Source organism: Sander lucioperca, chromosome 13 (genome assembly GCF_008315115.2).
Source record: "Sander lucioperca isolate FBNREF2018 chromosome 13, SLUC_FBN_1.2, whole genome shotgun sequence".
Taxonomy (NCBI): Eukaryota; Metazoa; Chordata; class Actinopteri; order Perciformes; family Percidae; genus Sander; species Sander lucioperca.
This window is the reverse complement of record NC_050185.1, coordinates 30,262,962-30,550,289: the sequence shown is the minus strand read 5'-3', so window position 1 is coordinate 30,550,289 and position 287,328 is coordinate 30,262,962. Positions and strand designations below refer to the sequence as shown.

At 40.4% G+C, this 287,328-nt stretch overlaps 16 protein-coding genes, 1 long non-coding RNA gene, 3 other non-coding genes and 1 pseudogene across 38 annotated transcripts in view; 11 read left to right on the top strand and 10 right to left on the bottom strand.

The window, feature by feature from the left end:
- mcama (melanoma cell adhesion molecule a) overlaps nt 1-25,201 on the bottom strand; it is a 51,592-nt gene extending 26,391 nt beyond the window's left edge. The window contains exon 1 of one of the 2 annotated variants that reach the window (XM_031308224.2): nt 24,976-25,201. In XM_031308224.2, coding sequence (XP_031164084.2) covers nt 24,976-25,039 — 64 coding nt within the window. In that variant the 5' untranslated portion in view covers nt 25,040-25,201. The remainder of the gene's footprint in view (nt 1-24,975) is intronic. The other variant, XM_031308225.2, reaches the window with a different exon arrangement.
- A 29,194-nt stretch (nt 25,202-54,395) lies between these two features.
- tmem120a (transmembrane protein 120A) lies at nt 54,396-64,957 on the bottom strand. Of its 2 annotated transcripts, none has more exons than XM_031308211.2 (12): nt 64,754-64,957; nt 63,848-63,966; nt 62,795-62,926; nt 62,125-62,184; nt 61,925-62,020; nt 60,321-60,410; nt 58,908-58,973; nt 58,660-58,721; nt 58,214-58,309; nt 57,897-57,961; nt 56,082-56,150; nt 54,396-54,930 (listed from the first exon to the last, which is right to left on the bottom strand). In XM_031308211.2, the coding sequence occupies exons 1-12, from the start codon at nt 64,829-64,831 to the stop codon at nt 54,811-54,813; spliced, it is 1,053 nt and encodes a 350-aa protein (XP_031164071.1). In that variant the 5' UTR covers nt 64,832-64,957; the 3' UTR covers nt 54,396-54,810. The 2 variants fall into 2 exon arrangements, with proteins under 2 accessions (XP_031164071.1, XP_031164072.1); XM_031308212.2 differs by having other exon boundaries at nt 58,214-58,306.
- Nucleotides 64,958-67,167: 2,210 nt separating this feature from the next.
- styxl1 (serine/threonine/tyrosine interacting-like 1) lies at nt 67,168-75,099 on the bottom strand. The gene is made up of 8 exons (XM_031308193.2): nt 74,785-75,099; nt 74,578-74,639; nt 73,448-73,547; nt 72,565-72,698; nt 71,022-71,167; nt 70,833-70,930; nt 69,678-69,790; nt 67,168-67,348 (listed from the first exon to the last, which is right to left on the bottom strand). The coding sequence occupies exons 1-8, from the start codon at nt 74,885-74,887 to the stop codon at nt 67,217-67,219; spliced, it is 888 nt and encodes a 295-aa protein (XP_031164053.1). The 5' UTR covers nt 74,888-75,099; the 3' UTR covers nt 67,168-67,216.
- Nucleotides 75,100-77,314: 2,215 nt separating this feature from the next.
- On the bottom strand, nt 77,315-79,116 carry LOC116056057 (annotated as a pseudogene).
- A 9,095-nt stretch (nt 79,117-88,211) lies between these two features.
- On the bottom strand, nt 88,212-92,301 carry LOC116056054 (serine/threonine-protein kinase pim-1-like). Of its 2 annotated transcripts, XM_031308188.2 has the most exons (10): nt 92,166-92,301; nt 91,733-91,933; nt 91,103-91,252; nt 90,249-90,398; nt 89,870-89,964; nt 89,742-89,789; nt 89,379-89,597; nt 88,741-88,921; nt 88,448-88,618; nt 88,212-88,344 (listed from the first exon to the last, which is right to left on the bottom strand). In XM_031308188.2, the coding sequence occupies exons 1-10, from the start codon at nt 92,218-92,220 to the stop codon at nt 88,232-88,234; spliced, it is 1,383 nt and encodes a 460-aa protein (XP_031164048.1). In that variant the 5' UTR covers nt 92,221-92,301; the 3' UTR covers nt 88,212-88,231. The 2 variants fall into 2 exon arrangements, with proteins under 2 accessions (XP_031164048.1, XP_031164050.1); XM_031308190.2 differs by lacking the exon at nt 90,249-90,398 and having other exon boundaries at nt 92,166-92,300.
- A 2,003-nt stretch (nt 92,302-94,304) lies between these two features.
- On the top strand, nt 94,305-101,763 carry LOC116056055 (hepatocyte cell adhesion molecule-like). 2 transcript variants are annotated; one of them, XM_031308191.2, is made up of 7 exons: nt 94,305-94,520; nt 97,379-97,720; nt 98,468-98,749; nt 99,580-99,673; nt 99,789-99,862; nt 99,975-100,048; nt 101,130-101,763. In XM_031308191.2, the coding sequence occupies exons 1-7, from the start codon at nt 94,436-94,438 to the stop codon at nt 101,280-101,282; spliced, it is 1,104 nt and encodes a 367-aa protein (XP_031164051.1). In that variant the 5' UTR covers nt 94,305-94,435; the 3' UTR covers nt 101,283-101,763. The 2 variants fall into 2 exon arrangements, with proteins under 2 accessions (XP_031164051.1, XP_031164052.1); XM_031308192.2 differs by lacking the exon at nt 101,130-101,763 and adding an exon at nt 100,606-101,117.
- A 2,090-nt stretch (nt 101,764-103,853) lies between these two features.
- On the bottom strand, nt 103,854-103,942 carry trnay-gua. Its single transcript is given in 2 exon segments — nt 103,854-103,889; nt 103,906-103,942. It is a non-coding gene; the product is annotated as a tRNA-Tyr (tRNA).
- Nucleotides 103,943-104,319: 377 nt separating this feature from the next.
- On the bottom strand, nt 104,320-104,405 carry trnay-gua. The gene is given in 2 exon segments: nt 104,320-104,355; nt 104,369-104,405. It is a non-coding gene; the product is annotated as a tRNA-Tyr (tRNA).
- Nucleotides 104,406-106,036: 1,631 nt separating this feature from the next.
- Nucleotides 106,037-106,125, top strand: trnay-gua. Its single transcript is given in 2 exon segments — nt 106,037-106,073; nt 106,090-106,125. It is a non-coding gene; the product is annotated as a tRNA-Tyr (tRNA).
- Nucleotides 106,126-108,045: 1,920 nt separating this feature from the next.
- ap2b1 (adaptor related protein complex 2 subunit beta 1) lies at nt 108,046-134,240 on the bottom strand. Of its 5 annotated transcripts, none has more exons than XR_004899222.1 (22): nt 134,099-134,240; nt 131,817-131,871; nt 131,622-131,727; nt 130,533-130,668; nt 129,393-129,638; nt 127,562-127,752; nt 126,083-126,304; nt 125,316-125,436; nt 124,382-124,477; nt 123,318-123,433; nt 122,685-122,850; nt 122,419-122,517; nt 121,135-121,394; nt 120,091-120,283; nt 119,310-119,351; nt 117,432-117,584; nt 116,697-116,842; nt 115,210-115,339; nt 114,715-114,799; nt 113,287-113,373; nt 111,722-112,271; nt 108,046-110,610 (listed from the first exon to the last, which is right to left on the bottom strand). XR_004899222.1 is itself a non-coding variant. In XM_031307996.2 (22 exons), exons 2-22 carry the CDS (start codon nt 131,851-131,853, stop codon nt 110,536-110,538), a joined length of 2,862 nt encoding a protein of 953 aa, XP_031163856.1. In that variant the 5' UTR covers nt 131,854-131,871; nt 134,099-134,240; the 3' UTR covers nt 108,046-110,535. The 5 variants fall into 5 exon arrangements, 4 of the variants coding, with proteins under 4 accessions (XP_031163856.1, XP_031163857.1, XP_031163858.1 ...); XM_031307996.2 differs by having other exon boundaries at nt 111,722-111,876; XM_031307997.2 differs by having other exon boundaries at nt 111,722-111,876; nt 131,817-131,889; nt 134,099-134,221.
- Nucleotides 134,241-136,318: 2,078 nt separating this feature from the next.
- On the bottom strand, nt 136,319-144,090 carry mks1 (MKS transition zone complex subunit 1). 4 transcript variants are annotated; one of them, XM_036009044.1, is made up of 19 exons: nt 143,677-144,088; nt 143,447-143,568; nt 142,656-142,708; nt 142,333-142,500; nt 141,872-141,972; nt 141,446-141,574; nt 141,070-141,174; nt 140,669-140,777; nt 140,164-140,220; nt 139,359-139,401; nt 139,207-139,269; nt 139,038-139,108; nt 138,875-138,944; nt 138,672-138,779; nt 138,122-138,255; nt 137,455-137,537; nt 137,187-137,284; nt 136,914-137,029; nt 136,319-136,760 (listed from the first exon to the last, which is right to left on the bottom strand). In XM_036009044.1, the coding sequence occupies exons 1-18, from the start codon at nt 143,751-143,753 to the stop codon at nt 136,926-136,928; spliced, it is 1,695 nt and encodes a 564-aa protein (XP_035864937.1). In that variant the 5' UTR covers nt 143,754-144,088; the 3' UTR covers nt 136,319-136,760; nt 136,914-136,925. The 4 variants fall into 4 exon arrangements, with proteins under 4 accessions (XP_035864937.1, XP_031163862.1, XP_035864935.1 ...); XM_031308002.2 differs by having other exon boundaries at nt 136,319-137,029; nt 141,872-141,969; nt 143,677-144,090; XM_036009042.1 differs by having other exon boundaries at nt 136,319-137,029; nt 138,122-138,262; nt 138,679-138,779; nt 143,677-144,089.
- Nucleotides 144,091-145,317: 1,227 nt separating this feature from the next.
- Nucleotides 145,318-157,873, top strand: zw10 (zw10 kinetochore protein). Of its 2 annotated transcripts, none has more exons than XM_031307920.2 (16): nt 145,318-145,542; nt 147,897-148,031; nt 148,451-148,552; nt 149,901-149,978; nt 150,826-150,985; nt 151,995-152,147; nt 152,942-153,139; nt 153,228-153,364; nt 153,469-153,651; nt 153,974-154,197; nt 154,529-154,600; nt 154,701-154,870; nt 155,085-155,215; nt 155,375-155,506; nt 155,852-156,054; nt 157,176-157,873. In XM_031307920.2, exons 1-16 carry the CDS (start codon nt 145,438-145,440, stop codon nt 157,294-157,296), a joined length of 2,304 nt encoding a protein of 767 aa, XP_031163780.1. In that variant the 5' UTR covers nt 145,318-145,437; the 3' UTR covers nt 157,297-157,873. The 2 variants fall into 2 exon arrangements, with proteins under 2 accessions (XP_031163780.1, XP_031163779.1); XM_031307919.2 differs by having other exon boundaries at nt 151,947-152,147.
- Nucleotides 157,874-159,106: 1,233 nt separating this feature from the next.
- LOC116055874 (G protein-activated inward rectifier potassium channel 3-like) lies at nt 159,107-166,887 on the top strand. Its single transcript, XM_031307922.2, has 4 exons — nt 159,107-159,249; nt 161,532-161,769; nt 162,644-163,838; nt 166,575-166,887. Exons 2-4 carry the CDS (start codon nt 161,575-161,577, stop codon nt 166,766-166,768), a joined length of 1,584 nt encoding a protein of 527 aa, XP_031163782.1. The 5' UTR covers nt 159,107-159,249; nt 161,532-161,574; the 3' UTR covers nt 166,769-166,887.
- Nucleotides 166,888-167,533: 646 nt separating this feature from the next.
- pom121 (POM121 transmembrane nucleoporin) lies at nt 167,534-181,678 on the top strand. Of its 3 annotated transcripts, XM_031307918.2 has the most exons (14): nt 167,534-168,139; nt 168,884-169,093; nt 169,476-169,625; nt 172,233-172,313; nt 172,451-172,622; nt 172,710-172,798; nt 172,880-172,959; nt 173,904-174,034; nt 174,124-174,223; nt 174,483-174,755; nt 175,240-176,260; nt 176,429-176,934; nt 178,221-178,322; nt 181,262-181,678. In XM_031307918.2, exons 1-14 carry the CDS (start codon nt 167,568-167,570, stop codon nt 181,360-181,362), a joined length of 3,588 nt encoding a protein of 1,195 aa, XP_031163778.1. In that variant the 5' UTR covers nt 167,534-167,567; the 3' UTR covers nt 181,363-181,678. The 3 variants fall into 3 exon arrangements, with proteins under 3 accessions (XP_031163778.1, XP_031163777.1, XP_031163776.1); XM_031307917.2 differs by having other exon boundaries at nt 173,913-174,034; nt 175,240-176,934; XM_031307916.2 differs by having other exon boundaries at nt 175,240-176,934.
- A 1,482-nt stretch (nt 181,679-183,160) lies between these two features.
- On the top strand, nt 183,161-191,422 carry tbl2 (transducin beta like 2). 2 transcript variants are annotated; one of them, XM_031307923.2, is made up of 7 exons: nt 183,161-183,423; nt 184,224-184,345; nt 184,496-184,680; nt 185,123-185,274; nt 187,263-187,389; nt 189,903-190,055; nt 190,789-191,422. In XM_031307923.2, exons 1-7 carry the CDS (start codon nt 183,297-183,299, stop codon nt 191,246-191,248), a joined length of 1,326 nt encoding a protein of 441 aa, XP_031163783.1. In that variant the 5' UTR covers nt 183,161-183,296; the 3' UTR covers nt 191,249-191,422. The 2 variants fall into 2 exon arrangements, with proteins under 2 accessions (XP_031163783.1, XP_035864938.1); XM_036009045.1 differs by lacking the exon at nt 183,161-183,423 and adding an exon at nt 183,462-183,481.
- An 11,737-nt stretch (nt 191,423-203,159) lies between these two features.
- LOC116056119 lies at nt 203,160-203,900 on the top strand. The gene is made up of 3 exons (XR_004106493.1): nt 203,160-203,270; nt 203,433-203,512; nt 203,850-203,900. It is a non-coding gene; the product is annotated as an uncharacterized LOC116056119 (long non-coding RNA).
- Nucleotides 203,901-206,981: 3,081 nt separating this feature from the next.
- LOC116055928 (cell wall protein RBR3-like) lies at nt 206,982-212,633 on the top strand. Its single transcript, XM_031307992.2, has 3 exons — nt 206,982-207,034; nt 210,489-211,936; nt 212,226-212,633. Exons 2-3 carry the CDS (start codon nt 210,529-210,531, stop codon nt 212,372-212,374), a joined length of 1,557 nt encoding a protein of 518 aa, XP_031163852.1. The 5' UTR covers nt 206,982-207,034; nt 210,489-210,528; the 3' UTR covers nt 212,375-212,633.
- Nucleotides 212,634-218,326: 5,693 nt separating this feature from the next.
- On the top strand, nt 218,327-246,075 carry mybbp1a (MYB binding protein (P160) 1a). Of its 2 annotated transcripts, none has more exons than XM_031308051.2 (27): nt 218,327-218,587; nt 219,755-219,850; nt 221,898-221,981; nt 222,110-222,184; nt 222,723-222,830; nt 224,080-224,270; nt 224,971-225,138; nt 227,382-227,499; nt 228,640-228,929; nt 229,022-229,132; nt 229,224-229,349; nt 230,480-230,683; nt 231,722-231,833; nt 233,253-233,343; nt 234,506-234,666; nt 235,218-235,325; nt 236,296-236,481; nt 237,501-237,674; nt 238,258-238,415; nt 239,137-239,271; nt 239,971-240,061; nt 241,410-241,541; nt 241,621-241,689; nt 241,814-241,927; nt 244,060-244,161; nt 244,252-244,376; nt 245,083-246,075. In XM_031308051.2, exons 1-27 carry the CDS (start codon nt 218,411-218,413, stop codon nt 245,438-245,440), a joined length of 3,864 nt encoding a protein of 1,287 aa, XP_031163911.2. In that variant the 5' UTR covers nt 218,327-218,410; the 3' UTR covers nt 245,441-246,075. The 2 variants fall into 2 exon arrangements, with proteins under 2 accessions (XP_031163911.2, XP_031163910.2); XM_031308050.2 differs by having other exon boundaries at nt 230,480-230,686; nt 231,725-231,833.
- A 9,210-nt stretch (nt 246,076-255,285) lies between these two features.
- On the bottom strand, nt 255,286-257,612 carry LOC116055994 (uncharacterized protein C11orf87 homolog). Its single transcript, XM_031308093.2, has 2 exons — nt 257,258-257,612; nt 255,286-256,807 (listed from the first exon to the last, which is right to left on the bottom strand). The coding sequence occupies exon 2, from the start codon at nt 256,707-256,709 to the stop codon at nt 256,275-256,277; it is 435 nt and encodes a 144-aa protein (XP_031163953.2). The 5' UTR covers nt 256,710-256,807; nt 257,258-257,612; the 3' UTR covers nt 255,286-256,274.
- A 14,774-nt stretch (nt 257,613-272,386) lies between these two features.
- psmg1 (proteasome (prosome, macropain) assembly chaperone 1) lies at nt 272,387-282,398 on the top strand. The gene is made up of 7 exons (XM_031308087.2): nt 272,387-272,620; nt 275,286-275,389; nt 276,269-276,417; nt 278,665-278,727; nt 280,287-280,485; nt 281,978-282,108; nt 282,234-282,398. Exons 1-7 carry the CDS (start codon nt 272,502-272,504, stop codon nt 282,309-282,311), a joined length of 843 nt encoding a protein of 280 aa, XP_031163947.1. The 5' UTR covers nt 272,387-272,501; the 3' UTR covers nt 282,312-282,398.
- A 972-nt stretch (nt 282,399-283,370) lies between these two features.
- The window catches only part of ccdc15 (coiled-coil domain containing 15), a 9,275-nt gene continuing 5,317 nt past the window's right edge, over nt 283,371-287,328 (top strand). The window contains exons 1-6 of one of the 3 annotated variants that reach the window (XM_036008624.1): nt 283,376-283,815; nt 284,515-284,664; nt 285,069-285,197; nt 286,725-286,841; nt 286,979-287,014; nt 287,060-287,140. In XM_036008624.1, the coding sequence (XP_035864517.1) occupies nt 283,639-283,815; nt 284,515-284,664; nt 285,069-285,197; nt 286,725-286,841; nt 286,979-287,014; nt 287,060-287,140 (690 nt within the window). In that variant the 5' untranslated portion in view covers nt 283,376-283,638. Of the gene's footprint in view, nt 283,816-284,514; nt 284,665-285,068; nt 285,198-286,724; nt 286,842-286,978; nt 287,141-287,328 lie in introns of all 3 variants that reach the window. The other 2 variants (XM_036008625.1, XM_031308073.2) reach the window with 2 other exon arrangements.

Below are 287,328 nucleotides of genomic sequence, written 5' to 3'. Positions count from 1 at the left end.
CAAGGAGCCACCACACACTGACACTGCAGCAGAAAGCAAGCAAATAAGTAGGACAATGATTCATTCCTCTGGTCTTCCAACTACTGTACCTAATCATTTATGCAAACAGGCTGAATCCATTTAGTGAAAATGTTCTGATAGAGCCTCACATTGTGCTTGATGAGGCGGCTGGGTTTTTACATAAAAATCCACACTCCACTTGAATGATGATAGATGATTGTGAGCTACGCCTCTATCTCTCACACTCACACACACTCACACACACACACACACACACACACACACACACGATTGTTTGAACTCTTACTTTGTTTTTTGGGTCCGTGTCCGTTTGTTTTTGACTATTAGCATACAAGCTGAGCCCGTCCTACAACAAAGGCCCATTTGTGCACTCCCTCTCCTTTCATCCCATCTATCAGACATGAGGCAAGCTGTCGGGCGAGCATGCCACACCTAATTCACCGGGATCAAAATGGCGAACCCCAGCCCCCCCTAAACCCCCCCGCTGAGAACCTTAATGCTCTCAAAGAGAATATCAGAGTGATCACAGGTGCACTGCTGTGTTAATGAGGAGGAGAGGCTACTGCCTGTGCCCTGGCCAGTCCTACTAACCCCCCCCGCCGATCAAACACACACACATGATTCAAAAGCACTGTTGTTTATTATTATTAAATAATAATTTCAATTCCAATGGCAGACTCCCCAAGTCCCCCCCCGCCCCGAAAAACCCACAGTTCAATAACCACGCCTGCTTTCCACGGCGACTGTCCGGGTGTGAAAATGGGCACAGCTCCAATCATATCACAAACTGCTGTCTACACATTCCTGTTTCTACAACTGACCATATGATCCCCACTGTGTTGGCAGTGATGAGAGACGGTGTGACAGAAACCTGGATCAGATCCAGCTGGACGTAACAAATATTCAGGTAGAAGAATCCTCCCTCCAGTCGAGCTCATAGACTTAGAGAATCCATGTCAAAGAGCACTGAAGCTGTTGCTGCTGCGTGTGGTGGAACACCTTACTAAAATATTTTAAGTTTTTTTTTCTTTAAGATCAGACTGTGATGCTAAACTAAAGGGAACACTGTGTGCATTATGAATTTTAATATGAGCCTTTTCTTTTATAAAGCTTTCAGTAAATGTTTCACACGTGGTCATCTACTGTCCAGGGATGGCCAAGAAATAGTCATATACGCTGAAACCATGTATGGTTAACCCTTTACCACCCAACGTCCTTTTGTGGATGTCCATTTAACAAATAGTCAAACCCTAGTACAGCTGCAACTAACCGTTATTTTAATTGTCAATTAACTTGGCAATCATTTTCTCGATCGAAATACATATTGGAAACCCAAGGTGGCCTCTTTAGATTGCTTGTGTTGTCTAACAAACAGGTCAAAACCCAAAGATATTAAATGTGGTATTACATAAGACAGAAAAAGGCCACGCATCGACAGATTTAAAAAGCTAAAAACAAATTCATTTCTGGGCAGTTTTGCTTGAAAAATTACTTAAATGATTAATCGTCAATTATCAGACTTAAATTTCAGTTGATTGACTGACTAATTGTTTCAGCTCTAGACCCTTCACCCGATGAATTTGGACATTACTTTTTCTGAATTTATTATATTGAGTGGTAAAATATTCTACTAGGTTTCTCTTCCTAATTAAATTGCTTTAAAATACTTTCACGTCAGTTTTATAGAACAATGGTATTGCTTTTAACAGGTGCCGTTGTTTGCCATGATTCTTTTAGCCTCTGATTCCTTTATGTTTTTTTATGACGTTATCTGTTCCCGTTTGTACTTTTTATTTTGCTGCCCATATTATCCTGGGCTCTCTGGCAGAAAAGATATTATATCTCAAAATGGGATCTTTCTGGTTAACTAAAGAATAAAAAAAATCTCACATGAGACTAAAGAAATCAGTAATAAATAAAAAATAAATGTTAACAGATTCAATCTTGTCAAGATACATAACACTAGCAAAATGTGGCAAAACAGTATAATGCCACAGCCATGCATACAGTATGCTTTAATCCCACTACAATCAATGCAAAAACCTTGCTAAAAAGATCATGTTTCATTTCCGAGGACCTATCAGTGTTTGCCATCTCAATTGTTTTTTTCATATTTGAAGCAGGTTTGAGTGGGCAGGCACGCAGCTGTTCTGTTAAAAGAGAAAGCTGAAAAGCACAGATACGTTTGTGCGGGACGCTACTGGAATTTTATCAACCAAATCAGTAAAACTGATCTCTCCCAGCCTCTTGGCGGCAGATTCACTGGAAACAAAAAAAAAAGATTTTAGGATCAGATTAGACTTTTGGATGTCAATGTTTTGTCTTCTTAAATCAGTAAATCATTTGTGTTCTTTGCAGATGTTCTAAGCCTGGATGAAAGGCAATTCCATGCAGGTTGAGGAGAGTGAAGCCCGGACAGTGGCAGGTATTGCAGGGTGGGGGAGGGAAACTTGTGGAGGAGGGCGGTGATGGGGAGCAAACAAAGCATATGTGGGCTTGACAGGACTTTACAACTCTAAGAAGTTATTATTATGGCAGCAATCATTTTATCCTCCATCTACACGACCACATCACCTCAGTGTGCAGCTAATTTTTCTCTGTATCTCGACATCATTGCAAATGAGTAAAACCTCAATGATTTTCAAGACTTAAATGAAGGTTTGAACAAATTAATGATCATCAGGTAAACATTAGAAATACAGCACTATTTGATTGGCATTTGCGGATGATTTTGCATTGTGTTGCAGCAGAAGTTGAGCCAAATTCAAATTTCTGACAGCTGGACTTTCAGCTTTACTTCTGACATCACTGTTATTATTAAGTAAGGACAGTATGTACAGTGCATATGAACATGTTTGGACAATGTGTACCGTGCATATGAACATGTTTGGACAATGTGTACAGTGCATATGGACATTTTCTCCCAATAACCTGGGCTGTTGTGTGCATGTAAACAGTCTGTGAGAGTCAAAGGTTCAAAACAAGTTCACCTTCTCAGCTGCTTTATTGACACTCACAGATCTACGACGCGTGTATTTTCACAATAAACTTGCCCTGTATTTCACGTCAAAACACAGCGCTCGCTTATAGGAAGTAATAAAGACTTTCTCCTTTTACTCTAAACGGGAGTCAGATGCCTGCAGTCGGTCAGACACAATGTCAAACACAATGATATATCTGTGTTGAGAACTCATAACCAGCTGCATTGTTTGATATGAGAGCAGAGAGCAGCTCAACGCCTACTTTATCTTGATCTCTAGACTGGGAGACTCCAGTTCTCAGGGCTCAGCAGACAATATCCAGCACTTGTTGTATTCACACCGCCACAATGTGCCAAGACCTTGAGCCAGGGCTGTGGTTACGACTAGATTCCCAGTCATCGGGTGGCACTGTGTCCTGCTGGGCTGGGGAGGATGGAGGAGGTGGGGTTCACATTGACACAAGCAGCTGTCAACAATAGTAAAGTCCCCCCCCCCCCAATTCCCATGCTGTGGAGGACAGGGGCAGTTGGGGAGGGGAGTGCTCCAACAACACCTGTGGGCAGCCCATTTGTCAAGTGATTTGTGGGAAGAAGTGTAGAAGCAGAGAGGAAGGAGGGCAAATAGGGGTGTGTATGTGTGTGTGTGTGTGTGTGTGTGTGTGTGTGTGTTAAAAGTAGTAAGAGTATTATCACAGGACCACACACAATGAAATGCCTGTTGATTTCCCTCTTACACACACCTGTGCATCTATAAAAAAAAAAAAAAAAAAAAACTTGCACTACCTCTTATCCTCTCCCAAATTATGCCATGTTCAAATGCTGTCAAAAAGTAAGAAATTCCTATATTTCTTAAGTTAACTGGTCAAAAGAATTATCCTTCCCGCTCACAACTGACATGAATCTTTTTTTCAATTTTCAATTTGTCCTTCCAACTAAAGACCCCTGCACAGACTGGCTGTCAAAGGAATTATTCTACCTACTTTATACATGTACTGTACCTGTACACACACACACACACACACACACACACACACACACACACACACACAAATATATGACTCTGTGCTCAAAGTTTGATTCTGAGATCTGTTTCAGCATTCAGTCAAAAGTAAATAGTTCTCATAGTTCAACATGACTTGGGTGTAACACATTTTAATGAAAGGCGTGAAGGGGGCCTTTGCCTGCTCGTGTTTCTCGACTCTGACTTCTTTTGGTCACAGTGTTCCCAGAATTTAGGAATGAACTCGTTGAGTACAAAAATCATCCATCATGGAGTTGTAAACTACTTTTAGAGGGACCATGGTGTTCCTGGTGGAGTCATTTTAACGGCACTACACTTGTATCACTAAACATCTACCAAACAGAACAAAATGCACAATGTAAGTCAACACTTGTAGCAAAGACAACAGCTTGGTATAGAACAAGAATCCATACACACAAGCACTCATGAGACAAAAGTTAAATAACCCAAGTTATGCTGAAACATGTATAAATTAACTACCACAGACAGGCACACCATTGAAAATCCTCTGCTCAGAACACTCCTCTTTGATTAGACGGTTGATCTTTTAACAGCGTCCAATATCAGGGCTCAGGGAGTGGGGGAGGATTTGATATTTAAGCATCTCTTTATCCTCTCCCTTTTGAAATGTCAAGTTCAAAGATCCAGACCAGCAGCCTTGATCTGTGAGCTAAGACGACCTAGAGAATTACCCGGCAACTCCTAACCACCATCGCACGGCAGAGAAGACCACAGCTTTGTGGCGAGTCGCAAGACGGTACACACGGAGTGTCATTAACTGTGATTATATTAAAGTCTGTAAACAGGCTTCTGATGGTTGTTCCTCGTGCTCTGGTCAGACCTGCTTAATCAAATCAAAGCAGTGTTTTCTCTGTAATGAAATGCTCATTGCGTGTTTGAGCTTTTTTTCTAATTGAATTCAACTTATTCAAGTAGGACACTTTTCCAAGCAGTCCCTCACATTCCCACAGTGTGTTAAGTCAGTTTGTGTGATTTTGAAAAGACAAATATGAGGTTTTGATGTCTATAATGAGGACAGTAGCTCTACACTACTGAGTAGCATGCCAGTGTCAGTAAATGAAGTACTGCCAGTTCATTTAGAGCCAAACAGAGCCTGATGTCCTGCTGAACTGGAGCCAAACAAGGCAATGCACTAATAACAACATTAATACGCCAAAGATAGAGCAGAGCCATTATTAGGTTTTTCACCTTTATGGTTATCGTAACACTTAACTTTTATAAGCAGTATATGAACACACTATAGTGTAGTTTTAAGAAAATGTAAGTTTATTAAAAGGTCCCACATCATAAAAAGTGAGATTTCCATGTATTGTTTTGATAATAAAGCAGCTCGAGGTGCTATATAAATGCTGTGAAAGTATCAAAGTGCTCAATCCACAGAGAAATGCGTACAGCCCATATTCAGAAACTGTGCCTTTAAACGAGCCGTCAGTACTGTGTACGGTTGTGATGTCACAACTATATATTAGGTAGAAAGAGCCGCTACAGTGCCGTTACAGTCATTCCCCGGCTGCAAAGATGGTGCAGAGGCTCCGAAGGGGGCAGATGCAGAAGACCCGGAAACACTGACAAATCAGCGCAGATTGGGGTTTGAGGGGGTCTTAAAGACAGGTGTTTCAGACAGAGGGTGAATACAGCTATATTCAGACCATATGAGAAAAATAATGTGTTTTTTGAGCATTAGACATGTTCTAATAGAAACACAAAACACAAGTATGAACCTGAAAATGAGCAGAATACTGGACTATTACACCTAACTGTATGCTGGTGTATAAGCAAATAATTAATGGCAATAAAGTTAAGCCCAGTTGTAATATAAAATGTCCACAGGAAAAGTTGTAATTGTTGACAAATATTGTACATTAAAAACTTAGAATCTTATCATATATCTGTCATATCTGCATAAAACTACATTGTCTACATTGTAATGTTTTATAAACTATGGTTAATATGTTATACGCGTTTAGTGTTTATAAATCTTAAATTAATGTTATGTCATCTATTTTGTGTTTGGTCAGTTTTTTCCTATAAACAAAATAAAACTTATGGCTTTGAGAAATACTGAGTTGATACAAAACATGTTTTTGAGCTTGTCGGATTATATATGTATATCTTTGTTGTTTTTTTTATTATCAGATGGACTGCCTTGCCCTCAAGAGCCAGACAAACATCTCGTAAGCTCAGTTTTCACCACAATATTTCAGCCTGTAAAGCACCTGAGAATCAAATTTGCTCAGCTGGACACGTACGGGACCCATCAGCTAACATTTAGGTGCTAAGGTGATTACAGCAAATGCTTATGGCAGATTGAGTCCACTATGTTGGTTGCCTACATGGACAAAAGAACATGGAGGTGAATAAAGTTGAAAAAAAGTTTATTCAGTGAAGTTTAAAAAGTTATAAAGTAGGTTAAAGTTAAGTTTATTTAAGTTCTAAAGTATCAGCTCATTTTTGGTTCACCCCAGAGTTTTCTGAGGTGAGGCTTCATCTATCACTATGAACACGTCAGCACATTTGACAGCATGACTGCCTCGTATTAAAAGGGGCACTCTAGTGATTTTACACACGAGGATTCGTTTTCTCACTGTAGAGAGAACTACTCAGCCCGTGGAAACGGTTGTTTAATGTCTTCTGTGGCTCTGGAGGAGCTGAGAAAACCTGCACAATGTCATTGAGGTTATCTCAGCTTGGGCCAGTCCTAGGGGACATTATGGGGAGTGTAGGATCCAGGGTTTAAACGTCTGGATATTTTGTCCTCTGCTGCTTCGAGTTTGACCATGCTTTTTTAAATCTGTCTCTTGCAAGTCCCCTAACTCTATGGACACTCAGTACTAAATCACTGCAGTACCCATTTAAGACCAAATATAAAAAGAAAAAGATACAGACAAAATATTTTTCTTATCAAACAATGTCATTAAAAGACCAGTTTTCCTATGATTTGGGCTACAGACAATCTATGGAAGTCTTTTCATGAGCTTTTAAGACAACAAAAATGTAAAATATTGCCAGCCTTAACCTCTAAACCCACAGGTCCTGAGAACTGTCAGCCTGGTTCTTTGCAACTAATCTGTAGGATTAAAAAGGACTAGTTCACCCAAAAACAATATAAATTGTATATAGTTTTCACCTCCCTCGGCTCTCTTTGGTCCCAGAAAAGGTTTTCTAGCGAATGGCGTTTAGGAGAGCAGAGCGTCCAAAAAAAATAAAGCAAATCAGGGCAAACAGACTTCGGAGTCCGAACAAAAGACAGCAAAAAAGGTTATAAGACTTTGATGAACAATTGCTAAACAGAGCATTTAAAAACTGTTCTGTTTGGAATTCCATGAGAGGATACAAGACACTTGGAAACTGCCGCACAGACATTTTTCAGAAGGTTTTTCAGACGTTTTATAACATCAAAGTCTGTTTGCACTGATATGCTTTATTTTTCTGGGCGCTCCGCTCTCCTTAACGCCATTCAATAGAAAACCTTTTCTGGGACCATAGAGAGCCGAGAGAGGTGAAGTACTATGTAAAATGTATATTGTTTTTGGGTGAACTATTCCTTTAAATGTAGGAGGCGACATATTGTAATTTGAAACGTGTCCAAACTATGTCCCTCACTCTTCTCCAGCTCTGAGTTAGTGATGGAAACCTATTCAATGTAGCACTGACAGTAAAATCTGTCAAAAACTCTCTCACGCCATACGTCATGTGCAGACTTCGAGCAGAAGAGGATGGGGAGGTAGAAGATGTTGTCACATAATGTCTTTGCTGCTGGGTAACAAGCGCTGCTTGGTCGTTAAGAATCACTGATCTAAATGATAATCCCAGCAGGTGGTGAGATATGAAAGAACTGGAGATCAATAACATAATAAGTAATAACATACTTGATTATTTTACTCCTCCACTATTATTTGTCATGTGTTATGTACCCTTTAACAAGCAATACGTTTTTTTCAGGCCCGTCAATAGTGTTCCTGGTCTCTGCTGGGCAGCAGATGCCAAGCTGGCTGGAGGTGGAGGAAGCCCATGGCGACATGACTCCTCCAGCCCTGCAGGGGGCTTTGCAGAATCAGACATCTCTTCACCAGTTTGCTGCTCTTCAACCATACTTGGCTATTTTTGGACATGGTTTCCACACACACACACAAAAAAAATAATTTACTTAGCTTTTTCGACTTAATGTATAGCTAGCTGACATACTGTATACAGTCGGATCTAAAGAAATGCAATGAAGCAGGTTATGACGGTGCAGCACTTCAGGAGACATCACTTATTAAATGAGACTGAATGGGGTCTGTTATATCAATATGACTGCATACTAGATAAGTATGACATATGCTGCAACTTAACCCCCTCTGCAGAGGTCTTAAAGGTGTAAATACATTCTATGTAGCAGTTACTAGGATCTTTGGGACGGCTTGTGCATACTTCCAGGAAGAGTAAGCTAAAAAGAAATGAATTTGGCAATGACTGCCAATTCATAATATACCCAATCCAACTTGAAGAGGTACTTTGTGTTGCCACTAAAACCTACAAAATAATAAACAACATTTTCAAACCAGAAAAAAATTATTCTCGTTCAATATATTGAGGGTCACATTAACAACAGGGCATGCAAAGCAGCCCAGACGCCCCGGCAACCTCATCCAGCTCCTCCAGTCTCCATGGGTGGTTTCCATGCCAGATGCCCAAACCACCTCGAATGACTCCTGTCTGACACCAGGATCTGCTTCTGTCACCCACTGATGATGTCAGAAGGGAGACTTTGGCTAAGATAAGATTCATGTTCTCGTCTTCGCCTTGAGGGATGCTAGGGAGGTTTTGCTGCTGTTTTGCTGTCACAGCTGAGAGGTACATTTAGGACAGCCAGAAAGCACTTTCCAGGACACACAGGCTATTATGGTTTCCTCCAAATGTTGTTGAGTTTAAAGTCACACCAGGCAACATGCAGAAGCGTCACTTTGGCGGTTACACAGTGTGTATTTGCTGTATTTTTTATGATACTGTTAGTGTTTTCCAGCTACAAATTAGTCTGGCTCTACGGATGTACATTGCTGGGATAAAGCCTGAAGGTACCTCCCCTCTCGTCATCTCCTTTGTTCAACTATCCCAGAATAGATGGGTGGTGTAGCCAGACACAGCACTGTGGAGATAGTAGGGGTGTTGAAATTATTCATTGCAGCGATGCATGGCGACGTGGACCTGGACGATTCTGCATCGATGCAGTGACAGACCATAATCGATTATTGCCTACTGATGTTACTTGTTGATTTTCCGGTCGCTGTTTTTTTTGTTTCTGCCTTTTGTCTGTTGTGTTCAGACTCCGCTACATTCAGGGAGTAGCTTTCTTAAGAGCAGATACAATAAAAAGGGGAGTTCATATATCTGACTGCCTGAATTTGTTGCTGAAAACCATGTGTAGCAATCTATACTACGTAATATTGAGGAGGTGACACACCCTGACACATTGTCATATCGAATCGATTCGAACCGCTGCCAGGATAACGGAATCGTGACACCAGTGAAGAGTCACACCCCTAGGAGATAGGTCTAGCAGTGTAAGACTAGCTACGAACTAATTCATTACAAACATTGTTTTGGTGCAGCTTTATCACATTCTGGTTTTCACATTATCAGCGGAAAACTTCCAGGTAAGTTTGACACTGCATTTTTTGTATTAGTAAAGAATTTGATTTCACGTCTGATGTTATTATGAGATACATTAACGCACATCTTTACCATCTCCCTACATGCACATATTCTTTGTATTTTATACTGTGAACTTTCGCATATCCTCCGGTTAATATCTACTATCTACTTTAAAACAGATACTTATATATACGTATTTATTATATTTTATTTCTTATTTTTCTATTGTAAGTCTATTTTATATTATGTCTCTTGACATTTTTTTGCACCAAATCACAAAGACAAATTCCTTGTAAGTGCAAATCTACTTGACAAAAAAACTGTTTCTGATTCTGAATTATAGAAAACAAGTATAAAAAAAAAAAATCTAATAACATATATGCATTAGAGTTAAGGAAATACACTCAAACAATGAGAAGGTCATTAATTCATCTGTTTATATTACTGATGACTTTGATACTCAACTGTATTTAATCCAGTTGTTTCAGTGCATGGGATAGTGTTAGCTTGGAGCCTTGACACGTCTTTATTCTAGCATTTCAGTTGTAGAAGAAGCCCCACAGGGCAGATTCCAGACCCTTATTTTGAGCTGCAGAGGTAGATCACATTACAGCTGTCATCAGACATGTCTTCAACAGACACAGGCAGTGTCTGGCAGCCACTAAATTGCCCCAAAAGTCAACTGAGCCGCGGCTCTTCAATAAATTCTGCCTGCGACTTGGACATCACCCTTCAGTGTCTGATTCTTATCTGCGAACAAAGCCTGTTATCACGTCCCACGTCAAGATCTGTGACATCTCTCAACAAAGCCCACAACAAATCACCTTAAAAACTCTGTTAACCTCTGTTAACCTCTATCTCCTGTTCTTCCATCTGCCTAGTGTGGAATCTATATTAAAAGACTCCGTTAGAAAAGGACACATTTGTTTGACCTTTAACCAATTCAAAGTCAGCTCATCTCACTAAAGACTGCCAGGCATTTGGCTAAAATTCCTCCAACACGTCGACCCCATGCCTTCTGCTAGCTCGAGTGTGACAAAATGCATGCATACAGACTAATACAAGGTTCTCATTCTTATTTAAAGGATACATCTCAATAAATGTATGTTTTGCCCACACTCCAGTCAATCCGTCACAAGTTTGAATACTGAGCACAGTAATAACTTGGGCTGGGTATCGAGAAAATTGCGATTCTCCCAATTTTCTAACCGAAATATAGTCCAACCAACAGAATGTAATCTTCAGATAAATCAATGTTACCAAGATTTGAAGTCCTACTTGTATTACAATGATACAGAGAAACCGACAGACTGGAGATATTCTAGACAAATTCCAATGTCCGATCAACAGTTGCTGCTAGTTTTCCTTCACCAGCTTATTTTCTGCCTCTCTTGGTTCTCCTGAGGGACACTTAAACAAAGACATGTGCCCTCTGGGGAATCTGCAAAACAAATGCCCCGCAACCACAAACTGAACAACAGTAAAAGACAAAAATAATTAGGCCTGCACTATGAATCAGCTGAGGGGGAGAATCCCACACAAAGCATGAAATGCGAGTAAAATCTGGCCCGCTACCATTGCACTGATGGTTAAGCCTCAGGGGTTGGGATAACATTTACAGACACAAGACTCTGTAATCCTGCTCTGAGCATGATATCATACACAGACATCCAGTCCACTCCCTTCATTCAAAGTTTATTTTAAAAAGCACATAATGAGGGTTTTAACTAAAGGTCCATGCTAGAAAATCACTAAGAAAACCTGACAATGTGAAAGGTTTCAGCCATAACCAGCCAGATTGAGTCGATTCAAACCTAAAGCTGGTTGCATCGTTGATAGTAATGAACAGACTAATCAGAAAAAAACACTGCCAGATGCATGCCATATCCATGCCATGGCACAGCCCATTAGCACAAGAGGCAAACACCATGAAAGCCGCTCTGGTTAGCCCGGAGGTCGTCATGAATATTCATATGCACATGTACACGCTGAACACGGAGATATTTTTATGCCGTCAAAGTCGGGCTGGATCTAAACAGACTTCATTATAATGTGACAACAGATGTGAATGCAAGCTGATGTGACAGGAAACTGACTGGCGCAGTGCCAGACATCATGAGATATTGTCTAATAATGGGATGTGATGGTAAATGCATTCCACAAAATATAAGGTTTATTTTTAGTAGCCATGCCAGCAGTGCGGCTCTAAGGAAGACAATTTCGGTAATGTATTGGATGGATTGCAATGAAATTTGGTGCATAGATTCGTGGTCCCCAGATTATGTTTCTGATCGGCTGGTTATCCCCAGCCACAAGAGAAGGTATGTTTTTGTTGATTATGTACTGTAGCTTATCTGGCTGTCAAGAGGTCAGCTCAGAAACCAGACTTTTAAAATATTCTCAATTCTTCAAATTGTTAAAAGGATAAGGTTGATGTTATTCTATCTATACTGTATATATATATATTGCATTATTGTCCACAAATCCCATAAAAGACCAAAATTAACAATGTTTACGTTTTTCTTTTCATTGGATTTGTGGACAATAAGAAAAGCACAGAATATTGTGTTTTATCCTTTAATGGTGGCTAATGATTTACAATAATATAATATATCCCTAATATCTTATGACAAATTAAACAGCAACATATCATGTTTGAAGCTTCTGAATTAGTCTGTTAGTCTACCCACACATTTCTTTGGCTCTGACATCAAACACTAGGATTGTGTCTCAGGTGTGTTTGGTTATAAACAATTTGAACTCTGAAACATAAGTAAGTTATTTGTCATATTTAAATAACTTTCACCAACAGGCGTAACCTCTGTGCTCTTTGCTCCTTAAATGTCAGGAAAATTACAGACATTACCTGCTGTATTTACTATTTTGTTATCTTCGTCAAGTGTACTCATGATATCACTTTGTAACCTAATCCTGGTGATGAGCTGGATGCCACACTAAATGCATTTTTGCAGGCTCTTGTGACCGTCTGACACATTGGCTTGGCAGTTTGACAGAAACCTTAAAAGCAAAAGAAAGCAGAGGACTTGGCATTCCTCAGGACAATGACATGGTTTTAGGGGAAGCCTTGAGCAAATACTGAAGACGACAAGTGGTGGCATCTGCATTGTTACAGGAAGAAACATATCTCATATCCATTACAAGAGAGCAAGATACTAATGAAACCTCTAACCAATGACATAGTGCTGTGGTCACATTTCACACACGCCTAAACGCCTCAGGATTTAAAAGGGGAATCAGTGCTTTCCTCCCACCAGGGAGTAAAGAGAGTTCATTATGGACCCATCTACAGCAAGTTATAACTCAACAGCCTCCCTGATTAATGGGTAACTCTACTCTGAAGACGCTGTCCTCCAGGCAGAGTTATTCTGGTAATGATGTTTTGTTGAAACATTTAACATAAATTAGGGCTCAAACGATTCCTCAAGTAATTTGATTACTAAAAATCTAATTCTTGGTTTTATCCATATAGGTATATACAGCCCACTGTGTTCTCGCACAGAGGATTATTACTTCTCACAACACACTTACGGGTTGTGTGGAAGACGGTGAAGATGTCAAAACGGAGGAAGAGAGAGGAAATAGCAAGGGGCGAAGAGAAGAGACAGGCTAGAGAAAACGACAGCAAGCGTTCAAACTTTAGGATCATTTCAAGTCGAAACAAAAACTCAGAACAGTGTGTCTATTGTAAAACAGAACCAGCTTACAACAGTAGCACCACGTCAATGCTTCAGCATCTCAGGAGAAAGCATCCCGTCTAATGTTAGCCATCCAGTCCAAAGTTTGAAAATGATTTTAATTTCTGTTTAATCCAGGTCCATTTTGGTCAAAATTGCTTGTCAAAATTACAAAGAAACGTTTGACGATTTTAGTTTATCATAGATAAATGAGTATAAGTAACAAGAATTTGCTGTAAAAAAATAAAGATATGTAGATATATGTGGGCCACAAATAAAGAAATAGTTCGACATTTTGGGAAATGTCAAACTATTCCTTGATACCACTCTAGTGTCTGTATGGAAAATATGAAGCTTCGTTAAACAAATGGGATTTAACAGGTAATTAATGAGCTTTAGTGGGGCTGGCAGGCGGATTCTGTTACCTTTGGCTAGAGCCAGGCTAGCCGTCTCCCCTGTTTCCAGTTTTTAAACTTAGCTAAGCGGCTGCTGGCGGTGGCTTCATATTTTCCGTACAGACATGACAATGGTATCAATCTTCTCATTTAACTTTTAGTAAGAAAGAGAATAAGCATAATTCCATGGTAACGTGCTATTTCTTTAACAACCAAATTAGGAGATTGTCATCAAAGACACATCATGTTTTTCAGCCTCCAAAATCCAGTACGGTGATCTGGGTTGCATCAGCTTTTATAAATGCCAGGTAGAAGAAAATCACCTTTAGATCCAAAAATGAAGTGTTCTGAAATCAAATTGGTTTTGTTTGGCATCAGGATCTCTTGTCTTTGCTGGTTTGGACACGGTGGAAGTACAGTCTTCCAGTTTCTAAGAAAAAAAGTCTTTCCCTGTGGGTGGTATGTTATGTAGTGCCAGCTGCATGTGCCAAAGCTTGATCAACCGACAGAAATCTGACATGAGACAAAGATTCGTATCAATGCTCACAAAGATCATAGCGGTTTAAAATTAAACAGACCAAGGATGGTGAGCGCTATCGCTCCAGCAGCACATCACATGTATTAAGTTAATCCACTCTTTGTTTACATACTACTCTTGCCTGTGTGCTCCTGCTCTTTCAATCAGAACTGTTGACAACAACAAGAGCAAAGTAAATATTCCCAGGCAGGCTCTGTCCACTGCACTCAAAAAGAAAGAAAAAGGGGGCATGAGAGAGGTGTGTGAGGAGACACAGGATGGGGGGGACACGGCTCAGAAAAGGCGGGAAGGAGGCGAAGACCATTGTGGTGTACAATTTCTCTGTAACGTGAGCCCCAGCTTGTTGCCCCCACAGCAGAATGTGCCCTGTCCGATGGATTGGGCGTCAGGTGTGTGCAGCTGCTGGTTAAGCTCTGTTTGCAGACCAAAGAGGGAGAGAAGTGGGAAAAGGAGGAAGGAAAGGCTTCTCAATGAAGGCGATACTGGAGGTTTTTTGTCTCTCCCTCTGGCATTGATGGAACTGATGCCAAGACTTGGATTGTGGCCCAAGAAAGTGCCATGTGTCCCACAGATGGGCCTTCTAAATATGAAGGGACGTCATGTACAGATGGCCATTTTCGCCTGTGCAGAATTTAGAGACAAATGGCCAAATCTGCTCAAGACTGAAATATTACTAATGAATGTGTTATTTTAAAACAACGAAAACAGGACTGTCTTATTTCATATACACGAATAGATCCCTAAATATATGCATGGTTTCAAATATGCGTGCATTTAACTGTGGTATATTTTGCCTAAATAATGGGTGATAAAAGATGTTCACTTGGTGCTATTGTTACTAAGGAGTAGGGCTGGGTATTGCCACTGATTTCCCGAATCCATTTGATTTCGATTTAATGTTGATTTATTTCAGTTGCAAAACCAATTTTTCTTGGACATGAAACCGTTTCTACAATTGTACAAAGTTCCCTCTCACCTGGTGCATTATTAAAAGTATTAATGTTTACATGTAGGAATTGACCTAAATGAACACAGCAGTCAACCCAATGAAGTGCAACTCAACTCATCAACTCACATACTCTACAGTCAGTCAGTATTAAGTAACATTCAATTCTTCTAGTGTTATATGATACAGCCCAAACTAAATATAAAACATAAATGATCACTTACCAGATTGCTTCTTTGTTTACATTTTTTACTGAGTAAGTAAAGTAAAAAGTAAAGTATAGACAGACCAACCAGGGCAAAAACATACCTCTACATTCATCATCTGCTTTTACAATATTGTATACGAATAATCAATGCAGTGCAAGAAGTGCAGCCAAATCCAATATTTGGGATTCAAAGAGGCTTTAAAGAAACAATCCTCTCAGCACTCTCCCAGCATGACGAGAAAAAAAAAAACTCTGATGTGAAGCCCTGCAGCATTTTCAACACTTTATAAAAATAAATACAAAAAAGTGTTGCGCTGGAGACATTGTTCATGTCGCTGATGAAAGGCTAGCGCTCTAGCACAACTCCATGACGAATTTTGTTCACCACCTGCAATGGATGTTCCTCCCGCTCATGAGTAACTTCCTACCTCCCTCTTCTTGATTGAGATTTGCTTAAAACCCTCCAGAAATTCCCTCCCAGAAGGCCAGGGATCCAACTACAGAGGCAGCTGTTTGATATAAAATCCCTCTGAAACATCAACCATCTACCCAGTGCAAAGATACACTACACATGCAAGACAAGGCCCTTGAAAACCCTTCAATTTGGGCTTAAGGGAGGATGTCAGCTCTGCTCCTGCCAGCTAAACAGCTACAGCTTTGAATTTCTTGTAGAGTGCGGATCGGGCCACATTTTTCTGTCCGAGCCCAGCCCACATCCGACAGAGCAGTAACCGAACCCGACCCGAGCCCGACAGGCATGAAGATATTTCTGTCCGAGCCCAACACAGTTAAAATCCAATTTTTTTTCTCATACTAATGACACATGTACGTTTGTTTGTGTGGAAAGCCCGCTTTTATTAAGCAACTGTAGGAAGGCATTCGGAAATATCAACAGCATCAGCGCACACGGGGCAACAAGCGCACGTTAACACAGGCACGCACCTACATAATAAGCGGCTTTAAATTTAAAATGTTCAATGCCTTATCGCGCTGATGTGACCGAGCCCGACCCGAACCCGAACATCATTTCTAGATATCTGTCCGAACCCGGCCCGGCCCTTCGGGTACCGTCGGGTCCCGTCGGGCTCGGGTCGGGTATCCATCCTCTAATGTCTTGGATCGTCAGAGCATTCACAGGCTTTAAACCAAAGACTGATACAACAAACACAAAATAACTATGATTTTACAAAATAGGTAGTTTTTTGCCAGCTTCAGTCATTTTGCAACAGCTCAGCAGACACGTTGAGCAGATTTAAGAACATAAGCTTCCACTTTCTCAGAAATCAATGTCTGCTTTGAATCCTGTCGCTCTTTTAGAACAAAATCAAGTCTGCTGTGTTCAATCTACCCTGTCTCCTAAAAATCACAATACTCAACTATTAGCTTTTGTACATTTGTTTTGTAGGCAATACAATGTTGCTCGATTTACATTTTTTTATCAACAGAACAGAGAAGCATTTTTTGTGCAATATCCCCTAGGCAACTAAAGCATGAGGAATGTTTTAGAGTTGTGTTTACCAAATCAAAGGCCTTGGTTTTGGTTAGAGGAAGATGGTTAAGTGTTCAACAAGCAAACACTGACTTGCGGCCCAAGACTTGAAGCATCGACTTTTTCAGTATTTAACAAAAACACCATCTTTCCTTTTTCTTTTAGTAGTCTAAAGCTAAGAAAACATGGGACAAAGGATGCAAACCCTGGTCTCTAACTTGAAGTCTGGTGCTTCCTTACCCTGTAGACAAAAGCTCAAGCTTGAATAATCAGTAAAAGTAATGAAAAGAGTTAATTCAATATGATGTGCGGCGTTTGATTATTCACCGTGCCGCCGACATACATGTTCGTTGAATTAACTTACATATGCTTAATGCTACAGCACGGCACTATTATAATGCCACAGGGATCAAACAGAGCACTCTCTTTAATGAAAACAATGAGCCAATACATTAGATTATATGGCTGTCATGCCTGGCTATCACTCAGGCAAATGCACTAATCCCACACGAACAACTGCAGCCAACAGCTGCACACTTCCTGCTACATCCAAACAAGTCCTGCAGCAGAGTGAAGGCATTCTCAGGCATTCAGCCACGGAGACGGATGCAGAAGAGGTCAGGGAGACAAGCCATTATTTACACGAGGAGATTGACTCACTGGGATACCTTACAACTTATTTTTGGATACTTCACAACTTGCTACAAAAATATTTTTTTATTAGCTGGCTAATAATGAATGATATAATGATGTCTCAACACTCACAGCCAAACAACAACTTTTCTTAAATATAATGCATATATAAATATACCGTATAATCTGATCTCAGAATGAGTAAACAAGACTAAGAATCTGACCAAACATTTATAGCTTGACCGTTTTAAATGTTAATTTGGTTTACGGCGCAGTTATAGCTTGACATATTTATTTTCATATCAAAGTGTAGTTTCTTCTTCATGCAGTCTGACCTTGGTCAAAAACAATTTGAATATTTCAATTATCAGATTGGCAGTTGGAGTCATTTCATTAAATAAGACGTTCCATTCTTAATTTAATTCTCTCAAGTCGATATAAATCACAATGAATAATGAACTGAATTGCTTCCCAAAACATTTGTTTAAGAGCACTGTAGTCATAGTGAAACTGAAATATGACGTTTATTATGTTTATTCATGGTTTATTAATCTAACCCTCATCAAATACTCAAATGTAAAAAACAAATACGGTTTCACCAAGCTTACATCTTCAAACTGCATGTTTTATTTGACCAACCATGCAAAGATATTCAACTGATGACATATGATGAAACAAATCAGAAAAGCAGGAAATTATCAAATTTGAGAGGCTGAAACAAGTAGAGTTGGGTATCGGACTCTGTACTTTTAAGGGTACTGACCAAATTACATTGGTACTACTGAGTACCAATTCACATGAAATCAAACTGTGCCAAATTTCGGTGCCAAATGTCAGTACCTGAAAGCGCATCTGGTTGAGAGAGTAACTTAGAGTATAAAGAGAAAGAGCGAGGCTATGTCATCTCTGCAGCTGAAGTCACAATTCGGGCACCGGCGAGCCAAAAGCAGTCGCAAGTGTGGTTAACACAATTTTCAAAAGTTGACACAGACAACACTGGCTGCAATATTTGTAATGTGAAATGCAAAGCTGGCCAGGGCAACACGTCTTACCTGAGGAAATATTTGGTCAAACACAAAATATATCTAAAAGCTGAAGAGTGTACCGTGTTTAATTTTCTGCGATCCAAGCCCGCCTGCAGCCAGCGATTAAGAAGTTGAACCCTCCGGACGACAAAACTTTCAGTGAGGCATTGACAACTTCATCGACATCTTCAGGTAATTAATTAGCTAGGTGGATAAGTTGTTGTTGGAGAAAACTAACTAACAAACTAACTACGTTAGCTTAGCATTTTTACTAGCATTAGCCAACACTCAGCCACTGGCGCGTCCAAAATTCATACCAACATGCCATTTAGGATGCTAAAACAGTAGGTGAGATTTTTTGTATGTCTAAAACCTTCGTATTAAACCAATAGTACGTGAACTGCATACTCTGTACGTGGACATATTACAGTATGACAGCACTTTACTAAGAGTATGTACCGGAAAATGGTACCGTTGGGTACCAGTAACGAATTCCAAGTACAAAACCCAACCCTAGAAACAATTCATAGTTTGGCCTTTTTGCTTGATGAATAACTTAAATGATGAATGAATTATCACAATTGTCGTAATTAATTTTCTGTCAATCATATACAACCTCCATGCTCCTAAATACCAACGTCACAGCACTTAAATTGTGTATTGATTCTATCAAGAAAAACTCCACAGCGAAGTACTACACACACACTGGACACAAATTACCTTGACAACAGTCAGAATCAGAAAGCTCTCTATCAAGTTGTAGTGAGTTGTCTCTCTTAAGCCTCTTTCACACAAAGTGTGATTTATGGTTCTGCTTTCGCCGTAGCCTACGTAAGTGGTCTGAAGTTTATACTTGTGCGTTGGTGTGTGCGTCGAGCCGGCATGTTTGTGGAGAGAGCATGGTAGAGCGAGGGAGAAGTGAGAGAGTGACACTGATTAGCTTCGGAGCAAGTAGCGACTCTGGAGGCATAGTGAGAGAAACACTATGTGCTTTCTGTGCTTTCTGACCACGGTCAGAAATCTGTAGCAGGAAAAGTTAACCCTCTTCTTGATTTCATGTTGTTTATGGAGAAGGAGAACCAGGAAATGAGTAGGGGGAAATGCAACGCTGCCAAGACACGATGTGTGTCGCCGTGACGTGTTGTTACATTTTTCGAGAGGTGCACGTCACTTTACGGCGTAGGGGTCGGCGTAGGTATGTGTCTCCACGTACCTACGTTCGTAGCCACGGCGTAGATTTTATGCAGAAGTATAAATCACGCTTAACTTATTTAACAGGGACCAATATGCATAGACTGCATGTGTGAAAGGGCCTGAGGCTTCAATGAACAAAAGTGGTGAGCCAATATGCCCCTTGGCTCTAAAAAAGCTTGTGGTCATCCATCAAAGAAAGCTGCTGAAATGTCTTTACATGAGACACAATGATTTAGTTTATGAGTGATGCCAAAGCTGTTTTAAATGGTGTCAGACCAAACACCATTAAAATGTCAACCTACCCCTATATCATCTCACAATCAGTCGCTGCCTGAGGGTTCATCGGACAAAGGTAATTTCGTTTTTTTTTTTTTTTCGTTTTTTTTTTAAAAAGGTTCAGTAATTTCCTAATACAGCTGGGCACTGTGCTTTAGCAAACATTACTCAAACAGGAGGAAGTATTGCATTTGTTGGGGACTATTTTCAGCAGTGGATTAATCCACATTTGGTGCTCTAGTGAGTATTTGTCAGCAGGACGGTGTCTGTGGGATTGAGTCAAAATAAAGCACAGTGTGTGTGTTTATGGTAATGAAGGAACATGTCACCCAGTGCAATAGCGTAGCTCATTGGTGTGTTTTTAAGTTTTTTGGACTATAATGGAGCTCTGTGGCACAGAGGAAGAAGATATATTGGGCTTTACACAGACAATATTTTTTAGTGGAATGCTGATTTGGGGATTTTCGTGGGTTTTACTGACAATAAGGAATGACGCTGCACAATATCGGCAAACTTTAAAAGTCAATTAGGCCATAAGCTGTTTTATTTAAAAGGACATCTCCACATTATGATGTTGCAGTCAGCAGCATTTCAGCGAAACCCTCCTCCTTCAGGAGTGGCTAGAGTACAAAGTAACCCCAAGTAACACTGTCCATGTCACCTATTGTTGGTGTGGCGGTATACAGACTTTTCTGATTGGGTAAGTCTACTTCAAATAATAATTCAGAATTAATTAATTCAAATGCATAACCCTCGTTTTCCTAAACTGACTTTAATACAAATAAAGCTTATTATTATTATTATTATTATTATATTATTTAAGAATCCCTCACCTCCCTGAAATGCACTGATGGATAAAACCTTGTTTGGTTATAAAAATGTCATGATGGCATGAACTAAGCAAGCAGATGTCTACTTTCTGTTCTGTAAATGTCATGGTAAAAGCTCTGGCACTGCCCTGATTTACTGCACAACCACACTGCCCGGACCACTTACCCATTTCTGTAACACAACATGTCCATCATACTGATGAACACTGGTCCGTGAGATCAATAAGGAGGTTGGTATACAATGCATCAGCTAAGCGACATGTTAGGGTTTTTTGTCATACTCAGGATGGGTTTATTTCCATGCAGGAGAGATGCTTTTAGCCACAAATTGTATTCGAGTAAGTGCCCTCCGAGGCCCATTAGGGAGGAGGTCAGTTTTGACAGAGCTCTTTAGGAGGGCACTAACCAACAACCTAATCCAAAAACAGACAGATTTACTCCGTCTCCAGAGGAGGTAGAGGGGAGATGAGGATTAAATAGCGGTAACCCAATTAAGACAAGGCTGATGGAGTAAAAAAACAGGGATTTAAGAGAAAAAGAGGTTTATGGTTAGGACAGAGTGAGTGTTGTCCTGTTGTGAGATGCGAGACGAAGAAAGGTTTACATTCGGTCTGCAGGTAATCCATCAGTGAACATGATGTCTGCCTTCAAGAGAAGCGGTGGGGAAGAAACGGATTCACACAAGAATTCTTATCTTTTATTATTCTCAATTGATTCAAAGATTTCAAAAATGTATTTTTGTATGTCCAATGAATTCTGTCAATTGACCAATCTGTTATTTGACTAGGCTAATTGTTTCAGCTCCAATCAGTTGTTAGTATTACATGGTTAGCGGGCGCCCGGATAGCTCCGTTGGTAGAGCGGGCGCCCATATATAGAGGTTTACTCCTCGACGCAGCAGGCCCGCGTTCGACTCTGACCTGCGGCCCTTTGCTGAATGTCATTGCCCCTCTCTCTCCCTTTTCATTTCTTCAGCTGTCCTGTCAATAAAGGCCTAAAAATGCCCAAAAAAATAATATGTCGATGCGATGTTCCAGCTCCTCAACTGTGAAGATTTGCTGCTTTTCTTTGGGTTACATTATTCTAAACTCAATATTTTGGGATTTTGGGACTCTGGAGTCTCTTTCACACATTATGGATTGGTAATTTACCAGATAACCTTTCCAGCACCGCAAGTGATTTTCACCATTCATACATGCACTACATTCAGGAACATTTCAATCTTGCGTTTTTTTCACACATGCTGGAGTAGATGGTGCAAGACATAGTCCAGCAGATGGCGCTAATGTAACACTTATGGATGGCAACCGCCAAAAAACTTTACAAATAAAAAGAAAGATGGGGGCAAGGCTGGATATAATTTACGTGCACTGGGCGGGAGACGTCTGAGACGTCGAGCGGGGAGCAGTTTTTGTCCTGTGCCAATGTTCTTATAATGTATTAAATATTCAACAAGGTTGAGAGACAAATTTTTTGGTGATCTACTTGAATCAGAAACATCAAATCATCAGCGGAGTCTTGTGAATGGTCCGTTCGCTCCACGTCAGATGGACTAGGGATGCTAATTTAGATTTTTTATTTTCTGACCGATAGCTGACCCTTTTTAACCTCAAACTCATTAACCGTTAACCGACAAGCAGGCAACGGAGTCCCAGTTCACCCGTCCAGGAGGCACGGACATACTTTCCGCCTTCCACATCTGGACAGCTGCGGAGTCGTTCCGGTCATGCAGCCACGATGTTGCTTGCATTGTCATGGACACATGCAGCCATTTTCCTGGAAACGCTTGTGCATCCACATTAAAAAATAAGCAGAGCTATGTTTCACAATTAAAAACTAATCTTGGTTTAGTAAATCCAGGTTAATTGCTGTAAACCAAAATTAAATACAGTTTAATGTGCTGTCGGGACTAAGTAAGTACGTAGGCTAAAACAGGGGGGGTTAGCCATACATTTTCCACTGCTCTGTATTCCTTACTAAACTTTTCATTGTTTGCTAGCTTAAAAGTCAGTTGGCCTGAAGCTAGTCCTTAACAAAACAACAGTTTTCTTGTCGAACCGGTATTTTGAGAAATGCAGCAGCATCATACAACTGACACTTGATTATTATGCTCAATCCATCCCAAAAAGGTTGTCATTTTAAAAGTTTAACCTCCTCAAGAGTAAGTTTAAAGTTAATACTGGTTCACAGTTTAAATTGGAGGCTAAAGAATTCAATTGAATCTAAATTTAGAGTATAAACTAAACTGACATTAAAAGAGGTTTATAATATTGTTTTAAAGCAACACTAGAGAACTTTTCCCTCTTCGGTCCCCCTACAGGTTGTCTCATTGGAATTACAGCCGCGCAAGCTGTAATTCCAATGAGACAACCTGTAGGGGGACCGAAGCGGGAAAAGTTACATAGTGTTGCTTTAACTGATAGTATTAAAACGGTCAAAATTCTTATTGTAGGTTAATGTTTAAACTGTTCATTATTAACATCCCTAAGAGGGTTGTCCCTGCTGCAATGAAACTGCTTTCATTCACAACAGTTTTCCTTGAAATGTTACTCTGTCTTGAGGTGGGAAATTGGCGGAACAGATTTCCCTGAATATCGATCCCTGCTCCCATTCACACATGGCTCCATGCAGGAAATGTTCCTGAACATTTCAGGGACAGACTGCATGTGTGAAAGAGGACGTGACCTTGGACTCTTGGAAAATATGGACATGTTGCACTATCGTAACCAATAATAGAGAGGGTAAGCTTCAAATGAGTTAAGAAATTAATCTATACACCACTCCTTACCCTTAAACGTGCTCATATTATGCTTTTTGGCTTTTTCCCTTTCCTTTATTGGGTTATATCTTTTTTGTGCACGTTATAAGTGTACAAAGTGAAAAAGCCCAAAGTCCATCCCAAAGGGACTTACCATCTCCAACAGAAAACACTGTTAACAAACAGCTCCAAACAGCTCTATTGTAGTCCAGCCTTTACAATTTGTAACACATGTTGTAATGCTTGCCCAGCTGCTAGCATGGCACGCCCTCATACTCTGCTTCTGACTGGCTAGTAGTCCTTACCTAGCTACTGCGCCTGTGCGACACCGATGGAACAGAAGTAAAATGCCTCACTCCGTAGCTAAAAAAAACAGAGAGCTCAACACACAGGGTGAAAAGAGGAGCTGCAGCAATGTGCAGTACAACAAAATGTTTTTGTTTTTTTATTAAACCATGTAAACCTATTCTGATATAACCTCTAAATACAATTATGAACCTGAAAATGAGCATAATATGAACACTTTAAAACTCCTTGAGCAAAACAATATTCACAATCTAAAACTAAACTGACAGACTGGTTGTCAGTATCCCACTGCCCTGTGTCTAAAACCAGCCTCTTCCATCACACATTGCTACTATTGTCTAGTTTTAGCTGATGAATAACATCAGAGAGACAAAAAAGCATGTCCTGCTTTGAGAACTTAGTTCGGTCCTGCGGTCTGAGGTTGTTTAGATGTTTACAGCAGTCTTGTTAAACCTTTAATAACTTACCCAGACTCTGTCGCATGACAGTCTAGGACACAAGCTTTTAAAATAAACACAGTCGTCACATACCAACGAACGCTCAAAGTACGTAGCTTGTGTTGGTGGGTTAATTGGTCCGTTAATTACGCAGTAATTAATTGTACCTTTAAATATTTTAGGACTCAGAGACTTTCAACAGAAAACGACCAAACATAAGGGCTGAGATGCGGGAACAGAGTGTCAAATTAGTGGAAACCCACACACATTCAACATGCGCCTCTTTCACTATATGTAAATTAGCCTTCAAAATTCACTGCTGAAGCGAAGACCAACTAATTAAGCTAACATAATTAACCAAAAGAAACACTTAATTCTGAAAGAAAACTGTGCTCTAGTAAGTTAACAAAACATATTGTGGAAATGTCAGAAACATTTCAGTAGGAGCATCCAAGAAAAGCCACACGTAGTATTCTCATTCAATCTCAACGGCGGTCCTCCTTCACTAACAACTTGTCTGCTTTAAAAAAAAAATGGCGTATTTAGCCTAATTGTAGTTTTAACTCACCGCTCCAGTTGAGGAGGCATACGTGAAGAAAGAGCGGTACAAGTATTCTGTGCATGCGAGCCATGTTCTTGGAAAAGCTGCTCGTCGTATCCACTCCGAAATAATGTGAAGTGGTGTGTAGCCGAGAAGTTGAAGCCAACAGCCCGGAGACTGAGGAGAGGCGGAGAAGGAGGGGAAGGAGGGGGGGTGAGCTCAATTAAAGTCTCAGTCTGGCGGGGTCCTCCTATTGTGGAGGCTTTATGTGTGTTTGGTTGAAGCAGCTTATCAGTGTTTTCTTCTGCTACAAACTTCTAATTCACACAGGGATTGTTTTTTTCCTTGGGTAGAAAGTCCTCAAGGTCAGGATAACAAGCCTACCTTATCATTCGTGCACACCTTTTAGCCGAAATCACGTGTTGGCTGAATTCAGTTTAACCGGGACAATATTTGCATTTCCATTGTGGTTTAAGGTGATAAATCCATTGACACATGGTCCTGAATTTAATTTTGAAGTACTGCACTACATTTTGGGAAATAGCCTAGATGTACGCTTATAATGCTTTCTGGATTAGATTGATATGTCATATCTACGGCCAGCAGGCAGTTAGCATAGTTTAGCAGTGGTGGAGGAAGTATTCAGATCATTTACTTAAGGTGCTATTTATGTAATTCACAACATTAATATAGCAGCAAACTACTTTTTTTTGCCATGTAAATATATAGCATCTTTCACACTCCACAACTACATAGCATCCTTCACACTGGCCGGGCATGCAAGTAATCAATAAAACCATTTTTAAAATCAACTTTTGTCAAAATATTGATTTATTTAGTAAGTAGCCATGTAATAAGGGGGATAATGTAGAGTGAGCAGGTCATTATTGCGATGTTCAATTAAATTTGCAACTAGAAGAGCACTTAGGGAGCGCAGAACTTTGACAACCCATGTCCTATCTCACAATGTTTTTGCAGTGTGAATATTTTCCAATGGAGAAGTCTTTTTTTTTTTTTTTTTTTTTTAGGTTAATCCAACACCCCATACATGCAGCACAAATGCCCTATCTCACAATGTTAATAAATTGGAAAAAGTATTTGTTTATCGGCCCCATGATTTGGATCCCCTCCAAAATGTAAAGGGTTCTTTCGTGGCCCATGCTACACCTTACCACCAAGTTTTGTGAAAATCGGGCCAGTTTTTGCATAATCCTGCTGACAAACGGAAAACCGTACCAGAAAGTGGCGCACACTTAGTGACAAGCTTTGCATCACCCAACAGTGGTAGGTCCGCCAGAGAGGGTAGGCGGAGCTGATGCAACAGACTCCAAACAAGAGCAATGACTACAGACCATGAAACTTCAAAAACAAGTGAAATCTAAAAACACACTTGTTGAAATGAATGCTCATCACCACAAGTGCCGCCAAAGAGAAGAAAATGGAGATCTCCGAGATTGTAACTTTAATTATAAAAACTTAGTTCTATCACCTAACAAATCACAAATTACCTCGGTCATCTTAGAATTCATACAGTAAGTAATAAATCAGCCACATTTGATTAATCAATTTGATTAATTGATAAGTGATAAACACCTGGGCGCCCAGATAGCTCAGTTGGTAGAGCGGACGCCCATATATAGAAGTTCATTCCTCGACGTAGTGGCTACAGGTTTGACTCCGACCTGCAGCCCTTTGCTGCATGTCATTCCCCCCTCTCTCTCCCCTTTCACGTCTTAAGCTGTCCTGTCAAAAATAAAGGCCGGAAATGCCCAAAAAATTATCTTAAAAAAAAAAACTAAAAACACCTTAGCAGCCGTTTAAAATATTAGTTTTTCTAATACTTCCAGCTGTTTCTAGCTCGCCCACACATTTTTTATCGTTAGTAGTCCCCAGAGAAGAAGAAGTTGGTAATTTCATGGCGCAGATTAGAACCCAAATTGAAACGTAAGCAACTAAAATTGCTGAATGTTAGAACATTGAGTCAAATAGGTTGTCGTTACTGTGACTTATAAAGTGTCAGGTTTAGTTCCATCATAGTGTCAAAAAACGTTAGCTGACGTTGTTCAGTAGCTAGCTAACACTTTTGCAAGGCACTGTATCCGTGTCACATTCTCATTAGGGGCTGAGCCCCCCTAAAGGTCTGATCCTAGAATCGCCCCTGGTTCAGAGTGAGTGTTGAGCAAAGCTTACATACGCTGGACTTCCTCCAGTAAAGTGAGCAGGCTTCTGCTGTTTCCATCACTGACTGTAGAGTCACCTTAGCCAACAGCTGCAGCAGAAAAGCTTCCTGGAGTCGGTCACCCAGCTGTCCAGCCCCGTCACACATATGCCTATGGACACAGCACAGGTATTAGACATGGAGACGAACATCTTGTGGCTTATAGAACACTTACAGCCTACTATAGGTTTACCAGAAGGAGCTTCCAAATATACCGTATGTGGGGCACTCCTATTGTGAAATTGTGACTGAACATTTTACAGCTTATCATTACCATGTAGGTAAAGCACCCACAACTTGAATCAATTTGGAATTAATTTAATGGAATCAAAAAGTGATTGGTATTGGACATTAAATTATATGGACAGCTGTGATCATTCTAAATTTCTACTTATTTGAAGGATGTTTTAGGTCTGAAGAGGATAAAGTACCCAGTATTTCACCACAAAAAAGCAAAAATGAGAAAAAAGTGAAGTAGATTTCATTGTGTGTTGATCCGTCAGCTTTTGTCAACTCAAAATAAACCTAATATGAGCTTCATGCTGAAATGAGGACAGCAGCAGCTGCACACATGTGTAAAAGGGTATCTTGCACTTCATATCAGGGAATATTTGGTTTGGATTTGAGCCAAATCCTCTCTCCACTCTAAAGAAAACCATCTCTCACATGAAATCTATGTACCCCTTACTCATGAGACGTGATTCTAACCAGGCGTCTCCAAAAAACTGTTGGCCCACCATTCACTTTGTCAAGGCCCTAATAACTCCAGTACTGAAGAATCTGATGAACAAAGCTCTCCAGAGTGGATGGTGTTGCGGAGCAGTAATCTAAGTTAGTAAAGTTTTATTAAAACTAAAAATTACTTTTTAAAAACACAAGTACAAAGTGCTATTTGTGAAATAAATGACAATACATAACAGCACAATTAGAGACAGACAAATGTAAAACAAACCGAAACATAATACAGGGATGGAGATCTATAAAAAGGCTTGCCTGTAGAGATGGGTTTTTAGAAGCGGCATAAAACAGTCTAAAGATTCATCGAATCTGACAGATTGGGGAACAGGGTTGGGTCTAAAACAGCAAAGGGTGATCACTTTGTCTTGCAGTGGAGTGGGGGATGGATAACAGGGCGAGATTTGAGGGTCGTACTGGTTGAGAAGTAGAATGAGGAGATCAGAATGTACTGGGGGCAAAGTCATGCAGTGCCTCATGTGTAATCAACAGGATATCGTAGTTAAATCTGAATTTTATAGGATGCAAATGGAGGAATGCAAGAACAGTGGTAATGTGGGATGGATGGTCATTCTAGTTAATAGCCTGGCAGATTTTAAACCAACTGTAAAGGATAAGAAGCAGCTTGACTAAATTTAAATGAACTGTATTTATATAGCGCTTTTCTAGTCTTAACTACTCAAAGCACTCTAACATAGTACAGGAATCATTCACACACATTCATACACTGTGGCTGAGGATGCCATACAAGGTGCCACCTGCTCATCAGATAAGCATTCACACACATTTACACTTCAAGGGCGCAGCATCGGGAGCAATTTGTTCTTATTCGGGAGCAATTAATTGTTCAAGATCTGTAGAAGACAAGATTCAGATTTTTGCGATATTTCTTTGCTGAAGAAAACAGGATTGGACGAGCTTAGTGGCATGATGGTCAAAAGTCACATTCTGGTCAAAGATGACACCAAGATTATTAGCCCTAGATGTGAGTGAAATGGACCAATAAACTGATCAACTGCAGCGGCAAAGTTAACAGGTCCGATTAAAAGAATTTCTGTTTTTTCAGGGTTGAAGTGAAGGAAATTTAGAGACATCTGATCTTTGGTGGAGGGAGGGAGGACAGTTGATTTAGGTTATTGGGTTTGGCAGAGAAATAAATCGGTGTATCTTCAGCATAACAGTGATAGGACACATCATGAAAGCAGCTCAGCCACCTTTCTCTAACCATCTCCCTGTCTACACCTTCTGACTGAGACTTTGCCGGTCCTAAATCTCATTACAAAACAAATGTTTAGCTATTTAGCAGTTTTCCCCTATTCCCTCTTTAATTAAGAGTGCCTGATTCTCCCTGCGCTGCAGTCATTTCACTGTTAACTCTACTGCTGTCCTGGGGAGGGTGTGGAGTGGACAGGCATGTGCTACATCCATGACAGATGGTACGGCCAGCCTCTTCCCCTCTTCACCTGCCACATACTGGAAAAAGGGAGCTTCCCCAGGACAGCATAACATGCTGGAAATTGATGCTACGCCCCCAAAAATCAGCCCCCCACCCTCTGTGCAGGCGCCCTGACAAACCATGCGGCTCTCATAACTCAACTTTGACGGGAAAGCTCCTGAACTTTGGAACCAGAAGATCAAGTCAATCTCCTCTTAAAATACCCTTCTCTGATCCATACCCTCCTTTAAAAAAAAATGTCTTAACTCCTCACACAGGGTTTTGAAATGCTACATGTAGCACTAAAGTCAGAAACAGTATTGGAGTCATAGTGATTGTGGGTGATGTGATATCATAGTAAAAATCTATATTTGTCTCCCTGGCTCACACAAATATCACTGGCCTTTGGAAATAAAGTCTGTTTTATGTAGAGAGAGTGGAAACAAAGTCACAAGCTTGTGTGAAAAAGTCTTTGAAGTTGGCAGAAATCCCAAACCCCATCTGAAATCCCTCTTTTCCCCTGTAATGGAGAGGCGAGGCAGAAAAAAAAGATGATTCCCTTCTGCCAAAGCTTTCTTCTACTGTACTTTAAAATCAGCCGTGCCTCTTTGTTAAATCCCTTCCTCTCACCTTTTTCTTGCTTCTTCTCTCTCTTAATTAGTTGTGTGGGAGGGAAAGAAAGAAAGAAAGAAAGAAAGAAAGAAAGATTACATTATGTTTCACTGAGTTTGTACTGAACCAGCAGCAAGTCAGCTCTGGGTGTTGTAGACCCAAATATATATTTTTATTTACTTTAAATTACTCTTTTTATTCTACTCTATTTATTTCATGAAATTTTTTGAATGATAAATGATACTGGCAATGAAAGCAAAACTAGCTGTTAACACATTTTAGACTGTAGAAGACTTGACTTAAAGTTATAATCCTTAAGATTTTCATTAAATCAACCCCCGTTTTTAAATCATATTTATATTCAAAGTATTCAGTAATACCTCACTGCATAGTAGTTTTCATTGTTAGTGACGGAAGGCACCAATCCTGGAAACACCCGCTGACAGCCATACTTCATTAACAATGCATCTTCAAAAGCAAGACATGCTCTTTTTTTAGGCATTTTTGACAGCAGATCAATTTTAAATATTGCAGGGAGGAATAGAAAAAGAAGGACCAGACAGGGTGAGCTGTCAGATGACGGGCTGCAGGCGACAGCTCCACAGCAAAGGAAATTAAAACAATGTGTGTTTGTTTGGCTGCACTGTAAAACAGTTGCTCTTCGTTGTCTTAGTGACAAAGTAGCTGCTCAAGGAACCTTTGCTGCTCCCAGGACTCTGGGATATGTAGTATTAAAAACACACATGTTGTTACCACCAGTAACCACAGGTGTCCTGATAACTGGAATATTAAGGATTTTAATTTGAAATATTGTTACCTATCACTAGATAAGTATCTGCAGTACAGACTACACAGATGTGTGTAGTATACAGATCAAGTACAGATCATATAAGTATTTAAAGGTCCAATGTGTAGGAATTTCTCCCATCTAGCGTTGAGATCATATATCGCAATCCACTCTCTCGCGCCACGCAGTTCAAAGTACGTGTTACAGCTACGGTAGCCTTCACGCTTCAAAAAGCCAGTCTCTTGCTCTTTTCAATATGCTTTTTCTTTTTCTGGGCGAAAAAGAAGACTCCTGTTCCTGAAATTTGGATTTTGAATACGTGTGGTCCTCCATGTTTCCTTCTTCAAACTTGCCGGGGCCGGGAAGCTACGATACCCATTAGCAGCATTAGCAGAACCTGTGAGTTTATCATGTGACAGCGAAAATGCAAAAGGCGGAGCAGTATGTCCTGTATGTCCCTTACCGGCTAACGTATTTCAAGATGGAGCATGAATATGGAGCGTCTACCCCAGTTCTCTTAATACATCCACGAGTTCATGCAAATGCAAATGTAAAATTTCAAGCCAAAAGGAATACTTGGAATTGATGGTGGTGGTAAATATTCATATAAAAGGACAGGTTTGTTAACGGGCAACACAGATTTTGATAATGAACAACTAAACACATTACACAGGGTTAAGGGTTTAGTAGCCTACTGCACTTCTATAAAGTTAGGGGACTTGTGGAAAACAGTTCAAATGGTAAAATTATCTAAATTGATGCAGCAGAGACATCCTGACTTTTAGTACCTTGTAGTGATCCCTCTCCAGAAGCATTGGTTCTGTCAGGCAAGCGAGTGCCAGGCAACAGGAAATAGAACCAAACATCCATGCAGACCTGAATAGTGCAGTGATTTGTTGAAGAAGTAAAGATTCATAAGCTTACATGCAGGCAGGTAGAGGTACAGGTACAGATGGCTAAAAAGGAAGGCAGGAAGCAACAATCTGGCAAAGTGGAAACAGGTGAGCTGGGGAATAAGCGAGAGCCATGTGACTGGGACAGGTAGAAAACGTCTGAGGGCATCTGGTGGATGGATTGAGAATGGCAATGCATGGGCCTGGGGGAAGTGAGAAATGGCTGGAGGCAGGGGGCTCGTCTTATTTCTCTATTTTGTGCCTCCTCATCTCCTCTTTCCTCCATCCTTTCTGACCCGGAAATCTAGCTCACCATCTTAAGGGATGTCTCGATTACTAAAATGCATCTCGAGGACAGAGGAGAAAGGAGGTTTGCCGGAGGGACTATGCGCGATAATGCACAGGTGTATCCTTTGTGGAAGTCTTTTCAGCACCTGTAACGTATAAAAGAGGTGTGACACACACAAAACCATGGCAGCAGTGCTGCACGTCATATTTAATTGGCGTCACTTAAAAATGATGGCTCCAAAGCATGGATGTCTTATTTTGCTAAATACTGTACCTATTGGTTGCATCCCAGGTTCTTAAATTGCATCACCGACTCCTCCACTTGCCTCCCTTCCTTCCGTCTTAAGGCTCTGACACACCAACCCGACGAGCCACCGTCGGCAGAAAAGGCAATCGGACTGATCAGTTGGTCAAAAAAGTGCCTCGGAACACACGGAAGCGACGCTGACTTGAGCATATGTTCTGCACGTACGTGAAACGTAATACTTCTGAATAACAGCAGGCGGCGCTAATCTGTATTATCGCCCAAAAAATGAAAACCAGCAGCTGATTGGATGAACGTGTCACGTGGGTCTGGCTTCTCCCGAATTTCAAAGCCAGACCATAATGGCGGCTCGTTCGGAATACGATTTTGTATTTTACGAAAATAGTTCACTGAAACGTGTTTCTGAAAACATTTTAAGCGAGAAATAGGCCATGCAGTTGCTGAATCTGTCTTCATTTCAGATCGACAAAGGTCAGTTTAAAAGATTTTCGTCAGATTTTGAGAGGGGTTCGCCACGCTCATCCCGCTCGTCATTTCCGGTAATTGGTCATTGAGTCCGACTGCCCGATGGCCGATTCAACAAGTCAAATCGGCCCAAATGATGGCTCCTCCGACTGACGACGGCACGGAACACACCAAACAGACTCGGGTCACCAACCTCGCCAGACTGTCCGACGGCCGATAATCGGGTTGGTGTGTCAGCGCCTTTAGTCTGTCCCACCGAGGAAGCATGGGAGAGACGCGAGGAAATCATGCAAGTTAAGAGGGAAGCAGGAAATGTGTTTTTAGAGGGATGAAATGTCCTTACCTCTGAAGCGTCACATGAATTCGTCAGCTGGATGGGCGGAGTTAGCAACAGCTTTCAGCTGCACGGCTTCCAGGAAGACTGTTCTCGTGTATCCTCGCTCATAGCTCCTCAGAGATCCCTCCTCGATCCTCGCTCCTCAGGGCAGGAATAAGAGCTTCGAGATAGCCTTCACAAAGGCAGACCGCAACGACTTCCGTTTCTAGCGAGTAGCGAGGAAATATCAAATAAGAGACTTCCACCCATTGTGACAGGATCCTACATTGATACAATTTCATAGTGTGTATTTACAGTATTAGCCGCTCCCCGTCTGACCTTTATGTATACAATCAAGTGCCCATTTAACATTAATGCTGACAGTCAAAATGGCTTTTTTCTGACTTTTGACCACTGCTGCTGTGTATACAGTATGCAGAGTTATATCTAACACGAGTCTTTCTCAAAACACTCCTCAGGGTAGGATTTCATGTTTATGCGGCGTATCATTACATGTCATTTAGCTGACACTTTTTATCCAAAGCGACTTACAATTGCTATGTATGTCAGGGGTCGCACTCCTCTGGAGCAACTATGAGTTAAGTGTCTTGCTCAGGGACACATTGGTTGATGTATCGCAATGGGAATTGAACTCAGATCTCCCACACCAAAGGCATGTGTCAGATCCACTGCGCTATCACCACCCGTACTGCTGTAATTATAGTGGCTTTGAGCTGTACAGTACAAAGTACAAAAGAAATGAAAACTGTGCTCTTATGCAGGCCAACATAGGAGTGATCATCCATCCTGGTAAAAATAAACCTTTAAAGTAGTCACAGCCAGGACATTGTACTCATGCTCATCATCATCTTCATGATCCATGTCTCTGAAGCCTGAAGCCCACACACTGGCTGCTCTGCTCACACAGATTGGGGGCAGAGTGTTTCACCACAGGGATGCCAGACTAAGTCAAGGACCAATAATTTGAACAGACTCTGTCAGACGAAGGGGTGGGAATGTAAGAAAGGACGCCATTCACCCAAAAAAAAAAAGAAAATTGCCGGAGGGTTCAAGGGGCATTGCTCCCCTATTTGAGAAAAAGGATTTTAATAACTTGTTTATGCTGACCAAGGAAAAAAAGATTTACGTCCGTGTCTTAAAGAAAATTACAGCAATCACACTAACAAGCCTCCAAATGGGAAGAGGATTGCTCTGCCAGAAGCTACATCATTGGACAGATTCTTGTGTGTATTAAGTACATTTACTGCTTAACACTGAAAATAGATTTGCACAAAAAAGGGGCTGCATTGGTCCACTTTTGATGTTTTTCCACTGCATGGTAGGGCTCGACTTTTTTTTATTTTTTTGTTTTCCATTGACAAAAGTTGTTTGTGGATAGTACCTGGTACTACTCTCACGTAAATGTGAGCGATTGTTAGAAAATGTATATATCTTTTAGTGTCTCATTAAACCTTTAGAACAGGGATTTTCTAGGGTCCCTAGGGTGTCATCAGAGTCAATGCAGGAATTATTGTTAATTTCTTTAAGTTTTTTCAAAAATTATAAAGTCTTAACATGAATCCAACATATTATTAGCAAATATAAATCCCCACTGCTAACTGGCCTATAGTCACTAAGGTCATCCACATACACCATTCATCCTAAGGGTTCACTGTGCTACATGTCTGTTTAAAATTAAAAGATGATTTATAAAATCACGGCAACAATTAGTAGGCTATTTTAATTGCTTAATATGCAATGCAAAAAGGCATAAAGGCTTTAGGCGGCCCTACACATTATTGTAGGCCCAGTTTATAATGCAACTTCTTTTTTTTACAATATACGTAGTAGGGGGTCCCTGCTCTCTCTTTCAGTTAAGGGGTCCTTGGCTTAAAAAAACATTAAAGACCCCTGCTTTAGAACATCGTGAACTGAACCCTGCTTCGTGTCACTATGTTGTTGAAAGCAGTGCTCGCCACCCAAGAGTTAAAAAGTGTACTTGCTGCATCCTCATTGCTCTCACCGCAGTATCAACAGGGCAATTGAAACCTTTTGATTAAACCCCCTCTTATCAAGCCCTCAATGTTTTGCTGAGGCCACATTTCCAAATCGTGCAGGCGAAGCTCATCTTGCGGCACAATGCATCACCCAGGAAGAGTGTAAACGTTTGGCCAGAGACAGACGAAGAGAACAGTGATAAAATCTGCCTGGCTGGGCCTTCGATTACACAGTCTATTACCATGACGCTTATGTTTAGTGCTGTAGTGATTATAGCCAAGTGGAAAGATCCTGTGATGTGGTGGGCTCATCAGTGTTACATTATATTTGTATTGCTGGAAAAAAGACATGACATAAAAAGGAAAACCCAATTTAACTTATTTTACAGTTACCACATGCAATGAGTTATGCCCTTCAGAAAAGTTTCCAATGGGACGTGTATTTCTTTGCATTTTTCACTTTTTTGTTTTTGTTTGTTTTGTGCTGCATTATATATGTGTTTATCCCGCAGCCGAAACTGCACAGCAAAGAGAAACAAGAAATTATTATAAACACTATTAACTTTGTTACTGTATTTGTTTATTCTGTTTCAGCTTTTCGTTTGGTTTAAGATCCAAGTTTCTCTACACTGACCAGGTCTATTCTATATTCTGTCAGAGCTTTATTAAACTCTAATATCATCAAACTTTGTTTATCATATCACCTTTTTCATACTTAGAACATGTGGGCACACAAGTCTATCCCAGCAGACAACGGGTGAAATGCTGCCAACTCTTCTTGAAGAAATTAATATGTCATGTCATATGGGTTTTGCTTTTATCAAGTGTGCTTATAAATAAAATAGCGTATACCTTTTGTGGTAATAGTGTGAAACTGGGTTATTGCACACTTAATTCAGCAAAATGACTTATTTAGAGATATTTAAAGCTTTGGCTCAAATTTGGATTACTAATTATGAAATGTTATTTATTAAGGTTAAAAACAAAAGTAGTCTCGCTTTGCCAGACCCTCCTCCAAAGCGCGCTGAAGAAGGGTCTGGCTACTCCACATAGCATTCGGGGATGGGAGGAAAACATGCTCTGGTTTAATGGCATTTCTTTAAACCAATCAGAATCGTCATGAGCGGTGCTCAACTCGGCACAGAGCCGCTGCAAAATAGTCGTGCGAGAGAAAACTCAGATTGGACAGATAGTCTAGCTAGCTGTCTCAATTTACCCTGCAGAGATCTGAGGAGCAGTTAACCATAGTCCTCATAGATCCACCGAATTTAAAATTCCAACATAAAGAAAGCGGAAGGAAACGGAAAATACATGCATCTGGCGGAATTTCCTTTAGCACCGGAGCAATCCCGGAAGTGGAACGCGAAGGATATAGACTAAAACAAAAGTAATGTTCATTATTATAAAAACTACAATTATTCAACAAAAATAGTTCAATTTTGTTTATATTTAGGCATCACTTTTTCACTTCAACTAACAGTGAACTCTTATACACACTGCTGAATAAATTGAGCATACAGTCAGAATTGATCCTGAAGAAAAACAAAAAAGAAAACCATGTTTGTGGAGGCTTACTGGAACAAGAACCATTAGATATACTACCCAGAATTCCTGATTTGATTATAGTTGGAGCATTGTGTGTTGTGGAGGTGTGTGTGTGTGTGTGTGTGTGTGTGTGTGTGTGTGTGTGTGTGTGTGTGTGTGTGTGTGATTTTGTAAGGCAGAGGGCATAAATGGGTTATGGGACCTCAGGATGTTTTGGGGGAGGGGGTAACTGATTGTACCTCCTGCCATTGCTCAGATCCTGCGACAAGGTTTGCCCTGAAGGGGACTGTCATGTCACCATTGACCCCCTTGGAAAGATTGTTGCCATGGCCACAAGACGCCTTAATGAACTAATGTATCACTCTGGCACACCTCAGCTCAGACACATCAGTGTGTCGTTGAGGGCACAGAGGGAGGGAGGAAGGGAGGGGGCGGGGCCAGGACTCCATACAGACACAATACAGGGTTTAGTCCAGGACCCAGGTGGCCAATGGTTCACCCAAATGTAGTGAATAAAAATTTAGTCAGGGCAGCTCTTAATCACCAGCAGACAGCACACTTCACATCCAGTCTTTTCTGATTACGTTAACAATACGCCTGAGACTGCACCATCTAATTTCTCCTCACATAATGGAGAGACTGGAACCACTATTGTGTGAACTGTGTAGGGCTGCACGATATGAAAAAAATACTAATATCGCAATAACGATATTATGTGTGATAAACGGATTTTATTAACAAATAGCTTGTTGAAATCAAAAAAATGACAGGAAATAATTCAATTCAAAGTTCGTTGAACTGAATACAAAAGGCAACAATAAAAAAGAGTGATAGTTACATTTTAAAGTGCAGTTTTCTACTTAAACTCTTTCAACTAACTGAAAATAAAATGTGTTTCTTGCGTAAGTTGACATCGCGATGACAATAAAAAAATAAAAAAAGTAATTGTGTGCACATCGCACCTTCTGGTAGGTGCAGGACAAATGAGAAATACTTAAGTGAAAAAAATATAATGTCCCCAACACTGCTTTAAGCTCCCATATTTAATACAAAGGCAACGTTTCACTTTAATCTTCCTTTTCCCCATATATTCCATTCATCATATAAATGATTCAGTCCCGCATTAATAATCACATTCCAGGTTTAAGGAATAGTTCAACATTTTGGGAAATAAGCTTGTTAGAATCAGAATCAGAAAAGGATTTATTACCAATTAAAAAATTGGCCTTGGTGGATGGTGCATACAGAAACATAAACATATTGAAAGGAAATAAACAATAAACGATAACATAAATGAACAAATATGTACAATATACAGTACATGTTTAACAATAAGAAAAGAAGGCTGTTGGTTTAGTGCAGCATGTGCAAACATAGTGAGGGATGTGCACAAGTTCAGGAGATATTGTTTGCTTTCTTTCTGAGAGTAAGATGAAAGTATTGATACTAGTTACTATTCATATTTTTCACAAAAACGAAAAAACAACCAACATTTTTAATCCCGGGATAATTTTACTATAGCTGCGAGGAATATCAAATGCCAAGTTCATTGCCTGCTGAGAACAAATATTTGACAATTTTTCATTGTATAAACAACGAAAACATTGTGTTGTGTTAGCCTCATTTAGATAGCCTGGTTCTACCAGACTCTGGTCCATTTCATTTGTACAGAGAGTCTGGCCAGGCTATCATTTAGATGCTAGTGCCTACAATAGATTAATTCGGTTGACCAAAAAGGAAGTCACCGTTGTGCTGCTGAGTTTTGCATCCCTGCTGATATGTATTTCTGTAGTGGTACGTATATTTTATACGTATCAGCCTATTTGGTTAACATCTAGAACGTAATAGTTTTCCCCATTTTCCTGTTATTATATTTCTTGGTAAATGGAAAATAGTTTGGAAGTGTATTAAACCCTAATTGATACCACTTTACTGTCTGTGCTGGAGTAGCCTAGCTTAGCATAAAAACTGAAAGCAGAGGGAAACAGCTAGCCAGGTTCTGTTCAAAAATGAAAATAAAATACCTTCCAACACCTCCAAAGCTCACTAATTAACTCGCTGTATCTCATATGTTTAATCTGTGCACGAGAACTGTAAAACGTCAATTTTTGTTTTTAGGGGGAGTTACGTACTGGAACCTTCTTGGCGAACATCAGTCGGGTGCAGAGACTGTGTGTCCTGAGGTTTTGTCATCACAACAAGGTTGCCAGGTTTGGTACCATTGTGCCTGAGACATATTCTGAAATGTGTGCTCACCAACAATTTCTGGAAACCCACATGATAGTTAGAGAAGCTGCAAAGAGTTGGCCTTGGCCTTCAGCTGTCTTGCTCTCCACCAGCTCCACCTACCAACATTTGCATATTGAGATCCAATCACAAAGCAGGCAGACGCGAGATAACAACAACGCTTTTTAATACCGAGTGTAAATGCAAAGGTCTGTGAAATATGTAATTTTCCAGATAACACAGATACAGATGGTATGTTAACACCCAGGTGGAAACAGGGTCATAAAGTTTAACCTCAAGGCAATGCAGCTTCATTTCTATAGCACATTTCAGCAAGGCAATTCAAAGTGCTTTAGATAAAACATTAAAGAGCAGTTATAATCAATTAAAGAGAATATAAAAACAGCTCAAATAGAATAAGACAGGTGAAATACAAGAATATAAGTTACAGTGCAGTGTAAGAAATGAACAATTACTTTTTTTTAAAGGCAGAATTAGAAAGAAAAGTTGTCAGAACTATAACTCAGACAGTTATAGTTCAAATCTTTCTGAACATTTCTCCCTAAAAATAAACAGAGCAGCTTTAATGATGTAGCTCTTGAATGTTTACACGTGTTCAATAATCCTGGTGAAATTCAATTCAGAAAAAAAAAGAAAAGCCGGAGCCTTCAGGCAGCTCTGATAAGGCAGCTTTAAACTCCCCCTCCTCAGCCACATTATGACAGCAGCCCTTTCAGCTGCTTACAGCTCCACAGACAAATAATAAGAGCTTTGCTTCTCTTTTCTGGGTTCTCACAGGCTAAAGATAAACTGCACTCAAAATTAGAATTTACTAAATGTAAGCAACGTCTTCAACAGACCTGGTGACAGACCTTTTAACATCCTACATACTAACGTGAGATCCTGTTTCGTGTTTATGCATTGTGTGATATGTCACAGAGGGTTAAGATTGGCCCCTTGAAACTGGCCCCCTGTAACTTGACTGACAACTCCAAGTGCAGAGGCTAACACTATTAACCTTAACCCATTCAATCATCCAATCACATTAAAAAGTCAAGTGTGTAGTATTCCCAAAAGTGTTAAGTATTCGCTGTGTACATGCTTGTGACATTTTAAAACCAGAGGGGCAAGCCTTAAAGTGCTTAAGCACAGTCGACCATTGTTATTCTCTATATTCTTATTATTAGTGGTCCTGCTGCAAGCAAATGCACATTCTCTTTAACTTCTTACTGGGTTAGCAGAAAGAAGTTTTTATTCTTGACATTTAGTGAAACCTTGCACTTTGTTTTGTGCTGTTTTATTGTTATACTGTCGTGCTAACTGTTCAGTGTGAAAGCACCATTTTGTTACCCCTCCTGTGCACCGCAGACAGCCGTGACACAGCAGTGGCTCTATGGTTACATTGTCCAGTGTGGTTTTTATAGTGTGACCGTCTTGCAGCTGCCAGCTTCATGTTTTGTTGCATTTAGTGGGGAGTGAGCAATGTCAATCTTTAGCTGTATTGTGTAATTGTATATACTTCTTGTGTTTTGTTTTTTAGATTTGCTGAATTTTAAAACATTTTAAAAACAATTGGCCTTAAATGATAGTGACAGACAAATCCAGTCTCCCTGGGAATCACATCCCTGCACCTCATGATTTACGTCCAGAACCAACGTTCAGTGCCAATGCAAGAAGTCGTGTATCCTTTATGTGGCGAAGCGGAAAGTAATGGTGGCGGAGATCAGAGTTATGTACCTTGTGTGTTTTAGTTGCCTAACCTTAATAGCAGTGTTTTCCCTAGGTTTTTGGAAGACTTAGATGCACATATTTGGTGGGGTGTTTAGGGGTCCTCCCTCAAGAAAATGTTACGTTTTTCAATTAAACAAAATGCAATTTCACATCATTTTGGACCATTATTATCACCATATTTGTGTCTAAAATGTTGGAAAAGCTGAAGCAGGTAATAAATAAATAACACTCAAAAAGCTTAAAGACAAAACTTGCTGAAGAAGTCCACTGGGGACCAACTACAATCATTAGATCTGACAAAAGTCATTTAGTTACATTTATTTGGCTTAGGTGCTGCCCGAAACTTTTTTGGTGCTGCGCTTAAGCCTTATAATGGTAGCGAAACCCTGTGTAGTGTATTTACTGTAACCATATTTCCATTACCTCAACAGTAGTGTAGTTTCCAATGCACTGTTGAATTTTAAAAATGTTGGCACTGGATGTAAAAAAAAGTTCTCTGGTCTCCGGTCTGTCTGTCCAATATTTTTGTCCAGAGCAGGGGCGTCGGACTGGGGGGGAAAAGGGGACTGAGTACCCAGGGCCCTCATGTGAGGAGGGCCCAAAAAGATGCTAGAATGAGTAGCTGTGGATGCGGGGAGGGGCCCATAGTCTACGCCCCTGGTCCAGGGCAAGACAACTCAGCACACACTGACATCACTGCCGTTAAATTTGCTGTGGTAATCATATCTCCCCCCCAAATGATAAATCCTGATATTACTGATGACCTGCTGGCCTCTCCTGACCGGTCTTCAGGACAAAGAATCCACTTGTACAAGAAATATTAGTTTCATGAGAGTTACTGACACATTAATGTTTCCTCCCTTGTTTCCAATTTGGACACTCTATGAGCTTTCCAGTGATCCCACCCTTAAGACAAAATGTCAACTGTGCATGAAAGACATCTCATAATGTTATGTCCAAATTAGCATAACATTTGGAAGTATTTGCAATGTCAGTACCCTGGAAAGGGATGCACTTACTGAGCTTCACCCCTGAATCCCATTAAAGAGTGGAACCTGTGTGAAATATGATGTTACGTATTGTAAATTCAGCCCTTTGACCCAATGGTTCCCAACCCCCAAGACAGAAAACATTTGCTGCTGGAAATTCCATGATTTGGCAGAAAATGCTAAATAGTAATTATATAACGTCACAAAGATATTAAAGCCTATTTTGTGGCAATTGCCTTGAACTTGATGCAGTCGGTGCAGTTGTTCTCCTCATCCCTTCCTGTCACATCCCCTAAACAATATACCGAATTAGGTCATCAGTACAACCCGTCCATAGTCACAAACTTTCAGCATTCATCTGTAGGTAAAATCTAGGTCTATTGGTGTCTTTTGTTTATTTTACTACAAGCCAAATCAAGTTATGTTTCAGTTTCACTTCATGCTCTTGTACGCTCTCTTTTCTTTCTGTCCTTATTGTGTTCGACAGGAACAATTCCCGTTTCCTCCTCATCTGCAGAGTGAACACAGGTACAGCTCTGTAATGGTACAAATAACATGAAGCATCATCTGTGTTACAAATGTGTCTATACTCACTGCAGCTTTGTTTTATTTGTCTGTTTACACCTCAGCTCAGTGTGGGGGCGCATGCTGATTTAAAAGGGAAATGGTAACCGAGGGAAACTGGAAACAGCAGTGACCAGCTCTCCCCAACAATGGCTTTAGTGAAAGTGACAGCTGAGGAAAATGGAGGCTTTAGAAGCCTTTTTTTTTTACTCTGTTTGGTGCCAAAAAGATGGAAACAAAGGCAATAAACCGGACGTTTGAGAAGAAAAGCTTTTCAACAAGGCAACACAAGCAGTGATGTGATATTTTAAACCTGTCACAGTGGGGGTGGTTATGTGTGTGAACAATGTGATTATTTCAGCCCTCCTACTTGTGCGATTCCCTGCAGCTTCTTGTTCCCTTAGAGCCGTCAGTATACCTGCTCAAATTTGTTTCTGCAGCAATTACATGACTAACTTCTTAGCTTCACGGCTTTAGTGCATTGGAAAGCAACCAAGTCATCCTCGTTATAGATGTGTGATGTACTGCTAACCTCTGTAACCCTGTGGTTCATGTCCTCTGTGTTGTTTCTGCAAAGTTGGGGGTTTAACAACATCAGGTTGACATTAGTCAAGTTTACACTACACATGAAATATTTTTCTGACTGTAATTTCTTTTAGATGTTGTTTTGTCAAATGTCGCTGTCTTTAGGCAAAGACTATTAAATTGGATTACATTTTAATAAAGCGATTCAGTGGCTCTCCACCACAATTATATTCCTGGTCCTAGCAGTGCGGAGGTGGCTTTGAAGACGCAGTTAGACCATCGAGAGGAAAATAAAATTCACAGAATACATAATTGAACACTCAAATTAATAGATGCAATGAGAGTACTGGAAAGACTTGGAGAATCTGTGCCAAGGAGCACTGAAGCTCATGGTGGGGAAAATTGTGTTCATTCAGAGTCATTTTTAAATTTCTTTTAGTTTGACAGCTAATTCTTTAATATTGGATGTATTTCTGGGCCAGACAGTGTCACTAGCACCTGCACAATTTGTCACAACAAATTCAGACAAAAGTCGCCTTTGGAAATGGATCTCAGGCTGCACTGTTGTAAAGTTACTGTATAAAAGAGCCATGTTTAATAAAAGTGAGCACACGCATAAAGAGTAAATTACAACAGTTCATCACAAAATGACAGCTGTAGTGTTACATTGACAATGAAAGTGTTTCCTCCTGTGGTTCTCCACTATGTGTGTACTGTGTGTACATGTCCAGTGAACGTAATGCACCTGACATGCTGACAGTGCTCTGCAGGAGGCTGCAGGGTGTTTTTTCAGCACGGCGCAGGGTGATTGTATTCAATCAGACGGAGGACAAAATGTGTTGTGATTAATTTTCTCTTGGCTCAGACTAAATTGGCCATCTGGTTTACAAGAGCACACAGTGTGTGTGGGAGTGGTCCTATTGACCCACTTCATTGTTCATTCTTTGGCCCCTCAGGGCCGAATATTACCTATATGTGGGTCAAGGACTCTGTGGGGCGCAGTTGTGAATGATTATGTATGTAAATGTGGATATATTTATATGGATAGTGTGTTTTCAATTGTTTGTATTTGTTGTGGAATATTGATTTGTTAAATGAATTTGTCCACTTTAATTTGGAAAATGAAATATGATTTTGACAGCTCCAGGAACGATTGTGGTCTCGTCGAAGAGGATGTAAAAAGTGCACAATGATCTGCATCTAACACGTGGACATGTGGATAAAAACATTGTATCTCCAATTTTGATGAGTTATGTGTAAGTTCTTCAATGCGGTATGGCATGTTTGCAAACCCTGAAGGCTGTTTTATGCTTCTGTGTCGAATCGACAGCGTACCCCCGCAGACACCTCTGCGTCACCGGGAACCCCTCTCCAAGCCCTCCGCCGTAGCCAAAAATCTGTAACTTTGCGTTGAGGCAACGCAGACCGCAAGGACTGTGATCTGCAAGGACTGTGATTGGTCAACTCGTCCTTTGTGTTGATAGTCGGTGTTTCAAGCAGCCTAGTGTGGGGAGTAGCAACATGCTAGTTCACTGACATAAGCTTTGCAAATAAACTCAGACATATTTTGGTTACAACGACGGGATTATCCGTTTGTAAAGTGTCTATATGTCAGTAACGTTTTGAAATTAGCACTTCGCCAGCAAGCAGTACTTTGTGTTAAAGTTTGCTTGCTAACATAACATAAACTGGCTGGCAGACACCCCCGCAAATAACCTCAGACTCATTTTCTGGTTACAGTAACTAGGTCAATGGATTTTAATGTGTCTATTTCTCGATACTTTTTACAAAATCTAAGCAAGAAAAGGCCAAACAAATAAGATTAATATTTTAGCACGGCAGTCTATGGGGTTTGCCATTCTGAGTACCGTTTCGGTGGTGAGCGACACAGACACAGGCGACACACCCTAGCATTATGGCGGTGAAATGCACCGCGATGCAAAGCAACCCCGACGCAGAACTCCGAAAGGGTCACGACGCCGTAGGAGCGACGGCGTAGCTACAGAGTGGAGATGACGCAGAAGCATAAAACAGCCTTAAAGCACACAAAACCCTCTCATGCCCCTTTAGGATAATGTCCAATGTCATTCAGGTACAATAATATCTTTTTTTCTGAAAGGAATTGTTCAACATTTTGGAAAATACACTTCTTTGCTTTCTTTAAAAAGAGCTGGAGAGCAGGAGTCAGCACTTGTTAAGCCTAGAAGCAGGCGAAACAGCCAACAGTCAATCAACTCAATTAACATGTTGCATCTTGTTTATTTAATCTGTACACCAATTGACATGTTCAAATTTGTGGTTTTATAGGGAGTTACGTGCTGTAACTAACAACTGTCGGACCCCGTCATGACTGTGACTCCCCAAGTCGTTTGGTCGTTGTCAGGTTTGACACCATCGTGCCCATACAGAGACCAAAACCTGTTCTCATCGTCCACATCTGAAGCCGGAGATGCTGCCCAGAAGAGCTGGGTGGATGGATGAACGGTTGACGGTTAACACAATCGCCTTACTGAAATGTCCAAAATGTCCAAACTCCCTACAACTCAATGATGTTAAAAGTGTTGCTAATGAGCCTTCACTGCTCTGTCCAGTCTATGCAGTTATGTTTCTCAGCTGATCATAGTTAAATATATTGTCCTCCTGTGTTCCGGAACATTAATGATACAAAAAATGTAGACACACCTTTACCGGTATCAGAATATAGGCCTATTAATATTAAATCAAAATGTGATTAGCTGTTGCTCTGTGTTTTAAAAGACGTGCCATTCAATTTGGGAGCAACAGCAGATTTCAGTCCTGCACTTTGAATTTTGTGGGTGATATGTCTTTTCGTTGACGCTTGGATCACAGATCGTTCCTTCAGACCTGGTGGCAAGAAAATTGGATGTGATCTTTGATTCAAATCTCAACTTTAAGAAGAAGCTCTAGAGAACTGTCACACTTCCTTCAGCTAAAAACTCCGAAATCAGATTGTTCCAGTGCTTCAGTGATGTGAAAACGGTAGACGTGTATGAATCCTGTCCTTAGTTTACTGCAGCTCTCTCTCTTCATGCATTAGTCAGACACAACTGCCACACTCCTGATGTTACCTTATGAACCTAAGTGTGGCCTCAGGATAGTCTGTTTTTGCTAGTCGCAGGTCCAGTATCTACCTGCGGGCCTCAGGTGTTTGCTTTCAGGGCCCCTAAACTCTGGGATGTGCTTGAGACTCAGATACTTCTCAGAGTCTGTTACTCTAGATAATCCACAGACCTTGCTGTGAGCATAGGGACTATGATTTGTTAAAAAAATAAAAAATAAAATCAGTTTACAGTGAGGCCTGTGGATTATGCAGAGTAGTAGAGACACTGTTTCTGAAAAGATATGTTGCTGTTGAATATTTAAGTTCCTCACTGCTTAGAGCAAACTAAGCACTAATGCAAAACCACAAACTAAATGCTAGTGGAGGCAGAAATCTCAAATCCTAGACAACTAAAACCAAATGAATGGATGCCACTAAGTGGAAGTGAGAAAATATTGTTTGTTAGTTTGTTGGTAATTTGGGTGAGCCAGCCTAAAAAGGTTAGTTTCAATGTACCAACCAATGCTGTGTTACTGTTTGATCAATGCTTTAAAGCAGTCATATGTGTCATCAACATGGGGAGGGGGGAGAAACTAGATGTGTTATTATCGGTAAGAAACCTTTTAGTAATTCACGTATTTAATATCAACTTTTTGCTCAAATGTTATTTTTTAATATGCTATTAGCGTGAGTGGTTGTCCATAAAGAGTGACCATCGTAGCATCCATGTTTGTTGTTATGGTTACAATCAACATTCCGACTTTCCGACTTGAGAGCACGTGGTCTCATCAGACCCTCCTCCTCATGCTGCGGAGGAGGGTCTGGCTAGTCCACATAGCATTCTGGGATGGGAGAAAAACGTGCTCTGGTTTATTGGCATTTCTTTTATTTTGTTCAATATGTTTATTAAGTGTTTTCCAAGTAGTATAATACAAAAGGGCAAAGATTATGAGTAAGATAATAATAACAAGAGGAAGAAAAAAACAAAAAACAAAAAAACCTTGGGCGTATTATTCAAGACAATGAAATGTACTGTTGCATCACTGGTACTCTAAATTAAAACAGAATTTATCAAAGAAAAGGTGATTGGCCTATTGTGAATCTCACAACTGTTCAAGGTCTCCGTCAAATTGAGCAAGATAGTCTAAGAATGGCAAAATCTTGTAGAATTTTTTAAGATTGTCCGTCATGCCATATCAGATTTTCTCCATATGTAATACACAGGTAAGTTCTGTTAGCCACGTCTTGAAGAATGGCACTGCTTCTGACTTCCAAAGCCTTAAAATCAGTGTCTTTGCAATTAACATTCCATACATAATGGTGTGCAGTACAGAGGGACTATGAGTCAATAGAGACAGGGAGTAGCCAAACAGTGCCACCTCTGGCTCAGGGTTGAACACACAGTTGTACATTTCAGAAAACCATTGGAATACTTCACACCAGAAGACATACAATTTTGGACATGTTCAGAAGAGGTGGGTTAAGGAACCGTCAGCTGATTTACATCGATCACACAAAGGGGAAACAGTAGGAGATATTCTATGTAGTTTAGTTTTTGAATAATGAAGTCTATGCATGACCTTAAACTGTATTAAGTGATGTCTGACATTAATAGAACAATATTGGATTCTACTGAGACTCTCCTCCCAAACAGTATCATCAATCTGGAGACCCAGTTCCTCTTCCCAAACTTTCTTCAAAGAGTGGGTGGCATAGATCACCCGTTCAGAAAATACCTTGACAAAATCTGAGATCAAGTGTTTTGAATCTGGTGGGCCAATGAAAATTGGCATTTCTTTAAACCAATCACAATCGTCTTGCGCCATTAGTACGCTCAATGGTGTTTTTTGCCTCCAACGGTGCCTTCCAGGCAGCTAACCCTAACCCTAAACATAACCATTACCGCGCTGCCTGGAAGGAGACGCTAGGGGCAAAAAACACCAAAGACCCATTAGTACAGCCTCACAGAGCTGCTAGCATGGCTTTTCAGTCTGTTAATTAAACATTTGATGTGCAATGAAATGAATGAGTGTCACATACACAAGATATTGGTTGTTACATATCACCCTAAATCATATTTTCTATAATTTAAATGATGTTATTACAACATAAAATATAAATCTAATAAAAAAAGCAGAATATCTCTGTAAAAATATACTGTAAAAGTTGTCCTCTTTTCATCAGCACTGCTCTGGTTGGATTTTAGTGTGTGACTCGAATCTGACAAAGAAATACTTTAAGGGGCAGAAGAAGACACTTGGCAGCACATAGGCTGTTTCAAAATGCTGTTTGAGGGTTCAAGAAGAAGGTAAAAATGTGAAGTCGAATGGCAAGCAAGTCTACTCGATACTGTCTGCTTTTTGTGGTTGCTATAGAAACCCGCAGTCCAAACCCCCAGAAAGCCAGAATGTGTGTGATCAGCTCTACAGAGTGGGGGGGGAAGTCCTGCTAGGGTTACTCCCAAAGAGCCGTGTTAAAATAAAGATGAATTCTCTTTTTTCTTTCACACTCTGCAGGCCATGAAGATCTCTCTCTCTCTCTCTCTCTCTCTCTCTCGGATTTTCTCATTCCTCATGCTCCCATTTAAATGGATGTAATCATGTTCCCCTCTTATTAAATATGCATATTTAATTTGGCACTTCATGTTCATATTTCAAGAGGTGAAGGAGTGGCTGTCGTGGGACTCAATTTACTAATGAGGGCGGGGGGGATCTGGATCTCAAAGCCGCAAGAGCACAGAGCTGTTTTCTTTGAGACCCCTATTTTGTTGAATCCTTTACTTAAATTATATGCATTTATTTCACTTCCTCTCCGCTGATTGGCGATTGGCTGCTGTTGGTCTGGATTCCGACTCTCACTCTCCTCTACAGAGTGATGGCAGGACATGTAAAAGTTGATGGGACAGATTTCAGGTACATGTAGGCCTTAGGACAGACCTGCTTGGATTCATCTAAACCTCTAAGGATGTATTTCTTAAGTTTTAATAATTTGGGTAGATGAGGACACTGTCAATCAAACTCAGGTACACACCAACATTTTATAGCAGCAGCATGGCCTCATGCTGAAATATTAAACTGTTCCTTGGTGAAGAATACACTTATTTGAACTCTGGGCATGATTTGCTAACGTCTGTCACTAGAATAAAAGTTGATCTCCTGTGCAAAAAGTATCTTAATGTTGCAGGATTACTGGTCACTAATTTGTCCAATAACAGACTTCTCTATCAGTATATGTGACTTTACTATAAAGCATGTTATAATATAAATATGTCCCGTTGATCTCAAGAGCTCCCACTCGACAGTGACCTTCCTTGGATACTCAGCAATACCACACAAAGTGTGAAGTTGATCGGATGAACAAGAGACAGAGACACCTTCCATTCTATGAGATATGGCAAATGTGGTAGGAGCTGTTACAGTACTTTACCATAAGCAGTGACTCCAGGAAGTTCATGAGCTAGCTAGGCAACCATAAAGTTAGTCTGTATCCACGACGTTCCACTTCCGGGATTGCTCCGGTGCCGCCGGATATCCTTCTTTTCGGCCGGATGTCCCGTAACCTTCCGCTTTCTTTGTGTTGGAATTTTAAACTCCGGTGGATTTCTGAGGACTATGGTTAACTGCTCCTCAGATCTCTGCAGGGTAAATCCAGACAGCTAGCTAGACTATCTGTCCAATCTGAGTTTTCTGTTGCACGTCTAAAAAAGTTTTTGAACGTTCCACCAAAACAAGTTCCTTCCCAAACCTATTTTACAGCGGCACCGGGCTCCATCCGGCGCTTAGCGCCACCCATGACGATTGTTATTGGTTTTAAGAAATGCCAATAAACCAGAGCATGTTTCTCTCCCATCCAGGAATGCTGTGTGGACTAGCCAGACCTTCCTCCGCAGCGCTGTGGAGGAAGGTCTGGCAATGCGAGACTAACTAGAAAGTGACTGGCCAAGAAATAGTCCGCCACATCTAACACATCATTTTTAAACTTTGGTTTTTGTACGGACTAAACAAACAAGGTATAACATGCTAACTAGTGAGGTTCAGAGGTGCTGGATTTTGTTCCATGCTAGCTGTATTTTCCAGTCTTTGTGCTAAGCGAAGCTAACCAGCTGCTAGCTTTAGCTTCATATTTACTGTGTAGATACTAGAGTGGTATCGATCTTGTCTTGCAATCCTCTACAAGAGAGGGAATAAGTGTATTTTCCCAAAATGTCAAACTATTCCTACTACACTTGGTTTATGTATAAAGTGAGAAGCTACTTCAAATACCTTGTCAGCATACCAAATTCAACTATTTCAGATCTCTTGTCAAGATCTTGGACAATAAACCTAAATGTTAGAACAACTTATAACCCCCCCATGTCAATATCACAGTAAGCTTTCCACTCGTGGATCAGCCTCTTTCTTCAGAATCACCTCTTCTATCATAAGCTACTTCCTCTCCTCGCCTCTCTTTTAATCAGCCTGTCCCAGATGGAAGCTGCCATTCTCTTTCATATACGCTCTCTGAGAGAAAGCATGTGTATTTGGGACCTACTCAACCAGAGACGCACCCCCCCCCCTCCCTCGCCCTCCCTACTGCTGCTAGAGACGTTTCCAGGCAGGGGAGAGAAGGTGAGCACAGATAAGAGGTCTTTATCTGGCTCCCAGAGGGAAGGTGGGTTAAGTTTTAGGTGAAGGTTTGACATGGCGGCCTGGGCTGCTTGCTGTGGCTGTTCCCTCCTTCCTTCTCCACCTCCTGATGCGAGGCTCACGCTCAGTCCCCGATCCCCATGTCCTTGGGCTCATTCTTGACGGCCCCCACTGCTCCATGCTTTAATGAGAAAGATGAAAGAGGTGCAGGCTGGGAGAATACCCAGCCCTCCTCCTCCCCCTTCTACCACCCCATTCACTTTGCTCCTCGTTCCGTTTGTTCAGCCCTGCCTCGCTCTCACTGGCCCTCCAGCGCTAACTCATCCAAGACTTTCTGCTGGGGTGGGGGGGACGTTCTACTGTACTAAACTGGGAATTGGAAGCTAGTTTCCATTTTTTAAATTTTCAGGTATTATTCCCTCTGATCTCATGTGCAAATTTCTTTCCATCCTGTTTCTATTTCTTTGTTCTACTGTAGGTATGTATAAATTCTAAAGCCCAAGAAACACAGCTTTGTTGAAATCTTTTCATTCTTCTTTTCTTATAAGTTACAATAATCATGGTGTTCATGTAGTTTTTATTATTGTTGTGCATATAAATATGTCTACAGGTGCTTAAAAGACACCACAGATTAAATAATAGATCACCTAGCCCTATTTTCCAGGCTTTTGAGACAACGTAATACAGTACATTAAAAACTAAGCAGCCAATTACATTTTTATTTGAGAGTTCTCTCTGCTGTTTCATTAAAAGCAGGGTTACCTAGATTTGTGGAAGATTTACACATATTTGGTGGGGGGTTTAGGGGTCCTCCCTCAAACAAATGTTGAGTTTTTCAGTTAAAAAAAAAGAGAGAGTAAAGAGTAATTTCACATAATTCTGGAACATTATTATTACCATATCTGTGTCTAAAACGTTGGAAAAGCTTTGAGCAGGTAATAAATAAATACCACTCAAAGACAAAGCTTACTAAATAAGTCCACTGGGGACCAACTACAATCATTATATATTATTATATATTATATTATACGGACTGCTGTCTTGTTACCAATTCTTCTTTTATTCTGCATCTCATGATAACATTTCAATCACAAATGGTCCTCATCAGGTAAAAATGTGAGCACACCTGTGATGACACATCCCACATCATCTGTGAATAAGTGACATATACATGTGACGACTCGAGGGACGGGCAATATGATGGTATATACTGTGAGATTATATACATTTGTCATAAATGTTGCCATACTGTTTATACTGTGGTATCGACCCCTTTAAAGCCTCCGGGTGCTTTAGGCCACAATGCAAATGATTGAGCAGGACTGATTTATGGTCATATTGAAGTTGTATTATAATTTGTGCATCAATGTGATGAAGCTCTTTGATTATTCAGGTATTTCATTTGCTGAGTTAGATAAAAATGGGCATTCCTGTCTCTTTATTTTATCAATCAACAATTTATCATTTAACCAATACACATTGGCGACGCCCTAGTAGCAGACTGGTTCAGGTGCATTTAACTGCCCAGTTTTGTTTCAGCTGGGAACCTTTGTTGCATATCCTCCTCCTCTCTCTCTCTCTCTCTCTGTAAAAAAAAAAGACCATCACTTTGAGCAGACTGAACTGGCTGATGTAATACAGTCTCTCTCTCTCTCTCTCTCTCTCCCTGTCAGCATTAGCTCGCTCTACCTGGACTAATAACGTATCAGCATGCAGTAAGGTCATGCTCTGCCGTTCTTGGCTCGGATCACCGTGGCCTCGAGAGAGAAAGACGTTAGCCTCACTCTTAATCAAATGCATGCACACTTACATAACACATATTTGAATATATTCTTAAAATTATGTTCTATATTCATAGATTCATGTGCTTTTGAGTTACCAAATATTTCTAGCAAACATGCAAAACAAGATACCTTATCAGAAAACAGCAGAGTAAAAAAGAAAGAAAAAACAAGAATGTCCAAGATGGAACAATGGAACACATTTCACGAATCAAATCTTAAATGGTAAAAGAAAATATAAATAAGCAGGCCAGTAAAAGAGTTCTGCTGCCAACACAGTGAGACAACAGCATGCCTAAAACTGGGCATGGTGTAGCCAGACCTTAGTCCACAGTGCTGTGTTGATAGGTCTGGCAATGCAAGACTATGTCCATGTAGAATAAAAGAAGTATTGGGAATGAGACAGCAGTTTGCGGGTATTGTTCTTGTTTTTAAATTTCTGTGCAGATAGTTGTTACCCAACACCTCCTATAAACTGAATTTAGTTTACTTTAATATTACAGTATGTTGGGAGAGCATAACAGATAAGTTATCTCTTATTGCTACTTGCATCTACTACAGTTGACTGGTACTAATTTATTTATTTTTAAAGGTCCCATGACATGGTGCTCTTTGGATGCTTTTATATAGACCTTAGTGGTCCCCTAATACTGTATCTGAAGACTCTTTCCCGAAATTCAGCCTTGGTGCAGAATTACAGCCACTAGAGCCAGTCCCACAATGAGCTTCCTTAGGATGTGCCATTTCTGTGTCTGTAGCTTTAAATGCTACTGAGGAGGAGAGGGGGGGGCAAGGTGGAGGGTGGGGGTGTGGCTTTGCTCGTTTCAAAGCCATGATGTCTCTCTCTTTCTCATGGGTGGGCCAAATTCTCTGGGCACCCAAAGCAGAGAAAGGGGAGGTAACCTTCCTCCTTCTGAGCTCATAAAGAGCAAGATTCCAGATCGGCCCATCTGAGCTTTCAGTTTCTCAAAGGCAGAGCAGGATACCCAGGGCTCGGTTTACACCTATCACCATTTCTAGCCACTGGAGGACCATAGGCAGGCTGGGGGAACGCATATTAATGTTAAAAAACCTCATGAAGTGAAATTTCCATGCCATGGGACCTTTAAACAGAGGGCAGATTAACATTAACAAAGGGTGTCTCCCAGTCGACCCTAGATGTGGCCCTTGAGTCGGGAGTCCAGCCTTCCCACTGAGGCCTGAGAATTGTTTTTTCCAAACCACAGCAATGATTCTGAACCACTCACTAATTAGTAACACTCGCTCAGTGAAATTGATAATTGACCTTGATGGCATGTGAACAATAAGCACTACAGTTCAACACCTCCTCAGAGTCCTGTGGCGCCAGAAGGCCGACTATGATCACCCTCAAGAGATGTGATCCATCTGGGGAAATGAGTCCCAGAATCCCTGTTAAAAAAAAAAAAAAAAAGACTTCAAATGAAGAAGTGTGACGATGTTTGAAAAAATAAAATAAAGATTTAAAATGTTGATGGTTAAAATCTACTGTGTTTACATCACAGACTGTACAGTCTATGGTTTTCATACATACAGCAGGAGCCGGAGCGTGTTCACTGTCAGTTATTACAATTCAATGCCTCCACCTGGTGGTCATTTTAATGTAATGCAGTAATGTACTAAATACTTCAAACTTTAGATACATTCATGAATGGAAGACTAAGGACTGTATTTATTTATTTTTCAGATGAAAATCAGAGATGAAAATTCTAAATATATCAACAATATAATGGAAAGTATGTTTTTGCTTGTCATTGGGCATTTTTAAGTAGGTATATGGAAATCCTGGAGATTTCTTAGTGAGTATACTGCGTATACCTGCGTATCACGTAGACTACACATCTGAATCCAGTGGAGTTTAAACTTCCAACACAAAGAAAGCGGAAGGTAACTGACATCCGGCCGGAACAATCCCGGAAGTGGAACGTTGTGGACATAGACATTTAAGACAGAATTCAAATTGTGAATGTACTTTGTGTTCCACATTAAATTAAATAATGTTCATCAGAAACACTCCGCAACAGTGAGTTAGGGTGAGGTTGTACCAAAGACACATTAGGTCAAATGTCCCCACCGTCCACATGCAAACCTACACCCTTTGGTAGTTTAGCCTGGCAGTTCCCAACCTAGGGTTGGGCAGCTCCAAAGGGTCACAATAGAAATCGGAGGGTTTGTGAGATGATTAATAGGAGAAGAAAAAATTTGAAAACAAATTCCAATACAAATATTTGTATTGGTTTTTCAGACTTTTCTCTAATCTTTTCCTTTTTGTAAAATATTGGATAATTTCCCCTATTTAGGCCTCAAACTGTTATTTAAATTAAATCATCTCAGAGGTTTGGATGGAAAACACTGAAAACAAAAAAACATGGTGGTTTGGAGGAGTGTTTTATTAAGCACTTTGTGTAAGGCTAAATACATAGGAGCTGCTGGGTAACAATCTATAATTTCCCTAAATAAATATGATGCAAATGTAACACTTTCTTATCGGAGTTGTACACTTCTGACCAAGAAAGAAAATCCAAAAACAACAACCAGACCTGCCAGGTAGTTGGTTGTTGTTTTTTGACAGGTCAATGTGATATACCTGATTGCTTTGACCATCACTTACACAAAAATGAAATCAAAAAGGACATTGATAAAAGTAGCAGTGCACGTAAATGGCCCACAAGGACAACAATCATAACATCGGTAAAGAGCTCTAAAGAGAATATTAGAGCGTACGGTAACTTTGCATGTTCCATAAAGAGGAGGATTTTTGGTGATTCTGTTCATTATACCAGTTCTTATAAACTCTTGGCCTTGGTCTTGTCCTGGTTGTTCATGTACTTCTGGTAAACCACTCCCACTGTGGTGAAGAAGTTTCCCATGAAGAGCACCAGGTAAGAGCAGCCACACATCACAACCTACACCCCAGTAAAAAAAGATAAAGAAAAGCTTGGTCAGAGGCTCTTGGTGACTCACAGAACTTTTAAAAGAGAAAACAGTGTGTTACACGAGCTACTATTGGTTAACTTTTATACCAAACCATTTGTATTTCTATCCGTATTCGGATATACACTGGAAGCTGTTCAACCTGTTTTCCGTGGCTCATCAGCGCAGCTTCTTAAGCTGTGGCTGCTCTCTGCTCAGCGCCGGATAGTTAAGTCTAGTCACGTAGGTGAACGTCCAGTTTTGTATCTGTCGCGGTACTTTTTGTTACCTGCTGTTTTGCCTGTAACCTGTATGCTGTTCCTTCTGTTTCGAAGGAGAACCACTCTGCTCTTCAGTCTCTCAACCTGCCTGCTGACGCCACTCTCCACCTGCCGTCACCAGTCCTGCATGCTTCGTCTCCCTGCCCGAGTCCACATACTGCTCTGTCGCCTGAGAGGTTTATTCCACCAGCCCATTCTGTTACTTTGTCTAAATCATCAAACTGTGTAAAACTTCAAACTGTCTGCAGTCTGCGTTCTATCACATAGTATGACACACAATGGATACAAAGTGCACGTGATGACAAAAAAAGACAGAAAACTGTTCGGAAAACAACAACAACACATAAATGAGCCATAATAGCTCATTGGGCAATGTTGCATTTTTTTTTTTTTTTAAGAAAAGGGGGTTTTGCATGCAATGGGAGTTTCAGATTAAAGTGAATTTGACATTTTTATGACACAATTAGAAACGCTAGTGACAAAAATCTGAATAGCTCTCTTAGCCATTTCGCATGCACTTTGAGATGGCGCTGAGCTTCAACACCGGATCATGAGAAGTTTGTTTTTTTTAGCTCCTTTATTTGTTTACATTTAGACCAATCTGAGTCATGTCATGCTGCTCTGGATACAAGTAGTTCCTGTGTTTGCACTGTACAGACCACAACTGGATTACTTTTACTGAAGAATCTGATTTTATGAGCCAAGTTATAATTCCTTTTATGCTTTCTAAAACAGATTTATGGACATTTATCCTCAATGGACACCACACCGCAGGAATGAGAGATTAAAGTGACATGTCATGTGAAATGCAAATTTCACAAGTAAATGGCCGTGGGAACGTTGAAGCTCTCCAGTGTACAAACCTGCCACTCTTTACACTCTGGGAGCTGAAACATCCGGAAGAGTGTTATGCTGTTGTAGAGCTGCCAGAACTGAAAGAGGAGGAACAGTCAACAGTCAAGAATGCTATAAAAAGAGAACTTTGTAGTTACAAAAAAAAGGTTCCTAATTTTTATTTTTGCATTTCTGAACTGAGATTTTCACCCAGATTGGTTTTATTGTTGTTTGTTTTTAAATCTTCAGAATAGGCAATGATAACTCAGGCATGAAAACGGCCCAGGGGTGAAAAAGGTGAGAAGGATATTACCCCTCTAGGGGGGTCCGGGGGCATGCTCCCCTGGAAGAAAATTTGAAATATTCCATATTTTAAAGCATCAATCTGATGCATTTTGAGATGCATTTTTTGCCAATGAACAGTGTAATATTTCAGTATGCACTCATTAAAGTTAATTTGACTGGCAAAACAGTTAAAGTCCTTCTGACATTACACAATAATAAAAGTCATAATTTTTAAAAACTAAAAAGTTTTGGATCAATTTTTACTTCTTCCAACCATATGTTAAATAAAGAGTACACATTTACATATTGCAATAATATCATAATCCTACAATGAATCACTGTGAAAACTCAACTTTACTACTTTGGCCAGGTCATCATCAAAAAAGAGAATTAGTACATTCATGATTTTGTCCATGTTGATATTAGCTGCTTTATTTACATTTATTTAAAACGTCGCATTGTTTATCTTTTCATATAGCTAGACGTCTAGACTCTGGGACGTAAATACCTGCCATGCTAATTCCAGACAGCGTCAGAGCAGTTCAGGGCTTCAGATCGCTTTTACACAGTGGCCATCGTTAATGACAAATCTTGTTCCTCTATGAACGTGCACACACGTATTGTTTGTATCACGGTCGGTCAGTAAAGGAGCAGTCGTAGCGGTAGTGGTTGTTGCCGGTAACTTACTCGTATGACAGAGTGCACGAACCGAAGCTTTGTGACTAGCAGCACTTCCTTACCGCTGCTGCCGTACAGTGTCTTCCTTGAACATGCGCTGCAGAAGCAAGCACCTGGCTCCCTCAATTTGAGGCACCAAGTTTCACCAAAAGGTGAGTGATTTTCATGTCTGGATAAATATAATTTTAAACCTACATTGGGTCATTTTTTGAGTTGATTCTTAGCAAAAACCCCTTTGTTCTTTCACAAATATGTGCTCATTCATGTGTAATTACTTCCATCAACTAATCAAAGGATTCTCGTAAGCGTAGAATCTGACATTCAGGATCATTCAGAATACATACAAGCGAGTTGCTCGTATTGCTGCAGCCATGTTGCACTTCCATCTTTAAAATACATTAGCCAAAGAGGGATATACCTCCGCCTTTCGCACTTTTACACTCAGTGGCACCCCCACACCGTGACGAATGCCAGGGGGAGATTACTCGCGACTGCCGGCAGATTTGATAGCCTGTTGAAGATGGAGGATCACACCTATTCTCGAGGACATGTAACGGAGTCGCCAAGGAAGCGAAGAAGAGAGTTTAAAACGACAACGCAACAAGCAAAGCAACAAGACCAAAGTTAATATTGGAGTGGCTAGAACAGCTGCGTGTAAACGATGGAGATACTAAGAGCTAATTTCGGGTTCGGCCACCGTAGGAGTTACAACGCGCTCGGAATGGGAAGGGCTAGAAAGTAATATTCAGTTGGTTGTCACACAATTCCCCGCTAGATGGGAGAAATTCTTACACAATATAGCTTTCAATTTTATAAAAAGCTCATTAATGAGCCCTAAATGTAAGTAAGCAGTGACCTGTACTAAGAGAGAGGCTACTCACGTGACCAAAGAACAAGAAAGGAAGGAGGAAGGTCAAGCCTCTCCACATCCAGGACTGGAAACCCTCTGAACACCAGGAGAGGAGAGAGTCACTGAGCGGAGATCTACTTAATCTATCGTCATCATTAGAGGATATTCCTCCTGCGTAGCTACAGTGTAACCACGACGAATAAATACACATGAACAATGAAGGAATATACAGTCGACATGAGACAATAAATGCTCAAATATTGTTTGTCTGTGATAAGCTCAAGTCGGACAATAATATCAGCACATCACGTCATTCCATTACAAATACAAACATGACTCTGCACTCACCGACGGTCACGTCCATGTTGTGTCTTTCTCCCAGCGCTCGGAGTCTGTACAAACAGCCGCTCTGGTAGTAGTACTGGAGAAACTGGACAAATCCTACTTTGCACGCAGAACACAGAAGAAATAAAAAAAAAATGAAGTTGTTAATTGTTGGCTAAGTCTTAGCCACCAATTCATTTTGATATCACTTTTACAGTATGTTGTGCTTTATTTGCCTCAGAGAAACGAAAGGTTTGCTGACAGTTTACACCAAAAACTGAGTCCACACTTGAATTTAACCAGGTTTTAAGCAGGTTATGCGGTCACACGTCGGTAAACTCGCGTCTTTTGAATATCTTGCTGTATCTATACACTGGGAACCACTGGCCTAAACAGCTTACTACACTGGTTAGTACATAGTGTATATTAAGAATGAAGTGTGGAGTTAAGGCACAGCTTAAATCTCTTACTTTGGTATAGACAGTATGTCAGGAACTGGTTCCTAAACATCTGGTAGAGAGTGCCTTCAGGCCTGCGAACAAACACAACATCTGGTTAGAAAGGAGCACAAACCCAAACTTTTACGACATTTAAGTTGGAAAGAGCGAAAGCTTGGTGTGTCAACACCAACCAATCAATATATTAAGATAATATTTTGTACAGTTATAGTGAAAGTGTAAAACTCTTGCTTTAAGCAAAAGTGGATAACATCACTCACCAAGTGAGCATGACTCCAGACAAGAAGGTTGACACGTAGTGATGGGAGACCCACCAACCTTTGATCCTAAAAAAAAAACACTGAAGGCTATGGGACTGCTAGACCAACAGGGTGTTATGCTAGGTGAAGATACAAGCTAGGTCGGTGTGACATCAAACTAAAAAGTTGCAGGGCATAAGAGAGATATATATATATATGTTCATATGTAGTGTCACACATGTCATGACTATAGACTGTAAAATAGTGGACATAGCATCTATGACTTCACCCATTGGTTTGTGGACTGCCGTTTTAAAGCCCTGAGTTTGGCGATATGATCCTTGTTTTCTTGCAACAGGATGTGCCGATTAGGGGTGCATGATATATCGACTCAATATCGTTATCACGATATCACGTTGCGCAATATTAAATCGAAAGTGTCACGACAAGTATGCAATATTTAGTTTATTTTGTGGAGACGGCGTCCCGTCCGTTGGCTGTGTGGCTTAGTTGTGTCCGATTTAGAGGCCGCTTGAAACGCTATAACGATCATCATTTCATTGGCCAGTTACCGTGCAACTTGCACATATTAGTGCACGTTAGTGCACTGGTCCACTACGTGACAAACCCTATGGAGCGTACCACGTGTGTGCATATTTCACCAGAGTGACAGTGTAAGTGAAGAACTAGATAGAGACAACTAAACGGAACGAATCAGAGAAGCGAAAGAAAAGTTGTGTCCTGTTCTCTTTATTTATTTATTTTATACTGTCCAACCAGTGGAACTTGTCCTGTTCTGGAGACATGGTCCTTATTTATTTATTCATGTTGGACCAGTCCAGTATGACTGTCAGTTGAAATAAACCTTGTGTTGTAAGAAAACTTGCTTTATTTGTTATGAATCTATTTTGATGCGTTTTCCCGTAACTTTTGTAATTTTACATGTTTAAAAATATTGAAATGAATATCAACATCGCAATATTCATAATCGATATCGCAATATCACATTTTGTCAATATTGTGCAACCCTAGTGCTGATTTTTGACGAGAGGGTTGAGCTGGGGAGGATGCGGTTGTAATGGCGCTGCGCTAAGCTCAACGCCAAAGAGGGAAAGTTTCAACTCTTCTGAATCAAATCATCCAAGCGACTGAGACCATAATCTCATTATGAAAATGTTTATTGAGGTAATAAATCAAGTGGGAAGTAGGGTCATTTCCCCATAGACTTCTATAGAAACCTCTTTTTTCACTTCCGCATTGGCTTCACTTTTCAGAACCGGAAGCTTAGTCCGTTATTTTAACAGTCTATGGTCACGACCCCCAAAAATGATATTTAGTATTCTACTTTAGTCCCTAGATTAGAAGTCTCTGAGCGACCAGTTTATTTGTTCTCATCATAATGAAAACAGTGGAGACAGTACATTGGTCACAGACCTAGAGCCGTTACTGATGAGGATGCTCTCCCGGATGGTGAGTGTGCAGTAGTACCACACCAACAGGAAGTTGAACAGGGCATCTAGGGCTCTGAAACAAAAAGACAGATAAAGACAACCAAAGTCACACATATAATGGAAGTAATTCAACAAACTAATTCATTCATCCATATGGACTGATGACACTGGCCGTGCAGCAAAGGCAGAAGCCCTCTGTCTGTGTGTACACTGGATCTGATCAGGCACATATCTTGGTCATAATAACCAAATATAACCAAATTTAAACGGGTAGTTTGGATATTTTGAAGTGGCTTTGTTTGAGGTGCAGGCAGGAGTACCTACACAGAAGCTTAGCAATGTACTGCTGTAGCCACCTAAAAAAAAATCAATATATCAGCTTAAGCGCACACTATATTTATAATATTTACACAGCTTCACCTCTGCTGTTAACACCCCTATATGGTGAGGAACGGAAGCCGTTATATCCATCTATGCTCTGTTCAAAGCCACCAGACTCCTTTGATAAAACAGTCATTTTACCTCACAGAACACGGGAGTTGCTAGTCTACAGCTTCCTGAATCGCTTAGTTAGTGTTGTGTGACTTTAGTGTTTAAAAAGGATTAGTTCAGATTCACACCAAGTCACACAAGAAGACCAGAAACGTCTGTGTTCTGCGAGGTAAAATGACTGTTTTTGTCAAAGGAGTCTGGTGGCTTTGAAGAGAGCATAGACAAGGACAGAAAGGGCTGTCTGACGACAAGGTAAAGCGGTGAAAATATTCTAAATATAGCATACACTTAAACTGATATCGATTTTTTTAAGTGGGCCTTTTTTCTAGGTAGCTAAAACATGTTAAGCTGCAGCCCCCGTCAACAGCAGCAACAGCAGAACATTGCTTAGCTTCCGTGTCAGTAATATCCCTTTAAAGGTGCTCTAAGCGATGTTGGGTGACGTCACTTCTTGTTGACGTTCGAAGTATTGTCAAACAAAACGGAGGCTAGCTCGCCCCTCCCTCCTCCTCATCCCGTCCCCTCCCCCTCCCTTAGGCGCACTAACCCCCTCAACCCCCATCCCCAAATCCTTCTCGTCGGTTATTGGCTGGAACGCTGAATGCATAACGTTTGTTATGTTTGGTGGTGCAGGTTGGCCAGTTTGTCTTTGTTGCTGTTTGTGGAGCCTGGGCTGTCTACAGAGACTGCGTTTTTTTTACAGTGTGTTCAGGGGACAGGCAGCTAGCAGATAGTGTGGAGATGTTTGCTGTATGTGACAAAAAATGTTGTAGCCTAAAAAACACGTGACATCTTTAATAGGTGTAGTAAATTAAGCCATGAATTTAGAATTTTGTTTGGACATTCCCTGATTTACAAGACCTACACTTCACTGTTGCACTGAGTGAACTGCCAACACGGTAAACATGGGCACTGTAGTTTATTTCCAGTTGATCCCACGTACACCTTCCTGCTGCTGTCAATGTTCACTAAAGCCTCACATGTGTATTAATCCATGAAAACAATGGGGTGCACTATCAGAGAGTGCACAGCTAAACGAACAATTTTCACTCAGAAAAGCTCTGCAAACATAAACAAGGGGTTGGGAAATCTTACCTGTAGCTGAACAAAAAGCGACATGAGAAGGAGACGACAAAGAGGATGACCGTGAGGACCAGTTTAAATTTCTCGTATTCATCTTTGTAGGCAAATCTGAAATGATGAAAATGTGTTAACACGATGTCGACTGTGACATGACTGCACTTTTTAAAAGACATTTTTGGGGTGGTAAGAAGAAAAACATCGGTGCGACTTACTTTGACTGTTTGTTGAGGAGTGTTATGTTGACGTTTCCTAAAACAAGATTAAGGTATAACCTAAACAGGAAGAGATGTCAAGTCATTCACAACGCAGACATTGTAAAGGTTTTAATAATGTCGTTTGAAAATGGGAATAGATTCAAAATCAAATGTGGTGCTTTATTGTATTTACAAGTATCAGATCTGTTAGAGCTGTTATAACACATTCACTGTGCCAGTAGGGCTGCACGATATTAGGAAAATATCTAATTGCGATTATTTTGACTGATATTGCGTTCGCGATATGATTCACGATATTGGAGGGAATGATCGTTTTTGTATCATTATTCTCATTTTCATTGAAAAATATAAAAAAAAAATGATTGAAGCGTGATTTTTTTTGGGAGGATCTGTACCAAACAAAGATTTTTTTCTTTAGTCTGTAGGATACGATTTGTAGGCCGGATGTCTCTGCAGCACCATAATACTTTATTTTAGAATGGTTGGACACATATTTTGCCTTTACCCCCCCTTGAGATTTGGATATTGCCCTAGTTCATATTGCGATATGTTTTCGATAAAATTGCAATTAATTGTGCAGCCCTATGTGCCAGTACAACTACTGTGAACAGTTTGACATTGTCTGTTTGCTGGAGAAAAGTACACAAAAAAAATGACAGAATCACACCCGTTCTTCTTCGGCAGAAAAGCTTCCATCTCAGAGAAAGCATCGGCCCTGTCTTTGATGGAGTTCTCGATTTCAGCGATGGCATCCACGTCCTCTGGATTTAATTTGGGTGTTGGATGTTTTTCTTTGCATCTAATTATGGAAAGAAACATTATGACCTATGTTTATAACACAGCACAGACTAGCATACATAATAACTAACAAGATATGTTGTTACATTTTGGCTTGCGCTTGATCATTTTTAATACTACAGTCCCAACAGCACTGCGGCCCCAAAAGAGGAAAAAGACATATGACATAATCCCTCCCTGGCTTCCAAACCATGAATAGAGATTGGTTCCGACAGCTGGTTTCATTTTGAATCCACTTCCTGGCCAGCAAAATGCCCAGAATCTAAATCTAAATCACTGGAAGAACATGAACTGTGGGTAGCAAGGTGAGCCTTCTTTCCAGGAGTGGAGCACGGGAGTTGGCAAAAGTGGCATCATACGAAAAAATGTCTTTCAACATCAATGACAGGGTGGAAGAATATGTGGCAAAATGGGGAAAATACATGCAATATATTGCTACCAGATGAGAGCGTGGTGCTTATTGTACTTTTTTTATTTTATTTTTATTTGTTTATTTTATTTATTTATTTCTATCTGATTTCCATCACCTCTTTTTGCTTAACCCTTTTATTTTTTTTATTCAAAAATGTATCATCACTATGGGATATGTGTTAAGATGTCAATTGTAATGTTGACAACAATGTAACAGTGGTGTTCAAAAACTCAATGAAATACTAATTATAAACTGTGGTTAGCAGGCTTCTTATTTTTAGAATTACCAGCGGCAAATTTGATCAGCTGTAGCTCAAATGAAAAGTTTGTCTGTTCTCTGGTTAATGTGCATGTCAGATATATTACCTGAGGCCTTTAGGTCCTGGCCCAGATACAGGCTGCTGTATTTTGTATGAGCTATAGATTATTACAAGAAGAAAGGGCATTCAATTAATCTAGTACCTTGACCTACTCCCAGCAAATCCACAATGAATCACCAGTCAATACTTACTCTTCTAGTGATGCAGTGAGCTCTTTCAGTTTCTTCCTCTGACGCGCTATAGCAACGGAGCAGCTGTCTTGCAGTCTGGTTACTTCCTCAAGTTTCTGTTTATAAAGACGATGGGTGTCCTGGAGGTAGAAAAATGATGGATATATAAAGTTGTGTTGTGCATTGTCAAAATTTTGATTTTTTCATTTATTAACAAATCTGCAACATAGAGATGCCAGTGAATCATCCAGAATTAAACAGGCGGAGAGATCCTCTGACGGGAACTGGTCCTTTAATGAAGACGTAGTAGCTTGATCTTGTTGTATTGTCATTAGACTTTAATTTTATTGATATTTTTCTAATCTGTACAAAAACATAATAATGTATTAGTTGGTTATAATTTGTATGAATAATCTGAATCTGCAAAGTAACTCAAGTTATCAGATGGAAATACTCAAGTAAAGTACAAGTACCTGAGAACTGTACTTAGTTACCTTTCACCACTGCTTGTATCTTCACGTACCTAATACCTATACATGTAGTGGAGATAAAACCACCATGTTTCCCTCTGAAATGTGGTGAATTAGTAAAAGTATAAAGTTACATAAAATGACAACACGCAAGTAAAGTATAAGTAACTCAGTAAAGTTAAGTAACGTTACCTGAGTAACGTTACCGGTAAATGTACTTTCGTGGCTAGTGGTGCTCCCCCAAAACAATGTCGTGCTGGGACAATGTGACAACAGTTCCGGTGGCAGTTGTCCACGCTGACATTTGACTTCTTTGTTTTTCAAAGTACAATATGTATCTGCTGAGGGCGGGTCCCATGGCCCCGCCTCTCACCCTTCTCCGACTGTTAGCTTAACCGGGCACGGCGCACTTTCATAGGTGCAATTTAGACAGCCGATACACTGTTGTTAAACTTACCTGAATTTGTTGGTAGTTCTTCTCTAAATCCTCCCATTCTCGGAAGCATTCAGTTAAACCCGTTGGACTGAACAACATGTTCTACTCTGACATGAGGAAACCTACTGGAGTTGGGTAACATTCAAGCTCCGCTGTGCAACCGACAGTTGTCTGCTGTCTCTTGTCTGTGTGAGTGTCAAAGCTAAACCAAGTGCGACTTCCTGTCACAGCCGTCAAAATAAAAGTCTTTGTTATTGAAGTTTTTACTTTTGTTTAAGGAGCACAAGTCGAGATGAGGGGCCATTTCCCAACCATTTCTGATCATTCCTTGATAGTTTCATGGAACCGAAATATGCTATTTTAGTTTAAAAGTTCCAAAGCTGGTGTTGACAGTGGTGGAAAGTAACTAAGAACATTCACAAAATTCAGATTTTTAATACACAATATTATCAACAAATAAAATATATATTAGTATGGCCTGCCCATTGTAAAGTACTTTTTAGTCGCTTATTTATAGTGCTATATTACTAAACATTGTTATTATTGTAATATTATGTGTATTCTTGCATTAGAAAAAGTAAAAAGGAATAGGGAAGTCCACAGTTTAAGCTCAGATGATGAGCTTTTAAGTTTTGTTTTGCTTTATTGCAACTATATCCTATAAGTATGTAGTATGATGCATCTTAACTAGGGCCTCTAGATTATTTTACTTTCCATATTTTTTTTTTTTTTATAAAAAAAATAGTCTTAGTATACATGTAGTATATTGTTGTGATTCAACCGAGTTGAGTTAAATGAGTTAAACCAACAGTTTACAGTCAAATCTAATATCAGTACAAGGATTAAAACTTTTGTGCTTTGATTTTATAAGGTCACCTATACCTATAACATCCGGTTTTATCATAGCTAACGATAACGCCCTTTACAAAACTCAAAACTCCACGCTCATTCCTGCGTGCGTCCTGCGTGTTGGACGTCCTAATTCGCAAATGGTTGGTCAAATAAGTGGTTCCGTTGGTGAGCTCTAAGATGTTGGTTCCTCGTTTCAGGCAATCAGCACCGGGACCATTAAACCCTAACCACCCGCTTATGTGACTTGAAAACGTGCTGCCCTGAGTGCAGGTCTAATTCTTATAATCCCCGTTTTATTAGAAGGGTTCGGGCATATTGTAACGCCAACTTTGGCTCTGACAATAGCCGTCTATAACAGAAAGCATTTCAATGACATATGTTGTTCTCAAGAAAGGTTCTCTGTCCCATGCCAGGAAAATTTCAAGGCAATAGGTTATGATCTACTACGCATGTGGCCTGTATTTTTAGAGCTGATATTATGTAACTCTGGAGGGGGGAACTTATCATGTCCAATTTTGTAAGCACCTCTGGCAGAGCCATGTATGGACTGAACTACAACTAATGACATTTAAAAGACACAAAATGACATGTATTCATTAATAACTGTATTTAATGAATACAAAACAAGAGAACAAGTGCACAAAAGTGCACACAAGCTACATTCAAATAAAAGTAGGCGTAATAATATAATAATGCGTCACTGTCCACTTATTTAATTATCTGTCCTCTCCTTACATTACAGTGAATCCTTGAACCTTGAAAACATCTTAGAAGATGTGTAAGATAAGATAAGCCTTTATTGACCCCCAGAGGGCGTTTTGTGTGCTGAAACAGTACAACTGTATAGATCAATAGAGAAAGGTAAACATTAGGGGTGGGAATCACCAGAGGTCTCACGATACGATATCATCACGATACTTATGTCACGATACAATATTATTGCGATTTTAAACATATTGCAATATTCTGCGATATAATGCAATTTATTACCTTTTTTCCAACTTCAAATTTTTCCCCATTTTCAAATGATGTCACCAAAAGTAAACTTTGTCAACATCTGTTTCATCTAAAGAGATACATTTCTCTGTTTGTTCATCTCACTTCAATTGTATTGCTGCAATATGGGATTGTCAAGCAGACAGACTGACCACCACACATATATAATAAAAGATCGATACTTGGCGTCTGTGTATCGATACAGTATTGCCACGCAAAATATCGCGATACTATGCTGTATCGATTTTTTCCCCCACCCCTAGTAATCATTAAATAAATATTTAAATTAAATTCCATTTGACTGTCATTGCACAGAGTAGGCTTCACGTACTGAGTGCAAAAAGCAGTAAAGTGCTTTTGAGGCTAATCAGTGGATACATTAATGTATTGGGATATATAATATGGTTATAATGGTTTATCTTCAAAGTTTAAGGGATTTTAAAAAACTCTCAAAGACATCAGTTTCCCCTGACTTTAATTTTGAGCTGATCTTACCTTCCCTTCATAAGGGTTTATTTATGGATTATCTAAATGAAATAAGAGATTTATTTAAGAAAATAGTTTTTTACCTTAATTACGCTTTTTTAAAATGTACAAAATAACATTACATTGACGTCGAAGCTTTTGGTTCCTTTGTTAAAAATGAGGCTCGGAGATATCAGTCACTTTGGTTCCCATGGTGATAAGCTCCCAGTCAGACAGCTGCTGGAGAAACCCCGTGTTTGGCCTCATGTTGGGTTTACATTTGAGCACGTACTTCCAGGCCTCCTGAAAAAAAGTCACAGCAACAGCATTGTATACTGTAAATCAGGGTGGGATACATACACACATACACACACCCACCCACACCCACACACCCCCACCCACACACACACACACCCCCACACCCACACACACACACGGTGGATGCAGGAAAAACCGGAGATGAGACGTACACGATGACCTAAATTGAGGACAGCTACGCTCGTTAGTGCAATGATAAGTTAAAGTCCAATAAGTACTTTATCAAACCGTATGAATGTGTGTCTCAGGCCAGTGTTAGGAAATTAACTAACAATGTTAAGATCAACAAGCCACTGACAGAAATGTTCAAATTTGATTCATTCAATAAATTATTATTTTTTGTCTTAAATCCACCAGCCATTTTCATATTATACCAACATTTGCAGCATCCTGAGCCTTTTTGGAAAGGTTACTAGGAAAACTCAGCCCAGAGTAGTTTTAGGTCGCCCAAAATAAGTTTCCTTTTTATTTTTGAAGAACTAAACAAAAAAGCAACTTTCACTGTCTCTCGCAACTTCATTGCAACAAAAATACAAAAGACATCACAACTTTTATCGCAATTTTTTACAAAAGCTCCCGCAAAATCAGGCATTTTGGGCCGCAACAATCTCAAAAAAAGGCCGAAATCCTGGAGGGACTGTTTAATGCTGTGTTACTGAGAGATGAGTCAATATTTTTTTTTGTTCATTAAACATGTAGGCCTACAATGACCAAACTGACCAAACACAATTGTACCATGGTCTCGCAGGCTTTTTTTCACATCACTTTTTATTTGCCTATATTAATAAAATATGTATTAATAATAAAAAAAATAAAAAATATGCTAGTGCACTTTCTTCTATAAATTTGAATTCCGGAAAAAGTGGCTAGTAAAAAATATAAGTGGCTGGTAAAATTGGGCATCCACCAGCCACAGTGGATTTCCCACCCTGCTGTAAATGTTATATTATATTTCACATTCACATGCTTTCTATCCACGATCAATCTCGTTTGTGTGTTAAAAGAGTAGTTTGACATTTCAAGATAGACGCCTTGTATGCTACAGTAAATAGCCTACGTAGCTGGAGCCAGCAGTAAAACCACAACTTGTTGAATTACTTTGTTTTTTGCACGGATTACACAGACAAAACACAATATAACATGCTAAAAAGTGACCAATAGGCCTATGTCATGCAACAATTGAAGACCGGAAGAACGTCTCTGAGTGGGGATACGGCTCTTCCGGTTAGCTTTTTACAATGACGGAGCCCGCTAGACACTGCTGGACCAAGTCTCTCCACAACCTGCCTGAAGTCACCTAAGACCATGTGGTTGGGATTGTAAATCTCTGTTTGTAATTGTAATTGTGTATCTCGAAGTAAAAAATATTTTGAAAAATGGCAAAAAAGGCAAAAGGTACAAGACCGTGTACAGAAACTATCAGAGACTTCAATGGTAGAAGCTCGCTCTAGCCGTTCGCGGTTTCGCGGGTATGGTAAACGTTTCTATGGTAACAGCAAGTTGGACCAATCAGAGACGTTGCTGTTACGCTTAGGATTGTGGGTAGTGTAGTTTTTGTCCATACGATCGCGAATAAAACATGTTTTTCTTAAAACAAGGTTGATTTCATACAGACTTCTAGCTTCTAGAGGAGCAGAAACTTTCGTTTCACAACCTCGTAGCTCGGGGTCAGTCTACCTCGGATGGTTTGGACATTATGGGATGGTTTAGACATTATGGCTGATAATCTAAATCCTTATGGAGAAAGGGACTGTTGACCGGAAGTTCTGATTCCCTACTCCGCGTTCCAGAAGCAGGAAGTGTGACATAGGCCTATAGAGGTGCTGGTAGGCAGATTTTGCTACCTTGAACAGAGCCAGGCTAGCGGTTTACCCCTGTTTCCAGTCCTTATGCTAAGCTACGCTAATTGGCTGCTGGCTCCAGCTACAAATTTACTGTACAGACACGAGATTGGTATTGATTATCTCATGTAACTCTTCGCAAGAAAGGGAAAAGCTTATTTCCCAAAATATCATACTTTTCCTGTAAGTACGGCACTGGAGTCAAGATGTGGTTAGCCTAGCTTAGCATAAAGACTGGAATTCTAAAACACCCCAAACACCTCTAAAGCGAACACATTACTCCCCTTAAGAAACAAGATGCTGCTCTTATTCTGATTTGGAACACAAAACATTTCATCTTAGAGTTTCAAGACACTCTCAGCAGAGTATATTTGCATACTTATTACTTGTAACCATCACAATATACCGGTGGCAGTAGGACAACAATTTGCACCGCGCATACTGCATTCTGCAAGTGGAAGAACCCTACTTGCCTCCAGTGTGTATTTGAGGTGGTGCATGAGAAAGGCAATGGTGACAGCACTGCAGCGGCTTCTGCCCTGCCTGGAAACGGTCAGGACCCGAGAGCCCATGTTGATGTGGGAACCTGAAAACAAGAAGATAGATGGCTTATTTCAGTGAACACAAATCTCTGCACTATCAAGCAAATCCATGTAACAGAAACTATATTTATAGCACATCTAGCAACAAAATAATTCAAAGTAAACTCCCTGTTCTGCCAAAAAAAAAACAATCTCTAAAAGATGGACTGTACATGATCATCTCTACTGTATATAAAAACCATTTAAACATTTTAAAATTCTTGTTCAAAAACCCCCAAATGACCTCTGACCTTTCACTTTATAAATTCAAATTGTGGAGGCACAATGCATGTTACATTTAGATCTTTAAAGTCAGATTGAACCTACTGAGAACGTGTTTAAAAAAAAGTCAATTTAAGATTTAACAGATTATTTTAATGCATGTTTTGATGCACCCATATATTTTAGTTGTTTTGTTGGTTTTTATGCCCTTTTATACCCTTATATTTCTTTTTCATGGAAATGAAAAACTTGAAGCTTGAACTTGAACAATCTCATTTGATGTATTACGGCTAAATCAGTTGAATATGTGTTGTGTTTTTGTTTTTTGCTTCTCCTAAATCCCTGCATATACATGTACTGTTGCATTTTGTTTTCCTTTGATTAAAAAAAAATTCAGATTTCAAATTCAAATTAAACACCTGCTGGCACAAATATCTGTGTATTAACAGTCTTTTCTCCAATTGTAGAATAAAGTAAACACACATTCCTGTCAGCGATATCTAGTCTCATATCACGATATCGATATAATATCAATATATTGCCCAGCTCTATACTCAAGTGTATCGATTTTTTCTTACACCCCTACTGTGTATGTTGTTTTTATATGTTGACTGTATTGTCATTTAATTGTATTTTTTTTTAGGTTGCCATTTTCAAACTGGCCAGGGACAACAGATGAAAATGAGCCTGCTGAGCTAAATCTGGCTCATTTACAGCTGCTTTGCTGTTGATTTATGAGCATTGTCCCTGTTAAATAAATAAATACATGCAATGAAAATATTTGAAAGTCTTTAAAAACAGCTTATTAAGTAAAGTACAACTTACTAATAAGAGTACAAATCCTTTCAAGCGTTGAATATAAATCAGACACCACTGAGTCGGCCACAGGGATGTTAAGCATGGTCTGGTTCTCCTTTGTGGATCTAGATCGAAAAGAAATTTAGAATAAATTCAACAGCCATGATATTCAAGAGTTTTCTCTGATGATATTTCAAACATCCGGTCCTGACTTACTCCAGAGTGTTACTCTGTGAGAGGCTGATGACGACGCTGATTTTCAGGTCTTTGAGGATGCTGGAGTCCATGCCTTGTTCCTGGTCGCCCATATACAGCAGTCCTGCTATGATCTCCACTGGATAAGTCTTCAGGTTTTCCAGCTCCTGTGATAGTCCAGAAATATATTAAATTGTATTCATCGGCAGCAAAATAATCAACTGACTTATTGGAGAGAAAAAAAACTATTTCATATTCTTTGAGATAAGCAAGGCTGGATTATCTAACCGGGCGAAATTGGCAACTGCTTGAGCTGAACCAAAGTGCACTGAGTCTGTGGCCCTGTCTTGTAAAGGGACCTTGTGTCAGAAAGTATTTACAGAAAGTGGCTGCAATATATTCATGAACATCTGTACAATCTGCAATCCAAAAGTATAGCCTTTGCTGTAAATATTGCCTTTGTGAGGCTTACAACGTTGTTGAGCTGATTGGACATGTATGGTCATTTCTCAGGCTGTGGTTTTTGATGGTAGTGTAATGGATTGCTTTACACAAGGGAGCGATGCAGTTATTGTATGGTATGCATCTTTACTACTCGCTCACCAGGATTCCTACTATTGTGAGGTGTTCAAGCAGCATGCCTTATTTTCCCCCTGGGGGTTAAAACCTCCATATAGTCTGTTAATCAAAGAGAATATTCACCTGGATCTTAAATATGCCACACATGACATCAACCTCAAAATCTAGAATGAAAAACTAAAGAACTGGAGAGCTTCTTGGAACTAGTCTTTGTGAAGATAAGATGGTGCTCATTGGTAGGGGGACATGAACATATTCAGTGAGCATCAAGAAAAATGCGTTTATTACATCTGGCACCTAACTTCTGGCACATTCTAACTTTGTTCCTGAAGAAGGCTGGAGATAGAATGTGCCAGAAAAGCATTTGACCTTTTCTCTAAAGACGAGTGCCTTGGAATTATCCAAAATCTAGACTAATTAACAGTGTGAGGCTGTGTCAGAAATGTTTGACTATTCACTATGTGAAACTAATGCACAAATTTGGTCAGGAAGACAATGCTTTTGCATGCTTAGGCCTTCTTTATTTCTCAAGCATCTGCATTCAATCCTTACACACACGCACATTCATTATTCCTTGCTGTCCTGTCTGGGCCTGTCATTATCTTATCAGCCGCTCTCATCAGCTGATCTCATCTATTTAATAGCTCAGCGACACACCTACATTGTAAGCCCATTATCCTGCTGCTGACTCTGTTTAAATATGATTCTACGGTATGTTAAAAGTTGTGTGCCTCTGTTGGTTACTAACCAAGAGCTAAACTATCGATACTCTGACACGTCGGCCCTATGCAACAATCAAGGATTGCGTTTTCAGTTGTAAACATCTGGACAAAGTGTAATCCAAATCACTGGACTTAATGACCAGACACCGATTTACGTCCAGTCCAGAGACTTGCACCACCTGGATGATTGAGATCAACCTCCACAGACTTAAATATGAGTGTATGAACTTGCCCCCAGGTGTAACAGGTGTGTTTTGTCTTACCATGATGGTGTACAGGATTTTCTCAGTCCTTAAAAAAGGGTACAGAGCTGAGAACTTCTGAAAGCCTCCTTTCACTATGTGGACTGGACAGATGCTAGCTTGAGCTAAGGCCTGGGCACAGTCAACGGCTCTGCCTGCAATCACAGTCAGAAGCCAACTGATAAACATCAATCAACACATTTGTGGCTGAAATGCATATTGGGAGCATTGTCTATAGCAGGGGTCTTTAATGTTTTTTAAACCAAGGACCCCTTAACCGAAAAAGAGATGAAGCAGGGACCTCCTACTACATATATTGTATAAAATGAAGTTGCATATTAGATGGAGCTACAATAATGTGTAGGGCGGCCTAAAGCCTTTGTACGTATACCTTTTTTGCAAAGAATACTAAGCTATTAAAATAATAATTTTTGGCATGATTTTATAAATCATTTTTTAATGTTACACATACATGTGGCACAGTGAATCCTTAGGATGAACTGGATCTGTGGATGGCTACCTTAGTGACTACCTTATAGGCCAGTGAGCCTATCATCAGTGGGGATTTATATGTGCTATTAATATGTTGGATTCATGTTAAAACATTTTAATTTTTGAAAAAACTTTCTGCAGTGACTCTGAGGATCCCCTAAGGGGTCCCGGACCCCCTGTTGAAGATCTCTGGTCTAAAGTGTACTAACTTCCCTCTGCCAGAGCAGTTCAGGGGACTTGTGGAAAATACAGGCTTTTTTAACACTTCATATGCAGTAGCCTAGAAATCTAGACGCACCCTACCGACAGCAAATGTAATTTGCAGTCAGGGCCAACATCTTGATGTGGGTCTGGCTTGTCAGGCTAATGCCCCTGTGCTACTCTAAGAAATGTGTCCTGAATAGCCAATTACCTTGTTCCTGTAAACAGCTTGTGTTGCTGTCATAGACCACCACGTGCTGCATACTGTCAACCTCCACAGCCTCTGGCAGGAGGAGGGTGCCCTCTGAATCCTGGAAAGAGTCGGCCAGAAATTTTTTATATTTGACGCAACAAAATAATCCTAGAAAATTAAGGAACTAGGAATCCAAGCTGTCTTTTAGTTTGTTTGTTTGTTTGTTGTAACAATCTCTACACTTCAAGTACCCCTCCTTAAAATCAATTCACTTATACCTTTTGGATATTTTAGAAATCTGAAATGTTAACCCCAACCTCTAGTGATGGTATTGTTTCTTCTGTGTTTTTTCCTTTCTTTATTTGTCTTTGTAACTGACTCAATGTCATAGTAAATGAGGGTTGCCCCTCAAGGATCTCTCGCGCAAAGGTTGAATGAATGGAAGGACAGTCTTCACATATTTACCCCATTTGTCTAAATTAATTTACAGAGTAGACTTAAACTTGACACATATGGATATAGATATCAATAGGGTAATTTCAGATAAAATTGGGTTTGAGGTTCTACTGATTTTAGGTGTGACTGTTGTAGAGAATATGCTTATATTTTATTTTTTATTCCTTTCTATGCCAAGGATATTTTAGAATGCATTTATTTATAATGCGTCATGTTGTCTGTATACATTTATATTAAAATTGTTGCTATTATATTTCTGTTTGTTTCTGTCATTTCCATTATCATTTATTTTTATTTTATTTTTATTTTTTCTGTACTCAGGTCTCACTTGTAAAAAATAAGATCTCGATCTCAATGTGTCTTCCTGATAAAATAAAGTATATTTATTAAAAAAAAACAAATAACAAAAAATAAAGGTTGCCAGTAGCAAATAATTGTCCATGCACTACTAAGTCTGCAGTTTCCCTTATAATGCGAGCTGCTTTCAATTTAAAGTGCTTTCTGTTGTAGTGGACAATATAATCTATGAGTATAATGCTAATGTTTATAGTAACCATTTCCAAAGGAATTCCCTACGGTATTTTATAACAGCCAAACGTCTGCCCATTTACGCCTAATTGCACCCATCAGGCCCAGACTGATTGGACAGACAGGCAGGAATCACAACACTGTGGCTACAATGACTACTGTACCATTTTGACATGTTTAGCTGTTATGATGTGACTCATTCTGTAATCTTGGGTTTCACGAGCATCTAGGAAAGAGACATACACAATGTACAATTAAGTTACAACTTAATTGAATTCAAGCCGAGCAATCAAGCAAAATCCAACTCACAGCAAGTAGTCACATTGACTCCAGCATTAACAACTGAGCTAACGTAGCAGGCCATCTCTTACCAATCACACACAGGTAGTTGATCTCGGCCAGCCTCGACACGCGGCTGCAGCGGTTGAGAAGATTGTAGAGCTCAAACGGCTCACACATTAGGATTTCAGCCATCACAGGAAGAAACAATTAGTCAGAAACAAAGAGCAACATTAGAATTAGCCTGACCTGTAGGGAAAACACATCAGCTTACAAATGACCACCTTGTCTAGCTAGCTAACTACGTTGTTTTCAAAGAGCACGTTTGCGGGTTGTTTCACTTCGGTTGCTAAGCAACTCAGCGTCTACCCTGGTGTTTTGGTTTAGCCAGAGTGATAGAGAAAGACACTGTGTGTGTGTGTGTGTGTGTGTGTGTGTGTGTGTGTGTGTGTGTGTGTAAATGCATCTTCTACAAACATGCTCTCCTGTTGGAGATATCTTAAAAGTCCACAAGAGAGCGCTAAAGTCCTTCAAGTTATCATACTGTAGGCCTACTGCTACACTTATTTTTTTTAAGTTAGTTATTTATCGTTAGTCACAACATCCAAGTTGCCATATGGTATATAATGAATCTTTAGACGACTGTACTTTTCTAACCTTACTGTGTGGGACTTGTAATTCTTCTAAGCATTTTTACTTTCAAATTATTTTTAAAGATGGTGGTACTGCATATTCCCAAACAAATGTTCAATTAGATAAGCACAGACCAATTCATACTCATTTGGCCTGGTGCTTTTGGAGAAGCAGTTGCACTTTACCTGGTTGGTAGCACAGTCTTGTCTTTTATAGATGAGATTCTTTCTGGTTTTCAAGGATAATGGTTAATCTACTGATGTTAAAGCTAGGGGTGCAAGATATATCGACTCAATATCGTTATCGCAATTGTGAGAGCCATTTGGGTTTGTTTATTATTTGTTGCTGTTAATCCTCCCGCCACCGGGGGTAGCCAGGGCGCTGTCCATTTGGCTGGGACAGAGGTGATTTAATCAATGTCCAATTGGGCACAGGTGTTGGGAAGAGAAGGGAGCAAACAGTTTTTTGACTTAAGATGTAGGGACCCTTGCTACTCGAAAACGTCCACTACGTGGCTGGGTGGATAATTTAACTATTTAAGACGCGTGCACTATGTGAGCCAATGCCAAACATCGCCAGTAAGCATTTATTTTAAAACTTAGGCCATTTCGCATACATAGAGTCCATTCATATGTGTAAACATCAAACAAAAACACATTAATTCCACTTTCCTTCTCGTAACATACTGCACGGTCAAAAAACTGTTTGCTCCCTTCTCTTCCCAACACCTGTGCCCAATTGGACATTGATTAAATCACCTCTGTCCCAGCCAAATGGACAGCGCCCTGGCTACCCCCGGTGGCGGGAGGATTAACAGCAACAAATAAACAAACCCAAATGGCTCTCACAGCAATATATCGAAAGTATGCAATTTATTTATTTTGTGGAGCGCTGCATCCCGTCCATTGGCTGTGTTGCTTAGATGTGTTTGATTTAGAGCCCGCTTGCCACTTGCACATGTTAGTGCACGTCAACGCACTGGTCCACTACCTGACAAACCCTATGGAGCGTACCACGTGGCGTGATGTGTGTGCCAGAGTGACAGTGTAAGTGAAGAAATACAGCAAAACGGAACAAATCAGAAGTGAAAGAAAAGTTGTCCTGTTCTCTTTATATATTTTAATAACTTGTCCTGTTCTGGAGACACGGTCCTTATTTATTCATGTTGGACCAGTCCAATATGACTGTCAGTTGAAATAAACCTTGTGTTGTAAGAATTTTCCTAATTTGTTATGAATCTATTTAGAAGCATTTTCCCCGTAACCTTTGTAATTTGACATGTTTATATTGAAATAGATTGCAATTTTCATAATCAATATTGCAATCACATTTTGTCAATATCGTGCAACCCTATTTAAAGCCAGACTATGAAAAAGTAACTAAAGTGCAATAATCATGTTTGATCAATATTGAGATCACGATTACTTATTGACTTCAGAAACACCTCGCATTGAACCCTTTTGACTCTAACACTGGATTTCTTGAACTTAATATAATTCAACTGAAAACAAATTTAAAATGTAAATATACATTTAAATACAAACCAAATTTGCCCAAAATGAATGTGATGTTAGTGCACTTCCACAACCTACTGAAAACTCCTAAAATATATTTTTAATACATCAAAAATACCATATAACATTACACCACAATAAATTCGATCAAATATGAAGTGTACTGCCACAACCTACTGAAAACTATATTCAACATATTCCATGCAGCACAATAGTTTAATCTTGGGTTCATTGTTGGAAGCCAAAAATCGTAATTAAGAAAAATTTAAAATTTAATTAATCGCCCAGCCCTAATGATAATAGTAATATATTCCACCACAACAAAATTGTCAGCATATGTTTGTTATTGGACCGAGTGTAAGAAATTAGTTTACATCTCCATTACAGCAGCGCACAGACCTGCATTTTGATCAAGTCATCTTCATATATTGCAGGTCATACAGGTGTAATGTGGATGTGCCTTTACTTGAAATTCTGAAATGATTCCAGCATGTCGTGTGAGCCTTAAAGCGGCTGCTGAGTATTAACAACCACCACCTCCCCGTTAATGTTAAGCTTTGTGGTTTCCCAGTCGAAAACATTTCCTGTTGGGACCGTCTTCCCAGAGAACATGTCTTGGATCGTGCGGTCTGAGAGGACGGAGTCCCACAAATTAATATCACCGATCTCCCCAACAAAACTCTGGCATCAAATGAACCCACATAATTATCCGGATCTTGTCCGATGATAACCTTGCCTCCGGGTTGGACTGTGTGACCCTTATTGTAAATTTTGGTCAAGCTTTTCCTCCCATCCATGAAGAGAGCGGCCGCACCTGAGCTGGAATCCCAGGTGACACACAGGTGGGTCTGCAGGGCGCCGATCTCAGGGACTCGAAAAAAAAAAAAAAACAGGTTCTCCCGCCAGGTAAAAGGACAATCTAACCACACATAACAGTACAGAGGGTTTAACAATGCAGAATTCAAACAGTTCTTGTACTACATTACCTTAAGTGTGATCACATAAAACTATTTTTAATGTAATTCATGAATACATGTCAGTTATTGGTAGTATTATTAGCCAATTTTATTTACAGTTGTCATTTGTAGTAGCAGTAGTATTGTAAGCAAAAGTAGATTCTTTGTAGTATCAGTACTTTTAGTAGTAGCAGAAGTGTTGTAAGTAGCAGTTGTAGTACTTGCTAGTAATAGAATAGTCTATTATTGTGGTACATGCATAACAATTCACTGTGTGGACTAGCCAGACCCTCAGCATTCTGGGATGGGAGAAAAACGTGCTCTGGTTTATTGCATTTCTTTAAACCAATCACAATTGTCATGGGCCGCACTAAGCTCTGCACAGAGCCGCTGCAAAGTAGCCTCAGGAAGGAACTTGTTTTGGTGGCACATGTGTATGTTCAAAGGTTGTTTTAGTCATGCAACAGAAAACTCAGATTGAAGACTCTTCAGTTCAAGTTTGACCCACACCCCGGTCCCTTGAATTTTTTATTAAAGGACTTTTATACATTGTATTGATATCTTGCCTCCAAGTACCCTGGGTTGCCACAGTCTGTAGTAGAATTGTTAGATCACTAAATATTGTCAAATTCAGAATATCGGCATTTAGTTGTGTCTACCTACCTGCCGTCCAGCTCACGCCACACATTCAGCTCGTCATAGCTTTGGGTCCGGTACGCAAACCGGATGATCTCACGCTTTCCGGTGAGCTCTGTAGCCACGCGCATGCACAGAGTGAAAGCCCTCAGGTTCAGGGGCTTCTGAGGGACCATCTCCACATAACTGGTACTAGTCTCCGAGGGGAACACCAAGGTCTTAATGCTCACTCTCTGAGAGAAAAAAAAAAAAAAAAAAACACACGATATATTAGATGCGTTTATGTTCAAAATATATGTGCAATATGTATAATTCAGAAAAGGGTGGTTTTAGTTGATTTTTTTTATGTCTTATGTTTTTGTATTTCATGTGTAAAAGCAACACAATCCAACTAAAAGTCCAAAATAGTCATTACTACTATAGAAAACTGTCAACCAGGGGGAAAAAAAAATAAATAAAAACAGCATTTCAACTGGAAGGCAGATTTTTAAAAACATTCTAAAACCATTTATTTTCTCATCAACCTCTTGATTAATGGACTAATCATTTTGGCTATAGTTACATTTGCAGACCAGTGCCCCACATAAAGACACAAGGGAAAGAAAGATATACAATTACCGGCCAACATCATGGAGACGGCAACAAGGAACAGGACGGCATAAAGTCTCATTTTGTCTGAGCAAACCTGCGAAAAAACAAAAAAAAACGACTTTACTCTTCAACTCATTCCACACATGCCATTTTACAGTGCTCATATTATGCTTTTTCCCCCTTATTGTGTTATATATCTTTTTGTGCACGTTATAGGTTTACAAAAGTGAAAAAGCCCAAAGTGACTTACCATCTCCAACAGAAAACGCTGTTCACAAACAGCTCTATTGTATCCCAACCTTTACTTCCGTGACGAAGGAGTGTCACTTTGTAACACGTTATAATGCTCGACTAGCTGCTAGCATGGCACGTTTTGAAAATTAAACCATGTAAAGCTATTATAACCTCTCAATACAATTATGAACCTGAAAATGAGCATAATATTACTTTAAGTTACATGCATTGTCAGTAGTTTTTATAAAGATACAATCATACAATGAAGCTGTAAATGTATACAGCCCTGAAAAGGGGGAGTAGTTGAATGAAAGATGCACGGATACAGACTCTCTTCAGATCATGTGTAACATACATACAGTTCTTCTGCTGCATAACTACAGAACTGAAATATACCAAGCAAACAAATACAGCAATACACAAGAGATACAAAATAAAATTATGCTCATGTTTTTTTTTGTTCTGGCCAGGGGGTGGGGGAATGTCACGGTGACGGCAATGTAGACTAACAATGCAATGACGATAGTGGCAGATATAACGAAAAGTGGCCAGGCAGCCTGCACTATGCTTGTTATGTGTGGCTGGAGAAAATGCGGACCCAAAATGCAGAGGTAGAAAACCGAGGATAGTTTAGATGAAGATTTATACCAACACAAAAATCCAGGGTACAAAACCAACAAGAATACAAAAATAGTGAAAACACAGGAAACAACATAAGGAGCATTAACTGAGGAAGTCCAAAATGCAAAAAGGGAAAACAGAGCTAAATAACAAAACCGAGCACAGAGACCGCACGGAAGACTAACACAAACCTCAGAGACTGGAGCATAAACACGGACAGGAGCTATCACAAAGGAATACAGACAGGAGACGAAAAATGCACAGACTTACACAGAACACCACAACAGGACACAAAATGATCTGACACAGGACAAGGGGGAAGACAAAGACTAAATACACAGGGTAACGAGGAAACACAAGGCAGGTGACACAAGGCTGGGAAACAGGTGAAACACATTAGGGCAATCACAAGGGCGGGAAAACACAGAAAGTAAAAGAAGACAAGACAAGACAGAGAACAGACTATCAAAATAAAACAGGAAACAGAACATAAAACAAGACAAGACCGAAAATCACACAAACAGAAGGAAACAAGACATGACAGAAAACCAGGGGCCTGTTTCACAAAACCAAGATAAGAGATTAAGCCGGGATTTATCAGTTATCCTGGATGATTTAAGCCTTGACTCGGTTTCACGAAAGTGGAGGCACATAAATCACCATGGAGATTTATTCTGTGCAGCTAGCCTGCTCCCGACCAGGCTAACATTCAGGATTTATTTAATCCTGGAGCCTTTTCTGATCACCCAGCAGTGGTTTTACCCTGTTGTTATCAGCCTGGATTAAAATACAACAGGTGCATATTGCTGTTCCTTTAAGTACTGTTATTATTTAAAGTTGTGACCATATTTTTTTAAATAATTATTCATGTGACAGTCATCGTTACTGTTATATTGCTGTATGCAGACTGCTGTTCATATCGTTGTTAGAAGTTTGATGACTATATTATGGCAGTTGTTGAGATAATTAGAAAAGGCTGATAACATTTCAAATGTGTTTTAAATGAATTCTGTTACTAAGGGCAATACATACAATGCTGTACATTTCTATAGTTGACCAATGCACCTTGAATTATTTTAGTTGATTAATTTTTTTTTTTTAATTCTTTAACAATAAGGATGATGTTTGTTCCTCTTCCATGTGCATTGTATTTGGCATTCTTAGCACACAAAGTGTGTTGTCCAGTAAACTGGGACTATAATTTGGGAGGATTGTACAATTTGAAGAACATATCCTAATTGTACAATCCTCCCAAATTATAGTCTTAGTTCACTGGACCAGTAACTATCTAGTGATGGCTACTGTACATTCATGTAACAACAGGGGGAGGACACCTCAATGGTTTTTGACCTTATATTTAGCTGGGGGGGGGGGCGGAATAACTGATGAATATACTCTGTTCTATTCATGTTTACAGTGTGCATGGAATTTATCACTTAATTATCTTTATAGTTTCTAGATTTTAGAGTCACATTTCTTCAGTGTCTTTATTTTCTATGTCCATATATACAAGGGAGCAAGGCATATAATATGTAGAGAAGGAAACTCGTCCTCTATAAAAAATAAAAAATAACAAACACGAGAAAAAGCATGGCAGATAATAGCAGACAGACTGAATGATAGTCTAAAAATATACATTGATGAACTACTGCTCTTAACTGAAACCATTCAATGAGTCACTTGTCAGCTGCAAAAACGAACAGTTGTACACTTTGCATTAAAAGCGAGCAGTGGAAGTTAATATGACTTAGGAAATGTATATTTTAGCCCATGAGAGAGAGGGAGGAACAGAGTGAAAGAGATATTTACGCATCATACTCTAGCGTTGTAGAAAATTGATCTTCATGGTACATTTTCTGAGTAACATTATCTTCTGCTTACTTTTAAGGAAAAGAGTACAACTGTTAATTTGTGCAAATGATTAGTAGCCTAATCCTTGAATGGTATGATTATGACGGTTTCAGTTCAGAGCAGTGGTCAGTTAATGTATATGTTTAGGCTGCTTACGCATTCAGTCGGTCCCTGATCGTCTGCCACTCTTTCTCTCGCTGTTTCACTACAGCAGCCGTGTTTCTTTTCTTTTTATACAAATAATGTGTTTCACGTCATCATACTTCCACAAGAAGCTGCTGCTCACTCTGTATAAAGTATGTACAATGCGTATTCTCCATTTTGGCATCAGTACATCTGTGATCGACCTCGCGGTCTTTTGAGGAAAGCCGTGGACGCGCATCTATCTGAATTACTTCAGCCTGGCTCAACCTAGTCGCTCCTCCTCAGTCTGGCTTGGCCTTCGTGAAACGCACCAAGCCAGGATGCACAGATTAGACTAGGTCAAGCCTCGCTTTATCGGTTATCCTGGATTTATATATTCTGCTTTTGTGAAACAGGCCCCAGGCGGCCGCATTCTCCCGACTGCGCACCAACATGTTTTCTCTCTGTTTGAGTTTTCCCTTTGTTAACTACTGACAACATGCACCTCACATTCTCCATTACATCCATACACCTTCATTCATCACTGATACTGACAATCACACCTCATCGTTCTCTTGTTTGCATCATTATTTAATAAATGTCACTTTATTATTGTTACGTTGCTGTGAATCTCCCTGTTTTGTTGTGGCCTGTGAGCCGGTTGTAACAAGTTGGGGGCTCGTTTTCCGTGAGTATAAAACCAGGACCTTGTTTGTGGGTTTCTTTAATTAATTAGTTAGTTGCTTTTGAGGCAATTTGGTTTAGTTGAGCTAGTCTATTGTTGTTTAAATGTTAAGTTGCACTACAGTCATGTGTAATATAGTTTGATGTATAAATCAGGGGACAGATGCTCATTTGCATCCTAAATCCCCAAAATATAAGTTGGCTCAAATTATTTTATCTGTTAAATATAATATACTAAATATAGGTTTTTGTCTGGAGGTACATGTTGGTCATCCACAGAAAATAATTAAATTAACAAAACAGGAGCATTTCTTTCAGGGACATTTTGCAGGTTTACTACGAGTCTCATGTAGCTTTAGACTTTAAGACCAAACAGGTTTATTTAGGTCACAGAGCCTTTCAAACACAGCTGCAATTCAAAGTTTTATGAAGAAGAAATATGCTTTAGAATATACACTGGTTATTGTAAAATCAGCTACAAACTTAAATTATTTGGTAAAGATCAATTACCAGTTTACTTTTTGTTTTAGGAATAATCAATAAATCCTATGATTTTAATACATGTAATTTTGGTTTAATGATATGCCTGAGCCCGGCCTCTTCCTCCGACACAGAAAGCAGACAAGATGATCGACTAAAATGTTGGTAACATTCATTTGTATGTCAAAATGAATAAATCTTTATTTTCAATTACCGGTATACAAATGATCAATTGCAATATATTGCGTCACCAAAAGCTACCCAGCTCATTTCCGTATATCGTGCGATAAGTCCATGTATTGACTATCGTGACAGGCCTACTCGTGAGAGCAATATCTGGCTTTTTAGCTGCCGAATGCTCAACTGTGTTCACCCGCTAGTTGTAACTGTTTCTCTCTGTCATTTGGTGCTGGTTAGGCGGCTTTATCAGAACCTTTTTTTACTTAAAACAGCTGCCTGCTGCTGATGGACATTGTGCTGAAGAGAGCAGTGAGAGTGAACCAGAACAGTAAAGCTGTAGACTACGAAACATAAGAAATGACCTGGAAGTTGCTAAAAACGCTTCTTAGAACTGAACAACTTATGTTTGTCACTACGAGCGACCCCTTTTTCATTATACCTAGTCATTTTTTCCATAGTTAATAACACAAAATATTGATCAGTGAAGTTTTAAGGATTTATTTTATTTGAGAAACACATTGGCCAGAGTATCTTAGATTGATTGAATCTAGCTTAAGTGTCCTTACAGTTTTTTAAATCACTTTTTTATATTCAGGTTTATCAGTTACTGATGTTTAATTAAAACAACAAATACCTTTATCTGTGTACTTCTAAATTGCAGATGGTGGACTGCAAATTTCATTAAGGTGCACAACGCCACCAACAGGCCTTCTGCACCACAACATGCAGTAGTGATTCAGACTATTACGTATGTAGACTATATATACTATACTATATTACTATATATACAGACTATATATATATATATATATATATATATATATATATATATATATATATATATATATATATATATATATATATATATACATATGTCCCATGACAATTTTGAGTCATAATAGGGGGACCAAAAGAAATGTAGCACAAAACCATGTTTACTTTTCCCACAAAACCTTAAAATACATCCAGCTATCTGAGAGGGGACACTGCTCATCTATGTCCACACTAAAAACCTTGTGATTAGAGGACACAAGAGCATGCTGCTTTATTTTAAAGGGTCACAAGCTGAAAAGGTTGAGAACACTGGTATACTGTCTCCTCACACTGTACAGGATCAGCATCAATGGATTTATGTCTTTAGAAAAGGGGGCTTCAACGTTTTTTAAGCCAAGGACCCATTAACTGAAAGAGAGATGGATCAGGGACCCCGTACATATATACATATATATATATATATATATATATATTGTATAAAATTAAGTTGCATATAAAACTGGGCCTACCATAACGTGTAGGGCAGCCTAAAGCCTTTATACATACCTTTTTAGTGCATAAAATACTAAGCTGTTAAAATAGCCTAATCATTGTTGGCATGATTTTATAAATCATGTCTTAATGTTAAACACACTTGCTATTAAATTCAAACAAGACAAGAGCAAATAAGTCAAAATAGATTTTTATATAAGTTAAAAAAAAACAAAATTCAAATGATGAACTACACACTGAATCAAAGTCCATCAGCCAGCAGCTCAGCTCATTCTCTGGAGCTGCAGCAAAATGAAAACTGGACTTTTGAGATGCAGACTGATTGTAAACATGAAACTGCTGCTGTGGAAAACTCTGAAACTCTTCTGTCACTCATATCATATCTGCCTGACACAACATTTATTTTATTTTAGAGAATGAATGTGTAGGCAGCTTCTGCAACATTAGTGTTTACTCAAAAAACTACCTATTCATATCTTCAATTCGCTAACTTTTACACTTTAAACGGATTACATTTCTGCCTTTTTGGACTTCTGCATTTTCTTATTTTCAAATTAAAATAATGTGCGATTAAAATGAACAGAAAACGTCTTATCTGTTGTAATGTTTGATGTTTTGTGTGGACCCCAGGAAGAGTAGCTGATGTTCTGCACCAGCTAATCCTAATCCTAATAAAATCAAAAATCAAATCAAGCACTGATGTTTTTTAACAAAGTATATGTCCCTAAATGTCACAACGATCCTTTAAAGCACCTGAAAACATAAATATTCATGACTAAATAAGTAACAAAGGTCTAAGTGAAAAAAAACTCAAACACACAAAAACAAAAACAAAAACATTCTCTGATGTGAAACAACCCAAACTGTGTGTAGAAAATGTGTGCTCATGTAAAACCCCATTGCCAACAGTAAGTAGCTCATTGAGAAAACACATTTTTAGCTGTGAAAGTACCAGTATTTGGCCCAAAATCCCTTAATTTGCACCATAGTAAACTACTTTATCATAAATAACCACCAGATGGTAGTAAAGCTGCACATGTAAAGTCTTTGGCTGATGAGTTTAATACTTCACTGACTTGAGCTGAAACCAGAGCTGCTTTGTTAGAACCTGTCTGTCTCTGAGAGTCTAATGGAGCTCAGCGTACATTCTTGCAGGAAGACTTCTAAACGTAATCACATTCTCTCTCTGCTAAACTGAACAGCTGTTAGAGGCATTCACATTTATCTAACCGATCAGAAGCCGCCTCGAATTTCACGAGGAAATCACAGCATGACATCCCTGTTTTAAACCTGTCTCTCTCTGCTGCTCAGTTGTCATTCAGGCTAAGAGCTCAACCCTCCTCCTCCCCTTGCTCCTCCGATCTTCATCTTGCACGGCTCCTGGTTCCTCCTCCGGCAAGAATGCCATCGGCTCCTCGGTTCGGTATTCGGGTTCCTCACACCACCATCAGTGTCTAGACTCCATCGGTGGATCAGCTTCTGGCTTTCTAACCTACATATAACCTCACCTAAATATATATAATTTCATAATGATGAAGTCTAATCTCCAAAGACTGTACATGTATATCATGCATTCGTACAATAAGTCTTGCGTATCTGCAACAAAGTCTCTCCTGATTGAATTGTTATTATCGCTACTGTTTAGTCTGAGTGGAGCATCAGGACATTAGGTACTTAATGAGTCGGAGTCTTCAAAACAAATCCTTCAAAGCATATTGTGTTGTAGAAACAGTTTAGTGCAGAGCATCACAGTTTGGGTGCAAAGTGTCCATCAGCCATCAGACCAACCAACTGAGCAGAATGACAATGGTCAAAAGAGAAGCAGCGGATGACTACGTTTTTGTCAGCCACATCTGGATAACACTTGGTAGCTAGCGTGAAGGCGACACGGCGGGCCTTTCTGATTTAGGAGAAGGGGAAACAAGGTGAGTGGTTGCATTTATTAATCCAATTTATTTTGTTAATTAGTTATAAAGAAATGAATTGCTATCACGTTTCTAAACACAGGATAGTTTAGCGCAACTTGTTATTGCAAGTGGTGGAGCATGAAAGACTGATAAGCAGACATGCTATCTATGACTGGATGTAACTTTGGATACTTTGCGGTAAAAGTGGCTCTCCTATTGACTTAGTCCTAATAGTGTTGCTCTCATGAATAAAATAGTGAAGACCACTGCACTATACCGTCTCTGGTGTTGGTGATGATGTAGACGCAGAGATCTTCAACAGGGGGTCTGGGACCCCTAGGGGGTCCTCAGAGTCAATGCAGGGGGGGCCTCCAAATTATTGTTCATTTTTTAAAGTTTTTTCAAAAAATGTCTTAACATGAATCCAACATATTATTAGCAAATATGAATCCCCACTGATGACAAGCTTAGCCATCCACAGATACAGTTAATCCTAAGGATTCACTGTGCCACATGTATGTGTAACAAAAATTATGATTTTAATAGCTTAGTATTTTATCCGAAAAATGTATGTATGTACAAAGGCTTTTCTACACAGTATTGTATGCCTAGTCTAATATGCAATTTTATTTTATACAATATGTAGTAGGAGGTCCCTGCTCCATCTTTTTTTCAGTAAAGGGGTCCTTGGTTTAAAAACATTGAAGACCCCTGATGTAGAGCCTTAAATTCACAGCTATCATTGCTCGATCATGTGAATGGCTATTTAATTATTTATTCACACATTTAGTCTTGATGTAGATACAAAAGTTTTTGTTTTAGTTTATTTTATAATTAATAGTTTCATTTCAGCAGTCATGCTGAGTAGCAGTTGATGACTGGCTGTTCAGACCAGTAAACAAGTTATTTCACCTACTTATTGCTGCTTCCTCTAATTTCTAAACTGTGTTGTATTTTGTACTGAAAAATAATCAGCAGATGAATCCATAATTTAAAAAAATCATTAGTTAATAGATCAAAATGAGCTCCAGCTCAACCAACTCCAACAGTAAAATCCTGCTTTTAAATTAATGCATGAGTGATAACAATCTAATGATATAATATCATAGAAATAAAATTATTGTATTTCTAACTATAATATATAATATAACAGTCACAGGGACGTGTTATTCTTTAACTATATTTTCCTGATTATACTTACAGACTTTACCTGAGGGAATGTTTTTAATGCAGGACTTTTACTGTAACAGTAATTTTTACAGTGTGGTATTAGTAGCCTAGTAGTAGCCTTCTTTTACTTAAGTAAAGGATCTGAATACTTCCTCCACCGCTGGTGTTAAGTCTCAAAACCATTTCACTCTTCCTGGTACAAAATGCAGCTGCCGGGCTTTTCACAAATTCCAAAAAACAAGATCACATTATACCTCTATTTTCAGTTTTAGAGTTAATTGATTTTGAGAGTTTTCTGAACACGTTTCAAACACTTGATGGGAACTGCTGCTCCCCTACATAAGAACACAGCGTTGTCCCAGAGGAAGGTCTCCTCTGGCTGCTCCTGAATCCTGGATCCAGAGCTCTGGAGCTTCTCATAATCTCTTAAAAAGATTTGATTTAGGTTATCCCTATGTATTATGTTTTCCTGTTCAAGTGTCCTAACCATTTTAGTTTTGTTGAAGTCACTCTTTTATAATTTATTACTGAACTTAAAACACAATTAGATAAGTATGATGAAAAGGTGAATTCATTGGGTTTTGATTTTAATTGAAGTTTATTTTTATGGCTCAGATTTAAACTATTATATCACATAATAGCTATATATATATATATATATATATATACACTTATGTATGGCATTGGATAGATTTATGGACTTTGTATGGCTGTAGTGCTGAGCCATGGGTGAAGTCGGAGCTGCTCCAGAGTAAGACGCTGCTGGGGTTCTTTGGTCAAACACATTCTCAAGAAATCCTGGCAGTCTGCAGAGAAAGAAGAAGAAGAAAGATGACGGTGATCCATCACATGTGAACTAAAATGACCAGATTTGTGCCTGCTGACATGTTTGTGTATGTTTTTTCTTACTTTTGGACAGCTTTTTGCTGATTCTCAGCTTGTTTCCGAGGAACTCGGTGGTCTCAAACGAAGCTTGGTGGAGCGTTTCAAACATGACCACTCCCAGCTGCCACACTGTGGTGGGGCCGGGCCTGTAGAAACAACGACTGTACCACTCGGGAGGGATGTGAGAAGGGGTACCTACAATACACGGACATAATAATACGACGGTGAGGATGAGGCGGACAAGAAGCTATGTCTAAATGTTAGAGTCGTAGATAAGTAAGTTTGTGAAGAGCAGGAGCAGAAGCTAGACTCCTTACCGTAGAAATTGCGGTAAGAGGATCCTTTCTTAGCGAAGCAGCTCAGTCCGAAGTCGATAAGGCGAATGCGAGGGACATCTGAACTGGTTTCGATCAGTATATTTTCCACCTTGATGTCTCGGTGAAAGATGCAATGGTTCTCAAGTTCAATTGCTGCATCAACAAGCTGTGTCAGTATGCTCTGAGAGACAAAAGGAGAGAGATGAGGGATCAGAGAGGAGGGTTGTGTGACATTTTCTCATGGCTGGGATTGCTGTCATTAAAAGTTGACTACAACTGCCTGTAGCCTATAGGCACCGAAATACTCAAAAGATGTTCAGTGGAGCTGGTTATAATTTCCGTTTGTTTCTCTCTTTGTTTGGCTGGGGCTTTGTTTACAACCTGTTTGACTGCCTCCACGGCCTGTTTCTTGCAATGACTTATGGTGAGTACAATGTTATCATAATCAATAGAAATGATGGCCTAAAACTAGGACCCTCCCTGCCCCCCCCACCCCCACCCCACCCCCCCACACACACACACACACACACACACACACACACAGACACACACACACACACACACACACACACACACACACACACACACACACACACACACACACAAACACACACACACAGGATCCTCCAGTAGCTTACCTTGGTCTGTTCCTCCTGTAGGGAACCTCCGTTGTCTTCAACGTAATTGAGTAGGTCCTTGGAGGGAATTGGTCTCTCCAGCACCAGGATCAGCTCCTGGTCCAAATCATACCAGTCCAGTAGGGACACTGGTGCTGACGTCCCCACCGATCCACTTGTTTCAGCCCCAAGTTTTAACATGGCGGCGACCTCCACGGACAGCTGCTTCCCATTCTGGTCCTGAAACATCACAACAAAATAGAGGATGAGGGAGAGGAACGTTTTAGAGAATAATATAGAATCATTCATCCATAATGCATTCAAGTAAGAGCGTGCAGTGCTGAATACAGCTGATTTCAACAGCAGTAGGTGTTGCTCACTTACCACTACTTTGCAGAGGATTTTGTCCTTTGGTACGCGTTTGATGGCAACCTACGAGGACAAACAGGACTTTGGTTAGCACTTACGGACCATAATGTATCTGTGTTCAAGAATGCGTGTGTAACACTTACAGGTAAATTATCTGCTCTGCGATATCCGGCAAACACAGATCCACATCCTCCCACGCCCAGCTGATCCTGCTCAAGGTATTTGGCCTTAAATTTTGCTAAACAGACAAACATGTATATTTCGTTTTAATACAGTTGTGAGGAACACCAATTATGTAATATTACACCTAATATGTACAGACTTATGACTGTGGATACTACAGCTACTACATTTGATCCTTGGTTTTTGTTTTTTTTCTGTTTTATGTTATGTGCCTTGTACTGTTTTTGTCTGTAAAACGTACAACAATTTCAATAAATACATGGTTTAAAAAAGATATTACACCTAATGTAAATCATGCTAACATAAAGCCAAACCCTACATGTATCACTATCTACTGACCTGTAAGGGCAGCTATGGACAAATCCAGTTTCTCCTTCAGGTCTGATTTCCTTTTTATATTCCTGCTTGGTCCTTCTCCATCGGCGACGCCGACAGCCTTCCTCTTAACGTCTCTCTTGCTCACATCACTCACAGATGTATTGCAGCTTTCTACATGAGAAAACCCCCCAGAGGAACATCAGCTTGTTGACAGTCACAGGCACTAACACAGACAGAAAGTCCTCCAAACTAAATGACAAAACAGCCCGTCATTCGGTGCCTTCCAAAATGGCACATATGAATGTTTTCTGCTCTGCCGCCAGAGCTGGAGTTGAGCTGTGGTTAGCCTAACTTAGCATAAAGACTCTTGAGGCTGGGGGAAACTGTTAGCCTGGTTCTGTCTAAAGTTTTAAAAAAGCCTGCCAAGACTTTATTAAAAACAATATTTCTCACTGTCCTCTAGTGGTATTTATCCGTGCGGATGGGGTTTTATTTGTCCAGGTTTGGAGATATCTGTCTCTCCACCCCAATACAATGGAGGTGGATGGAATGGAGTTTGTGGTGCTCACAGCAATGAAACATTTAAGAACATTTTAGCAACATCTATCTCCAAAAACTCCTTGTTACTCTGGATAATCCACAAGCCTCAGCATGAACAGTTTATATTGGAACTACCTTCTACCAAAGAAATAGTCCCAAAGAATCTGCCACCAGTGTGTTCAGTGGATTATCTTTTTTACCCAGGGCACTATTCTGATGCAAAAATCTCAAAACCTGGGTGAAAAAAATCCAAAACTATCTGCATAAATAGATACAACTAGAGGGAAGAAAATTAGTTTTCCTTAAAAACCCTACATGTATCACTATCTACTGACCTGTTAGGGCAGCTACGGACAAATCCAGTTTCTCCTTCAGGTCTGATTTCCTTTTTATTTTCCTGCTTGGTCCTTCTCCATCGGCGACGCCGACAGCCTTCCTCTTAACGCCTCTCTTGCTCACATCACTCACAGATGTATTGCAGCTTTCTACATGAGAAACCCCCCCCAGAGGAACATCAGCTTACTGGTAAGGCACTAACACAGACAGTTTTTCCTCCTTTTGAGAAAAAAATCCAAAACTATCTGCATAAATAGATACAACTAGAGGGAAGAAAATGTGTTTTCCTTTGTAATTCAGGTGAACTAAAGTGTATTTAGATCAATTTGCCAATTCCCTAGTTGATGGACATTTCTGTAATAATGAATCCACTAAATTTGAACCCAGTGATGTGAAAAAACTAAGATCATTTACTCAAATACTGTACTTAGGTACGATTCTAAAGGTACTTGTACTTTACAAGATTTTGAATGCAGGACTTTTACTTATGTATCACTTATGTATTACTCCATTAAGTTAAGTTAAAGATCTGAGTACTTCTTCCACCACTGTCTTGATCCTCATGTTCAGTAAACCGACAGAGGTATACACTCCCAGCAGTAATTTCACAAGATCAGCCCACAGCCTACCAGTGTCCGCTGAGCAGGACGCCGTCTCCATGTCATGCTTGTTAAGGTCAAATATTGTCCTCTTCACTCCTCTCACGGCGATATCACCCTTAGAGGTGTTAGGGACCCTTGTCTTTTTTCTAAGGGTCTTCCTGCCAGGAGTGGCCTTTCTTTTAATCGTCCTAGTCGGGCCATCATTTGCAGACGCCGAACACCTGCGCTCTACAAATGAGAAAAACATCAATTTGTTGTGAATTATAGTCGCTAAATGTTTTAAATTGTCATTTTTTATTATCCCACAGTACAGACTCAGATCACAGTGCGATAAAGGGCTCAGTAGCAGAAATTAGAGGTCTATATTTTAAGGTATTTATTCTGCCTACTCTACCTAATACATTATATGGATCATTAACGTGAGTGACTGCAGGTTTTCTTGCCTTGATTCCACACTTACCTCGGACTCTCCTTAGGGCCAGAGAAACAAGAGTCTTTGCATAGTCTTTTTTCATGATGACGTTAAAGACGTTTCTAACACGATAACTGAGAGATCAGAATCAGAGTGAACTTCCCACTGTGTGTGTGTTGTGAAGGTAAGGTGACCAGAACATGGAACATGGTGAGAAGTTCTATCATGAGGTCATGTCAGCAACATCACAAAGAAGTGTTCTGGAATATGCAAATTAGGGTTCAGAATAGATTGTGTATGTGTGTGTATATTTGAATAGGTAGAGGTTTTTCAAACGATTCTTACAATACAAGCATACAATTCTTTATTTAATTTGTATTTATCCATGAAAGAACCTTGAGATTAAAAATCTCTTTTTCAAGATTGTCCTGGCCAAGACAGGCAGCAGTACAGTCACGCATACACACAAAGTACACAAAAAAATAAAACAACTAAAGTAGCAAATATTTCCCAAGTCAACCACAATCATAAATACATCAAAACATCTACAGCCAGATGCGTCTGCCTCCTTTTAGCATCATTTAGCATCTTCTTAAAAGCGACCAATGAGACCAGCTCATTAAATGCTTGATATTGACTTCTTCTCAGTCATCTGGCTGACTTTCCTACCTATCATAATGTCCTAAGGTTATTTTTATGAACGGTTCATATTGATCTAAAAGTCAAACACTAAATACAGAAGGATTTTTGGCTTTAGGGATGGCAAACTGTTAGATGGACTGCCAGGCGAATTGTACAGTCATGCATTGTCCCCAGAGGATCTATGCTGACTTAGGTGATCTCCTAACTTTTAAGATGAGATTGACTTGATTGTCCCAAAGGAAATTAGTCTTAGACACATTCAGTATCTGCTGTTAAAGATATATTATATACTATTTCTGCATTAAAATGTCTAAAAAAATAAATACATAAAAAATAACGTTGTACGACACATCCGTAGTCATCATAATGTATATAATATGTGCGGTAAGGCATTTGTGGTTTGTGCATGTGGGTAATGCAATACACACTCCTGCCAATGGTATCATATGAAATGTAAGGTAAGGATGATGTGCCAAGAAATACAGCACTGTGCCAGCTAAAGGCAGGAAAAACACTGCTAGCAAGTGAAAATGGATATACATAAACTATGCATGTTTCAAATATCCCTGAAATATCCCTTGTGTGATACACACAATGTGTTTTGGTGACTGCATGTAAGGTATATTTTTGTCCGGAGTTAGCCCTTGTCTGTAGCTAATGCCATCTAGCTGGCCTTACTGTTTGCTCCAGACAACAAAGAAACATGAAATGCATGACTTTCTGTGTGACAAAAGAAAAAACATTGGTGAGAACAGCAAATGGAAAGTTTTCATTAACTGGATTTAGGCATGATATTCTTCTAACATAAACTCAGCAACAGAATGCAGGTAAAACAAACATTTATGTCCCAACTAGTAGGGTCTGAGGATGGCCATGTTAGCTGGTTGGTTGGTCAGTTGGTTGGCCGGTAAATCGATCCATCTGCTTGTCCAATAGTTTGGTTCAAAGTAAAATACTATATATGTTACAAATATTGGCAAAATTCCCAATATGGACATTCATGGTCCCCGTAGGATGATTGCTAATAATCTTGGTGATCCCCCCCCCGACCTTTCCATTACCAACGGGACCATTTGAGCAACCCTTGAGTCTGTGAAACTTTGTCTTGAAAACCATAGATATTCATGGTCTCCAGATTATTAATCCATGTTTTGGTGACACCTCCTGCCTTTTCCTTTAGCACCAACACTGGACCCAAATGTCAGCTTGTACACCGGGAATACATATAATAGTCTAATGAGCCAATTGCCATTATATTTACAGAGTGCATTCTTGCTTCCCAGAGGATAAACTTCTTCTTTTTATCACTTTATAATTTACAAGTTTAGCCCCACCATTGAAAGACTAACAACAACATGTTTGTTTAAACAACACTAATACACTCATATTGTGGGGTGATGAACACTGACGATGTTGAAGATTTTGTTCTGTTTATGAACATATCAGGTATTGTTGCAATAAAAACATAAAGCTAACAGCTTTAGCTTAGCAACTGTACAAAACAGACATCTAGACACACATACACACACACACTTTTGTCCTGCCTCTGTTGGCTTTTGAGAACAACATGTACTCAGTCCCAGCAGAGTCTGAATGAACGACTTGTGTTCTCCGTCCTGCCCAGAGTCACGAATCATGCTGGTTGTCTGGGAGGAAAACAAAGCTTGAGACCCAAGATGAAGGCAGAGACGGAGGCTCCTTCAAAAGCTAAAATTATTTCCCAAATAGTTTTGTTCATGTGTCTCGGTTCCTTCAATTCAGGTACGTCAAATTTCATACTTTAGAATTTATTTTAAAATTTCCCTAACAATGGCCACTTGCATGTTTATGCATTTTGTAAAGATTACGTTTGTCATCATTTACATTGTAGCAAATAATCAAAAGCTGATTTATGAAGTCTGCTTTTTATTTAGTTTTTTGTTTGTTGGTAGGTGTCAGTATGAGGGAATAAAAAAATGCAAAGTGCAGATATGATTTTACTAATGCAGTGTTAATCAACACTAACTTGCTGGATGAAACGATCTATTATGGAAATAAACACATTTTTGTATAATTTACAATTACTGAGACTGCTGTGCTTTCACAATACTAGCTGAGGGTTGGAAGAAAATGTCATGAACAGGAGCCAACTGGATGGTGATTTTAACGTTGCATACTTAATACAAATAGAACATGTACAAGTTTTACTCGTGGTAATTTTTGCAGTATTATGCATAGTATTGCAACATGTTTGTCAATATCAGTTGAATTGTTGACGCTCTGAAAAGTGAACATTATAGACATCACAAAGGTAGTATTTGTCGTTGGGGTACTGGATTGCATTAGGCTGTGTGGCTGCTTTTACAGCCTTGTGCCCACCCTTTGTAATTAATACAGGCTGACTCAGAAGCAGCGTTTTCAGATGTTCAGTTATTTTCAGCTGTGGCTCATCACTGTCCTGCTATTGTTGTGGCTAGCAGCAGAGTCACTGAGTTGCTCTGTTTCTGCAAAACTAGGATGGCATCTGGATTTTTCCCAGTGTTCTTTTCATGAACTGCCAAGAAGGACATTTTTGCCAAACAATCCCCACTTTTGTTGGCTAATGCTGGCCCATCCCAAGGACTGACAGCTGTTCCCATGGTAATGTGGCTCTGCCATGCAAACTGGATCCAGTATACAGCAGAGATGGGGCGTGGTGCCCACTAAACCTTCAGCCAACTACTGTATCGCTTACTGTAGTTGAAAAAACAAGAAAACTTACATGTACAATATATAATCACGACTATTTACATCTCGCCTGTGTGCAAAAATCGTTCATGAAGCTATTTCAATAGACAGCGGTATCCTTAAAAATTACATTTAAATTGGATGATTCAAACGTACACAGTGTACTGTTGTCCAATGCCAACAGTTAGTACCAATGCAGGAATTGGTGTGTCCTTTATGTAGCAATGCAGAATAGTGTGACTAGAGTGTGGAGTCAGGGTGCTGGATGGGTGTGTAGCTCATCCCAACTTTAATGCAGTAGACAGAGTTTGCATCCCACTGAGGACCGACATTTAATGTCTGTTTTTGCCATGTGCAGACGTTATATAAATAAATAATCTTGTTTTTTTATCTTAAGAAATTTGCAGTTTGCAGAATTGTCCAATATCAACATTGTGTCTGGGGTAACAATAGACCCCAGGCACAAAGAACAATAAAGGGGGCTGTTCCTGAGGATTTTTTTAATTCTCAGCAACATGATAGTGAAAGAGTAGACTATGTGAAACTATAAATAGCTGTAGGTATAACAGCTAGAAACATCTTGCTGACGGGTAGATTCCTCTTGGTGTTTCTTTGTTTATCAACACTTACTTCCAAGCTTGTAAAATAACACTAAAATATATTTGAATACATACATAATTAATAGCACTTGGACAGACAAGCACCTAGCATTTATCTTCTTTTAAGCTATGGACTGTAAATAATCAAGATAAAGTTGTTGTTTTTCTTTAACAAAAACAAAGGGCTAAAATAACACATTTTGTTTGTAGATACATACATTTTCAGCATTTTGTGAAGATTGAAGTGCAGGATGTGCATTTTTAGGTATTATGTGTGGCAATTCTTTTTGGGGGTGAAAAAATGAACCCAAAAAAAAAAAAAATAGCGTAATATTAAGGCATTACAACATTTCTCCACTCAGTTGCCAGATTAGGTACAGCTCAAACGAATGCAGTCTAATACAACAATCCTGTAATAAATCCTACCTTCATGAAGGTTATAATTTAGGATTTATTGCAGGACTGTTATATTAGACTGCATTCGTTTTAGCTAGTTGTACCTAATAAACTGGCAGCTAAATGTATGTCACAGTTTTCTGGCCTAAAAACTTTAAACTCTTTTTCTCAACTTCACTGCTCCTGTAGTTTCTGCTCCCGAGTTCAGTAGAGCTAACCTGACGCGCCAGGTGGCTTGTTAATACAGAACCATCTGAGAAGCCGTCATTGAAAACTGTTTGGAAAAGGGCAGGCACTTTCAAAAAAATATCTGGCAGGTGATTGGATGAACCATCTGTCTATCAGGTCCGCCATTGTTGTTTTTAAAGCTGGTAGTTCAGACACAAATGCATTAGGTTGGAGCCTGACAAGATGTTCTTTTGTGCAATTCACGTGCGATCATGGAGGTATCATTTAACTTGTACAAGAGCTAGGCCTATGTTGGAATGGTGTGGACATGAAAAAGAAAATCCAGGGTTTCCCCCAGTGTTCTGCAAGCCTGGTGGCCTACCGGGCCTAAATTGCCCTCCACCAGGCCTAAGCCACTGGGAATTCATTTTAAACTACAGGTACAGTAAGATGGCTCGGTTGAAAACTTAGACATAGTCATATATTCAAATCTCCAGTTAGCTTTTAGCACTGACTTAACGTAGGGCCCTATGGAATCTGTCTTATAGCTTTTTAAATTCTCAATTTCGCAATTCCGTCAATGATTCTGTTATTACAGAATATATTGGACTCTACATTAATGCTGCCATCAGTCTGTGACTGGCTCCAGCCGGGCCCTCGTCACAGAGGGACACTTGCCACCGGGCTAAACAACTTTTCTGGGGGAAACCCTGAAATCTAACGTAGTTTCTCTCCTGTGTTTCTCTGCAGGTGGGGTGCTGGCAGTGAATATGACTATCCCCAACACTCTCATTAGAGGAACACTAGGGGGGGAGGCCCTGCTGTCTGTCCGTTACAATAGCTTCAGCCTCGACCTGCCGGTCATCAAGTGGCAGCTCAAGAGGGAAAAGTCTGTCACTGTTGTCCAGTCGATTGGAACTGACATCATTGGGACCCTGAGGCCTGAGTATCGTGACCGCATCCTGGTATTTGAGAATGGGACTCTGCTTCTCCACAACCTCCGAATCTCTGATGACGGAACTTATGACGTGGAGATCTCGATCACAGATGATACCTTTACAGGAGAGGGCAGCATCACGCTCACTGTGGATGGTAGGAAGAAAAGTGATATTGTACGAGTTGTAATGTAATGGTTAAATCACTTTTTTCTCCTAAGTCTGAACCAGGGTCATAAAAAAAATACATGTCTTTGACTTAGACTCAAATCAAACTCCAGAAATTGGATTAAATATTGAATCACACCAGAGTTCGTTGTCCCTCTTTGTGCGGTTCGTTTGGGCAGGTGTGAATACAACAATCGCACTCGGGTGCGCACCAAAAGTGGACCAAAAAAGCACTTTCAAACAAACTCTGGAGAAGTTTGTTTGTGGTTAAAATGTGATCTGACCTCGAACCGCCCCAACTATGTGTACTCCGCAAGTCTGAGCCAAACAGCTCCTGTAGTCAGGTGGGCTTTGCAATCTGCGATGTGGCAGAGCAGAGCATGCAGACTGTAGCAGCTTGCAATGTTTCTCTTACAGAAATAGACTGCGGTCAAGCTCGCCGTCACTCGCATTTCTGTGGTCAAACCAGCCATTGCTAAAGTTTAAGACAGACGCCGGCAGAGCATATGTAGTAACTTCACTCGCAAAACAATGTCTGAAAAAGTATTGAAATGAGCTGTTTTAACCATGGAGACGTCCAGGACCTTCTTCCTGTATTTACTTTCTTGCTCCCGCCCCAGATAGCCTACATCTGACCAATAACTGAAACTGAACTGAAATTGTTCTATTTTCTGGTGGCATGTCTATTTACATGTTTAGAAACTGTTTTATCTATTTATCTGTCACCTATATTCAGAGTCTATATCCAGGCCCTATATCCACATGGAGGCTTCGTCAGTCCTGGAGCTCAGCGAAAACGTCGTCCTCAACTGCTCCCATGAAAATGGAACCAGGACTACATACAGGTGGTTCAAAGGTGGAAAGCCGCTGACCAATATGACGAGGTTTGTGTTGTCCCCTGACCAGAAGTTCTTGACCATCACACGAGTGTTGATGGGAGATGATGACACCTACAGCTGTGCAGTGGAGAATCCTGTGGGCAATGTGACAAGCCTGCCTATCAGACTGACTGTCTACAGTAAGTGATACTGTCTCAGTTATCAGTTGGCAGTGCCAACAATAGTTAAACACATCATGCTAGACACAGTGACACGGATGGGAAGCACCATAAGAGATGTTATCTATACATATTTATCAGACCGGAGAACACTGAAGAGCTATCCGGGTAGTAGTCTCGCATTGTCCACAGCGCTGTGGAGTAAGGTCTGGCTACACCACAGATACATTGTGGGATAGGAGAAAAAAACACTCTGGGTTGTTTGAATTTCTTTAAACCAATCACAATCGTCTTGGACGGCACTAAGCTCCGGAAGCAGCAATGGTTGCCTTTGCAAAATAGTCGTGTTTTGGTGGAACATTTGCACCCCGTTAAAGAAGTCGCCACATACAATATTAAATTAACTGTTCACACAATACAGTAACATGAACTATTTAAGTTAGCTGGATACATGGTTAAACCTCATTACCAGTGTATCACCATGTGTACTTCGACTACAGCAATCCCCACCAATGTGGTCCCGAAACGTCGGCAGGATGGCTTTCCATCTATCGTTGCCAACGGATATTTCTATTGATCCATATTCGATGGAGAACTGGCACATTTTTTCGTCCATGTCTTTATCATGCCCGGTGTAAGCTGTAGCTACCCCCCTTGACTGCAGGGTTTTTTCACCTGGTCCTCTATTATCGCAAGTGGGACACAACCAAAACCATGGCATAAATCCCCCGAGCAGATTTTTTAAAATATATATTCAACAATCATATTCTGTAAAATCCTTTCATGTAAGTCTTTGTGTTGTTCTGTTCACTGTTTATGCTTTTCAACTGTAATTTTGCATATCCTACCAGGAAGAAGCTCTCTCTATATCATCCTTTCCACGGGCGGCATCTTCCTCCTCATCACCTTGGTAACAGTATGTGCCTGCTGGACGCCTTCCAAAAAGTAAGAATTGCTAACAAGTTTTAAAATCAACCCTAAAAAGCACAAGACTGACTTTAGAAAGGCAACTCTGGGGTGCAAATAACACAACATTGATGCATTGACATTTTGTCTTTAGGAAAAGACATCCAGCTAGAAAGCCTCTCACCCGCCTTTATGACCACGCTGATCTCTCACCAATCAATCACACAGGTACGGTATCGTCATACTGACTTAATATTCCACTGTGACGAGAGTTAATACAAATAGTGATCAGCTAATCTAGGATGAGGCCAGAAGAGAAATGTTTTGTTCTTTGCCACAGATGATGTGCTTCCAAAAATGACAGCGCATAATGGAATAAATGCTGTAACTTCACTTTACATCCTGCAGCAAAAGGTAACTCTCTCATCACCACTGTCATGTTATTACATTCTGTCACTCACAAAAGATAGCAAGACTAAAAATCTGAAGTAACTCCAGCGTCCCCTTGAAGATGCTATTTATACAGGGTTATCAATAGTGGAACTAAAAATGTAAGATTGTCCTGAGAGTGGTGATACAGGAAAGACCGATGTGATCATTGGAACCAGAGGCAGTTATCCATCTGGGAACATGAATGTGCTCAATTAATATCATGGGGTTCTAATAATAATTTGATATCTTGTGTGTTACAGGCACACCGATATAGTTAAAATCCTTAATACTAAGGGAAACTTCACAACTACACATGTGCTAAATAAACATTATCAGTAGTAAATAAAAAAAACTTTAACCTTATGGTATTAATTTACAATATACATCATCTTCTCTCACTTATTTTTATAAGCAGCAATGGAAATATATGAAGCGTTAAAAGGAATAAATGCAGCAATATTTAAGCTAGAGCTGCATAGATTATTGATTAAGCTTCTTAAATGTGAATATTTTCTGGTTTCTTTTCTCCTCTGGGACAGTAAACTAAATATCTTTGAGTTGTGGACAAAACAAGACATTTGAGGACGTCATCTTGGGCTTTGGGAAACACTGATTGACAATTTTCACCACTTCTGATATTTTATATAGACCAAACAACTGGATCGAGAAAATAATCGGCAGATTAATCGACAATAAAATGCCGTAAATAAACTATGCGGACTCTGCAAAAATCGCCATGCTCTTACATAAAACTACTTTGCTAAATGGTAAAGAACATGCATACTTGTCATTGTTAGCATCCCACACAGACAATAAAACACATTACAAATAGAAAAGTTAGGCACTTACAAATAGTTGCATGCCCACACACACAATCAGCAACAAGCAGCCTCTGTATGATCCGTCTCCTCAGCTGCAGAAACTCAGGACTAGTCTAGAGTGTTCATATGACGGAAACTAGGAGCCTTTTCCACAATAAATATTATTTTACTACATGAACTTTGTTTTACTGGATAATTGGTAGCAGAGAAAGGATTTGGGCTGAAGTCGTCCTGTTTTGCAGGAACCCTCCATGGATGACTCATCCAGCAACAGTATTGGGTCTCCATCATCTGAGCTTGACAACCCGCCGTGCTACACCAGTTGCCCCAACTACACTGGCTCGCTTACCCAATCTAATGGGTCCCCTGCCCGCTCCTCCCACAGCTATACCTGAACGCCCATCAGTTTAAACTCTCCACATTGCAAGTGGAAGGTCAGACCGTCTTACTGTGTCCTGACTCTGGGTGGCAACTTCCTGCACATCTGCCCGGAGTTTGGGAAATATCTCAAAACCATTTTCTGGGTTTTTAAAATAATGTCATTACTGCCTGTGATCAGTGTCCGAAATTAACTTTTTGACTCACCGACCAAGTTGGCGGGTAGATGAAAAAAATCCACCGGCCAAGCATATTTTTACCAGCCAAAATATTAAATTGCATTTCTTTTTGTAACATACATCACAAAACTTTGTGGTTGGGGTTGCAAGTCCTGCTGGTTTATCTTCCTTTTTCATCGTACTTTCTTTTGGAAGGCTGGCTGATTCTTGCCAAAACTTGCCACATTCTGGCTAATTAATTAGCCCGCGGTAAATGCTAGCTATCAGTAAACAGAAGTGACCTGTTGGCTCTTGTTCCGGTGTGTGCAGGTGTTTGCATCAGTGTATGTTTTGTGTGTTTGTGTGTGTGTGTGTGTGTGTGTGTGTGTGTGTGTGTGTGTGTGTGTGTGTGTGTGTGTGTGTGTCGGCCCGCCCCTGCGAAGCTCCGACATGCAGACAGCAAAGGAACACAAGAAAGTAGCTGCAGCTTCACCAAAATGAAGACTGAAAAACAGAACAATTTTGGGACAAACATTTACCCGCCATGTGGCGGACGGGAGCGTTCCCACAGCCCTATGTTCCCACATTTCTAAGATTTTTTTCCAAAATTAGGCCCTATTTTCCCATAGTTCCCACATTTCCTTTTTCATAAATTTGAATCAGATTTTATCCCCCTTTCTCCCAATTTGGTAGCCAATTATGGACTACAGATGGAATGTAACCCTAACCTTAACCCTAACATAGGGCCTAATTTTAAGAAAAATCTTAGAAATGTGTGAACATAAGGCTGTGGGAAGATAGGGCTGTGGGAACATTGGGCTGTGGGAACATAGGGCTGTGGGAACATTGGGCTGTGGGACCATAGGGTTGTGGAACCATTGGGCTGTGGGAACATTGGGCTGTGGGACCATAGGGCTGTGGGAACATAGGGCTGTGGGAACATAGGGCTGTGGGACCATAGGGTTGTGGAACCATTGGGCTGTGGGAACATTGGGCTGTGGGACCATAGGGCTGTGGGAACATAGGGCTGTGGGAACATAGGGCTGTGGGACCACTGGGCTGTGGGAACATAGGGCTGTGGGACCACTGGGCTGTGGGAACATAGGGCTGTGGGACCACTGGGCTGTGTGAACATAGGGCTGTGGGACCACTGGGCTGTGGGAACATAGGGCTGTGGGAACATAGGGCTGTGGGACCACTGGGCTGTGGGAACATAGGGCTGTGGGACCACTGGGCTGTGGGAACATAGGGTTGTGGGAACATAGGGCTGACCCCTGGCAGACAGCCCTCTGAGATTTACTCACCAAACGGAAAACTTACCCGCATTTGGCACTTGGCAAGTGTTGATTTCGGACTTTGCCTGTGATATATTTTTATTAAAGTAAACTGTATCTTAAAAATAAGTTGCTTTTAAAGATAGAAGCACAGCATGTAGATAATGTACAGTAAAGGCTGAAGTGGGGTTGGTGAGATGCAACTGTCAAACTGTAGTGTGATGAAGATACTTCTTTTTACACTTTATTGTCAATTCAAAATCATCACCAAACAAAGATGTGGTTTGTTGTTTGTAAATGTTAGATGTTATAAAAAGAAATCCCCCTGCTACTCTTTTTGCAGTGTTACGTGTGATTTTCTGTAGTGTTGATGAAATGAAATACAGCAGTACTTTGTAATATTTTGTGAAATAATGTAAATGACTATTTTAGTTATACTAGATGATTTAATAGAATTTTCAGTGAGAAGATAGACATGTTGGTAGAGGGTATTTCAATTTTATACAAACTGTAATAAAATGTGAAATATTTCTCAAGTTTTTTATAGTATTTCCGCTGTACTCCTTGAGTTTTGATGTCATTTAACATGTAGCTCTCTTGGATCATATTCATTCAAATATTTGATGCTTTTGTATTTTTTCAACAGCCACTCAATTAACCCTACAACTGGACCCTTCAAACTAAATTTAAGTTAGTCACAAATAAGCATGCTGTTTATTAGTGTAAACCGAAATACTTGCACATGCAGCTCCACCTGCAGGACCATCTCAAGAACATCATCCTGAAAACTTGTCTTTGTTAATGTTCCCACTGAAAGCACAGTCCAAGTTGTACAGTGTAAGATAAGTGAATAAAATGAATAGACTTACTACTGTAAATAATATTTTTGGGGCTGCCTCCCATCTTTGCTGATTAAGATCTCACTGAAAAAAATGTCAAAGCAGGGACAAATGGTAACAGATGGGCACATGCATGTTTGGGACACACATAGTGTGTGTGGGGGCTGCTTATGTGTGTGTCCGTGCTGCAATAGCGGTGGAAATGCAGCGCTCTAGAAAGTGGAAGGTGATGACATATGAATGGCCCATCAGCACAAAAGGATACAGTGTTAAAGGGTAAGTACTGTTTATTTCAACCTGGCAGCAACGAAAACACATCCTTCGAGCCAGAATTGAACCAGCGACCTAAGGATAACTGCTATGATCAACCTACAGTCCTCCGCTCTACCAACTGAGCTATCGAAGGGAGTCAACAGCACTTAATTGTTCAGCCCATGCATGGATGCTGACATGATGCTTAACCAAAGTTTAACATTCCATAAAGTTACTACTACCGCTGTCAGCGTCTTCGCTCATGCCGCTGTTCTCATAGGGAGTGAATAGAACCGCTCTGCTCTGCTGTTATTGAAGCTGTCTGTGAAAACAGAGTGTAAAGCACAGTAATCACATTGCTGCTTTGGTGATCTAATGCGGCCGGTCAACAACCCCTTGGAAAAGACAAATTAACTACGCAGCGTAGTTGGTTGTCAAATTATCGCCTTAGACATTTGATTTGCTTGGTTTTTAAATGATGGAGCTTGAGTCCCTTGACATCATTCCATTGGGAAGAAACGAAAAAAAACATCCTTCGAGCCGGAATTGAACCAGCGACCTAAGGATAACTGGTTTCAACCTACAGTCCTCCGCTCTACCAACTGAGCTATCGAAGGGAGTGAAAGGCTCTGAAGTGTTCAGCCCATGCATGGATGCTGAAACTGATGCTTAAAGGGTAACTACCGTTTTTTTTCAAGCTAGATTGAGCGAGATCGCAATGACGGGCCTGCGGAACGGAGCTGCAAGGTGATCTAATGGGGCAATTGTGCATCCTTGATATTTTTGCTACTGACAGGCTGATGCCCTGTTTACACGTACATGGTTATTTTGAAAAACAGAGACATTTCCCTTCGTTTGTGCCCTTCGTTTACACACAAACGGAGAATTCGCCTCTAAAAACAAGTCTTTCTAAAACCTCCGGCCGGAGTGGAGATTTTGGAAATCTTCATTTGCATGTTTGCGTGTAAACCGAGACAAACGGAGGTTTAGGCAGCCGAGAGAGAGAAAGAGGAAGTAATTTGTAGCTGTTGTTGCTATTTTTCGGGATTCTGATTGGCTAACGTGGGCTTGAGCTTCTCGTTACACTGCCACCTACAGGTTTGGCGCGCTCTTGACGGCATATATACACGGGTACATGTAAAGGAACACTTTTCTGAAAACTGACAGCTGTGCACAATGTTATTTTTGAAAACGGAGAGGTTGAAATGTCCGTCTATGAAAATAGCCGGCCACGTGTAAATGTAGCATCAGATTGTTAGTAAAAGTGTCTGACAACACAAATGAATACGGGCAGCCATCCAATTATAATGACCTCATCCACATTGTCGAAATTATTTAAATATTGAGCCATGGCATTGAAAATATTTTAGATAACAGGAGCCTGTAATTTCTGTAGCCTACTCCGAAACAACAGTCTCCCAAAACGCCTTTTTCTCGACTAGTATTCCACTCTTCACCCCGCTGTCTTTGGACAAAAAGACACGTCCTGAGATCGTTAATGTTGTCAGACACTTTTAGTAAAAATCTGAGCAACTGAGCCTGTCAGTAGCACAAAAAAAAAAAAATCACTTTTAGTGGACAAAAATCAAAGATGCACAATTGCCCCATTAGATCACCTTGCAGCACCGTTCGCGCTGGCCCGTCATTGCGATCTCGCTCAATACTGGACCAAATTCAAAGATTTTTGGTCACATCAGTCTATTTGACACAAATGCATGGGGAAATGGGGTCCAGCTTGAAAAAAAAAACAGTAGTTACCCTTTAAGCATCAGTTTTAGCATCCATGCATTGGCTGAACACTTCAGAAAGGTTCACTCCCTTTGATAGCTCAGTTGGTAGAGGTTATCCTTGGGTTGCTGGTTCAATTCCAGCTCGAAGGATGTTCCTGCCCAATGGAAAAGATGTCAAGGGACTCAAGCTCCATCATTTAAAAACCAAGCAAATCAAATGTCTAAGTCGATAATTTGACAACCAACTACGCTGCGTAGTCTATCTTTCTTTTCCAAGGGGTTGTTGACCGGCCGCACTAGATCACCAAAGCAGCAATGTGATTACTGTGCTTTACACTCTGTTTTCACAGACAGCTTCAATAACAGCAGAGCAGAGCGGTTCTATTCACTCCCTATGAGAACAGCGGCATGAGCGAAGACGCTGACAGCGGTAGTAGTAACTTTATGGAATGTTAAACTTTGGTTAAGCATCATGTCAGCATCCATGCACGGGCTGAACAATTAAGTGCTGTTGACTCCCTTCGATAGCTCAGTTGGTAGAGCGGAGGACTGTAGGTTGATCATAGCAGTTATCCTTAGGTCGCTGGTTCAACTCCGGCTCGAAGGATGTCAATTTTGTTGGTTTTCCATTCAGAATGGAAAGATGTGAGAGTAATTTTTTTTAATTTTAGAGCCGTGGGTTTCATTGCATTTGATTCCATCGGACAAACGAATGCTCGTCCACGTTCACAAGTGCATCAAGTTGCCGTAGCACAACCATTTAATGAGCAGTCAAACGGTCATGCCACAAACACCTCATTTCCCTGTATATAATTATTATGGAAAGCTAAGTCATTAGCGTAAATCTGCAGTGATCTGTTATTGTGCCTTCAAAAAGGTTTTCCCAGTTTTGTCTGTATTTATCCACATTTTTAGCATTGCCCCCTATTTGTCAAGGAATGATGATTCCACTAGCTGCACACAATGTTGGATTTACCTGTTACCCTTATTGGTCCACCCTTCCTCCCACCCCCTGTGCACTGTGTATACCCTTTCTCCTTTAATGCCTCATTATGTGCAGTGCGCACAGCATGCTGTTGAGTGTAGTCTCGCATCGCCAGACCTTCCTCCACAGCGCTGCGGAGGAGGGTCTGGTGAGTCCACACAGCATTCCTGGATGGGAGAGAAACGTGCTCTGGTTCATTGGTATTTCTTTAAACCAATCACAAACGTCATGGGCGGTGCTAAACGCCGGACGGAGCCACAGTGCCACTGAAAAATAGCTTCAGGAAGGAACTTGTTGTGGTGGAACATGTGTACGTTCAAAAGTTGTTTTAGTCGCCTCCATCTGTGTTTCAAGCAAGACAGCGTTTACCTGGGGCCCCCAGATCACAAAATCCACCCCTGAAAAACTCACACACTCACCGGGCGGTGACATACACTCAGCGAAGGTATTCATTTCCTAATAGGCATATATTTGCTTTGACTACCGCGGTTATAAAGTAGATGGATTTAATAAGTTGCGGATGTATTTTGCCAAAGGGTAACATTATTAGTGATATAGGCTAATATAAGCTAGCATAGGATAGGGAAAAACAAGCCTTTACTTACTTTACTTTTTTCGGTGTGTCATATTTGACGGTTATGTGAACTGGACTGGTGTAAACACTAAACAGGTGTCATGTTTTTGTCAATTGTTACGCTTTGTTCATTATAAAGTAAAACCGAAAATAAACTTAACTCCAAACTATACTACAACTAACATTAGTATGGAAAACTTACACAATCCTGTAGGTGTAGGATATTCGTTGGTGCTCGTTGACTCCAGGGAAGTTAAGTTCAGTTATAACAGGTTGTAACATTAGTATATGCAGTGTCCGCGGTCGGAAACACCGGTGAAATACACTACAATTCCAGTTATAAAGTACCTGTAACCCGCTGCGGACGACATGCTCGACTCCGCAGAGCCTGAAGCCCGCACCGCTGCCGCACGTTCAATCGCCTGTCTTCTTCTTTGATGTTAAGTGGCGGTATTGCACTATTTGGTGCAATACCGCCACCAACTGGTGTAGAGGGTGAATCAGAATATCTTGTACAGTGGTTCCCAAATTTTTCTACATCAAGGTGCCCTAGAGTGATACAAATTAGACCACGGCCCCCCCCCATTTTATAAGCTTTTGTCACATAATCTTTTTGCGTTTTATTATAGAAAGTGTTTGAAACCAATGCCCAAAATAGTCATACATTGTTATTGTGTTACTAATAGATGGAATTACAGTAAAAAAAAATGATTCCCTTTTGCTGGGGAGCCCCTGGAACCCCCTTAACGACCCCTGGGAACCACTGATCGAGTATTTATTTTTATTAAAAAGAAGAATAAAAGAGCTGTTCCATCATTTAATATTCAACGTGTCACGTGTCCAATTTGCACCAAATTTGACAGTGCACGCACTTGGGTCCCCCAAGCAATACACCCGCCAAGTGAGAAGTACACACCTCTCCTAACATCATAGTAGTAGGATATGAACACACAGTGATGCATCATGTTTTTTTTTTACATTTTAATGACATAAGATGTGGTACTGTGACAATAACAAATCATTTACAACAGGGCTACAGCAATGATGCTAGGAATAAGATAGCTCTCACCATACTTTCTGTATTGCTGGCAAAAGTTGTGGATATACCTCTATGTGTGGGAGCGCTGGAGACAATGCTGCTCAAAAAAAAGAAACATGAGATCTACAACAGAGACGTGAAGATGGGAGAATCATTTTTAAATGGAGCAAAGCCACAGCCTAAATGAAAAAAAAGGATAAAATGGACAGTGGGTTCATGCAGGCACATAAATGTATTTTTACATTACCATGTAGGAAAATAGTGTCACCAACACAACTGTTACGCTGAAAGGACCTTTTCTGTTGAATAGATAGAGGTTAGGCTTCATTTCCTTTTCAGGGTAATACCAAAACATTTTAATGTATTAGCTACATAAACTACACCATCACTGGACTACACTTTACTCGCCCAACTCTGGGCCTTAGGGCGTATGCACCCTATGATCTATAGCACACACAAAGCCAACAGTAGGAGATTATATTGACACTAGGGTGTTAAAACACAAGCTTGGCATTTCATTTGCGTGACTGCTTGGTCCTGTGTGATCGGTCCGCCTGACTTGCCACAGGTTTAGACTGGCTTGACAACAATGGCATGAAGATTACAGAAACAACACTGGTATGAAAAGAAAAGGCGACGCCATTTAAAGCACATTACAGAATTGAAGCTACAGCCACAATAAAGCCAGTTAAAAAAGGAAACAGCAGAGGTAGATGCACAATAAATAGGAATGACAATATAGGTGCATAAAGCCATGTGAAAACGATGTGGTTGCAGTAAACGGGGCTATTACAAAAAGAATGACATGTGAAAGGAACTAGCAAATGTTCTTAAAACAGTGGCACTGCTGTGTGTGAGCACATAATCAGTAGCTGCTGTGGTTAGTGTAGTGGTTCCAAGCTCATAAGTGAACACTTTCAATTTGAAAACAATGGCAACCTTGCGATTTAAACAAGAATTCAAGAAATGTACTGTGCGTTACTTGCAGTCAGAAGCGTCTCGACTGTCCGTTTTACTGACGATTTGTGTTCCTCCACTTAAACAGCCTGCAGAAACCTCACCACACTGCATGTATTTTTTTTTTTCTTTCTAACATGACTTTATAATCACGGAAATATTTGCTCTTTTATGCCAAAACAGTTCCATTGAAGCTTCTTCGCATGGCATTTCACAATTGATTCCTTTTTGCATTTAGAATGCTCTGGTGCATCCTAGTCACCTGTTTTTATGATTTCTTTTAAAAAGTTTGAGCATTAAAACATCGAAAAGACAAAGAAAAGAAAAAAAGCTAAATATTCCTAAGACATTCACATCAACTGAGGTAAAAAAAAAAAAAGGTGGAGTGTTAAAGACAGTACGTGCTGAAAGGTGATGGAAAGCCGTTTGTAATTAAGACCTTTGCGGGACCTGCTTCTGTGTTTTATCACCTGCGATGTAGAGTCTCCAGATGGACCACAAAAGGCAAGAGACAGGCAGGGAAGTGTGACTAACATAATTCACAGGTGGGAAGCAGCAATAAAATGCCAGGATTTAGTAGTTACATTAGAGTTCCTGGTGCTCTTTTCTTTTTCCAATGGTTTTGGAATGTCATTTGAAGTTTTTTTCAATTACTGCACAGTTTCATACTTACGGAGGAAAAAGTAGTTTCTATCTACACACTGCACAAATCGTAAGTAATGCCATTAAATACAAGACGCTGTGTTAAAGTCATGACAGGAAAAAACAGGAGTGCATATGCTGCTCAATGTGCTCAATGTGATTTATAATGTTTGTTAATTCAGCATGTCGCTAGAAATAAGCTATAACCTGCAGGAGGCAAACCTGCTGTAGGACAGACGTAAGTAGCTTCTGACAATCACATTGTTGGTTTGGACTCTTCACACACATTAAAAGGCAAAAAGGAACAAATCAACACTGGTATTATTCTCTAGGTGCAACTGAAGCAAAGTCAATATCAAAAATAAATCAAAACCAAAAGGAGTGTGAGCCATACAGCATTCAAAATTTTAAAAAAACAACGGCTTCATGGAAACTGGGGAGATTTGTTGTCACTCATGACAGTTTTACCATCAGTCACATCTTTACAACATTGAGACACTGAATTAAGGATGGAATGGCAGACATTGTTTCACTGGGAGGTGAACATTGAAATGGGGAGTTGAATAAGTGGATTCAGTAAAGCTTTCCACTGCCAAAACGAAGGAAACGTCAACATTGTTTGTACTGTTCAACTTATCCAGTATTAACATTTGCCTGGTTGATCTCTTCAGAGGAAAAATACACCCAATGTTCCAAATGATTGAGTACCATTTACTGTTTGGGTTCCTTTGTTTTGGCAGTTAGCTGCAGACGGCAGAAAAGGATAAAACACTGCAGTTTGTTGTCAGGATTAAGCCGAGTTGCAAAGTGTGAGAGCTGGTCAGTTCTTCAGCACAGCGTCGTACGTCTGGTAGACGTACTGAGAAACCTCGGGGGCCCGACACTTGAGAGACAGCTGTGTGGAAACGGAGAGGGAACACACAGTTACAATGGGAGACACCTTTTACTCACACATACAACCAAGATGCTGTTTTAACCCTCCCGTTGTCCTCGGGTCAAATTTGTCCCGTTTTTAAGAAGTTTCCATATCAGAAATTTGGGTTTCTTTCAACCAAACTGTCAAAAAAACTAACGTGGATGGTTCCATACAACCATTACTCTTCACAGGTAAAATAAAGGATCAGTTCACTACTTTTATTGAATTTAGGTGTTTTATTTAATTTTATAGCATTTGAAAAAAAATAAAAAGTGACAAAAGAACGTTGGAAAAAAAGTAACAAAAATGTTGGAAAAAGCTTGAAAAATGCGGGGGGGGAAAAAATCGACAATAACATTTAAAAAAAGCTGGAAAAAAGAAAAGAAAAAAAAACGTCGGAAATAGTGACAAAAGACCTGGGGAAAAAATCGACAAAAACATCAAACAGTGACGTGTCGAAAAAGAACAACAAAAGGTTGAAAAAAAGTTTTCATTTAAAATTTTGACCCAGAATAAACAAAAAGTTGCTGGTCGACGGGAAGACAACACAAGGGTTAAGAGCCTAATCAAACTAGTCTTTAAACAGCTCCCTGTACAGTTGAGCAATGCAGGATTAGAACAGGGGTAAACGGCAATGATCGACTGTAGTTTGTAGTCAGTGCCTTTCTCAAGAGAACTCATGGGTCATTAGGGCTGCCCAACACAATTTGAACTACCATTCAAAAGTCAATATTTGATCCAAAAATGATCTATCCAAATTCAAAGTTTGCAGCAGGATATGTCTTTTACTCCAGGGCAATAAATGCAAGAAATGACCAAAGAAAAGCCCATACTATTGTTTAGACTTTTGGTCAAATACAATTAAAATCAATCCCTAAAGATTTCAAGACCTTGAAGTTCTTCTTTTAATTTTATGTTCTATGTCTTTCTGACCGACTGACCTGCATTGGAGTTCCAAAAGTAAACCTTGAAGATGTCACCTGGACTTTTTCCACCGATAATGTGCAAACAACTGGACGTTAGACAAACACATTTAGCACAGCCGAAGGCCCAAAAGTAAAAGCTGAGTGCAAATGGTTGAATACTCTACCGTGTAGTTGGGGTTGCCAGGCTGAATGCGGAGCTCAGCCAAGATCCAGATGCCGTTGGTTAGCTTGAGGGACTGGTAGAGCATATCCTGGCCTTCTACGTTTCTCTTGGCAATGGTGAAGATGTTGTTATTCTGCAGCTTCCCTGATACTGTGTCTGCAAGACCAGAACCAAGGTCAAGTAATTAACACCTGAATTACCGAACAAAGAGAAACCACATGAAACACACACACACACACACACACACACACACACACACACACACACACACACACAAGAGGCTGTAATCACTAAAGGCACTAACACTAATGTACACACACGAGCTAATGCACACTCTACTACTGGCAAAAGGGTTATCAGGGAATTTTAACTCAGGGAGTTAATTAGCTCTAAGAGGATTTCAATTAACTATGACTGGAAACCCTTTAGATTGCAGTAAACCTGGCGAGGTATTCTACAACACCGGGCCTGCTAAGAACAACCACCATGGGTTGTTAGCCGTCCTGCTGCCAGGATAATAGTGGCTCAATTATGGGCGAGTTGTAAGTGTCCTACAGAGGAAATGTCCCAAGATAGGCATGTGGGAGGAGAAAGAAAACACAGAGAGAAGAGTGAGGTCTTTTGGATGAGTTGTAGCTGGCAAAACAGCTGGGACACGTGACATTTCTTTTTTTTTCATTTCATGTTTATTTGAACAGGGACAGATACTGCTACATAGACATGTGTGCAACAAATCTCCAATGTGTACCGCATCACAGCATTTATAGCTATTGCTGGCGTCCAATGCCCGTCCCTGGAACTTAAAGTGACACTGCGGTAGAACTGCAAAAAGATCTAAGCTCTAGGCTTTATAGTAGATGGTAGCATATAGGCGCCGATTTATGTTTTCCTCCGTGGGTGCTCACGGGTGAATGCCCTTTAAAAAAAAAGTAGTCCAAAAATGTTTGCATTTCAGAACCTTAGGAAATGGACAGCGGCCGACACGAACACACGCCTATTAACTCTATAATAAAGACGTAAAGTAGGCTTTCAACTCAGGACAGCGCCACTTCTCACAAATACAGATAGGATTGGAGATGAAAAGTTTACTCTGCACTGGTTGTGGATGTCGATGATGCACTTGCTGCATTAGGTTTGGCTTTTTTTTAAATAACAAATCTGTCCATTCTGTCCATCTGGAAATTATTTAGGCCAGAACTAAGTGTTGAGATTGTGCTTGTATGAAGCTTCACTGCAGCAATGAAAAAGTTAGAAATGTTATAAATTCATTTAAACAGAAAGTAACAACCACTCCTATGTGAGCAGTGAAGGCACTATATTTCCTATGGAAAAGTATTTTTTCTACCAATTTGTATTAGTTTTAACAGAGAAAAAAAACAACAACTGATGAGTCTCTAATTGCATTGAATTAAAGTACAGGTCCTCATAATATGGAGAAGATCAACTTTCAACAACTGATCAACTCTACTTATCCCCCAGAGATATTTTGTAATCTGTTTTGAAAGAACCAGACGTTAGAAACATTGCTGTGCAACTGAAGACGACTGTATTCACAAGCATGCCTACCTGCGTTTAGGTGGCATTCCTTTATCTGGTATTGTAGCTCATTTTCATTGGGGATGTCTTTCCAGGTAGCCAGGAACACCTGTCGCTCTGAAGAAGGGGGGGGGATCAAAACGTATATCAACACAAGTGATGTGGAAGCTGAGAGTTGATTTCCTCACAGAGAAACACTACACATTATTGAATTGTTGATACATATGGAAGTAAATATAGGCCAGTCTTTTAGCATATCATGTATGCAGCGGTGGAAGAAGTATTCAGATCCTTTACTTAAGTAAAAGTACTAATACCACACTGTAAAAATACTCTGTTACAAGTAAAAGTCCTGCATTGAAAATGTTACTTAAGTAAAGAGTATGCAAGTATCATCAGGAAAATGTACTTAAAAGTATTAAAAGTAAAAGTAGTTAATGCAGAAAAATCCTCACATTTTACGATCCAAACAGTTGTGTGTTTAATCGGCTCATCATTTCAGCTGGACTTGGCCGTTATATTGTTGGGTAGTTTAATTCATAATAAAGCATCATATTTTATTAACGACATGTGTTTTGTATGCAAAAAATCTTAATGTGTAAAGTAACTGAAGCTGTCAGGTGAATGTAGTGGAGTAAAAAGTACAATATTTCTCTCTGAAATGTAGCGGAGTAGAAGTAGAAAGTGGCATGAAAAGAAAAGACTCAAGTAAAGTCCAAGTAGTTCAAATTTGTACTTAAGTACAGCACTTGAGTAAATGTACTTAGTTACATTCCACCACTGCATGTATGTAGCCATCAAGTGCACATTAAAGACTCTTTTTACAGAGCTCTTGTTCTAAAATAGGCCAGAGGTCTTATATATATATATATATATATATATATATATTCTATTTAGGATGGATTGTTTAATCTTGGTATAACCAGATGTTCAAGTTTCAATTACATTATCTTAAATTTTAGTGTCTGAATTTGATTTTTTTTTTGAGCCATTTGAATATAGTTTTTGGGTCACTTGGATTTATCTCTGAAATATGACCATCCCAAATATATAGATTTTTGAAATTGCACAACTTAAAATTGAGTGTTTTAAATTTTAAAGAGGATAATTTACACCACATCAACTCAGACAGATGGTTTTTCAATATTTCAGGACTGTAAATTCAGTGTATTTGATTTTCAACATTAATGATTCAGCAGAAATTCACCTACATAATTAGATTTTAAGTTGCTCAAATCTCTGTTTTCATAAATATAGCTCTTAAAGCCATCATGAATATGTCAGTGTCTTAAACTCTGCAAGTCTGCACAACCATTTCACATCCAATGTGAGTATAACTATAAATAAACATTTCCCCGAGTAATGTTTTATCCCTGTTTTAAAGATTGTGGGAGATATTGTTTGTGGTGTGAAGAGAGATGTGATGATGTTTTATAAAGCTGTGCGTCACAATCATACCCATTTTTCCATCTTCAACAAAGAATATGTTGAGAGGGATGAGTACGCTGAAGTAGAAGACATCGATGCTGTTCTTCACAGCCACCTGAGCACGAGGAAACAAAAGAGGACGTGGGTTTGGGGTTAGATAACTTGGCTTTAACAAGAAATGTTCCAACGCTCCTTCTGCTCGTCATGCTTGTTCTCTACGGCTGAGATGAGCTGGGGTTTAAATTATCGTCATATTACTTCATGTGACAACAGAAACTACATAACATGCTCTGAAAAACATTGCAGAAAGACACAAGACACAAAAAGAACAAGTAATGGTCAGCCGCAGACACTGTTTAAAGGCGGACTTGATTAGTCGATTCATCGTTAAGTTATCAACTATTAAATTAATCGCCAACTGTTTTGATAATCAGTTAATGGCTTCGTTAGTTGCAGCCTTAGTCTCTACCTTTTTAAATGTGTTGCACTGCTGTTCAAATGTCTGGTGAGTGAGTGCTTCTGTACCTGCAGATTATTGAGTGGGTCCATCTTCATGACTGGCCCAATGGTGTTGATAGGCAGAGACACCTCGATAGTCTGGCTGGGCATCAGCGGAGTGTGAACGGGCAGAGGACTGGTAGGGATCATCCCAAAACTACATGTAGGAAACAAACGAAAATCAAACATGGGTGGCATTCAGTACATGTATTCAGCTATAATACTGTATGTACACTCAGTTGCCAATTCATGAGGTACACCTTGCTTAAAGTCTAATAAAGCAGCTCTACTGTTTCAGAGAGATGTTGATTGATGGTAGTTACAGTATATTGTTACCCTGCACGGTAGCTGGATTCTCGCGGTATCACGAGATCACGCAAGAAATACATCATGTCAGGCACCAACCTAACGCGTTTGTGTCTGAACTAACGGCTTAATAAACCAATCAGCGTCCAGTGAGGAGCTACTGACAGCTACGGGCGTGGTTAAGGTGTGGGTGACGGCCGCGACTGGTCGTGGTAGCAAACTCAATCCTTTTTGGGTACCGACCGAATTTTGTCGGTACTACCGAGGACTGATTCACGTTAAATCAAACGGTGCCAAATTCCGGTACCTGAGGCCACGTAAGCGCAAGCTTATCTGTCCTTCCTGCATGTGTGACAGAGAGCAGGGCTCAGCTCTGACACATACGCAGAGTTGTGGACGGAGCGAAATTACGTCACCTCGGCAGTTTGTTTAAGTCACAGTGAGTCACGGCAATGCCGGTGAAGCGGTTGAAAGTGCGGTTACACTTTTCAAAGCTTCACACAGACACTGTTTGCTGCAATGTCATATAATGGCGGGCCAAAAGAGGTCGCAGTGGAATTAACGTTACACTTCCTTTGAGACAGGCAGGCACACCAGTGTTTTCTATGCCCTGGTGACTGACTGACAGGCTGGAGGTTGTAAAGCAAGGCAACTTTATTTCTACAGCACATTTCAGCAACAAGGCAATTCAAAGAGCTTAACATAAGAAGAGATAGAAAATAAAAACAAAAAATAGAATAAGATACAACTACAAGAATAAAAGTTACAGTGCAGTGTAAGAATGCATAATTATTTGATTTGATAGGTTGTAGTACGGGTTTGGGAGGGGAGAGGGAGGCGTTTTTTTTTTTGTGTGTAAACTGTAAATAGGATAAACAGGTTTGCAATTATTTTTATAAATGACATACATTTTTTGTTATTACAGAGGGAAAAAAAGGTACCGTTAGGCACCGGAACCGAATTTCAGGTACCGGTAGAAATGTGAATAGTACCCAACCCTACTGTTGGTTCAAAACAACAATGGCAGACGTGAAAGACAGATGGTTCATCCAATCACCTGCCAGGTATTTTTTTGAAAGTGCCTGCCCTTTTCCAAACAGTTTCCAATTGTCCAATTGTCAGATGGTTCTGTGCAACAAACCATTTGGCGCGTTAGATTAGTTATAATGTAGTCTAACCCGAGTTTTTCTGTGCGTCATCTCACTGACCTGTTCTTGTTGAACTGGACAGCGAAGTCGGTCATGTGTTGCAGGGCCTTGTTGGTGAAGGTCATGTCCATGTACATGTGGCCCTGGCGGCGAGAGAAGGTTCCAGAGATCTCCAGTCCCTTGGCTTTCACTGCAGGCAGCCACACCTGGGACAACAGTACCAGTGTAATCAATTCTACAGATAGCATATAAACTGCAGCTCAAAAGTTTGTAATCTCCAGCAACATGTTGCTTAAGCAAAGCTCTTCTTCAAACTTCACAATAGAAACAAAAGGTTAGCACCGTTGGGCTTCAATAATGATCGAGGGTCACTTATGCTTTTCTGGACTGGAAAACTAATTCAACATCCAAATTCCAACAGTGTTCTCCCATCATGCAACACTGTGGGGACATCCACTAAATGGAAGTTTCAACCATTTTTATTCTTCTTCTTTTTGGGGCCCAAACTATTTCAAGTGTAAATAATACATTTAGTGTCTGAATTATAATGTTTTTATCTCTGTTATAATAGTTATTATTGAAGGAAAGAAGAAAACCATCAATATAACAGATGATTCATAACTTTTGAACGGTAGTGTATTTATTATACTTTTAAACCACATGTAACGCTGCCCGACTGTGAAAGGTCTCACATTACTTTGTAGCTTTGTAATTTATTGCGAGCAATGCATCTGTAACAGACTGAATGTGTGCTATTATATTATTCAAGTGAATTCTGAAGATGTGTGAACTCACGGCTTTTGGGGCAATATAGCCTCCAGTGGTGTTGGCCATGCCTGTGGAAAGCTCAAACAAGTCGCTAAGGCCACTGCTGACAGCTTGAGGAGCTGGTGTAGGTGACGGAGCAAAAGTACTGGGGACAGATGAGGGGATGAAGTTCTGTCCCACCTAAAGCAATCACAACAAAAAACACACACACAACACACAATCTAAGTTACCAAAATTGTAGTATGCATCACTGGCAACTTGACAATTTGCTATATTAAACCTACAAAGAGAAGCACACAGACAATCTTAAGTCATGCCAAAAGGAAGAAACAATAATTTAAAAAAAACTACAGCAAGCGTAAGCCAAAGCTCTTATGACAGAGTGTGAAAGTGTGAAATGTGAGGTAAATTTCAAGGAGCCTACATTTGGTTTGTGTGTTTTAGCCCATTAATTACAAAGCTACAATGAAAATAATGACCACTGTCCTAATCATACGATTGTTTTACATTTTTGAGGGTTATAACTGCAAACTTTTCAGATCAGTTTACAAAAATAACAACAATAAAAGCTGACCTGAAGTTCACTGGGATGGATTATTTCACTCAAGTAATTTTGCAGTGAAGAATGTAACTCAATAGGCAGAAAGAAAACTACTAAACTACTGTAGTTTAGAAAGTCGTCAGCATGTAAGTATACATAGAAAGAAGTAAATTGCATGGATGGGAAAAAACATCATGCAAGCAACTCTGTTACAGCTGAGTGACAGGTTTGTTCATTCATTCAGATGTAACTAGAATTACCACCTGGCAGTTGTACGCCTCCACCAACCAGTCAAGCTGCAGTTTACGTCCATGTCTGGCCAGACTCATAATAATATATGTAGTGAAGACTTTGAAGGATTTTAATAAAAGGTATTAAGCGTATTTCTGGCAAAACATGGATGCTTCACACAAGGGATGTTAATAATTTAACCATTAATTGACAGTAAGAATTTTGACTGATTAATACAATCAGTTGAACAAACGAGCCTTGTGGAAGGATGAACTGGGACTCAGTTGCCTGCTGTCGGTTAACGGTTAATAATCCGTTAACGAGAGTCGGCTATCGCTCAGAATAAAAATCAAAATTAGCATCCCTACTTCAAACACATCTTCAACCTGGCAGCACAGGAGATCTATACGATCACCACAGTTTCAAGGTGGAAACCCAAGATTAGTGTCACTGATTCAGTATCCGAACAAATGTGAAATATGCTCGCAATCTCCACTCCAATAACCCATGTAAATGGCGAATAATGGCTAAAAAAAAATGCCAGATCATAATGATGTCAGAGTGAAGTTGACCTTTGGCCTTTTGGGAATAAATGTCACTTCATCATCTTATCCTATTAGACATCTGTGTGAAATGTTGTCATAATTAGCGTATGAATTCTTTAGTTATGGCGTAAAAATGTGATATTTGAGGTCACAGTGAGCTTTACCTTTGACCTACTAAATCTAATCATCATCCTTGAGTCCAAGAGGAAGTTTGTGCAAAATGTGTCTCCAGGGGTTCCTGAGATATCGCGATCACGGGCATAACCCGAAAACAAAATAAAAAAGTTTGTATTGATATCTGAGTGAGAACTGTCAATCATCGATTGTAGCAGGTTTATTGATGGCTTATTGAAGGCATGTCCACACCAAAATGAGTGCATTTTTTTCAGGACAGAAAATGGGCTAAAACATGCAAAACATCAGCGTGGTCTTCTAACCGAAAATATATAAAGTGTGGGAGACAGAGAAGCCAAGTTAAAAAAAAAAAAAACTTGGTGAAAAGTTGAAGAAGTTGGTGTGAGAGTGTGGTGGGTTAAATTCAGCGAGCATGCAGACAGGCAGACTGCCAAACAGAAGGGCTTGACTTACTGCTGGACTTCCCCCAACACCGCCGCCCAGGTCTCCCCCCAGCTACAGGAGAGAAGAGAGGCCCCCAAAGACAGCATCCAAACATCACACACAAACCAAACACACAAACAAAGACAGAGACAGAGACTTTCTTAGCAACCGCAGCCCATCAAGAGGAACCCCTTACTTTCTGGGAAAATAGCAACTCGGCATGGTATGTTAGACATTAAAACAAGACTTCAAAATGTGCCAGAAGGTTACGAAGGAGTCCAGTTATTCCAGCAGCTTAAAGAAGTGGAAAAGTGACCATCAACAGAGGAAAAATACAAGGTTTAATGTAGCTTTGTTGGAAAAACAATCATGTTCATTACATGTTAATGTACCTAATGTATTCAGGATTTTAAAACATTTCAAAAATATTTGAGAGGTATATTTTTAGTTTACAGAGCTAAAATCATTGAGCAATTTTAATTACAAGCATACTTACATGAACATTATAACCCTGAGTACATCGTTTCAGTAAAATTTCATTTGAAAATAAGATATTGACTGTTATAAGATTAAAAGTCTTGAGCGATGAGTACATGCAAGCCAAAACTTTGGCATAAACCGCTTTCTAAAAATATAAATATATAAAATATATTAATATATAAATATAAAACAATGCATTTAATTACGGCTGCAGAGATTCTGTGGTGTAAGCGGATGTAATCAACCTATCAATGTGTGTGTGTGTGTGTGTGTGTGTGAGAGAGTGTGCGTGTGCGTGTGCGTGTGTGCGTGTGCGTGTGTACAAGCTCACCAAACTGTCCAGGCCTCCTCCCAGAAGGTCCACTGCCCCCATCTGCATGGAGGAGACCTGGGGCACATTGACTGGAGGGCCCAGGTCCAGGTTCAGCAGGTCACCCAGCAGGTCACCCTGGCTGGGGATCACATGTGGCTGGTCCATGGCAGCTGCTGGCCCGCTGCTCACTGGGCTCTCACCTGTATCAATGCTATCACAGGAGAAAACAGTAGTACTGTTAAGGGTTTGAGATTAACTGGTATGGCTAAAAAAAGGCACAAATACTTCCAAAAATGTGGGTTTAATATTATGAAGATCTTAAGGGATACAACTTTAAAGTGTCTATTTGATGGTGTCTTTAAAGACACGTTCAAACCGAGGCCAGGAACACCATTCTGCAAAGCACTGCAGGTTGTTCTCATGTTGTTTGGTACATTTTGTCCCCTTGTGCTACATCGTTGTGCTCCCGTTGGATTGGTTTGCCCTCTTATGCCCCATAATGCGCAAAAACAGAAATTTTTAATATATTCAATATATGTGTTCTTTTATTCGAAAGTCATTTTTGGCCTTTTTCTTTTTTTAATTATTATTAAACAAGACGAGACAAGCCAAGTTCAGTCAGACTGTGGACATTCACTGACTAAGTGAAACCTATTATCCACAATTTCCTGTCAGTAAACAGCACTGGATCTTTTTAAATACCAGTGAGATACTGTATGTGTTCAGGGTGTTGGGCAATTCCCTGTTCTCTAGAACATTTTGTAAAACATAAAATGTACTGTGAAATACGGACTGGAGTGTTCTGAGTCTACATATATTGTATGGTAGACTACATTCCCAACTTGATGCTACAGCTAATGATTTTAGGCCATGCAACAGTGCTCAAGAGCCTAAAAATGACACAGAGATCTAAACTGGTGTTTGGGCACATATACAGCATGTTTGTCTTTGTGTTGCCTTCTCAACTGTCACATACATGACATATTTGTTTAGTAATATAGCTGCATGACGATGTTTACGAATAATGAGAAGGCTGATGAGCAAAAATGCCTTTATACTGACCTGCTGTGCTGCACAGGAAGGTGTTTCCGGTGGATTCCGTGACTGCCCTCGACGAAGGCGCTGGGAGGTTTGTGATAGACAGAGGCCAGGGAGCCAATGTGGCAGATGAGCTCGTCCAGTAGGGTGGGCTCAATCAGGTCTGTCTCCTCTGAGATCAGGGGCTTTTCTGACAACACCACCTCCTTGGCAGTCACAGGGTCGGTGGACAACAGGCGCCAGTAAATGTAGCCCCTGTCACGCAGGTCAGGGTTGTCAGAGTCCTGCAGAGGAGCAGAGAGAGAAACACACGTGCTGTAAACTACATTTACTTTACTCATTTATTTAGCTTAGTAATTAGATCTTACAGGTGGACTAGCTGTTACAATAGTAGTAGTCGGGATCAACGGAAGTGCATTTTCAGGATAAAGCCTGACATCCGGCGGCATGTCAGGCTCTGTCCCTCACCTTCCGCTCTCTGCGTGTTGCCGTTCGCAAACTCTGTTCGCTACGGAAAACAACAACAAACTTCGAGCTAGCCGGCTGAAAATGGCAAGTTTGAAATAAAATGTGGATTGTGCAACGAGGCAGGCCTGTTTGGTTCTTTCAGTAAGTGATTGAATTTGGGGTGACAGTAGCTCAGTCAGTAGGGAGTTAGGTTGGGAACCGGAGGGCGCTGGTTCAAGTCCCCATACGGACCAAAGTATGGTGGTGGTGGACTGGTTACTGGAGAGATGCCAATTCACCTCCTGGGCTCTAGAGCAAGGCACTGAACCCCCAAATGCTTGGGGCACCTGTCCATCGACATCTCTCCATTAGTGCATGTATAGGTACTGAGCATGTGTGTGTAATGTGTATTCTACCAACAGAGTGAAAACATTGTAATATCCCTTGCGGGATTAATAAAGTATAAATTATTATTATTTAAGATTTACAAAGAAAATGTTTACGCTCTCTAACTGGGAGGTTTTGGGACCGACTGGTGGGATCATTGTCGATAAAGTACACACACTGGTAAGAGCAAATGATGTTTAACCATGTATCCAGCTAATTTAATAGCTCACCTTACTGTATTGTGTGAACAGTTAACTTCATTTAATATTTTATTTGGCGTTTTCTTTTGCAGGATGCAAATGTTCCACCAAAACAAGTTCCTTCCCGACTCTGTTTTGCAGAGCCAGCGTCGCTGCATCCGGATTAGGGCCGCCTAAGACGTTTGTGATTGGTTTAAAGAAATGCAAACAACCCAGAGCAGAAAAGAAAACATGCAACATTATCCAGCAGTAAATAAATAAATCATACACTCACCTGAGTGGCCAGGCTGAGGACCTGCTGTACCAACTCCTGAGTCTCTGACGGCTTCTTAAGGAACAGCTTGACAATGGCAGTCAGAAGAGTGAGCTGGACCTGTAAATCAATTATATATATATTACTATTATATTTTTTATTTTATATTCTGGCACATTTTTATTATAATATTAAATCAGTTATATTACTATATTTTCAGTGTTACAATGCCTCCAAAAGTCCATTTCTTGAATTTTTTTAATTGCTGGTAAAATGAATGGACCCACCTGGGTGCTCTCATCGTGGAAGCCCTCGAGGAAGCTCTCCAGCAACTCGTCAGCGTTGTCGATCCTCTCGGCGTACTCGCCAACAATCCAGATCATGGCAGCACGGGCATCGGGCTCATCCAGAGAGTCCAGATTCTCACACAGTGTGGCAATGATGCTTTCATACCTGAAGAACACAACAGTATCTCAACGGTCAGAATGAAACTTTACTGCAGGCATATAGAGGTCAGCATCTTTATGAGTGCTGTAAATCTGATTGCTGGTCAAAAAACATAGACTGTGTATAAAAAAAAAAAAAAATAGATGGATGGTTCCTCCCACTGTACAAAAGTGAAGCCAAAATATCCCGGATACGGGCGCCACCATCTTGTAATTTTGGAGCCAGAGACGCGGATGAGCCGCGCTATCGAGGTCCCGCCCATACATCCGCCCGACCAATCTCACGAGTCAATCTCAGCTGTCAATTATGACGTTTTACACCGTTTTTATTGTATCAAATAACTAAATAAAACTAAACTTATCAAAAAAAAATGAACACTTGAACAAACAGAGTGATCAGAAAAACTTAAAATGACAGAAACATCTTAGGGGAAAAAATGATTTGAGGTGTACAGGGTTCAGTGGGAGACATACTTGTTGGGGTACTTGCGGAAGATGTCCCTGATGACCACAATAGCCTCCTGAACCACGTAGTTGACCTTGGTCTGGATCAGGTCCAGCAGGGTGCTGACACAGCGCTCAGCTGATTGCTGAAGGGGGAACAGGACAGTAAAAGTTCATCACGACTCATAACATGACTTGTCATTGCAATTTGTTTGCTGTGGCTCGAAGTATTGCTACACGCAGAAGAGATTGGAGAAGGAATCAGTCAACTAAAGTGGGTTATGAAAGTTCAAGCTACAATCCATAACATCAAACTTACAGTAGGGCTGCAACTAACGATTCATTTCATTGTCGATTCATCTGTCGATTCATTTCTGGATTAATCGATTAGTTGTTTGGTCTATAAAATGTCCCAAAGCTCAAGATGACGTGCTCACATGTCTTGTTTTGTCCACAACTCAAAAGATATTCAGTTTACTATCACAGAGAAGTGAAGAAACTAGAAAATATTCACTTTTAAGGAGCTGGAATAAAAAAAAATGACCCAAACCAATTAACCGATTATCAAAATAGTTGCCAATTAATTTAATAGTTGACAACTAATCGATTAGTCTCTGCAGCTCTAAACTAAAGCTAAAATGTTATGTAAAAAAGTCTAGATGCTCTAAATCTGCACTACAAACGTCACAACCGGATAAATGTAATATGATCAGAGGGCACTGGCACTATCAATCAGGACAGAGGAGACAAAACTTATTAATATTTCTGAATAGCAGAGTACGGATGACTGGAGTGTTTTTCTTGCCTTGTCGCGAGAATGTACAGTACAGACAAGCGCTAACCATGATTGATTCATTGTAGCTTTAAAGCCATAATTTATGTTTTTCAATTGCGACCCCAAAACGACAGGTAGAATCAACTCTTCAACAACCACACGGCGAAGAGACAGGCAAAGCTCTCGCCATCGAGGAGACACATAAATCATTCACTGAGTTATGAATTACTTATTCTTTTACTCTCTGATTAGTGAGTGAGCTACTTCACCTGTATTCTGATATTACTACTATCACAATGAAGTACTATGCATTTCTTACCTCCACTTTGATGGCGCAGCGTCCGATGGCTCGTACAGCCTTGCGCACAAAGTCAACATCCACCTCGGTGGCGTATTCCTTCAGTTCAGCCAGCACCTATGAGAGAGAAAGAAAGAACGGCAGTGAAATGTACCGCATGTGTACACAATACAATGCCACACACACATATTTAACAGCTTTTTTCCCCCAGTTGTGATTCAATTTATTTGATTTTGTTCCAGTTTGATGTTTTTATTAAAACTACACTCAATCTTCTATTAACAATGGACATGATTTGAACAAAAAAAGGTTAAAGCTATAGTGTGTAGTTTCTGTCGCCCCCATGAGGTATTCTAAGTAATGACAACAAAACTGTTGGCGCGTCCACATGATACAAGGCTTCAGTGATCGCACCACACCCCTCCTCCACGCAGTTGCTAGTAGCCAAGGAGGACACGGAGGATTAAAAAAACACATGATGGACTCTTCAGAAGAGGTAATTATCTTTACTCGAGTTTCTGCGCGGGGAAGTCACCAGACGCCCCAATCTTCTGAACATAGTCATACTGAGAAATACAGAGAGAGTTGTGTGGAGCTGACAGTCTTAATTAGCTATGCAGCAACTCATTTGGTAATGGCTTGAATGTAACGGACGTTCATTAATATCAAAAAGTTACGCACTAAAGCTTTAATATATTTATGTAGTTTACTTCAATTCCGTACACGTAGTGGAATGTATACAAAAGGCACAATGATGAAAATCCCATATTGGTTCTTTTGAGCCCTAAAAGACCAAATACCATCTTGAAATTCATTATATTTCACTCCCTCCAATCATGTAGACATAACATTACATTTGCTACTATAAAACATAATTGTTAAAGAGAGCAAACCCTTATGTAGCAAAAGTATCCTCCCAACAAAGTCCCTATGTAGTTGTTTCCTATATTGGTACCTGGGCAATGTTGGCCTGAGAGGCCAAGCGGATCATGATGTCCAGTTTCTCCAGTTTCACATAGATAGGGTCGTTGTACTTGACAAAGAACACCTTGATCTCCTGCTTCAGGATCTCAGGCCTGCACACAATGCAACACATTACACATCAGACAGTGGGAAGACCTGATCCGAAAGAAACATGTCATAGAGGAAGCCCGAATATATGACAATGTTTTGTCTGTCAAAATTACATCTGAAAAAAAAAAAAATCATTTTCTATTCAAAGACGAGACGCTTACACACATTTACAACAGCAGATGTTCCCTTTGAGTGGAGCACTACTGGCTCATACTGTAGGTTGTATTATGGGTTGTTTGTAGCCCTCATGCTGCTAGGCTAGCAACGCTTCAACTGCTGAGAGTCTAGATAGCCCAGTTACACTAAAATAATATTATGTTAGAAAGCAGTGAGCCCAAAACAACAGCCTGAACATGCTAACAGTCAGAGAAAATCGTTCCGAAGACCAACAGCTTCCAGAAGCTTGACAGGAGTGTGTGAGTATTTGACAGAAATTTTTTTAAAGAAATGCCGATTAGCAGAGCTTTTATTCAGCTGTAGGACCAGGAAATCCCCACACAGCTGAATCCACTGGTTAATGATTTTTTTATGAATCATCTTTAATGAATTTTTAAGATAGCAACACAGTATATCATGGGCAGCAGCAGCAACATGGAGTCGACTGCAGCAGAGAAAACAACCCAGCTTCTGCGGTTTGTGACCACGCACCTTTTCTGGACAATGAGGTTGATGTTCCTCAGAGCCACGTACTGGACCTCAGGCTCTCCGGAGAGTAAGGTGACCAGCGGCGGGGATAACTTCTTCAGCAAGGTGTTGTAGTAGTCTGAGTCCTTGGGCAACAGCTCCAAGAACTTCATCAGCACCTTGACAGCTGACAGCACCACTGCGGAGTTGGCGTGAGACAGCCGGGGAGTGACGCGCTCACAGATGCTTTTAAAGGGAGGGAGGAAAGAGAAGGTGAGAGTCAGTAAGGGACGTGGAGGGTAACAATCTGAATCTGAAGTACGAGTGTCATCGTTTAAAAAGAGAAAGTGGTGTAGGGTGTGTATTGGTCTTATGTCTGCTCTTAGTTTTACATTTCATCATTCTTCTTTAGTAGGGATGTAACGATACACCTATCTCACGATTCAATATGATTCACGATCTGAAGTTCACGATACGATTTTTTTCAACAGAATGAAATGACTGAAAAATATTCCTTTATTTATATAAACTGTGCAAAACAGCAGATGTGTCCTTTAATCAAAAACAAATGAAATAATATTTTATCTTATATAACAAAAAATGAATAAAAAATTAAAGAAAGGCTTGTTTATTGCTGAGGCCATATGGTTACATTTAAATGATGTATTTAAAATGTCAAAACAATAAGTTATAAGAACAATTATTATTACCAGTAATTTGCTGTTAAACGACAAAAAGAAGAAACACTAGATGGCAGAAGGGTATTTTACAACAACAACTGAACGCAACACAAGTCCCGTCTCTGTTGTTTACAGCGGCAGTGTCCACGCTGTCTCAAAGCTAGTCACAAGCGAGTCTCCTCTGTGTCTTTAGCTGCAGACTGTTGTAACGTTACTTCCCGGTGTTGGAAACCTTTCCAGTGAAATACAGTCACACTTTACACCATTTAGCTGTCAGCATTTTAACCGTGTTGAAGCCAGCTAATGTTACTAACCTGCTGTGTAATGTTAGCTAGCGTCATGCCCTGGGCTGTTTAAAAATTGCATTGCGGTTCATTTTTTATCTAAACCGGTTGTAATCTTTACACATTTAAATCAATTTTTAACCGATTCACGATGCATCGTTACATCCCTATTCTTTAGTATCAGAAATGAACTAGTAAACTACAACATGTAAAATATTTTCCCTTTTAAATACTTAATAGCCTATGTTCATTTTTGAGGGACTCCCGGAGTTTAGGGGTTGACCATGAACCACAACGTCCATGTTTGGAGTCTGGCTGGAGACTTCAGTCGCATCTCTCGCTCCCTCATTTCCTTTCATCTCTCTACTGACACTATCTAATGAAGGCATAACATGTGTATGGTGTATGTTTGGTTTTGTGAAGTTTAAATAAAAAAAGAGTAAAAAAAAAAAATTTAAAAAAAATTAAAAGTCAATAGTCGATATGACGGCCAATCGGCACAAGCCTACATTCCATACTTAAGTAGGAGCGATTGCTACCTTTGGGCCTCGCGCTCATCCTTGGGGTTGTAGTTGGACAAGCAGTCCAGGATGAAGATCTGTCCCCACTCCGTGCACTCGTTGAGGGCCGTCAGCAGCTTGTTGATGTTCTGTGGATTGAGGTCCAGGAGGTTGCTGTTGGGGTGAGACTCGCTGATCTCAGACAGGGCAGCGACTGCGTTGGCCACAACCTAAAGGACGGAGGTGTTTAGTGATAACTCTGTAGCTATTATGCTATTTGGACTCATCAACAACTTCACTGTATATCAACATTTCTTTAAAGTGACTATATGTAACTTTTACATTTTTCTGAAGCTCTGTCATTTTTCATACAATAGAATGACCTGTAACAGCAAACGAGACTAACAAAAGAACGCCGTTTTTATATAGTTTTTAGTAAGGCCTCCTCCCGGGTTTCATTTTTCTCGCGGAGTCACAGAATGATTTGCGGCAGGTAGACGGCGCTACAGTAACATAATTTTTACAGTAACATATTTGAATGTTATTTTAGAAGTTCTCTCTTATAGTTATGGCTAATACTGGGGCAGGACCATCACAGAAAAGAAGGAAATTAAATGAAGAACTAAAAGCTAAAAGGGAAAGGGAAAGACAAATGGCAATAACGCAAGTCACACTCAATCGGGCTATCAACAGATGGAGACAATACCCGGTTTAGCTCACCATACATCCAAAGTAGGCTAAGTTACCGTATGCAACACTGGAAATGCAACGATGCATCTGTAACTTATTCTTTTATTGTAAATGAATGATTTTCTGTCTGAGCAAAACATTCATCGCAACTGTATGACCTCCCTGTAACGCTTACTCAGTGGGGTAATACAGCTCCATAAAGAAAAGACCTTTACGACAGCAGGTTTGGTAAAAACACTACCACTTTTGTCCAAAGCGGCAGCTAGAATCAACACAAACTGAAAGTTACATATAGCCACTTTAAGGGTTACTGCTCATCACTATAATCACAATAAAACTTAGGCAAACTCTAACAGTAGAAACATTTCCTACATCACAATTAAAAATGGAGTTATGAAAGTTGAAGCTACAATCCATAACATCAAACTTTTTTCACAGTCGATTAATCTGTTGATTTTCTTGATTAATCAATTAGTTGTTATGTCTATAAAATGTCAGAAAATCAATGTTTTCCAAAGCCCAAGACAACGTCCTCAAATGTCTTGTTTTGTCCACAACTCAAATATATTCAGTTTACTGTCACAGAGGAGAGAAGAAACTAGTAAATATTCACATTTCAGAAGCTGGAATCAGAGAATTTAAAAAAAAAAATTTCATAAAAAATGACTCAAACTGATTAATTGATTATCTAAGTAGTTGCCGATTCATTAATTAGTTGACAACTAATCGATTCATCTTTGCAGCTCTACAATTAATGCAGCTTTAGAGAAACAACGTGGGCAGATTTGCTATTATTGTTTATCACTGTTAACTCAGATCACACTTTTAAAATGTTGCAATTGCTTTTTGCTTGATTCCAACTTAAGCTCGGTGCAGACCGCATTGGGTAAAACATGTATCCAGCTATTGATGTATACTGTAATGTACTGTGAACCTAGATTTTACCACCTGCCTCTGTTGCATGTACATTTTACTTGGGGGAAAAAACAGAGTGGGTATCGGGAAACAACGGATACCCGCAGAAAATGCACACAAGCTGTTCCTCTGGGTTGTGTTGGACATTGAACAACAGATATACATGACATACATTTTTATCAAACTTGGTCGGTCCATGGCTGTTTGTGCATGAAGTCAAAACGTACGAAAACAAGACTCAGGTTGAAAAGAACCAACACCCTACCATGGGATTGGAGTCAGCAATGAGATCTCTCAGGGAGTCCAGGAATCCCTGGTCCTCCACCATCTGGGCGTTGATGTCATGAAGTTTAGCCACACAAACAGCCGCCGTCTTCCTGACGTATGGGTCCTCATCCTTCAGGCACTTCCTCAGCGGCTCACACAGGTACTCTGTGATCTTGTCCACCCGGATGCAGCCCATGGTACGGACGGCCAGAGCCCGGATCAGAGGGTTGGGGTCCTCACAGTCCTGGAGGAGACAAGAAAGGCAGTTGTGAGGGAAATTCCATAACTTTCTATGACTAAGTCAGAGCAAATCTAAGACCTTAAATGTATCCTTTTGTGTATGTATTACAAACTTCCAGCTGATTAACATCTGATAGCAGTACCCAACATGGTTTTCACAGAGGACGGCCAATTACTTCATATCCTATGGTCCTGTGATAAGGTCCAGGAATTTTGGACGGGGATACATGATGACCTATGTCGGATTGCAGGGACCCAGGTTCTGATAGATGGGTCAATCCTAAGGGGGATGGATAAGACGCTGGGTCCAGACTAGTTTAATGATAGCCTGGAATATTGTTACTGTGCCGGGGGGGAAGTTTGGGGTCCCCTGCTGGAGCTGCTACCCCCGCGACCCGTTACCGGATAAGCGGAAGAAGATGGATGGATGGATGGATGGATGGATGCCGGGGGGGTATGTTGTATGTTGGGGTATGAGAAGCTGGAACCACTGATTTTATTGTCATTTTTACTTAAAGAAATAATTGAAACTTTCTGCTAATCCACATATTGGCTTATCTTTGCAGCTCTGATGACTCTTTTCTGTGGGAACCCTGTGATGGGAAACTGTGGGAGTCACAGTCACGTCCACACTACAGCAGCTAAATATGAAAATCCATCTTTTCGTTACCCAAAAACTGAGCTTTTCAAAAACGCTGTCCAGAATGGATAGATCTAAAAAGGCTGCTTTCTCATCTGAGTGTGGACAGGGAAAAAACAAACAGCATTTTTTATTTAGATGTATCTGCCTAAGTGCACAGTACAGTATATGTAGTCATAGTTTCAGATACCTTGGCAGTATATTACCAAGTTGGAAAATGTTGAAAAAAAAACAAATCAAGTTCATTCAGGGCCTTGCCTTGACGAAGCTGTTGACGGCCATGATGGCCATGTCAGGCTGGCTCTTGGCGTAGTTCATTAAGTAGAGGTAGACCAACTTCTTCAGCTCCAGGTTGTCGGTCTGCATGCAGTTCACCACATCTGGGAACAAAGAACTGATAGCAAAGCAAGAGGACTCCGTCAGTTTACAGTATGAGGCTTCAAGGCTGTTTCTTTCATCTTATGTTTAAATCGTGAGCAATGTGATAAACAAGTCACCCTAAAGGCATAAACTCTCTCAGATGTGTTTCGGACGATCTGAAAGCTCAACCTTCCTCATTTGTGTTACTTTACAAAACAGTGTTCAGACTTGTTGCCCAGATGGGCAAAAGGTGGGAAAATGTGCAGAGCTCCAAGTGCTCCTCGAACAGTTTTCTCCACGTTCCTTACATTCCTACATCCACCACCGTCTGTGTTTTCATCCCTTCTCACTTTTAGGAACCGTGTGATGCTTTGGCACAAGGTTCTTCCTTGCGTTTCCACCGTATTGACTAATTTGCTTGACCAATTACAACTGAATGCGCTGTCGGCAAGCCATGAGAGTTATTGGACCTTGTATTTAGTATCACTTCCTATCACTTACAGTTCCTGCAGTGCAAAAGGGCAAATTGAGGGTTAAAGCAGTCGGCCCTCCACCTGTGGAACTGAATCGACAGATACTCACACAGTGATACAAGACGATACGATACAAGACAGTGAAGAATTATAAGCAGATGTCAGTTGTCAGTTACCACGATAATACCACTTGAGTATAGGGCTGCAACTAACGATTATTTTTAATGTCGATTAATCTGTCGATTATTTTCACGATTAATCGATTAGTTGTTTGGTCTATAAAATGTCAGAAAACCGGTTAATCGATTATCAAAATAGTTTAAATTATCGTCAAATATTTTGATTTTTTTAAATAGTTGATAACTAATCAATTAATATTTGCAGCTCTATATAAGTATGTGATGAACACACTTGAGCAATTGTAGTCTGGCCTCCCTTTATTTGCTGGACAAACCCGGTTGATAGTTGACATAAATCCAGACAGTTCTATAAGAGTTTAGATTTAAATAAGTACCTGACATCTTTGCCAACTGTCATGGCAGCGATGACCTTCTTTACTGCCTCTCTTCTCTTCTCCTTCTTCTCATTGTTCAGCTCTGCCTTCAGTTCGAAGATCTCCCCTGTTCGATGAATCACAGTGAGTGTTGGCAGCTGCACAGTTTGAATTTACTGCCAGACACAGTTCAGCACCACCTCCTTCCTTACTCACCTTTTTTGTTTGTTGTGAAATATTTGGAGTCCGTCATGACTGTTGTCCTTTAAGTCTGTACAGAAGAAACACACTGCATCATGTCATTAGCAAAAACTGCATCAATGATACCCTTTAAGCGCCCACAGTTTCCCTTTCCACATACAATAAGTTTAATAATTCAACGTCCATTTGTTTTTACTGTCTCTTCCACCCTGATCTGGTTTGTGATTATGTGTGACAATATTTCCAGGAAGTTCAGTCATTTTGTTTATCTGTGCTGCCTACAATGTTATCTGATTTGGCTTACATTTTTATATGATCTCTAATTAAGAAAGTAAATTTGTCCCCAGGGCGATGCAACTCTACAATGCCTCACTAAAGGGACGAGGAGAGATAGACTTCTCTGCATAGTCTGTCTGCCTCTCCACCACTTCCACTACCTCCTATAACAGTTATGTACTGACTGTCCACTGGCCCACTATTTACTGTTTACACCGTTTACTGGCTATATTAGCCCATGTGCACAACCCCTCCCTCCCTCCTTCCTTCCTCCAGCATGAACTGAAGTCTAACTTAATACTTGAACAACGGCTGTAACTCTATTACTTCAAACCTCTAATATTGACTGTTGATTTGTATATCTACTTTATTCCCTTATAATGCCCATATTTAATGCTGTCTTTTTTTAAACTTTATCCTTGCACTGCTATAGTTTTGATTACTTTGTCTACATCATTCTCTTATATTGTCCATATTTAATGCTGGTCTCTAGATTTTATTCTTGCACTATTGGACTTATTTGCACTATCACCATGACACCCACTCTCATAGAGAACCTTACCATGCATACTGAAGGGTCAGTCCCTGCCCTGTCACTGCAAGCGTCTCATGCTTATACATCCCTTAGTACATTCATGTGGATTTGTTATTTAATATCTTTTCTTTTATTGTCCATATTATTCATGTGGATTTGTTATTTTATCATCCTGTTTATGATGTATGTGTATGTTGTGTGTGATGTCTTTAAGCTACTGGGACCTTGAATTTCCCCCTTGGGGATCAATAAAGTATCTATCTATCTATCTATCTATCTATCTATTAGTATACAGATTCAAATTGGATTGAGGCTGGATTTGTGGAAGAACCTAACTAGCCTGCACAGAGCCCTGACCTCAGCCCCATCCAAGGCCTTTCCACCCAACATCAGTTCCTGACCTCACTAACGCTGTTGAAGCTGAGTGGGAGCAATTAATCCCCAGCAGGTTCCACAATATTGTGAAAATCCTTCCCAAAGGAGTGGAGGCTGTTATTATAGCAGCACATAAATCAGAATACATTATTGATCCCTTCAGGGAAATTGTTAAGTTGCAGTTGCTCACAGTCAGATTTAGGATTTTTTTTTCAAGCACTATTAAGTACAATTCTGAGGTACTTGTACTTTACTTGAGTATTTCCATTTTATGGAAATACTATATTATACCATATTACCACATTAGTTACTACTTACTTTGCAGATTCAGGTGATTAATGGAAATACAAATCGATCAATAGATAGTGACACCAGCTGCAACATTAGTGATGCTTACATATTAAATCATCAATAATTACAATCCAGTGATATATACATTCTCCTGAAATATGCCATTCTGCATAGTGAGTACTTTTACTTATGTATTAATCAAATCCATTCCTTTGTTAAATGATTACAGTTAACCAAATAGCCATTAGCTTGGGCATTTTCGATAATGCGCTGGGCGTCATAACGTTTGACCTATAGAAATATGGTTTGACCCATAAGAAAATATGGTTTGACCAATAGAATATGGTTTGACCCTTAATACATCCATGGGTTTGACCGTGGGTGTGTTATATTACCGGGTTTGAGACATATAATATGGTTTGACCCCCCTCAAACGTTCAAATTAACTCGAACCACAGCAGTTTTGCTAACGTTAGCTTGCTGCATGCTAACGTTAACGTAAATGCACCAGTTTAACTGATCAGTGCTAACGCTAACGTTACCTCCGGACTAGCGATGCTAACTACTTAACAACGACAAACTAACGTTACAAACCCAATCAGCTGTGTTGTAACCAGCGTTTTCAGCCAGTCTTGTAGTGCTATAACATTAAATCTGACATCAAAACAGAAGAGTGATCAGCGGCCCAGTTTCCATTGCTGCTGACAGGGAGCTATGTTAACGTAATGTGAAGAGCTGCCCAGCTAACTGCTCGCCACGAAACCACATACAAATAGCAACACCGTTACAGAAACGTTAAACTGTGGAATATTTCAGATACCTGGTTAAGTGTATATCAGCGAGGGAATGTTACGGAAGGTGCAAGACGCAGGTTGGTCCCTTGCCTGGTTGCAGGAAGATGGAGAATCGGGATTGTGGTGGTACATTCGTTGTCATCGGAAACTAGACAACTTCCCTCTTGAGTTGATAGCATACCAAGGAAAATAGAAGTCATTTTCAAAACATACGTCATTGATGCCAAGCCTGTAGCATTCTACATGTTTTTAATTGTAATAGAGCATATTTGTTTTCAATAACTACCCGAAAATCAAACTGTTAATGCTATTTAATAATATTCAGGAGGACTAATATAATGTTTCCTATTATCAGGAGGTGGGGCTAATCGCCAGATTGTATTGGCCTCTATGAATCTGCGACCTCTATCACTTAGATACATAGATATAAATATATTCATTGAGGCAAATAAAATCTGGATTTACCGGTACTTTTTTTTAATGTTGACCAATAACAAGGAAAACAAGCACGCACATTTAGCTAAAAAATAAATAAAAAAATAAAAAAACATCAGTCAACATCACTTAATGTGTTTTATTTTGTGAAAATGTTTCACTTCAAGGTGAAACAACATAGATATGACGTGTTATGTAGTGGGACTTGCCATGACTGTCCCATGAACTTAAACAGAACTGGCACCAAAGTCTGGCACCAATGCAAAATTCTAATCACGTATGACATTTCCTTCTTTTTTAGGTTCCTTGAAATATAACAGGATTTGTTGTGCCACAGACAGATTCTACCGACCCAATGCTTAATAGACGGCTACTCTATATGGTTAGGCCTGCGATATATACGCGCAGTGGTCACATCACACGCAGCTAGGTCACCAGGGGCAATGACACCACCCATAATCGACTGAATTTGGATGATGTGGGCAGATCAATCAGTTCAATTGCCATTTACGTCCACACAATTACATAAATCAGTGTACAGGAAGAGCTATATCTATATTGAGATTTGAGTTTTATATTTAAATTTTTAGGCGTGACAGGTAACTGACCCACAATTTCCCACAGCATTGAATCTAGCACAAGAGTCTTGGTTGGGATCACACAGTGATGTCCTGACTGACAGAGAGGAAACTAGAAGAGGGTTATAGCCACAGTGAACTGTCTGTGTGACCGTCTTGGTCAAACAGACAATGACTGAATAATTATATTTGGCTATTTTCTGCAGGGATGGAAGAAGTTCTCAGACTGTTTACTTCAGTAAAACTATTAATAAGACACTTTAAAAGTAGGCCTACTCGAGTGCCAGTCTGTCATACTTTTCCGTTTGAGTTGTAATTTAGTATGCAGCAACAGATTGGTCTGCTAAATGAGGGAATTGCTCAGGTAGAATTTAATTCCAAAGAAGTAGACAACCTGTACTCAACAATTGAATAATGCTCCTCACAAAATCCAATATTTTCTCTTTATCAGTCGTCGTCCCCCCCCCCCCCCACAGGCTAACAGGCTTGAACCTGTGTTATGTAAACATATTATGTAGGGTATTATATTGCTTCAGGGCTGAAACACTGCTGGAAACATCATCTAATGTAGGTTATACATGTCGGTAGTGGTAGAAGTAGTAGTCACATCTTTTTCTTAAGTAAAAGTAGCAATACTACAGTGTAAAAATAAACCTAACCTAATCTGTTACAAATAAAAGGCATGCAGTCAAATTTACATTACATTTAAAAGTAGATTTAATACAAGTATAAGCATCAAAATATACTTGAAAGTACCAAAAATACTCACTATGCATAACGGCCCATTTCAGAATAATATATATAACATCACTGGATTATAATGATTGATCCATTCATGTGTAAGAGTCACCAATTTTGCAGCTGGTAAAGAAGGAGCTAATTTCAACTACTTTATCTACTGCTGGGTAGCTTAACCTATTAAAATATATAATCATTTATTAGTGGATTATATTTAGTATTAATACTCCAAGTCTGCAAAGTAACTACAGTTATCACAAATGTAGTAGAGTAAAAAGTAAAATATTGGCTTCCAAAATGTAATGGAGTAGAAGTATAAAGTATCATACAATGGAAATAGAAACATTTAGAAAAATAAAAAGTATAGAAAGTATCTTATAATTGTAATTGAAATTGAAGTAGTAGTGGCTATAGTTAGAGAAAAATACACAAACAAGTGGCTAGTGATATAAAACATATATAACAGCAAATATGATTTAAAAAAAAAAAAACCAGAGTATAAAAAGTATTTTATTTTCTGTGTTGCATCAGTTTTTAAAAACCTCACTGTCTACAACTCTGAAAATAAGACTATTTACCCAAATCTGAGACAAACAGTGACTGTACAAAGAACACAATACATGGTGATACCATACTTAGTAGGCATATTGGCTTGCTCCATATTAATTACCACATAAATCCATATTTACTCCATAATCACCTTACAAACCTTATTCTTTACAAAAATTAAATTGCAAAAAGGCCGTTCTCTCTGACTTGTTACAGTATATCATAGTCTTATCACCAAAACACAGTATGGAGGCTTTCACACCTGCCTCTTTTAGTTCAGTTAAATCACACTTGAGTTTGTTTTCCCCCTTGGTGCGGTTCGTTTGGGCAGGTGTGAATGCAGCAATCGCACTCAGATGTGCACCAAAAGCAGACCAAACTCGCATACCCAGACCCCCTCATTATAGGTGTGAACACGCCCTAAATGTGCAATATTTAAAAATGGCAACTCATACTTGCTGGTAATGTTGCTACTATTCTACATGGTAGCTGTAAGTCATTTGGTTGTTTTCATGTATTTGACAGAGTGACAGTTCTTCACCGTTTTTCACGCCTATGCAGAGGATTCGATCTGGAGTTGGGAGGTGGTGTTGACGAGGTCTCTTGGAAGACTTTCTCTGGCCTCATGCATCTTTCTCCTGGCCCTCTGGAAGGCCTCTGGCAGAGAAACAAAAATACTAATTAACAATATGTAATAAAAAAAAAAAAAAAAATAGTAAAACTACACAGTAAAAAATTAAAAACACAACTTAGCTGTCAAACTGATATTTAATCCCTCCAAATACTGAATAACTAATTGAGTGAATGTCTTTACCCAGGATGGTGCAAACAGCTCCTTGCTGACTAAATCCTCCCAGCTGGTCAAAAACTTTCTGCCTCCTCTTCTTCAACATGGTGGCATCAACAAAGGCCCTGAAAAACATGCATCTATTAAACCACACTGTAAAGGACACTAAAACAGTTAATAGTGTGATCCATAATGATAGTTAATGAAATATTTTGCAAATAGTTTGTACACTTACAAAGACTGAGGTGCATAATTCATTTCTACACCCAAACTGACACATTCAAGGTGTACTTACCTGGCTTGCTGGAGGCAGTGCAGATTAAAGGTGACACTTCCTGTGGTTTCAGTGCAAAAGCCAAAGCGACTTAGCCTCTCTCCCTGCAGCCATATATGGAAGTATAAAAATAAATACATTATTTAGTGTCATTATTAACATAGTAATGAACATGGACATAAACAATGCAGGTTCCAAAATATTCACAAATGTGGCGTTGCAAATGCATCGAGAGGGAGGTGTATACCAAAACAAACCAAGGTGTGTTTATTTACAAGAAAACTCCACAGGGTACCTTTAAAGAGATGCTATGATAATTGATGATTTTAACAACGACGTTACACATTAGTGCAATCTAAGTAACGTAGTAGTGATCCTACTCTGGGTTTCCATTTAGCATTAAAGTAAAGCAATGATGCAAATGAAGATTAGATAATTATGTAATTGTATTTATTTTGTATATTAAAAAAAGAATGAACTGGATTGGAGCAGACTATGAAAATACAATTTGATCCACAAACATTCTGTATTTTTTACCATCTAACTACCATCTAACTACTTGCAGTATAATCAACAGCATGCATCTTTGAGTGACAAGTGGCAAGAAAAGAAAAGAAAAGAAAAGAATGACCTTAAATTGTACATTCCTTCTCCACATCTCTAGAGAGCTCCAGAGGTTTGAGCCTACCTTAAAGGTCCCGGGTATTCTGACATAGCTGTGGTCTTCAAGCTCCGGAGAACCTCCAATAAAGAAGCGCCTCAGTGCAGAGCCTGTCCCCGTCTGAAGGGGTCTCCACGTATGGCATGTTATTGTATGTTTACCTGGCACACACAGAAAACACAAAATGTGGGGAAATAAGACAAAGGAACTGATTAGATGTTATTTTACAAAACATGTACATGCTTTTGTTTTGTGGAGGAATTAGTGATTAGTTCAGCATCTACATTTCTAATCCCAAAATATAAAATGTCTTTTAGACATGTTAATGAGAGCTGAAACAACAGCAAAGTAACAGCAAATATTTTGATAATCGATTACTTATGCTAAACATTTTTTGATTCCAGCTTCTAAAATGTCAGGAATTTCAGATTATCGTTGTCATTTTCTCTATTTCCTGACATTTTCAACAACAAAAGGACAAATGAAATCGAGAAAATTAGCAGCAGATAAATCAACAATTGAAATAACGCTATCGTCCTCATTTTAATCCAACAATTTTGCAGTGTACACAGCATACCAGGCGTGGCAGGAAAAAGCAGATAGCCATAGCCTTCAGTTCGATAGCGCTGCCAGGAGTCCAGAGAAAGAACCTTGAAGTAGATCACTGGCCACTGGAGAACTGACTCTAAAAATAAGGAGAAAACTCAGACTAAATCCCTCATATTTAACTAATGCATGAGACAAACTCTTTAAACACAATATTCCATGGCTGATACTAACCCTCACTCTCTTTTTCACTCATGTAGAAAGCCTCAAAGCTAAAGGGGTAACTGAAGAAAGCTACATTTTCCTGTTGGCAGAGAGAATTTTGAGGGTTTAACAACTCTCTGCAGCCATACTTTGAAGCTGTTAACCAGTTTGTTGTACAGTATATCATACACACCTTCCCTAATGTTTTGGCCCGGCAGGTCTGGGTAACACCTGAGAGAGACTGAAAGGGCAAGCTGGACCAATCTAAAACGAACAAGAATAACACAAGTTGAAGTGATACATTGAATTCAGTTTAATTGATTTGAAAATGTAAATGGTGTCATATACTGTATGTGACTTACTGTTGGGCAGTTCCATGAAGAAGTGGATGTATAAGTTATCATATTCAAAGCCTTTGGCTGAAACTGGGTAAAGAGAAGGAAGCAATTTAAAAGCCAAACATGGGCATTTTAGAAATATATACATCAGTGATGTCCACAGCTTTCCTACTCACCTATCTCACCATTCATCAGGTAACGCAGAATACCTGCAGGAGGCTAATGGAGAGACAAACAGACCACCATAAGAAGGGTTACGTAGCTAGTTTAACATTTTGTTTAAAGTCTAAAGTTAATATTTGATTAGTCTATATCCACGACGTTCAACTTCCAGGATTGCTCTGTTGCCGCCGGTAATTCTGCCGGATGTCCCTCTTTTGGCCGGATGTCCGTTACTTTCCGTTTTCTTTGTGTTGGCGTTCTAAATTCCGGTGGATTTCTGAGGACTATGGTTAACTGCTCCTCAGATCTCTGCAGGGTAAATCCAGACAGCTAGCTAGACTATCTGTCCAATCTGAGTTTTCTGTACACAACTAAAACAACTTTTGAACGTACAGGTTCCACCAAAACAAGTTCCTTTTCGAGGCCATTTTGCAGCGGCACCGGGCAGAGCCATGATGATTGTGATTGGTTTAAAGAAATGCCAATAAACCAGAGCACGTATTTTTCCCATCCCGGAATGCTTTGTGGACTAGCCAGAACCTCCTCCGCAGCGCTGTGGGGGAAGGTCTGGCAATGCGAGACTAATATACTATATGACCAATCTTTTCAGTCAGTGATGTCAAACATGTTGGTTTTAGCTTCTGAAATGTGAGGATTTGCTACTTGTTGTAATATATGATATATACATATAGCATATGTCTGCTCAGACAAAACAAGCTATTTCAATATGTAACCTTGGTCTCTGGGAAGCTATAAAGAGCTGTGAGCCCTATTTTCAGATCAAAGTCAGCTTTAATGATAGTTTATTTAATTACTTACCATCTCAAAGTCCTGTCCAACAAGACTATTGAGGTACTCCTTGTGCCGTACGTACAGCTAGAGACAGAGAAAAAGGGGATGTGTCAATTAGGTATGAGATTCTGACGGTATGATAATCTTCAGCAAAAATATCACGGTTTCACTGTATTGCAATTACAGCTTTAAAATGTGTTATTTTGAAATGTCTTGTTTAAAAACAACAACTTTTTTTTCATTGAACACAATGTATTTTATTTTTAAACACACTGCACACTGGCAGGGACGACTTGTAAAAAAACACAGCTCAAACTGCAGGTACGGCAGGACGGAACATTTTTGTGGTTTTGAAACCGTTACTTTTTGAAACCGCGGTATACCTTGAAACCGGTAACCGGCCCATGCCTAGTGTTAATATCATAAGACATGTTGTTTGACTCCATAATCAGTAATATGAACATGAATATTAAAAGCTATACTGTTCAATTCTGCTCTGGTCCTGGAGGAAACATGATGGAAATGAACTCACGTCTTTGTACATGTTCTGCTCCCTCTCCTGTTCCTCTGGTTGCATGGCTGTGCATACATTCTCCACAGTGAGACGCCAAACTTCTCTCTTCTCCCCCGCTGTTACAATCCTGCACAACAACACACACACCAGACTGGTTGTCTTTTCATTTGTCCAAAAAACTGCATCCCTTTATCCCTAAAAAACATACTTTTGTTTTCTTTGTTTGGTCACAATCCATCCAAAATTTGTCGAGAAATTTTAGTCTGGACCAAAGTGGTGTCAGGATGAGTGTGGCTAAATATGCAGAGTGTAGCTTTACATTGTACATTTCCTTTCAGATCAGTTGTTTTAAAACATGTTGAGATGATATTCATCAACACTGGAGCCACAAACAGTCTCCTGTCATGTTGTGAACTTGCCTGTAGGGCTCTTTGCCTTTGTTGAAGTCAGGTTTTATAATGACTGTTCCGCTGCCATCTGTTTTTATGGTTACCAGCAAATATTCATTATCTTTCTGGCCCAGCCTGAGAAACCAAACATGGAGAGAAAACAACAACTGAATCAAACAACATCCACAGGTAGATTTTTTTTATGTTGTCAATGAAACCTGCTGATAGCAAACGGTTCCTTAACTTTGTCAATTTCTGAGCTGCAAGACTAACCTCCAAAGGGGCATCAAGTTGTCGAGAACAATACCGACTGCAGGGTAATATTAGGTGGAAACTGATCGATGACGCTAATGGATGAGTCCACATGGAACAATAAAAAGTGAACTGAATGGAAATGGGGTCTTACCTTCCAGGGGGAGCCAGGTCTCCCATGATGTGCATGGTCTGCATGGCATTATTCACCACATGACTGCCCTTCACAAACTCCTCTGTGGGCTCCCAGTTGACGATCTTTGATTTAGGAATACTACAATCCCTGCAAAATATGCCAGACCATCCTATCACATGACTGTGACAAACATTTAACATTACAATACGGTTTTTGAGGACTAATAGACATCATTTGGATGAAAGTTACTTGATGAATTTTGATCTTAACTGCATTGTATTCACACAATTCAATGCACATACTGTATGTTCCACAGACAGAAAGTTCAGTACAAAGGGAGACTCTAATTACATGCATTTTGAGAATTGACAAACAGAATACAGACTTCCCCAATGGAAGGCAATCTGGGTTAACAATCCATCTAAATAAGTGAGCGTCACCTACATGGTGCGTCTGTCCTGCCGTCTGTGTCTCACACTGGCCATCCTTTCAGCCAGGAATGTGGGGCTGGATTTGGTTGAGGTCAATAAGTCAGTGGAGTGCTGCTTTCAGGATCAAAGGAACAACAAGCTACTTACAAACACAATTACAACAAGAATCTTGAATACAGTAGCTTTTTGTAATCTTAATCTACCATCACAGTGTGTTTTTTAAACATATTTCATAACAAGATATTACTTTGAAGGTACCTGCGCAACAATGATCACTGTACACCAAAGACTGTGCTAAATAAGTAAAGACATGAATACAAGAAACTGAGATCAACTGACTCATTCACTCTGTTTCCAATGACTCTTATTTAGGCTTCACTTTTATCTTTTATCCGTTTTGTAAACAAATATATAACTCTGTAGCGGGAATTATTGGATGATGGTGTTGACCTTGAAGGATGCAGCACAACCTACCAGTTGGTGGAATGGAAGACAGCTGGTGTAGCGGTCATGATCTGTGTATGTGAAAATCCTGTGATTACGACGGCCCTTAGACTTGTTCAGGGCCTTGACTTCTGTGTGATACTGACGGTCCAGAGGGGTCTGACATGCTGCCTCGCTCTGGAACAGCTCCATCTCATACTGGGACCACAGACAGAAAGACGTGACGGTATGGTGGAGGGGTAAAGTAATAATAGAAAAATTAGCCTTCACTCTTGAACTTTGAGTTGTTTTATTTCTAATCACTTTGGAGGTATACGAAGTCATTATAACTTGCTGAAGGTTTAAAGTTCTACCTGACTAAAGAGTTTCTCCTGCCAGCCCACCACCAGCTCCTCCTCATTATCACCTAGTGACAGAGTAACACAAATGTCAAGTTATTAAAATATGCTTTGAAGGAAACATCTACCCTAAATACATGTACACATGGTTAAATACAAGTTATACTGTGCATAATGTCTGTTACATTCCTGTACACGTTCTGGTGTTATATTACATGGTATATGTTCATTTCTGTGGACTGCAGAACAAACAAATACACATACACACATAAATTATATATATATATATATATATATATATATATATATATATATATATATATATATATATATATATATATATATATAAATGTAACGGATTGTGTTTAATGGGCTTATGTGTCATCTCGTATCAGTCCCAGGCCCCTGAATTGAATCAAAATCGTATCGTGGCAGACTTTGTGATATCAGTAAATACTGTATTGTTCTCCAAAGAATCTAATTACTATCCTATCGTGATAAAACATGATTTACACCCCTCCATCTTATCCTAAACTAAAAAGTGCATTTGTTGCCAGCAATAGCTCAGTTGATAATCAAACCATTAAACAAGTCCTGACAAATTTGTAAGTCAAGCAGAGAAATATATATAGAGAATCAAAATGTTTACTAAAGATCAAGCAAAGAAGGCAAGTTGGTGTAAGTGGTGCAACACATGAGTAAAGTACAAGAGACAAAAGAACTTGTTAGTATGGACAAGTGAAAAGTGTAAGACTGTCCCATCGTGATCAGCATCAAACCTTCTCCCAGCAGTTAAAATAATTCACCTGTCTGGCCTCCTGAGGTGAGGGTTTCCAGTTCAATGTCCCCTCTGTCTTGCTGGGACAGAACTTGCTGCTGGAGGTGCTGAGAGAGGACTGCTGTAGAGGTCACCTTCTCTATACGCACCCTAAAGTGGGAGACACAAATGAATATCGTGCTAAATGAATAAAAAAAAACGTTAGCACGTTGGAGTCTTGTAGCTAAGCTAATGTTAACGCTACCATTAGCTATTTACCTTATTCTCAAGTTTTTGACAGCATCCCGGGACCGATACACAGCTTCTCCGGTATCTGTGTTCCAACTGTCCGCCATAAAGTTCGTATTTAGCAAGTAAACATTCAAAAAGCGCTATTGTTTTGATGTTAGCAAAGCTAGCACTTGTCGTTAGCTAGAGTTAGCACGCAGCTACTTTTTCGTATTTTTCGTACTCGCAACGACATGCAATTTGTTACCTAACTGCTTGCAGCGTTTGCAAATGTACGCGGCAAGAATGTCAGCGAATAAACGGTTAATGTTGTAATTAACAGCTACTACAACAAGTTAACAAGTTTTCAGTCATGGACACATTAGCACTGCAAATGGATAGTTGTCGTTGCCATAGAGATATGTAGGTTTTCTTCTTGGTTGGATTTTTTGGCGGTTCGCAAATCAGCATTACCGCCACCCACTGGACCGGAGAATGGAGCAGTAAATAATAATAATAATAATTAAATAAGGATGCTAGTCTCCTCACCAAACATGTCAACACATTTTGTCTGAAGTGTTTTGATTGCAGTCGTGGATGCAACTAAGTAGCCTACATTTACTCAAGTAGCCTACTGCACTTAAGTTCAAATTCAAGGTACGTGTACTTTACTTGAGTATTTCCATTTTATACAACTTTATACTTATTCCACTACATCTCAGAGGAATATGTTGTACTTTTTACTCTTAGTCTGACAGTTTTTCATCCCCTCTCTGTCCAGTGAAAACCACGTATCTCCAGATGTGTTGATGTTGAATGTTTGTGATAAACTGAAGGATGAAGTCTTCCTTCATGTGTTGAGAAACTTCTTAAGTTTATTGAAGTATTTAAAAAGCCTCTTGGATCAGCTGGAAAATGCATCGTCACAAAGCTGAAAACAGGGCTGGTTTTCTGACACCATGAAAAGTTGATTTTTTTAGTTATGTGGTTGATGATGATGCATTGCTGTAGATTAAACTACCCAACAGTAAAGGAGTTCAAATTAGCCCAACATTAAACATCTAGAGCAGTAAAATGCAACATACACATTAATGCAGCAGTACTATTATTATTATTATTATTATTATTATTATTATTATTATTATTATTAGTAGTAGTAGTAGGCTAGTAGTTTTACTCCCTAACTTGCACATTAGGTTTATCTATATCTATTGAAACAGTTGTACATTTCCAAATTGTATATATTTTAAATATTGCTCGTGTAGTATTTTATTATTATTTCATGTATATTGTTTCCTATTATTTAATGTTTACTCTGTATGTGTGCTGTGTGTCTGATATTTTGCTGCTGCAACACCATTATTTCCCATTTTTAAATAAAAAAATCTATCTATCTATCTATCTATCTATCTATCTATCTATCTATCTATCTATCTATCTAGTAAAACACTGACAGGAACATTTTACTGCACAATGAGTACTATTACTTTAAGTACATTTAGCTGATAATAGTTGTTATTTTTTGGAATGCATAACTTTTACTTGTAGTGTAGTAGAGTATTTTCACAGTGTGATATTAGAACTTTTACTGAAGTAAAGGATCTGAATACTTCTTCAACAGTCCGTTAAGTTCCTACCTTCAGCACAGGGGGCGGTAATCGGACGGTATGATAGCACTTTAGCATCACATGTAAAGCGAACAAGAAGGCGACATCTCCTAACCAATCAGACCGCCTGGCGGGTCCTGAGCTGTTGTTGTGCTGATCTGTCACAGTTTTGTAAAACGTTATAACGTTCCTGTATAGATACAGCATGGCGTCGTTTGTGACTGAAGTCCTCGCCAGCTCTGGCAAACTGGAAAAAGAGGACCTGTCCAGCAAAATAAGCAAAATGTCGCGCAAGGTGGAAGATACAAAGGTAATCCACTAGCTAGCATAGCATTGGCTACGTAACGCTAAGTAAAGTTTGAACCAGCGTTAGCAGTTAGCGCTAACACTGAAAGTCATGAAACCTCTCTTATTCTTTGACAAACGTTAGCTAAATGTTTACGGTTCTTTCTAAAATAAGACTAAGCTGCAAATACGTATTAGCTAATACACAGCGGACTATTCAGCTCGTTTAATTTAGGGCGTTATCGTTAGCTAGTAACATTAAGACTTAGCTGCTAACGTTATATTTGCTGTCAACTCGGTGGTGACATCTGACTACGTGGCTGCATTTAAATCCTTAAGAAAATAACGTTATATTAGCTGCACTAGAGTTGTCTTACAGTAGGTCGCTGTATTGAATGAAGTCAGTGGTGGAATGTAACTAACGTTAAGTACATTTACTTAAGTACACAGTTGAGGTAACGTTACTTGTACTTCTACTTTTTACTCCACTGCATTAGGCATATTAAAATGTTTGCTTCTTTTTTTCTGTGTGCGTTTATATTCTCCTTTGTCTTTCTTGTCTTGTGAGGACTCTAAGCAATGTCACATGAATGCATGCCCTAAGTTTGTTACTTGCATGTACTATGAATCAGTGTTCTTGATGTGTGTGTAAAATTATTAATAGATGCATACAAATTGTGTATATTGCATGACGTGATTATTTCCTGTAATATGCTGGCTGGAGAATGCCACTCTTCAAGGGTTTTTAGGCAGTTCTCCTTTACATTGTCTTTCAAACTATTTATTACATTTTTATATGTATAATTAAAGAAACAAAGCATTTATCTGGCACCTTTAGTTACTTTACAAGTTAAAATTTGTGAATACAAAACATATAAAGAGCGTATTGAACACCTATATAATCATGTAAAAACATGTAATGGTTCCAGCTTCACAAATGATCAGATTTGTTGGACAAAACTAATATTGTAAAGGTGTTACTTTGGGCTCTAGGTAATTGTGACGCTATTTCTCACTATTATCACGGTTTTTACAAACCAAACAATCAATCGATTAATGGAGAAAATAACCAGCAGATAAATCCATAATAAAACTAATCATTAGTTAATAGTTTTATAATGAGCTCCAGCTCAACCAACTCCAACAGTAAAATCATGCTTATACATTAATGCATGAGTAATACTAATCTAATGATAGAAAAAAAAGGAGTACAAAACGACAGTTGGCTACATTAAAGAATGGCTTGTTTATTGCTAAGGCCATATGGTCAAAATTAAATGATTGATTAATAATGTAATAACAGTAACTTATAACAATGACTTATTTCACCAGTAAATTGCTGGTAAACGACAAAAACAAGCACCAGATGGGAAAAGGGTATTTTACAATAACTTTGAATGCACCACAAGGCTGGCGAGTTTCAAGTAAACGCACTGTCTGTGTTGTTTTTCCGACGGCAGCTGCGGACTGTTAACGTCCCAGTGTTGGAATCTTCTACAGGGAAATACAGTCACACTTTACACCGCATAACGGAGAGAAAAAAAAGTCAGGTACCGAAATTTTCGTTCTTATTCGGTCTCGTTACTACCGTTTACGTCGGAACCGCGTTTCGGTACCCAACCCTATTAAACTTACATGCTTTTACTGAAGGAACATTTTCAGTGCAGGACTTTTACTTGTAACAGAGTATTTTTACAGTGTGGTATTACTTCAGTATAGGATGCGAGTACTTCCTCCACTGCTGGATAAAGTTTACCATGAGTGCATCAGAGTTTTGCTGACTTCAGCTTTGTGCATGTCAAATGTTGTATACAGTATGAACGTTGTCAAAATGGCCGTTAAAAAAAAAACTTAACCTAATTGTAAGTTTTTGAGGGTCTGAATTAGTTTTATCATAGGTAAGTTATGGACAGGAGAAGTAGTGCTGAAACCATCAACACAACATTGACAAAAAATGTACACCATCAATCTCTAGTAATACCCTCCCATATGAAACGTCACACTGCTTTTCTGTTATATTATAAATGGAATATATTTGATTAAATGCACTTTATTTAGCTGTGATTCCTCTTTATTAATGTTATATATTGCCTCTGTGTGCTTTTGTTGATGACCTTGTGTTATTCTGGGTTAACACTGTTGTTCAATAGACTGATTCAGTCATAATTTGATGCACTTAAGCTTAACGTTAACTCGTGTTATAGACAGTATAAAGACTGTATTTTCTGTTATTGTGTGGATGAGTGTTATGATATACTTACAGCCATACATTATTGGCTTTAAGTGTACACAAACTGCAAACAGTCATGCTCCGGGCTTAAAAAAAGGTCTTGTTACAGTGTATCTATTAACTCAGTTTTCTTCATGTTTATTTTATAGGAAGAAGTATGTGACATGATAAACAAGCGGTATGGTGACTTCCTCCCTAGTCTTCAAGGATCTGAGGAGCTTATGGTACAGGTTGATGAGGTCTCCAAAGAAATGGATGCCCTCAAAAACTGCATTGAGACTGAGGTATGTGTGAAACTGTTTATACATGAAAGCAATATTTAAGCCCGGTTCCCTGAAAGAGTAGAACGGACTGGATTCAGTTCTACTCGAGGTGGATTCACAGTAGTATATATTTATTTGACTCTATCAGTAGCCGTGTTTCTTGTCTTTTCTTTTTTTTTCTTAATTACTTTTCCTTTTTTTTTCCTCTTTCTTCATTCTTTATTTTCTCTCATTTAATTGTTAATTTCTTCGGTGCCTTTTTTTAGACTGGTTTTTTTATGTTTTTATTTTCTATATGCTACCTTTTCTTGACTTCTTTTAGAGATCCCAAAACGTTTCCTTTCCTTTGTCTTTTTTCACTTATTGTTTACATGTACTAAATAAATAAAATCAATCAAATAGTTGTTAACCGTTGGGTGTTTGTGTGTGTTGACACACAGGTGCAGCAGAATATCCACGTGGCTGTGGCGGAGTATGCAAAGCTAAAGCAGCAGCTGGAGAAAAATACTATCATAATGACAATGCTTGGACACCTAAAACAGGTACAACATACATGGCAATTTATTAAGTAAAATAATATTTAGTCACAAATTGAATTAAATAGACTATGAACATATATATATATATATATATATATATATTAAAGTAACTTGCTTTTCTACATCTTAAAATTGTAAGGATGCTAATGTCACTTTCTTGAAGAAAAAAGATAATAATAATTAGAGCTGTCAGCGTTAACGCGTTAATCGCAATGGCCGACGCGATGCGATTATTTTTTTTTTTATTGCATGCCGGCATTTATTAATTTATTTTACACTTCACTCGGCTTTGCGTCGTGCCTAACAGGCTACTATTTTGACCTTTTGCAGCACCGTTACTTATCATCAAGCTGCCACTTCCTCGTAACACATCCTGCTGCTGCAGGCTGCAGGCATGATGGAGAAAGACAGCAGCAATGAAATCCTGAATGGCGCTTTTTATTTTCCAAAACTCCCGGACGGCTCGTAGACAAGTCGAAAGCCATATGCACATTGTGTAAAGCCGAATTAAAATATCACGAAGCATGTCAAGCTTGAGCTACCACCTACGAGCTAAGCATATAGTTCAGTTAACGTGATGCTAGCCGCTAGCATGCTACCCACTCAGGAAAAGCAGTATTTTGGAGAGTGCTACTTGCCGACCTGTGGATGAAACCAAATCCCCAAAAAATACTACAGCTCTTGCGAAACAGGTGGCAACTAACTGCAGACCTGTCTACGGTTGGCATGTTCTGACCTGTCTCATACATTGCCGTTGAGGGGGACAGTAGTTTTCACGTATACATTATTTAGGAGTTACTAAACACTATATTGACTCTGGTAAGGATAGGGAGTTTTAGTTAGGTACTTGGAGGAATTGTGCAATAATGACAGATTCACACATTTTTCTTTTGTTTACAGTAAATAAATAATAACAAATACAAATCTTAAAATCAAGTTCATAAAGTAACTTTCTTTGCATTCATTTGATTCCCAATCAAGATCCACTGATAATAATTGTTTTCCATTGTTAATATGTACTTAAAAACTGTTCTGAAATGCAAAATAGAATTTTAATCATGTGATAAAATATGTGATTAATCGCGATTAACTATAGAAATTCAGCGATTAATCGCGATTTTAAAAAAAATAAACGTTTGACAGCCCTAATAATAATGTATACTTTTCAATTAATTTCTTTCATTAATGAGCTCATAACAGTTATTATATGCATTGTACTGGTAGGGCTTTGGGTTTGCCATACATTAAATAAAGACTTGACTTAGACTTGTTTTAGCAGAGAAACGGTGGTATTAGAATCCATAAGTGACATGTTTGAATCTTACTGTGTCATATCTTGTGTGTGACTCAGTTTCACAGTGCAATGGAGGAGTCCAACAAAGCTCTACTGGACAAGAAGTATGTTGATGCAGCTAACCATCTGGAAAGGGTAAGAGCGTCTTACATCATGTCTGCACATCCTCCACTCTGATCTAGGGCTGGGCAGTTAATCGAAAACTGAAATTATGGCACACTAACGGAGCTGATTTAGCTCCTTCTGTATGTACGGTATATTTCTTCAGACAGGCTGTCAACTACCACTGTAATAGACCAAATTACATATCACCCACAACAAATCACTGCCAGTCACTGTTGTGTGTAGCTTACTTCCAAAAAAAGAAGATGTTGTGACTGCACTTTTTTACCCTGCAGTGCAGTTTTCTTTGATATAATTGATCAGGAGTGCCCAGTCTAAAGTCCAGGTGAGCCTGGAAATTGGTTTTAACTTGTTTAAGAAAAGGACTTAAATGTCAAAAGAATAGCTGTAACAGGGAAAACATGCCATCTTGGTGTGCTACAGGCATTATTTGGCACAAAAAAAACACATGCGTGCATGTGAAAAGAGTGTCTGGATCAACTGTGATGACTGAAAAACGCAGCTGAAACACCTGTGTGGACAAGCTTTTATACAGTTTAAATAGGCACGCCATACCTTTTTAAATTAAGGTCAAACATAGGGGAGGTTATGTTGGTGTATAATGTACACACATCTGTTGCATGTCTGTCCGTCCAGGGAGAGAGAAAGAAACCTCTGGTGCTCTTTCTGAGCTTTTTTTCCAAGGTTTTTTGGAGGGGAGTTTTTCCTTAACTGAATCGAGGGTCTAAGGACAGAGGGTGTCGTATGCTTTACAGATTGTAAAGCCCCTTGAGGCACATTTGTGATATTGGGCTATATGAATAAAATAAAATCCATATAAAAATACTGATTGATACGGATTTGACTGATTGTTTTCCAGGCAAGGGCCAGTGTGGATTCACTGAAGGGCTGGAAGACTTCCCAGCTGCCGCTGCTCAGTGCTCTTAGCTCTGAGTTGACAGTGCAGAGAGAGAACTTAATTTACCACCTGGGAGATGAATGGAAGCGCCTTGTCATCTGGAGTTTACCGTCCTCAAAGGGTAAGACTTTTTTTCTTTTCTTTTTTCAATGTGCGTGTGTGTCAGATGTGGTACTAAAACAACTATATGAAGTATAGTCTGTACTGTACTTTGCAGAGTTTGAACATTTTGCTACAAAAAGTAGGTTCATCAAACAAAATAAGCCAAACTTGATGCAAATGCTACGGTTGTCAGTGTTGTCTCAAAGGTCAAAGACTTTACTTAGAGTTCCTTTTCTTTCATACAGCGTCTACATGTAGGTATACATGTGATACTGATCAGGGTACTCTCTGGCTCTCACCTTTCACATAGTCGCGCATTGCCAGACCTATCTCTACAACACTGGCTCTACCACACATACGTTCTGGGATAGGAGAAACAAACGCTCTGGGTTGTTGGCATTTCTTTAAACCAATCAGAATCGTCTAAGCTCCAAAACTCCAAACGTAGCGACTGTGGCTCTGCAAAATAGTCTCGAAGGAACTTGTTTTGTTGGAACATTTGCACCCCGCAAATGAAAACGACACATAAAATATTAAATGAAGTAAACTGTTCACACAATACAGTAACACAAGCTATTTAAATTAGCTGGATACGTGGTTAAACCTCATTTGCTCTTACCAGTGTATCGCCGTGTGTACTTCATCCACAGCAATAACCACCAGTCGGTCCGAAGTTTGTTGTTGTTTCCCGAAAAGAGAACAGCAGCAACAGTAAGACAGCGGCAACACACGTCGCCGGTAGTTCCGGCGATTATCGTTGAAATGAATTGTCATCGATCCAGACTACCTTTCACCTAATGACATTAATTCCAGTCATTGTCTCAAAAAAAAATCCCAGAACATTATCCGGGATCCCTCCAACCCAGCTTGTACACATTTGGTCTATTTTATGAACTGTTTTTTTTATCTACTTCTTCTTCTTTTTTTTCTTTTTTTTACTTGTTAGCATTTCTTGTTTTGCATATTTCAAAGCCTGACAGCAAACCTATCTGAGGCATTAGTAGTGACTGATGGACATGTACCACCAGAGCCTGCAGGTCTGAAGTCGTTCCTGAAGGTGAAGCTGAATCTGAGCCATGGGTGCACTAAGGACGGTGAAGCGAAACCAACAGCTCTGCTGCGCTGCGTCCTGCAAGCTCTGGCCATCCAGGGAGACCTTCAGCACAAGATCAAACTCTTCAGTAAGAGCAAGCAACACTGCTCACGGTTAAATATGCAGTACTTTCATAATCTATTATAATTGTGTTTTCATACCTTTTCTTCCAACTTCACAATAGAAAAAGGTCGGTCTAGGGTTAGCACTGTGGGAATATCAGCTGAACATACTACAGACTGACCCATCACAGTTTAAACATCTCCAATCTAACCACTGAGTAGACTGCAGAGGGCCCAAAGAAAAACACAACAACTCAATATTTAGAGACACATTACACCGTTGCTTAAATAATGATCAAGGGTCACTGTCGCTTTTCTGGACTGGAAAACTAATTCAACATCCAAGTTCCAACAGTATTCTCCCATCATGCAACACTGTGGACATCCACTAAATGAAAGTTTGAATCATTGAATTCCTCTTCTTTTGTGGCCTATTTCAAATGTAAATAATACATTTGGTCTCTGATTTATTCTGTTTTTAACTAGTTATTACTGAAGGAAAGAAGTAAAAAAATGTCAATGTAACAGCTGATTACAAACTTTAGAACGGTCTTGTATATGTTTTAAGCGAAACATTTTACATTTGACAACTGGAACCAGTCAGTGCTTCTCTGGTAGACTCTGTAATGGAGACATTGTTTCTAAGCATATTTTTGGCATTTCTGCTCTGCAGTTTCTTGCACCTTATCGGCTGATATGTTCATTGATATTTATGCATCTGCAACAAGGTATTATCAGCTGATTTATCGCTCTAGCTCTACAGCACAATGTATCCGAGGTCAGAATGTGCTCAGTGCTGCTGGTTTATGTTGTTGTTCAGGTCAGGTGCTGTTGAAGACCATGCTGAAGCCGTTGGTGATGTACCCGTCACTGTCGGTGAGGGTAACAGAGCAGCAGGGTGAGGGAACCGTCTTGGCCTTACAGTGTTTGGAGGAGAGCAACAAGGAGAGATCCACTCCTTCACAAGTCTACAGCAAACTGCTCCTGGTGCTCAGGACACTGTACTCACACCTGCTAGGTACAGGTCACCTGGGCCCATAACAAAATGATGTAACATGCTTAAAGCTTGCTCTATTTCACTGTGTTTTACTTATTATTATTTTCAGATGTGTCCATTGGTGATAAAAAGCTCTCGGCTATCTTGGGGGAGCTGATTTGGGAGGAAATGTCCAAGTGCATCATCCATGAGTGTCTGCTCTACTCCATCCCCACCAACAGCAGCCAGCTGGAGAAATACAACACTGTATGTATGGACCTGACAGCAGTTTGCATAGTATAATGATATTTTAATGACACAAAACAGAATTCAATTTTTACTGAATATGTGTTTTGTTGTACACGTTCAAGGTGATCAAGGAAACGGAGGAGTTTGAGAAGTCTCTGAAGGAGATGGAGTTTCTGCAGGGCGATTCCACAGACCTGCTCAAATACGCCAGGGATGTCAACTGTCACTTTGCCAGCAAGAAGTGCAAGGATGTCATCGTGGCGGCCCGCAAACTCATGACCTCCAAGATGCACAACACCGTCAAAGTATGTGTGAGCTAGGGCTGAGTGTCTGGATGAATAAACTGGAGACTGGGGAGTGACTCAGCTGCTACAGACTGAAATGCACTTGCACTCTCCCCTTTCAGGCCTTTGGAAATGGTCACAGTGATTTTTTTTTCTAGCAGTTAGCATTTTTTTTCACTCTTTTCTTTCTTTATTTGACATTGGAAGATGGATTGTCACTATTGGGCACTATTGTATTGCATTGCATTGTGCTGCAGTCCAAATTTACATGAAATATTCCCCCAGAATCTCCACATGCTTATTTGTTTGTCTTTTTTGCACCAATTTTCTCTTACTCTGTTAGATCACACCAGACTACAAGCTGCGTCTTCCCAAGCTGCCTGTTCCAGCTTCGGAGCTGAAGGTGAAGCACGACACCACAAAGAACGAGATAACAATGGAGAACAAAAAGCAGCTGTCTCCGTGGAGTATGTGTCTGCCAGCCTGCCGCATCAGCGAGTCGGTGCAGCAGCTGATGGAGCTGGCGCTCAACACCCTGAGTGAAGCTGTTGGAAGCTCCACACAATGGTGCGTTACAGTGCTCAGAGACCTGCTGTAACTATCTTCTGCAAGAGTCAAATGTTTCTAAACGGGAGAGTCCTGACAGTCATTTCATATGCTGTAAAGTTTCAGCATTATTTGTGATTATTTGAACAACTTTTTTTTTTTTTTCATTCTTGTAAATTGTCTTTGGCTCACAGCATTGTTGATGTATCATCATCGCAAAACACTGTGAAGCTACATAAGTAAATACAGCTGCAATGGCAATAAAAGAAGTGACGTAGACAATACCTACATTAAAAATCATCAATGAATAAGTGTTGTAAAATATAATCAATCTTTCTGTTGTTCTTTTTAGTGCATTACAACTGTTCTTCACCGTGAGAAACGTCTTTCAGCTGTTCTACGATGTCGTCCCGACATACCACAAGTAAGGATGTTTGCGTCATATAACGGAGCAGATCAAAACAAACACATTTCTCCTCAAGGTGTAAATGGTTGCCTTCTTTTTCTCTGCTACTCCCATCTAGGGAGAACCTGCTCAAGTTCCCTCACCTGGCTGCCATCCAGCACAACAACTGCATGTACCTGGCCCACCACCTGCTCACCCTGGGCCACCATTTCAGAGCTCACCTGCCACAGCCCCTCAGCGAGGGCGTTGCAACATTTGTTGACATGGTGCCCGGATTCAGGAAACTGGGTAAACAAATAATTCTACAACTGTCGACCGCACTGCCATGGAATTTGGTAAAGAAATTCATCTCCAAAATTACTCCTGTTCTCGGACATTCGTGGTCCACAGACAACAAGTCACCATCGGGCCAAAATGTCCACTTTCAACATACGAAATATAAACATCTAATCTGCAGATTGCCTTGAAATATGCTGAGCACCCTTTTGTCATTTCCCGCCAGGTGCCCAGTGCTTCTTGGCGCAGATGAACGTCCAGAGAGCTGAACTGTTGGAGAGACTTTCCACCGCTCACAATTTCAGCAACCTGGATGATGAAGACAACTACATTGCAGCCAGCAAAGCAGTAAGACAGGTGAGAAGAAAAGCCTTGAAAATAATATTTAACTGTTGCAAAAATGGTGTTTATGCGCTTTCAGGCTATAGCTATGACTGCATGAGGCAAATCAATAAATTCTTTTATTCATGCACCGCTTCTCAATCATACCGTGGTCATCTGTTTACTTTATTGCAGGTCATCCATCAGTTGAAGCAGTTGGGCACAGTGTGGCAGGATGTCCTACCAGTCAGCATCTATTGTAAAGCCATGGGCAACCTCCTCAACACAGCAATCACAGAAGTCATTTCCAAAATCATGATGCTAGAGGTTTGTCTTTTATTTATTTTTTTATTTTTTTAAGCCATAAACAATTAAATCCTAGTCATAAAGCCACTAATAAAGGTCAGGTAAAAAAAAACACAGAGGGGAGATGAATTATTTGTAACGACTGTATAATGGTTAAGATTATTTACATTTCCTCAGCACTTATCCCATCAGTAGTTAAGGGTTCTGATAGCTTTTTTTATTTAAATTTTAGATGTAGTCCCAGGTTGATTAAATACCCAAATTTGTTGAATTCAAACACAGAAAAATGATATTATCTTGATATGATTATGATCAACTGTATGTAATGATCAATAAGGATTTTATTTCTCACTTAACCGTCCTCAGGATATTTCCTCTGAGGACGGGGAGCACCTTCACACTCTGTGTCAAACCATCATTGAGGAAGGTCCGCTGGTCTTCATCCCTCTGGCCGAGGAAAACAAGAACAAGAAGTATCAGGAGGAAGTGCCTCTCTACGTGAGGAAGTGGAGTACCTTCAAGGAGCTGGTCATCGTGCTGCGGGCCAGCCTGCAGGAGATAGTCGACAGGTCAGGAAACAATAAAGTATCAATAGATTATAATATAAAATGAATAAAAGCAAGGTCTGGGGTATTTGCTGGCCTTAAAAAATATTAAATTGATGGCCGGTTAGCTCAGTTGGTAGAGCGGACGCACATATGCAGAGGTTTATTCCTCGACGCAGAAGGTCCAGGGTTCGAGTCCGACCTGTGACGGTTTTCCTGCATGTCTTCCCCCTCTCTCTCCCATTTCATATCTCAGCTTTCCTCTCTAATAAAGGCAGAAATGCCAAAAAAAATAAATATATATATATATATATATATATATATATATATATATATATATATATATATATATTAAATTGATGAAACATATTTTTTTTAAATCAGAGCTTATACTCAGGCTTGTTCTTCTCCTTTTCCAAAATATACCTACACAATCCAGACTTTAATTAACTGAGTTCAAAGAATAATGTCCCGCTAGCCTGAAAGCGACACTGCAGTGCAACTTAAAAGATTGCAGTAAGCAAGAGACAGAGTTTTACAAAAGAGCGGTCAAAATTGAAGCAGCTAAGGCGAAGACAGCCTGACTTTTAGTCTTTAGGCTGAGTCAAACTCCAAAAACACAGCCACAGAAGACATTATACAAGTGTTTTTTGTGCTTGTTAGTAAACTGACTTATGTGAGTGTCTCTTTGGTATTGAAAGAAGCTTCTGGGTACCATCATACTTTTTCCCCCTTTTAATGTGTGCGATTGGTAGCCTGGAAATCCAGACCCAAATCCGAAAGATTAAGGATCTAGCATTGAGTAATGAAATTTTGAATTAGAAAATCTCACTGCACGCAATTGTATAACACTACGACCAATCACAACAATACACAGGGTGACGTATCCAGAGCCCCATACGCTTAGCTACCAGTGGAGTTAACTGGTAGATGAAACTGTCGTCATCCGTTTAGCTCGCCTCTGGCCCGCCTATATCAGATACACCGATGTGATTGGTGCAGCTCAGCTACCAGGGGCATAGTTAAGGAGCATCATTACTGAATGCCAGAGTAACTCACTGAGCAAATTCAAATTGTGCTCTCGCGAGAACTCTGGATTTCCAGGGTATGCGATTGGCTGATTTGTCTGTGATTCCTCTCCACAGGTGGGCTGACGGTAAAGGGCCGCTGGCGTTGGAGTTCTCCAGTTCGGAGGTGAAGAATCTGATCCGAGCCTTGTTTCAGAATACAGAGAGGAGAGCTGTAGCTCTGACCAAAATCAGATAAGCAAAAAGAAAGATACTACAGCACTTTTTCCTCTGAGGAAAATATGATTTACTCCTTTAATCATTTCCATTTTCTGTTGCGTTAAATATATGCATTCACATATATGCATTCACGTGTTTAGGTCCAACAGTTTGTCACAGTGTCTGACGGAGGTGCTGTCGGTATATAAGCCGGTTGTAATGAATCTGTGGGATATGTTACTTCTCAGCATCCAGACTGCAATTAGTCCTTCAGAGATTACACGAAGGCTTCTTTACATCCTGCAGCCTCCAGTCATATAGCTTGTCGTGGGTTTACCACGACAAAGCCAACTGAGGTTGTGTAACCAGCGGCCTGCCATCTGTTGACGTGATGTCGTATCCAGGGTTAATTTTGCTTCACATTGTTAATCAAACTTCATCTGTAGCTTGTTTCAGCTTTTCTGTACTGATGTCATTTCAGGAGAGTTTGTTTGAACCTAAACGACCATTTAGTTCTGACAAAGATACCTTGGACCTTGCATCTCAAGCCATTAAACTGAACTATTCTGTCATGTATTTATTACTTGTCCAAATAAACCAAAAGACTCAACTTTTCAGAACCTTTTCCAGCTGTTTTTGATGAATATGATGATGATCTTGGTGGCAGGGCATGCCACCTTGCCAGTACACAATGATGAGTGTGTTGTTGGAAGAAATTGCGACTGCCTATACTTTTGTCAGCAACTGTGTAATTGCTTTGCAAGCACTTTCCAAAGTTTAGGGTCAGTTCTGTCCTCTGCACCCTCTGCAGAGCTCTAGTATATCTTAATAAGGTGAAAAACTAATGCCATAACATTAAAATATAATGGGAGAAGGGTGAGATGCTTGTGAAATCCTAAATAGGATACGCATTCAGCATTCTGATTGCATGAAACCAAAAGTACTAGCTCTAAAAATGTTCATTCATGGTCACTTCAAATGATAAATCTTTATGTTTTTAAGGAATCTGCTTCTAGACACTAGTACTTGCGTACAGTGCTGCGAACGGATCAGGCCCAGCTTACATCCAGGACATGGTTAAACCATACACCCTAGCCCGTCCACTACGCTCTGCATTGGCAAACCTGCTTCCTGCTCCCTCACTGCGAGGGACACCTAATCACTCAACCAAATCCTGACTGTGCTGTCCTGGCTCCTAAATGGTGGAACGAACTCCCAATTGACATCAGGACAGCTGAAAGTTTTACACATATTCCGTCACAGGCTAAGAACACATCTTTTCCGACTGCACGTTGGGTAAGAAGATGATGAATTGCACTTATGTAGGACTTTGTAGTTTGGCTTATTGAAGCTAATATAGTTATTGTATTTGATTTTGCTGTTCCGAGTTTACACCTTCACAGTTGAATGCACTTATTGGAAGTCTCTTTGAATAAAAGCGTCAGCTAAATGAAATGTAATTTAATGTAATGTAAGGCACCTTTGACCTCCTCTTTGCGCCACTAGCAGGCCAAAATGTTCCCTTAAACAAAAGAGATATATCAAATGTAATGGGAAGGGCACCAGAGCATATTCATGCTCCTCATTGGATGAACCATTTCCATTTTGGACACTTCAAGAGGGAGGGAAACCTTAAGTGTCTCCCAGGAGAGAACGTCAACTTACACACAAGATCATGATCAATTGGAGAGATTGATGAGTCATAACTTTGTTAAGAAAAGTGCTATTAAAATAAATATTATTACACATTATAATAGAAATCTATTGTCCCTAATGTCTGTGGAGCTGCAGCAGCCCCAACATGCAGTGTTTTGCTCTGTGAATGATGCCGGCCAGGCCGGGGGGAGGAGACAAACAGCTGGACAGTCAGACAGCAGAGCCTCCTCACTCTCCCAACAGTGTCTCCTACTTCATCTGATCAAACCCGATGACTCCAACAAGGAAGTTAAGTTCTGGCAGCAGCTGTATTCATCTAAAGGTGTGCTCTACAGGGGTATGTCATTATCTTCTCTTTTTGTATGTTCTATTCAGCAGATAAATCGGTGGTAGAAATCTGTTAAGAAAAAAACATTTTCAACATTATGTATATTTGAATAGTTGAGATGTAAAAATGCTTTTATTTCCACTATGTTAAAACTTTTGAAAATACTCAATTTTATTTGCAATTTAAACTATGCTATGTAGATCAGGAGTTTTCTGATCTTTCAACATTTGAATCAGTGTAACGCTGTAACCTTACTGCTGTACCCATTATGTATGAAGTACCTCAGTTACTTAAGTTTACTTGATTATATTGTGTAGTTAAGCTGTATGTTACACTGTAGTACATTATATGTACTTTTGTGTAGATTCAGAAACTTGTTCACATTTTGTATGTGTGTTATTGTTGTGGTACAATAGTCACAATGACAAGGGAATTTATCACAGTTCACTTGGACACATCTGGACAATACTTTCTCTAAGCCTTCTGGCAGTAATCTTTTCAAATCCATCGTGTTCCTCCTTGATTTTTCTCCGATTAATTTTGAGGATTAGTGATAATCCCTACATGTGTAGCAAATTGGAGCAGTGACAGAGACACTGATCAGCCCACTTCAGACTGATGAGACCTCATGTTACTCCAAATGAGGAAGTAAAGCAATATTTGCTTTTGGCACGTCTTCATACATCATCAGGCTGATCTATAGTCGCATCTGGAGGGATCTCAGAGATTTGTTCTTGGAAGGGCAGCATATATATATATATATATACATACCATTATGCAACTGATCTCAGCTGGTATTCTGTCTATAATGGAGTGCAATGGAAATTTCTAAGACCCCAAACTTTTGACCTGTAGTGGTACATATATACCATATACCATGCTATAGTATATGGTATATATGTACCACTACAGGTCAAAAGTTTGGGGTCAGTTTGGGGTCTTAGAAATTTCCATTGCACTCCATTACAGACAGAATACCAGCTGAGATCAGTTGCATTGTTTTTTTTTTAATCAGGGCAGCAGTTTTCAGATTACATTATGTGCTTACAAAAGGGTTCTCGACTGTTGTAGAAAGAAGTGGCTGATCTTTAATGCAATATCTACATTGCCCATTATCAGCAACCATTCATCCAATGTTCCAAAGGCACTTTCTGTTTACTAATCTGATATCATTTTAAAATGCTAACTGAGAAAACATTGGAGAACCCTTTTGCAATTATGTAAGCACATAATGTAATCTGAAAACTGCTGCCCTGGTTAAAAATGCAACTGATCTCAGCTGGTATTCTGTCTGTAATGGAGTGGAATGAAAATTTCTAAGTGACCCCAAACTTTTGACCGCTAGTATACCGGTATATATATAAAGATAGGAATAAGAGGTTAAGACAATTTGAAATACTGTTAAGTATTGCTTGGCTAAGTCCATGCCAAGTGTTGATCCTATGTGTGACCGATGCAGGCAACCACCAGCCACCCTTTCACATATGTTTTGGTTTTGTCCAAAACTGAATAGTTTGTGGCAATTGATATTTAACACCTTTTGAGATATTTTGGAAGTATCCACAGACCCTTCTGCTTCTACTGCAGTATTTGGAGTCCACAAGATATACATCTTAGTTACCAGGCAAACAATATGATAGTTTTTGCATCATCATCATCATGCTCTTTTAGATTAAAGCCCTTTATCATTTGACATTGTAGAAAATTTGCTGTTCCACAAGAAGCTGTGCTAACAAATCTTATGCTACATGGCAACCATTTTTAACCTATACAGTATAAATGGACGCCACTGATATTGTATTGCAGTTTTGTACTACTGACCTCATATTAAATATAGTTTACTTTTTAAATTTTATTTTGGTATGTTTTTTTTTATTCATTTATTATTATTTATTTTTTAGTTTTTGTGTGTCTCACAATATTTGTCACATTGACTTTGTTTTTTTATTTTATTTTACATACATTCAGTTTGATTACTAAACAGTACAGTAATACTATTAATAGGGATGGGGCTCTGTTGGAGCAGAAATGGGGGGATATATTGTGCATCCAACTATATCTGTGCTTTATTGCATTTTATATGACTTTAAATAGCCTACCAATAAAAAGACCTTGAGCAACAACAAAAAACTGTACATGAAGGTTATTATCAAAACCTCTTGATTGCTGCCACCACTGTCTAAATTATCATTGTGTTGTTATCCAAGTATTGAAGCAGCACTGACAAAAAAAAGCTTTGGTAACTGTTAAAAACTGACATATTTGACTATTTAATTCCATTTCCCAAACAGAGGCAAAACCTGAAGAGAAATCAACAACTTGAGGACCTCAGCAATGATCTCCACTGTGATATGCAGCAGAGAGACGCTACAAAACGGTCAGTGCAACAGTCACATGAGGAGCTCCGTCAGGATCGAGCCTCGCAGGAACTCCATTCCCCCAACGCAGACTCTCACTGCTAAACATCTGCTGGCATATCTGCCCCGACCACAGACAGAATCAGCCTGTTACACTCCTTACACCTGCAAGGTACAGCTTTCTATATTATAGGACGTCCAACTCCACTCAAAAATGTGTTTTTCTTACTGTTACTTCACTTATTTGAGCTTCACTGCAAAGAGGTGTATGTGCAAAGTTTGAGAAGGCTGTTTTCATCTGCTGAATTGGAAAAATGTCATTGTGCTCACCTTAAGTTAAATCTGAGTTTAACACGTGAGTGTACAAGATGATTTTGAACTAGTTCGGAAACCACCAATCACGGTCCAGTATGCAACTCACAAAAGTGTGATAGATTTAGGATTTTTCAATGAGGGAGGAGTAGTAGTTAAAGAGAGAGTAGTTTCACTCTGTTTTCCGAAATACACACACATGCACAAACAGGACATGCATTAATGGAGAGATGTCAAAGCAAGGGTTCTGCCAATGGACAGGCGCCCCGAGCAACTGCCTTGCTCAACGGCACCTCAGCAGTGCCCAGGAGATGAACTGGCACCTCTCCAGCTACCAGTCCACACTCCGTACTTGGTCTGCACAGGGACTTGAACAGGCGACCCTCCCACGGACTGAGCTAATGCCACACCCTAATTCACCAAATTTCACATAATTCAACTTTTTTGTAATAATATCATATCAGACACTAATGATCATAGCACCAGTAGCACCTCACCTTTAGGACAGATCAGACCCCTGGCCTCACAATCACGGTGGTCGTGTCCTCCAGTTTCTGGCACAATATGGCTGTATCACCAATATCCACAGCCACATTTCTCTGCCACATTTTGGAGGCGCTTTAGAATTTGACAGCCTTTAATAGGACATAACTTATTAATCTACTTGTCATTTATTTAGTGGTTTTATACTTTTGTATTTTGTGAATAATGTGCATTGTTTTCCTTCCTTTCAGGCTACAGCTAAATCTACTGTTTCTGCCATGATGACCACAAAAAGAGCCTCTCTCATCCACAACTTGAACTATGCTAAGTGCTCATCACTCCAACCACCTCAGGAGGCTTCTCCCTCCCCGAGTCCCTGCAGCAAGTCCTCTCATGCTCTGACTTCAGCTGAGCAAGATCCCCCCCAACTGCACACTATTCAATCAGCTACCCTGGAGCTAGTAGAGGAGACGCCAAAGCCTCAGCGTTTGCATCGCAGCAGACATCTCAAGCGTTTCAGCTCCAGGTGGCAATCGAGATGCTCCGCTGGCAGCATCAACATGCCCGTCTCTGCGACCGAGAAGCTGCAGAGTCACATGAAGCGCTGGAAGCTGCTGGGTGACGAGCACTCATTGCACGTCCCTTCTAGCAATCAGCGCCAGCGTTACGTCACTAAGGATGGCAAGTGCAGGGTCAATCTGGGACCTATTGCAGACAAGAGTCGCTTTATCTCAGATATTTTCACCACATTAGTGGACCTCAAGTTTTGCTGGTTCCTTCTGGTCTTTACTATGTGCTACATTCTCACATGGGTGGTCTTTGGTGGAATTTACTTCTTCGGTGCCTGGTTGCGTGACGACATTGCACATGTTCACGACCCACTATGGAAGGCATGCTTCCACAATGTAGACAGTTTCCTCTCCGCCCTGCTGCTGTCATTAGAGAGCCAGAGGACTATTGGGTATGGCTCCAGGATGGTGACAGCCAACTGCCCTGAGGGTACGGTGCTCCTGATGATCCAGTCCATCCTTGGCTCCATTATCGATGCTCTGATGGTTGGCTGCATGTTTGTTAAAATTTCCCGGCCACAGCAGAGAGCCCAGACGCTGATCTTCAGCAAGAGCTGCGTCATATGTGAGCGTGACGAGAAGCTGTGCATGCTGTTCCGCATTGGTGATCTGAGAGCGAGCCACATGGTGGATGCCAAGATTAGGGCCAAGCTCATCAAATCCAGGCAGACCAAGGAGGGCGAGTTCATCCCACTGGAGCAGTCGGAAATCAATCTGGGCTACGACAGTGGGCAAGACCGGCTTCTCCTGGTGGAACCCCAGACCATCACCCACATCATCAATGAAAGCAGCCCCTTCTGGGAGGTGGGGTCCGAGCGTTTGAAGAGGGAGACCTTCGAGATCATTGTCATCCTGGAGGGCATCGTGGAAGCATCGGGTTTGTAGAAGTATTTTTAAGTCAGTGCTGTTTTACAAATAAGGTTACCTCCAGAGTAGTGCAGCTACATTTCAAAACTTAGCATCAGTGTTGTAGTCAAAACCACCTAAACCGAGACCAAGTCATCACCAAGACCAGAGTGTATCATGACCAAGACAAGACCAAGACTTTAAGAGGTTGAGGCCAAGACCAAGGCAGGGCGAGTCTCACACTGCATGACACGATAAAATGTGGAAAATGCTAACCATAGACACTCCTTAAAACTGATCTGAAAGATCCCAGCTCTCAGTCAGTGTTACATTGCATTTCTTTTAGATGTTGTTTTGCAAATGAACTCCATATGGTTATTCTTCAACCTTTATTTAACCAGGAAAAGTCCCATTGAGTTACAGTAGGGGCTTTCCGACGGGAGGGATTTTTGCAGTTCTTAGAACTAAACGTTCCTAGAACACTTTTTTCGTCATGTTCCGACAGGAACAATTTGGGGATTTTTAAGTTCCTCTGGCCTCAGTAGCGTACTTTTTTAGCTCCTACTTCAGAGCAGGGTCTTTTCCCTTTTCCTAGGTGTACTTGATTGGTCGAACTTATAAGTCAAACTCGGAACTTGCAACAACCAACAACGGGACATAGTAACTCTTCTCTCAGGGAGTCCTGGTTTAGTCAAGGGGGTAAGCTTCTCCTCACAACGCGTAGCTCCTATGGCGCCATTTTGATGCTAACAAGCACTCACCCGCTGTTAGCATTCCATTGACTGCCATTCATTTTGGCACCAATTTGACAGTGAATAACTTTACATCTGAAGCGTTTAAAGACTCTATATGTCCATTGTTTATTTCTAAAGAAACACGACAATGTATAAAAGGCTCCATTACCTTGTACTTCACGTTATGGCTCCGTAGCAGACGTTTTTGTAAAAATAGGCTAACGATTGTGTCATAACCACGCGACTTACTGTCGCACAGTAGAGGAATTACCGTATAGTACAGGAGAAGCTCGCAGGCAGTTGCGACTTACATTAGCTGTTTAAGTTGAATTACTAATGTTAACTAGCATTTTAGTTAGCAATAATTAGCCTGTGCCTATGTTATCTCCTTACATATACCTACGCTCTCCGTCTCTGCTAGATTGGGAATGATTGAGATTTCTCTTGGCACAGCTACCAGAAGACTTACAACTTTCAGACAGGTTGCTCACGGCACATCTACGTCGTCTCTCTCAGTTGGAGGCTGCTCAGTAACGCTCAGCGCTCACCGGAAAAGTGCTTCTAATATCCTTCACTGGTCTTCGTCCAGAGCAACAGGATCTGTTGGTCCATTATATACTGTCTATGGGTTTAGTTAGCCAAATTGTATTACCAACGATTTGGCTGACATCTCCCAGACAACCAGAGCTTCATCTCCTGCCTCCAGGATTCACTTTCTTGGGAGTGCGTGTTAAGGGGGCGGGGAGAGGGGGTTAACAGTAACAAACTTCAAATTAGAAATGAGTCAAGTTATGGTTGCATTTGAAGCAGGAAGTTTTAGGCTACATTCGATCACAGTAATGATGTTCACACATAAATCAGACAATGCACAGACAATTTAGTGATATCCCTGCAGTTGTGGTCTTCACCAGTCTTAAAATAAAATCCCATGTCCTCTTTATCTGAGACCAAGACAAGATTGAGTAAAAATGTGTCGAATCCCAAACGAGACCTTCAAAAAGTGGTTTCGAGACCGGTCTCGAGACCAAGACCGATCTCGAGTACTACAACACTACGTTGCATTTTCAGATCCTTTTCTGTCCTGAAAAAAGAGTTGTCGAACAGTTTAATGGTGCATCTAGTAGGTGTGGTTGGATAGAAAAACCATGGCCTCACTTATTACGTGTTTCAGTATCACCGAACAACCAACACAGCTGTTGTCTTTGACATATCTAACAGCAAGAAATGACAATTACATTGGTGTAAAGAGTTCGTCTAATCCTGCACAGTTTAAAAGATTTCTTCCACAGGGTGCTGAAAATAGAGTTCAGAATAAATCCCACTCTCACTGCTAATGAGCAAGCCTTGAGAAAGCTGTTGTTTGCTCATGTCCTTTATCTCATGCACAAATATGGAATAGCTTTGATGCAGTGATATTTGAACTTCTGTATTGTACTGTGTATTCTGAGCAATTATCGGGAAACTTGACGGCAACAGAAGTGCCATGTTTGAGTCGTTGACAAGCTCAAAACAATTGCTGCTTCCTTCAATGTTTCCACTGTAAACAGTGCAAACCAATATAAACTGGTTTTTACTGGTATTTTATAGGCTATCATAAAGAAAACGAAAGTGCTCCTGGAGCAACTTCAACCTTGAAGTTCGATTATGCGCTCAACATCCGTTATACATTTATGACATTGGTTAGCTAAACTTGCCATATATAAATCATATCATATTACTCATTTTAATTTATTTTAAGCTACAATTGGCTCTATTTGGTTACGTAATGAGATTAGATAGCAGCAACCTGTAGCAAATGGTACAAGTTTTGTGTAGGATCTGATGATTGCGGAACACCAACAGTGCCAAACAGCAGACCCAGTGGTTACTGCTGGCTGTATGAAACTTCTATCAGTGTTTTTGAAAAATTTAAATTAGACCACATTTGAAAAAACTCTCTTCTTATTGGTTTAAGGATGTTGGCCAAGTGTGGATGGGAGACCAGAAATGTAGAAGTGACATTTACCCGACCGTGATGCTTTGTTGTGTTGCAGGTATGACATGCCAGGCGAGGACATCCTACACAGAGGACGAGGTCCTTTGGGGCCACCGATTTGAGTCATGCATTTCCTTGGAGAAAGGGGCGTTTCGTGTGGACTACAGTGCATTTGACAAAACCTTTGAAGTCCAAATGTCCCCACTCAGTGCAAAAGACAGCAGCACAGCAAAGGAAAAAGAAGTGTTTTAGAAAAATGTTGACTAAGAGTGATTGTGATATTCCCTGATAAACTATAACAATCATGGGTTACTTTAGCAATATTAATCTCAGAGCAGCCCTAATTTATGTTGTTCTATTGTATGTGTAATAATGTTAATCATTATGTAATGTTTTGTGTTGACTTTGAATAAAAATAAATACCCTGGTGATCCCAGTTGTCTGTGGTCCTTTCTGGGCAATTGAAAAAGTAGTGAGACAAAATAATCTTGAATCAAAAGTCCATTTACTGACTTTTATTTTTTATTTTTTACCTCTTGGCCTATGTATTAAGAGAACAATATGGAGGACTATATGGGGAAAATGCTTTTTAGGCTGCAGATAGACTCACTTGCTGCAGGGGGATTTTTTGTGGCAATACCACTAGTTTTTTTTTTTTTAAACTCTTTATACAACAGTCATACAAACAATCAAGGCACAATGTGTTAGTACATTTGTCCAAAACGTGTTTACAGCTTTGAGGTAGAGACAATATATATAGCAAATCATAGTAAAGAAAATAAAAATAAAATAAGATGCTAGGGGTCTTTTAGTCCATTAGGGAATGTAAGTCCAACAAATGCAAGAGTCTTTTGGCGTTTTCCTCTGTCATGTATTGTAAAGATGTAGCAAAAAGTTTAAGATCATTCTTCCAACCATTGATGTAGGGTTTGACCTTAGCAATACCACCAGTGGCCTCCATGGGTAGCTGGCGCTGATGCACCGAAAACCAAACCGCCGAACCCCCTAAAATCTGAAGAATAAGAAGCGCCAGAAGAGCGCATGATGGGATATGAGAGTCCTCCGGCGGCGCGCTGCCGCCATGTCACCTAGGGAGAAACACTTAGCTGTTCTCTCTGCTTTAGGCATAGTTAGTCTCGCTCTATATTATATTCCTACTTTTCTTTGCGCGACTTTAATTCTTGTAGTGTGTTGTATTGTGTGTTACTATCACAGCGGAGAACCGCTTCCCGCCAGGTTAGGCCTCAATCCGCGGGCTGGGGTGAAGGTCCCAGCCGTGCTCCGGCGCTGGTTGTGGGGTTGGGGAGTGACCGGCGTGTCAGTAGCCGCACAGGGGAGAAGAAAGAGCGGCAGAAACAAAAACGAGGTCCCGGAAGCAGAGGGACACTTCAGAGGAAGGCTCGTTGAAACTGGGATTTATCGGAGGGAAACATTGGCTAGTGACTCGTTTCTTTTCAGCCCTCGGGATTTCCTAATGGGGAGTTACATCGGGAAACCCGAAAGTCCAACCGCCGACTCCGGGAGGCCGAGAGCAGGGAGAAATCCTCGAGAGCAGCTGCGGGAAAAGCTGTCCAGACCCAACCATGCTGTCTATACCCCAAACAGGAGGCTGTCGTTTGCTGGGTACGTTCATAACCAAACCACGCTATATCAACGTAGCTAAGCTCTCAGTCCCTTAGGAGGCGTCCAGAAAATAACTTACATTTCTTGGCGGGTTTTAACGTTAATTATTAACTCTTAAGCCGTTGGAAGAATCTTTATCGGCATAACTGTTACTCAAATAAACAGACATGTATTTAGTAGCCGCCTCTTGATAGATATTCAATACAGACAGACATTTCTAACAACTTGTGAGCCATTGTGGAACCTTGGCCTCTAGTTGATATGAAAGATTTTAGATTTGGAAAACATAAACAGATTCAACACTCATCTGTTTGGTTTCGGTTTGGTTCACTGACAAGATTTTCATATATTTATAAAATACATGGGGCAGGGTATCGTTAAGTTTACCGATACTGTGAATTCGATGCTGGTTCCTGAACGATACTTTTTTCAATACAAATTTTTTTAGAATCTATTTTAACAAAAACATTAGAGAATAGAAACATAAACTAGCAGATGTAATTATATGAACAGAAAACAATACTCCTTGTATTTTAAAAAGCAGACATGGTTAAAGGAAAATAATATAAATCACTTCATGGGATAATGATCCCCTGAGCCTACCTTTTGGTGGAGAAAAATGACATGGAGTCATACAAACATGCACAACTGACAATTTCAGCATATTGCAAGAGTGCCCCGTCGTTGACCTGGGCAGTCTCTGTAATTTGTTAAGAAGATGTTATATTGTTTTTTTCCCTTCAGGGAACCGCCGGGCACGGTGGGCAGGTTCACCATCACCCCCCAGCGTCACTATCCCCTGCAGCAGCCGGGTCTATCATCAGTGGGAGTCCTACCTCCTGTCAAGTGGGATGGCTTCATGAAGAAAAACATCCGTAGCCCTCGTAACTCTCCGGGTGTCCTCAGCCCCGTCACTGTGAAGATCGCCAGGCCAGACAACCACAGCTCCCCTGGGTCTCTACATTCATGCCAACCCTTACTCTGCCATCATGTTTTTATGATTGTGTTTATTATCTAGAAACCAACCACATAAATTGTACTTTACATTACTTTGTACTATTTTCAAAGCTTCTTTCAGAACGTGTTATTTTTCATATCCTGCCTTTAAGCTATCAATGACATTTTGTCAGCTAAAGTTTGATAAAATGTTAGTGATTATTGATGGCACAGATAGCGATGGTGTTTTATTAGACTATATAATATTGATAGGATCTTCTAGTATTTTGGCATAAGCCCAGTGCTTAGTAAAACTCTGATTTGTGGGTTGTGCGCTGCTGTGGCTTTGCTGTTTGAATGTTAACACTGACCAGAGCTTTATTGTCACCTGTGTTTTTAGTTTGGACCATCTGAGCTGTGCCGGGCTTCCTCGGGCCCCCGTGGACCCCTGCTCCAGAGAAAGTGTCCTCAAGGTGTTGAAGGAAAGCCGCAAGAGAGAAGTGGAGGATGAGGACAGAAGCTTTGCATCTGAGCAGAAAAGCAAAAGAAGGTACGAGGCTAAAAGGAGACTATGGAAGGAACAGTGATTACCAACACGCAGTATAAGCAATGTAGCCTGGTACAGAAAGGTAGCCTACGGATAAGAGACTTTCTTGATCCCACAATGGGGAAATTCACTCGTCAGAGCAGCAGCTCAATGCAAGACAACTAAATATAAATAGGATAGAAAAATACACAAAAAAATATAAAATGAAATAGAAAAATGCCTTTGGTTGTCTGTTTGCCATCCCTCGAGAGTCTTTATTGATCGCTTCCCTTGATGATGTAACCAGATACAGATTGCATGTTTTTACAAGGTGCATATGGAGTTTTAAAGGACAATTCTGGCGCGAAATGAACCTGGGGGTTAATAACACGTGTACCGAGTCGACCGTTGTCTGGGATATGTTTTCATGGTAATCGAATGTTTCTGTAGCTTGAATCAAGCTAGCGCGAACCGCTGATTAGCTTTACGCTAGGCATTCGGGGCACTGGTAGAGTAAAAATAAATAGCTATTTGATACCACTAACAAGGCTCAAAATATCACCACACTTCAATGGTAGCATAATGAGGGTCCCTAAATGTTAACCAAAGCATTGAGAACTTTGTAAGTGTACAGACAGTTTATTAAAAAGATAGTTTATAAAGACATTACCTTCGGGTATACAGGCAATTGCCATCTTTGGAAAACCAACGCCGTGCAACCAGTAACATAGCTCAGGCAGGGTGTTCGTCGTTCGACTGATCGTGTCTGTTTTTCCCAAGATGGCGATTGCCTGTATACCCGAAGGTAATGTCTTTCTAAACTATCTTTTTAATAAACGGTCTGTACACTTACAAAGTTCTCAATGCTTCGTGTAGGGACCCTCATTATGCTACCGTTGAAGTGTGGTGATATTTTGAGCCTTGTTAGTGGTATAAAATAGTGATTTTATTTTTGCTCTACCAGTGCCCTGAATGCCTAGCGTAAAGCTAATCAGCTACAAATGGATTGAAGTTTATATAGCCTGATCCATCAAAAAAAATCTTAAACAGTAAACTATGTTGGTGTTTTTTTTATGAAACCCTTTTTAGAGATGCACCCCTTTTTAAGTTAATCCATTGGCAATTTCTGTATCACTTAGGGCTGCACGATTATGGCCAAAATGATAATCACGATTATTTTTGATCAATATATTGATCACGATTAATTATTACGATTTATTTGTTGGTTTTAACCAAACAAATTTTATTGTCACATAGGCTAATCATAACTGCTTTCACATCCATATTGTGCTACATTCCTCCTTTGTTGAAGGATACTATGAAGGAGCCATTTCAGCTGTTGTGCAACCGCTTTCCAAACATGCGCGTTTGCCGTGAAAAGATACAAGCAACGCAATTTTCTGTTCACATTAACGCCGCATGTTAAAATCCGGTGCCAATATGGCAGCGGTGCCCGGTATCTACCGGATGAAATAGCTAGATTACTAGATTAATAAATAGATTACGGGGCCACTTAAATGTCTCCGATGCTCCAAAACAGACGTTAGAGGCAACAGGAACATCGCTGCATGTCACGCTAGTAAACACTAATAACACGTTACACAGCAGCTAACGTTAACCTACCATTAGCTACAGTAGTAACTGGATTGAACACGGCTAAAATGCTGACAGCTAAACGGTGTAGTGTGACTGTATTTCACTGTAGAAGATTCCAACAGCGGGACGTACAACAGCCTGCCGCTAAAGCTATGAGCTAAAAGACTCAAACTAGCACTGGTCACTGCTGTTGTCTGAAAAACAACACAGACGGGACTAAATGTTGCGTTTACTGGTAAACTGGTAAACCTCGTGACGACTTATGACCGACTGCTATCTGTTGTGGAATTTTCCTCACCTTACTCTGTCCTCTGTGAACTAAACTGTGCGGTGCAGGGAAGAACTCTGATTGGCTCATGGAGGCACGTAATCAGAGAGTGGTTTACGGAGCTTTGATACAGAGCGTTCTATGAACGGAATGAAGCATTTTAAATATCGCTCGATTACGTGAATTTGATCGTGGGAAGCCGAAATCGTGATCGTGATTAAAATTCGATTAATTGTGCAGCCCTAGTATCACTTTCCCCACGGCTTGAGTCTGAATTGAATGCCGTCAGAATAACCTAAAGGCTTACGTATGCACGACGAAGAAACAGATCTGTTTAATAAACTGACACTGTTAAAAAAAAAAAAAAAAAAACTTGTACAACCACAGTAATGATCTGACCAGCACACACCTTATATTTTCACTTTTACCAACTGCATGGATGGATGGATGGATGGATGGATGAATGAATGAATGAATGAATGAATATCCAGCAAAAGGCTTTAGATTCTGTAAATGCTGCTGTCATGTCTGAATGAAGCTTTAGGGAACATTCATGTTAAAGAACATACTGTATGTCTGAATGACCATCAATGTAGCAAATTAATGATAAAGCCAGCCAGCAAAGTTATACCTTGCATGTCTGAAAAGGGCCTTCCTGTTATAATATAAATCAAGACATCCCAACTTACTGCTGTTCAGGACTTGGTTCATGCATTCTGTCTGTAGAACTGTTAATGAATGTTTGGAATTCATTTGCGTTTCCCAAGGCGTAACGACAGCGGTGGAAGTGCACACTCTGCCTTTGAACCTCTTTTGCCCAATGGGATGCCATCACAGCTGGTCCCTAAGTAAGTTCCTTAAGTGACAGCATACTGTCAAATCTTGTCTTTGAGTTTTACTGACTGTGTATTTGACGCTGCAAAGCATTGTGTGAAGTATAGTGGGGCTGTCTAAAGGTGTAAATGCTTTCCCTTCCTTCTTCCAGGCCAGGAAACCTGAAAAGAGGTATGACTTCACTGGCGGAGGATTCTATCATGAAGAGGTCTCGCACCTCTTCCATCAGCTCTGGCAGTGGGGTCCATGCCCCGAGAGGAACCCCGGGCACCAGGAGAAATCCTATCCAGAGCTCCTACAGCTCTTCACTAGGCCTCAGCCAGGTAACTTACCCAGTCCATTACAGTGAACATGGCGCTGCACAGGTAAAGTGGAGTTGTTGAGCTTTTTCTCCATGTTTACCATCACAGTGGAAGAAGCGGTCAGCACCCAGCTCCCCTCTGTCCAGCCCCGGATCATCTCGCTCTCAGACTCCAGAGGGAGCCTCCAAAAGAGCCAGGTATGTCTCCGCTGGTTTCCTGTTAGTCATCCACATGTATTATAACATTACAGTTTTGTAACTTGTAATTTTAATTACCAGAGAGGACGACGGGCAGTCTCCCAGCTCAGCGTCCTCAGTGAGGTCAGACCAGACAGCCTCCGACAAGGATCCTGTGACTTGTAAGTCTCCTTTATCTGCAGTGACTGTCTTATGTGGTAAACAAAAAAACTTCATCAGGCTTAGAAGTGAGGTCTATGCAACAGATTATGCAAGGCTGTATAATATTGACAAAACATTTGAATTGCTAGTTAAAGCTTCACAAGGCTACTTTGCCCAGTCAGTGACAATAAGAGGTTACCTTTATTGAACTGAAGTAATTTCATAGCCATTCATTCAGGTTAGCTCCATGTTGGAAAATGTGATACATAAATGGGTCTAGAAGGGATATATACAGTACCTGTCAAAAGTTTGGACACGCTTTGAATGGGAGAGCGTGTCCAGACTTTTGACTGGTACTGTATATATCACTTCTAGACCCATTTTTGTATCAAATGTTCCAACATGGAGCTAACCTGTGTAACCCTTCTCTACCCTACACTAGATTAACTGCAGTCTCCCTGTGTTAAGCTGTTGACATAAGACGCACGTCTTGCAGTGTTACATAAACGGGTAGTGCGTACAGTAATGTGTACGCTGTTGGTCACACTTTGTCTGCTGTGAGACAAAGTGTGAAGAATGAACTGATCTGACTAATAATAATTCAGATACTAGAACTCGGGGTAAACCGATGGTCTCCTTTAGGATGAAACTCTGTTGCTTTGTTTCATTTAAAAAGAATTAAACAATTCCAAAAAGTCGCTGGCCGCATGTGAACCTGAGACGGTGCAGTTCATTGTCAGCGCCTTAATTTAGGCCACCAGGGAGCCTCTGGAATTACATTCATGTAAGGTAACACAAGCACAGGGATTGGCTGTGACACTAACACGGAGTCGGCCGTGACTGAATGAATGTAGCTGACAGCAGAATAAATGAGTTATATGAAGACTTACTTAATTGTATATAAGTAGACCTTGTGTTTTGTCTTTTAGTTGGATTATGGTTCATTGTCCTTTTTTATATGATGGTTTTGCAGCCAAACTGACTCCAGTCCCCAGGGTCCCAGTCACTACCTCAATAGATTCTACTGGTAGTGGTGGGAAGAGAAAACGGAAGATCCAGCTGGTGTCCAGCCACCGGGACGATCACATCTCTCTGGTAAGAAGTGCTACGTTTTCAAACGCTCAGTCATGTGTCATAGTGACCTAGATTTCTTGACTTAACTCCTGGTGCTCGCTGATTTGCAGCCTCCGCCTCCAGAGCTGGGCTACCCTATCACTGTGAAAGACCTAGATGAAGAGAAAAAGGCTGCCCTCAGCAAGATCCAGAAGGTCCTGGAGACACCCGGTAAGTGGAAGTTGCCAGAGGAATAAACCATTTAACTCTTAATACTGTTAACTCACCAGTCACTGTGAATTTAACTTTTAAATTGTTGTATTCTCTCGCCCACCACCATATTGTAAAGCACATATTTCCCTGCTTGTTTCTGCTTTTTTTGTAAATGATAAAGTGATTTCTCTTTTGGCTGGTGTGTCAGGACCTTTAGACTTGACCCGGCAGACTGTAGCCTGACCTCTTACCTTCCTGTTGATTTGTCCTTGTTTAGCTCCAGAGCCGGAGAAGTCTGTCTCTCTCTTAGCCACCACTTCCACCCAGCCTGCCTCCTCAACCAGCTCTACCACCACCACCACCCTGAGCAGCCTTCTGGCAGCTCCTCTGCCAACAGCCTCCAGCTCTGCCATCCCAGTCATCAACCTGGATCCCAGCCCCGGCAGCAGTGTCAGCACAGCACCTGCAGCCTCCAACCCACTACTGGAAGCTCTGAAAATGAAAAGCAGCATTCCTGCTAGCTCTACATCTGCTGCCAACACAACTACAGGTATGGTCACTGAACCAAAGGTGTTTTCAAGGAAAGTTCTTTCATTTTCATTTATTTATTTGACAGGGACAATGCAAACAGACATAGTGACAAAAACAAAGCTTGTCACTGAAGTGCTGCATAAAAAGTTTATAGCAAATGCTAATTTTCAACTCCAGTCCCTGGTTGGGCTTTTATACAAAATAAAATGTACATACTTAACTATTTCAATTAAAAAAATTCTGAAGTCATCTTTGCAATATAAACAACCTATACAAAGTCACCTTGTAGGAGATGTGACTTTTTGTTGTTGCCATTTTAAAGCTTAAATCTGCAGTGAAATAGTTTTTCTTTATTTTTTTAATATTATAAATAAAAATAGCAGCATAGAAATCCCAATTGAAGAATTAAAAAAAGAAAATACATGTTCTGTTACTATTTTCAAGTTGCAACACAGTTAAATAGTTACATTTTATATATCTTTTTGTTTGTTTTGTGTCTGTAGTGTCTGCATCAACCACACCTGTACAATCCAGCGGCTTAACCCTGAAGATTTCGACTTCAGTGGTTGCCCCACAGCTCCCCCCTGCCTCCCAGTCTCAGTCCTCCTCTGCTGGTGTGGAGCAGCCCTCTGCCTTTACTCAGGTTCTGGGTCAGCTCTCCAAGGCGTCCAGCAGCACTCCACCTGTAGCAGGAACAGGCGTGTTTGGACCGTCGAGCCAGATCAGCACCCCCACTGCTTCTTCAGCCTCTAATCCAGTCACTGCAACTGCCCCAGCCAGCAGCTCAGGGTCAGTCAGTAACACCAACCCTCTGCTGACTTCAGGGTTCAAGCCCATTTTTTCCGTCACCACCACCACCTCCTCAGCTACATCAGCCCCAGACAGCAGACCTCCTGCCCAAAATTTCAAGCCCATCTTTGGAGCTGCCGGTGCTGGCTTTGGACCACCTCCACCCTACACCACCTCTAACCCAGCTTCTACCGTATGTTCAAGTAGTGCATCCTCAATGTTTGGATCAACAAGTAGCACCACAGTTACACCATCTGTCTTTCCTGGTATGACCAACACCCCCACTGGCACAGCCTCCACCACCTCCATCACAAGCACACAGTCTGCAGCCCAGCCAGCTGTGAAATCCCTCTTTGGAAACTGGTCAGCACCATCCACAACAAGTACCATCTCAGCCTCAGCGCAGGCCCCTAATACAGGGAGCACCTTTCAGTTTGGAACTGGTACCACCACTACTGCAGCTGCAGTTGCTCCCACTGCTGCTACCACCACCTCCAGCAACAGCACCTTCGCATTTGGTGCCACACAGCCAGACCCCCAAGCAGCCAACCAGAAGGTATTCGCCTTCGGCCACGCAGCACCCAGCCAGAACACAACCACTGCTTCATTTGGAGGCTTTGCCATGGCCAACGCAGCCTCCACTACTGCTGCCGCCACCACCCAGTCCACCTTCACCTTTGGAAAGTCGTCGTTTCAAACACCGGCAGCACAATCAAACTTTGGCTCCTCAGCGGCAGCGGCCGCGCAGTCGACCTTTGGCTCCTCAGCGGCAGCGGCCGCGCAGTCGACCTTTGGCTCCTCAGCGGCAGCGGCCGCGCAGTCGACCTTTGGCTCCTCAACGGCCGCGCAGTCGACCTTTGGCTCCTCAACGGCCGCGCAGTCAACTTTTGGCTCCTCAGCGGTAACGGCAGCGCAGTCAACCTTTGGCTCCTCAACGGCAGCGCAGTCAACCTTTGGCTCCTCAGTGGCAACCGCAAAACCGTTCACCTTTGGAGGCAGTGGAGGAGCATCATCCACACCTGCCTCTAACTCCGCCCCACCCCCTTTCCCTTTTGGGTTAGCTGCTGTCACCACAGCAACCGGTTTTGGGACCCCAGCTAAACCAGCATTTGGAGCGAGCTCCGCCGGTTTTGCTTTCGGTGGCACCACTGGTCCCACAGCTGCACCCTCAGCTGCACCGAGCTTTGGTGCGGCCACGCAGACTCAGAGCTCCTCCTCAGCCACCTTCACATTTGGCAGTGCTGCTCCTCAACAGGTTCCCTCCGGGCCTGCTCCGCCAGCACCCAGTGGATTTAACTTTGGTGCTGGTATGCCATGCCCCCAGTTTGGAACACCAGTTGCCAATAATCCTGCACCGCAGATGGGAAGCTTCAACTTTGGGGCTGCTGCTACTGACAAACCAGCTTTCGGTAAGGAATAAAAACAAGTTTTTTGTTTATTTTATAGGCCTATATAAAAACCCAGGTACAGTGACATTTCTCAAAGATTCAGAAACACAATTTTGGCTTCGCAATTAGTCAAACTTAATAGGGTATGGCATAAATGGCATCAAAGGTCCCTTTGCACAAAACCTGCATGTTCTGATCAACAGCTAACCGCTAATAGCGGAGCTAAGAGCTAATACCGGAGCAAAAAGCGAAGCAAACGGGCCTGGAGGCCATTTGTGGTCGAGGCGAGAAGGGATAGAGCTACGTCCGTGTTTGGTTGTATATGGACGGGACTAGTTTGCTTCGTGTGGACTCACTGGACCGACTGACTCGACATGTAGGCGGAGCTTCAGAGCTAAGGGCAGGGCTACAGATTAGGTGTCCCTAATGAACCGCGTGTCTAACAGTAGTTCCGCATTACATTAATTAATTTGCACGCAAGATTTATTTATTTTTATACCGTGTATTCTCCGTGTAAATTCATGAACCGAACCGAGATGCCCGTACCGTTTCGGTTCAACACGAATGTACCGTTCCACCCCTAGTATTAGTATTGATTTATAATTAATAAGTGCGGGTGGGGATCTTTCCCATGATCTAATTTTGATTCTTGGTTTCACAATTTGATTCAGAATTAATTCTAAATAGTCGAAAAAATAGAAAAGAGGGCACTATTTTCCGGCTCTTACTCCAGTAGGCTGTATGTCAAACCATTCATTTATATTTTTAGTCTATTTGATTGCAATATGAATATAATGAGCAGTTCAGTGAACTGGTCTGGATGAAAATCACTGTCTGATGGAACTAAAAAGCAGAGAAAAGTAGCCTATGTGAAAGTACAGCTTTTTTTTATTTGAAAAAGTGAATTGCAATAATTTGGAAATGCATGCTCTTGAAGGGAATTGTTGGGTCTCTGTGAATTATAGTGTGTGGTCTTCACTTACTCCATCTGTAAAGTGTCCTGAGATAACGTCTGGTATGATTTAACACTATAAACGTTTGACTAAATGAGGATAATACAATTATATGAATGATAATGTTTAATCTCATTCAAAACTAAAGACTGTTCATACAAAAATAGAAAAAAGGGTGAATGGGAAAATTGGAAACCAATTGTTATCCACACCGCTGTATGGGCAAACTGATATTTTGCTTCAAGAACCGGTCTGGGTTTCTGTCCCCTGTAGAATTCATTGGTTTATCCCTAGTTTTTTTTTCTTTTCTTTTTTCCTTGGTTTAATCAAGTTGTGTTTTTGCTTTCTCTGCAGGGACGTCTACCCCATCCTTCGGCCAGAGTGCTGCTGCCGCAGGTCCAATTCCCTTTGGAAGTCCAGGAACTCCAGCCCAAGGCTTCAACGCTGTTCCTTTTGGTAGGTCATAATGTTGTTTTTTTTGATAGGGGTAGACACTTGAGCCCAGCTGAGCCCTGAGTGACCACAACTATTCAGGCCATGCTGTGTGTTTTTTCCACAGCATTGGACAGCAAGGTAAAAGGTGACGAGTAGTAGTAGCAGTTGATGAAGAGCTGCACACTCTACTTGTACTATTTCTCCCTGCAATCTATGGGTGTTTTCACACCTGTAGTTTGTTTGCTTTGGTCCGAATCAGTTGGTGAGTTAGTAAACTTGGAGCGATTTGCCCTCGGTCGGTTTGGTTTGGTTTCACACCTGGAAAAATCCAAGCGTACCAACAAATAACGTCATTACAAATAACGTCCAGCCCTCTTATTGGTCGGATATGTCTGGGGGCGGGAGCAAGAAAGTAAACACAAGAAGAAGGTCCTGTGTTATGGTCTAGTGGTCAAACCAGCTCATTTCATTAAAATTATCAGACATTGTTTCGCAAGAGACGTTACTACGTCTGCTCTGCCGGCATCTGTCTCCAGTTTTAGCGGCAGCTGGTTTGACCACAGAGATGCGAGTGATGGAGCTTGACTGCAGTCTATTTCTGTGATAGAAACAGTGCAAGCTGCTGCAGTTTGCTGCTCTGCTGCATCGCAGATTGATAAACACACCTGACTACAGGAGGCATTAGCTCAGACTTGCGGAGTACGTATAGTTGGTGCGGTTCGAGTACGGATCACGTTCTCACCACAAACGAACCGCTCCAGGGTTCAATTGAAAGTGTACCGAGACCACCTCTTCAAGCAGGTCTCGGTACGCTTGTTTGGTCTGCTTTTGGTGCGCACCAGCGGGGGAAACAAACTCTAGTTCGATTCAACCGAACTAAAGGCTGACGGTGTGAAAACGCCCTATAACGTCTTCACAATCCTAACGTCCTGCTGGTTCTCCGGTGGAAATGTTTGTTTTGCACCAACATTAACTTGACACAGCCCCTGCACAGCTGAAAACAATCCACAACGGTGGATTAAGGCCGGTTGTTGAACAGGAACATTGAAGTAAAAGTAAACTCCAAACCACTGAGTTACAAAAGGACAAGAAAACAAAAAAAGCTCTTTCTCTCTTGTCACCTGCACAGCCACATCTGAGATTAACACAAGACGCAGTATTCGGGCATGACACCGTCACAGGTTTACAGCGGGCAACTCTGTGGGGTTATCTACTGCTGTGAGGCTGCAGTGGAAACGAACGTAGCCACAGCTTGGCGCTATTAAAGTGGGCTAAACTGATTGGTTGAGGAAAAGAGCATACATTTGAAGAAATACATTTTTGGGGCTGTTGCTCCTGCATGTTATCTTAACATTTGTTACTGTGGTTTTGGACCCTCATTCTTGTGTCTCTCCCCCATGCTTGATCCCTAAACTGCAATGATTATAAGTCGAGGGGCCTTCAGTTTGAACCTCATGTTGAGTCAAAGCATTGCGTTTTTCTTTCCGCCATAGTACGCAGAGAAACGCAGCATGAAAGCATGACAGTCTAAGTTTATACACCAAGCATGATCTTCCAATTACCGAACTGCAATGGTAATAAGAAGAGTGATCTGTAGTAGGGCTGCAACTAACGATTATTTTAATAATCAATTAATCTGTTGATTATTTTTTTGATTAATCGATGAATCGGATAAAAAAACAAAAGCATTAATTTACATCAACTCAATACATACTTACATACATACTTGTTGTTTTAGTTAATAGTTGTGTAAAGGTAAGTAACCCAAAGAGCAGATACACACACACACACACACACACACGTTCACTTGAAGCTTATTCATTAAATTATTACCATCATTGTAGTAAGTGCAAGTTAAGTTCATTTATACACCACATTTAAACACAGCTTAAGATGACCAAGTGCTATAAAAGAACTTTAAAATGAAATTAAAAAGTACAACACACACTAGGGCTGTCCTCGACTAAAGAAATTCTTAGTCGACTAAGACCAAAACGACCGATTATTCGACTAATCGACTAAGAGGTGGCAGCCCTAACACACACAAATATATTTGTCAACAATAACTGATATGGGACAAAGCACAGAATATATACATGACAATAGATTGAAAAATGAATGGGCCAAAAAAGGCGAGTGAATAAAAACGTGTCTTTAGTCTTGCAAATTATACCACCCCTGCTTTACTACTGTTATTAACGAGCTAACGCTAGCTTGTCATGCTTGTCAAGCTGGATAACGAGTAACCACCACACCAGCACCAGAAGAGGGACGTTACGTTCCTCACTTCAAAACAGAACTAAAGTAGGATTGTGTAGTGACTTTACCCTGCTGTTGAACTCCCTTCCTCCTCATCAAGGACTCCAACATGTTTACGTTTTAGGTTCTGAATCATCACCGTGGTGCGCCCGTGCCATGCCGTGTCGCTTTTGCTTATCTTGCAATTAACACGTTTTTGATTTATTTAGTGTGAAATGTTCCCACACCTTGGATGACTTAGGTCGTACTGATTTCTCTGCCTCCGCCATGTGTTTCAGAACAACGTTGCGGGTCTCTCCGGTCTCTCTCCGTATTTCCTCTACCCCCGCTCTGCTCTTTTTTCTTTTCTTTCACTCCGCGCCGCTCCGCACGGCACTCAACTCAATTGCTTTTATCACCGCGACTGAGTGGCGTGTCGCGCAACACAACAAATCGATAATGAAATTTGTTGCCAACTTTTTTAATTGAATTTTATCGATTTTGTTGTTGCAGCCCTAATCTGTAGAAAAGTGAGCAGAGCAGCAAGATGCTCCCCTTAACCCTAACCCAGAGACTGTTTCAGGCAGTCACTTGGAAAATTTGGGTGCAGCCCTTTTTAAAACCGTCAACTATAGATATGTATGTGTAAATGTTAGAAGTAGAAAGAAATGTTATGTTAGTCCTTAGAAATGACATCAATCACACTGTGTTTTTATCATCAGGGTCTCCAGCGACTCCCTCCTTCTCTATCGGAGCTGGATCAAAGCCATCTGGAGCTCGCCAGAGGCTGCAGGCGCGGAGGCAACACAACAGGAAGAAGTAACCTGCTACTTGTGTCCAGCACCACTTTCAGAGGACTTCAGCTGTTGCTGCTGTTGCTGCTATGGTTAATCTGGCTAACATTGCTCTGTTGTAAGCCCAACACCCCACCCCCCCCAACCTGGCTGCCAAGCCCTCCGATTCCTTCCCCTCCTCCAGTGGGTTGAGCTGGCCCAAAACATTGTTTGCAAAGGAGTTAGAAAGAGCACACCAGCTTGCTGAGTTAATGCTGCCTGGATGACTACATGACCCAGTGAGGGAATATAGCAGTGAGGAGACAGAATCCATAACAATGTACTATACTTGAAGAGAGAGAGAGAGAGAGAGAGAGAGAGAGAGAGAGAGAGAGAAGACAATTGAATAGTTTGATTCTGAACAAAAGCATATCCAAAGTTCTCTTTTCCTTTTACTGTTTGTAGACACTCTCATTGGTTCGTCTTACGGAGAAAGTTGAGTCCGGCAAAGACATGGAGCCTTGGCTCAAACATTTATTTTTTTACGTGGAGCACTCACTGGTTTGTATGTTGGAGACTATTTGAGTACATTATCTGAATGAGTCTGATTAGAGTGAAATGCACAGTTGATTCAGATAAGGTACACAACTCTGCAGTGTAAATGTAAAGTTATGAGACGTTTGCATTTTAAATTATTTTTTTAATTGGCTCTCTGACCCTGTAAGTGAATGATGTGTTTCTGCACTGAAAGGGTGACTTAGTAAATGTCTTAATGTAGTTAGTGCAGACCCTTGTGTTCTTGTTTCATACTCTTTGTCATTGCAAGCATTCCCAGAGTCCTCCCATGGACGGCCTTTTTTTGATTGTGATTGCCAACACTGATGTAATTAGCAGGTCCGTATCTGATTAGGATGACTACTCTTAACTTGCTGACAAAACCAAAGCCAATTCTTCAACTTCATGCCTGTGAAAAGAATCTGTGATCTTTATCTCCTCTTTAAATCCTGAGATGCGTTTGTTTGTGCCAAACTACCTCTCTTTACTCCAGGCACTGAATCCATGTTACATAACTGAAAAATAAATCTGACAGGATTGACTAGATAAGATTTAGGTTTTACCTTTTTGAAACACTGTTACTGTTGATGCAGGTGTACCTTTTAATAAATACAGCAAGTGCTCACTGTTATAATAGATTATACCACATTAAAGTAACATCAGATTTACCTAAAATACAGTCTGTCAAATTGGAAACCCTCATCTGCTTGGAAATGACAGAAAGCATTACAGTAAACCCATTAATGTCGGCAGTCCAAGTTATTTTATCAATGATTTCTGTTCTCCGTAATAATCACCTCTTCTTGTGAAAAGTAAGCTGTATCTGATGCAGTTTTTGATGGTTAATTTTGAATTAATAAAACTGAATTTTGGATGTGAATGTTCCAACAAGAACACATTTTAACCCTTAAAGGTCCCATTCTTCTACTTGAGTTCATCTGTCCTACGGAAGCCCTGAGAGGCAAATGTGAAAAAAAAATGTTGCCGTTAAATTCTTCCTGATGCTGCCCTACATGCAGGCAAATGGCGCCAGTGTCCGGAGGTTCACGTTTACCCGCCGGCAAGATAGGGTTCATAAACTAGACACTCAAAAAGTTTTTTTAGTATCTAGATAGTACGCACTTAATATAATTAAACATGTTACTTTTTCAGTGTGAGCACATTATTACTAAAAAAAACTGCTCAGAATTGGTATGTAGTCTGGTTTTGGGACACAGCTCATGTCTTTTTTTATTGTGTCTTTTTATGATCTTTTAACAGCCATTTTTGCAGAGATTACTGTTCTGTCGCCTCCAGTCCATTAGGTGGCGGCAGGTGGTGCGGGATATTGATAGCGGAAGAAAAAGATTTTGGCGCATGCGCCTTCCCCCCAGTAGCGTGTATTAAGTAGACGTTAGCAGTGCAAAGTACGTGGCAGAAAACTTTCGACATGGAGGTAGCTGCACTCTTCGCATTGACTTTATTACTGGGTGCACTAGTTATTCTGGTCGCATTAGCGGTGGGCAGGCGGAAAGAAGAAATAAGAGAGGAAATAGAGCAAGCGGCGGAGTTTGCCGGTAAGAGCCACACTAGCTAACGTAACTCTAGCCGATGCTGTGACTGGTGGGTAGGGCGGTGAGTCACCATATCTGTCACTATCTCCGTGGTCTTTGACATACGCGTTCATTCATTCATACATAACGAGAGTGAACACGGGAGTAGTGTGCCTGCTACTTTACGCAAACACGCAGACTTACGAAGCAGTTAATAGAAACTAAAGCAACTTTGTGCAACTGCCACCTGTCGTTGGCCAATCTGCGAAGGTTACACTGACGGGCCAATGGGATGACTGCTTCATGTCTAGTCGTTGTCTATTAATTATGTAAACGTAGATTAAATTTTAATAATTTGTCTTTGTAACGGTACATGGGGAACAACAACGCTGTTCAACCAGACTGACAACTGAAAGGGCAGAAAGAGACAAAGAATATTTATTCATATACGCATGACAACGATTAACAACAACATACAATGTTTATATACATGTCAAACTATTTCTGTAACTAGGTACTTATTCAATCTTTAAAAAAGTTATTCTTAAAAAAAGTTTCCTTGAGTTTATTTAGGATTTGCAAAAAAATGCACAAGAGATTTTTACCGAAACGGAGTGTGTGCAGCAAATGTTTTGTGCCTAATCATTATTAATATGATTATGGTTTGATGTCTGTTACCGAATGCTACTAGCTGCAAAATCTGTGTCATCACCACGTCCATCACAGTGTGTCAGAGACTTTCTACAATGTGACAGGAGAATCCTTGAGATTTAAGTCAGTAGTCTCAATAATTCAGATGAGTAGCCCTGTGTTTTGTCTCTCAGCTGAAGGCAGCGTTGTGAAGGGCCTTGCATCAAAGAAACCAAAGCAGGAGAAGCAGCGCAGCCGTAAGGATAAAGCTTTACAGCACACTTTCAGTCATCCCCTGTTGGCAGCCTCACTGAAGGTAAACTGGAGCACACACACTGACGCACTGTAAGAGCCTCTGAGGATTGTTGTTCGGGGACACATCTGTAGTAATAATCTGTTGTATTTGAATGCATTAGGTTTATCTAGATGGACCTTTTTATAAAGCGTGTATTTGTAATATTTTCAGAGCCACAGTGCAAACGTGACATGCCTGGATTTCAGCAGTAACGGGAAGTACCTGGCGTCGTGCGCTGACGACCGCACCGTCCGGATCTGGAGCACCAAAAACTTCCTGGAGCGAGAACACAAGTGTCTGAGGGCCAATGTGGAGCTGGATCACGCCACGCTAGTCCGCTTCAGCCCGGACTCCAGGTCTCCCCCTCTCTCTTACTGTACTTGTGCACTAAAAGCCTAAGGTTAACCAAGACTAACGTGAACCCCTAAACAAGGTCCTCCACCTCAATCAGCAATGAGAGATTAAGGAAGGTTTAGTGATGACAGAATGGCCTCATTTGACTAAATTTGTACAAAGAACACAGCGAGAGCTTCTGCACCTCCACATCAGCTGTTTTGATTTGGTGTCTTGTTGTTCCTTTTGACCTTTTTTATAACAGTTTAATTCTTACAGACTGGTCGACGGACTATTTTCTGAATCAGGATGTTTTGTAATTTTCAAATGTAGTGTTGTAGTGCAAGTTGTAATATGCACAAACCAGTAACGTACGTTACCAGAGCAGAATTCCACGTTTGTCGAACAGAAATGACCTGATAATCCCATCCCCCTCCTTCACTGAATCTTACCTTTTCACTGCAGGGCGTTCATCACCTGGCTGGCCAACGGCGACACCATTCGAATCTTCAAAATGATCAAAAAGGAAGACGGCACTATGACTTTCAAAGCTGCCTCTGAGGACTTTCCACAGAAACACAAGGCCCCCATCCTCAACATTGGCATCGCAGAGACAGGTACACACAAAATGTCTTAAAGTCACAAATGGATCTGTAGTTTTTGTTAGTATGTTAAAACTCCAATGTGTAGGAATTTCTCCCATCTAGCGTTGAGATCATATATCGCAATCAACTCTCTTGCCCCACGCAGTTCAAAGTACGTATTACAGCAACGGTAGCCTTCACGCTTCAAAAAGCCGGTCTCTTGCTCTTTTCAATATCCTTTTTTCTGTTTCAATGTTTCCTTCTTCAAACTTGCCGGGGCCGGGAAGCTACGATACCCATTAGCAGCGTTCGCAGCACCTGTGAGTTTATCATGTGACAGCGAAAACGCAGTGTGTCCTGTATGTCCCTTACTGGCTAACGTATTTCAAGATGGAGCATGAATATGGAGCGTCTACCCCAGTTCTCTTAATACATCCACGAGTTCATGCAAATGCAAATGTAAAATTTCAAGCCAAAAGGAATACTTGGAATTGATGGTGGTGGTAAATATTCATATAAAAGGACAAGTTTGTTAACGGGCAACACAGATTTTGATAATGAACAACTAAACACGTTACACACTGGACCTTTAAAGTCCGTATAAAGTATAGTAAAGATTTTTCTTTTATTTGCAATGTATCCCTGAAACAACGGGTGAATGTTTTATGGTTATTTGTTTCTTCTTTGGTATGTTACCGTTCAGCAAATTAAAATTAGTTTCTTTCATTCGCTCACTTGCTCTCAGCTTGTTTGCACACAAGCCTGGGCAGCCAGCTGACAACATAACTTTTTGTTTTTAACATTAATAAACATCACACAAAATGTGTGACCCTCGTAGTAGTTTTTTTTTCTACTGTGTGACTGAAGCTGTACGCAGTCAGCAACAAAATGTCTCTGACTGAGATCCTGTCTGCCAATCCGTCCTTTAGAATTTCATAAGTCTTGTAGTTTGTCACCAGTCTAAGGCTGCGTTCAGACAGCCTGCGTCGGCCGGCCGACAGTCCGGCAAAAACGCAGGTCTTTCCATTCATTTTGAATGAGGGTAGTGCGTTTAGGCTGCGGCAGGGGTTGCCGCGGGTGGGGCCACGCAAAACAAACGCATGGTTTGAGGCTGTGTGAGAGTCCCGTACAGTAAACAGGAAACCTCACTGCCTCTATCGCTGCCACAAGAAAGTTTTAAAACGCTATGAGGGTAAAAAACAAACCAAAAGCACTGAACTGCCCGGGAGTTGTGTAACAGCTGAATGTTTCCTGCAACAACGAAGCTTCGCTTTGTCTCGCTTGTCATCTTTTCTTTCTCTCTCTCTCCTGTGAAATAAGCTGCCTTCAAGTGCGGTCGGAAACATCGAGATCTATAAACGATCTGATGGAAAACAGTAATTGTGAAATATAAAGTCTACTTGTGCTTCGTTGGGGGAGTTAAGAACGCAACAGGACTAGAGTATAGATTGGGCCGCATTTTTCTGTCTGAGCCCAGCCCACATCCAACAGAGCAGTAACCGAACCCGACCCGAGCCCGACAGGCATGAAGATATTTCTGTCCGAGCCTGACCCGAGCCCGACACAGTTAAAATCAAATTTTTTTTCTCATACTAATGACACATGTACGTTTGTTTGTGTGGAAAGTCCGCTTTTATTAAGCAACTGTAGGAAGGCATTCGGAAATGTCAACAGATGAGCGTATCAGCACACACGGGGCAACAAGCGCACGTTAACACAGGCACGCACCTACATAATAAGCGGTTTTAAATTTAAAATGGTCAATGCCTTATCGCGCTGATGTGACCGAGCCCGACCCGAACCCGAACATCATTTCTAAATATCTGTCTGAACCCGGCCTGACGTGCTCGGTTCGGGTATCCATCCTCTAAACAGGACGTCACACAAATGGGCCGTTTTACTGACACTCCCCACCGCTGCACAACCCTGTGGAAAATCGCCGGATCGGTTTTTTTGGTCCGAATGCCCCGCAAAAGATGTTTGATGCCAAGATGGGCTGATTCTATGTTTCCTCTCCGCAGGCAAGTTCATCATGAGCGCCTCCACCGACACCTGCATCCACATCTGGGACCTGAAAGGAGAAGTCCTGGCCTCTATCAACACTAACCAGATTACCAATTCTTATGCTGCCGTCTCCCCATGTGGCAGGTCAGTCCCACCCCGCCAAATGGGGATCTTCACCTCCCCTTGCAAGTTTTTTTTTATTTTTTATTGTCTTACAACATTGAATAAAAGTAGATTTAATGTGTCTTATTTGACACTGATCAACAGGAAAATATAAAAAAAATGAGTTCTGCAAAGTGATACTTTTTAAGGCACTGTAAGTTTTCTTCTCTTTAAGTATCGTGTGGAAGTTTAATCAGATCTGATGAAGTCCTTACCATTTAGCCTAACAAGTTGACATTTTCATGTTTGAATTTTGTGATGTGAGTTAACTTTTACCCAACATACATGTGCTCCAGAAGGTACTCAGGACTTGTATGCTTTCTTTACATTTTGTTTCACTTTTAAAATTAATTACATTTATTTTTGAGTAATAAATGACTGGCATTGATGCATCTGGAAAGTTGTGGTTACCTCAAGCTCTGACTTAGTCTGGCTATCACCAGACCAAGCTCAATCTTTTAAGATTGAACATTAGTCTGGGGAGTCTGCTCTGTATTTTCTACTGCACAAGAGGCGTGATCAACGAGCATAGTTCAAATGACTCTGTACGCAATTGGATAGTCCTTCAACCAATCGGACCAACGATCCGGGTGATGTAGCAGCGACCGCGGCATCAACGGGTTGCTGCGCTTCGGTGGCCGGCTTGTTGAATGTAAAAAGCTGATTGTCCCTTCTCTATCGTCATCGTGTTAAACCCGCCAATAGTGCGCCAGGTGGATAAGCCAGTTTGTGATTGTTCCCCGCAAAATTGTAACGGAAGCAGGATAGATAAACGTGCAGGTTTCCAGCCTGAGCTGCAGGGTGGAATCAAATCTCCGGCAGATCGGGCTGGGTTTACCCAGTTTAGCTCTGACTGCATTTATGGTCATTTTCTCAAACAGTTTCAGGTCAGGTAGGGCTGGACGATATGACCTTAAATCAAAATCACGATTAATTAATCACAATTAATTGAAACATTTTGCCTCGATTACAATTAATGAACGTTTATTTTTGATTTAGTTTTTTGCACTCATACTTCACTGACAAAGATTGCACTGTAAACTTGCTCAAGTAGTAAAGGTGGGATATTTTGTTCTAATAAAAGAGTGCATATTATCCTATATTTGTGGTTTTAAAATAAATGAAGGAAATACACACACACACACCAGCACGTTTCCTAAAAAAGTAGAAAAGAAATAACTTAAATTCTTTGCATCCAAAAAATTATTTTAGATATTGCCATGTCAAAAGTAGAAAATAACTAGCACCTCTTGCAAACAAAATACATTTTAAATATTGCCATGTCAAAATTAAAACACAGGTCTGTGTTTTGTGTAAATGGGATAAACAAAGTCAACGTCACTTAGCTTCCTCTCTGATTTGAGCTTCCTGCTTCAGCCTTGATGGTGAGATACTAAATAAGCCTCCTGAACTTGCACCCCTGATTCATAATTTCTCAAACAGGCACTCTTTAATCATTTCTGCGGCACTCTAAAAACGCCTGACCTAATGACAGTATTTACTTCCTGAATGAGTTGTGTCATAGCTAGGGCTGTGTATTGGCAAGAATCTGGCGATGCGATACGTATCGCCATACATGGGCCACGATTCAATATATTTCGATACTGTGCGTAAGGCGATATATTGGGATATTTTTAAAGTATAATTTTAGAAAAACTAATATTTAAACAAAGACATGATGTTCATACAAGTCCAAGAAGTTTACTTTAGGTAAACAATTCAGTACACAGAAAACCAAACTGCCAGTTTAGGATTGTGGTTCACAGGTTCTTAGTGAGCTAATGTTTAAATGCTAAAGTAGGCCAAAGTTCAGCCATAGCTACATTGTTAGCTTCTAGCAAAAAGTCAGGCACTGTTAGGCACTGTTAGGCACTGTTAGGCACTGTTAGGCAAGGACACTAGTGGTGTGTCTCAGCATAGCCATCTAGCGGTAGGGGGTTTAAACACAACATAAACGTGAACCACTGTCTTACATTTTTGCACGTTAACTTAAAAAAAGAAAAACGATATTGTGTTTTTTGAAAATCGATATAGTATTGCAAAATAAAATATCGCGATACTCAAGTGTATTGATTTTTTTTTTTTTTTTTTTCTTACACCCCTAGTCATAGCAGTGTCTGATGTAGAAGAGAGAATGTGTGCAGACCAAAAAATAGCAATGTGTTACAAATTGCAAGGTCGGGTATTGTTTTTTAGGTTCTGGTGAGACGGTGAAATATGACCCAGGAAGGCCGGTTAGAGAAATAGGTCCACGGGTTTGAAGGCTTCTAAGACGCCAGGACCCTGTGACATCACTGTTGATTGTCTTTGGCTGAAACATCACCTCTTTAATAATAAACTCCTGGCATCATAATTATCGCTCTGTCAAATAAGAGGTTGAATACAGCACAGGCTACTTCTACTTCTCCTACAGAAGATAAAAACAAATAATGAAGTCTTATGGGATTTAAGTGGAGATGTCATTGTGTGTGCTGTGTCTGTCTCTGGGCTCTCAGGTTTGTAGCGTCGTGTGGCTTCACTCCTGACGTGAAGGTGTGGGAGGTTTGCTTCGGGAAGGGAGGAGAGTTCAAAGAGGTGGCGCGAGCTTTTGACCTGAAGGGCCACTCTGCAGGAGTTCACGCATTCGCCTTCTCCAATGACTCTCACAGGTAATGAAGGCTTTTCTGATTACGGTACGAAGCCAAAGAGGTGGCTCCCTGGGGGAAGAGTTCGGCATTTTGGGAAGTATGCTTATTTGCTTTCTTGCCGAGAATTGGGTGAGAAGATTGATAACACTCGTGTCTGTACGCTGAATATGACAGTAGAGCCTGCAGCCAAATACAGTAGCTGGAAACGGGGAAACAGCTGGCTCTGTCCAAAGTTCAAGAACTTTTAAACCTTTGTAATACATAGTATACATTTTAGTTTCATACGGATTAAATAAACAAGATCCTATCCTCATCATCTCTTTTCGTTTTTAACATGTAACATGATTGACTGTTTAAATGCAAATAATATTTGGGTTTTTGCCCTTTTTCCGAAATCGACAATATTCTGTGTAGTTGTGTGTACAACCATAGCAACACACAGACCTGACCAGTAAGGTCTGTGTGCAAGAGGCCATTTCAAACTGCGGTTAAAAACCCTGATTGAGATGCATATACTGAATTCGCTGTATACATGTCCAAAGAATGCTTCTAAAACCTGAATAATACTGGCGTAGCCCACGTTTTAATTGGAAAATGCTAAATTCGGAAAAAGGCCTTATTCAAAAATAAACGGAATATGCTGTTTACATGACCTGAATCAAACTTGGAATATTGTATTTGAATAATAGTGGAATAGTTGTGTGCATGTAAACATACTCATTGTGTTCTTTTCTGTCCTCTTTTTATTGATCAGAATGGTGACCGTCTCCAAGGACGGTACGTGGAAGCTGTGGAACACAGACGTGGAGTACAAAAAGCAGCAGGACCCCTACCTGCTGAAGACGGTACCCTGCGTGTCATCTGAAGGTAGCCGGGTGGCCTTGTCTCCAGACGGCCGGGTGGTGGCCATCAGCGACGGCAGTAACCTGGCTCTGTACAACGCCGCCAGCGGGCAGCTGGAGGAGGAGCTGCACGGCGTCCACAGCGAGGAGATCAACGATCTTAGATTTGACATTAACGGGCGCTTCTTGGCGTGCAGCGGCGACAAGGCCATCCGAGTGTTTCACAATGCCCCGGGCTACCGGGCAGCCATCAGAGACATGCAGGACATGCTGAAGAAGGCCCAGAACGAGGCCATGAAGCAGAGACTGCAGCAGCAGATCAGAGAGGCTCAGAGCACGCTGGACACTGTGCTGGCTGCTCCTAGCGACTGAAAGAGCCCCAAGAAACTACGCTCTGATCGGGATAGTGTCTGACTGACTGCTAATCTTTTTTGCAACCTCAACTCTCCCTCTGCCACTAAATGGTCCGGGAATCTTGAAATCTGCATGCAGTTTTAATAAAGGAACATCTTTTTATGGAAAAAAATAAAATGATTTGAGTTCAGATCTTTTTGTCCTGTTTCATGTCCAATAATGTCTTAAGTGTGATCCCTGCTGTGGTTGTCTTATATTTTCCTTCCGCACCTTTTTAATTGAAAGTCTGACTCCACTCAGAAATGTGTTTTGTTTATTGTTCCTTCCCTTGGAAGTTTTGAATTTCACTGTGCAGTATGTTTGTTGACATCCATCTGCTCAAAGTTTCTCTGTGTTCACTTTAATTCCTTCACATCACAACTCTGGAAGCCAATCATGGTCCAGGATGCAGCTTACACACAGGTGAGATGTGGAAACTTGAAAGTGTTGATCAAGGGGTAATTGTATATTTTATTAATGTATTTTTTTCCCAATATATTTAATAACCTAGACTACTAAAACCAAAACTATCTGCATGGCTAGATGAATGTACTAGAGGTAAGTGACAATGTGTTTTTCACCATTTGAGTGAACTGCCCCTTTTAAAATAAAAAAAAACGACCAGCTGTGCCACACAAAATGTTGTTTCCTACTGGAATAACCTACCCAGTAAGCACACATACGTCGGCACGACGTATGCAATTGATCGCTTCGTCTGCAATTGATCGCGGGTCATAAAGAAGAATAATGAAGCATCGTTTATTGAGCGTCTGGAGGTCTTATTATGATCGCAATCTATACATTGCAGCGACGTATTAACTATGTCGGTGAGATGTATTAAAAGTTCCTCAGTTGTTCGCGGGTCATTTGGAAGCATCGTTTAATGAGCGTCTGGACATCTTTACTACACACACTGTTGATGTGATGGACAGTGAATCTGAATTCTGCCCATTCTGCCCAGCAACTTTTAATGTGTTGGTGTGCTATTTTCTATAATAATCTGAACTTGTGTAAATTATCTTTGAGTAGCCATATGTCTTCACGTAGTAGACAATGGCAAAATAAATCAGAATGTTTTTTTGGTGAAGTGTCCCTTTGAATCATTTTTAATCATGTTAATGAGGAGTAGGCCTATGTAATAATTTATATTTATATTCACAAACAGTAGCCTATTGAAGAATTTAATTTTCAAACCCTTTACCCTATTTATATTAGAATGAAACAGACAAATAATTGTTAACGCTTAAAGTTGTGTTCTATTGAAAGGATCTAGCTACATGCTAACGAGAGCTCGACTCGGCGGAAGCATAAATACTTCAGCGCGGAAAGATACATGAGTGAATCGACAGTGATCCAACTGTCAGTCTCCGTCAGTGTCGATCAAAGTCGGGAGGATGGCGCTTGGACATTTAGCAACGGAGGATTTAATCACGGGCTTACTTCGTTTTGGAATAAAGGTCACTGAAGAGGAGCGAAGTAAATTCAAAGGTAAATTATGTGCATTTTTAATCTGTGTTTGTGGTGTTAATATTCAAAGTTGGAAGTTAACTTTACCGTTAGCACTAGCCAAGTTCATACTCTGGCAACATTAGCTAGCTACACTCGACATTGATGATTGCCATTATTAACGTTAACAGGTTAGTTAGTTAAAACATTAGCAGTGTTATGTCCCATATTGCCATTCTACATGTTACGACATGGTACTTAGCTAGCTAACGGTACTTAGCTACAGTTGACCATCGAGGTAGCTAGCTAACATTAACGTTAGCTGTAAAACTACTGCGTCAGAGGAGAAAAAAGCGTTTTTGCCGCCGAAAAGTCTTTTCTTCTGACTTACGTTAACTCTAGCTATAAAACGTTAGCTGGACTGCGTCAGAGGAGAACGATAAAAAGGGTCTTTGCCGCCTAAAAGTCTTTTGTTCTTAAATGTATGTTAATGGTAAAGCAAAGCCATTTGGGCGGAATGTGACTGTCTTAGAACATTTTCGTAAAACCATGTAATGTTAACGTTAATTAACCTACTAAGACACGACGCTGAACTTGGCTCCACATTCGCTCCGGTTCTCTTTAAGTTTCGATTCCACCTTTAAAAAATTACCGTTTCAGCCACTGTGTGGCAGTGTTTATCACAAAACGAGCCATTCTGCATCAGTGCCATAGACTGTATGATCAGTGCAGATCACAGCTTTATGTTATGTACTGTGTGTGTATGTGTGTGTGTGTGTATGTATATATATATATATATATATATATATATATATATATATATATATATATAATTTTTTTTTTTTTTTCCTTTATACAGTTGTATACACTTTATACACTTGTTTTTGTTGAATCTGTCTGAATGAAAGCCAACAATCTTGTAAATTATATTTAAAAAGTCAGAAATTCTCATGACCTGTAGACTACCACACTGTGAGGTATAAGTGTAATATATTGTTGTAATGTTGTTGTTGTTTTTATGTCCATATCTACTGTGGAATTATGGACATGATCCAGCTCAAAAATATATATTTTGACAATTCGATTGCGATTTGCTGACTTTGCACTGCCCCCTAGCGGCCAAATATGGTTGTCCGTTGAATTTCTCACCTGATTCACATACTACAGATCATAAGGTTTCCAATGATGCCCAATATGTCCATATCTACTGTGGAAATATGGAAACTGAGAAGGGTTGGGCACAACCAAGTCTCACCCAGAGTTGGGGGGGGGGGGTTTGTGTGAAAAAATGTTTTATTTGCTTGCCAATTACATTGAATCAAGAAAGCCAACCACTTATAATGTTTTATAAAAGTTAATATTTTACATTGATCATTATAACATTTTTTCTGGTTTAAACTGGCCACTTTTGATTATTGTTAAATGTGGACAACGCCCATCCCCCAAATGATACATTTGCGCATACTTGTGGACCAACTCAACTCTGACAGATTGGTGAGGGGAGTGATAGTGGTCATGTACTATTGATTTATTTATTATTATTATTATTATTATTATTATTACTGTTGTGAAATTGGTGTTCTTAAACGAGTAATGTATGGTCTTTCAACAATTTCAAGTGAATAATATATAACAATTTACTGAAAATATTGTTAATGCTTGTGTCATGTGGTGCCCCCCCTCTGGTTGTGCCCCTTGGGCACTGGCCCAAGTGCCCTTATGGATAATCCGGGCATGGTAACGCAGATGCCATGCACAGGCTACGCATCCAATAGGCCATTGTACGTCTATAGGCCATTAAGGAGTGTAATATACACTATTTTAACATGTCATCCCAGATAGTGATGCATATTTCAAGCAATAATGTCTGCGAAAAGTCACAGGTAAGCAAAAGACATTGATTAATCTGAGACTGTATTGTAGGCTGGTCACAGGCGTGGTAACATTTATTTTCTAGCTAGGCATTTTTGGTCGGAAATATTAACAAAAACTGTCTTCGGCACAAAACTACTTATTTAATGCATTTTTCTTAATTTGCTTATCAGCATTATACCATGGGTGTACATGAGCATTCGTTTATATTTTTAACCCAATATGTGGCAGTAACTTTCACTGTGAATATTTAGCTAATATTTGAACAATTATGTTATTAGCCTACAATGTTCATTTTTGGTAAGACGTGGTCAAATTAAGTGTTTGAACCTGTATAATAATATCAGGGTCAACTTTTGTGGAATACAATTAGTCCCGCACACTGACCATTACGCAAGCAATAATTTATTTAGAAAAATACAACGTTGAAGGTCTGAGACCGAAACGTTGTATTTTTCTAAATAAATTATTGCTTGCGTAATGGTCAGTGTGCGGGACTCTTCTGTAAGCCTTTGATCTGCCACTTTTGATCATATCCTACGCACCTGCCCGACAAAAGAGATGTGCAAAAAAGCTTTCTTACGTGGAATACAATTAAAAATAAATAACATACACCTTATATTTCATACTGACTTTAATCACAGGATAAAGTGACAGTGAGGCTTAGGTGGTGATTAATAGCAGGATGAAATGTTGGTGACATGTCCAAACAGTGCTTTTGCTAAAAGGACAACTAGCATAGCATTAAGGGGGTTATTAAGAGTTAAAAGGGTCAGCAGTTTAGATGCATACACATTTCTTAAAGATCTTACCTCTATGCATTCTTGGTGTTAAACACATTAATCAGTAATGCATCTGTAATATAGAGTATTAGCCTGTTAGAATTTTGAACTGCTGTAGTCAGGTAATCATATCCCTTTTTTTTTTTAAATACATAACTGTAAAATAGGTGTTGACAGAACAAGATTGACCATAATTGTTAGATAATTGTCTTTTATAATTTTTTTTTTTAAATAGTCATCATCTGACTTTGTCTTCATCTTCTAAACTCTTCTAGAGTTTAGAAGTGTACCACACACCTGAACTGGGGACTTCCCAGTTTGAAGTGTGGTCCTTGGAAAGGATAGTGTTTGACGTCACTCAACATAGTGAACGCTCTCGCTTCAGAATTGGAGAGTTTAGAAGTGGGAACCTTCCCACTCATAGATATATATAAAGGCTAGATGTCTTACGGTGGAGTCTCTAACGTCATCACCGGCAGCCATCTTGTCACAGTCAAGCTTTCTTGCGGGCTCTGTGGTACCTGATGTAAGGTGAGTGATCTGCACGAACACAAATACTCTTATCTCGCTGAAATCTTGACGGATTTACAAGCGGTTTGGTTTCTTACAAACGTTATTAACGTGGCTATAATTCTGGATGCTTGAACATGTTGAAATTGCAGCTTTTCTTTTCGAAAAACAACTTAATCGTGCAGCATAGTTGTGTATCACTACTACTTGCGCAAGTTATCAAGGCTGAGACCACAATCGAGCTGTTTTACTGACACCAATAACAATTTTATGATGACTAATCTTTTGTCTAAATTACAGTCTTTGTGGATGTGGTTGTAGTTATTAGCTGGCTAATAACAAGAAGCTGTGAGTGAGACCTAGTAGCAGCTAACGTTACAGTTTAGCATAGCTATGACATAATAGTATTACAAGATTGTTGTTGACCCAAGGCTTTTTAGAAGTTTGTTTACACAATTGCTGAATGTTTCTTTTGGACACCTTTTTATAACTAGTTTAGTGTGGTTGTCTTATTCTAAAGTACATACATGCATACATGATGCACACATGCATACATACAATTACCCCAAACATATGATAATTTAGGTGTGTATTTTTGTCCTTACCGTTAATGTTGAAAGAAGGAAAAAAGGGTTGGAAATGTTGACAATAATTTATATATCTGGGTACGTTTCTCACGTTTTTAAGGTTTCCCAAAACCGGAAAGATGAGGAGGCAGTGGGAACTTGCTCTAAGAAGGGACGGTTTTGTTGTCTCTGACAGGACACTGCTCTGCAGTGAGCACTTCAGGAGTGAGGACTTTGACAGAACGGGGCAGAATGTCCGGCTTAAAGATGGTGTTGTGCCAACCATTTACAACTTTCCAGCTCATCTTCAAAGTGTATGTGTATCATTGACCAACAATAATTCAAGGTGTATAAGATTGATATATCAATATGTGATTAAATGTCACTTTAGTTTTTGTTACTGCAAGTTATATAATGTGTTGTTTATTACAGCACATTTTAGACACTCAAAACTTCTTTACTTACGTTTATTTTAGCTGGTAGCAACAAGAAGCACAACCACCTCTAGAAGAGCGGAAAACAACCTGCCAACGGACTTGTCTCAGGATGCACCTCAACCTGATGTTGTGAGTATTTGCATGTGGAATATCAAACAAATGAGAGCATCATATGGCTTATCATATTAAATCCTTTATCTTGGTGGTACCCAGAAAGGTCTATGATGGTGTTAGTAGTCTAAGAGCCCAATATTATTTGAGGTGGTACTCTGTGTAAAAAGTTTGAGAACTACTGGCTATCTCACTTGCTCTGTCACTCATACACTTGAATGAATAAACATGTGTGAACATTGAAACTACACCCAGGGGTAGGCAACCTTTTCAATCAAAAGAGCCAGCCCAGAGTTGGGACCAGCAAGCAGAGCTGCTGTCTGTATAAAATCCTCCTCCTCACCTATAAAGCTCTTCATGGTCAGGCCCCTTCATATCTTAAAGAGCTCATAGTACCCTATTACCTCTTTAGAACACTACGTTCTCTGAATGCATGACTACTTGTGGTTCCTATAGTCTCTTCAGTTACCAAGCTCCTCTCCTGTGGAACCAGCTTCCAGTTGTGGTTTGGGAGGGAGACACCCTCTCCACATTTGAGAGTAGGCTTAAGACGTTCCTCTTTGATAAAGCTTATAGTTAGGGCTGGATCAGGTGAGTCCTGAACCATCCCTTAGTTATGCTGCTATAGGCCTAGACTATCGGGGGATTTCCCATGGTGCTCTCTCTCTCTCTCTCTCTCTCTCTCTCTCTCTCTCTCTCTCTCTCTCTCTCTCTCTCTCTCTGCACTCATTCATGTCCCATTAATGCATATTACTAACTTCACTTCTTCCCCGGAGTTCTTGTGCTTTCTCGTCTCGCAGGTTCTCATGGATCCTAGTGGAGCCTCCTGCCATGGTCCTGCTTGACTGCCATTGCCAATACTGTTGCTGCTGTGCACCTGTCTGTCTGTCTCTCTCTCTCGCTGTCTCTCTCTCTCTCACCCCAACTGGTCGAGTCAGACGACCGCCCACCTAGAGCCGAATGGTCTGTCCTAGGTTTCTGCCTCTTAACAGGCAGTTTTTCCTTGCCCTTGTCTCCAAAGTCTTGCTCATGGTGGTACTGTTGAGTCTCTGTAAATAATGTTATAAGGAGTTCGGTCTAGACCTGCTCTATTTGAAAAGTGTCCTGAGATAACTTTTTTTATGAATTGGCGCTATACAAATAAAATTGAATGAATTGAATTTTTTTTATCTCTATCCTCCATGTGTATACCTCCACAGTAGTGTAGTTCTCTCTACAGGGTGGGTATTTCAACATGCCGCATTTCTTTATGTATATTTGTAAAGGGAAATCTTGTACCTATTTTTTATTGCAAATAAATGTCACTTTTATAATAGTTTAAACTTGTTTAAAATAAACATGTAATAACTCAAATTATTTTATTATATGAGAGAGAGAGAGAGGTGTATATTCATTGCACCTATATTTTCTGTTTAATGTTATTTTCATATGGAAATCCATGGTTATAATTATTCATAAGTATGCAGTGTCATAACTACATCTCTGACGTTTATAACAAACCAAACCGTTTGAAAATCGGTAGAAAATTGAGCAAGTTATGGTTATTTAAAAAGTACATGCACCATTAAAACACAATGTTACAAGTGAGCGAGCTGACTGTGGCAAGATGGCCGCCAGGTGCGGACGTCGACCTCCATTGGCCAGCAGCGCGGACGAGACATCTAGCCTTTATATATATCTATGTTCCCACTTCCCAGCCACATGAACACGCTAAAATTCATACAGCGTAACTGGTAATAACCATGTCATTACTTTTCCCTTTCTTAAAGTAAAAGTATTATACCTCTAGAAAGACAACACATGTATATCTTTAAGTAAATTAAACTTTTACGCTAATCAAAAATAGTCCGTAAAATCAAAAGATTTATAATGAAGAGACACAGCACACCATTAGGGAGCAGTGGAAAGTCAGCATCTGTTGCAATATAAATGTCAAATTGTGTATTTTATAGATACAGATAGATATAGATATGAACATATGGGGCATCATTGGAAACCTTATGACCTGTATTATGTGAATCAGGTGAGAAATTCAACGGACAAGGATATTTGGCCGTTAGGGGGCAGTGCAAAGTCAGCAAATGTTGCAATCGAATTGTCAAAATGTATATTTTTGAGCTGGATCATGTCCATAATTCCACAGTAGATATGGACATAAAAAAAACATTACAACAATATATTACACTTATACCTCACAGTGTGGTAGTCTACAGGTCATGAGAATTTCTGACTTTTTAAATATAATTTACAAGATTGTTGGCTTTCATTCAGACAGATTCAACAAAAACAAGTGTATAAAGTGTATACAACTGTATAAAGCAAAAAGGAAAAAAAATAAAAATATATATATATATATACACACACACACACACACACACACACACACAGTACATAACATAAAGCTGTGATCTGCACTGATCATACAGTCAATGGCACTGATGCAGAATGGCTCGTTTTGTGATAAACACTGCCACACAGTGGCTGAAACGGGAATTTTTTAAGGTGGAATCGAAACTTAAAGAGAACCGGAGCGAATGTGGAGCCAGGTTCAGCGTCGTTACAAAGACTAACGTCAAGTTACAACACCAGTCACGTTAACGTTAACTGACAGAACCGACCAACGGTTAACCTCCCTTTCGAGTAGCTAGCTAAGCTTAACATTTAACGTTAGCTAGCTAGCTGCTGTTTTCAAAATAACCCGATTATTATCATTAATAAAAAAGTAAGATAGGCCTAACGTTACGTTATATTAATATAATGAGAGAGAGAGAGAGAGACTCTTTTCCAGCATCTCTAATGAGGTACGCCTAAATACTTTTTTTTTTTTTTTAAAGATTATTTTTTTGGGCATTTTAGGCCTTTAATAGACAGGACAGCTGAAGACATGAAAGGGAATGACATGCAGCAAAGGGCCGCACGTCGGAGTCAAACCCACGGCCGCTGCGTCAAGGAGTAAACCTCTATATATATATATGGGCGCCCGCTCTACCAACTGAGCTATCTGGGCACCCTACTTTGTGTTTTTATATGGATATTAGGTCCGGACCAAACGGAGGATGATAGAGAAGCGTGGTTGCATAATGTGCTTTTTAAATGTGTAACGTTACATTATGCTGTTACCACAGTGGTGGTTAACATTGCTGTTTTTCTTTTCTGTATTGTACGTTAGATAATGAAGTTGACGGAGAAGCAGTGGACTATGGATTGACTGAGAGGATGGTTTCATACCTCTTTGAAGGATCGTTTAAGAAGCAAGCCAAATTCAACCGATTTGTACAGCAGTGGAAAGAAACCGTGACACTAACCGTTGAGCCTGTCCCGGTACATTCAGAGAAGGCTACAGTGGAATCAAGGTACCGGTAACAGTAATGTTATGTGATTGTTATAACATTAGGCCCAAGTAGAACCATGGAAAATAACTCTATAATCTCATAGACATATAAATAATATAAAATGTAAAGGTTACTACTGAAGAAGTTTTTATCTGGATCTGAATTCACCTGGCTCCGGTAGTTTATGTAGTGTAACATTATGCATTAGGGTGTACACACTGTAATGCATAATCTTGCACAGTCTTTGTAGTCCGAACGCAGGGGTAGAATGTAACTAAGTACATTTACTCCAGTACTGTACTTCAGTCTAAATGTTGAGGTACTTGTACTTTACTTGAGTCTTTTCTTTTCATTCCACTTTCTACTTTTTACTCCACTACATTTATCTGTTACAGCTTTAGTTACTAGTTACTTTAGTTACTCCACTACATTTATCTGTTACAGCTTTAGTTACTAGTTACTTTAGTTACTCCGCTACATTCATCTGTTACAGATTCATCTGTTACAGTTACTAGTTACTTTACACATTAAGATTACTGCTCACAGAACACATGTAGTTTATAAAATCTGATGTTTGATTCTAAAGTAAACTGAGATGATTAGTCCATTAAACACACAACTGGTTGGATCCTTTACACTTTCTAACATGTTTTAATGTTTAACTACATTATCCTGATAATACTTACAGACTTTTGCTTAAGTAACATTTACACTGCATGACTTTTACTGTAACAGTATTGTTACAGTATGGTTAATTTGCCATACATTTTAAGACTATTGTTTTATTGTAAGAGTCCATGCAGGGTTTGTCTACATGTTTTATTTCCTTATATTTGTGTTGGAGTTCATATTAAATTACTAAAGGCTCTCTTTGAAATTTAATTTTAAAATCCTATGATAATGTTGTGACATGTTTCCTGTTTGTTGTTTGTGCTGTGTTGCAGAATGAATATCTGCCGAAGATTTTAAGATCCTAGTACCCACAGTGCTTAGACTGACTCAAAGGAAATCTCCCCTTGCAGATCTGGCTTTGGAGGAAAGAGTATGAAGGTAAATATGGTTTAAAAAGGGAGAGCTTGTAGAATACAATGTGAGAACTTGCAGAACAAAAAATCTGAACTTGTATGTTAAAATTTGCACTTGTAAAAATTTAATTTGCAGTTGTAAAAATAAAATTTGCAGTTGTAAAAAATATTCACACACATGTGATCTGAATTTGAAGTCATACAAAGAAAAAAAACATGAGAGCTTGTAAAAAAAATCTGAACTTGTAAGTTGAAATTTGCACTTGTAGAAAATGTTCACACACCTGTATTCTGAATGTGAAGTTACAGAAAAAATATTCACAATGTGTAGATTGATGTTTACAGGAACACAATGACAGCTGCAAACTTATAATGCAACATTTACTCGTATACTTTTTTTTTTACTCTGGTTCATTTTCCATCACAACCACAACTCAGTGATTACAACCTCTGGAATCTGTCACTGCAACTTCACATATGTGCTCTCTCGCATCACAAAGTGGCGAATCTGCGCACCTCGACTTTCACAACACTCTTGACGATACATTTGGTGCAAAACTAATTTGTACCTGTGGACTTAGGCTGTGGAGCTCTGAGCTAACAGAACGGGAAAATCAGGGTTTCTATCGCCAGATGAGGGACAACTCTGTCTGGCTTATTTATGTAGCATGGAAACTTGGTGGAATAGCATGCTAGCGTTAGCTAACTAGCAGCCAGCCCGCTTCTAAATAAATACCTTTTAATTGTCTAAACATTTTTAACAGTCAAACTAAAACACTGGCGGTGAGCTCCACGGCCTGCAGCCGCAGACGGACCGTCATCAGTGGGGATCGACCAGCGTAGCAACACTGCTTTTGCCAGAAAGCTTCGCTGCCGACCTCGACCTGCAGTCGGAGCTCCAGCGGGACACGGAGAGCCCCACATCCGGTAGCAGCGGCCCATCCCCCGGCCATGACCAGAGCTTGCTTTGCTGATGTTGTGCATCCCTGCTAAGAATTGCACCCACTTGGGCAGAAACAATAATTTCTGCAGAATTCATTGCTGCCGAAAATTGCATCTAGGGAGCAAGGAAATGCTACTACAGAGTCTGATAAAACATTGATGTCTCTAAACCTTCTAAAATCCTAATCATTATTGATGAACATGACAAAGAGATTTACTATTGCCTAGTTTTTAAACAGTACTTTGCCTTATAAAATCATTATTTTCCCTAGTGGATGCAATTTTCGGCAGGGATGCGAAACTTGGCACCTGTTACCCACTGATGACGGTCCGTCTGCGGCTGCAGGCTTTTCCCGTTCTGTTAGCTCAGAGCTCCACAGCCTAAGTCCACAGGTACAAATTAGTTTTGCACCAAATGTATCGTCAAGAGTGTTGTGAAAGTCGAGGTGCGCAGATTGGCCACTTTGTGATGCGGGAGAGCACATATGTGAAGTTGCAGTGACAGATTCCAGAGGTTGTAATCACTGAGTTGTGGTTGTGATGGAAAATGAACCAGAGTAAAAAAAAAAGTATACGAGTAAATGTTGCATTATAAGTTTGCAGCTGTCATTGTGTTCATGTAAACATCAATCTACACATTTGTGAATATTTTTTCTGTAACTTCACATTCAGAATACAGGTGTGTGAACATTTTCTACAAGTGCAAATTTCAACTTACAAGTTCAGATTTTTTTTTACAAGCTCTCATGTTTTTTTTCTTTGTATGACTTCAAATTCAGATCACGTGTGTGAATATTTTTTACAAGTGCAAATTTTATTTTTACAAGTGCAAATTAAATTTTTACAAGTGCAAATTTTAACATACAAGTTCAGATTTTTTTGTTCTGCAAGTTCTCACATTGTATTCTACAAGCTCTCCCTTTTTGCACCATATTTACCTTCATAAAAGAGAGGCTGCCCTCACCGAAGATGTCCCTGGTAAGTGACTCACTGATCAGCCGTGGTCACCCCTAGTGTTGTGGAGCCATTTAAGCTTAATTTCTTTTCTATTTGTCTTCAGACAAGATAAGGCCTAACCAACCAAAATACACTGTACATTCACCTAATACACTTTCTTTTATTTTTTTACTTATTTTTCAGGGATTGATTTCAGAGCTGCAATCCTGCTGTTGCCGATCCTGTTCAGGGAGAAAAATGACATTCTCATCATACTTGGAGAGGTGTGTAATTTGCGTATACTTATTTTTTGTTTACATTACTTCACGCAGAGACTGGGAGAATTATATGCATCCCTTGGATGTCTTATTTCATAATACAAAGTTTCTAGCTGAAAAAGCAAAGCTAAATATGGAAAAAAAAAAAATGCATGCACAGTAAGAAAGATCTCTGATTTCACAAAAAAATGTTGTAGTCTTTTGATAGGCCATTAAATGATTAAGGTTTTTACTTACCGGAGACGTATATATATATATATATTTGAACAGTTGTTTTTTATGAATGTTTGTGGTAGATTTCTGCAATTTAACTGAGTGAATACTACTTTATGATCTCTTGCAGGATCAGCCTGGTTGTAGCGCTATCCTATTGCATGCAGAGGGAGTTTGAAAGACAACCGTTTATCCCGCCCCTCGGATTGAGCCCTGTCAATGGAGAGTTCCCAGACCCAACATCTTGATGTGGTCTGGCCAAGCCTCCAGGAAGAGCGCCGAGTCTAAAAGCCACCATGGGCTTAGTGGATAACGGTGGTACTGCACCCCATGGCCCAGAAAGACTTTTCACATAGACTTTGCATGGCGAAAGAAACGTCTATATTTCAGCGGATAATTTGTTTCGGGGTATATCAACTTACCAGCCCGAACACTGAAAGGGTCCTTGGTTAAAACGTTACGTTTTTAACATTTTTAACATTCACTAGAAGCGAATCCAGAATTATTAAATTTTTTAAATATATATATTCCACTAAGTTAAACCAGTCTCTTATTCACTTGCTGTGCAGAAACCATTCTATACCATTTTACCTCTATAGAAAACTGAGAAGACTAGAAAACAAAATAAATAGTATGATAATAATTTGAATCCAACGATTTTATTACAGCAGCAGTAATGAGGAACCCGGTCCTCCAGGCGCCGACGGAAGCGGAGGCCGAGAAGGCCATCAAAGAGTTTCTCCGGCTGGCACCTAATCGCCACCACCGCCGGCCAAGATAATTCTTTATTTTAATGTTTAATGTTTTAATATTTGTTAATGTTTTTTATGTTTATTGATTAATTATATAGTTCAAAATAAATGTTTGTTCAGCAAAAAGTGAGAAGTTTACTGGTCTTGTTTATACCAGCGATCCTACAGAGTGATTTAAGATGTTTTCAAGTAATTAGGTTAATAATTGTTTGTCATCTTCTAGACTATGATTTCTACAGATTAGATTAGACTGGTATTATTGGACTGTAGCTATAGTTTATTATAAAGTAGTAGTAGTTATAGCAGTAAAATGTTAATTAGGCCCCCTATCTAAAATATTCTCGGTGTACTAAGGTAAGTAATTTGTAATTTATTTTATCAACATTTAAAGAGTAAAGGTATGTTAGGATAACATATACGGTATATAGCGCCTGACATCTGCAGACTGTATAAATGATATCTGGTGGATATAGAGCCTGACATCTGTACTATGTATAACAGGAAGATGACCACATCTGTAAGATGTATAGCAGATGTTAGAACGATGTATATAAGCCTGCATCTCTACAATGTATTGCATACGTTAGAACGACGTATATAAGCCTACATCTCCACGACGTATGGCATATGTTAGAACGATGTATATATGTATACGTCGCGGAGAGAGCGGCTATATGTCGCTGAAACGTAGCGCAGCGACGTCGTGCCAGTGAGTAAACTACCAAAATACTACGTATCCCCGATGTATTTTGATTACATCGCCGCGACGTATGTGTGCTTACTGGGTAGTCGCCATCAGTACGGCCTGTTGACGGTGTGCAGCGGCCTCTGGGTTGACGCAGATGCGGATTACTGGGGTTGCCATCTTCACTTATAGATACTGAAATACACTTAGACACAGTAACAGCACAACATTATTATTTTTATTTTAACATTATTTTATATTATGCATTCAGTTTCTAATATAACAATGCATGTTAGTGTACAAAAGGTCATTGATACCCTTTTATCACACTGCAGGGAGGAAGTGTCAGAGCAGGATGACAACTGCTCAACCCTGATTACAGCTCTTCAGATGAAGATGACTTTGAGGTAGAGCGAATATAACTTCTTAAGTTGACATTTTATACACTTGTCAGCCCATTTCCCTCTGGCAAAGTTTGTATGCCATCTTTACGCTCAAAATCAGTTAAAAATCCTTTGCCCCAAAAGTTGCCAGTAAAACATGTCTATCTGACAATTTCTAATTGATGAAATGCATTCCTGAGATGGCACATGCTGTTACAGCATGAACAGAAACATGAATTAGGTTAGTAATATGTAAAAAGTTAATGTTTTTGTGACAGCAACAATAAGAATAATTACAGCAACAATAACTTTACTCTACAACATGATTTTTCAACCAGTAGTCATGGAATTTAATGACAACTAGGCTGACTACAGCTTTGTCTGTCATGACAGTACTATAATGAGGGATTCTTTCACTCTGGTGACTGTCTTTACAGCCATCTGAAGGCAGCATTTATTTGGAGAGGGAGAGGGGAAGACGTCCTGGGCCACTATCCAAGTTTAGTAAATAGTGTTGTGACAGCAACAACAACTTTATTCTACAACATGATTTTTACGCCGGTGGTTATGGCATTAATGAAAACTATGCAGACTATGCTTTGTCTGTCATGAGAAGTTAGCTAGTAACGTTAATGTTACTGTAACGGTAATGAATGAAATCTGAAGGTAGGCTATCTGAGGAAGGTTGCCCCGGTCTACTGTAACGTTATTCGATAGAAATATTGTCGTAACGTTAGTGTTTAACAAATACAATAACCTAATTTAAAAGGCCGTTTAAAATTAGGCTAGGCTAGTAGTAACGTTAACGTAGGTCGAGGACGGAGATTTGACCGAGACACTGACATTTAGCTAGCTAATTAACGTTAGCAGTAACGTTAAGGTAACCGGCGTAACAATTTTCCGTAGTGGATACACTACAAATAAAATTGAATGTATTATTTAAAATGACTCAGCTGAGAATATTTTAATGAATGATTAGCGGTAACTTTAACGTTAACGTTACCTGTCAACGGGACTTTTAGTTAACTTATAGCTAGCTAGCTTTAGTTGATACCATTAGCTAGCTAGCTTTCCCAAACGATCAAAAAAATCAACTGGGCAGTACAAACAGTGAGTGTAATGAAGAATTAATTATTTCAGGCTTAGTAAAAATATAAGCAGTGAGTGTTATAAAGAATTATTTCATTCAGATTCATCAGAAATATTGTAGGCTACGATCACCGGAGACCTCCGTTGACCGCAGCGGCAGGTTCAGCTTTGAATGTCGGCGTGTGATTGGTAGTCTGCGGTCGGCGAATCCTACGTTTCCAATTGGTAGTCTACAGTTAAACGGAGCGATTTAATTGGGGGAGTCCACGGTCAGTCGACGAATCAGAACGCGTAACTGAACGTAGACTTTGCACAACGGTAGACTCAACATCTGCTTTTATTTAAAAACAAAACAAAACAACAGAACACAGAGTTCCAGTCCTTTTCCACACAACCCTTTGGCAAGGTAAGTCGCACTTTACAGCAGAGCTAAACTTTACTTTTACTAAACTTTTAGAACTACTTTTTTACTCAACTCTTTCTGTTTAGTAGAGCCGTATTGTGTTGGGGAAGGAGTACATTTACTTTCCTCGCATGTTTCTGTCAAATAAATATCTTTTTTTTATCAGTTTTATTCCAGCTATCAGATGTGCTGTCTGTGATCAGGAGATGCAAATGCACTTTGTCTCTTGCACAAAACAATTTTAATTATTAAATGTTGCATTACCTGTTGCCTAAATTGCATGTGCACAAAGTTGACTGCATGTGTAGTGTTTCCTTGCCCTCGAGGACACTTTAAATTGACTAAGAGGTTTGCAGTCCCAGCACTTGTGACATTCTGCACCTTCTATCACAGATCACATGTGAATTAAAGATTATTTCTCAAACGTATGACTAAATACGTCCTGTTTTAAAATTATCTGTGGGTTGTTGATCTAAAACAAAACTGTCTTATTGTGTTACAGTGAAGGTGTTTTTTGAGCTAGTCGTAGAACTTTCATTGTAGTGTTTTTATTATTTTTATTATTCTGACTAATAGTAGAAATATCGTATAATATTATCATTCAAACTGTAGCCCAATGTCGGACTGGCCATCCTCTATGGGCCTACTGATATTATATATATATATATATATATATATATATATATATATATATATATATATATATATATATATATATATATAAAATAATCAAATAATAACAATAATTTGTCTTGTTATTTTTCAAAAAGTTATTTTTATTCGCGATCATATGGAGAAAAACGACACTACCCACAATCCTAAGCGTTACAACGACGTCATTGTTTGGTCCAAGTCGCTGTTGCCATGGAAATGTTTACAGTACCGTGTACCTGTGAACGGCGAGAGCGAGCAACTACAATAGAAGTCTATGATAGTTTCAAAATGTTTTTTTTTTAGCGCCGAATCCATTATCACTGACCACCACCACCACGATAAAAGACAATGAATCGCGGCACGAAACAACCAAAGGGGGGAGCCGAGAAAAAGAGAGAGAAAACAAAGATAGCACGGTTGGCTTCCAGTGAAAAATATGCTAAATTAAGTGATTTATTTTCCAAACAAAAATAGTGTGTTGCTTCAGCTAATATTAACGTTAGCAGCTGCATATTTTGGTGAAACTGTTGTAATTTGAACTGTGGCCGTGCATTGCTCTTTCCGTGTTTTGGTGGAGCTGTTGTATGATGTAGCTAGCTAGCTACTGTGCTTTAACGTCGAGCCGGTGTATTTGTGCTGGATGTGCCTTTAGTGGAGCGGATCATGTCGTAGCACCGCCACCTAGTGGTCTGCAGATGCTTTAAGATGTTTAACTGTTGTCGGCACATTTTTGCATTTTATGTTGTTTTTTTGTATGTTTTATGACATTTGTGTGACGTTGGTGCATAGAAATATAATGGCATGAAACTAATTTGATTTTTGATTGATTTTACCATGGCAATGGTACACCTTTCTGCTACGTTGATTTTTTTTATTTTTATTTCTATGGGTTGGTGTGGTTTGATAATAGGGCCTGTGTGTTTCAAATGCCAGGGCCGTTTTTTGATCCGTCGTCCGTCACTGCTGTAGCCTGCTAGCTGCAGCTATAGTATGTCAATGGATATATGTACTGTATATGTGTCTGACATACATTCATACTTGATTGATTTATTTGAAAGTACATTATACTGTAGTCTGAAGTCTATATAGTATAGGTATAATTATTATTATTATTCTGATGTTTGTGGCAGACCTTTTGCATTTTGTTTAATCAAGCAGAGTGCAATAATGATGTGTGACCAGATACATATTTCTCAGTTTATTTAAGTTCAGTTAGAAGGTTTAGTTAAAGCCCATGTTGCAGGGTTTATTTTCTAATGAATTTGTGCAATTTGCTTGTTGGTAATAAACATTTAAACTGTTACCCAACAACCTCAAATACAATGGATATCACAAAACGGAATAAAATACGAAAAAGTAGTACTATTTTACAGCGGTTTGCAATGATTCTCTTTTCCCCCACAATGCATTGCATTACGTCACGTTGGGGAGACACACCGACGTTTGCTAACGTTAGCGCAACAGCGTTAGCCTAGACTGCTAGCTAGGTAAATATTACGACTGCCTTCAGAGTTTCCTATATCTGCGTCCACGTTGTCAACATAAGACATGTTGCGTTAGTGCTCCTTTTGTACCATCATTTTATTGAATGAAATGTTAAGCTTTGCTCCTACTAGATGTGTGGGTTTTTGTTAGCTACATACAAAGCTAACTGGCTATAGTTAGCCTGTATGCTAGCGGAATTAGCTAACGTTGCATAACCAGCCAGCAACTTCGGCAATCAGCAGTAGTTTCGGTAAGCTAACCACGACAGTTATTGTCGCCCACAATCAATCTCTCCTGCTAAAAGCAGTCAATCTGCAGTGATGTTTGAAATAGAGACACTTGTGGATGTGTTAGCTGTTGTGGTTAGCTCGCCGGAACTACTGCCGAAGCTGCTGGCTGGCTACACAACATTAGCTAATTCCGCTAGCACAGGCTAACTATAGCCAGTTAACTTTGTGTGTAACGTAGCTAACAAAAACCCACCCATCTCGTAGGAGCGATGCTTAACATTTCATTCAATACAATTATGGTACAAAAGGAGCACTAACGCCACATGTCTTATGTTGACAACGTGGACGCAGATAGAGGAAACAACGAAGGCAGTCGGAATATTTACCTAGCCGTCTAGGCTAACGCTGTTGCGCTAACGTTAGCAAAGCGTCGGCGTAGCTTTAGCTAGCTGTCTAAACTTGTGAAAAGCTGAACAGCATCCCCATCCAAGTAATAAATGAACACTAGCTAGGCAAATATGTTGTTACTGGAGCTAGTAGGGTCCATCAAAACGTGAGATATCTAATCGAAAATGTGTTTACAACGTCGGGGGATTTCACAGGTGGAACTGACTGGCAAGTTAGCCCATAGCTAGCATGATGCCTTCTATTTCTAGATCTAGCTAGATTACCAGTAGTATCTGAACTAACAACATGATCACTGTCACTCGATATAAAGAAAACATTGACTTTCACTCTGTGCTATTCACTGACAGTAAAAACACTCTTCCACCTCTTCCTCATCCCAGTCAGTCACCATAGTTCTAGTACTAGACTGAGGCACGTCTCCCCAACGTGACGTCATCACCGAATTGCGTTAAAAAACCCACTAAACGACTAAAACGGTAAAAACTGGCCTTTAACACTATTTGGTGACATTTTTAACAATGATATACATATGTTGAGTGCTTTATGTACCCATTAATCAACAGTGGTGGTTAACCTGCAACATGGGCTTTAAGTGAAATAACCTGCTTAGTGTGCTGCTTGAAACAATAATGTGATCAGTGAAGTAATTGCTGTGTCTGTTTGTGTGTTTGTACTTGCAGTTTCACAACGCCAGTATACAAACGAGAAATCATCGAGAAAATGTTTAGATCCATTTTTGGACTAAAATTCTTTGCAAGACCTCGGTCTTCAGGAGATATGGACTCTTCTTCGAAGAAGTCCAAACGAAGGAGTGAGAGACCTTCATCTCCTGAAGACCTCAACCCTCCCACCATCTTGAGGGAGCACGGACGACGGGGTAAGAGACCTTCGTCTAGTGGAGGCACCAACCCTTCTACCATCATGAAGGAGCACAGGCAAAGGGGTGAGAGCCCTTTGTCTTGTGCAGAAAACCAGCCCTCTATCACCAGGCAGCAAGAACGAAGGGATGTGAGCTCTTTGTTCATCGTGGGCACCAACCCTTCTACCATCATGAAGGAGCACAGGCAAAAGGGTGAGAGCCCTTTGTCTTGTGCAGAAAACAAGCCCTCTACCACCAGGCAGCAAATACGAAGGGGTGAGAGCCCTTCCTCTTCATCCTCTGAAGACGACCAGCCTTCTTCCACCAGGCAGCGAGTACGAAGGTTTGAGAGCCTTTCCTCTTCATCCTCTGAAGACGACCAGCCTTCTTCCACCAGGCAGCGAGTACGAAGGTTTGAGAGCCCTTCGTCTTCATCCTCTGAAGATGACCAGCCTTCTACTCCAAGGCGGAAGCAAGCATGGAGAGGTGAGAGCCCTCCGTCTTCATCTTCTGAAGACGACCAGCCTTCTTCCACCAGGCAGCGAGTACGAAGGTTTGAGAGCCCTTCGTCTTCATCCTCTGAAGACGACCAGCCTTCTACTCCAAGGCGGAAGCAAGCATGGAGAGGTGAGAGCCCTCCGTCTTCATCTTCTGAAGACGACCAGCCTTCTTCCACCAGGCAGCGAGTACGAAGGTTTGAGAGCCCTTCGTCTTCATCCTCTGAAGACGACCAGCCTTCTACTCCAAGGCGGCAGCAAGAAAAAAGGGCTGAGAGCCCTTCGTCTTCATTTTCTGAAGACGACGAGCCTTCTACCACATGGAGGCAGCAACAACGAAGTAATTTGTACTTCGTAGACATCAACCTTTCTACCACCTTTAGGCAGGATGGAGGAATTGGTGAGAACCATCTGCCCTGCATTGACATTCACCACCATAGCATCTGGTGGGAGCACGTACGAAGGGGTGAGAGACCTTTGTCTCGTGGAGTTGTCAACCCTTCAAACACCTTGAGGCAGGACGGAAGTGGTGACAGCCCTTCCTCTACATTTTCATCTTCTGAAGACGACGAGCCTTCTACCACATGGAGTCAGCAAGAAAGAAGGGCTAATAGCCTGAGTGCGAGAAAGGAGAGGGAGAAGATAAAGAAGGAGAGGAAAACGTTTGGTCTGCTTTCAAGAATATACATTTGGTGGCTCGAATGGAAGATAGACCGCAGTGCCAGGGAAATCCAATCAACCTGTGAGGATGCGTGCTACCTCCAGGTTCATGGTAAGAAAGTAAACTTACATTTTGTCAATTTTTCAATTTATTTTTATCTTACAGTGGGCACATATCCCTTTCATGAGTTAATTTATGTATCTTATTTAATTATCATGGAGAACAGAGGAAACATACTCAGTTAAGCTAAGATAGCTCTTATCTCACTTATGGCGCCATGCCAACATATATTTTTAACAACTTGCAACAAAACAAATCTGTTGACTATTTCCTTTTGGGAGGGGTGCGAGTGTACAACTGGACTACAGACTTAACCTTTCATATATGCTGTTGGTTACAGGTCACTTCAGACAGCCAGAGATAATGGCCGAGATCCAAAAAGAACTGCTTGACCGAAGGAATGAGCTGGCCGTTTCATATCACAGACAAGTATTTAAGTTGGAGATGGAAGTGAGGAAGCAAAGACTGAAGGTAGAGAGGAAAAAATAGATATGAAGAAGATGGAGAATATCTCTGAGTTATGCCACAACTCAGAAAGCCCAGATATGTTAAATCTTCGCTACGGGCCAATGCCAGTCAGGTCACGCAAACTCGGACTTGCTAACATATATCATTTAAGAGAATAGGAGAGCAATCAGAAAAATGGCACCAAATAGAGAGAGGTAATTGAGGGAAACGGCAAACATTTCAGATTTGACAAAACTGAAGTAAAGAAAAGTAAAATATTCTTTTACAACATTAGCAACCACCATCAAATATCCTTGCAACCACTTGATAACACCCTAGAGTCAAAAAGCATTGTGCAAATAGCAGTGTCCTAACTTAACGCCACCTGACCCAATCTAATTCATCCTAACCTAGCCTAATTTAACCAAGGGTAGCCCAACACATATCCTAATTTAGCTTCAGTTAGGTTCTGGCAGATTCCTTAGGGTTAGGGTTAGGGTTAGACCCTAAAAGACAGTAGAAAGAAGAAAATAAGGCAAGAATAGGTTGAAAAAAGTGACAAAAACTTTGAAAAAAGCAGAAAAAAACTTTGAAGAAGGGCGCCCGGATAGCTCAGTTGGTAGAGCGGGCGCCCATATATAGAGGTTTACTCCTCGACGTGGCGGGCCTGGGTTCGACTCTGACCTGCAGCCCTTTGCTGCATGTCATTCCCCCCTCTCTCTCCCCTTTCATGTCTTCATCTGTCCTTTAGAAATAAAGGCTGAAAATGCCCCAAAAAATGATCTTTAAAAAATAACTTTGAAGAAAAAAAGACAGAAGAAAAAAGTAAGGAAGAAAGGCAAGAATAGGTCAAAACAAACGACAAAACCTTTAAAAAAAAAAGCGACAGACTTGGAGAAAAAAAAAGTAGAAGTAACTACAGTCTTGTAACTGAAAAACATTTTGCAGAAAATGTCACGTACCCCCTGCAGTTCTTTTGATCAATGGATCACAGGTGGAGTGGGTCCTGAGTCCCGAGGAGACTTAATAGTAGATTTAATAATATATTTTATTTGTAATGCACTTTACATTTGGAGCAAATCTCAAAGTGCTACAGTTAAGATCATAAAAGCATGGTAAAAACATCAATATAAAATACAAATAGACAGCGCAACGACTTGCAGGGTTAATTAAAACTCATAAGTTCTGCTAAATAGAAATGTTTTTAGTCGTTTTTTAAAAGTCTCAACAGTTTGAGGTGGAAGCCCGATCACCCACGGTGCTGAGCTCAGTCTTGGGGAGAAGGAGGCGGTTTGAGTTCGTTGAACAGAGGGATCGAGTTGTAGTTAGAGGGGTGAGTAGTTCCTTCAGATGGGGCATTTCCATAGATGCACTGGAAGGTAAGGATTGTATTCAATCCTGGCGGAAACAGGAAGCCAGTGAAGTGAATGGAGAACGGGTGTGATGGGGTCGTATTTTCACACTCTCAGGATCCTTGCTAGCCTGGCTCCGCCCTCCTACGTACTTCCGCTCAATTTTCGGTGTGTTCCGTGCCGTCGTCCGTTGGAGGCGCTGTCGGCCTTCATTTTGGTCGACCTGACATGCTCAGTCGGAGACAGGGCAGTCGGGACTTGTTACAGTAATCCAGACTGGAGGAGACAAAGGTGTGGACCAGTTTTTCAGCATCTGCTAAGGTGAGTGTCCTCCAGGAGGCGCTACTCCAGCCCACCTGCTGCTGCTGAATGTTCCTTTTTTTGGTTCATGCTTCATGATGATGATGATAACAGGTAAACAGCCTAACCCATTTTATTGTTTCATTGCACTGATTCAGATGTAGATTGTATTCATCTTTTGTTTAGAAGTTTTTTTTATCATAACAAGCTTTTTATACTTATCTTTTAAGTTAAAAGCATACTATGTAACTTTTCCTGTTTCGGTCCTCCTACAGGTTGTTAGACCACAAGCTGTAGGGGGACCGAAGAGGGAAAAGTTACATAGTATGCCTTTAAAGTAGCAATACCACAGTGTAAAAATACTCCATTAGAAATAAAAGTACTCATTATAAAAAGTTGACAATATATGATACATTATGAAAGTGAATTATTATTGCAGATGGTGAGTAAGCAGCATTGTATTGTTGTAGCTAGTCGAGAGGCAGCTCATGTCACGCCCCCACCTGCCGTGACTTCTGCACGGTGACAGTCTGGTGTGTGTGTGAATGTCTTTTGGTTTATTTCTTCATTTTGTTATGCCTGCTGTGTGTTTGGTGTGTTTTTTGTTCTTTTTGTCTGTCTGTGTGTGTTTCTGTTCCCGCCTACATTTTCCACAGAGTGAGGACACGCCCCCCCCCTTTTTGATTCTCCCCACACCTGGTACCAACTCCAATCAGCGCACCTGCTGCTCATCCTGCTCCATCACCTGCCTTCAAATGCCAGTCGGACTTTCCTCTCCCTGCCCGATTGTTGCTTACCACTGAGTATGCTTTTTCACCAGCCTTGGAGATTTGTATCTAATCTAGTTTCTTGTTTTTGTACTTACCTGTCTGCTCCGCTCCCTCACGTTACTAACTGGGAGATCTCTGTTCTCAGAAATAACCCACCTTGCTGCCAATAGCCACGCCACGCACTGGAACATCAAGTCTGCAGCCCCACTTAGGAACACAGCCCAGCACCCTCTCTGCCAGTCCAGCCATCTTCGGACCCAGCACCCTCTCTGCCAGTCCGGCCATCTTCGGACCCAGCACCCTCTCTGCCAGTCCGGCCATCTTCGGACCCAGCACCCTCTCTGCCAGTCCGGCCATCTTCGGACCCAGCACCCTCTCTGCCAGTCCGGCCATCTTCGGACCCAGCACCCTCTCTGCCAGTCCGGCCATCTTCGGACCCAGCACCCTCTCTGCCAGTCCGGCCATCTTCGGACCCAGCACCCTCTCTGCCAGTCCGGCCATCTTCGGACCCAGCACCCCCACTGCAGGCCCACACTCACAGCTTCAATAAAATAAGATTCCTTACCACCTACTCCAGTCTGCGCCTGAGTTCTGATCCTCCTTCCTGACCGCTCATTGTGTTTAATTTACAACATTGCATCATATTTTATAAAATGATCATGTGAGGAGGAATAAAGTGTCATAAAATGAAAATGCTAAGGTGCAACAACTCAAAATTATACTTCAGTATTTGAGTATATTCAGTCTTCCACTGGTGAAGAGGATGAAGAAGGAAACGAGGCTGGAGAAGAAGGTAAAGGAGATAATTAGTCCTGACATCATCCTAAGACATCCAGGTTCTGTATCCATCCACCAAGTCTGGCCCTGACTGATGTATAGAGACGGACCAGTGTTTTACTCAAAGAAACATGACACAAATTCTGTTTCTAAGGCAAAAGTCAACTGCAACTTTTTTGAAGTAACTATACCAACAACTGAGAATTTTTGGGACACTAAATATAAATAAGGTCCCTTGGGAGCTCAGTAGTGAATATGGGACAAAAGAAACATTGGAAAATCTTCAAGAAGATATCTGAAGATGGAACAAAAGCAAGAAAAAAAATCAACATTAAACAAATATTAAAGTGATAATCCAAAGATGAGTTGTTATGCATTTTGCGTGACCTTGTGGTCACATCATTGTTTGGTTCATGCTCAGTGTTTTCACAGATAAATATGATGATTCTTCATCTGTATTTGTACCGAGGTGCATCCAGTTAACTCATATAAATAACAGTAGCAATGAAGCTGAATCACCTCAGAATTAAAGAATAGAGTATAAGCAGCATTGTAATGTTGTAGCTAGATGGAACAAATGCTAATGAGTTATTATATTTGGTAGTTTAATCAATATTAATGCATCATATTTCATAAAAAAAAATATATCATCAAACAAACACTTATTAAAGTGATAATCCAAAAATGTGTTTTTAGGCATTTTGGCGTCACCTTGTGGTCACATTATTATTTGACGAAAGCATGGTTCATGCTCAGTGTTTTCACAAATGAATATGATGATCCTGCTTCTGTATTCGTAGGTGCATCCAGTTAACTCATAAATAACAGTAACCATGTAGTTAGATCATCTCACAAAGACTGAACATCGTCACTGTTGTTGCAGGGCTGTTGTATTAGACTATATTAGTTTTAGCTCGGTGTACCTAATAAAGTGAGAGTAGATTTGGGGGTTTTAGCACAGTGGTTTCCTCATCTGGTTCTTCAGGAAACTGAAACCTCAGTCAGGAGAGGGAGGGGGGCAGAAGAGACACTACAGAGGCCTACGAGGAAACAGAACAGAAAGCTAAGAACAGTTCCTTTAAAGGTTGTGTTGTTGCTGTTGTTTTTTGGCTCTCTTCCATATCCGGTCACAACCACTGCAGCGGAGTGGGCAAAGCTAAGAGGGAACTATCAGTGGTGGAAAGAAACTTAAGTTTTGAGTATTTAGATGTTTTACCCATAGACTGTATACTATTATACAGTCTATGGTTTTACCTCATTAAAAGTAGCAATACAACAGTAAATACACTGGTACAAGTCCTGCATTTAAATGGTTAATTTGCATTTAAGTATAAGCAGCATTGTAATGTAGCTGGTCTAGATGGAGCACATGCTAATGACTTTTATACTATAAATACTATTTATACTATATGGATGGATGGAAGAATGGATGGATGGATGGATGGTAGTTTTTGTATGTAAAACCTCAACGCTCCTGCATACCCACACTGGTGTTTTCAGTTTGATTGACATCTCCCTCATCGTTCTGTTGGAAACATAGCCAGTCAGTTATCATTCTGCATAAAGTTTGGTGAAGTCATCACATTTTACAGAATAGTTCCACTCAACTTTGCATACAAAAAAAGTGAGATTAGCTTCTAAAGTATATGCATTACCGAATATACAAGTAGAGATGAAACAATGAGTCAATTCATCAATAAAACCGAATTGGCACCTATTTTGATTATTGTTTAGGTCATTTTCTAAGCATACATGCCATGTCATGATTCCAAGTTTTCAGCTTTTAACAAGGCTATTTCAATGATCTTGATTCATCTTGAATGATTTTGAGGTTTGAACTGGTGGTTGGACAAAATAAGGGTAATTGTGCTATTTTACAAACCAAACAATCAATTGATTAATGGAGAAAATAATCAGCAGATTAGTTAGTCCATAATGAAATTAATCTTTAGTTGCAGTCTGATACAAAATAGTTATAAATGAGCTGCTCCTTAACTACAACAGTAAGATTTTGCTTTTACATCAATGCATGAGTAATAATAAGGTAACAATATATTATATAGTATTACAGTCACAGGGGGCATTTATCCACATCTAAATACTTTAGGTAGCCTATGTTTTAACTTAAGTAACATGTTTCAATGCAGATCAGACGAAAATCTGGTGCTTATATATAATATCTAATTTTAAATAAGGTTAAGGAAGTTACTTTTAAATCAAATTAATTGTTTTTATGTCTCCAGCATCTTTCTACAAAAATAAATATAAAAAGGACATTGATGTGGACTGCTCATTTTTTCAAATGGTTCCAGAAGATGTCCATGCTATGCCATCTTTTTTCGTCATGTCCCCATTCTCGAGTTTTCTCAAATCTATCCATTAATTTCCCAATATATTGACTCTGAATTTTCCCTTTCCTATAAATATTGTTTGGCCTTTTTCCTTACTCTGCTACCAGAACAAATCAATAATAGTACATCCAATGTATCCAGGGTGCAAAATTAACTTTTTTGTCCACAAGCCAAATGGCTAGTGAACGTTCAAAATTTACCAGCCACTCAACAGTTTAACATTACTTTTTTGGCTGATGAGTGAAGGAAATCTACCAGCCATATGCATATTTTACCAGCATGTGGCTGCTGGCTGGTGCTAATTTTGAGCCCTGAATGTAATTACTCTCATACGGAAGAGGATTTTTCAACATTATTATTAATATACGGTATGTCACAGCTTTTAATTGCAATTCTGTTCTGCATTGTTCAATAAAGTTTCTGGGGATTGAAAAAAAAAAATGCTAAAGTGGTTGAACCGGAAGCAGTATCCGCGCAGTGAGGCACGTTTTCCTCCTGCAGCAGCATGGACAGCGGTGGTGTGAGGAGATGTCTGTAGAGATGGTGGAGCTCTCCATGAACGCACCGGAGCCGGTCCGAACGGCCGGGATCCTGCAACAGAACCGCGTCTTCCTCGACTTCTTCTGGGACTTGGCCAAACCGGACCAGGAGGTCCGGCTGAAGGCGGTAGAGGACCTCATCCAGTACCTGAAAACCAACAACAAGGTGAGGCAGATCCAGATCCGACCACGGACGGGCTGGCTGGGATCTGAACCAGCGTGGTTACCCGCTGAAGTTAATACAGTAACAGTTACGTTAGCAGTGGGAGAAGTATTCAGGAAAGGTAGTCGTAATATAAAGAAATACGCGGCAGTCCTGCATTCAAAATGTTACTTTAGAACAAAAAGTATCAGCCAAAATATACCTAAAGTACAAAAAGTAAAAGTACTCATTATGCAGAATGGGCCCTGTCAATGTGATATATTATAGACATGTAAACATACTAGTCTTTTTACTGCCTTATATACTTTTGGGTTGTTAAATCTATAACAATAAATCATGTTTTACAAGTCATAACAGCGGTGGAGTACATACTCAGATACTTTACTTAAGTAAAGGAAAGTACTCCACTACAAGTAAAAGTCTTGAATTCAAAATGTTACTTGGGTAAACGTAGATGAGTTGTATTTACAAAATGTACTTAAAGTATCAAAAGTAAAAGTTATCATTCTGCAGAATGGCTCCTTCCACGGTGTTATATTATTTATTATAGAATATTGTATTGTGTTTTTATCACTAACAAATACATGAGAGCATTTTAATGTTGTAGTTCGTTAATATGGAGCAACTTTTAGATACTTTGTATACTACTGGGTAGATTAGAATTATAGTACTGCATCATATAATAAGAACATAATATGTTGTTTTATGTAAAAAGTAGTAACGTAGTAACTGTAGTGCAGTAAGAAGTACAATGTTTCCCTCTGAAGTGTAGTGGAGTAGAAGTCTAAAGCAGTAGAAAATGGCAATATTCAAGTAAATTACTAGTGTGTCAAAACTGTACTTAAGTACAGTATTTGATTAAAAGTACTTAGTTACTTTACACCACTGCTAGTAACTACAGCTGTGAAATAGAAGTAGAGTACTTCCCTCTAAAATGTGATTATAAAGTTGCATTAAATGGAAATACTCCATTACCTCAAAATTGTACTTGAGTACAGTACAATATGTTGGTTGATAACATAACTTGGAAGCTATTTTGCCAATCATCTGATCCCTGTAAGCTTTAGAAATGTCATGTGGTAGAAGGACTGCAGGGTTATGATAAGTGTGCCGGACAGAAAAGAGGCTTCACTGCGTGCATCATGGCTGGTTTCTCTCTGTGTTCTGCAGGCAGATGAGTTGGATTACACCATCAAAAGGCTGGTGGATGGACTGGCTCACACACGGGAGGCTGCCAGACCTGGATTCAGCCTGGCTCTGGGACAGGTGAGTGGAGACCAATATCTGAACACAACTCTTAATGCAATTACTGTCTTATGGACGACAAATAAATGTAGACGTGGCCAATATGAGTTTATCGCCGATATATCAGTGTTGGATTATCATTATATACAGTCATGTGAAAAAATTAGGACACCCATGCTAAAGTTGACTAAAAAGAGGGATAAAAAAATCATCTTTTGCAAATTGATCTTAATGCCTTAATTAAAAAAATGAGGAAAAATCCAATCTTTAAGGACACCAATTTTCTTTGTGAATGAATAATGTATCGTAAATAAATAAATGTTTTTCCTTAAAATACAGGGAGCATAAGTCAGTACACCCCTATGTTAAATTCCCATAGAGGCAGGCAGATTTTTATTTTTAAAGGCCAGTTATTTCATGGATCCAGGATATTATGCATCCTGATAAAGTTCCCTTGGCCTTTGGAATTAAAATAGCCCCACATCATCACATACCCTTCACCATACCTAGAGATTGGCATGGGGTACTTTCCATAAAATCATCTCTCAATGCAAATCAAACCAGCTATAAGGCTAACTGAAATAAAACCATGCCAATCTCTAGGTATGGTGAAGGGGATGTGATCATGTGGGGCTATTTTAATTCCAAAGGCCAAGGGAACTTTATCAGGATGCATAGTATCCTGGATCCATGAAATAACTGGCCTTTAAAAATAAAAATCTGCCTGCCTCTATGGGAATTTAACATAGGGGTGTACATACTTATGTCCCCTGTATTTTAAGGAAGAACATTTATTTATTTACGATACATTATTCATTCACAAAGAAAATTGGTGTCCTTAAAGATTGGATTTTTCCTCATTTTTGGCATTAAGATCAATTTCCAAAAGATGATTTTTTTTATTCCTCTTTTTAGTCAACTTTAGTATGGGTGTCCTAATTTTTTCACATGACTGTATGTTGGTTGATAAGTAACAAAGAATTGCAGTACAGAAGATTTAAAGATATGTCATGTCATTTTAATCTATATTGGAACAAACTTCCCATTCATATCAGGTCCTGCTCTACTGCCGAGATCTTTAAGTCTCATCTTAAAACACATTTTTATTCTTTGGCGTGTGATGTTTAGGGACATTTGTATAGAAGTGTGCTGTTTGTATGATGTTCATTGTGTCTATATGTTTATTGTCTTCCTTTGTTTTTATAACATAATAAAACTTTGTACAGCACTTTGGTCAGCCTAGGTTGGTTTTAAATGTGCTCTGTAAATAAATTGACTTGACTTGACTATATAATAAATAATACATTTAGGTAATTTAGAGACACTGGATACGTCCCAGGTCCTTAAATTGTTTGTTTACAAGTTTATTTTTAAACTGTTAAATGTGTCGCTCAGTACATATGCTGGTCATAACTCTTGAAGGGAATAACTTGAAGGTTAAAACTTTAAAAATTACAATTGTATTTTGTTATCTTTGGGCAGAGACAGGCTAGCTTCTCTTCCCATAAATTATCATAGAAATTTGAAGGGATTTTTTTCTCCATGTTTCTGCATGGCCCAATGGTCTTTATGTCACATTTAGCGGTTGCTAGGAGGTGCATTTTATATTTGATTGTCTCAAACAGAGTTGAGTACTTGAGTCCGGTCTCAAATACTACAAGTGCAAGTTTTTTTTTTTTTTTAAGTCTTGCACTTTAGCTGCCTCAAAAATCCAGCATCGCTCTACTTTCTAAATAAATGACTTGCAGCATCTGCAAACATAACTTTCTAGCCAGAAGTTCAGAACCCCTTTTAAATTATGTCACAGATTTGTTGTCATATGATTTATCACACGTGCTGAATGTTGACTGACAGATTAACTGTTTAGTTTGAAGTGGTGAAAATAGTTTTTGTAGATGCTCATGCGAGGCTTTGCAGTGGATACTGAGCTCAGCTGCAAACACAAGTGATCCAGTTGGCTGAAGCAGTGACTTCTCTACCATTAGTGTTAAGAAAATGCTCTAATATCCAAGTAGGAAGTAATTAACAGTTATTGGCTTTAGCATGACGTACAGTTTTTGTTTTTCAGGTTTTGAGCACCTTTGAAGTCATCTCTTTGCAGAGTATACTCGACCGAATCAAGGAAAAGCACAACTTGCAGACAGTGAAAAAGGTGATTTTTTTTATTTTATTTTTTTTTTTTTTTATTTTTTTTTTTTATGCTGTCTCTGTCGGCTCCAAAAGCTTCACCCATGGGCTCTTTATGAATTTTGTGGTCTTCTCTTGTTTGTTTGTTTTCAGAAACTTGTCAGAAATGCAGCGTTCGGAAACTTGTTTGGCGTCCTCGCCCTTCATCAGTCCAGCCGCCTCTCTAAAGTAAGCACTACGATTCATCATTTTTATTGGAGGGGTTCAGATTTGTGTGTGTTTGCAGAATAAAAAGAGAGAGAGAGAGAGAAAGACCATGCCTGAATCAAAACGTACATACTAGGGGTGTGAATCTTCACTGGTCTTAGGATTATCCTTTTCATATCCCTTTCCTGTTTTTCATCAACAAACTCAAGCAGTCAGATACTGTATATATGAGCTCCCCTTTTTATTGTATCTGCTCTTAAAAAAAGCCACTCCCTGAATGTAGCGGAGTCTGAACACAACAGACAAATGGCAAAAAACAAAAAGGGAAGCGACCGAAAAATCAACAAGTAACATCAGTAGGCAATAATCGATTATGTTCTGTCACTGCATCGATGCTGAATTGCCCCGGTCCACATCGCCGTGCATCGCTGCAATGATTAAGTTCGACACCCCTAGTACATACTTTGTGGAACAAAATGAACAACCTACAGCCGCAAACTCCAATGTGTGTGAAGGCTGTTGTGTTTTCTGAGCCTTTTTGTCTTGTGTCTTTGTGCAGGAGCCGCCCGTGGTGTTGGGATGTGTGCAGCTGCTGCAGAGCCTCAGCCAGCACAGGCAACACCTGAAGGACCTGCCTACCAAGACCATGATGGACATCCTCAATGAGGTGACACCTTCTGCTCAGTCACAACTTTGATGATAACAACACCGGGGGCCATTCAAGATTCAAAATCCTTTATTAATCCCACAACGGTGAAATTAGCACTGTTGCAGCAGCATAGGGATAGGGGGTTACAAGACTAAAGAAACAATAAATATAGGTAAAGCTGGTAGCTGATAGGTAATGCTGTCAGCATTAACGCGTTAATCGCGATGCGATTAAGGGCCGCCACCATGTGACAATTTTTTTAATCGCATTAATTGCATTAATCGCATTAATTGCATTAATCGCATTAATCGCAGAAATTAAAAGACATTAATCGTTTGACAGCCCTATTTAGGAGTTACTACACACTATATTGACTCTAGTAAGGATAGGATTTTAAAAAAATTTGTTAGTTACTTGGAGGAATTGTGCAATAATGACAGATTCACACATTTTTCTTTTGTTTGCAGTAAATAAATAATTACAAATCTTAAAATCAAGTTCATAAAGTAATTTTCTTTGCATTCATTTGATTCCCAATCAAGATACACTGGTAAAAAATGCTTTCCATTGTTAATATGTACTTAAAAACTGTTCTGAAATGCAAAATAATAGAATTTTAATCATGTGATAAAATATGCGATTAATCGCGATTAACTATAGAACTTCAGCGATTAATCACGATTAAAAAAATTAATCGTTTGACAGCCCTAATTTACAGTATTACACAGTCACAGCCATATCTCTATGACCATAATACATACACATACATAATGCACAAGGAGTTTTGTTTTAAGCTTTTACTCAAATACTGAATTTCTATTTTAGTAGTTTTGATTCTTTTATTTCTACAAATAAAAAAAAAACTACAACATTTGGTTAGGTCGGCAACCAAAGATTATTTTCATTTTAATCTGTCGATTTATTTTCTCAACTAAACGATTAGTTGCTGGTCTATAAAATGTCTGAAAATGCCGATCAGTGTTTCCCAAAGCCCAAGATGACGTCCTCAAATGTCTCGTTTTGTCCACAACTCAAAGATATTCAGTCTACTGTCACAGAGGAGAGAAGAAACTAGAAAATATTCACATTTAAGGAGCTGGAATCAGAACTTTTTCATAAGAAAATTACTAAACCGATGAATCGATTTATCAAAATAGTTGCCGATTAATGTAATAGTTGAGAACTAATCGATTGATCTTTGCAGCTCTAAACACATCCATCCATCCATCCTCTTCTCTAACACTGATGTGTATGTCCGGTCTGTCAGATCTCAGAGGAGGTGTTTGAGGAGGTCCTGCTGAGCGCGCTGCAAACTGACCTGGCATCAGCCTTCAGGACTCCGGAGCAGCTGCAGCTGCTGCTGGTCGCACTGCAGCGCTTCCCACAAACCCTCAAACCCAAGAAACTCAAGAAGCTGCTGGGCTCCTCGACCATCATCAACGCTGAAAACATCCCCAAGTAAGAACAGTCTGAGCTCCCCCCCCTTCACACATCCACTTATTTAATCATTTTCTGAGTAGTCTTTATCGACGACGTTTCATTTACGGGATTTTTCGGGTGCCTCCAGAGGTTCCGCCGAATGTCCCTCATCTTCGGTCGGATGTAGAGGGTGACACAGGAATCAATTGTCGCTCCCATCCCATCCCGAGCACACGAAAATACTCCCGTCGTATCCCGATCACGTGAGTCACCCTCTAGTCGGATGTCCATCAGCTTCCGCTTCCTTTGTGTTGGCATTCTAAACTCGGTTTCTCGATTCGGGAAACATCCTCCAAGCTCGAACGGACAATCAGATTATATTTATCTTTTTTTTGAGTAAAATTCTTCTCACACACTCGACAGCCATTTTAATTCCAGAGCTCGCCCACCCTACGTGCACATGTTCCACCTAAACAAGTTTTGCAGAGGCACCGTACCTACGTCAGGTGCTTAGCGCCGCCCGAGACGATTGTGATTGGTTTAAAGGAATGCCAATAAACCTGAGCACGTGTATTTCTCCCATCCCGGAATGCTGCGCGGACTAGCCAGACCCTCCTCCGCAGCGCTGTGGAGGAAGGTTTGGCAATGCGAGATTTTTTTGAGTAACCCTTTTAACCAAAAATGTACGCACCAGTTTCCCCTCCCTGGAACATGTGAGCAACATGTTGGTGTCTTTCAGGTTGATGGAGGTGTTGAAGATGGCGTCGCGCTCGGTGAAGAAGGAGTGTGTCCTCCCGGCGGTGGCCCTGGACCTCCTGAAGCTCTCTCTGAAGGAAGACAGCTTCCAGCTCTTCTGGAACAACGCCATCATCAACGGCATGTTAAAGGAGCCGCCGGGGCCAGCTCAGTGAGTCCTCACGGGGAGAACGTCCTTCATAGCGGGAGGGCAGCAAGGGGGCTAAGAAACATTGGTCCTAACATCCAGAGATGAGGGCATTTCTGCTGAGCGTACCCTACATTATTAGAGTATTAATGACTGACGTGACTGTACTGACCTGGACACATTCAAAACACACCTCTTTCATTTTCATTTTTATTATTTATCTCGAACAATCAACAATGTTGCAAAAAAAAATAAAAAATTCAAACCACAAAATAAAACAAACAATCAGAATTCAACAAAACTAGTGCTGTCAGTTAAACGCGTTATTAACGGAGTTAACGCAAACCCATTTTAACGGTGTCAATTTTTTTATTGCGAGATTGACATTCTTTTTGGCCTAGCAAACTTTGTAGTTTTTTTCACATGCTGTTGCAACAACTAGTGACGTTAGAAAAACTACAACACCACACCGGATCTAGCTAGACCGGAAAAACAAAATAACAGACACACTTGTTTGGGCTTGCGAGCCGGCCAAAGAGTAGTACATACCTGCAAACTAGTCGCTTTTCGGCAAAAATGAATGGGGAAAATTTCATCCATGTGAATCGTGTAGATCCGAAGAGTTTTTATTTGGGGGAGGGGAGTCTGAGACCCGGTGCTAATACGGCACCGGTGCCTTCATGACCGTTATCTACCGGACCGAATAGCAACACGGATTTCGGTGCCACTTAAATGCCTACGCTTCTCTCTGATGCTCAGAAAACGGATGTTAGAGGGAACTGAAACATCGCCGCACGGGACGCTAGTTAACACTACACTTAGCAGCAGCTAACGTTAGCCTACCGTTAGCTAGCAGCTGGAGTAAACACGGTTAAAATGCTGACAGCTAAACGGTGTAAAGTGTGACTGTATTTCACTTGAGAGGCTTCTAACACCAGACTGTAGCTGTAGCAAACTCAGCCTCGCCTCGCCAGCCTCGTGGTGCATTCAAAGTTATTGTAAAATACCCTTTTCCCATCCAGTGGTTGTTTTCGCCGTTTTGTGCTCCTTTTTTTTTTTTAGATCAACTTTTTATTGTTTTATATTTTTGAACAGACAAATAAAATTGAACAAGGTGCTCCTTTTTATATATATATATATATATATATATATATCTCTATCTTTCGGTTCAGGCACCGTTTTAAAAGTATCGTATCATGTTGATAAGAGCATTAAAATGAGAAAAATATTGGGACAAAAATAAATAAAGGGACATTTAGAATAGATAAAAATGTGCGATTAATTGCAAGTTAACTATGCCATTAATGCGATTAATCACGATTCAATATTTTAATTGTTTGACAGCACTAAACAAAACCCCAAAAAATAAAAAAGGATTAGTTCGAGAAGGAGCAGGCGGAAGCAAATAGCTTATTTGGTCCTGCCCCTATTTCACAAAATCATATTTTTACAAAGCAAATAGATATGCAAATACAGCATAACATGTTTCAGGTCTTACAATAACTTACAACAATACCAAACAATTCCATTCCTGTGTTTCGGTCTATTCTATTCTTCAGATTAGCTTTCCACATACAATAGTCTTACATTTCTCACCTAATAGTTACTGGTTTATTGTTTTTAATTGCTTTTAATATGCTTGTTTTATGTGTTGTTGTTATTGCTTGCTGTTTTTAATGTGCTAAATGTGCTGGTTTTACACTAAAGTGTCTGAGTACCATGTAAAGGCTATATAAATAAAATGTATTATTATTATTATTATTATTAGCAGCATTAGCATTTACAGTCATGTATGGCAACATTTTGCCTTCCCAGTGAGTGAGTTATGGAAAAACTCTGAGAAACTCAAACTGTTGTTGCAAAGTACCCTTCTGCTATCTAGTGGAGAGAAAAAAAAGTTTAAATCAAAACTCAAATTAAATCTTGACCTTAAAAACTGAAATTGAAAATTAAATTGAATTGTGGATTTGAAGAATCGTGACACCCCGACATTCAACTGAAGCCTAGTACACAGTGCTGGATAATGATAATAATCCATGATGATAATAAAATGCTTTAAACCCTCCTTCCCACCAATCACAGTCTCTTGGCACTCACCACAAAATAACAAGTCTTTAGAGTTTAGATAATGTCCCCAAAGAAAGGACTTGGACTCCCGGTCAGGCTGACATAGAACATGTTTTTCTTTCTCTCATGTCATATTGTCCGGTCCTAGTTAACTACGTTCTGCTGACATGTTCCTCTGGCGTTGTCCTGTTTGTGTCCAGTTACCTGAGCTTCCGCCTGCTGGGCAGCGCCCTGCCTCTTCTGTCCGTAGCCCAGCTGAAGGAGGTGTTGTCTGGAGAGGTGATGATGCAGTACGGGGAGCACGTGGTGTCTGCTCAGGTCAGTGGCCTCGTCTGTTGACTATAAACCGCAGGTTATGGTGACAGGGATGATCTAAGACAGTTTTAGCCAGCGGTGGAGGAACTATTCAGATCCTTAACTTAAGTAAAAGTACTAACACCACACACAAGTAGAATTTTTAGAATTTTCTCTTTATTGATCCCCAGTGGGGAAATTACAATTTACACTCTGTTTGTTAGAAATCACTACACACAGGCCTGAAATACACCCACATGCACAAAATGGAGAGATGTCAGAGTGAGTGGGCTGCCAGTGCCCTGAGCAGTTGGGGGGGGTACGGTGCCTTGCTCAAGTACCTGGCAGTGCCCAGGAGGTGAACTGGCATCTCTCCAGCTACCAATCCACACTCTGTACTTTGGTCCGTACTGGGACTTGAACCGGCGACCCTCCGGTTCCCAACCCAACTCCCTACGGACTGAGCTACTGCCACCCCAAGAAAGTACGAGGCTCTGTTGCGGCATAGCTCTCTCTCTCTCTCTCTCTCTCCTCTCCTCTCTCTCTCTCTCTCTCTCTCTCTCTCTCTCTCTCTCTGTAGGAGCTGCTCCCGCAGCTCTTTGTTCAACAAACTGTCTGTACACTTACAAAGTTCTCAATGCTTCGGTTAACATGTAGGGACCCTCATTATGCTACTGTTTAAGTTTGGTGATATTTTGAGCATTTTTAGTGGTACAAAATAGCGATTTATTTTTACTTTCCCTGTGCCCTGAATACTAGCGTTGTAAGCTAATCAGCTGTCCGTGCTAGCTTCGTTCAAGCTACGAACACAATCAGTTAACATGAAAACATGTCCCAGAGAACGACAGAGTGGGTACACATCCGTTATTAACCCCTAGGTTCGTTTTGCGCCAGAATTGTCCTTTAATGTTCAATTTGTCCATAAAAGAATGTTGAAAATGATTTTACTTTCATTTTCTTTAAATTCAACGAGCAATTTGTTGTATTGTCGAAGACTACTGAAAGCAGCAGAAATGCAGAACTGAGCACATTTTAATATCTGTTTATGTATCGCGAGTAATATCGTTATCGTGATAGTCAACATTATCGCATATCGCACATTTTCCTCATATGGTGCAGCCCTACTGACTAATGTGAATCTCATCCATCATGTTTCTCTCCCAGAAAGCGGAGCGCTTCAAGCTGGCCCCGGAGATGGACAGCTACGTGTCGGACTTCTTGGCGGGCTGTCAGGACGCCGACAGACAGCTGGCGGGGATGGTGGGCTTCTCCTCGCTGATCAACAAGGGCAGCCCTTTGATGCCGCCGGTGTGGAGGGGGGTGCAGCACCTTCAGCCTGCGGCTCTGCAGCACTACGTGGAGTGGCTGAAGAACATGTTCCTGAAGCCTCAGCTGGACAAGCTGCTGGACTGCAGCACTCGCAAGCAGAAGGACAATCGGGAGGGAAAGGAACAGTGAGTGTGCACGCCTGTCGGGTTGTTTATCAGCGTGTTTATCTGTCTGCATGGAAACTGGATGAACGGAACTGTTGATTTTCCGTCCTCAGGAGGGAGAACTCCATATTCTATCTGAGGAAGTGGATTGTTTCCCGGCTCTCCTCGATCATTGACAACCACCAAGTGAAGAAGCAGGAGGATCTCGTCATGGATGTGGCCAGGTGAGACCTGCGTGTAGTTGAGCAATGTCGAGGTCTCTGTGTTTGTAAGAAGAGAGGGCCATCAGCTGCTGTTGTGTTGTTTCTTTTCCAGGTTTGTCTTTTTCCACGCGTTCTTCAGTGCCAAGAAGGCCTCGGCCAGCATCCCAGAGACAAAGGGGAAGCTGTCTGTCCCACTGGATGATAAAACCAGAGGAGTGCTTGTTAATCATTTCTTTGGGTGAGAGATGAAATATTTCATGAAGTCATTTTTTTTTTGTTTTGAATTTTGAATTTGTTTATTTGTACAATAAAATCGCAGAAACAACAAGAAAATAAAAATAAAAAGATTGTGCAGCTGAGATTAGAGCTGGGCAATATATCGATATTATGTCTATCGTGATATGAGACTAGATATCGTCTTAGATTTTGGATATCGTGATATGGCATAAGTGTTGTCTTTTCCTGGTTTTAAAGGCTGCATTACTGTAAAGTGATGTCATTTTCTGAACTTACCAGACTGTTGTAACTGTTCTATTATTTGCCTTTACCCACTTAGTCATTATATCCACATTACTGACAATTATTTATCAAAAATCTACAATATCGTTGCGGTATCGATATCGAGGTATTTGGTCAAAAATATCGTGATACTTGTTTTTCTCCATATCGCCCAGCCCTAGTTGAGATTAAGAAAACCCCTAAAATCTACAAACTGAACACAAGTAAGCACTGTATTTAAAAAAACAAACAAAACAAGCATAAGGTTGGCTACATAAAACAACAAAGGCATACAATCAATTACAAGAATATAGATAAAATGAGGATGTGTGGACTTATGTGTGTATGTGTGAGTAGTTATGAGAGACAAGAAGGCCAAACAAAACAGATATGAACAGTTCAGATCAATACAGACAGTTAAATGTGGTTCATCAGACTGGCCCTAAGCCTCTTTTTATAGTTTTTGGCAGGAGTTGACTGAGATGCTGTGTTGATATAACTGTTCCATAGCTGTGCTCCCCTGGATCTAATAGAGAATTGACTGAGCCTAGTACAGTTTATTTATATAGCACCTTTTCAAAAGCAGACATCAAAACAACTATGAATCATATTTCTGTATATCTGTATCAGTGTCTGTGTCCACACTGGCGATGCCGCCCACAAAGAGCCTGGGTCTGTCTGAGGTTTCTGCCTAAAAGGACGTTTTTCCTCGCCACTTTAGCTCATGGGAGAATTGTTGGGTCATTGTAAATTATAGAGTGTGGTCTAGACCTACTCTATCTGTAAAGTGTCTTGAGATAACTCTGGCTGTTGAGGTGTCTCGTGGACACCACTGCGTCCCTTTGACTCTCTGTCTGTCCCCCCCTCCAGACTCCTCCTGTCCATGCACCACCTGCCTCTGACCGAGGACTCAGACAAAGGCACGGCAGCCAACCAAAAGCGTGTGCAGGGCGTCAGAGCCGACGGCACCATGTGGATCTATCACCTGGTCCAGTACGCCCAAGTCCTGCTCGACCAGCCGGAACACGCCCAGTGCAGCCAGCCCTTCAGCCCTGAGCAGAGGAAGGCCTGGGATGGGTAGGACAACAGGACCTCCTGAGTATGGCCTCTATGACCCCAGAGCAAGATAACAGGATACAGCTTAAAGCTATAGTGTGTAGTTTCTGTCACCCCCATGAGGAGTTCTAAGTGTCATTACCACACTTGCTAGTAGCCAAGGAGGAAACAGAGGTTAAAAAAAACATGATGGACTCTTCAGAAGATGTAATTCTCTTCACTCGAGCTTCTGCACGCGAAAGTCGCCGGACCACACAATCTTCTGAACATAGCCATACTGAGAAATAGTCCTACAGAGAGAGTTGTGTGGAGGTGATAGTCTTAATTAGCTTTGTAGCAACTCATTTGGAAATGGCTTGAATGTAACGGACGTTCATTAATATCAGAAAGTTACACACTAAAGCTTTAAAGGACAATTCTGGCACAAAATTAACATAGGGGTTAATAACGTGTACCGAGTCGACCGTTCTCTGGGATATGTTTTCATGGTAATCGAATGTGACCAGTTTTAGTGCAAACCGCTAATAAGCTTATAACGCTAGTCGTCGGGGCCACGTGAAAGTAAAAAGAAATCGCACCACACTTCAGCGGTAGCATAATGAGGGTTCCTACATGTAAACCGAAGCATTGAGAACTTTGTAAGTGTACAGACAGTTTATTAAAAAGATAGTTTAGAAAGACTGTACCGTTCACGTATATATACTTACAAAGTTCTCAATGCTTCGGTTTACAAGCAGGGACCCTCATTATGCTACCGTGTTATTAACCCCGAGGCTCATTTTCCACCAGAATTGTCCTTTAATATTCCGTTTCTTCTAACGGAGTTGACAACCACCCTTATGTATGTAGTTGTACAGGTTTTAAAGAATAATTCAGTTTAAATTATCTATCTATCTATGTAATTTTCACATTTTTGGTCACGTTCTGGGTTAAAGGTGCAGTAAGGTGCACAAGGATTGTTGAAATGTGAACTTAACTGCCAAACAAATACAAAGATTGTGCTGCTAAACTAGTTAGGAGCGTGTTTGATAGCTCTGTCTCTACATGTGTGTTTTGCAGCATGCTGAAAATGGTGGCAAACCTGAAGAAGGAAGTAAAGAAAGGCCCGGCTGCAGGGACCAGCGCGTTCCAGCAGCTCTTCCTGTTGGTCGCCATGCACCTCTTCAAGGTACTGTTTTGATATTGCAGCCTTAATGATGTACTGTAGTTTAATTTCCAAGCAACAAACACCGCCCGCTGACCAGTGTTGTAATGTAACGAAGTACAAATACTTCCTTACTGTACTTAAAGGAGAATTCCGGTCGATTTCAACCCATAGCTCTGTTGTTTGGAAATTTGGAGCGCTGTCAGTAGCGAGAAAAACGAAAACAATCGGTGCTGCCTACACCGTGTTATCCTCCTGCTAGAGTTAGCAGCCAACAGGCTTAAACAGGGCAAGTTTTAAACGTGTTTTTAGCCTCTAAACATGCTCAAAATGTCATTACAAGTGCCTACCCATGTGCAGTGATTCCTTCTGAGGGAACACAGCAAATTTGACTGGAATATTGGATTGTATGAGTTCGACAATCGACTAGTGTGGACTTGACCGGAAAACAGGAAATAAACAGAGGTATGTGCACTGGCTGGATTAACACAACTTTTATGCCTTTCTGTCACATCTACTGCAGTCAGATTCACTGTGTTCCCTCAGAAGGAATCATTGCACATGGGTAGACACTTGTAATGACATTTCGAGCACGTTTAGAGGCTTTAAACACGTTTAAAACTTGCCCTGTTTAAGCCTGTTGGGTGCTAACGCTAGCAGGAGGATAACACGGTGTAGGCAGCACCGATTGTTTTCGGTTTTCTCGCTACTGCCAGCACTCTAAATTTACAAACAACAGAGCTACGTGTTGAAATTGCCCGGAATTCTCCTTTAAGTAGAAGTTTCACGTATCTGTACTTTACTTCGTTATTTATATTTCCGGAAACTTTTACTTTTACTTCACTATATTTCCTAAATAAAATGTATACTTTTACTCCACTACATTTCCCCTAAGCATCTTAGTTACTCGTTACTACAAAATAAGATCAGAAGAAAAGAAAAGCAGGTTTGGAGAATCATTGCTCCTAAATTACCAAGATAAAGCACCCTCCATTCCAGTTGGTGACCTAATGCTTTTTTTGTTGCAAAGCGGCAAAAAAAAAAAAAAAAAAAAACATAGGCCAAAACGAAGAAGAGGAGGAAGCATAATAACTGATAGCGCCATGGAAGCACCTGGTGCGGGCTCTGGTAACAGACGATGATCACCCCGACGACAGTGGCGATGAAGATAACGTTACACACCTTTGGCCATAAAGTTCATTATCAAAGTTTTTTTTTTACTTTTACTTCTAATACTTAAGTACATTTAATATCAGAAAAGGACTTTTGATACTTAAGTACAGTAAATATCAGATACTTTAAGACTTTTACTTAATAGTCTAAAAGGAGACTTTAACTTCTACCAAAGTCATTTTCTGGTAAGATACTTGTACTTTAACTCAAGTATTGCTTTCAAGTACTTTATACAAGACTGCCGCTGACACAAAAACGTTCTCCTGAAAGGCCCCCGAAGAGCTGCTGGGCATCACCAAGGACCTGCAGAGCTGCGTGGACAAAGCTCAGGAGAAGAAGGCCAAGAAGAAGAAGAAACAAGGTGAGGCCTCGTGATGCAGCTGCTGCCTCCATCACCCTTTCACATCTCAATGTACAGGACTTCTCCTATTAGTCCAGGACTTCTCCTATTAGTCCAGGACTTCTCCTATTAGTCCATCAGTCCCTTTTTATTTGTCACATGAAATCGTACAGGCTACATTTCCAGTGAAATGAAATCCCATCAGGTCCTTTTTTTTTTTTTTTTTTTAACAATTCAAGTCTAGTAATTAATTAAGTACATTTACTCAAGTACTGTACTTAAGTACAATTTTGAGGTACTTGAGTATTTCCATTTTCTGCTACTTTATAGTCCTACTTCTACTCCACTACATCTCAGAGGGAAGTATGTACTTTTTACTCCACTGCATTTATTTGATAACTGAAGTTACTTTGCAGATAAAGATTATTAAAACAAAATCTGATGAGCACATTAATGCATCACTAATTAGATCCAAATTTTATAATATATATTCTGAAATGGGCCATTCTACATAATGAGCACTTTCACTTTTAGCGCTTTAAGTATGTTTTGATGAAAATACTTTAGTACTTTTACATAAAGGGATACTTTTGTTTCTGATTAGATTTAAATCCGCTTTGGAAATGTTTTTGTATGGACCGTATGTCATGGTATGATTTCATTGTAGTGCTCGTCAGTTGCTAGGTGAAGTGAAAACCCTGGAAAGGGTACAGAATTGAAAAAACAACTGGTCTCGCTCTCATCGGCTTGTTTCCAGACGCAGCAGGCAGCTGTTTTCAGCAAAGAAAGCTCTTAAAAAAAAACCTGCTGTGCCTGTGCGGTACCTGCTTAGCGTAAAACCGCATACAGACACAGTTAGCGACTAGCTGGTGAACATGGTGAAGCATTTAGAGCCAGATATTTCTCTCAGAAGTTGATGGAGAACAGAAACTGAGCTAAAACAGGAGTGAATATTAGACTTAACGAACCAAAATGTTGCTCCATGACTGCTGGATGTGTAAAGAGGCAACCGTTTGCTAACATGCTAAAATGTCTGTCATTACAACTTACGAAGGCCGATGATTTGCCAGATGTTGTGCTACAGCTAGTTCCTCTGCCCCAAAGTGGCCGAAGAAAAATCGATGGATACTAATTAATTTAAAGTGAATAAATGTGTGCGTGTGTGCTTTTTCCCTTGGTGCAGCCACGGAGCAGGAGGAGGAGCCCGAGTGGGTGGAGGTGCTGGTGGACATCTTGTTGTCCCTGCTGTCCCAGCCGAGCCGACACATCAGACATGTCTGCAGAACGGTCTTCTCCTCCATCTGCCCCCACGTTACTGCAGCGGCCCTCACCGCCATCTTAGATGTAAGTACAACACACGTACGAGGTTGGTTTTAACACTGGTCTCTGATAAAGTCAAGTGGAGATAGAAATTGTTTTTGGTGTGTGTGTGGAGCTTTCAGCCTCATATTGTGGCTTTTATCGTGTGTGTGTGTGTGTGTGTGTGTGTGTGTGGCCCAAAAACCGGGAAATACAGTATACTTGTGGGGTCTGCACAGCCTGTGGGGCCCAAAATGCTGGACCCCACAAGTTTAAAGGGCTGTTTGAGGGTTAAGACTTGGTTGTATTTTTAGGGTTAGAATTAGGTTATGGTTAGGGTGAGGGTAAGGGTTAAGGTTAGGCATTTAGTTGTGATGGTTAAGGTTAGGGTAAGGGGCTAGGGAATGCATTATGTCAATGACGGGTCCCCACAAAGATAGTGAAACAAGTGTGTGTGTGTGTGTGTGTTTTTTCAGCCTCATATTGTGGCTTTTATCAGTAGAGGGAGTGTGTGTGTGTGTGTGTGTGTGTGTGTGTGTTGCACTGGAAGCTTTTTGAAGTGACTGTAATGATGAGTGTTTTTGGGCTCTGCGTAGGTCCTGGACCCAGAAAAGGATGACGAGGAGGACAGTGCTGTGGTCGTCACTGACGACAACAAAACCCAGAAGAAAAACCCAAATGAGGAAGACGACGAGGAGATGGAGGTCAGTTCTTCCCTTGCTTATTTACAACCTGTGCTGCACCCCGTCTCTGCCGGGAGTCCCTTTAATCTCAGTGGGACCTATCCTGGTTAGATACACTTTTACAGAACGTATCATTAACATCAGCTTATCGTCTTATGTCTTGTATCGTATTACGATGGAACTTTTATTTACTGATTCCACTTAATAAATGCGTCTTTACTGTAGAACTGCAAAGATTAATCAATTGGTTGTCGTCAACTATTAAATTAATCGCCATCTATTTTATAATAATAATTTATACTGTTTATTGATCCCCAATGGGGAAATTACAATTTACATTCTGTTTGTTAGAAAGGCCTGAAATACACCCACATGCTCAGGACCTATTCATGCACTAATGGAGAGATGTCAGAGTGAGTGGGCTGCCAGTGCTGGACCAGCACCCTGAGCGGTTGGGGGGGGGTACGGTGCCTTGCTCAAGAGCACCTGGCAGTGCCCAGGAGGTGAACTGGCATCTCTCCAGCTACCAATCCACACTGTACTTTGGTCCGTACTGGGATTTGAACCTGCGACCCTCCGGTTCCCAACCCAACTCCCTACGGACTGAGCTACTGCCAATAGGTTAAGCAGTTGGAGTTCATTCTTTATGAAAATAAAAGTCATAATTCTCTGATTCCAGCTTGTTAAATGTGAATATGTTCTAGTTTCTTCTCTCCTCTGGGACAGTAAACTGAATATCTTTGAGTTGTGGACAGACCTTTGACGACGTCATCTTGGGCTTTGGAGAACACTTATCGGCATTATATATATATTTTTTTAACCATTTTCTGACATTTTATAGACCAAACAATTAATCGAGAAAATAATGGACAGATTAATCGACAATGTAAATCATCGTTAGTTGCAGCCCTACTTTACTGTTCGTTTGATTTCTGTACCGATTTAGAAGAAGCGTTTAAAATCCTAAAACGTGTGGTTATTCCTCTGCCAGGAAGACAAGTCTGACGGATCAGATGATGACTCTGATGAGGAAGAAGATGATGAAGCAATGGAGGAGGAGGAGGATGATGATGATGATGAGGAGGAGGAAGAGGAAGAGGGCGAGTTGGAAGAGGGAGAGGTGGACCAAAAGTTCCGCCAGGAGCTGATGAAGGTCCTGCAGCAGCAGAATGCTCTGGTGGGTTTTTCAGATGTGGTCTCCATGTGGGATTCAATGGATAACTACTCTCTAGACCAGTGTTTCTCAAATGGGGGTACGTGTACCCTTAGGGGTACTTTGGAGGACTGCAGGGGGGGTACGTGACATGTTTTGCAAAGTGTTTTTCAGTTACAAGGCTGTAGTTACTTCTACTGTCTTTTTTTTCTCCAAGTTTGTCGCTTTTTTCAAAGTTTTTGTCGCTGTTTATGAAGTTTGTCACCTTTTTTTTGAAGGTTTTGTCGTTTGTTTTGACCTATTCTTGCTTTTCTTCCTTACTTTTTCTACTGTCTTTTTTTCTTCAACGTTTTTGTCTCTTTTTTCAAAGTTTTTGTCACTTTTTTCGAATTTTGTCGCTTATTTGAATTTTTTGTCACTTGTCGCCTAAGTGTTGCCTTCCTTCTTTCTACTGAGTTTTTTTTCGAAGTTTTTATTACTATTTTCGACCTATTCCTGCCTTACTTCCTTCTCTCTTCTCTTTTTTTAAAAAAGTTTTTGTCGCCTTTTTTCATTAGCATTTAAATGCTTTCCAGATACAAGGTTGTTTAGTAAATCTATCGCTGACATGACTGTATTGTTCCTATTTGTATACATTTTATTTTTCTACCAAAAATGATTCGCGCTGGTTAGGGGGTACCTAAAACTGTTCAAAGGGGGTACATTATTGATAACAGCTTGCTGCTCTAGGGTGTAGGCCTGTATCTAGGCTTGTGTGCTGTATGTACGTGTGTGTGTTAGCTGTAGCTGTTCTTAACAAATTGCCCCTTGTGGGATTAATAAAGTTGTGGAACTGAATTGGCATCAGTGTATACGTATCTCTGCGTATTTATCTATTTTATTGCTGTTGTAACACTGCTAGATTAATGTATTCATGCCCTTGTCTCTTATGTAGAGATTTAGATGAGGTAAACAGAACAACGTGGGTCAGATCCCAGTTCCACAGCAGACTCTGCAGCACTGTTTACATTGTGTTAAAGTCCTCTGTTGTGCTGTATGTTCAGGCCACAGAGGAGGACGGAAGCAGCGATGAAGAGCTGGACGATGACGCCATGATGGCGCTGGATAAGGGCCTGGCGGCGCTGTTCTCGGAGCAGAAGAAAAAGAACCAGGCCAAGAAGGATGAACGGACCAAAATACAGAAAGAGAAGACGCTGGTCCGAGACTTTAAGATCAAGGTACCTTATCCAGGACTTGTAAAACACTTTCGGAAAATATACTTGATTTCTGGTCTCACCCCGAGTCGGATAAGAAGACTGATATCTCCTCCAGAGCCTGGCTTAGCTTACAGCAAAGACTACAAGCACATGGAAACTGCTAGCTTCATTGAAAATGGAAAAAATTTTCTTTGCTTTATTTGTCATTGCATAAATACAGTGTATTAACACAACGGAATTCAAGGTGCCACTCCAGATCAGTGCTTGGAAAAAAAATAAAATAATAATAAAATATGTACCAAACAAACACCCCCCCCATCCCCTACATACATTTCACTCTCTCTTTTCTCTCTCCCACACACACTCACCCACCCACATATACAGCACATTGTATTATGGGATACAGACAATTGACTGACACCCTCCCATCACTCCCAGACAACACCCACCCTCCCGCACACATGTGTAAGATAGCAGCAGGTTTCAGCATAAGAAAGAGAGAAAGTTCACAACTGAAATAATGTTCAGAGGTAGTGCGGTTGTCAAAAATACACCTCCTGCCAACCCCCTAAGCCGTCTCCTTCCCGTGTTTGGCCTGCTGTAGGTGTTGGACCTGGTGGAGGTGTTCGTGGCCCGGCAGGCTGGCAGTCCTCTGGTTCTGGGTTTGGTGGAGCCTCTGCTCACCATCATCGACAGAGGAATGAGCTCCGACAGCGACCAGCAGGAGCAAGAATTCCTCCGCCGAGCTGCCGATATCTTCAGGTAATGCGCGCCAGCTGTGGACTGAGGCGTTTGACGGCATCTGTGTTTGTCACTGATTTAATATTTGTTGCCTCCATCATTTGTTTCTTTTTGTTTGTTTGATTTCTTTACATGTTTGGTGTTAAGCATGATTATGTATTTAGTTTGAAACACACTTTTAGGGTTTTTTTTTTCTTTTTTTTTTATCCACCAGAACATTGTGTCCAGTACTGTGATGTCCCTCGCTCACATTTTTTTTTTTTTTTTGTGTTTTAATCTTAAATTTGCTGCGGTTCAGTCGCAATATTGTTTAGACCTTAATTACGATAAACAAAGTCGGGGAAAAAAGAAATTCACTTCAGCCTCCGAGTTGTAACGCGGTGACGATATCTCCCACTTGGCGAAACAGAAATGTCAAGAAAACCGCCGGCAACATGACTGCAAGGCCTCCATCGCTGTCAGTTGCATCTAAATAAAATCTCATTTTAACCCTAATATAATTGATTTGGCTAATTTCAAAGGTGCACGGTTTATTTGCGTCTTGTTCAGAGGTGATCCTTCAAATCAACCGGCCCAAGCTGATGTCTTTGCAAGAAAAGATGAATCTGAAACAAATCTTCCAATAAGAGCTGCTGCTGTCCGGCTCGGCGAGGGTTTCAAACCTCTAGGTCTTTGTGTTGGATGCTGTACTGATTCTTACTTTAAGTGAATGCATGTGCCTCTTGTTTGTGTGATTTTTCAGGAACCAGCTGTGTAGGTCCAAGGTTTACTGCAGGACCGTGGGTGACAGACAGGGGGAGCTCCATGACCTGCTGGACAAACTGATGACTAAATGCCAGAAGCTGGCCGACTCCTCAGTCTGCCTCTATTACTTCAGGTACAACTTATAATGACTGTGTTAGACAATGGTGCTAAACTCTCTCACACACCACAATATTTGTGAATGTGTGACTAACGAAGAGTTGATTAGTCTTTGTTGACGTGGGGAAAAAAGGTCAATGGTACAGAGAAAATAAAATCAGATCTACAGTATATTGAAGCAGAGAAAATGGAGGGTATGTTCAGCTGATATTCCCACAGTGCTAACCCTAGACCAACCTTCTGTTCCTGTTGTGAAGTTTGAAGAAGAGCTTTGCTAAAGCAACACGTCGCCTGTTTACTCTAACGACTAACGGCTTGTTATAGGCTGCATTTATTGTGCACTTGGCACTGAAACAGGAAGCTGTTCCTATTTAAATCTGCACACATTTTGATGCTAAGCTCAGTTTCTTTTACCTATGACTGCTGATTTCTTCTCTTCTTATTCAACTGTTGCTCAGAGGGATCATTGTCTCTTTCTGCCCTTTCAGTTGTCAGTCTGGTTGAACCATAGTTCAGCGTTTTGTTCTCCATGTACAAAACTTAATAACATCCATTTGTAAGGAGGACTTTCTACAACCTAAAAGCATCAAAGACTATTCAGAAATATATAGTAGAGTACATGGACTCAAGAGTCTGTTCCAGGGGTCAAGAATGAAATGTTTAGGCCCGTACACATCATTTGTTGTATTTTGCTGATGTTGAACTGTCCTTGCAGTGCATCTCTGTACGTGGTGAAAGTGCTGCGAGGAGCTCCACCTGCTGAGGCCAAAGAGGGGCAGACAGCCGACGGAGCTGCAGCAAATGACGTATGTTTACACACAGACTGATGCATTTGTCACCTCTGTTTTCATTCGCTTGATTTCACTCGTCTGAACCTCCTTGCAGTGGGGTGCTGCTGTGTTTAGATCACTGGACATAAGTTGCAATTGTTACCGTTACGGCATATACATCTCCCATGTCCGGCTTTAGAGCAGAGACAATCCAGGTCTTTTCATTTATTTTCTAACTGGGTCACATAGTGGGCCAGTCCTCGATAACTTGTCCCCCTTATGAGAGTTTCTTCCTCACACAGACTTCTTGTTTGTTTTGATAAGTGCTATATCATCATTTTTAAGTTCCAGCTTATTAAATGTGAGTATTTTTGTTTTTCTTCATTTTCTGTGATGGTTAACTGAATATCTTTTGGATTTTGTACTGTTTGTTGGACAAAAGGAGACATTTGAAGTACTTTTGTAGCTCCTACTGAATCTCTGTGGTTTGAAGTTTAGTTTAGTTTCTCTCCTGTTTGTATATTTATTTTACTGAGCAATGTTACACAAGAGGGTGTGCTTTACTTCAGTGTTAGGGAATTTGGCGATGGCCGCATCGTGCTTTGTAGAGATCGTGGGATTTCCCAAACTGAATAAATATCGCACATATAAACACAAAACAGCGTGGCTAGCTCAATCTTGTTATAACTAAGATATCTGCGGGAAAAAATATTTTCCCCATGGACAGATTAGGCTAACTTTAACATCCACGAACTTCATAAGTAGGTTAGTTTTAAGATAGCGGTGTCACCGACTCACCAGCACTGAAAACAGACCTTCAAGCAGATGGCCCTGTTGTAATGAAAATGCTAGTCTCGCTTTGCCAGACCTTCCTCCACAGTGCTGCGGAGGAGGGTCTGGCTAGTCCACACAGCATTCTGGTTTATTGCATTTCTTTAAACCAGTCACACTCGTCTTGGGCGGCGCTAAGCGCCAGACGGAGCCACGGTGCCGCTGCAAAATAGCCTCGGGAAGGAACTTGTTTTGGTGGAACGTGTACGTTCATAGGTTGTTTTAGTCGTGCGACAGAAAACTCAGATTGGACAGATAGTCTAGCTAGCTGTCTGGATTTACCCTGCAGAGATCTGAGGAGCAGTTAACCATAGTCCTCAGAAATCCACCAGAGTTTAAAATGCCAACACAAAGAAAGAGGAAGGACATCCGGCAGAATTTCCGGCGGCACCTGAGAAATACCGGAAATGAAATGTTGTTGATATAGACAAATGCAAATTCCTGCCTGGCTGGGCTGATGCGCCCAGCCGACACACCCTTAGAATCACACCCGTCGTCAGAAAGAAAATCTGACCCCTGATGTGTCGTTTGCTCTTTTGTGGTTTGTGTGCAGTTAAGGTTCATGGGCAACTTGGACGTGGATCGGGTCTCCGCCATCTTCAGAGACGCCCTGACCTCCTTCATGGGCAGGAGGAAGAGCCCTCTGACCGCTCAGATGTTCACAGACTTGTTCGCCAGATTCCCCGTGAGTACAGCGACACACCTCAGAGACAGAAAACCATGTCTGCACAGGCAGCAGTAATTAATGTGCGTTATATTTCCAGGGTCTGTGTGTGCAGCTGTTGGATCAAGCCGTGCAGCACATCACATCTGGAGTCAGAGTACACCAACAGGTAAAGGAGACCCTCCTCCCTCCATCTCAGCTGCTAATAATTCATTTATTACCAGCTCTATCTGTTTATTTGAACTACGTTCCTGTTGATGGACATTGTCTCGTGTGTTTGTGTGTGTGTTTAGGGCCAAGCGTGTGTGTTGGTGTTGCGGGCGATACAGAACAAGGAGGTTCAGCAGCTGCTGAGCGGCGCTCCGTGGACGGAGCTCTGTGTGAAGGTCTCAGGTCAGCTGGCGGCGGTAGGTCAACACAACTCTACATCACAGTCCTGGGATACATCACAGGGTTAACACTGAGATGCATGGGTATATATATAGCATACATACTTTCTGTCCCTCTTGTTGTTTTCAAAGCTGGGGTAGGCAGTTTATTTTCAGCGGCGTTGGGCAAAAATTCCATAATAACCAGCATATTGTAATTCAAGTGGTCTGAGAGTAAACTAGACCTCTGCATCTCCTCTTGGCTCGGTAAAGTATTTTCCTATGTGTAATATAACGTGAGGCTGTAACTACACATCAATTCTTCACTATAAGTGGAGCATCCTTTTAATGACATCGTTCTTGAAGGTTTATGAAATTGAATCGTGCCACGATGGAGGATGATTAGAGCTGCACTCGCTGACCTCTGTGCGTCTGCAGGAACGGCTGAGAGGACACACATGCATCATTACATGCGTCTCCAATTCTTTACCGAACCGCCTCACCTCTGCGTTGCCCCGTCTTTTCCCTCTGAGACAAAAACACACCTGCCAAACAACGTAACTCCTCCGTTGCGTTTTTTTTTTACCTTCAGTTGCCAAAAATGTGTCGCTGATAAGATGTAACGTTGTCTGAGCTGCTTTTCTTTATCGAGCTTAATAAAACCATTTTGTCGCAGCAATGTTTCAGAAATGACTTTCAACAAAAACCTTTACTTTAAGTCCCCCTGTCTAACATTCATAATCAGTGTATAAACATTTAATAAATGGTTTTCAACACACTATAATGTAGTTGCAAACAGATGTTTGTTTATGCATTTGTCTACAACTTCAGTGGACACCCATTACCCAAGTAATCCTTATAGTAATACCCAAGTAATCCTTATAGTAATACCCAAGTAATCCTTATAGTAATGCCCAAGTAATCCTTATAGCTGCGAGTAACTACATTATAGTGTAACCGTTAATTACACAGATGTATTAAATGTTTGCATACTGCTGATAAATGCTTAGTAGGAGGACTTAAAGTGAAGTGTTTTCAGCTGCACAAAATGTCTAAATCTAGCCTGAGGAAGATCTTGTATATCGAAACGTTGCCTGCCTTTGTGTAAAAGAGAAATAAACATTTTATAAACCTCTGGCATTTTATAGACCAAACAACTAATCGATTAATCGACAATGAAAATAATCGTTAGTTGCAGCCCTAAATTATTTATTTGGAGCCTAACAGTGTGCAGGCCTCCTTTGTGCCCTGCAGTTAAGTATCTTTTCTATTCAATCCAATTTTATTTATAGTATCAAATCATAACAAGAGTTATCTCGAGAAACTTTACAGATAGAGTAGGTCTAGACCACACTCTATAATTTACAATGACACAACAATTCCAGTAATTCCTACAAGAGCAAGCATTTAGCTTTTGTCCTGGATCAGCTGATGATAAGGCTAAAGCAGGTTTTATGGTCCTGTGGGGAGGCTCCATGCAGAGCTTTCCCCGTAGCCTACGTAAGTGGGCTGAAGTTTATACTTGAGTTGGTGTGTGCGTTGATCTCTTTAGGAGAATAGCAGGGCCGGCATGTGCCGACTCTAGAGTCGTAGTGGGAGAAACAAAGTGTCTCCCCTGTGCTTTCTGGCCACGGTGGGAAATCTGCCCGAATCCGACGGGACCCGATGGGTTCAGTCGAGTTCCGTCTTAATTGCTATCATTTTACACGGGCTCGGGCCGGGCTTGTGCTCCGGGTTGCGTGGTAAATGAGCAGTCAGGTGATGCATTTCGATTAGTGCGAAAATGGATGCTGAGGAGGTGAAACGGAGGCTGGCCTCTGGAGGACTTATTTTATTTCTTTGTTCCAACTTCCAAGTGGCCTATAGCCTACGTTAGTCATGAATAAATGATGTATAAGTGACTCATTCTTGACAAAAGGCAAAAGAGCTGAGTGTGCGCGCACATTTGAATAATGTCGGGCGAAAAACGGGTTCGGGCTTTTAAAAAGCTGTCAATCAAAATATAATTGTCGGGCTCGGGCAGAATTCTGTCGGGCTCGGGCCTTGTCGGGCCTAACTTTTAAGGCCCGATTACAGCTCTAACGTACACACCCACAGCGTCGATTGAACGCAGAAGCATACATTGGCCTTAACATGGACGACGGTCTTACCTCAGTGTCTTCTCCTCTCAGAGTCTTCAGCAGGCGGGCCAAGCTGAGAGCAAGGTGGTGAAGGAGAAGGTGGTGAGAACCCTGGAGCTCTGTCAGTTCCTGGCCAAGCACGTTCACCAGCAGGTAGGTGTGGGCTGCCAGGGTGAGAGGGAGGGAACCGTTGATGTGGCTTCAGTCAGGACTCAAGTCTCTTCTGCTGCCTGCTCTGTGTAGAAGCTGTCCGTGGACCTGGAGCCCCTTCAGAAAGTCCTGCAGTCCCTGACCAGCGCCATCGCTTTCAAGAAGACCGGCAAGCTGGAGGACACCTACTGGGCCGTGATGAAACACTTTGGAGTCATGTGAGTGGTTGTGGTGTGAGCTCGAGGGGGGATTATCATGCCGTGTGTGTTTGCATGCACATAAGTTATCAGGTTAGTTGGAGAAATCATGTTACGCAGGTAATAATCAGGTTTCGGTGACATCCTCCTATACGTGCAGCAGGTCAGTAATCAGATTCTAGGGCCGCCCCCTCTTAGTCGATTAGTCGACTAATTGGTAGTTTTGGTCTTAGTCGACTAAGATTTCTTAAGTCGATTTGTCATTTTTGAATGCTTTTCACGCTGAGTGGCTTTATTGCCAAGAAACTTATGAGCACATCTAAAGTGGTGCTTTTGCATGATTCTTTGTGGAGCAACTCAGTTTTTACTTGTTTACTGTACGGGGACTCTCACACCGCCTCAAAACACACGTTTGACAAGTCTGATCAGCGGTTACATGATTGGCCACCGCAGCGTGGTGTCGGGTTGCGTTTCTATCACTATTCAGTTTATTAACTGTTGGACAAAATAATATAACCAAAAAATAAACACAACTTCATAGAAAATGTTGAAGTAGAACATTTTAACAGTTTAAAATAAGAAATGTACTTGTTCTTGTTCCTTCACCCAAGATTACTTCACCACAGGGGCTCGTGTATCACAAGGTGTTTTTTTTTTTTTTTTTTTTTTTTTTTTAAACAGTGTGTTGAAGCCGTCACGTTGACCTCGCATGTGTTCACATTCACAGGAAACCCAAAGTTGAAAAGACAAAGCCTGACAAGGAGGCCGAGCAACAGCAAGTTCCTAAGAAGAAAAAAGGTTTTCTGCCCGAAACAAAGAAGCGTAAGAAGCGCAACCAGCCTATTTTAGAGCCAGCGGCAGCAGCAGCAGCAGCGAACAACTCGACCTCCAGAGACAAACCGGGAGCAGACAAAGGACAAGCCAAAAAGAAACATGACAAGAAAACAAAACAGAAACGACCGGCCGACGGCGCAGCGGCTTCTCAGCCCAACCCGGCCAAGAAGAGCAAGATCACGCAGTCTGAGAGCAAGACAGCCAAGAAGAAGAAACCCAAACAGAAGAAAGAGGGAGGAGGGCAAATGTAAAGTGGACACTGCTAGTTAAATGTTTCCTTTTTAAAGAAGCGTTGTTTCAGTCTGTTAATTTTTCTACTTTTCAGTCAGTTCAGTTCAGACAATATGTTGGTATTTTTCAATATGAGATATCTTTATACATAATGAAAACCTGAGATGTGTGGGACGTAAATTAAGATGGATTGTTTTTCTAATGTGTGACTGAAAAAAATGTCTACAATAAATTTAATTTCTCTTCCTGAAAAACAACTAGATGAGCATGGCATGAGCTGAAAGTCCTGGTCCCACAGGTCCGTCCAACCTACAGACACAACATCAAACTCTGTTCTGAGTGTTTGAAAAGCAGGATCAAGCTCCTTTCATCATCACTTCTTCAGACCATTTGATATTTTTGCAGGGAATATCATGGTCTCCATTTTATTTATTTTTTTAAGATAATTTTTTGGGGCATTTTAGGCCTTTATTTGTGACAGGACAGCTTAGACATGAAAGGGGGGAGAGAATGGGGAATGACATGCAGCAAAGGACCGCCGGTCAGAATCGAACGGAGCCTCTGTGTATGGGCGCGCGCTCTACCAGGTGAGCTACCCAGGCATCCATGGTCTCCATTTTTAAGGTTGATAAGTCCACTGTCCCAGCCAGAATGTGCAAAATACCCTCCAAAAGTACAATATTACTATACATATTTTATCTAAAAATACCAGAATCAATCCCCAGTTTGCTTTTTAAAAAAAAAAAAAAAAAAAAAAAAAAAGAATTCTCAGGGAAATTTCTTGGGGGGGGGGGGGCGAATCTGCCTTCGATTCACTTTATATATATATGAGGTTTTTTAACGTTAATATGGGTTCCCCCAGCCTACCTATGTATCCTGCTCTGCCTTTGAGAAAATGAAAGCTCAGATGGGCCGATCTGGAATCTTCTCCTTATGAGGTCATGAGGAGGAAGGTTACCTCCCTTTTCTCTGCGTTACCCGCCCATGACAGAGAGACATCGAATCCAGACAGCTAGCTACACTATCAGTCCAATCTGAGTTTTCTCTCGTACAACTATTTTGCAGCGGCTCTGTGAGAGAGAGTTTGGCACCGCCCAAGACGATTCTGATTGGTTTAAAGAAATACCATTAAACCAGAGCACATTTTCCTCCCATCCTGAATGCTATGTAGAGTAGCCAGACTCTCCTTCAGCGCGCTTTGGAGGAGGGTCTGGCAAAGCGAGACTACCCTGTGCTATACTTTTCACTGACAGAAAACCCATGCTGTTGACATTAATGATATTGATTGTGCTTGCTTTGGGTTTAATTAGTGTTTTGCTAAAAAAAAAGTGGATTGAAATGATTGTGAGTATATGTCACCGAGGCTCTCAGTGCCAATGAAATTAAACCTATCTTCTTAAACCTGCAAGAACTGATTTTTTTTTTTTTTTTTATTGATATGGCAAACTAGTTAGCAAACAGTTGCTCAATTCTATCATTCAGCAGTTACAGAGCAACATGATGATTCGTTAGTCTTTGTGTCCACCTGATGAAAGTCAGTCCAATATTCTCTCTGTTTTTGGTCTCCTTTAAACTCCTGATGGAAACATCTGTCTCTTTAGCTGCTAAATGCTCCATTATATTCACCAGCTACTCTCTGACCATGTGGAAGTGCACAGTGGCTTTTTACAGCTTTTTCTTTGAAAACAACGCTATGAGCGCGCCAAGAGTGAACTAGAACAGTAAGGTTTCAGCCAGACAGATAAACAATGAGCTAAAACTCCATAAAGCCGAGATGCGTCGGAGATTCAGCTGATCATTCTCTGTAGCTCAGTATGAGCGACCCCCTTTACATTGTCATTTATTGTTACTATACAAATATTGATTATAGCCACTTTAACTGCATATCACTAAACACAAAGGATCAATATTGTGTTATTCTATATTTTTATTATTGTCCACAAATCCTATCAAATAGACCAAAACCGACAATGTGTCCGTGACGTCCCTTCTATCTGTGGCACTCGGAATATACAGTAGTTAGACTCTTTTAAGTGTTTCTTTTGTAATTGGCGTGAACCAAAAATGTAATTTGTCACTGACCAAAACCAGGTTTCCAAGACTGCCTAGCATATTCTTTGTTACAACTGAACCTAAGAACCTTTACTGAAAAATGCGGGAGGACGTGTGTCAGAATACACCTTTCTGTGTCACGTGTATTCACCGACAACATTCTTATTAGGAAAAACATCACTGGCCTCTGCACAGGATTTGATGTTGCAAGCCTTTGTGCTGTAAACTAAGGTGAGCAATCACACAGAACCCTAATTCAGCTGTCAGAAAAATGATGCAATACCCCATAAATGGATTACTATACAGGACATGAAGCCATGCTGCATGGATAACTATACAAGACATTAAGCCATGCTGCCATAAATCTACAGGCTTGCCAGGCAGGTATCAGCGCCATCCATCAGTTTATCTCATGAAGCCCCTCTCCACTTCAGGAACCTTCAGTGTTGGGTCTCAACAGGAGCCATCTTACATCCAACACCGTGTTGTGTTGTGCTGTACTCAGAGTACATGGTGGAGTATTTGTCTTAGTGTGTCCTAACACAATATCAAAGTTTTAATCTGGCTCGAATTTATACAATTTCAATCTTAAAGCCGCTCTAATCAACATTATATTATGTATATGTATATATTTACAATGGATCACATGACTACTTGTATGTCAAACCCATAGAGAATTCACCTAGAATCACCCAAGTCTACAGGTTCTCTCATCTCTGCAGAGCATTTTAGCTTCAGCCAACGTATTGTTTTGCTTTTCTGCCCCACAACTTAACTGTTTTGATTAAGGCTCACTGCTCTCAAACTCATTTCCAGCAACAGCAGGCAGATGTTTTGAGCAAAAACCACTGAACAGCAGAGACACAGTTAGAGATTATAGCTGCTGAGCATTTATAGCAGCTAAAGAGACACATATTTACTTTAGGAGTTGGTAGAGACCAAAAACAGAGCTAAAAGAGGAGTGTATATTGGATGATCATGGTCAATCATTCACATTTGGGTAACCCCATGAGCTTTCCTTCCACCTTGGGTCAAAATCTCAACTTTGTTTTGTGCAAGCAACATTTTTTCAAAATAAAGGGAGGCCATTTACATCTTGCAAAGACCACGAAATTCCTTCAGATGCATCCTCTTGGCACCATGAATCAGATCACCAAAGTCAATAGGGTACATCATCTGGGAACCATAAATGTCTAACACATTTTGTGCTTATCCATGCAGTAGATGGATAGGTGAGAGATTTGACCTGCTGGTTGCGCTAAAGGAAACGTCGCCAAAGTCCTTAGGATTCATCCTCTGGGAACCATGTTTGTACAAAATGCTGTCTTAATCCATCCGATAGTTGTTGAGATATTTCAGTCTGGGACAAAGTGGTAGGCTGACATGACTATCCTCTAGGGCCTAGAGCCACACTATCCACCATCGCTAAATATACTGGCAAATATAGCCATGTTTTATTTCTGTCACATTTGTACATTTAATAAACTCTTGTAGTACGTCTTTCAGTGACCGTATGACTCCTATTTAAATCACCAAGTTCCCTAAACAATGCTGCATATCTCAGTGATTGTATAATTAGCTGTATCAGTAATGGTTTTAGTCAAAATTAGGTCTATATCAGGGGTGGCCAACCTGTGGCTCTTGAGCCGTATGCGGCTCTTTGCCTGCTCCTGTGAGGCTCTTACTGTGTGGCTGGGGGCTGTGTCATTGGTTGATTGTTGTTTTTAACTTTTCTGAAACATACAGTATTTCAGATAAGTAAAAAAAAAAACACATTTGAATGCATCTGCCAATACATCTGCCAAATATTTTAAAATGGAAAATAATGCAGCAGAGTTTTGAGGACAGATTCTGCAACCTGAGGAAAAACAGCGGCCACAGATCACCTTCCTCGTTAACCCTTTCACTGCTGAATCCGATTGTTTGAAAGCCCCTTTAGTGAGAAATGAGTGAGAGAGTTACTTCGAGTGGCCACAACCGAGTTCAAGCAACACCTGAAAAGGATTGTGGATAACAAAGACTGTCAGGTTTCCCACTGAGTCAATCTAAGTGAGAAAAAAAACTATGAAAACTGCTATGTATTATGACTGTCATTAGATCTGGAAGTCACTGTTGCTGTTGTAGTGTGGACGTGCATGTGTTGTGTGGCTTTTTGCTATGGTGCGTTTTTTTTGTGGCTCTTTATCCCCAACTGGTTGGCCACCCCTGGTCTATATGAATGACAGGAAAATGAAGGCAGAAGAACTGTATGTATCAGATGGTAGAACTAAGGATCATGTTCAAAAGCTCCAACAAGAAGTTTAAACAAGACAAGACTGATCTGTTATTCCTTCTCTGGCCTACAGAGCAGTGGAGTTACTTGTCTGGGTTCAGTAGCCTCACAGCTACAGCTTAAACATGCAGTAATAAAGCATATAAACAGACGCTGGGGGGGACAAATCATCCACCTCGAACCCTGACGGCAGGGGTGAGAATAGGAGCAGCGGTGTCCTCTCTTCCTAACAGTGAACTGTCACTTGTCATCGCTGTGAGTTGAGATATAGAGCAAAGAAGCAATCTGCTAATGCAGCTCAGAGAATAATCAGAATGGGCTGTAGAGTCCAGGGCAAAGTCTCATCAATATGACTAAGCTGTAACTGGATGCAGGCCGGATAAATCCCCTCACCTTGTGAAAAATTTTGTATCACCCATGTTGCTTTCGTTTAAGTGTGGCCCTTTGGAGTCTGATGCTCCACAGCAGGCTGGTTGGCAGGCTGCTGGCAGGGTGTTAGTTCTATATTGAGTGCAACCGGAAACAATTAATTAGTGCACCCAGTGCTTGCCAGGCCTTGTAGGAACAACCGGAGTTGAGTTGTACCGTTACTTGGAGTAGGCCCAAATCTGCAAGCCTCACACAGTCTCCTGTCGAACACCTGCTGTTCAGAATTCTTCCTGTTCCTGTTGTTATAATTTAAAGGACCATTCTTGTTTCTTTTCACTGTCTACAAAACTCATAATGTATATTTTATAATAAGTCTGACCATTTCCAAAGCAAGCACCACACCAAGGATTGCCAACTCAAATAAATGTATAAGTGTCTGCAAGTTGATTGTCATACTTCCCAGAAATTAAAGGAAATCAATGGTTGTCTGAAAAAAGAGGACCAACAAGACACATTCAAAGGGGAGGAAAAAATAGTTAACACTGTGTGTTCAACAGAATAGATTCAAAAATTATTTTAGAACTAAGACAGTCCAAAAATATGAGGTATAGCTAATCAATTCAACACCGATCCTTACTAATATTGGGGTTAAAAATGTAAACTTTGTCCTTGGGGTGGCACTAGGGGAGATGTCTGGTGGGCCAATAAATAAAAGTAAGTAAGTAAAACTTTACTTATATAATACTTTTCAAAACCATGACTTTATTCACTTGGGAGCACAAATGCTCACTAAATATTCCTATTAGATTATATGGCTCTACTTAAATGCTTATAAATTGTACTAACTGAAGAGCAGTTGCCTGAGGAGACGTTCACATTACACACAACCTTAATAATTCTATAATAAACAGCCTCAGAGGACCTAATCCACTCACTGGCCAACCAACGTCCCCTGCAAAATCTATCTGCAGCACTGAGGAGCAGAATCCTTTGGGACTACAAAACCCTGAAAACCGGCCTCATTAATTCTAAATGAGGCTATTCACAATAACTAGGCTATTCCCTGAGCAAACACTAAAGTCTCTCCCAGTGTCTCTCTCTCTTTCTAAGGCAGCTATATATGTGTGACAAGAAATAACAGCAGACCTACTTCATCTACTGCACATGTGTCAGACTCAAGGCCCGCGGGCCAAATCCGGCCCCTGGTAGATTTTGATCCGGCTCGCATATCAATTTAGCTTTACAATAGATTTCAGCCCACCTACTTTTTTATTTTCGCTTTTTCAAAGTTTTTGTCACTTTTTTCGAGCTTTTTTGTTACTTTATCCAACGATTTTGGAGCTTTCTGTGATGTTTTTGAGCTTTTTTTCTATGATGGCTACCAAACTTCTTTGCTGACTTTTTTTAGGGCTGTATGCCGACTGTCAACTGTAAGTGAGAAGACTATATGAGACAATCATAAGGTCAAAGATATTTGACTTTTTCAATTAAATAAAAGCATATCAATAAACTGTACATGTCTGGCCCTTGATGTGATTCTCATTTCCAATGTGGCCCTTAGTGAAATTGAGTTTGACACCCCTGATCTACTGTATCACCTACTAATGACCTCCATCATCTCATCCATACCCAACCACTGACATCTGATCTTCATCAGTTCCTAGCCACTGACTTCTGTCCATTTCTAACAATTGGCCTTTATCATATCTGCCCACCGGCCTCTACTGACTCCAAGCCACCAACCTACATTGATTCCTAACAACTGACCTTAGTTTTTTCCCTAGCTACTGACCACCACTGACCTGCATCCATTCTCAGCCATGGACCAGGCCTACAGTAAATGCGCATGCCCATCACGTGATGCCCTCTGGCCCAAAAAGACTTTTTCCTATAGACTTTCCCATGGACACGTCTGTAAATTAGTGGATCAATTTTTTTGAGCGTCAGAATTTTGATTTCCATTCCGTTTGAAAACATTTGGAAAGTCTAGAAGAGCTGCACGATTAAATCATTTAATCCCCATTCAAGTGAATAAAGTGCTAAACCGGAAGTAACCGGAAGGAGGTCTCTAGGGCGCCTGCTCTATGAGCTGCACAGTGCAGAAGCGGTGCCGATCATCTGGGTAATTTTTGGCTCCATGATGGCTTCATGGGCCACTGAGCAACTCTCATAGGAATTAACGGGGATCCGCCTCAAACGCTGTATCCAGTTCTTATAATACATCCATTCCATGGACCATTGATTCCTAACCACTGACCTCCATTATTTCTAACAACTGACCTCCATTGAATCATAGCCACAGACCACATTCCATCCCTAGCAACTAGTCTGGGTTTGCCTGACCTACAGTATCTCTACAGCGCTGTGGACTAACGTCTGGCTTCACCACAGATACATTCTGGGATAGGAGAAAAAACCCTCTGGATCTGCATTTCTTTAAACCAATCACAATCGTCCTGGGCGGTGCAAAGCTCTGAATGCAGTGGCGGTGGCTTTGCAAAATAGTCTCGGGAAGGAACTTGTTTTAGCGGAACAAAAACAAAAGCCACACACAATATTAAATTAAGTTAACTGTTCACACAATACAGAAACATGAGGTATTTAAATTAGCTGGATGGATTTAACCATCCATGGTTAAATCCATGGTTAAATGTAATTTGCTCTTACCAGTGTATCGCTGTGTGTACTTTGTCCACAGCAATCCACCAATCAGTCCCAAAACGCCCCAGTTAGAGAATAAAAGCCGTAAACATATTCTTTGTAAATCTTTACAATCATTCACTGAAAAACCAAGCAGGTCTGCCTTGTTGCACGATCCAAATGTGTGTAGCTTGCTAGCTTAAAGTTTGTTGTTGTTTCCTGTAGCAAAGGGACTTTGAGAACGGCAACACACAGAGCGCGTAAGGTAAGTTATAAAGACTGATATCTGGCGCGCAATTAATCCAGACTAGCTAGCCACTAACCTCCATTGATTCCTAGCCACTGATCTCCACTAATTCTTATTCACTGACCTCCATTATCCGCTGACCTCCATCCACTTGTAGCCACTGACCTCCTTCCATCCCTAGCTACTGAACTCCCTGACCTCATCATCTCCTAGCAACTTACGTCTACACACTCATCCATCTCCAACTGCCAGTTTCCACCATTGACCTCCATCTATCTCTAGTCACACCCATTCTTTTCCACTGACAGCCAGCCAGCGTCATCCCTCATCATCAGGTGTGTCAGACTGGGGGTGGAAATGGGACTCAGATGAGAATGAATAGCTGCTGATGCGGGGAGGGGCCAATAGAGAATGCCTTTCTACAGGGCCCAGAATTTTGTGCTACGCCCCTGCTCATCATACCTTGCTGCCACCCCCCACCCTTTTCTTCCCAATAAATAAATTGTAACTCCACCTTTAGCAGATGAAAAAGTGTCTTTCTGCCAAGTCATATGAGAAGATGTGTATTTCAACAGGATGGCTGAAAGACAAATATATTTTCATTATATCTGGTTGTGACTACTGCACACTGTCCCTGGTCTCAGTTGCTTGGAGTTACATACTTTTCAAGCAATCCATGTATCTTTATTACAGAGTGCTGTTCCATTAAATCCCTTTATTTGTACTTTTTTTATCCTGAAAACATGTATGATGTCCGAGATCCTAATCTATACATCATTCTGAAGGAAACATACGTTGAATGTAGAATGCATTAGTCATCTTTCGTTGACTTACTTCCAATTTCCCTGTGAAGATAAATGGTTTCATTCTGTTGTACTTATGCCAATGAGAAGATAGACAGGCAGTCTGTCAGTGCATCTTCCAGCGCTGGAGCCTTGCCAGAGATGGCTTCATTTTCCCAGGCCTTTTTCTTGCTGGGGACAATTAGGAACATGGTGTCCTGATACCTGGCCAACACTAACTGATGCTGATTCACTTCCACTGACCTCCAATAAGACAGGCTGTGGCGCCATTACGGGGGGATGTTGAGCTTAAGGGAGGAACTTCTATGGATGACCTTCATGTCAATAAATCATGTAGAAAAATGGATGGTGTCTATACAGTAGGGGTGTAAATCACAGGGTACATCACAATACAATACATGGCTCACAATAGCAAGAATATCATGATACAGCAATTCAATTCAATATATTGCTAGAAAATCCAATAATGATACATCACGATATCGGTCTAACTATGAATGCAAAATGCCGGTGAAAAGGTTAAGTGCAGGTTTTCTCTCTTTATTCACTGCAAGTCCAAACTGTTAGAAAACAGTGCAATTCTGCAAGTTTTTCACACAAATTAAAATTACAGAATTATAGAGCAACTATGGGTCCAGACTTTCGACTTAAACATGTCTGGGGCATCTGTTATTTTGCTGTCTGCCATCCCGTTAAAAACCTCTTCATCTTCAGCTAGTTAACTTATGTTCAAGTTTCCCTCATTCATGTGTTGAGTGCGAGAGCCATGAAGTAGTGACGCTGGGAGCAGGGAAATCAATCTATCTAGAGCAGCTTATTTTATTAATTAAAATATTGATATTTGGCGTCAGCGTAGCGATTCTCATATCGCCAGAAAAAGGACGATATGTCCCAGCCCTAATATACAGTAGACTTTGTTCTATATGCAGTACATTTTTGTAAAGTGACAATGTAGTTTACATGGTCCTATGTACTATATAAATTCTGTAAGCAGTGATTCTTTTGTACCTATTGAGGGTCTTTATGCAGGAGACCCTAGGCAAATACTATGGATCTACCTTAGGAAGGTCATTTGTGACTTAATGAAAATCCCTCCAAACATTTGCGTCTCGTATTATATTGGGTACATTTTTTACAAGTCAATTTAGTAAAGTAGTAGCAATCATGTTTGTCATAACATGAATGCAATAACATAGCGGTTTTTTTGTTGTTGCAATAACATAATGTGAAAAATCTTCAGGTGCAATAATGTTTATATTCATGAATATGTTTTACAGTGTATATTTCAGGTGCACTTTTCCACAATAATAGGATACTTTTATCTTACAGTTGTTTTCTCTTTGTTTTTATACTTTATATTTCCAATGTGGTTAGGGTTAGGGGTTAGAGTTCACCTATCCCTACCCTAACCCTAATGACAACAAACATCTATCCAATTGTTAGATAATGGTCACCAAGTGTTTAAGGTTACTGACACAATCAAAGGGTTAACATAACGTAATTTATTTATAAACTTAGAATATTACATATTTTCCTTTGATAAGGCAGGTTATATGAACTCCAGAAATATGATGTTACTGTAAAACATTCCAGCTCTCATTAATGACATACATTTACAGTGAATTCATGTAATAAATGACACAGAATTTCTGTTAGGCCCACTATACAATATGAAGGATAAATAAAAAAAAGACGGGCTTGTACTTAAACCCTCTGTTGGATTCTCAGTTTATTACATGTCGGAGAATACATTATAAATACTCAAAACTGAAAATACTGTATTAGCGCTAAAACCTACGATCTGACACATTTAAAGAAAAATCTTATGTGCATTACTTACTACAGCAAAAAGTCTTGCATCATGTCAGGCTAAGAGCTACCTACAGATGTCTAACAGACATTGGAGGACAGTCCTGTACTTTAGGCAAATATGCTAAGTCACTTAATTGAAGGAAGAAATACTACGCAAACAAATAAGCCATTTTCTACAGCCTATATGCAGCTTTGCACTGCCTAACAGCACCACAACATCAATTATAGTCTAACTACATACTGGTAGTGTGTCAGAGAGACATGCCAAGGAAGATCAGCGAGCCATTATGGTCTGTGTTGTCACCAAACTCTTAATAATTTAACACAAATCCCAGGGAGGATTTAAAGTTTAAACATCTTTGAGGTTTAAACACCGTTTTAGGCTGAGGAAGAGGTCCAAAGGTCAAAGCAGGCAAATACTTTACACAGTCCCATAAGGAAGTAGCCTACCGGTTGGCTAAATACTAGTGTAGCTATCAGGAAGGTGTGTGGCCACATAGCTATCCTTTACGCCACTGTAGGCTGACTATTCTACTCAGTATTCTGCATTGCTGTTTCTAAGTCATCTACAAGCAGCAGAGATGGGTGTGGGGGGGTTCTTTGTGCCTTATTGCTTTTCCTGTTTATTCCACAGTCTCATTCCCTGAAGTTGCACTAAGTTAACAGTCGAGAGCAACTGTGTCGTGCCGCGCCGGTTCGCCCTCCGCCGCTTCGCTGGCGTCCGCGCTCTCCGCGCTCTGGCACGAGAGCCTCTCCACATCACATCTCACCGGACGGACGATGACGCACGGCCTCGCGGGCTCCCCGCTCGCCCCTGCGCCGCGCGCGGGGCTGCGACTGTCGCGCTCGTATTCCTCCTGCGCGCGCTGGATCTTCCTGTTCCGAAGCTTCCTCTTGTGGAAGTGGAACGTTGCCAGGGAAACGAGGATGATCCCGACGAGCACGGCCACCAGCACGAGGAGCGCGAGGGTGGAGGAGAACGGCGGAAAAAAGCTGAGGTGCTCCGCGCAGGTGCCGTTATTGGCCTGGAAACCCCCGTGACAGCGGTGCAGCGGCACCGACAGTCCCGAGGCCTCAGAGCTTCTGGCTGTCATCCGATCCACCTTTCCCGACCACTCTTGTCTCTCTGACCCCAGTACCCTTCGTGCTCTCCGGGCTCAGCGCGGTGACACTGGCCCGCGCATGTGGTTACCTGCACCGAAAAGAAGAACACATGAGACCCGCTCATCTAGCTCCAGAGGAGACTGCCTATCAGAACAATCAGAAACCCGCCCAGCAGCCCTCATTAACTCGTCCAGGCTTCATCAATCACACCAAAATCAAACAATTAACATGGGCAGTTCGCACCATTTCACACACAACGCTAGATAAAACCTGACAACAGTGTATAGAGCATATAGCCTATGCTCATAATCAGTTAGAAAAAACGGACGTTGCTATGAATATAAGATTGGGTAGAAGTCGGGACAATGCATCATGTAGCCTATTGTAATGTGTAGGCCTACAAGATTTAGCCAAACAGAAGCCATCCTTTCCTGCACTCATCGCAACACATCATTTTTAAGACACTAATGTCTGAGAATATGAGGTCTGCATTTGTTGCATTCTCAAGCCAATACATTTAGATAAAGGCAATTCTTACCTGATGAAATTGTCAGTGCGGGGCACAGTCCGTGAGTGGAGAGCCGATATGTGTAAATGGGAGAACAGGTTCACGGTGACGCATTTCATACAATGAGATGCTGCTGCTGAGCTCAGGACGCTTTGATTGCCGCAATCCGCTCAGTCTGCATCCAAGACAGCACTTCCCCAGCTAAATACTACAAGCAGCGCGGGGAATTCCTCCGTGTACATCAAAGGGGGCTTTAAAAATGCGATTAGAGAAAGAGCTGTGGTCTGGTTTTTCCTAGAATAGCGTCTCCTCCTCCGGTCATCCGCTGCTCCACTCAGCATCTGAATGAAGAGCTGCAGCTGCATTAAAGGTCCCGTATAGTCAGCTGGCAGGGCTGTTTTTTTTTTCTTTTCAAATGTAGTCTATGTGTTACCCACACCAGAGTGCTGATGTTCCCCTCTAATCACTATTAATTAATGCTTATTCACTTCATACTTTACTCATGTAAATTAGTTATATATTAGATTGGTAAACCCAGGCATTCCAGAGGGTGTGGTCAGTCAAATGCTGCATGGTTTGAAGCTTTAAGCTGTTAGGCTATTATGAGATGTATAAATACTGTCCAGTTGTCATGCATTAACTAGGTATGTGCCAATTATTATTATTATTATTGGCCTTTTTCCCAGAATCTTAGACATGAAAACTTGGTAGAAAGCGGATATTTTTGGCCATCTACTCTTTATAGACATGTAGCTTCAGATATGGAATAAGTGCATGGTAAACATTAATGCATATTTATTACAAATGTACAGCTGAAAATTGCTTTAATATCAGATGCTAATTTCATATTATCAAAGTTTTATGTCAGCTTACGCAGCCTGTCCTTCACAAAATCTTTGCATTTATTGAACTCCATTCAAAAAAGTCCCAGTTTCTTAAAAACACTTTAGATGTTTACCACTTTGTCATCACCACACAGACTTTCTTTCCATTCCAAACGTGGCTTGTCAGGCTTAATGATGATGATGTGTGATAAACCAAGCTGCCTTTGACTTTGTCCTTCTAGAGGCTTTAATAACCGGTAATCTTAGTGCAGCCATGACGGAAATGTTCTAAATAAGAGGCTTAAAATAACTGTTAAGCACTTGATTTCACATTAAAACTACACTTGAATAACACGTTACACCCCCACTTTTACTTCTGGTGGAGGGATTACATTTTTTACTAAATAAGTCACTTGAAATAAATTTGGAAACCACAAATTCAGACCTCCACCAGATTAAGCGCAGCTCCTCCCTGACTGGGAGATTGCTGCAGGCTGTGTGGCATGTACTCCAAATATAGAAGTGTGTGCAGCCAGCGAGGAGACGTCTCTACATTGGGGCCGCACCTTGACCTATCTTAAAGCATTGTGAAAACACACTGTATGTCTCTACACTTTCACATACAAAAAAAGCCTTTTCCAGTTTATGTTTTTATGACTCATCCTGACTGCAGTACCAAAGTTTCTTGGTATCGTACAGTAGATGATCTGCATCCCAACTCCACACTTCATACTAGGTCTAAAAGGTTTGAGTATGTAGTGTGTTCACACCATAGGCGTAATTTATGGGGGGAGGGGGGGTTACAAGAAATAGCAAAAAACTGGCCAGTGCAACCCACCCCAAAAATCTATTATAATTTGCACCACAAATTGTTGCAGAAAAAATCACCAGAATGTAGAAAATGAAGTGTTTGACGTTCAAAATTTCAAAGTAAGATCTTAACCCCCCCAATGTTGAACCCAAAGTTACGCCCTTGGTTCACACTGGAAGAGTGTTAACAGTATTCATACTAAAAATGGCAGATTTGTCAGTGTGGTGTTGATTGATGACACCATTTTCCCAGCTCTCAAGCTGTAAAACAAAACATAATTTGGACTGACGTAAAACAGCTTTGTGAACACAGCAGAAAACTACATTTTGTAACATGAGCACCTTATTTCTCATTTTGACCTTGTCCCACTGATGATTGTTGCCGTACTCTGCATCAACAGAAGTAGATTTCAACGATAAAGCCTGACACATGCTGGATGTCAGGCTTTGTCCCTCACCTTCCGCTCTTTGTGTGTTGCCGTTTGCCGTCCCTTTTGCTTCAGGGAACAACAACCTCCTTCGAGCTAGCAAGCTACACGCTGAAAATGGCAAGTTTTGAAGAAAATTTGGATCATGCAACAAGGCAGGCCTGCTTGGTTCTTTCAGGGAATGATTGTTAAGATTTACAAAGAATATGTTTATGGCATTTACTCTCTAACTGGGACATTTTAGGACCGATTGGTGGGATTACTGTGGACGAAGTACACACAGTGTTACACTGGTAAGAGCCAATTATGTTTAACTATGTACCCAGCTATTTTAAATAGCTCACCTTACTGTATTGTGTGAACAGTTAACTTCATTTAATATTGTATAAGGCGTTTTCTTTTGAGGTGAAAATGTTCCAAAAAAACAAGTTCCTTCCCGAGATTTTGCAGAGCCACCGTCGCTGCGTCCGGAGCTTAGCGCCGCCCAAGACGATTGTGATTGGTTTAAAGAAATGCAAACAACCCAGAGCGTTTTTTTTTCACCTTACTCCACAGTGCTGTGGTGATACTGTAGGTCTGGCAATGCAAAACTATTGTTGCCATGAAAACCTTCCAAAGCAGTGAAATCCTTGTTAATGATATTTTAAACCACGTATGTAGTATTTTTTGCATCTGATAATCTTTTAAACTCACAAATCTGTTACTCACACTGGACTTTCAGGATCGTGTTGCATCATCTTACTGGTACCTGAAGCTCCTTGCATTGTTGAACACCCTCTAAGGGGATCTCCAAACTCAGCAGCATTGATCCTCTGGGGATATTGAATGCCTGTACCAGATTTCAATCAGTTAAATTCATGACTGGCATTCAGTAGTTCATCCAGAAAAATGCTTGAGGAAGTGTGAGGTGTCCATGAAGCTCTGCAGCTTCAGCTCCTCTTTGACACCTCCAGCAGAGATTCAAGCTGCACCTCCCACCCCCAGGACAGAGCCATCCTTCCTGATGTTGATGTTTGTTGATTATCTTGGTGTCAGCTGCTGTCAGTCTGCTGCCACAGCACATAGAAGAAGGCACTGACCAACACCACATGATATCGCCAGACAACAATGTTGATATTGAACGATTCTGGAAAACCTCTGGGTAACATTAAATAATGACGTTTCTAAAATTCACACTTTATACCTGAGCATGGCAATGTAGGGAATTGTGTCTAAAATAAGGCCCTAAGGCCGGTCAAATCTGACTCCAATTTATTAATTCCTGCGCCTTCTTTCATCGGACTTAATTTTACCAGAACACAAGGAATCTGAGACAAAGAGTTCAGTTAAGCAGACTGAAGTCCAGCAGTTAAGTTTACAGAACACAATTGTGGGTTCACAAAATGACACTAAGTTTCCCAAACCGCAGACAAAGGTATACAGAGTTCGTAGTCAGCAAAGTCTATGTCAAATTTTGAACCCCGTCTAATCATATTCCTCATCATTTATCATCTTGCTTGAAGGCGTCAGCCTCTCTATCTCCAGGCAGATTCTTCAGTTTTCACACACACACACACACACACACACACACACACACACACACACACACACACACACACACACACACACACACACACACACACCCAAGACCCAAGAGCCACCCCCCTGCCGTTCTTCCTCTCCGTCTGGTACAGAAAAACAGTTCCTAACATACCCTCACATTCCTGAACTATAAGGTAATCAAAGCTTAAGCTAACCCTCCGTGTGTGAGTCTATACATTGTACAGGGAATACAAATGTGTCTATATTTATAGACTTTAATACTGAGAATAACACATCTAGATTATAGAAATATTTCTACAGCAACTACAGCATGGTTAAGGTTAGGGAAAGATTGTGGAATCTATTGGATGAGGCAACAACAACAACACTTGACAACTCAAATTGCCAATAACCGATTTTTTTTGGCCACTTTGGGGCAATGGAAACAAGTTTTGGACACAATGGCGAACTTGTTATCAAAATTATATCAATTTATACATCCAGTAGGAGAAGGAGAAGGAACAGGGGGGGTCTTCTCTCCTCTGTGGTCCACCACCAACCCCTTTGGCTTTGTGATGTAGAGCTGCAGGTAGTTCAGCCCACACCAGCACACAATCCTTTCCACAACATCTCTATATTCAGCCTCTTGGTCCCTGACAACAAAAACCACAGCAGAGTCATCCGAAAGCCGAGAAAACACTGTGTGTGATGTCTGAATTTTTTATTGATTTATGCATAGTACAAGTTTTTCCAGATGTTTTTCTTCATGCGTTATGATGAGTGTATTTTATGTCTTGAATTAATTTCTGTTATTTATTACTGTCTTTGGGGATATAAATGTATATTATATATCATTATGTCTAGGGAACAGTTTAAATTAGAAATTATGAATCTTAATACACAGATTGCTTTCAGAAATGAAATATTTCTGATTTGTTTTAAAACTCTGCCCGCAGCACAGTCTCAAACCACCAGCAGTGAGCTGCGAGGAAATGTCATGATTTGGGGGCACTATATATTTGATACTATAATAAATAAGGGACTCTATGGTTACGTAAAAACTTAGCTGGAAATTTTAGAACTTTTCCCAAAAGTCAGATCAGAGTAAGAGTCAGAGTAATCCCCAAATTCTTTAGATTGTGCAGCAGTGTGCCTAAGTAAAACGATGTGTAAAACACTGTTTATTAAAGACAGATAAAAGCAAACAGGAACATTTTCATCAGATAAAAGTCTCTGTGCTTTCTGTGTGTTGGTACCACAAATCGTTCAAGAGTCTCACAGTCATTTCCCAGTGCTACTTGTGGACATGCTCCATCACCAGCGGGGCTCCATGAAAAATGAATGGCCTCGGAGACAGAGAGAGAGAGAGAGAGGGTCTCTGGATGATGAACTCACTGAAGATGAGTGCATACTGAAAGATTTATACAGCTATTCATGCACAGTTTAAAGCCTGGCACATGCTTTAGGGCGGTTAAATGGAGAGTGATTATAGCACTTATTTTAAAATTCATATGGGTCCGCTCAGTTTTCCAGGTCAAACTGACCCACATCAGACCAGAGACCCAGGAGCCACTTAAGCTTCAAATAAATGGCATAACTTAGATAAAGAAATTCCCAAGCCAAAGCCTCTTTGGGGCACTGGAGGTCGATATAAACTCAAAAAGAGATTTAAAAAAACAAAACTGAAAACAAGCAACTGCATTTTCTGGTGAGTTTGCAGCTGTAGCAGTTTAGAGAGAATGTGTCTTTCAAGGATTCTTTAAAGCGTAACTTTCGCCAAAATGCAACCTAGGGTCTTTTTGTGAATGTACCCGAGTCAAACTTTCGTTTAAAAGCATATTTAGGATGGAAGCGTCACTTTTAAAATTTACCGTATTCTCATTTTTCGGTCAAATGGCCTTTTGATTGGGAGTCCTAGGGGCACTTTTATGCTAGCCTCAAAATAGCTCTTTTTAAAACACTAAGAAGGCTCGACACAACATCAAACTTTGCTCCAAGTATCGCCAGGGGCTCTACACTCAAGCATTGAGAACATGGTTTGTGTACACAGAGTTTACTAAAAAGAAAGGTTTTGAGCAACTCACGTTAGCAGTTGTTGTTTACGCTATCCGCCATTTTCCCAGTCAAAAATAGGCGATCTCCGAATACGAATGAACGGACTCCATAGGAGGAAATGTCATTCTTATATGAGGCTCTTTTTTCAACTACAAAGTCAATATTGTGTTTCACTAACGACAAAACAACAAATTATCCGTGCATTTATATGGAACTAAGCTTTTGGAGCTTAGCTTTCATCTTTACTCTCCTCCCTCGACTAGTTTTGACTGGCTCGATGGACGGCGACCGGAAGAACAACAGCTACAGTGAGTTGCTCAAAACCTTTCTTTTTAGTAAACTCTGTGTACACAAACAATGTTGTCAATGCTTTCGTTAAGGTGTAGAGCCCCTGGTGATACTTGGAGCAAAGTTTCATGTTGTGTTGAGCCTTCTTAGTGTTTTAAAAATAGCTATTTTGAGGCTAGCATAAAAGTGCCCCTAGCACTCCCATTCAAAAGGCCATTTGACCGAAAAACGAGAATACGGTAAATCTTAAAAGTGACGCTTCCGTCCTAAATATGCTTTTAAACGAAAGTTGGACTCGGGCACATTCACAAAAAGACCCTAGGTTGCATTTTGGTGAGAGTTACGCTTTAAACAAGACGCACGAGTGTTGGCCAGCTGCATGTCTGTTGAGTCTTGACGTGATGAATCAATGGTATTAATGATGCACACATTCACACATTCCCATTGAAGGCCCTCGCGGCGTTTGCACTCTATAGTTGTACACACAAAAAGTGTTTCACTCTTCACAAAGAGTGTGAAGAATGAAAAAAGAGCTTGAGAGAGAAGTTTAAATCCTGTCCAATTTCACACCTCTGCACACTGTGTGCTACCGGCCCATCGCCAAACAGCAGTTGGTTTATTGGTGCTTTTTCACTGCCTGCTGAGGCTGGAAATGAGGTTGATGAGAGAGTAAACCACAACAAAGAAGTTGTGGGCTGTAAAAACCAAAACAATGAAATGAAAGATGTTGAAACAATTTGTAGAGCTGCGGGGAAGATGAGTTAAAATCTTCTGTGGGTTTGTTACACATTCACAGTCATTTGATCGATTGTTAAGTAAAAGTATAATACCACAGTGTAGAAATACTCCGTTACAATTAAAAGTCCTGCATTTAAAATCAACTTAAAGTACCTAAAGTAAAAGTACTCATTATGCAGAATGACCCATTGTAGTAGAATACTATGTATTATATTTATGGATGGATAATTACTCTACTGCTAGGTAGTTTATTATACTATACTGATATATCATAATTTATTGTTTACGTTCTTTATTATTAATCTCAATCTGCAAGTAATTAGTAACTAAATTTATCAAATAAACGTAGTGGAGTAAAAAGAACAATGTTTCCCTCTGTTGTAGTTAAGCAGAAGTATAAAGTTGTACCTCCAAATTGTACAGTGCTTGAGTAAATGTATTAGTTACTTTCCCCCACTGTCAGTTTCATTATAAACCCAAAATATAACTGAAACTACATATTTCTATTTCTTAATGACACATTATCCTTCTGCCTATTATTGTGCCACTCTATTCTCTTCCAGGGCGCTCTGACTGCAGCTTGTGTTAATCAGGATTTTTAACGGTAATGAGAAAGCTTTGTGGGTCTGAATGCTAAACATATATTGATAACTGATGTACACACTGCTGTCCACTCGGTGTTTGTGTCTGTGCGTGCGTATGCGTGTGTGTGTGTGTGTGTGTGTGTGTGTGTGTGTGTGCATCTTTATATGAAGGAGCTGATATATTTAAAACTGCAGGCAATCTCCAGGCAGCAGCCATCCTCTTGATATTCCTTCCACACTCACAACTTCTTTCACTGCAAGTCCCTGTCAGCAGAATTTCTAATGAACTGCACAAAATCCAGTTTACCATGCATGCACTCATGCACGCAAACATACACACACACACACACACACACACACACACACACACACACACACACACACACACAACTTTTCTTTTGTGCACAAGAGAAATGGCTTTGGGAAAGAATGAATGAGGCACGCAGAGAGGAAATGTCTTTCCAGTTTCCACAAATTGATTTAGCTTTTTTCTTAATGATGACCCTGTCACCAAACTAGTGTGTGATAAAATGCGTGGATTTACTTATTATATGCATTCTAAATGAAGACATACAACCTTGTAAATGGCTGTAATTGGATATTGACAGTAGAGGTAGAGAAAAGAAAACATGGCGAGAGAGAGAGTTTATCACGTCCTAAGCATGATCTGAACCGCGGACGTTACATTAGCAACAAGGTGACCAGGACACCCGCCTGCAGAGATTGAATATATACATATTTCAGGTCTACTACCACTAATAATTCTTTCAACATTGGCATGTGAGACTTGAAAAAAATGTGAACTTATCCTTTAAATAGGTTGTTGACACTGTCTGAGAGGTGTTGATTGAACTCTTCTCTACGTTGGGGGTCTCTCCAGTTGGTCACACACAGGTTTCACTTTTATAACAACACTCTTCACACAGCTCCTTGTAGCTCCACAATGCACTGTGGCAACCAAGACATTCATACATGTGTCAGCAGCATCAACACACTCTACCAGAACTCCAACAAGAATACTTTGTCTCAGGGGTGGTTCTAGGATCAGACCTTTAGGGGGGCGTAATTAGCCCCTAATTAGAATGTGACACGGATACAGTGCCTTGCAAAAGTGTTTACCCCCCCCCTCCCCCTCACAGTAACGACAACCTATTTGACTCAATGTTCTAACATTCAGCAATTTTAGTTTCTTACGTTTCAATTTGGGTTCTAATCTGCGCCATGAAATTACCAACTTCATCTTCTCTGGGGACTACCAACGATAAACTTCACAAGGCACCCCTGCTCTCTCTCTGACAGATTAAGGCCGTTACAGACCAACCAGACGGCCGACCGTTGGCAGAAAAGGCAGTTGGACTGATTAGTCTCCCCGAGTTGGTCAAAAAAATTGCCTTGGAACACACCGAAGAGACGAGACGTAATACGTCTCCATAACAGCAGGCGTATTGTCGCCCAAAAAATGAAAACCGGCAGCTGATTGGACGAACGCATCACATGGATTTGGCTGCTGCTTACAGATATGCTGCTCATTCAGATTACGATCTCATATTGTACTAAAATAGTTCACCGAAACGTGTTCCTGGAAACATTTTAAGCGAGAAATAGGCCATGCGGTTGCTGAATCTGTTTTCATTTCAGATCGACAAAGGTCAGTTTAAAAGATTTTTGTCAGATTTTGAGAGGCTTAGTCACGCTCATCCTGCTCGGCATTTCCGGGTGAGTCCCGACTGCCCCGTCTCCGACTGAGCGTGTCAGGTCGGCCAAAATGAAGGCTGACAGCTCCTCCAACGGACGACGGCACAGAACACGCCAAACAGACTCCAGTCACTGACCTCGCCAGACTGTCCAACGGCCGATTATCGGCTGGTGTGTAGCTGCCTTTAGACAGAGCCAGACTCAGCCAAAGGCGGGAGTCTGGCACAACCTCCTCCGATTGGCCAACACTACGTTTCTGTTAACCCTTTCCTTGACTGGGTTACAGGTGCATAGCATTGGCGTCAACGACACACGGTATTAAACCTGTTTCAAGCCCTTTGAACCTGTAATTGTTTGTCCTCTGTCACTAACAGACAAGTTCGCAAACTCTAACTTGAAGCACTAAAGTTGATTTTAAAAAAATTTAATTTTAATTTAATTTTATTATTAGAATTTTTGGCTTGAGCCCCCCTAAAAAGGGTCTAAAATCGCCCATGCTTTGTCTTTCACAACACAGTAACAAAATGACCCTCACCTGGTCAGTCGTTGGCCCAAACCCTGGTCAAAAATGGGCACGCTATAGAAATAAAATCATTCATTTATTTATGGGGGGCGCTTTTCTTGATTGTCTCTTTTGGATGCTGCTCTCCCAACTGTGACGTCAGTGAGAAGAGGATGTTTTTCTAATTTGTCGTGACGTTTCCCCATCAAGTTGTGTTGATGTTTTGTCCGCGTCTTGAATGTCTACAAATTAACTATCAACGGAGTGTCGGGGCTGACTGACACCGCACCGAGGACCGGGCTGATCCGAAGAGAAGAGCGGAACGGCGCCAGGCTACGACAAAGGCAGGCTAGCGTTAGTTTCTGTAATTTCAAATACACGACTAAAGCCAAACCCAGCTCCCAGACATAACGATAGTTTCCCCAGGGTCGTGGTTATGCCATGACAAAATAAAAACTAAATTCAAAAATAATAATAAAAACAAAAAAATCATTTAATACTCGACAAAAACGAAACAAGCAACACAACAAACAAACAAACAAACAAACAGGAAAACAAACAACTCACAAATAGAGATATATCAAAAAATAAAGCAAGCAAAAAGACTAAAGCAAACAGTAAAACAAACCTAGAGTAAGTCAATAAGTACAATGAACACAAGTATCCTGCCATAAGGTTTAAGATGAAATGAAATGAAAAACTTTACCTGTGACCTAAAGGCTGGCAAGGAGGTTAATGTTTTTAGTGTCCTATTCAATGAATTACACAGCAGTGGACCTCTATATCTGATTTTTAAAAATGGATGTCTCTTGATTTACGACAATAAGGTAAATGGAAATCATTCTTTTGCCTAACTTGAATGTGAGTGAATATCTGAGGAAAAATTCAAAAAGAATTGTAATGTATCTGGGAGAACTTGCATGCAGTTCATGTATTTAAACATAAACATGAATGTTTGAAAAACATGTACCTTATCTATAGACAGGAATACATGTTTCCTGAATAGAGGTGCAGATGGATCTTGTCTGTTAGAACGTGAAATCATTCTCAAAAACCTCTTCTGATTACAAGTAGTTTGGAAGGTTTGGTAAGAAATGAAGGATATGTAGCAGCCCAAACAATATTACAATACACCGCAAACAGGACACATGCCAACAATGATTTATCTACTGCTAACTTCCTGGAAGGAGGCCACCTGAAAGAGTTCTGGCTCTAAAAACTGCAGTGCACCCTGGGATGTTTTTTGGCCTAACATACTTCAACAGCATGCTGGAAAAGGCTCAATCAGGTTGAGTAAAACTCATTTTTAAAATGTGCTCTACCAAACAGAGCATTAAAGGGAGAATTCCCATACTGTTTCCTACTGGAAAACATTCACTTTGTCTGTTTATAAATGCATTTAATAAAACCTCAAACTTCTATAAACATCCTCTTCTTCACAGTTCGCTCACTGACGTCGTTATATATCGATTTATTTCTTCGGCTGCTGGATGATACATCAACAACAACAGCTCACCTTTACCACCCACCTCCAGGCTCTTTGAGCATCATCGGAGCCCTGCTCGCATTTACACGCAAGTTCACTTGATTAAACCCACACTTTGCTCAGAAGTGATCACACCCCCAGTTGATGAACAATTCTGTTCCTAAGCAACTGATCCTCTCTGTGTGTGAGGGGTTTGCATGTTCTCTGTGTGTGTGTGTGTCTGCGTGGGAAATCCTCCAGGCGTGTACACTTTCCTCCCACAATCCACAGACAGGAGTGAACACTTTAAATCCCCCTATATGAGTGAGTGCGAGTAGGAGTGGGTGCATATGCGTGTACTTTGTGAAATGCTCCATCCCTTTGTGACAACTATAAATATGGAAATTAGAGCTACAATTCAAGCGATTTGTTGTCATCTATTACATTAATCGGCAACTATTTTGATAATTGATTAATCAGTTTGAATCATTTTTTATGATTCCATTTCTTAAAGGGGAACTATGCAGTTTTTTTTAGCTTAATTTACCTTAACTGTAAAGCTTCGGAAGTCATTGGAATGATTATATGACTTTGAGTTGAATGGTGGTCGTCTCGCTCCCCCCTAGCGCCTGTGAGCGGAAAAAACACCCTTGCAATTTTCGGCCGGTGCGCCGCCGGCCACAGCGTCAGGAAGTATCGCGTGATATCAGGTCTCGCCATGTAACGAATTGCTTCACGGCACTGCACACATACGCCCATTCAGGAACCGGCTAACAAGGTAGCGATACAGTTTTTCACACTATCGTCATGGCTGAGCTGGCAAAAAAGAAGCAGAAAGCTAGGAAAGCATTGATGGAGGAACAGAGAAAGAGGAAACGGCAGACTGACCGAGCGAGGAGTCAGACACAAGAAAACATAGGAGCTGCCAAATATCTATTCTGAAGCTGTAGGTGGAGCTCTATAGAGAAACCTGCCAGCAAAAAGCCAGAAACCAGCGAAGAAATGGCCAAAACTGCATAGTGCCCCTTTAAATGTGAACATTTTCTAGTTTATTTTCTCCTCTGTGACAGAATTGAATATCTTTGAGTTGTGGACAAAGCAAGACATTTGAGGACGTCGTCTTGGGCTTTGGGAAACACTGATTGACATTTTCACCATTTTCTGACATTTTAGAGATCAAACAACTAATTGATTAATGGAAAAAACTATCGACATATTAATTGAGAATGAAAATCATCGTTAGTTGCAGCCCTCCTGGAAATAAATGGTGGAATGATGAACACTCAAAGGTCTCATGTATTTTTCGTACCCTAACCCCTCCAGTTTTTATGCATCTGTATATCAGGGGTAAAAAATTGTCCTTTGTATGGCATCAAAGAACAAGTCTGAAACTGAAAAGATTCATCAGTGAGGGAGCGTTGCTTTGCTCAGTAAATGTCATGGTAATCTGCCAATTACTGTAGATTGATATTTCTTGTTGTTCTTGGGCACTGGTGGAAATGTCACGGGGGGGTCACCAGTCTCTCGGGACCATGTGAGGGACATGCCTCTTTGACCTCTTTGGCTGAAGAAGTTAAAGTTATTACCACTGAAATAAAAATAATAAGCATGATGTCACTGGTATTATTGCTGTTCTGCTTCTTCTGTTCTAATATTTTGATTGTAAGCTCCCTGTTCATGCCAATCTACAGTCACATCGTTATCGTATATAGCAGCATTTACTGGAATTTTCCATGTTGCATTAGTAGTTAGTTCTGCTATTTGTTGGTGTAAGTCAAAATGTTTAAAAAAAAAATATGAATCAAAATCCTCTTTTCTACAAAGAATGGCAGGCATCATGGACAGGAAAAAAAACAAATTTGTGCACACAAATGAATAATTCATGCTCTCAAATTTAAAAACTGTTACTAATTGGTTGTTGTTTGAGTGATTGGCTGCAATCTGCCAATCCTCTAGGACCCTGAGGCTCGCAGGAAAGATTGTGGCCGACCCCTCCCACCCTGGACACAAACTGCTTGAGGCACTCCCCTCTAGGAGGCCCATTAGGACCAAAACCTCATGTCACAAAAACCATCTGCAGCTGGCCTTATCAACATAAATAAATACATAATATATATTGTCATCATTATAATAATATCTTTTCATGCTTTTATTGTACATTTTTAGATTGTATTCATGTTTCTTGACTGTTGAGCTTACTTGTTTTTATAAAAAAAAATAAAAAATCCTATGTTAATTGTTATTCACCACAACACCAAGGCATATTCCATTTCTGTAATTAAACCACTTCCCATTTAAATGTCTGTGCGTGTCCCTGCCAACCAGCGTGGCAGTGTAGCCAGTAGGATGGTGTTCTTGACCCAAGTGTAGGACAGACAGACAGATGGAACCTGCGACTATGACCATCCTCAGGCCCTGTTGCAGTTATCGGGCCAAGGGAAAGACAGACAGACTCATTCTGGATGGATGATTTTGTCCTCTGACTGTCCTGTGCCCTTTTTTAATAGTCAACAATGATGTTGTGACATTCCCCGTTTGTCCTGATGTTGACATTGCTCTCTTGTTGTCTTGAGCCTGGAGGCTTTAGTGTTTGTTAAGCTGCAGAACATCCCTCCCACTCTCCCTCTATCTCTCCCTCCACTATCAATTATATTAACAGCAGCCTGAAGCTTCCTCCTAGAATGTTGCTCCATGTTGTGACAGGAAACATTTCTGCTGTTACTTTATGGCCTCTTGCTACATCATTGCACTGCACTGGTAATAGAGCTTACTCTCTATTCTACAGGCTTTGCTCTGCAATCCAATTTGTCTTTCCAACACTAGACATTTTTTTGGTGACAATGAAGCATTTTTATGGCCGTGCTGATGTCATCACATTTCTGTTTGTCCCTCATCTCCGGGGGCACAGCTTACAGGGAAATGAATTATACAACACAATGGAAAGGATGGATGTTCTGCAGTGATCTTGAGGCCAATCTACCCGAACATGACTTGGCTGATGTTTCCATAGAGCTGTACAACTAAATAATCCTCCATTATCCTTTAAGAATTACGTTTCCCTGCTTTCTTCCTATCATGTTAATTATGTATTACCATTAAGGAGCTGGTGGAGCCATGTGTCAAGTTTACCCTTAATTGGCACAAAGTCCAAAAATAGCGCATCAAGCATTCCTATGCTAATTGTTAGTCATATTCATGCCCCTATATGCATTGCATAACCACACACCATGTGAATCCACTGAAGAGGCACAGGCCTTAAATCATTCATTCAGCAACTCAGGCAGAAATATGTTGGACAGGCAGTACTCATGCATGCAGGCTTTGAGCTTCCCACAGGGATTTTAGGGAGCGACTGGTGTTGCACGTCTCCGTGTGCATGGACCGTGTGTTTTTTTGAGCTGCTCAATTAAAGGTGTTTTTGTGTTTCTGAAATATTTAGTCAGATCTTGTTTGTTGGAATTTGTATCACAATGAAAAATATGCTAATGTCTCTTATCGTTAAACAATAAAGTCCATATGTACATTGAAAGTAAAATAAAGTGCAATAAGCACCCAATGTAGCTGTAAATTATACATTTTACAGTTCAGTTCACAGTATAGTTTAGTAGAAGTTAATGTGAGGTTTCAGAAGTCTGAGTTAGTGGAACTAAATGTGTATCTTCTAAACTTACAGTCTTTTTAGAGTGTTTCCCTAAACAGTGTTCCCTTACTGAACTACAGTGTAGATAATATACAGTGTAAGGTAATTTTAGAATCACAATAGGGATAACAGGGAATCTCTTCAGGGCCAATATGGACGGGAGGAGGACTCTTTTTACTGTCATATGGGCATGTGAGTAAAGATCCTTTAATATAACATGAGGTATGATTAAACCATATCACAAGGTCCTTTGATTTAGCTGGAGTATATTTACAAGGTGCATCTCAAGGACATTTGACCATGTACCATACTGTATGCACACAGATTTATATAAAACACATTTATTTTATTTATATTGTATTTCAATTGGGCTTTTGCATTACTTGACTTATTTCTGCACATATATTACACAAATATTTGAGTGTGCACAATCAATTTATATAGTTTAGGTGTTGTTTATCTGTTATGTATGTTAAATATATTGAATGTAAACAGATTTTTAATGTCATATTTTTATTTATTTTATTTCATTCAGGTAGTTCCTTATCTGATGTATCCGTATCTAATTAAGATCATGTTATCTTTTATTCTGAAGGATTTCGCGTTTGACATTTTTATTTTGAAGGGGTGTTACTGCCGGCGGAAGTGGTTGATGTGTGGCTGCTTGTCTGGTCTTAACCACTAGCCAGCCAAGCTTTCGCTTTTCCTCCTAAACTAAGTGATTATGGCGACGTTTTTCGGTGAAGTTTTGTCGGTGTATTCTCGGGCCGTGGATGAAGATGAAGAGGAGCTCGGTGAAAATGAAGAAGATGAAGAAATCCGCAGAGAGCTGGAGGAAAAGAGGTAAATAACGTTAGCCAGCTAGCATGGAGACAGGAAATCAGAAAGCATGAAAATATTAGATCAACGTTGGCTAAGTAACGTAAGGTAGTTTCATGAAGTTAAGTGAACTTGATTTGAAATGGCTTTTTAGACCTAACGTTGTATGTGTTTTCAAGTTATGTTTATAATGTTACCATACGTTGATATAACTTAACTAACCTTAGCATCTCACGGTGGCTCTAGCTAACATGACACATGATATTTCAGTAACGTTAACAGTTTAACAGCCACTCCCCCTCCCTATCTGACATTAGTAAGCTTATAAAAAAATATAAGTACACTAGCAAATAACACACTGTTACACCGGCTGATGTAACACAGTATAATGTAGTTATAGATATAAACGTTATTATTTGGCTTTCAGCAGACAGTAAGGCAAGGTGGCTTTATTTATATAGCACATTTCAGCAACAATGCAATACAAAGTGCTTTACATTCAACATTAAAGAGCAGTTAAATACGAGTAAAAGCATTCATTAAAGAGAATATAACCACAGCTCAAATTGAATAAAAAATACATATAAAATGTAAAAAAAAATACATATAAAATACAAGAATTAAAGTTACGGTGCAGTGTAAAAAGTACAGTACAATTCAACAAGTTAAAAAATATATAAAGTGTCACCCACCAGCTTAACAGAAAGTTTCAAAGTCATGTTTTTATGGTGGAGTCTGACAGCCTGCTATGGAGGCATACACTCTGTTGCCTATTTATTAGGAACACCCATCTAAGCCTAATGTAGTCTAAACAGTCCTGCAATGAAGGTTAACATGTTCAGGTTTATTTTAAACTGTTTTAGAAAGGTGTTGATTATATCTGTAAATAGAATTTAAATGTTTGACTTTATTCTGATTTGTTGTCCTTGTTTTTAGCCGTGTGTCTAGTTCTGTGTATGTACTTTGAGAGCAACAAAAAGCCAGAGTCAAATTCCCTGTATGTGTTCACACTTACATATACACATACACACACTTACTCACCATTAATATAAAGCTGATTCTGATTCAACTGTGATCATTTTGGAGGCTTTAGTTTGTGTTGCTCTTGGACTCTATTTTGTTATACTGACAAGTTCATTTGTATGCAGGGGCAGGACTATATATATATAAAAAAGTAAGCATTATGCTTCTGCCTGCTCCTTCTCAAACTTATTCTTTTTATGTTCTTTGGTAAAATCGAATTGATTTGTCTATGTTTGTGTTTTATCTTTGTGTTTTGTATTTACTTTTGTTTTTGTTATCTTTCTTTTACAACCTACTGTTGGTTGTTTGAGATAAATAAAAAATCTAATATCAATGAGGTTAGGCGAAATAACAGGAACATCTCATCTCTGTATAATGCAACCCAATTCAACAGCACCACAAACTACGAAATGCTCTAAAATGTTCGTAAAGTTGAATCATCAACTCTGGTACGCAAAAAGCATCTCAAACCTACCTTAAAACAGGTGTTTCTTTCAGTTTTACCTTAACGCCGTCATCATGGCAGCAGATAATGTTGCATTGATTACTGGTGCATATTTCCACATAAAGTTACATTGAATTACAGACCAAAAGTGAACCTGGGGTTTATGGAACCTGGGTTGTACGGTTGATAATCCAGCTTTGACTACAGCTGTCACATACATGTTAAAAAAAAAAAATGGGAGTAAGTGGCCGGGTTGGCTCAGTGGGTAGAGCAGGCGCACATACTTAGAGGTTTATGCCTCGACGCAGAGGTCCAGGGTTTGAATCTGACCTGTGACGATTTCCTGCATGTCTTCCCCCGCCTCTCTCCCCTTTCTCACCTAGCTGTCCATTAAAGGTGCTGTAGGTAGGAGTGTGAAGATCCAGGACTTAGCCAAAAAATTTGAACATCAACAACTTCTCAGTCCCTCCCCCCTTTCTGCTAAAGCCCAAAACGGTCTCCTAAGCCCCTCCCCCCACAAGGGAGAATGAATGTGTGCATGAGCAGTGATTGACACGCAGTTAGACACCCCCCCCTGGCCCTGATTGGTGCATCTTAACAGGGAGCGGTGGATTTTTGCAAATTTCACTACAGGCTGTAGGTGGAGCCAGAGGAGCTGGATTTATTTTTTAATTACCTGCTTCATGTAGTTCTACTGGAACATAGGGTCAGTTTCAGCAAATATGACAGAAAGTTAGGTTTATAAGGCTTAGCTACTGCACCTTTTTTAAAGGCGGAAAAGCCCAAAAAATAATAATCTTTAAAAAATTATTAATATTAATATTTCCATCTGAAATGTTGTGGACTAGAAGTACAAAGTAGCATGAAATGAACAAATACAATACATTAAAATTGCTCTAAGTACAGTACTTGAGCAAATTTAATACACTTGTTAGGGGATAGTGTTGTGGTTATTGTGGCCATGGATTAAATTAATTTGAATAGACAAAAACTGTTAATAATAAAGCATGAGGGAAAACTTGAGAAATAAACCCATTAAAATGTTGGTTGTAATCTGCTAGAGAGAATATCGAAATACTTGATTTTATGGAACTAATGGTGGTTACTTACAGGCTCCTGCATCCCCGGTGGAACTTACTAATAAAAGTCTGCAAATATTTAGTTGTACACTGTTTCCCACAACTGTTCCTTCTTCTCTAACCGATGTCACTTTTTCATCAGGGAGGTTAATCTGCACTGGAGCCCTGAAGTCTCTGAGTCGCTGAAGTCCGGAAACAAGTTGCAATGTTCAGACTTCATCCTCGCTGTGGGACACAACGCTGCCAGTAAGTGTATGCTACGTTACCTGTGATGAGTTCTTCTAACAGCACACCCACTATCACAGATTACAAAAGACACAAATTAAACTTTAATAATCCCTGTGATTAAATTGGATCATATAGTAGCCCAGCGCTGTTAGCTCTGCAACAACACAGATTTCCAGGAATGTTTTATTTATTTATTTTTTATTTTTTTTAAAGATAATAAGATCAGTAATGAGCAAATACTTTGTTTGGTAATTAACACAATTTGTTCAACATAACACTTGCTACAAATCAGCACACTTTTCTCACCTACAGACTCATTTAATATAAATAAAAGCAACTTTACAGCTTCAACATTTGTTTTGCAGTGTTAGTGCTTATGATTATTAAAACTAAAGATGGCTCTATTCCATTCAGTTTGTCAGTAAACCTGCAAGATGTAAATGTAATGCTGCAAGCCGTTAATGTAGAAGGGCTACAACTACCGATTCTTTTCATTACCAATTAACCTGCTGATTATTTTCTCAATTAATTGATGGATCGTTTTATCTACAAAATGTATGTGAAAAATTGTGAAATTGTCCACCACAGTTAGATGAATCACAAGATGATGTCTTCAAAGTGCTTGTTTTATATTTTTACAGTCTGTGGTTTGTCTGACTAACGGTGTAATCCCCAAACATGTTCAGTTTACCGTCCCATACGCCAAATTAAAGCAGACAATCCTCAGTTGCTAATTGATTTTCTGTCGATGAGCTAGTCCAGTCATTGTTTTGGTTCTTAATTGATAGTAATTACACCTGTCCCAACGTCCGCTGTGAGAAAAGAGTCTATAATTTGAATGCAGGTCTGTCTTACACGTGAGCTGTTGTTGAATGCTGAGAGGATCTGTCTTCACAGGGTTTCTGTCAGTGTACGTTCTCACCTCTGAAAACTGGGACGCGGTGGGACATGCATCAGTGTGGAACGAGAGGAGCCGGGCAGCAACTGGGATAACCAGCGAGGAGGAGACGGCTTGTGTTTTCTACAGAAAAAAGGACAACCCATCAGTGAGTGACACACATACAGCATGTGTGTGCTATGTGAATAATGCCTCAGAAAGCACCTGAGCTTTGTAAACTCGATAATCATCTAATTTCATGAGTTTGCTCCTGATCTTTTATTAAATGAGTTTGTTTAAATTCTTGTATATTATATAAGAGCACATTATAACGGCTGTGCCCAGTTCATTGTCAAGCTACGAACAGGAGAAAAACCTCAATGAATTGGGGCAATGTAGGGAACCCAGATGCCTCCATTGACAATAGAAATTCATCATAGAAACTATAATAAAGCCGTTTATATAACTGCATGAATCCAACTCTATTTCAGTCCCAATTCTGCTTTATCTCACGTCATGTCGTTACTGATCTGTTACAGCAGCGTTTACGCCGTAATGCATTTCAAGAAATAAAACATTCCACTTCAGTTGCCAAAAGTTGGAAAGTAGGCCACGACACACAGGATTAATGAGCCCTGGTAATCCGCCGTCTCTTCCATAAACTGTCAGAATACAGAGTTATAACCGACCAGTCTGATGCGTGGACAGGCGTGTGTGTGTGGTTACATTTGATCAGCCTGGTGTCGTTTTCACATGATTTTAATTAAGATAAACATGGTCAACGATCGTGTGCGAAGCGTCAGATTTATCACGCGTCTCTGTTCTGCCGCCTTCAGACGGCTGCAGGGATTTAATGAGCTGAAGGAGAAGACTTTCACACAGTGGAAAGCAGCTGTGGATAACAGATACTGCAACAATCACCCATTAATTCATAAATCACTGATTTACTGACATTCTCGTTATGACAACCGTAAAGGTGCCCTGCCACACAAAACCGTTGTTTACTTGTATTTTTTGAAATATGTTAGGTCCATATGTGTTAGTGTTATGTGGTGAATGTGAAAATGAACTGCTACCTCCTCTGTCAGCTCTAGCCACTGAAAAGAAATAAGCGGAGAAATCAGGCCAATTACAAAAGCTGGTCAGTCTGACGCGTTGCCTGAGCTCATTACTATTCATGAGCTCGCCCAGTTGCGCTGGGTAAAGGATGCTGATAGCCAGGCTCTCATTGGCTAGCTGTTAGCCAATCAGAGTCAAGCAGCTTAGCTCGTTGAATATTAACGAGAACTGGCACAAATCGAGCTGAGTCTTCCTGCAGGCTTTCTATACCACGCTAGAATGGCTTGAAACAAGGTAACCAAGGCATTTCTTCCACAAAACATGTTACAGAGTCCATGGTAGAACTTCTGACATTACCACAAAGTAATGAAATACGTGTGGCAGGGCACCTTTAATATTAAATGATGATTAAAGTGCATCTATAGGTTGGAGAGTTTGTTTTTGTATATATTTTTGGGCGTTTTTACCTGTATTGACAGCAGAGAGTTAGAAGGTGTCCCAGCTGGACACGAAAGGGGTGTTTAACTCGACTAGACAAATCGACTAATCGTTGCAGCTCTGTATGGTATAGAGCTGCGCTGATTAGTCGATTCGGCTAGTCGATTAGTCGTTTAAAAGAAAATGAATCGGCAAATATTTAGAAAATTGATTTATTGTTTTAAGTCAAGCGGAATTGACAAACGTTTGATGGTTTTAGATTAATTGCCGTGACGTCACTTTGTGCTTTTCAATATTGTAATCTGCATTTGTCAGTTTTCTGATAAAAAAAATAATCTGCGGATGAATCAATAAATAATAATCATTGGTTGCAGCCCTAGTATGATATGTCAATTACCCACCAGGACACCACAGAGGACAACACCTGGAGAGTGTTTAATGAATATTGTTTATTTACGTTATTAAGCATTGCATTTACTCCAAGTAATACGTTTGCCCGTGTTGACAGAATCACTAAATTGCCTGCGGAGTGACTTTTCTCCAGACGTAATTATTAGACGTCTATCTTCAGACCCAATTTTCACCAAAATACAACACCTCTCTTTGTGCCGCCTCATTTTAAAGGAATGCGTCTCCCCTACCTTTGAGCGACGTGCACATAAAAATAAAACACAGACGGGCAAAACGAACTTCCCGGCCAGGAAAAGACCAACCTGTGGGGAGCGATGGTTGAGCTGGTCATGGTGCTGTCATGAAAAAAAAGTTTCTCTGCGTTTTGTTTTTTCTTTTTAATTTGTCATCCATCAGTTTAATCAGTCCTTCCTGTCTTTGAGTTACACTTGTACGTTTCAGACAAATACTGTATGTCTTGAATCCACAAACGATGCATAAAATATCTCTTACTTTCCTTTCCCTGAAGGTTTTGATATGTCAAGCGACTTGCTACATTGCAGAAGACCAGCTTTTTCAGTGGACAGAAAAGGTACGTTTATACAGCAATGCAAACAGATTTACCACCATGACGGGTTTGTGTTCTTACATTCATGAAGCACAAGAGTGTAGAAACAGAAAGACATTATTGGAACATAGATTTATTGTTTTATACATAGTTACAGGTTACAATATTTATTTGTCTACCGGTCCACTTCAAGCACTGTTTACTACAGATTACCAGTGGCGGTTCTACATTGAATTACACCCTGGGCGAGACCCCCTTCGAACATTCCTAAACCCATTTATTTCTACTGAAAACGTCAATCTTTAACATGCGTACAGGATGTGTGTTGGCGGCCTGGGGGTTAAAGAATCAATTTTTTTATTTTTCAAGTCAGTCTCTTAAAACAATTTGTATTAAGTGAATGCACCTTGACTTACATATTTACATGTACTGTAGCTTCCTGTAGTATGTACAGTATGACCTGTGTACTACTAGCTGATCACTTCCTAACAACATGCTGCTCATTGATGTGTTTTTAACAAGATGCTGCTCATTGATGTTTTTGGAGGAAGATTAATCAGGCTGTGGTTTGGGTCTTTAATGGGATTTATTGATTAAAAAAGACCAGCCTTAACCTTTAATCCATTAGTAGTTTTTTAAAGACAAAAAATACAGATTACTTTGTTGCTACATTATGACACATACATACAATATCCCTAAAAGCATGTTTTGGGTGTACTTATATCAATATGGGGGTAATACTCAGGTCCACTTGTATATAAGTTATGTGAAAATGTACCCCAGCACATACAGTAGTGCTATGCGACGTCCCAAACTGGACACATCTGAGAGTAACTTTTTTCATGTAAAATGTGAATATTTCAATGGATATTCCAAATATAGTTAAGACTTAGCCTATAATGAACTATGTGTGGAGATAATTCTCTGCTTTGGTAGGACACACACACACGCGCACGTGCGCACATCCCGTGCATGCAGCGCGTGCATCGCTCCTCCTTGTGAATCCTAAATAGCTCGCCGAGCCGCAGAGCTGAATGGCATCGCAGGGTGTCCGGTGCCAGACTGGAGCAAAGACCGCTATAGGAGCCGTTAGCGCGGATACAACTGCCCACCTGGGAGTGCACCATCCCTTTATCACAATCAAATCACTGTTCTTTATTATCAACGTTTCATTCCTTTGAAGACATTCGGCAGAGCAGCATTGTCTTTTTTTTACCAAGTTGGATTGCTTTCGTGAACTTCTACTATCTAGCCTACTTTTAGTTCTCAACACAGTCTGTTTCAGCTTCTGTGCACGGCACCCTCTCAGCAAGCAGGGGCGCCTGTAGCTGCAGGGGGCGCCAATTTGCCAATTCCCCACACAGTGAAATGATAGATAATAGAAAACCGCTTTGCAGCGCAGAGGATTTTTTTTTTTTTAAGTGCTTGTGCCGCCCCGGGCGACTGCTCGCTTCGCCCGTGCCAGAAACCGCTACTGCAGATTACAGTGGTCAAAGTCAAACATGCAGGTATTTTTCAGGGTGATCTACACAATAAAGGTGACGTTGTGTTGGGCTGACTGTGTGTTTCTCTGTCTCTTGCAGGTTTTCGACTGTCTGCAGCACCGAGAGCTGAATGTGACTGTGCTGTCAGACAGCTCTGTGGCTGAGTACAAGACGGCAGACTATCTGTGCTATAGCTCTGCTCCCTTCCTGCGCTCTCTCCACACCAGTGCTTTCAGTGGTCAGCCTGTCTGCCAGTCACTGGAGCAACCCAACATAGTTACTGGACTTCCAGCTGCAGGTACTACTATTTTTTTTTCTTTCTTTTTTACACTTCTAGTTTCTCTAATTCTTGTGTCTCAAACTTGTATTCCCTGGGGTCCACTGGCCAGGCTTTTCTTCTTGTCCTCTCTCACATTTTTTAAACATACACAAAAAAACAAAAACACTTTGAAGCCGCACAACTTGGCTTTCCTTTTTTAGTAGAGTAATGCCTCTTGAGATTTGGAAAAGGGCAGCTTTCTTCTTGCAGATTAGAAGGGACATTTGCATTAAACCTCTCTTGAAAGTCTCTGTGCTCCAGGTCGACCTTTCTTTTTAAGCTTTTGAACTTCACAAGCAGAAGTCCCAAATACCATGTGAGGACCTTAAGAGCTGATATTCCTCTTCAAGTTTCTTATGCTTGCTGATAGACTCCGTAGTCTTCTTCTTTTCAGTAACGCACATCGACTGTAGCAAAGACATTAGACTGCAGACCTTCTTCTCACTGTGATCACCGCTCTTTATGAATTAATGAACCAAAATGCTGCGACTGCACAGCAGTAGTCTTGAAAGTGACATAATGTTACCTAGATGTAAATTTAAGAGTGTAAATCATGATACGGGTGACTCCTATTTACCCCTTGTGTGATATAAAGCCCAGCTTTAGCCAGATTTGATTCTTTACTTTTCGCAGTGTCCTTGAGCGAAGCACTGAATCCAAAATTGCTCCTGATGTGTGTGTATATGTGGGGACGGGGGGAGGGGGACTGTGCCAACTGAATGAAATGTAGTGCCATTAGTGCTCCTCTCCACTCACTGAGCTCACAGAGGCCCAATCCCAAAGTCCGGACTCACAGACTCGTGGACTTTGGTGCGCGTTCTCGCAAAATTTGTACGGCCTTAGGGTTGTCCCAATGTCGAATTTCAAAGGGCGTGAGGGTTTGAGTACACACTTACCGAGCCCTTTCTGTGAGTCTGCATCGATGCAGACTTCACGAAAAGGAATTACCCACAGTTCAAAGCGTTGTGACGTTTACCGCGGAGACCATAGGGAAATCCGGAAATTAAAAAGGTAAACAGCACGACACACGACCACGGAACACTGTCGTCCAGCTTGTAAAATAAGAGTTTGAAAAAATTTGGAATCAGGCAGCCGTCTCCTGTGCCTCGTCCGTGTGGAAAGCAACAAACTTAAAATCAAAATTCCCAAACCGGCAAGTGTCAGCAACATCTTTGTTATTAAACGTCGCCAAGGTAACATGAGATCTCGTGAAGTGCTGTCCCAATCCCATTTATACCTATCTGAGCCCATGTGGCCTCACACACTCACTCACTTAGCACCTGAGATCAGTTCAGTCTGTGAGTCTTTAGTCCTTTGGGATTGAGCCTTAGTCTTTTTGCTGCCAGTGCATTTAAAGACTTTTAAAAGTCCAAACAAAGAGACGGATCAGCACTGAGGACCTTGAGTCAAACTGTCCAGTCTTCAGCAATTGTGATTGTTTCAGTCTTCTTCTTTTGTGCCCTTTCATAAGTGCTGAACCAGTGCGAGGTCCACCGCATCGCCACTGTTGTTTACCAGTGTTACAGTGATGTCACTGGCCCCGACTCTGTCACCATGGAGACCTACAAGCCTGCACTAACCAAGCTCAGCAAGTCAATACAGGTGAGCTGCTTTTTACATCTGAGGTCGCTCGCCCTAAAGGTCAGAGTATGACTTAATGCATCTGAAGTGTTTCCCTGTTCTCCTCTTTAACATCTTTCATCTTTTTCTTTTATTTCCCTCCTCAGTTGGACCCGTCTCCGAGCACAGACGTCCTCCGCAAGTTTGCCAGAACCACCAACATTCAGAGTAATCTTTATATCTGACGATGTCCATGTTGCACACATTTAATTATATTTTCCTTTGGTAAAAAAAACTGTCATTTTTTAAATAAAGAAATTAAGTAAACAAAGCCTTTGTTTAAATCTCAGTAGTTTAATGATTTCCTGAACTCATATTGTCAATAAGAAGTCTCATTAGGTGCTAAAGAGTGGGGAGTTGTAATCCGGATTTGGTCATTTTGGTGTTCAAATTTATGAATGAATCAAATGCATTCTAAAAGGAAGCCACAGTCACAGTGTACCTGCATCGTACATATCTCCATAAATCTCTTCCTTCTTTTCACGAAGATACGAAGATATTTCCTTCATTTTGCATTTGCTTTTCTCAAGGGATGTGAATGCCAGTCAGTCAGCCGGTCGGTCCCCCACTTTTGGTCCAGAGTCCAAGTTAAATATTGTATAGATTACTATGAAATTGAGTACAGATATTCTTGCTCCCCTCAGGATGACTTCTATCAATTGTGATAATCCCCTTACTTTCATGGAGCACCACTTTAACTTTGGTTTGTGACTAGTTTCTTTATAAAAAATACTAATGTCTAAATAAATCTAAATATAATAACTATACATAATAAAACAAAAAAAAACTAAATCTCAAATTTAGGTTACCCCTGCACTGTAATCTCTGGTCACATTAAGCCTTTTAGAATGACCCACATTCAGAAGATCCTTCCTCTGGCATTATACATTGTGTTGCCTGTTAGTGTCAGTGATATTCAGAAGGCAGTTCAGCACAAGAATAGAAAGCATTTTATGGCGAAGGACTTGTACACTATGCTGTATAGCAGCTTGTGTATTTCCCCAAGGGATCAAGTCTACTTAGCCTACTTACTTTCCACCACTATAATGGGAGCTATAATTGAAGCCTCACTCCGCTTGCAGTTGTAAGCTATATTTAATCATTACAAATACTATTCAGTATTTTTTTATTTTTAATATGTTTTTATATATGAATGGTTGGATGAATAGTTAATTTGTCCCTCTTTCTTCGTGATAAGGCATAATGAATTTACATAATGCCTTTGTCTGGCCGGATGGGGGCAGTAATGCGCCAGTGAGATGTTTGTCAAACGCCGGAAGCTAGAAGAAGATGAAGTGAGCGAAACTCAAACAATCAGTTGGTGTTTACTAAGCTTTGACAAGCGTTACAGGGATTTTTCGTTGTTTTCACGTTGAAACAGTTAGCGAATATTGTTCAAAATACTGTCGACAAACCCACTATAACGTTACAATTATGTCAATGTATACCTACGCCAACTGAAGATATCTTACGCAGTGAGTTAGCATCAGGTTAACGAGGCTAACGTTACCAATGAGTACCAGCCGGCATATAACTTCGACAAACGGCAGGTGTAAAACGTCAGTCAGCCGGAACAAGGAGCACCCAGTCCCCAGAGGTGCCAACAAGGTGCTGGCCCAGAGGAACCATGCGGTGGTGGCGGTGGGAGCCTGGGTGGAGGGCGGGCAAGACTTCGTGGAGCACCCGTCTGTGAGTTTGGCATTTAACGCTAATTAGCAAAGCTAGCTGTGAGTGTGACTGTTGCCAGGCTGCTGACAAACCGTTGTTGATGATGACCAGGCAGCCGGCAGGTTTAAGAAAGTGATGAGTTTAGCTAAACAATAACGTTAACCAGGTGTGGAAGAAGTATTCAGAGCTTTTACGTAAGTAAAAGTAGCAATACTCAGTCAGGTGGACATTTACCCAAGTAATGTAGCTACTTTTTGAGGAGTATTTCCATTTTCATGCTACCTACCTAAACTTCAACTCCACTAGCTACATTTTAGAAGCCAACTTTTTTACTCCTGTACATTTATTTAACAACATTAGTTACTAGTTGCGTTGCAGATTTTGATTATTTATACTAAATATAAATCGACTAATACATAGTGATGTATTATTATAAATTAAGTTACCCAGCAATATTTAAAAAATAGTTTAAATTAGCTCCACCTTTACCAGCTGCAACATTAGTGATGCTTACACATTAATGCATCATTCATATGCCATTCTGCATAATATGTACTTAATTATATTTTGATACTAATATTTTTGTATGTAACTTAAGATAGATTTTGAATGCAGGGCTTTTACTTGTAACAAAGTATTTTAACTCTGTGGTAGTCACATTAATTTGAGTCCTTATTGTTCCTAAAGTAATCCAAACAGTCTTCCCATGTCTTGGTTTAGGCTCTGGCTTTGCTAACTGAGGAGATCCAGGCAGAGAAGAGGAGGGAGACTGAAGAGAGCCTTCGACGATTTCAAGATGAAGTACGCCATCGTGTGGCACAGCAAGCTCACGTCAGCAAGAAGAGACAGCAGCCTCAGTCGGACTCAATGGTAAAGATTGATTGATTGATTGTTCAAATATGTAAAGAACAGAACTGCAGACAAGAAATAAAAACAAAACAAATCAATAACAAGGACAATAAATTAATAATAATAACATCTTACGTAAGTGTCAAAAAATAATGAAAACACCCATCATAATTTTGCAGTTTTTTTGAATTGCAAGTGTCCAACTAACTGTCGAAAACTTGAAGACATTTAATCGACAATGATGTAAAACAGAGAACATGAGCAAATCACATTAAAATCATCGTTGATTATTTCTCTGATGTTAATCGACTAATTGTTTTGGCAATACATGATGATGAAGCATGGCTGAGCTCTCTAGTTGCCTGTACTGCTGGTGTCCCTTCCTCATTGACCGTATTCTTGTAAATCTGCGTGTTTATGTCCAGATGAAACCTGACAGGAGAATCCCACGACAGCAGGACCATGTCTGGACCCAGCATGTGTCAGCTGGCGAGAGGCTGATGTCTGCAGCGGATGCTGCACACCGGAGGGTGACGGAGAGGAGCCCTCAGGAGGTGAGACAGTATTATATTATTAAATAATTGAAGTTTCAGCAAAGTAATCTTATGTTTTGTTTACTGTTACCTTGTTGACCTTCCCAAAAACTGTACTGAACAGATACTTGGTTTATGAGCTTAATACTTTTGATTTTCTTTCACTGATTTTAATTGTTACTAACTGGTGTTCCCCACATAAATCAATATCACAACATAAACAATATAAAATGGCCAAAAATACCTTTGTGTACTTTAGGTCTGGGGCTGTTTTTTATGCTTTCTTCCAACAAAAAGGAAAGTTTCTGAAGCCTGAGCTTATTACACCTACCCTTTTTACATGAATTATATTCTTTCGTACGAAGATGAAAGAGTGAAAATGCACCCGAGCACAAAGCCAGGTAGCCTAGAAATCTAGATGCACCCTAGGGCAGCAAATGTAATTTGCAGCAAGGGGGTCAAGCTGGAAAAACCAAACTCTGGCCGGGCCAATCACATTGTGTATAGAGTCGGTGGGCGGGCTTATGGCTGCTGCTGCTGCTGGGAACAGTGGTCTTTCAAATTGGCTTTGGCCACGACTCTGGAAGACTTGGAGTTAAGCTTTTCTTTGATAAAAGAACAAAGAACGGCACTGAAGTCATTCTTAAAAAAGGAAGATGTGTTCGGAGTTTTGCCGACCGGTTACGGCAAAAGTTTAATCTATTAACTAGCTCCGCTACCTTCTTCGTTGCTCTGCCTGGTTGTAGTGCCATCCTATTGTGTGCAGAGAGAATTTGAAAGACAACCGTTTATCCCGCCCCTCGGCATGAGCCCTGTCAATGGTGAGTTCCCAGACCCAACATCTTGATGTGGGTCTGGCTTGTCAGGCTAAAAGCCAGGTCCATAAAGAGGTTTTTCCCAGTTTGGTGTGAAAGAACTTGACTAGCCAGCACAGAAATCCATCCAAAACCTTTCGGGATGAACTGCAAGACCAACTGTGAACCAGGCAACATCACTCTCAGACCTCACGAATGCTCTTGTGTCTGAATTGGAACACATCTCTGCAGCCAGGTTAAAAAATATTTTGAAAAAATTGATGAGTGGAGGCTGTTATAGCAGCAGATTAATGCCCAGGGTTTTAGAGAGACATAATCAACCATCACACATGGCTGCATGAGTTGAGGTCATTCAGAAACAGTGTCTTTACATAGCTGGTCCACCAGAGAGCACTGGTGAGAAGTTCAACTGTAAAATGTCCAGCTTAGTACATTTCTTGGTCACAGTTCTTTAACAACCAAATTTAAGAGGTCTTTACAAAATGTAGGCTCCTGTCAGCCTCTTATGTTGACTGTGGAGAATCAAAGTCTGCCTGGGGACCCAGACAAACTACTGTCTTCTGTCATCCCTTTGTAATGTACAGTCGGCCCTATGTGGTCTTATTTTCTTCAATACGTTGTGCAACGTGTGTCTTTTTTGCAGTCAGACTCATTTCTTTGTTTCCTTGTGTGAGTGATAGAATAATGTGACGATGATTAATCTGTAGGATTATTTATTTCTATGGTTTTCCAGTCTAGAGGAGGCACGAGTCAGGTCAGACTCAGACTGGCTGCCTGTCGGATGATCCCGCATGGGGAAATGTCGTCAGACCTTCCTGGAGGCAAATGGAATATCTCTTCAAACAGACATGTGAGTGTCTTGTGTCTCACAGTTCCCTCTTTTAAAAACACATACGTGTGTGTGTGTGTGTGTGTGTGTGTGTGTGTGTGTGTGTGTTCTTTCACATCCAAGGTGTAATAAAACTAATTTTCCCCTGCACCCAACAGAAACCTGGATCTCATGTGCTGAGAGCAGAGCAGGATGTGGAGGAGGAGGAGGAGGAGGAGGAGGAGGAGGAGGAGGAGGAGGAGGAGGAGGAGGAGGAGGAGGAGGAGGAGGATAATCATCTCTTCACCAGTCAACATAAATGTCCCCTCGTTCAGCAGAAGGTTAATACCTACGGTGCAGCAGTTTCACGTTAATCTTTTTTATAAACTCATTTAGGATGCAGGATATGTAGACCTTTACCGATATCCTATAACAACATCCTACAATTATTTCCATGGCTGTCTCAGCCAATACGGGTACAGATAGATGTCATTTTATTGCAGTTTCACTGTATCAAGTAGGGATGTAA

Coding starts and splice junctions, on each gene's coding strand:
- tmem120a (XM_031308211.2), bottom strand. CDS start 64,831: ATGTTGTTCAGTCCAACGGGTTTAACTGAATGCTTCCGAGAATGGGAG. Junction 62,185..62,794: donor TTTCTGCCGAAGAAGAACGG/GTGTGATTCTGT, acceptor CTTCCTGTTTAG/GTTATACCTTAATCTTGTTT. Junction 58,722..58,907: donor TCTGGAGTCATGCTCACTTG/GTGAGTGATGTT, acceptor GTTTGTTCGCAG/GCCTGAAGGCACTCTCTACC.
- styxl1 (XM_031308193.2), bottom strand. CDS start 74,887: ATGGCTGAAATCCTAATGTGTGAGCCGTTTGAGCTCTACAATCTTCTC. Junction 71,168..72,564: donor AAATCCTGTACACCATCATG/GTAAGACAAAAC, acceptor GGACTATCACAG/GAGCTGGAAAACCTGAAGAC. Junction 67,349..69,677: donor ACCTCAAATACACACTGGAG/GCAAGTAGGGTT, acceptor ACTTTTTTTCAG/GAGGCCTGGAAGTACGTGCT.
- LOC116056054 (XM_031308188.2), bottom strand. CDS start 92,220: ATGAAAAAAGACTATGCAAAGACTCTTGTTTCTCTGGCCCTAAGGAGA. Junction 91,253..91,732: donor GTCCTGCTCAGCGGACACTG/GTAGGCTGTGGG, acceptor TTTCTCATGTAG/AAAGCTGCAATACATCTGTG. Junction 89,598..89,741: donor AAATCCTCTGCAAAGTAGTG/GTAAGTGAGCAA, acceptor GTGATGTTTCAG/GACCAGAATGGGAAGCAGCT.
- LOC116056055 (XM_031308191.2), top strand. CDS start 94,436: ATGAAGGCAGAGACGGAGGCTCCTTCAAAAGCTAAAATTATTTCCCAA. Junction 99,863..99,974: donor CTCACCAATCAATCACACAG/GTACGGTATCGT, acceptor TCTTTGCCACAG/ATGATGTGCTTCCAAAAATG. Junction 100,049..101,129: donor TTTACATCCTGCAGCAAAAG/GTAACTCTCTCA, acceptor CCTGTTTTGCAG/GAACCCTCCATGGATGACTC.
- ap2b1 (XM_031307996.2), bottom strand. CDS start 131,853: ATGACGGACTCCAAATATTTCACAACAAACAAAAAAG. Junction 129,639..130,532: donor CCGTCAACAGCTTCGTCAAG/GCAAGGCCCTGA, acceptor TGTCTCCTCCAG/GACTGTGAGGACCCCAACCC. Junction 117,585..119,309: donor GTGTTGGGGGAAGTCCAGCA/GTAAGTCAAGCC, acceptor TGATTGCTTTAG/GTGGGACAGAACTTCATCCC.
- mks1 (XM_036009042.1), bottom strand. CDS start 143,753: ATGGCGGACAGTTGGAACACAGATACCGGAGAAGCTGTGTATCGGTCC. Junction 138,945..139,037: donor GGGCCAAAACATTAGGGAAG/GTGTGTATGATA, acceptor CTCTGCCAACAG/GAAAATGTAGCTTTCTTCAG. Junction 137,285..137,454: donor CACTGCCTCCAGCAAGCCAG/GTAAGTACACCT, acceptor CATGTTTTTCAG/GGCCTTTGTTGATGCCACCA.
- zw10 (XM_031307919.2), top strand. CDS start 145,438: ATGGCGTCGTTTGTGACTGAAGTCCTCGCCAGCTCTGGCAAACTGGAA. Junction 148,553..149,900: donor TGCTTGGACACCTAAAACAG/GTACAACATACA, acceptor TGTGTGACTCAG/TTTCACAGTGCAATGGAGGA. Junction 153,140..153,227: donor ACTGTACTCACACCTGCTAG/GTACAGGTCACC, acceptor TATTATTTTCAG/ATGTGTCCATTGGTGATAAA.
- LOC116055874 (XM_031307922.2), top strand. CDS start 161,575: ATGATCTCCACTGTGATATGCAGCAGAGAGACGCTACAAAACGGTCAG. Junction 161,770..162,643: donor ACACTCCTTACACCTGCAAG/GTACAGCTTTCT, acceptor CCTTCCTTTCAG/GCTACAGCTAAATCTACTGT. Junction 163,839..166,574: donor GGGCATCGTGGAAGCATCGG/GTTTGTAGAAGT, acceptor GTTGTGTTGCAG/GTATGACATGCCAGGCGAGG.
- pom121 (XM_031307916.2), top strand. CDS start 167,568: ATGAGAGTCCTCCGGCGGCGCGCTGCCGCCATGTCACCTAGGGAGAAA. Junction 168,140..168,883: donor AGGAGGCTGTCGTTTGCTGG/GTACGTTCATAA, acceptor TTTTCCCTTCAG/GGAACCGCCGGGCACGGTGG. Junction 169,094..169,475: donor GACAACCACAGCTCCCCTGG/GTCTCTACATTC, acceptor CTGTGTTTTTAG/TTTGGACCATCTGAGCTGTG.
- tbl2 (XM_031307923.2), top strand. CDS start 183,297: ATGGAGGTAGCTGCACTCTTCGCATTGACTTTATTACTGGGTGCACTA. Junction 184,346..184,495: donor TGTTGGCAGCCTCACTGAAG/GTAAACTGGAGC, acceptor TAATATTTTCAG/AGCCACAGTGCAAACGTGAC. Junction 185,275..187,262: donor CATTGGCATCGCAGAGACAG/GTACACACAAAA, acceptor TCCTCTCCGCAG/GCAAGTTCATCATGAGCGCC.
- LOC116055928 (XM_031307992.2), top strand. CDS start 210,529: ATGTTTAGATCCATTTTTGGACTAAAATTCTTTGCAAGACCTCGGTCT. Junction 211,937..212,225: donor GTGCTACCTCCAGGTTCATG/GTAAGAAAGTAA, acceptor TGTTGGTTACAG/GTCACTTCAGACAGCCAGAG.
- mybbp1a (XM_031308051.2), top strand. CDS start 218,411: ATGTCTGTAGAGATGGTGGAGCTCTCCATGAACGCACCGGAGCCGGTC. Junction 229,350..230,479: donor CTTGTTAATCATTTCTTTGG/GTGAGAGATGAA, acceptor CCCCCCCTCCAG/ACTCCTCCTGTCCATGCACC. Junction 244,162..244,251: donor CCAAGCACGTTCACCAGCAG/GTAGGTGTGGGC, acceptor TGCTCTGTGTAG/AAGCTGTCCGTGGACCTGGA.
- LOC116055994 (XM_031308093.2), bottom strand. CDS start 256,709: ATGACAGCCAGAAGCTCTGAGGCCTCGGGACTGTCGGTGCCGCTGCAC.
- psmg1 (XM_031308087.2), top strand. CDS start 272,502: ATGGCGACGTTTTTCGGTGAAGTTTTGTCGGTGTATTCTCGGGCCGTG. Junction 272,621..275,285: donor AGAGAGCTGGAGGAAAAGAG/GTAAATAACGTT, acceptor CTTTTTCATCAG/GGAGGTTAATCTGCACTGGA. Junction 276,418..278,664: donor GAAAAAAGGACAACCCATCA/GTGAGTGACACA, acceptor CTTTCCCTGAAG/GTTTTGATATGTCAAGCGAC.